The 288358-nt window shown below is 43.9% G+C and overlaps 1 protein-coding gene and 1 pseudogene across 1 annotated transcript; both read right to left on the reverse strand.

Annotated features, from left to right (window-relative positions):
* Positions 1-32570: 32570 nt before the first annotated feature.
* On the reverse strand, positions 32571-194192 carry LOC126203887 (high affinity copper uptake protein 1-like). Its single transcript, XM_049938270.1, has 3 exons — positions 194126-194192; positions 40792-40844; positions 32571-34450 (listed from the first exon to the last, which is right to left on the reverse strand). The coding sequence occupies exon 3, from the start codon at positions 34429-34431 to the stop codon at positions 33799-33801; it is 633 nt and encodes a 210-aa protein (XP_049794227.1). The 5' UTR covers positions 34432-34450; positions 40792-40844; positions 194126-194192; the 3' UTR covers positions 32571-33798.
* Positions 38819-38935, reverse strand: LOC126204827 (5S ribosomal RNA; annotated as a pseudogene).
* Positions 194193-288358: the final 94166 nt, after the last annotated feature.

A 288358-nucleotide genomic window follows, 5' to 3' on the forward strand; every position in this document is an offset into this window, starting at 1 on the left:
TGGCGGACTAGTGTGTCAGCACTACCAACAGAGACGTCCAGTTGAGCAGCGATGTTTGTGATTGTTGTATGTCGATCACCTCGTATGAGAGTGTCCGTACGTTCCACCACTGCAGGAGTCACAGATGTGTGCAAACGAGCGGTACGCGGGAGATCGGGCAGGTCTGCGCCACCTCGTTGCGACGAAGACAGACGCCTCATGTAACGACTCACTGTGCTTTTCTTCACTGCCAGGCCTCCGTAGACATTCGGCAAGTGCCTACAGATACCTGTGACGCTCTAGTTTTCCGCCGAAAGAAACTCAATTACAGCTCTCAACTTGGAACGGACCTCCGATACAGACGCCATTTGGAGGCTGCGTACAGCGCCGCAATCTGTCGGAACTTCATGAAACTACAGGGGCAGAACCGGGAATATTCCATAATGTCCCACAATAAATTCCACATTTTTCCACCGAACGTGGTCGAGGACAATATTTGTTGTGTGACTTGCTGACCGCCCCTCCTACAAACAGTTAAATACGATCACACACAGATGTCACCATTCTAGTATTTTCTTGTATTATAATTAATCGAAGCATATAAACAGTAGCCCACCCGGCTAGCAGCGCGGTCTAACGCGCTGCTTCCCGAGCGGGAAGGCGTGCCGGTCTCCAGCACGAATCCGCCCGGCGGATTGTTGTGCCGGTCAGCCTGTGGATGGTTTCTAAGGCGATCTGCCTCGGCGAATGCGGGCTGGTTCCCCTTATTCTGCCTCAGTTACACTATGTCGACGATTGCTGCACAAACACTGTCTCCACGTATGCATACACCATAATTACTCTATCACGCAAACATTTGGTGTTACACTGGTCTGGTAGGAGACGTTCCCCGAGGGGGGTTGTACTGGGGGCCGAACCGCGCAATAGCCCTGGGTTCGGTGTGGGGCAGCGGTGGGGCGGGTGGACTACTGTAGCCTGTTGTGCGGTTGTGAACTACTGAGGGCTACGGCGGGACGAAGCTCTTCGTCGTTTCTAGGTCAACGGTTTAATACACAATACGCACAATATAAACAGTAACAGAAGGAATGTTAAACAACGTTCTTAAGGGTACAACTCAAAGAGTTTCCTCGAATGCCCTTATTTTCAATTTTAAAATCACACAACTCACTCAGTTATGGAAATCTAGGAAAGTCCATAGGTTAGTTAGGTTTAAGTAGTTCTAAGTTCTAGGAGACTGATGACCTCAGATGTTAAGTCCCATAGACCTCAGCGCCATTTGAACCATTTGGAACATGCGTCCAGTCGCCGTGTCATCCTGAGCCCACCTACGTCACTGGATGCGAATATGGAGGAGCATGTGGTCAGCACACCATTCTACCAGCTGTATGTCACTTTACAAGACCGGACCTGCTACTTCTCAATCAAGTAGCTCCTCACTTTGCCTCACAAGGGCTGAGTGCAACGCACTTGCCAACAGTACTTGGCAGACTGGCTGGTCACCCATGAATGAAAAGGCTGAGTGTGCCATTAAAGAAGTAGTTTATTTTCTTTGGGCTTTAAAGCTGGCACTGTTAAAGTGAAGTACTTTTGCAGGAGATGCGCTATTCTTCAAAGTGATTGAGATAATTAAATTGTAAGTCGAAAATCACTAACTCCTTTTCATAATAAATCTTCAGTTGCTTAGGTCTATTCATTTTTGATTTTGAGATGTCTATACGGCTGCAGAATACCAATCGGAGATTTATAAACTAGTATTGAACATATATGTGCGTGATGTTTACGTATTAGATACTCATATTACTCACTATTTTTCTCGTAGGGTAACACGTGTTTTGTGGCCGAGCGGTTCTAGGTGCTTCAGTCTGGAACCGCGCGACCGCTACGGTCGCAGGTTCGAATCCTGCCTCGGGCATGGATGTGTGTGATGTCCTTAGGTTAGTTAGGTTTAAGTAGTTCTAAGTTGTAGAGGACTGATGACCTCAGATGTTAAGACCCATAGTGCTCAGAGCCATTTGAATCCGTGTTTTCGAACAGGATTTCCAAGCACGTTGGGCAGATCTCATCACGTCTTCCCTGCTCTTCCTTCGCTTCAAATTTCGCGAATAAGAGGGCTCCGGTTGTCACTCGTCTGGACAGTACCATGAACAAAATATGTTACGAAAGGAACAACAGTATTTCACAAACCTCTTACTCGCCCCGCTGTATACTTAGAGCATTAGACTGCTACAGTGGGGCGGAGCAAGTGACCGACAAACAGTGCGCGCCAAAGTTTAAAAGCTGCACTTGCAGAAGGTAATAACCTGCCGCGCCTGTATTCCCACGTCCCACCCGGTCTCCATCTCTCCACCCTCCTTACCCTCTCCCAAGGTGGCTTCCGCCAGCTCCCCCTCCCTGATGGTGTCCTCCTCCCCTCCATCTACCCCTCCGACCAACTTTGATCCTCCCCCCCCCCCACACTTCCTGTGTCCTTTCCTTTAGGCACCCTCCCTCCCTTCCCCTCCCTTCTCTTTCATTTCCCCCCCCCATCCCCCTTCCTCCACCCGTCTTCCCCCGGGCTTCCCCTCCCCCTTCCTCCTTCCCCCTATCTCCTCTGCCCATGGCATCTCTGCTCTCCCCTCTCCCTCTCCCACTCCCCTTCCTCCTCTCTTGACAGGTCCCCGGACTCGTACACGCTCAGTGGACTTCCGCGCGCCGGAGATCATCGCCATCAGTGTCTCGTGTGTGTGCCTTCGTTTTGTGTTTAGTGTTATTTCGCCGTCACGCCTCCACTGTTCACGTGTGCCGTCGCCGTCCTCCGTGTTATGTATGCCGTGTCAACAAGTGTTAGTGTTTTTCTCGTCCAGCGTGAACGGCTTCATGTTTATTGTTTTTTGTATCTACCTTTTTTGCCCGCCGTTTTCATTGTATTGTCTGTGTCACCCGCGACTGCTACGGTCGCAAGTTCGAATCCTGCCTTGGGCATGGATGTGTGTGATGTCCTTAGGTTAGTTGGGTTTAAGTAATTCTAAGTTCTAGGGGACTGATGACCACAGATGTTAAGTCGCATAGTGCTCAGAGCCATTTGAACCATTTTTTCTGTCACCTATATGTCATATAATTGTACCACTTAAGGCTGAAGAGCGGCGTAATATGCTGCTGACAGCCCGCCAGTATGAGGTGCTTAAAATTACTATCTGAATAATGCTCGAAATTTTCGCGTGGGATGGATTTCTGGGGCTGATATCAAGTAAGTGTGCCTTTTGTCTCTTTAAGATGATGATGTCCCATACTCCGAGGGACGTAGGGGACGATGCGGGAGACCCGCATCGCCGTACTTGGCAAGGCCCTAGTGGAGGTGGTTTGCCATTGTCTTCCTCCGACCGTATTGGGGATGAATGATGATGATGCTACATGCGACACACCAACACCCAGTCATCTCGAGGCTGGAAAAAATTCCTGGCTCCACCGGGAATCGAATTCGGGACCCCGTGCGCGGGAAGCGAGAACGCTACCGCAAGACCACGAGCCTTATTAAGATATTACTCTCCGCCACACACAGAACAATGGTTTGCGGAGTAAAAGTGTTGTTGTACAAGTAGAGTTCGACGTCTCCAGCTTCTGGAAATAAATACTCTGATACGTTCCTCGCAAAATGGAAACAGCTCAGAAGCGGCCACTGCCTTCTGATACACTACTACCCGCGTATACGAACTGCGACACCGACGTCGAGGGCGAAATGTCGGAAATGCGCAAAGACAGAGGCGAGTCCGCGAGGAAAGAAAATATTGAGGGTGGCTGGAGGGAAGGGAAGGGAAGAAAGCGGCGGCCCCGGAATCCAATAACGCCCAATACGGCGCCGACCTTCTGTAAACGCGGCCGATGAGGGTGGGAGGAAGGAAAATACCTGTCGGCCGTAGAAACAGCGGAGGCGCTCTCGTACGCTACTCCCACAATCCGTCTCCAGCAGCAGGTACCAATCAAATACCAGCTTACGGAATATCGGACCAGATCTGCGACAGTACTTTTCTTCCTTATTGCTATTTCATTCTCCTCGCCTCACAAGGACAGGGGTGGGCTGTCAGCAGTAAAACATCTCGTTCTTCAGACAAAAAATTAGACACTTATAGTGTCAAATTTCTAAACAAGATAAAAAGTCCCAAATCTAAAACAGTTTTTAAAATCTAGAAGGTGAATGTTTGATGTTATTTACATAAATTTATACTTTTTTTAATTCTTAGGGTTCTGTACATCAGTCGTTATAAAAGGAACGCATATAGTATCACTTTGTTGTACGTCTCTCTGGCGGTCTATTAGGATCCTTTTTCTAGAGCCAGGGCGTAACAACTCTCTGATTTTGAACGTGAGCACTCGTGCATTTTCAGGCTCTTTTTCGCAAGCAGAAGAATTGCGGTTTGGCGGGGAGTGAGGGAAATGCACGCGCTCCGTAAGGTCGCGGCAGCCTACTGCAAAACAGGGGAAGGTCAGTATTGAAAGCGATCTTATCTAAGAGTAGCAATGACGAGTCGGCATTTTGTATAACCGAATTTGTTTTCGCTTTTCAATCTCGAGTGCAACGAATCCTCTCTTTTTATAAGAAAAATGAATACTTTCAGTAAATTCAGTTTCGAAAGGCAATATTGTCTTACCACGCCAGAGAATATGGAAGCGGAAAATGTGAAGGACTTCAGTGTGGACAAAAATTTTTAAAATTTAAGATGCACCTCTCTGAAACGGAGGAAGAAGAAGAAGAAGGAAAAAAAAATCATGTATGGAGTCCTAGGGTAGTCGGTGCAGCGGTGCAAATCTGTTGTCCCTGGGAGGCGTAATGGTCAGCGCTTCTGTCTAGTGACCAAGAGACCCGTGTCTGGATCCCGGCCTTGGTACATATTTTCAATCGTCGCTTCAGTCCCCATATACACGTAATAAAAGAATACTTGGTAGCTGAACCTCAACATTTTCTCCACTTCGTGTAGGATAGTTTCGCGTCCTGTCCTTATCAAACATGATAATCATGCGTCATACACAGTCGAAGTGACTTTCGGAGCCAACTCGTAAAATTTTTGTAGGAGCTTGTTGCTTCTTCTTTAACGTTTTAAGAAAGTTAAGATAACACAGATACGGAGCTGGATGTCACTTTCTTGGCAGTGTTGAAGAAAGTGTAGAAAATGATGGTTTGTTATGGATTTTATTGATTTGTGTGTGTTGAAAAATAAATCAGTATTCACAGAGCAACTGAAACGGAGAATGATAAGGTTTCTTTCACCCAGCTCGCGCTTATATGCAGTAATTGATCTGCAGTGCGATAGGGAGTATAAAGACAGTTTAGATTCCTCCAAACATTTCCCTCAGGACAGATTTCCTCGTTCACACAAGTCTCTACACGGCTCCCCAACGTATTCCCTGTGCCGATGGAGGCGGTGCAGTACTTAACGTTGGCAGGCCTAAGCTTCTGTAATCGTGACGGACGGTCATTGAAGAGGATTGTGAGGAAAAATAAGAGAATGACAGCGCCAAAAGTCGCTGCATAACTAAATGTCGCAGTCACGAACCCTGTCAACACCAAAACAATACGGAGTTCCTGAAGCAGGGCACTAACTGAAGGGCGAGATGGAATTCCACAAGCACTCGTCAGTGATGCAAACGCCCGTAACAAGAAAACATGCTGCCGAATCCATAAAACCTCGATTAAGCAGCAATGGGAGAAAATCATTTGGTCGCTTGTGTCTTGCTTCATTGTGTTTTCAACTTCTGGCCGAGTTTACGTCCCAAGAATGGATCATGGCAGGCAGTTCGATAATGATTGGACAGCTATAGAGTGGTATTCTATGGGCGCCACGGATATTGTGCAAGAGCATATTAGCATCAAGGATTATGTGACCATTTTGGCTGATGAAATCCATCCCATGAAACAATGTTTGTTCCCAAATGGTGATGCTGTATTCCGAGACGACATGGCCCCGTTCACACAGCTAGCATCGTGCAGGACTGCTTTGTCCTGAGAGACAGAGAGAGAGAGAGAGAGACGCAGACATCACACACAACACCAGTGTAACTAGTTGCACTTGATAACGGGAATAAATTACTGAAACTCGTCGCGCTATGAAGTTCAGTGCAATGTTTTATTATTAAATCATTAATGTCACAGTTGCTGGCGTTATGAAAATATCGGTTGTAATGAATGGAATTAAGCATCAAGCTATGCATTTCGAGGTGTTGGACCATTCTTTCGGATGTTCAACTCGCGCACCTCCTTCGGTCTTGGTGAACCATCTGAGACCCATTCTGCTCTTCGTCGTTTTGTTGTAGTTTAGTATTAATAACACCAAGTCTCATCACCCATGATCACTTTTTCCAGCAAAGAAGGCGATCTCGCTAGCGGCAGACATTCACTCTCTAGATGCGCTCTAGCAGTAATAATCGATATTACAGGTGCTTTCGATAGTTTTTGGTGACCGTCCTTCTTTGGCCGCGCTACGGAGTTTGAGTTGCCAGAGGCGCTGTACAACTGCCTGAAAGACTATTGCCCTGGGAGACACGCATCTTCCATTACGTCCGGGAAAGTAAATGACGAAGACCATATGAAAAGGCTGTCCGCTGGAATCAGCGTGTGGTCCAGAATTTTGGGGTGTAGAATTACAGGCCATACTACACACATTAAAAAAAATTTGCACCAACTCGGTTCCCAGAGTTCTGGAACCTGTACAGAAAATTGGAATAGACACCATCATAAACATCATTTCCGCTCTTTTTATTGCTCATGAAAACCATACATTGGATGTTGTACCACCACACAGCGAGACCTTCAGAGGTGGTGGTCCAAATTGCTCTGCAAATCGGTACCTCTAATGCCCAGCAGAACGTCCTCTTGCATTTATGCATATCTGTATTCGTCGTGGAATACTATCCACAAGTTCATCAAGGCACTGTTGCTCCAGATTGTCCCATTACTCAATGGCGATTCGGTGTAGATCCCTCAGGCTGGTTGGTGGGTCACATCGTCCATAAACAGCCCTTTTCAATCTATCCCAGGCATGTTCGATAGGATTCATGTCTGGAGAACATGCTGACCACTCTAGTCGAGCGATGTCATTATCCTGAAGGAAGTTACTCAGCAGATGTGCACGATGAGGGCGCGAATTGTCGTCCATGAAGACGAATGCCTCGCCAATATGCTGCCGATATAGTTGCTCTGTCGTTCGGAGGATGGCATTCATGTGTGATAAAGTCGTTATGGGGCCTTCCATGACCACCAGCGGTGTACGTCGGCCCCACATAATGCCACCCCCAAAACAGCAGGGAACCTCCGCCTTGCTGCACTCGCTGGACAGTGTGTCTATGGCGTTCAGCCTGACCGGATTGCCTCCAAACACGTAGAAGATTATGTAGTTGAAGGCATATGCGATACTCATCGGTGAAGAGAACGTGATGCCGATGTTGTTGGGCCTATCTGTACCGCGCTGCGTGGTGTCGTGGTTGCAAAAATGGACGTCGGGAGTGAAGTTGCGCGTCATGTGGCCTATTGCGCACAGTTTGAGTCGTAACACGACGTTCTGTGGCTGCACGAAAAGCATTATTCATCTTGGTGGCGTTGCTCTCAGGGTTCCTCCGAGCCAAAATCCGTAGGTAGCGGTCGTCCACTGCAGTAGTAACCCTTGGGCAGCCTGAGCGAGGATTGTTGAGGAGATACAGAGAGACAGGAACTGCCCATGTCCGAACAACATCGCTTTGGTTAACTCCGAGTCGCCTGGACACTTCCCTTATTGAGAGCCCTTCCTGGCACAAAGTAACAATGCGGACGCTATCGAACCGCGCTATTGACCGACCGGGTATGGTTGAACTACAGACAACACGAGCCGTGTACCTCCTTTCTGGTGGAATAACTGGAACTGATCGGCTGTCGGACCCCTCCGTCTAATAGGCGCTGCTCATGCATGGTTGTTTACATCTTTTGGGGGGGGGGGGGTTAGTGACATCTCTGAATAGTCAAAGGGACTGTGTCTGTGATACAATATCCACAGTCAACGTCTATCTTCAGGAGTTCTGGGAACTGGGATGATGCAAAACTTTTTTTAATGGGTGATGCAAAACTTTTTTTGATGTATGTACAATGACAGCAGTAACGAAGGCGAACTGTTGTTATTTTCAGTGACGTGTTGTTCGTCGTTAGCGGTGACTTCATAACAGTTATAGAAGACAAATGTAATGCAAAACTCCATAAACTTGAAGGATGGAGTCGACGTGTCAAATTGTCACTAGCTTGTCACAAAACTAGGTAACTCCTGCTGAAAGGGAAGATAGCAAGGAATCCTATGAAAAAATTAACCTACGTACTGATTAGACGAAACGCAGTAATGAGACAGCTAGGGGTATTCCTGGACGAACATTGTAATTTTGCACGTCATACAGAGTAGGCAGGCAGAAAAGACAGAAACGTGATGAACAAAATTATAACAATCGCAAAGGGCAATTTCGACTTCCCTTGAAAACTATAAGAGCACAGCACCAATCTGTATTAGCATAGGTCGAAGGATATGACGTGTGCGTTTGCGCTCATAGATTGTACCTTCATTAGTCAGATTTCAACGAGGAGTGCTGCTGAGATTAATGTGCGGTTATTGCACTACCCCGAATGACGCACTGTAGGAGTATGCCCATTGGACTTGGATAAAAGGAAAAGGGGCGTCCTTTATTCGTTACAGGAACACAATCAAATGTAAGTACGAACGGTACTTGGAATTGGGGGCAGTACCGAAAATTAATACAAAATAGCATTTTACGAGGGTGAGTCAAATCAATATCTTAAATTTGTAATAACAAATCGAAATTTCGCTCCGTTATCCTGTAATTTGGTAAGCGTGCTAAAAACAGCGTGCAAAATGGCCTGTAGGTGGCAGAATAGTGCAGATGCACACATACCGTCACAGTATCAGTATAAAGATGGCCGCCCCACTTGCGACTTGCACCAGGGAAGAACAGCGTTCTGTTATTCGGTCTTTGCGTAGTGAAGGTGTGAAACATATTGAAATTCATCGACGAATGAAGGTTCAGTACGGTGATGCATGTTTGTCACAGCAGCAAGTCTACGAATGGAGCAGGAAGTTCGCAAATGGTGTGACTTCAGTGGAAGATGCACCTCGTCCAGGTCAGGCACTACGAGTTGTGACTCCACAGAAAATTGCAGCAGTTGAAGCCATAGTGAAGGAAAACCGCCGAGTGACACTGAATGACATTGCAGCATGTTTACAGATTAGTCATGGGCCAGCACAACACATTGTGCATGATGTGATCCAGTTTCACAAAATGTCTGCAATATGGGTGCCAAGGCAGCTGACTCTTGAAATGAGAGAACGATGTGTTGATGCTTGTGAAGAACTTCTTCGGCGCTTTGAACGAGAAGGTGATGGCTTCCTTGCAAGAATCGTTACTGGAGGCGAAACCTGGGTTCACTTCTACCAACCGGAAACGAAGAGAGCGAGCAAGGCATGGCGCTATTCCTCATCACCAAAACCAAAGAAGTTTTGAACAGAACCATCAGCAGGGGAGGTTATGCTGACTCTCTTTTGGGACGACAAAAGCGTTATATTGGAGCATTACATGCCTTGAGGGACCACTGTCACCAGTGCATCATACACAGATCTCCTAAAAAATAATCTGCTGCCTGCAATCAAATCAAAGCGACGTGGATTGCTGTCAGCAGGTGTCCTTTTGCAACATGACAACATGACAATGCAAGGCACCACAGTGCCCGTACAACAGTTGCAACAATCACAGACCTGCATTTTGAGTGTCTTCTTCATCCACCATACTCACCAGATCTTGTCCCAAGTGATTTATATATGTATGGACCACTAAAAGACGCAATGGGAGGAAAGAAGTTCCGTTCTAATGAAGAGGTACGCCACGCGGTGCATGAGTGGTTGCGCGGACTACAAAAAAAAATTTTTTCTAAAGGAATTAATGCACTTTGTAAGAGCTAGAGGTCTTGCATTGAGAGTGGGGGAGATTCTTTTTAAAAGTGATACAGATTTGTACCACTTCTGCACAATAAATAATACTTCAAAAATATTTAAGGTTTTCATTGGACTCACCCTCGTACAGTTGTGAGAAAATGAATGAGACATTGCAGACAGAGGCAGGAGAATATACGAATAACTCCCTTATATCAGATAGAGACTAAAATTGAGGTTTCATGACCCGTCGATTTGTCTGGTACATTACCTGACGAATCTGGCTCGTATGCTACGTATCTGAAGAAAATGAAAAGTCACATTAATGAAAGTTGTGCCTGTGGCAGTGTGGACATTCCGGAGCACACATTGTGAGACTGTGCGGTCTACGAAGACGTATTGGATAACAGCTATCAGGCATTAAGGATATTGGCTGGCGAAGCAGCACTGACAAGGGAAACTCCCCATCGCAACCCCATCAGATTTAGCGGTAAGATGGCCCAGTGAACGCAGGTTAAGCATGGAAACAAAAATAAGGTGCACTGAACTGTGAAAAAAAGAAGCAAAATAGAAACAGTGGGCGGTCCAAGTCCAGTATGTGAAACATCGAGGGAAGCGCACCAACAACGGCGTCTTCGTTGTGTTGTCATGGTGTTGGACTGCAAAGCCGGAAATCCGTGGTCAAGTCTCTCTCGTACCCAAAATATATTTTTTTTCACAAAATTATGAACCTTCCGTCCGATCATTTCGCTGTATTCGCATATGTGTCCGTGTCGTGGTGCAACGCTCGTTTGCAATAGCGAGGTGTAAGGAAGGGACCTCCAGACGTACGAATCTCCTATAAGAACTACACAAGCACCAATCTTATGAATCGCGTTTTGTTTTGGAAGTTTTGACTCTTTAATTCTTTTGTTACATCATAGTTTACACCAGTTGTTTTCATTTCTGTGAGAGGCGTACGAGGCCTCTCGCCTGCTCTCACTATTAACCACATTAACTTACGACGGTAATATATTCTTACCACCTGACTCGTATTCTGTAACCAATATATAGCATGAGAGTTGCCAAGGCTACAGAAGGAGAACAGAAACGTCAATGACCGGACGGAAGGTTCATAGTTTTTTGAAGAAAGGAGCACGAGGGAGGCTTGAACACGGATCTTCCGCTTTGCAGTGCAACACCGTGACACAACCAGGACTCCATGATTCGTGAACTTCCCTCCATGCTGAACATCTTGAGCTTGGACCGTTCATTGTTTCTATTTTGCTTCTTTTTTTTCCAGATTCTTCTTCTTTTCATCCTTGGTCTGCGCTCAGATTTTGACGGGCTACCCGCTGGGACCAACTTTACACGCACTTTTCACTTCTTCAAAACATTCTGGAGAATATCTTAAGCACTTGATACAGTGGTGTTTTAACACAACGATTTGTGACGAAACTGCACTGACACACTACGGCCACATACACAACATTTAACACTGTCTGCTCACAACTGACGGGTCGAATGCACATCTTTTGTTTGCAGTTGTTAGCTCAAATTACCACCGCAGTCACTGCGACCACGTCGCTTACACGAAAGAAACCTGTTTCAGAACTGTTTGGACTGATGGTGTTTGTAGCTTGTGTGCTTTGAGGATATTGCAAAGCTTGGAGATGAAAAAATAGTACGAGACTAAATTACAAATCAAACTAACAACTATGCGCACTACGAGTTACACCATTCTTTATACACTCCTGGAAATGGAAAAAAGAACACATTGACACCGGTGTGTCAGACCCACCATACTTGCTCCGGACACTGCGAGAGGGCTGTACAAGCAATGATAACACGCACGGCACAGCGGACACACCAGGAACCGCGGTGTTGGCCGTCGAATGGCGCTAGCTGCGCAGCATTTGTGCACCGCCGCCGTCAGTGTCAGCCAGTTTGCCGTGGCATACGGAGCTCCATCGCAGTCTTTAACACTGGTAGCACGCCGCGACAGCGTGGACGTGAACCGTATGTGCAGTTGACGGACTTTGAGCGAGGGCGTATAGTGGGCATGCGGGAGGCCGGGTGGACGTACCGCCGAATTGCTCAACACGTGGGGCGTGAGGTCTCCACAGTACATCGATGTTGTCGCCAATGGTCGGCGGAAGGTGCACGTGCCCGTCGACCTTGGACCGGACCGCAGCGACGCACGGATGCACGCCAAGACCGTAGGATCCTACGCAGTGCCGTAGGGGACCGCACCGCCACTTCCCAGCAAATTAGGGACACTGTTGCTCCTGGGGTATCGGCGAGGACCATTCGCAACCGTCTCCATGAAGCTGGGCTACGGTCCCGCACACCGTTAGGCCGTCTTCCGCTCACGCCCCAACATCGTGCAGCCCGCCTCCAGTGGTGTCGCGACAGGCGTGAATGGAGGGACGAATGGAGACGTGTCGTCTTCAGCGATGAGAGTCGCTTCTGCCTTGGTGCCAATGATGGTCGTATGCGTGTTTGGCGCCGTGCAGGTGAGCGCCACAATCAGGACTGCATACGACCGAGGCACACAGGGCCAACACCCGGCATCATGGTGTGGGGAGCGATCTCCTACACTGGCCGTACACCACTGGTGATCGTCGAGGGGACACTGAATAGTGCACGGTACATCCAAACCGTCATCGAACCCATCGTTCTACCATTCCTAGACCGGCAAGGGAACTTGCTGTTCCAACAGGACAGTGCACGTCCGCATGTATCCCGTGCCACCCAACGTGCTCTAGAAGGTGTAAGTCAACTATCCTGGCCAGCAAGATCTCCGGATCTGTCCCCCATCGAGCATGTTTGGGACTGGATGAAGCGTCGTCTCACGCGGTCTGCACGTCCAGCACGAACGCTGGTCCAACTGAGGCGCCAGGTGGAAATGGCATGGCAAGCCGTTCCACAGGACTACATCCAGCATCTCTACGATCGTCTCCATGGGAGAATAGCAGCCTGCATTGCTGCGAAAGGTGGATATACACTGTACTAGTGCCGACATTGTGCATGCTCTGTTGCCTGTGTCTATGTGCCTGTGGTTCTGTCAGTGTGATCATGTGATGTATCTGACCCCAGGAATGTGTCAATAAAGTTTCCCCTTCCTGGGACAATGAATTCACGGTGTTCTTATTTCAATTTCCAGGAGTGTAGTTTTCAATTTGAGAAGGCTTGGGCTTACAACATTTTTTTTTTTACTGCAGATATTTTTATCTATGCACTAACAGTTACCAACTTCGTTCTGCACCATATACAGTTAATTATAAGCTTGAGTTCTAACAATGACATGATAAATACGAGGGTTCGAATTTCAATAGTGGCAACTATTTATTTGCAGCTCGTACAAAATGATACGTGTTTCAAAGTTGTATTGACCTTCAAAGTAGTTACCAGCATTGTGTATAACCCGTTGCCAGCGATGTGGAAGTCGTAGGATACTCTTAGCAGCGCCTGTTGTGTAGACAGTTCGAGCGGCGCCGTCTGCTGCCCGACGAATTTATAGCAGATCTGAAGCGAATGCCGTGAAGTGTTTCCTTCCGTTTAGAAATCGAGAGTTGAACTCACGAGGGCTTAAGTCAGGGGAGTGCAGTAGGTTCAAAATGGTTCAAATGGCTCTGAGCACTATGGGACTCAACTGCTGTGGTCATTAGTCCCCTAGAACTTAGAACTACTTAAACCTAACTAACCTAAGGACATCACAAACATCCATGCCCGAGGCAGGATTCGAACCTGCGACCGTAGCAGTCGCACGGTTCCGGACTGCGCGCCTAGAACCGCGAGACCACCGCGGCCGGCAGTGCAGTAGGTGGTATAGCACTTAACAACCCCATCAGTCATGCAATTCAGTAACAGCTTGCACTGTACGTGCTTGAGCATTGTCCTGCAAAATGATAGTCAGGTCCTGCAGAAAGTGTCATCACTTCTGTCTCTATGCTGTTCATTTTTGGAACACAACCTACGACCAGGCTGGACGATGAAGGCTGGAATTTACACGCCAATGCCACAACTGGACATCCACTGAGAGGCGGTTGTTAGCCTTTTCAGATGAAGCACGTTTCGTGCTACATTGGACAGATGGGCGCTGGCGTGGAGGGCGTGAAACGTCTGAAAGCAAACACCCTTCAGCTATCGTCGGAAGGGTCCTGGCTTCGAAGCCTTGTGGTGTGGGGAATGTTTTCGTGGCATTCGCTTCGTGATCTCGTCGTCTCGACGGCACAATGGATCAACACAAACGTTAATCTAATCTTAGGGACCATATTCAGGCTTTTGAATGGTAGTCACATTAATGTTTACATTCTCTGTAAACCAGCTAGTTCATGTTTAGGACATTAAAATTGTTATCAGTAGGGAAAAGATGGAGGGAAGTCCCACGGGTCTTGGGAGATAAGCAGGCGAATCGAAATGGTGGACCGGGCGCTAGAAAGTGCGTCTGAGGAATGAGTAAATGGAGAGTGAGATGCGGGGCTAAGATGTTCATAAATTATTCCAAATGGGCCTTGGATGCAACTAACCGGAATTCTTAACAACGTGGCATATAATCACACGATTTGGATTAATATTCTGACGCTAAAAAGAGATCTAAGCGCATATTACATGAAGGCCCATGGTTGCATACTCATAAGTCAGCATCGCTGCCACAGCAACTCGTTACTTCGAATACTCCAGACAAAGCATCTTCTTTTAAAATTATAACAGTAGCATGTACTAGTACTTTCTGATGTTGGCCTAATGTATGTATGAAAGTGAAATTATTGTGTCAGACCTACTTTATTCGTCTGGGCCCACATTACCGGAGTTAGCTTTCCAGTCCTATTCCTTTACGTAATCCTAGATTTTACTAAAGTGGAGGTGCTTAAGTAGTTATTTGAAGTGCTTTATACACTGCGTTGATTGTTAATAATTTAACAAGAAATACCTTAATTCTTTCAAATGTCCCACATGTTAGTAAAGGTTAATTACATCTTTCACTTCATTAAATGCGTTTGAATATTTCTCAGAAAAGCACTATTAAAAGTAATTTTGTTAGGATACAAATCTGACTGTAAAAATGGTTAAAAACCAGCTAACGTACTCTGCCTGTTTAAGAGTCTGCAATTTTATCTTCAGATCAGTCATGTTTGTAATTTTATTACTAAATATTGTGTACATGTTTCTACTCTGCTAAATATTGAAACTGTTTGCAGAAGACTGTTGAAGAGTGTCTAACAGGGCCTCACACATATTAATTGTTTTGTTCATGCTTATTTGATAGAAAATCTTTTCTTGGTTTCTGTTTTCGATCTAAACAGTCTCTTGCAATGGAAGTGTAACCTAAAGTGCAATATTTGTACGATCCTTGGAATAATCAAGCATATCAACCGTGAAGGTGCAACAAAAATGTTCCATTCTTTCATGGAAATTTACCAAAACAGCCTCCTATTTATCAATGAGAATATTTGTTATAGGGGTAAAGACGCGAAAGAGATAAGGACCGAAACCGTGTTTTTGAACTGACTGCCATCGATTTACGAGTTGACAACCAGTTGACAGGTTTGTCTTTTTGTAACTTATTGTTCAAAGAACGTTCGTCCCGACAGGTCGCTTCGCAGGTGAGAAAATGAGATAAGTATGTTTTCTACTATTTATATGTAACTTTTCTGATGTATTGTTTGAACACTGTGTAATGCAGGATTTGTAAAGAAGAATAAACGAATTATTCGTTGACACAAGTGCATTAAGCTCACTTTCGAGTGGAAATAATCGTTGCAGCTGGTCCGCAAAATCAACAGCGGCGCATTTGTCAGCAAATGGCGAAAATCAGCAGATCCACGCAGGTGTTTTGGGATACATCCACTCAGCTCCAACAATTCTTCAACGATGACACCTGCAAAGAAATCACATTCAACACGCAATGCGTGCGATGACCTCTTCTGAAGAAATAATTCCGCTGTCCAAATCAAGGATTTACGGGAAACTTTCTGGCAAAGCGTTGAAACTTGTGTTTCTAATGTCGGCATCCATTAAAGGAAGAATGGAAGAAGATTGCATGGGAAAACAAAATCTTGTTACTGCGAATGAAAGACGTGTCAAAGAAATGAAACGCGTGATATAGAAAGAAAACGATGTACGCCAGATTTCATTACATCAGTACCGAAAAAAGGAAGAAACTAGACAACCAGACAATTGATTATTCTTTTAAGACAGATTCACACTTCTCATATCATGACAGTGGCTTCGATATAAATATGGACTTACTATTTGTGAAGGAGTATCCGAAGAGGAAGAAGATGAACAACAACATCCTTGACTTCAAGGGAGAATCAGAGGACCGAAGAAAATATCTTACTTACTAGGTACCTGGATACCTTAGCCTCAGTAATTGAACTCTTTCAGGTAACGCAACTAATACTCCTTTCTTGGAGAAGAAAGTATTATTTTTGAACAAGTATTTTTAAGCATTGTATTTAGATTTACGAGACATTTCAGTTCAATATTATCTAGTGTAACTTGGCTGCAATACAGTAATGTTACATAGAGTTATTTCAAGTGTGTTTTCCATAGTGCTCAGAGCCATTTGAACCATTTGAACCAAGTGTGTTTATTGTGCAGTCATCCACGTTTGTCCATTTTTGTCTCAAATGGGGTAAAAACCCGCATGCAGTGCTTTACCCCATTTTGTGGTACAAAATCCTGTAATTTTTATTTTAGCTAATTTGTAAATTTTCTATAATTAATAATCAGACAGCTGGAATCTGGATGGATTATAGTTAACAACACAGCCTGTACTTCAATTTGAAACTACGGGAGAAACTACACCTCACTGACCATAATATCAGAAAAACTGAAAATTGAGGTGCTTTAGCCCCACCTATCCTACTGGTTTTATGCAAAAGTACATTAAGACATTATATCAGATTCAGGATCCCCAGCTGATATTTCTTTTCTTGCTCGTTGGTAGTCTGAGCATGTTAATGATACCAGCTAGTGTACGATAGTGTGATATATTTAGAATGCTATTAATGATTCATGATTAACTTCACTAGTGTTGCTGCTTTTGCCCTTGCTCTGCTAAGCAAACGTAAAGAGAGTGCAGCGGGGAAATTTCATTCAGTGGTTTTAAGTGCTATAAACCAAACCCTTCTTTTATAGCAGTTGTGCGATACATTTATTTTCTTCCCAATTCGATTCGATGCCTGTTCATTGGTTGTTCGACGTAACCACATTTCGAAGGCTTCGATTATTTCCTTACCTGTCTCTTTACACTGCAGGTAATTCTCCAGAAAGTTATTTTCAAAATGGGCTGTCGAACACTTAAATTCACATTTATTTTGCGCTCCAAATGCCAAAACTCGTCTAGCATTTTCATTGTCTCATTTCCTGATCTAATTTGCTCAGTATCACATGATTTAAGGTTGTTAACCTTGTTAACTCTTTTCATTCCGTTGAACTGCTCTTTCTATTTCTTTACTGTTTTTGAAAAATTGCAGTGCCATCGGCAAACATAATCCTATGATTTCTTCTCACTGGCTTACGTTTCCAACTTTCTTTTCACTTGCCTTTACTGCTGACTTATTGTACAGATTGAAATAAAATCGGGGATAGTATACAACCCTGTCTCACTCCCTTCTCAATCACTCCATCTTTCTCATGTTCTTCGACTATGATAACTCCTTTTTGGTTTCTGTACAAGTTGTAGATAACATTTCGCTCCCGTTACTTTATTCCTGCTACCTCCTGAATTTCAAATAATGCATTCAAGATAACAATGTCAAAAACTCTCTAAATCAAATAATGCTACAAATAAGTTCTAAAACGTAGTGCCAGTATTCCCCCGCACATTTCTACATTTCTTCACAACCAGAGCTGATCTTCCTAAGGTCTGCTGGTACCACCTCAACCATTGTTCTGAACGTTATTCGTGTCAATATTCGGTAATGTTGATGCAGATGGTACGTAATGAGTCTACACTAATACCTATAGTTTCTGTGTTTTAATGCTAATAAACAGGTATCGCTTTTTACGGATCATTGTCGTCATCTCTTACAATCTCTGTGGATCCTGACAACTGTCTTCAGTGGGGTACACTGAATTCCCGATAGTGTAGTAGCAACAACAATAAGTGTTATCTCGTTTGAGATCGTCATAACATTTGGTATATATACCCCCGTATCATGAGGTGAACTACTTTGTGCACTCTGCTTGGTTATAGTGGCTGGTATCTACTCCTTATTTTTATTCTGTTGCGCTGCAGATTTGTATAATGTATTGTTCACTTTGCTGTTGGCCTTGACAGCGCGTGAGACTATTGTATTAGCCCCTGCAGCGGCGTAACTAGACTGGTGTACCCAAGGCATTGCCCCGGGGGCCACGAGCCTGAGGGAATCTGGCGACCGAAAAAAAAAAATTAAAATGGAAAAATTAATAAAATCGAATTGCCAAGTGAAATCTTGTCCTATGTTAATATAACGAAAAATATGTATTTGGAAATTTTCTGGCTTGAAGATAATGAGAATCAGTCAATCAACTACAGCTAGCAGACGATACTGTGTTCAGAGCGTCTATGTGCACATAAACGAAAGCAGATGTAACACGCTGAGTTAAAGGTTACAGAAACGTTATGAAAATGTAAATGATTTGTAAATTATTTCAATTTACTGATGCGTTCAGTGAACATCGTCTTTGAACATAATATACAAAGCAAAGATTGTTAGCGACTAGAAACAAGTGAATGGCAGTGAGAAAGCATGCACACAGTCTCTCGATTTCTACAGAAAGAGCTACTCTCGTCGGCAACTGCTCCGAGAGTCTTCCAGAAAGACCGATTATAACTTACTGTGTCTGGTCAGGGAGTACACAATTGCGTAAGAGCACTTGTACAATGGATACTCACTGCTACAAATTACTTATCGTCGAAGTGAGACACAGCATTAAACAATGGCTACAGTGTCAAACCTGATGCGCGCAGTATCAAGTACAGTTCTATGGAAACGTGAAGCCAGGAACATGTGGACCCACCGCGCTACGACTAAGGGCACGAACTGCAATGACATAAAGATGAAATCTGACCCACTTACTTTAATTATAAGGAACCAGAAACAATTTATAAACGATTTCATTCCGTTTATAAGATACCTATAATTTAAAATAAGAATTAGTTTCCAAAAAAATACAGATTAACGTTTGAAACTGGTCTATAGTCGGTAGAAATTAAAATGTATTGTTCATCATATGCTCATGGAGAAAGCGTGTTTCAAGACACAATCGTGACACAGTCGATTTGTCGAACAATATCTGTACGAGCGAATACAGAGATAACCTGGCACGGAAGCTTAATTGGAGGATTATAATTCTTAATATTTCGACTTTCCTGTAATTACAAGATTTATAAAGTTTACACTTCTCCATGCTTTGCCACAGACAAAACTTAGTACAGATTCTGCATGACTGGTTTCCGCAGTGAAACTGCCTTAAATATAACTGCAGCTTGTCGATGAACTCCATATTCAATAAACATACACGCCGTATGAGAATTTATGTTATGCGTTCACAGAAAGGTGTAACTGATATAACGCCTGTATTTTGGGTGGCATAGATTGGTGGAGCTAGAGATGTTTTTTGTTGGCTTACCTTCTGACCGCCTCCGTTGTTCCGTGTTCTTACTGCGGTTCAATGTTTTCCAAAATGTTGCTGACCAGGGATGGACACATTCGTGATGCTCGCCAGTCTCCTTTTGCCGGCCGCGGTGGTCTCGCGGTTCTAGGCGCTCAGTCCGGAGCCGCGCAACTGCTACGGTCGCAGGTTCGAATCCTGCCTCGGGCATGGATGTGTGTGATGTCCTTAGGTTAGTTAGGTTTAAGTAGTTCTAAGTTCTAGGGGACTGATGACCACAGATGTTAAGTCCCATAGTGCTCAGAGCCATTTGAGCCAGTCTCCTTTTCTCAGACTGATGCTAAGCAACGGCCGCTGCAGAGACGCCTGTATTGTTGAGAACTGCATCCCGTCGCGATGTTGTTTACTCCGAGAGGATTTGCGGAAAATAAACATTGCAAAATTAACGACAAATAGTAGGGGCAAAATTCTGTTGGGACGACCCGGGCAATGCCCCCGACGTGAAGAAGCCTCTGGAATTTAAAAAAAATAGGAAGAAATAAGAGAAATGGGAAGGATAAATGGAAAATTTAGTGAAACCTATCAGTCAAGAAAAGTCTTTCTCTTCATTAAAATTGTTTTGGAAATCATTTTGATGTAAAGATATGTGAATCATTTACCTCCTTTAGCCACGTCGAAGATCAATCTCCATTATGTTACGAACATCAAATACTTTAATATATATAACGAAAGAAACGAAAGAGCTTATCTAGGTGTGAACAAGTTTTTCGGTCAAAGATCTGACTGAAATCCCCGTGAGAGTGGCGTATTCAGTGGTGAGCAAAAGATAATCGAGTCACACATTAAATTTATGCCCTAAAGGGGCTGTAGAGGCTAAGAGGCTAATCAAATAGCGGTCCAGTATTCGAAACGGTTGAGAGCATCGTTTTGGGCTACATTGTGCTATGGTGGTACGATTTAAAAATTTGTTCCGTGAGTATTTCCAAGGCAACACTAACGACGCCGAATCCAATGCATTAGGCTGGCAGATGACGAACAATCTATACACAATGAATCATCACCAACTTGACCTCACATTTTAAGGAGAAAAAAGCACATTTGCAAGATATCAGACCCAGAATCGAACACCCGTGAAAATTTTGACCATAATTCTGACAACACGCAGTTATAACTTTCTGGAAGTTCAGCTTTTAAAGTTCCACGCGCACCGCTGCAGCCGCCTAATGTTCCAGTAATAAGCACTGTACAATGGAGCAAGTAAGGGGATTATGAATTACTGTTTTGACATTGGTAACATGCTCTTTTTCCACTGTGTCAAAGTGCGCGGTTTCTAATCTGTAATCGGTGCGAGAGATCTCTTTACTTTGAACATTTTAACATTGCGAGTCACATATGCAGTGTAAATTAATGAAACGTATTAGTATGTCATCAAAGAAGCAGCGTGGCGCTGCACAGTTATCATCATCGCTGTCGTGCATTATTTTCTTCGGATTTTTAAGATGCCACTGTTAACTGAAATATGACGCACTATTCTTCAACGTGACTGCACGATTAAATGGTAAATAATTTAATTTCATAATAGTTTTTCAGTTGTTTCCGTTTATTCATTTTGATTTTGAGGTTTCTGTATATATGGATGCAGAATGTGAGTATGAGAATGTTATTGAAATAATATTGATTGTTTATGTGCCTGAGACTGACATATTAAGTACTCACATTACTTACCTGTTTTTCGCGTAGAACGACGTCTTCTCGAACAAGATTTCATAGCATGTTTGGCGGCTGTGACCACCTCCCGCCTCCTGTTCCCTCTTAAACATCCTGTGAATGGGACGGTTCTGCACAGTATTTCGTGCTAGTGCATAAGGCTCCTGCATTGGCGTGGGGCGGGTGACGAGCAATCGGTGCGCACGAAAATTTAAAAGCTGTACTTTCAGAAGGTCATAACTGTGTACTACCAGAGTTATAGTCCGAATTTTCCGTAAAATCGTTTTCTGGGGATGATATCTTGAAAGTATGCTTTTCTTCTCATTAAAATAGGAGGTCAAGTTAGTGAAGTTTCCTTGCTAGAGATACATTGACGTTCTTATGGCTCTGACGAAAATACAAGGAGTGTTCAATAAGTAATGCAACAGTTTTCTTCTGAAAGCAGGTTGGTTTTATTCAGCATTCCAATACATTCCACTGTTCTGGCCACAAAACCCTATCTTTCAACATAATCTCCGCTCAATGCCTCGCCCTTACGCCACTTTACGGGAAGGGCCTATATGCCCGCATGATATTACTTTACTGATCGACGTCGGAGGCAACGTCTTGCTACTTCAATAACCTTCCCATCAACTACGTACTGCTTTTCGCGGATTGCATCCTTCGTTGGGCGAAACAGATGGAAGTCGGAAGGTGCGAGATCCGGGTTGTTGAGTGAGTGAGGGAGAACAGTCCAATGAAGTTTTGTGAACTCCTCTCAGCGGCGCAGACTAGGGTGAGGTGTTGCTTTTTTTGGCGGCGAACGCGCTGAAGCCGTTTTTTCGATTTCCTGAGGGTAGCCCAACACACCTTCGAGTTGATCTTTGCACTTCGAGGGAGGATATCAAACAGAATAATCCCTTCAGAGTTGCAGAAGACCGTTGTAATGACTTTACCGAATGAGGGTGCGGCTTTGTAATTTTCTGCAGAAGAGCGAATGTATGGTAGTTTTCATCGTCTGTGGCGACGTTCAACAAAAAATTGTCACGATAAGTCTCGTAACGCTCAAGCACTCCCAGACAGACAGTCTTTCCTTGATATTTATGCTCTTGCGTTTGGCCCGGAGGAACCTAGCGGGCACACAGTTTTGAGTGCCCAAACTGATGGACAAGTGTGTCACCACTACCAAAAGAGAAACGTCCAGCTGAGCAGCAAGTTGTTTGATTGTGATCTGTTTATCACCTCAAATGAGAGTTTCCGCACCTTCTAACATTGCAGGAGTCATAGATGTGTGCGGCCGGCCGGCACGCGGGAGATAGGACAGGCTTGCGCCACTTTGTTGCGATAATGACGGATGCCTCTCCCAACGATTCACCGTGCTTTTGTATGCTGCTACGTCCCCGTAGACGGTCTGCAAATGCCTTATGTGCGACAGTGAGTCAAATGAAAACCTTAAATAATTTTTAAATATTATTTATTGTGCAGAAGTGGTAAAAAGCTGTATCACTTTTCAACAGAATCGCTCCCACGCTCAATGCAAGTCCTCCAGCGCTTACAAAGTGCATAAATTCCTTTAGAAAAAAAATTCTTTTGGTAGTCCGCGCAACCACTCATGTACCGCTTGACGTACCTCATCATCAGAACGGAACTTCTTTCCTCCCATTGCGTCTTTGAGTGGTCCAAACATCTGGAAATCACTTGGGGCAAGGTCTGGTGAGTATGGTGGATGAGGAAGACACTCAAAATGCAGGTCTGTGATTGTTGCAACTGTTGTACGGGCAGTGTGGGGCCTTGCATTGTCATGTTGCAAAAGGACACCTGCTCACAGCAATCCATGTCGCTTTCATTTGATTGCAGGCCGCAGATTATTTTTTAGGAGATCTGTTTATGATGCACTGGTGACAGTGGTAATGCTCCGATATAACGCTTTTGTCGTCCCAAAAGAGAGTCAGCATAACCTTCCCTGCTGATTCTTCTGTTCGAAACTTCTTTGGTTTTGGTGATGAGGAATAGCGCCATTCCTTGCTCGCTCTCTTCGTTTCCGGTTGGTGGAAGTGAATCCAGGTTTCGTCCCCAGTAAGAATTCTTGCAAGGAAGCCATCACCTTCTCGTTCAAAGCGCCGAAGAAGTTCTTCACAAGCATCAACACGTCGTTCCCTCATTTCAGGAGTCAGCTGCCGTGGCACCCATCTTGCAGACACTTTGTGAAACTGGAGCACATCATGCACAATATGGTGTGCTGACCCATGACTAATCTGTAAACATGCTGCAATGTCATTCAGTGTCACTCGGCGGTTTTCCTTCACTATGGCTTCAACTGCCGCAATGTTCTGTGAAGTCACAACTCGTTGTGCCTGACCTGGACGAGGTGCATCTTCCACTGAAGTCACACCATTTGCGAACTTCCTGCTCCATTCGTAGACTTGCTGCTGTGACAAACATGCATCACCGTACTGAACCTTCATTCGTCGATGAATTTCAATATGTTTCACACCTTCACTACGCAAAGACCGAATAACAGAACGCTGTTCTTCCCTGGTGCAAGTCGCAAGTGGGGCGGCCATCTTTATACTGATACTGCGACGGTACGTGTGTATCTGCACTATACTGCCACCTACAGGTCATTCTGCACGCTGTTTTTAGCACGCTTGCCAACTTACAGGATAACGGCGCGAAATTTCGAGTTGTTATTACAAATTTACGGTTTTCATTTTACTGACCCTCTTATATCTTCTATGCTCTGGTTTTCTTCCAAATGAATGTCAATGGCAGCTCTCTGCTCGGACCGCATTTCCGTTACAGACGCCATTTTGAAGGCTACGCATACCGACGCCACGTATCGGAACTTCATTAAACTGTAGCGGCTGAACCGGAAATTCCACGATGATCCACCACAATTTCCTTATTTTTTCAGCCGGAATTAGCCGATAAAAAATGCGTTGCTCTACTTATTGAATGCCGCTCGTAATTCATAAGAGTGAGAAACGTAATTTACGAAGCGTATCGGTACGATGTATAAACGTGATCTTACCCTTTACAGCTCAAATCTAAACCATTAGAAAGAATGAATTCATCACCTAAGGCATTGCAGTCTGAGAATATGGACGTTTCAGCTCCATATTACTTCTTAGTAATGGAGCTGCTAGAAACAGACATGGAAGATAACGGTTTAACGTCCCTTCGACAACGAGATCATGTACTCTCGCAACTTAAGTGCCAAACATGATTGCTATTCGCCATATACTTGTATTCTTATGTTACTGAGGATGCAAATACTGTGTGCCTCGCTAATAAAAACTCTTTTCTCCATAATCCCGGTATTATCATTTCAGTGACTCACCACATACTTTCCTGGCCACTCCCTCATAATATTCTATGAATATGGTTGCAGCATCTATTAGCGAGGGTGGAGCAGAGGGACTACTCATGGACGCAAGAGTTACGGTGACCGCTGTGCTTTTTTGTTGAGTCAGCGCTCAGATTTCACTGGTGTAATAATTATCATTGCGTCGTAGCATCCAAGTTACTGGATTCTAACACCAATCACATATTAAGCTTACACTGTCACGCTTGGTTAGAGTTAATAACGAGCTTCGATTCGATAACAATGGTAGTTAAATATAAATTTCATCCTGAAACATGCTAAGTTCCAGATGCCGGAGTGAAGACTGTCGAATATGGTGTTCACTTTGCAGGAACATTACGTTTTCTACTCCTTGGATACCTTTGGATTAGTATAGGTGTTTCTGTTGTCTGTGTTCAAATGGTTGAAATGGCTCTGAGCACAATGGGACTTAACATGTGAGGTCATCAGTCCCCTAGAACGTAGAACTACTTAAACCTAACTAACCTGAGAACATCACACACATCCATGCCCGAGGCAGGATTCGAACCTGCGACCGTAGCGGTCGCGCGGTTCCAGACTGAAGTGCCTAGAACCGCTAGGCCACACCGGACGGCTGTTTGTGTTCAAGTTTAGTCGCTTCTGTAGTAGTAGCGGCGGTATTGATAACTATTGCCGGCCAGAGTGGCCGTGCGGTTCTAGGCGCTACAATCTGGAGCCGAGCGCCCGCCACGGTCGCAGGTTCGAATCCTGCCTCGGGCATGGATGTGTGTGATGTCCTTAGGTTAGTTAGGTTTAATTAGTTCTCAATTCTAGGCGACTGATGACCTCAGAAGTTACGTCGCATAGTGCTCACAGCCATTTGAACCATTTTTTTTTTATAACTATTCATTCACACCAATATTCAAATCCTCGAACGATGGTTGGGGATATATAAAACAGCAGTATTCTAGAACGTCAGCAACATTGCAACATAGCTGAGGCTAATGGGTTTCCGCACCTACACGTGTCAATAGCTAAAATAACAACACTAGTTGACATGCACCAGTAGTAAACAGCAACATCAGCCGGAGATCACTGACGGTACTACCCATCACGACAGTATTACATTTGACCTCTGCTGGCCGTTACTGGAAACATGTGGTGACGTTACAGTAACCAAGCACACTGGTGACTGGGGAAAGTGAATCATTTCAGACAGTTGTGCATATATACTACCAAGTATTTCAGTGTCCTCGTAAAATTCCAGATAAAACTCAAGGTAAGCAAACTGAAAAACCCTGACTCCCAGCTGTAATAATATGTTTACCAGCGGGCCTGCGGAAGGCTCGACGAAAAACTCGCTGCACCAGCTTCACGAACTGCGGCGCCTGCATCACCACCAGTGCCGCTACAGTCAGGCACTATTTTCTCTACACCGTTTAAATTTCCGCCAGAGAACAAAACAGGCATCCTTCCATTCAGCAAATATTTAAGAAGCCGCCCTTCACCAAGCCGGCCAGTTACGAACGCAGCGCAGCTCAGGATGCGCAGTTTCAGCATGCAGCCAAGACGCCTGCGCGCGTGTAGCCATTGTTCCCACAGTAACCGCTGCCTAGTTGGGCTCTGGCGCCAAATCTATTATTCACACTGGGCGTTTCAAATGAACTCTGTTTTTTCCCCTTAAAATTGAGAGGGAGATTATTATATTCTTGAGTGAATCATTTTTATGTTGTGTGGATTTGACGTCAAAACTAACTCCTTTCTTACAGGAGTGCTAGTTCTGCAAGGTTCGCAGGAGAGCTTCTGTAAAGTTTGGAAGGTAGGAGACGAGGTATTGGAAGAAGTAAAGCTGTGAGGAGGGGGTGTGAGTCATGGTTAGGTAGCTCAGTTGGTAGAGCACTTGCCCGCGAAAGGCAAAGGTCCCGATTTCGAGTCTCGGTCCGGCACACACCTTTAATCTGCTAGGAAGTTTCCAAACTAACTGCTGAATTGTAATTAACTGCATGTACAATGACCTTTAATGAAACTGTTTCACTTCGCATTCGCTTCCTTGAAATATCAGCGCGTCTTGTTCTTATGGCCAAAATAATAATTATCCTGATGACTAATCAAGCGGCCATTTTGCTGCCCTTTATGTTCGCGACAATCTATGATATCCAAAATGGTAATATACTGTAATTTTGCACTTAAATCTTTATTAAGACTGTTGTATCTCACTTACCTTTCGTTTTTGTGTTATTCTGACTGAACAAATAGCGAACATTATCAGTGAACTAAGAAGTCTGATGTCAGAAGCAAAACACAGACTGTATCATGGCAGAGGTCTTTTGTATTTCTTGGTGGAACAGAAACTCTCACCTCTAAGTAAAGATGTCGACCGGAAAATACACTGGGAGGGAAGCCAGGGATAGCCTAATTATAGATCAATAGTTCGCAATTGTTTGTTGCATCATAAAATAAGTATCCTCTTCCTGGCACAAGGCTTCAGTGTGTTTAACACACTACAAACAGTAATAAATGAATTTTTTGGGGTTTTGTAACACATATGGCTCTGAGCACTATCGGACTTAACTTCTGTGGTCATCAGTCCCCTAGAACTTAGAACTACTTAAACGTAACTAACCTAAGGACATCACACACATCCATGCCCGAGGCAGGATTCGAACCTGCGACCGTAGCGGTCGCGCGGTTCCAGACTGTAGCGCCTAGAACCGCTCGGCCACTCAGGCCGGCTTTGTAACACATATATGTGAGTGTTATTTTCCTTATAATTATTATCATCATCATTATTATTATTATCAATACAGGTCCGTTGTCGTTTCCATGCGTTTTTTGGTTTCAGACGTCTTTCTGATACTAGCCTTGGTGTGAATTTACGAGGGTAGATCTGTCTGAATCTCGTCCGTGGGTTACCTTATATCTTTTGTCAAATCATTTCATATACCTAATTAAATAAAGTATTTAGTACTATCATAGCAATCACTGCACAGTAGAATATTTAAAGATGTACTATTTGCACTAATACGAGTGCATCATAAAATTCTACTTAAAATTGAATAGCTCGAATAGTCATCAACTTGCTTTAGTTTTCGAAGCTGAAGTGTCTTCGGATTAGGTTAGGAGATTTCGGAATCCCAAAAAGAGCACATTTTCCACATTTCAGGATGGAAAAGGAGGACACTTCCTATTTCATAAATTTATTACATAAGAAACAAAAAATAAAAACATTAGATTCATCTCACACACCTACAACACTTTAGAATTCATGTATTTTTTATTTTACTGTATCTTTTTTAAAAGTTCCTTTTCTTGACACAAATATTTAAAAATGTTCTTGCAATCCAAATTTCTAAAATTAAATGTCACCATTGCAATACCTTTTACAGTGTCAATAGTGAGTGAATTTCTCTCCTTTGTCCACTGTGCCTGTATTAAGGACAATTCTCAATACAAGCAATATGGACTGTTAACACTAAGTAGAGCTGTGTAATTTCAATTAATTCACTACTACATGAATCAGCATATTTGCATCATTTCTTATGGGACGGTTCTGATTTTCCACCATGTGTCGCTATAAAAAGTATAACTTTAGACCAAACACCTTTATTTGTTTGGTCTGTAGCTATTACAGCTCTTCTTCTTTTAAACTTGAAAACTGATGAAAGCATTGTTCATCGTCAAATTTACTATTTTTATTCAACAAAAATTTGATTGGTTCTTCCACGTTACGTCCACGATACATATAAAAAAATCAAGCCACTTAAAACAAAAAAGTTCACATAATGGTACCATCCACATATTCTGGTATTCCAAATATCTTTCATAGGGGATACCAACATGGCACTTAAAATCCTTCATCTTCGAAGCATAACCATCATTTTCTATTTGAAATTATCTTTCTTACAAACTCAAAGATATAAAATGTTCGTCTTTTCTGTGTTGAAGAACACAACGAAGGGAGTCCAGTACATTCTATACTTCTATAACTTTTCTAAGTTACCAATATAGTTACGAATAATGCCAACTAAAGACTGGATATGCTGTAGATATCTCTCAGTGCGGGCCGGAGTGGCCGAGCGGTTCTAGGCGCTACAGTCTGGAACCGCGCGACCACTACGGTCGCAGGTTCGAATCCTGCCTCGGCCATGGATGTGTGTGATGTCCTTAGGTTAGTTAGGTTTAAGTAGTTCTAAGTTCTAGGGGACTAATGACCTCAGATGTTAAGTCCCATAGTGCTCATAGTCATATGAACCATATATCTCAGTGATAGAGTCCAGAAGAAAATACTTGGAGATCTCTTTTGTGACAGAAAGGAGTATTTCAGAAACATCTCTTTAAGTCTCTGAATAGCTGGAAATAGTGACAGCCATCGAGTCCTGTTATGGCTGAGAAATTGTTGGTACTCTAGTTCGATAAAGCCACAAAATTTCTTAAGAAACTCAACACGGACAGTATATACTGAAAAATGGTTATGTATTTTCATTATTAAACCTTGTAAGTCAATTTCAAGGAGATCAGTTCCGTGCTGAATGCAGTTATGAAGGACATGAGCAGTGCATCCCACTCCAACCAATACCTTGTTACGTACCATCTTTAGGTAACTAATACGTTATTTCCATCGCCTCTTTTAATACCACCGAACATTGTGTTGCAATTATCAGCACCAAAAGACATATTTGTCATTAATTTTGAACTTGTTAAGTGTATCAGTCACACATGTTGAAATAGTTTCTGTATTTTCATTTGGTCTACTTTATATATTAAGAACTCTAATATGCACTCCTCCACTCCTGTGATCAGGGTAATGAAGTATAACAGGGATCATTTTCTTATTCTCAAGGCTGCTAGCATCCGTCGAGACTCCAGCAAAAGGAATGCACTCCAGATCTTTAATGATGCACTCTGCTGAATGAGACACTAGGACGGAATTCACTATTGCTTCAGTTTTGGTATGTCCACAAGAGATTTTTGATGATATGGACGAGTGAAGGAAAATGGCACAGTCCATAAATTTATAGCTGCTGGGGGTGCAACACAGTATGGAGTTCCTTAAGCAACACTTACTTTTGTGTCCAGTTCAGCACAGGGTTTTGTATCATTAAAAAAAAAAAACTCACTTTATCTGACGAACTTGCATCTCTAACATAATTCATGTGTTTTTCTGTTAATTCATGTGCACTTCCAGGTCGCTGGCGCCATTATTTGCTCTAGATACTACGGTCCCTCAGTAACAAATACAAACTTTTGCTTCCCACTGAAGTCTTCCAGGACGAAATCTCGGATATTTTTCTCGGAGTTTACCTGAAAATGTGCATTTCCTCTTTTGTATGATGAGAAATTATCTTAAATTAAAGTGAAACAAAGAATGATCAAAACGCATTGTCCACATACGGCATGAAGAAGTCTTTACTTACAAAACTGAACTATATTCCTCTGCCACAAACTATATTTTTAAAATTAGGAAACTTACTCAATAAGATAAATACAGAATACGGAAAGTAAAGATGTAGCTGGATGATCAACAAGTTCGCTAAAAATGTGTGCACACAAAAACAAAGAGCACGTAGACATGACAGCTATACTTTGAGCATTTCGTAACGAATGGAAAAACTATTAGAAGCCGACCTCGGGGAAGATCAGTTTAGATTCCGTAGAAATGTTGGAACACGTGAGGCAATACTGACTCTACAACTTATCTTAGAAAATAGATTAAGGAAAGGCAAACATATGTTTCTAGCATTTGTAGACTTAGAGAAATCTTTTGCCAATGTTGACTGGAATACTCTCTTTCAAATTCTGAAGGTGGCAGGGGTAAAATACAGGGAGCGAAAGGCTATTTACAATTTGTACAGAAACCAGGTGGCAGTTATAAGAGTCGAGGGGCATGAAAGGGAAACAGTGGTTGGGAAGGGAGTGAGACAGGGTTGTAGCCTCTCCCTGATCTTATTCAATCTGTATATTGAGCAAGCAGTAAAGGAAACAAAAGAAAAATGTAATTCTGTCAGAGACAGCAAAGGACTTGGAAGAGCAGTTGAACGGAATGGACTGTGTCTTGAAAGGAGGATATAAGACGATCAACAAAAGTGAAACGAGAATAATGGACTGTATTCGAATTAAGTCGGGTGATGCTGAGGGAATTAGATTAGGAAATGAAACACTTAAAGTAGTAAAAGAGTTTTGCTATTTGTGGAGCAAAATAACTGATGATGGTCGAAGTAGAAAGGATATAAAATGTAGACTGGCAATGGCAAGGAAATCATTTCTGAAGAAGAGAAATTTGTTAACATCGAGTATAGATTTAAGTGTCAGGAAGTCGTTTCTGAAAGTATTTGTATGGAGTGTAGCCATGTATGGAAGTGAAACGTGGACGATAAACAGTTCAGACAAAAAGGGAATAGAAGCTTTCGAAATGTGGTGCTACAGAAGAATGCTGAAGGTTAGATGGGTAGATCACATAACTAATGAGGAGGTATTGAATAGAATTGGAGAGAAGAGAAATTTGTGGCACAACTTGACTAGAAGAAGGGATCGGTTGGTAGGGCATATTCTGAGGCATTAAGGGATCACCAATGTAGTATTGGAGGGCAGCGCGGAAGGTAAAAATCGTAGAGGGGGACCAAGATATGAATACAGTAAACAGATTCAGAAGGATGTAGGTTGCAGTAGGTACTGGGAGATGAAGAAGCTTGCACAGGATAGAGTAGCATGGAGAGCTGCACCAAACCAGTCTCTGGACTGAAGACCACAACAACAACTACCTATGGTCGAAGCACCTATCCCGAAGCTAAAAAGTTAGAAAGGTAATTTTTACGCAATATAAATCGATACTTTCGATTTTCTGAGCGTGACAGATCAATTTTAACCTAATAACAAATGATGTAATTCAATGACTGAAGTAAAAAGTACATAAATTGTTAACGATACGAGATGAAAACAAAATTCAAAAGATCTTCATTCCCAAAACTCAAAAATGCGGACATTAGCAGAAATTACAAAAATGTCTGCGGACGCTACATTAAACGTCAAAAATGAGGGCATGTCCGCGTAACTGCGGTCGTCTGGAAATCCTACTTCGGAGACAGGTTCAAGTTTGAAAGGCAGACTGGATCTTCAGTACCAAAACTACTACACAATCAGTTACTTGATGAAACATATTTTAGCACACCATCTACTTCCTTCCGAATCCACAAGGTTTCTGAAGCCAGCGAGAGAAGGAAATTGGACACAGATTACCATAGCCATAGGGATTATATTAGATCACTCAAAAATTATCGTAGTACTTGTCGCCTCCTCGATATATTTTTCTTAGTAATGGCCATTTTTGGAATTCTCGTCTTTCCTTTTTATTTTATTTTCATTTTCTCTTTCACTTTTTACTGTTATTAATTCCCTCTTATTATGAACTTCTTCTAGTATTTCGTGGAGGGCAGTTTTATTGGAAAGTCAGTAATGGCATAACGTAATTTCTTTGAGGAAACAAGTGCACAGCAACGCAAACTGTTGGGATGAGCGTCCCCAGAAGGGCACCAGACTCTGCTACAGTTTGAGCTCACGGGATCGTATGTATTGATCAATTACTTCAAGAAATAGCAGTACAAATGTATATCTTTTTTGCGTAGCTTGTTTCAAAAATGTCATATAAAAACGACAATTTTAGTTAGCTACGTGATGGGGCATCAACAAAGACAAACAAATGAAAAAGTCCATGGTCTAGTGGCAAGCGTACACAGTCTCTCTGACAGCAAGTCTCTTCCACTCGACGATCTTCAGGCGAAAAACAACATTTGGGTTTGAGTTGATGCGCTCATCAAAGGTGTTGTCCAGACTTCACAATTGCTCTAGAATAGCAGTGATGCAGGCACTACTGTAAGAACGTACTGGACTTTGTATAGCGAGATATCCAGCCAAACCTATCTGGCAAAGAGATGTCGCTATACATAGTCTAGCGCCTCAGATGACGGGAGAGTAAATGAATTGGGTTTACTCAGACCAAGAAGATTTACACATAAAAATGAATTGTAATTTGCATTAATTGTATACATTCATAGAAAAAACTGAGCAAGTAATTATACAGGCTTTAACATGTACAACAAAATATCGCAACGGCGACGCTGACCTGATTTCGGTGGAGGGCGAAAAGTCTTCGCAGCCACCGACGTTCTTCAGCGCTGAGAGCATAATTATATACATGTCATCGATTCCTAAAAAGTTCAGTGTAGCAGAACGAAAACAAGGGTTGCATCTTCGGGCGAGAAGCTGCACAGGGAATCTCTACGTGAGACACCCACAATCAACTGTCTGTATGGTAGCAAGCCACCTGCAGGCACACTGGGTATGTGTCCATTGCCTCTATGACAATAGGTATCTTCCATTCCATATAAAACTGGAGCAGCACAAGAAATATAGGAGTTTAATTTTCAGGACAAGATTCTCGTAGGAGCATTGGGCATCTCTAGCTTAGAGCCAAATGTCCATGTTCACGAAGACAGTAGTTCTCCTTAAAATAAAGTTGAGTGCAGGAATATCAAATCTGGAGCATCGTCTTCAGGTGAGAAAATACATAGGCGTTTTTCAAGTGAGATGCCCAGAAAGTAACATCTGCGTGATGGTAATCTTCTTGTATGTCCACCAAGCTAGCTGCAAACTAGTGGTAAGTGTCCGTGGCCTATATGACGGTAGGTGTCTCCCATTCGAAGTAACGCTGTGTGCAAGGTCAATAAACTGGAGTTTTTCTTCAAGGTTTTTGGTCATGAGAAGCCGAGAACACAGTCGCGAGACAGTAAGTCTTCTCCACGTGCAATGAGTAACTTGTAGGCTAGTGGCAGGTGTCACTGGCCCCTATAACAATAGGTATCTTTTATTCAATGAGTAATTGGATGTCGTACAAGAAAAATTGGAGTTTCGTCTTCAGGTGAGAAATTGTACATCTATGGGGTACGTGGGCTCTTGTAGACGCATTGGGGAGCACATAACCTAGAGCCAAGTATTCATGGTCTCGAAGATAACGGTTCTCTTCCATTCGAAGCAGACCTGGTTGCAGCATCCAGATAAGAGGAGTTTCATCTTCAGAAAAAAGAAACTGTGTAAGAACCATAGAACTGACTGTGGTATTAAGCTAATTGCAAATTGACTGGGAGGCCTGTACCCTAGTGACAAGTGTCCAGCAGTTCTTTTCCATTCGACACACAGCTGATTGCAGGATCAACAAAACGGGAGTTTCGTCTTCAAGGGAGACACTGCACAGGAGTTCAGTAGATGAGAAGCCCGGAACCGCCTGTTTGTGTTGTAGGAAGCCTAGTGGCACGTGTCCATGGTCTCTATGACAGTGGGTCTCTTCCAGGCGAAGAGGAAGAAGCCGAGGCAGTCGCCGACCAGGATCGCGAAGCAGAGCCAGACGTTCATGGTCATGAAGATGAGCATGAGTGCGTAGGAGAGCAGCAGCTGGAGCGCCTGCAGCACGGTCTGGATGAGGTGCAGCCGATCGAGCATGCCGCTGGCCCTGCGCACGGACACGGTGGACCGACTCCTGGGTAGCGCATCTGCATCGGCGGCGCCATCTACGGGTAGGAGCGGCAGTGCCCCGCGCTCCGGGCCCGAGGCTGCCGTCACGCTCCGCCAGAAGAGATATTCGCGGTAGTACTTGAGGCCCTCGAACACAGCTGCCAGCAGCGCCGTGCCCAGCACCGACGCCACCAAGCTGGTCGGCGAGTCGATGACCCACCACGAGAAGAGCACCGTCTCGCTGTAGCCCCCGTGCATCACCATCGAGTGCATCGAGCCCCCGTGGTGCCCCTGCTGGCCTGCCCCATGGTGGCTTGCGCCGTGCTCGCCCTCTGGCGATGCCGGCGAGGGGGTGCTCTCGTCGCCACCTTGGTGGTGGTTGTGGTGGTGGTGATGGTGGTGCTCGAGATCCAGGTGATGCGACATCGGCTGCTCCTTGACACACCTGCGACAACATGCCAAACCAAACGCGTCCCACTGGCCATCTCTCATGCACTCAACAGTCACAACAAAACTGTCGTATCATAAGCTAAGAGAATCCCATCCTTCGTAAGTAAATGGTGGAGCAAGAGGGGGTCATTTTGCATTGCAGTCGGGAGAAAGGTACTAGTGGAGGTGGTTTGTCTTTGCCTTCCTCAGACTCGTTATGGAAGTCACAACAGCTTGTCGGCATGCGAGCCGCGTCCTACGCTGCAGCCTGATCGACCAATGGTTATCTACTTACCACATTAAGGACTAAGAACTCTTTTGTATGTACGAGGGTATTTCGGAAAGTAAAGATACACCGTACGCCAGAGGAACAGAAGAGTTTTGGCGAGCAATTTGGCAACACTGGTGTTAACCTCGAACCATTAGCTTTCTCCTCGCGGTCGTTCGGCAGTTGAACGTTGCTTCTGGTTTGAGTAGGTCGTGTTTAAAATGGCTGAGCCGATTCAGAATCCCGCCAAATACGAAGTGCGCTCCGTCATACGTTTTCTCCATGTAAAAGGTCAGCGACCAGCGGATATTCACAAAGAAATTGTTTCTGTTTATGGGAACATTATGAATTGACAAAATGTAACGAAATGGTGTCGTCATTTCTCTGAAAGTAGGACCGATGTTCATGACGAACAAAGAACAGGTCGGCCATGTGTGAGCTTTGATGCCCTTCTTCGGAGAACGGAGGAAACAATTCGAATGGAGGAAGCAATTCGTGCGAACAGACGTCTCACATTGAAAGAATTGCATTAGATCATACCGGACTCTTAATGACGTTGTGACTGTCAAGTTAGGGTACAGGAAATTGTGTGCGCGCTGGGTTCCAAAACTGTTAACGGAAGAACACAAAGCAAAAAGGATGGGCTTTGCACTCGACTTCCTCACACGCTTGCTGAAGCAGGTGATGAGTTCCTTGATCACATTGTGACAGATGACGAGACGTACCTTGGTTTATCACCATACACCTGAATCCAAGCAACAATCAATGCAATGGCGCCATTCGAATTCACCAAAAGCCAAGAAATGCAAAACGTCGATTTCAGCGAATAAAATCATGGCTTCTGTTTTTTGGGACAGACAAGGCATTCTTCTGTTGGAATTTATGCCTCCTGGAACGACAATTAATGTTGCTGCATATTGCCAGACTTTGAAACGTTTTCGAAGGGCAATTCAAAACAAACGCAGGGGAATGCTGACAAGTGGAGTCCGCTTGCTTCATGACAACACTCGGCCTCACACAGTGCTCGTGACCAAAGCACAACTCAAACAATTCAAATGGGACATATGTGACCATCCACCATACGGCCCGGACCTTGCGCCCATCGACTTCCATGTCTTCCGTTACCTGAAGTCACATCTTGGTGGAAAATCATTCCACGACGATGAAGAGATCAAAGATGAAGTTGAAATGTGGTTCCGACAACAGGAGGCAACCTTCTATGACTGTGGGATACAAAATCTTGTACACCGACTTAACAAAAATAACAAATAATCCAGTTAATAAGATGTAACTGACGTTTTCTAAATAAATGTTATATTTAAGGACTGCGAGCCATTGTAGCTTTACTTTTCGAAATGCTCTCGTACATATGTAGCAAGTATAGGGCCAAAGAGCTACTCTTCCTGTGCCACTATACTGTTCTCAGACTATTTGCTTCCCTTCGACTTAGCCTCCAATGGATGTGTAGCCATAGGATGTAAGACAGCGAAGATAGAAAGAACAATAGTACCATTCTGGTGACATTCTCTAATGTAGTGATGGTTCGAAAACAGACGAAGTTGCTAGGGGCCAGCGAACACAGGATGCATCTCAACCAGAGAGTGCAGTCTCTCCAGGGAAGCTGGCTACAGTATTCCAGGCAAAGAGATCCGTTATTAGAGAATGCACATGGCAGAATCTGCTCAAGTGCTACAAGGATCGTAGCATCTACATTCAATCAGCCAGCCATCACCTCTGAAATCTCTATCTACCCATGCAAGGAGATCAAAGAATGTTACAAAACTCTATGAAGCCCGTGTGAGGCTAGGGGGAAAAAAAGGGTAAATCTGCTCTGGTCCTTGGTCACTCAGGAATTAGTGGTAACGAACGAGCCAAAGGACTGGTCAGGGCAGGGGCGATGACTCCATTTGTTGGACTGCATCCTGCCTTAACCAACAGGAGGCAGAATTTAGAACAAAACCCAAAAATCAAAACATTTCAAAATTATTATCTCTAAACCATGTTTAATAAGAAGTTCTGCAATTCTAGACTTGAACAGGAAGCAGTTAAACTCATGTTAGAGTTAATGACTGGCAACTGGAACTTCAAGAAACATCTGCACACGATGGGAACAGAGACAGACTATTTAGTAAGGGAGACGAAATTGCACCACGTTTAATCTGCCAATGCGAAGCACTGTAAGCCAAAAGACAAAATATTTTGGCCATTAATTCCTGAAGATATTTTGGCTGACAGAGATTTAGTAAACGAAATCCTACTATTCTTTAATGGTACTGATTGGCTTTCCTAGAATGACAGGTGGAGGCACCATACAGTAAACTCAGTTTCAGTGTGGGTGGCAGGGGGCCAGGACCACTGCTGTTTTGCCTCACTGGATAAATCAAATCAAAACAAAACTCCAGTAGATATCTTGTTTGATGTCGACTCAGTCACGCTTGCGGTCTCTGCTTTCAGTTGCTCAGTTACACTTTTTTGTTAAATTCTTCACCCCTTACAGTGTATTTACAAATGACCCCCATTACTGGGCTTGATTTCCACATTACTTGCAAAAATTTTTCTGTAGTGCAGTCATGAGACAGATGAAGCTTTGTCGCTGGGACTTGGTTACTGGTGTTGCGTACTGCACGAGGCACTTCCTTAGTTCGCTGATAGTGGAGACCTCATGGCACCATCATAGTATTGGTGTCGTGTGGATAAATGTGGTTACTGTTTGTGTAGTGTTAGTACGAGAGAGAGTAAAATCCAGTGCCGACTCATAGCCCCCTCATTTTGAATAGCAGCAGGAGGCTTCCATGCTTAACACCCATCAGATGCATGGATCACCATCCACAGTGTCACATGCCCTGACTCCTTGACGTTCTCCACGAAAGTTTGAAAATTACCTCTGGACACTGTCGCAAAGTCCGGTGGTCGTGAGCTGTATGCCGCTACATCTCCTCCCTAAATGGCTACTATAATCATGAAAACCTAAATCAGAATGGCCATACTTTCTTTAAAGTAGTAATGCACTGCTTGACATAGAAGTGAAACATATATTAGAAGACTTACTCAGACATGACTGTATCTTCGTACACATACACTGCATCACGAGATACAGAAATGATTACAGCTGGAGTATTCTCGGTGACAGGTACAGTGACCACCGGAGAGCACTAGTGTTGTTACCAGACCTAGTGGGCATTTAAGGAGCGTGTACAGTGTCAGATGCCGGCCTGAATGGCCGTGCGGTTCTAGGCGCTACAGTTTGGAGCCGAACGACCGCTACGGTCGCAGGTTCGAATCCTGCCTCGGGCATGGATGTGTGTGATGTCCTTAGGTTAGTTAGGTTTAATTAGTTCTAAGTTCTAGGCGACTGATGACCTCAGAAGTTACGTCGCATAGTGCTCAGAGCCATTTGAACCATTTGAACAGTGTCAGATGTTGAATGATCACTGAAAGGACACACATATGCAACATACTTGAGTGAGACAGTGTTATCACCACCTGGCAGAGCCTCATTGTGGATCTCCACTTGGCCAGCTGGTCGAATCGTGCATAATCCAGATTCGTGGGCCATTCGGATGTGACAGTCGCCCGACGCCGGACTGCACGCGAACGTGGGGCAGACATTCTCGTCGTCAAGGTTCCGGTCGCCACGTCTGACCACCACAAAGGAGAATTGTCGTATTGTGCGTCAAGAACATGGCAAGCCCTTCACATCTGCGCCCCCCATCCCAGAACTGCAAGCTTGATGTTGACTCACATGTGCAGCAGATTCCCCAGAACTCTTAAAAAAACTAAACACCTCCCGAAAAACTACTCCACACACAGAAAAAAACGACCAACACACTGATGTGTGTATATATTAAGATAGCACGCATAAAAATATCTGCACTTATACCTCGTACACCATGTATACTAACAAAAACTCCGCCCGAACAGGCCATGGAAGGCACAACGGTACCGACTGGCCGCCGTGTCATCCTGAGCCCACAGGCGTCACTGGATGCGGATATGGAGGAGCATGTGGTCAGCACACCGCTCTCCCGGCCGTAGGTAAGTTTACGAGACCGGAGGCGCTACTTCTCAATCAAGTAGCTCCTCAGTTTGCCTCAACAGGGCTGAGTACACCCCGCGTGCCAACAGCGCTCGGCAGACCGAATGGTCACCCATCCAAGTGCAAGCCCAGTCCGACAGCGCTTAACTTAGGTGATCTGACGGGAACCGTGTTACCACTGCGGCAAGGCCGTTGGCCCCAGAACTCTTCCCGATAGAAAATATGTGGAACTAGCTCTGACATCAACTCTGTCCCAGTTTCGATATCCACATTATCACGTATCAGGTAGTCTATTGTTGTGCCCCAGCTTGGTTCAGGAGAGGGCAGAATGGCTTAATGATACCCTTACCAACCGAATCAGTGCATGCATCCTGGCCAGAGAGGGTGCAACGTCATATTGATAAGTGGGCTCATACTGTCAAGTCCTTTGTAAATTTGACTCGATTTTGAAATCACGGAAATAACATATCCTCTCAACCTGGGAAGCTTCATTTCGCTCCCTTCCCCTTCTGGGTACTTCAGTTTCTTTTCAGAAACAGTATGTTGTTTCCTAGCCTCACGGATTTTTTAATCAATTATAATCCAGTCCGCATGTCAATTCGGAATGGGCGCTCCGGTATCAGTTGTACTGCAAGAAGGCTGCCGCAGCATGAGGTTTCTGACGCAAGGAGGAAGCAATGAGACTCGCATAACTACACTGATTAACTCAGTAACAAGCGACAAAATGATGCTGCTAATCGCTACAAAATTTTTAGGAATACAGTAGTAAATCGGGTTGATTCACGTTAATAAATAAATTATCTACGGTGCTGACCGTGGGGTGATTATAACAATAGTGAAAGGTGGGCTCTGCATTGTACTTTGAATCACGTAGACGACGAGAGCAAACGTTTTAGGATGTAACTAGAGTAAAGAGCACTCCACTGTGCATTCCACCATCACAACGCCTTCTGCTTATTTCGTTCCCCTTATCACTTCTAAAGAGACGTACAGGGAGTGAAAGCAGATAGCTGCAGCCCACATTAAAGCCCACAGTACGGACGAAAGAGTGATTTCCCTAAATCGCTCCAGGCAAACGCCGGGATGGTTCCTTTGAAAGGGCACGGCCGACTTCCTTCCCCGTCCTTCCCTAATATCCGATGAGACCGATGACATCGCAGTTTGGTCTCTTCCCCCAAACAACCCAACCCAACGGACGCAACATCAGTCAATTCATTTTACGACAGCTGAACAGCGGAAGTGTTTTCAACTGAAAGGGCTGCATCGGAACATACAGCGTTACACAACACATTTTCTCAATAGTAGCTTTCATGCCCAGTGAGAAACTATTCTATTAATATTCATTTTTAACTGGAAATGAACGTACATGTTGGGGAGAGGTGCACAGCCTACGAAATACCACTTTTACGCTTCCCCTACGACATCGATGACATAGTCAGTCATCCGAGTGGCGCTTCTACCGTACTTGCTTGCACACGAGACGAAATACGACCAATACTCGCAACTGCTCTGGATGTGGGATACCAAATTTCTGTAAGACCCAACGCCTACATGCAGAGCTAGTTACTTTATTAAAAAAACACGAACCTTCCTCCTCCTGAATAAAATTGCGCTGACAAATTTTGTATCTTGACGGCTACTAACGTTCATCTAAAAAAGGGATTTCGCAGAGTCGCCGAAAACTAAATGTACCTGCCACAATCGTGGCAAAAAATTCAGGGAAACGTAGTTTTCTAAATCAGGATTGGACTTATCCAATTTTCTGTACAAAAACCAATCATAAAGCATTTCTGCCCTTGCAGTTGCTGCACTTCCTTTGTCCGGCACAAGTTATTTCTCTCCCGTCGCCTATCCAAATGCGGCCACCTCATCCCTCTTCCTCACAAAATATTACACAGACGCTGCACGGCGAACAATAATGAAAATACGATATGGCAACATTGAAGCTTTCGGGGAAAAGACAAGAGTAAACCCTGGCCGTTTGATGTTTGATAAGGTTAACGGTTTAAGTTACAATGGCTGCACACATCAGTGGTCAGAATAACTTACTCACTTTTAACACCAGGCTGTTACAACCTCATCGCTCGCTACACTGGAAGCAGGCACCTGAAAAAAAGAAACAAAGTCAGGCTGTACGGTCTGCACAGATTTTTTCGTTTTTCTTTAATGGTATTTTTATGTTGTTCATGCTAATTAAGACTATAGAAGGAAGTTATTTTTCTAAGCGAAAAGCGATTCTGGTAGCTGGAGTTGGAGGTTTTTGTTAATCCTACCTTTGAGTCTCCCCAACACATTTCTTTATTTCTAACCAACGAATGAAACGCCAATTTTCATACATCTAGCATTAAAAATATTTTAATATATGGAAATATTTTCTTCTCCCCGCAGGGGTTGAATTTGCAAAAACTCTGAAATATGTATTTATTTCCAAACGAGCGGTTAAATAGCAATTTCCATAAATGTAACTTTAAAAATGTTTTAGTAGTTCTTTGATAATGGCTTCCTTTAAATAAACTTAAATGGTTTAGTACATCTTTGATAATGACTTACTTTGAAAAAAAAAAAAAAAAAAAAAAACCTTTCACCTACTATGACACCCCGTTAATAATTTACTTTCCAAAACACCGAAACATGTATTTTTTAAATTTCTGACCGAGAAACCAAATATGAACTTTCGTAGTTCTACCTTCAAAATTGCCTTGATAGCAACATATTTCCAAATAGCCTTTCATCCTCTATTTCACTCCATTAGGATTGGAATGTCGGACAATCCCTTCGTAAACCATGCTTACAGTACAAGATCATCACCCACTCCAAATTTCAAGTTTCTGTCCTTAGCAGTTTCGGCTGGGAGACGGTGAGTCAGTGAATCAATAAGGCCCTTATTTCATCCACTTAGGGGTTGAAATTCCCAAAACAGTAAAACGCGTACGATTTCACAATAACTGAGAAGCCAAATACCACTTTTCATAGATTTCGCTTTAAAATGAAATATTTCATTCAGGGTTTCACTTCTGTTTCATCCCCTTAGGGAGTGAAGTTTCAAAACCACTGAAACACGTATTTTTTCCATTTCTTACCGAAAATCTAAATACAAATTTTCTTATGTTTAGCTTACAAAAAGCTTACACAATGATATATTTTCATCTCCTGTTTGCCCCTGTGGGGAAGCAAGCCAGCTCAGTGAGGCGTCGTTTCAGGGGTGTACTTGACCCTGACTTCATTTTTGTGGATGATAATGCGCGACCACCTCGAACTGAGCAGGCGGAGGAGCTTTCGAAACGAGAGGATATTTGGCGAATTAACTGGCCTGCCCATTCCTCCGACTGAAATCCCATCGAGCACATGTGAGATGCGCTGACCGTCAACACGTCCAGACGCACCAAGACCATCCTGCAATTGTCAACCGCCCTGGTGGAGGAATAGAACGCCGTAGCACAGGAACTGTTTACCAATCTTGTGGCCAGCATGGGAGTACGTTGCAGAGCATAGCAGCGATCCAAGATGATCACACGCCCTATTATGAACCGTCTCCCGCCGTTGTAATGTCCAGGGGACCATCATGAATCACGGTCACTTCAGTGTAATTATTGTCTTTGAGTAAATGTGTCATTACTGTTCGTCTCGTGACGAAGGAATTTCACCGAACTACAAGGGTCTACTAACCAGATGTACTGCATCTGCATACAATATATCACAGTAAATTTACAGAGAGAAGAAAACCTTTAGAATGCGAATCTCTAGGCGGAGAAAGATATTTTAGAAGCAGACCAGGAACTTTATGTGACCATTGACACAAAGAAGATGACTAGACTATAGGCAACACATAATACATCGGCACGCTGCTACGTGCCTACACTCTACTGCCTTTCGGGGGCATAACTGATAATAAATGACGCCTAACGTTGCCGGGGAACGTCAGCGGACATTTTGTCTCTAACAAAAGTTGTTCCCCATGACATGATCTACCACTCCTACGTAAAAGAAGTCTAGTAAAAATGCCTCTAAAAAGCGTCACTTAAGAACTATGACCACAGTTCATCTTTACTAGTGACAGAAACATTTCTTGTACTGAACGCTCTTTGCTTTCCAATTTTGTGAGGTGGTACAATAGACAAAAACAAGAAGAAATATCCAGTAAACATGGGCTCTAAAAAGAATACCTTAGTAGCTATTAGCTAGTTCCTTTTCAATACTGAAAAAACATTTGTCGCCTAGTGAACAAGTGCTCATAGTTCTTGAGGTATTCATTTTAGAACCGAAGTTTACTGAACATTTTTTCCATGTTTTGGCCATTGTAACTCCTCTCAAAATATGGAAAGCAAAGTGCTTGCAGTAAAAGAGACGCGTTTCGCAGTATCGAACATGAACAAGTTCACATAGCTCTTAAGGTATGTATTTTACAGTAAATGTTTATTGAATTCTTTTCCTCGTTTTAGTTCATACTACTACCCCTGAAAGTTTGTCTGTGGAGCTCTGGTTCACCCTGTTTATATAGGGTGATTATGCTAAATGGGGCAAACTGAAGGAAACGGGTCCTGAGACGATAAAGGAGCAAGAAAGGTTCTATGGACATATGGCCACAAATGCATTCCAAGGGTGGTACACCCACTGACGGTGGAGATACAAGATCTTTCACAGAGTAGGTCTCACCGATCGAAAGTACACATGAGAACACACAAGGCAAGCGGGAATGTTCTAGTGTTCTAGTTCCACATTCAAGAGGCTAGCGATGTTGTGACTGACGACTCCACGCTCTCACATCTGTACAAGGGGGTGAACTAGATGCCCCGTAGAACAAACATTTGAGCGCGCCTCCATCATGGATAACATTACAGCCCTCTTCAGTGTGAGGGGTCCAGTAAAATATAGACATTCTCTGACAGCCGATATCAATGGGACAAAATGGCGTAACGTCACAAATTCTTGCACGGGGGGGGGGGGTTATTTTGTGTGTTCAAAGCGACCCCCATCAGCAGTGGAACAACGTCGATGCCGCTAACTGTTGATCAGAATGCAGCTGACAGTGTTGCCAGTGCGATAGCCACAAAGGACGCTTCGATGGTTACTGTAGCTGGCTTCTGTTGCTAAATTTCGTTTTTCAATGTCCCCCATAGGCAGAAGTCAAGAGGTGTAAGGTCTGGAGACCGTGGTAGGTACTCAACAGCTCCTCTTCGTCCTCTCCATAGTCCAGGTACAATTTCATTCAAGTAGGCTCTGACATCTCTATAGCAGTGAGGCGGAGCGCCATCCTGTTGTAGATAAAATCTTGCAAACACCTCTCGAACGGCAGGTAAAATCTATGTTTGCAGCGTATAAAGATACATCTCATCAGTTACAGTACCTTCACAGAAGAATGAGCCAATCAAACTGCGCAATGACAGATTACAGCACACATTAATACCAAGCAAATTAACATGTTTGTCCACATAAATGTGAAGATTTTCGGGATCGCAGTATAGGCAAAAATGGTTGTGTGTGTGAAATCTTATGGGACTTAACTACTAAGGTAATCAGTCCCTAAGCTTACACACTACTTAACATAAATTATCCTAAGGACAAACACACACACACCCATGCCCGAAGGAGGACTCGAACCTCCCCCGGGACCAGCCGCACAGTCCACGACTGCAGCACCTCAGACCGCTGGGCTAATCCCGCGCGGCGCAAAAATGGTTCAAATGGCTCTAAGCACTATGGGACTTAACATCTGAGGTCGTCAGTCCCCTAAACTTAGAACTACTTAAACCTAACTAACCTAAGGACATCACACACATCCATGCCCGAGGCAGGTTTCGAACCTGAGAGCGTAACAGCAGCGCGGTTCCGGACTGAAGCGCCTAGAACCGCTTGGCCACAGCAGCCGGCGCAGTATACGCAGTTGTGGCGGTTTACAGCACCGTTCAGTCTGAATTGCGTCTTGTCAAACTAGATAACGTTCGTTCTCACGAAGCATGCCTTCAGACCACCTCAGTACTCCATCCTCTAATCCTAGCCGTCGTCTTTCACAGCTTGTAGCGATCTTGGAATGTACATTTTCCACTTTGCAGCCTTCACAATTCGCCGTACGCTTGATCGCCTTACCCTGCTTTCACGTGCACCCTGCTTCACAGATTTCTGAGGTGACCTAATAAAATGTCGCAACACAGCAGCGCTGTAAGCTGGACATCTTGAAGTTTTTGGTCTGCCAGACCTTTCCTTATCCATATCCTGAACACGGCCGTCGGCTTCAAATTTATCCTGAATATGATAAATAGTGGTACATGTTGTTGGTTGAGTTTCATACACACTCTGCCACTGCCGTTGTTCCGCCACCATGCTTTTATACTTCCAGTACCACTTCAATACAGACATATGCTGTTCATACAACAATCTTATTTCATTCATTGCTGCACTGTGATCTGCTGGAAATCGCGCGCCAAGATCTGTTGAGAAAACAGTGGAATACGCTACCACGCAAAATTGCAACGATGTCAATTTGTTCCAAAGATATTAACAACCAAAGAGCGTCTACATTTTTCGGGACCCCTCTGTATATTTATGTAGGATGTCTGTCAGTCGTCAGGTGCATTTTCTCTGGTGTTTTAGCAGATGCTTGCAGTTTCGTTTCTGCGTTGTGTAGCTGGATGCATTCCAATAAATAGTTTTTATCGCATCTTTCACGCGACGCCCACTGTCGACAGAAAGCGTCGGTTTCCTTCTCGTTACAGATAAAAGGTTTTTTAAAGAAGTATTTTACGTGCCTGTCCGATAGAGTAGTCCAGATTAGTCTAGTCCGATATGTATTAACGGGGACAGTAAAACTCGAAAAATAACCAGCAGTCAGTAGAGAGAGCACTGCCCTGGAGGATACTGACCGCAACTGCCAAGCATGCCGTGCTACTGGGTCACTGCTGAGCGACTGTTTATTCTTGCGCTTTACTGTCCCTGTTAACAAATATCGATAAAACAAATACTGGAACTAGACCACTTTGGGTGCGCTCTATCGAATGGGCATGTAAAGTTCCAATTTTATAAATTTGTTTGTAATGGGAGACAAATCGCCACTTTTTGCTGACAGTAGGCATCGCACGAAATACATGATGAGCAGTAATAACAGGGCTGACTTCAGCTACACAGTGCAAAAATAAAACTGCAGATTTCTGCCATCACAACAAACAAAACAGACACGACGACTCTTGGTAGAGACACCCGGTCGACAGGTTGATTAGCTGCCCCTACCGATGGATTTTATGCAACCTGCATCGCCTTCAAACATCATGCAGAAGATTTTCGTGTCCTGTTGCTCGCTATGCACAAACCATTACTCCAACAGAAAAAAAGGAACAGGACCTTTTTGGAGGAAATGTAATGTAGTTAATTTTTGTACTGAGATACGTTTCTACTAGAGGCCGCAGTTTTCGAATTATTCAAGAAAAACGTGCAAACTCGTTTTTCTTGAATAACTCGAAAACTGCAGTCTCCAACAAAAACCCAGCCCAGTACATAATTTAATTACATTAAATTTCCTACAAAAGGACCCTGTTCATTTTTATGTGGAAGTAATAGTTTGCGCACGGCAGGAGGTAGAATATGAAAATTTCGCGTGTCGTTTTTGAAAGTGCTGCAGGTTGCATGAAACCCATCGGTACGGGCACCTTAATCACCCTGTATATTGCGCAGAAACCAATGCGCTGGCAGCAGTCTCCGATTTCCACATGAACTCCAGCCCTTTCCTCAGGCATTGGCAGGTGGCATATCAGTTTTAGCCAAACTAGGCGATTTAGAAGCGGCCTTTGATTAACAAAAAAAAAAAACAATTATTGCTCCAGTTAGCTTTTATGGCCAGAGTCTGTTCAAAGAACTAGGCTCGAACGACATTTGAAGCTTTAGAAAGTAATGGTATGAACTGTGATACTGTATCATGACCTCAGCACTGCAACTAATTATTGCAGTTTGGGTAATGACAGAGAAGGTCATTCAAAATTAACTTTTTTGGGTGAAGGATGACTGCATTTACCAGGCTATGTAAACTCGCAGAACTATCGACGCTGGAGTTCAGAAAAACCTCTTACGTTAAAGCAACAGCATCTGTATAATGTGAAAGAACAGAAGTGTGGTGAGCAAACACAAATTATTGGTCAGATCACTTTGTGTCAAACCGAAAACGTCTTTTTTTTCTTTTAATCTACATGTACTATGTGTTGCTCGAATTTGCATTACCTTAATGGCTTTTGGTGCTCTTTTCGCGGTCTCTGTACTAATCGAATTGCTGCTACTAACAATTGTCCACCATCATCTTAGTTTTAAGGTCCCCACTTCGCGGATGCAGATCCTGAACATGTGGTGTAGGCCCTACAAGGGGAAATTTCGTCATAACTTACATGCTAAAATAGCATTATACAGCAATTTTCGAAATAAGAGCCTATACCACAGCATTTAAAGCATATTATTTAATTCTGTAAGATTTTTGCTACACATAATATGCTTGTTTGCAACGTCATCTTCAACAGTAGTTGCTATAATCGGTTATTATTGGTTTTTCCGTCTGTAGCCTACACATATTAGGAACAGTATTTCCGTATAAAATTAGCAAAATGGTTCAAATGGCTCTGAGCACTATGGGACTCAACTGCTGTGGTTATCAGTCCCCTAGAACTACTTAAACCTAACTAACCTAAGGACATCACACACATCCATGCCCGAGGCAGGATTCGAACCTGCGACCGTAGTAGCCGCGCGGTTCCGGACTGAGCGCCTAGACCCGCTAGACCACCGCGGCCGGCATAAAATTAGCATACAATTTATTCATCGTGGTTTTGCCTCCTGGTTACATATGCTGCAAACCACTGCTTTCTTCTTCGTTGCTAGCGGACATTCAGGTCGAAAGTAACTTGGTTACAAATTAGCATATTTTTTTGCACCCACTGTTTCTTACGCTGAATTTGTGTTTTTGCCGCTTTACCTCACTTAAGTGAAACTTGGCGAGAGAACTGTACTGTAGTTTCAAGTGTTCCGCATTCAGCACAATTTGTATGTTTGCTCATTTGTTTGTGTGGAGATTGTGAGCGTTTTTGCCAACTTGGAGTGCTACTATTTGAGACAGACAGTGAGAGAGAGAGAGAGAGAGAGAGAGAGAGAGAGAGAGAAAGGTATTAGACTGGAACTGGTACGGGGTGGCAGAAGAGATGTGGTGACCGAGATACGAGAAATGACGTATTTCCAAAACTTGTAAAAACGTTATAAAACATTTTATTGTCTAAATCGCAATAATACATTACTTCCCAATTGATTACTAGTTTCGACTGCTAGAAATCCGTCTTCAGATCTGTATGAAAACATTGCCTTTACGTTCAAATTAATTTCACATTCTTTAAGAACAAACGTTATTTCAAAGTAATAAACGTTAAATAGTGAAAGCATACCGTTCATGTTAGAGATTCTGCATTTACGAAGGCCTACACCGTTGGTTAAAGCTTCATAGCCGAAAGTGTTTCCCGGAACAACACAAATAAATGGAGAATATCTACCAGGTGATATGATTCATTACCAATTAGTAAGACATACACTATTTAAATAGATGAAATAGAGCAAAAATACACATTAAGACATACAAAAGCTAGGCACCAGAAATAAATTATCCGAAAAGGATGGAAATTAGTAGATGTGATGTAGATGTACAGAAGAAAAAATGATTACAGTTTCAGAAAAACTGGATGATAAATGATAAAGAGCTTCACAAATTGAGCAAGTCAATAACGCGTTGGTCTACCTCTAGCCCTTATGCAAGCAGTTATTGAGCTTCGCGCTGACAGAGTTACTGAAGGCCCCCTGAGGAATATCGTGCCGAACTCTGTCCACCTGGTACGTTCGATCGTTAAAATCCTAGCTGGTTGAAGGGCTCTGCCCATAATGCTCCAAACATTCTCAATTGGAGAGAGATCCGGCGATTTTGCTAGTCAAGGTACCGTTTGACAAGCACGATGACATGCAGTAGAAATTCTCGCCATATGCGTGCAGCCATATTGCTGAAATGTAAACCCAGGATGGCTTGTCACCACCATGGGCAACAAAATGGAGCATAGAACATCATCGACGTACCGCTGTGATGTAGGCTGCCGCGAATGTGAATCGAAGGGGTCCTGTTACGAAAAGAATAGGCAACCCAGACCATCATTCCTGACTGTGGGGCCATATGGCGGACGACAATGAGGATGGTGTCCCGCCGCTGTCTGGGTCACTTCCAGACAAACGAAACATTACCTTCCAGTAAAAGTAGAACCGTCAACCAACTTTGCTTCCGTAGGTTCAGTATTGCACTTTGTAACCTCGTTGCTGGAAGCTTGGCTCACTCACGAGCATAGTGCTACTTCTTTATTATTATTGCACTCAAACACATATTTCAATAGTGTTTATCCTACAAACTGCCAATTTTTCGTATCACTTGCGAAGTATTTTCCATTTATTTGCAGAGTTCCGAGAAATACTTTCAGATGATGTCGTTGTAGCCTACAGTGTACGTAAACACGGAGTCTCTAGCAGGGGTGGTATGTTTTCACCACTTAATGCTCATTACTTTGAAATAATGTATGTTGTTATTTTTATAGATCTGAAGATGGCTGACTAGCTTCTGAAACTTCGTAACCAATAGATTATTCCTATTAAGACAATCAAACCTGTTTCACAAAAAAATTACAAGTTTTAGAAATACAATTTAAGATTTACTAAACCGATATTAAAAATTTAAATAATTGAAATCGTTAACGTAGTCGATTACGATTATTAACATAACAGTATTAAGAACTAACAGAACTACATTAACAAGACGAAACGTTGAAATCCTTGTCCATCCAAAAATCGGTATTTCAGTTTTAAGAATCACATATTGTAACACTGAGCAAACATGTTTATTGTGTAGATGCAAGATAAGTAAAAGGATTGTAGCAAATAATCAACTTTTACTTACACTAAACTAAAATACAATACTTTCACGCAATGTTTGGTTAACAAATAAATTTATCTGATAATTGTTTTCCCCATCTCAAGAATATGCGTCTGGCGAAAGGAGATAAAAATATTTTTGGGTCCTAGATTGAATGAAAAATCAATACACACATCGACGTTTTGAGAAATCTAACCCACTTCAAATTCCATTAACCATACTTACTTAAACTTTTCATTATGACTTCGATGTGTATGTCCTATGATAGTTTATTAGAGTACCAGTGGGAATTTGTTACATTTTGTTGCTATGTATCAAGTGTCGCATTGGTAAATGGAAACCTGTTAATGGTTTTCAGAATTCTTATAATCACATATTGCACATGTAAAAAGAACTGATTTGCAAAGCGGCCTACTGACGTGACGTCAGACAACTCGTGTCGATGAACTGCACACAATTATTGACGTTCCCTGTGACACAATTGGTCGCCATATTTAGCACCAATAATGCAAGTTACGAACGTAGAGAAGATGCAGTAGCCACTGACGTGTGTTCTCTTTTCTGTATGTCTCGTAGCTTCTGCGTGGTCCTGTCCTGAAACGTCGGTGGTATTTGTGAATAACTCCGTATGTCCCATCTCTCCCAGCTTGGAAAACGAAACGGCGGCGAACATTTTTTTCTTATAGAATTCTTTATGATTACGTCATTAATGTGTCGCTTCTTACAACAACATTATTTAGAATGATCATACATTAATGTCTTCCCCTCCGAAAAAAATGGCAGTGTCAGTGTTAATACATTTCTTTCTTTCTTTTGCTTGTGCCTTTTTTCCGGAATGACACAGGGTCGGCATGGTTAATCGGATTTGGCAAGGTTAATTGAAGGGGTGGCCGGATGCCCTTCCTGCCGCCACCCCGTACCCACCGGACGGAGTTAGTGTACCCCAACTGTCTGCGTCTAGTGTAATCCATGGAAAAGTGCGAATGTGTTCAGATGTCTGCAAGCCGTTTAACTGAGGCGGGACGTGGGGACCAGCCCGGTATTGACCTAGTGGGATGTGGAAAACCGCCTAAAAACCACATCCAGACTCGCCGGCACACCTGCCTCCGTCGTTAAACCGTCGGGCGGATTCGATCCGGGGCCGGCGCGCCTACCCGAGTCCAGGAAGCAGCGCATTAACACTCTCGGCTAACTTGGCGGGTCTGTCAGTGTTAATACATATCAATTGAAACATCCAGCCTAATACATCCTCATAAAATACGAGCGACATTCCGAAGGTAAGTTTCGTCATTATTTTTGACAGAGAAGATGCTACACGAGGTGTCACACGCAGACGCCATATGAATCTATGCCCGTTGTTGGTTCAACGACGGAAGGAGTGTCAGTGGAAGAGGAATGATGCATGCGCAGAGCGCCGAAGAAGAGAGAGTAGCGGCAGATCGGCGTGTCTGAGGTTGTTAGACGGCAGACAGATGTCAATTCACAATGTGGTCGCCAATGGAAGTGCGTGCTGTTATCCGGTATGAATGGACATGTGGGACTAGTGTGTCCGTCGTATATGATCACATGCAGACCATGTATGGTGAAGAGGCCATGTCTCATCGGGTATGGAGGATGAAGGTCAAAGTGGTCATTCCTCCACATCCATGACTGAAAACAACATTGATAAGAGTACAGGACATGATGTTAGTGGACAGGCGCATAACCGTGTCCACACTGAGTATTGGCTGTGCGCAAGGTCCATCACATGCTGCTCCATGCTATGTTGGGTTACCGAAAAGTGTCTACAAGATCGGTGCTGAGAAACCTGAGCCCGGATCACAAGAATGCACGAATGGAAATCAGCCTCGATCACTTAATGAGGTACACGCTACAGGGAAGGAGAGTACCTGTCCAGAATCATCATAGACGATGAGACGTGGACGCATCGCTTTACCCCATAATATACGGCTGCCTAAATGACGTGAGGAAAAAATTCAAAGTGTCAACCTCCGCTGGGTGGCTACAGTGTTCATGGACGCGAAAAGTGTGATCTGCCTTTATTTCCTCCAGCAAGGGGCCATTAATGAGGCATGCTACTGTGACGTTCTTACCGAACTCAGATCCGCTATTTGACGAAAGCGACCAGGAATTTTGAGTGAGCCGGCCGGAGTGGCCGTGCGGTTCTAGGCGCTACAGTCTGGAACCGAGCGACCGCAACTGTCGCAGGTTCGAATCCTGCCTCGGGCATGGATGTGTGTGATGTCCTTAGGTTAGTTAGGTTTAATTAGTTCTAAGTTCTAGGCGACTGATGACCTCAGAAGTTAAGTCGCATAGTGCTCAGAGCCATTTGAACCATTTGGAGTGAAGATGTTCTGCTCTCGAACGAAAACGCAAAACCACACTAAGGAAGGCTCACACAAGATCAGATACGTTGCTTCGGATGAGGGAGATTGTATCATCTGCAGCCCTGCTCTTACGTCATCGGACTTTCACGTGTTCACTACATTGAAAGCCGCACTCTCGGAACGTTACTTCCAAGACCAATGTTGACGTGGATCAGTCTGTGTGGCAATTCTTTGCATCGCAGAACACCGAGTTTTCCCAGTCTGGTTCTCAACTGATTTCACGCTAAGACAAATGTCTCAATGTCGGTGGCGACTATTCGAAAAATAGTGGAAAGCGTATAGTTCATGATGCCACGGTTATTTGTTTTTGACAATGAAGTTTTCGTGTGAAAAACAATGACAAATCACACAGTAGTATTAAGACAAACTTTTCTTTTTACTTTACAATTTTGTGATGTGGGTCCGTCGGTTGCAGTCTAGATTACATGCGCGTAAATACAGCCCTGCTCCAGATTTATTTTCATTTACTTTTTCTTACTGTAACATTGAGCATATATCCGACCTCAAATATAATGTTTCTAACGAACCGGAGTACATGGAAGGAGAGAAGGGAATTGGCAGAAAGAGCGTGTTGCGGTGGCAACGTCACTGAAGCAAACGAAGCGGCAGTGTTGTATGGCGATGGGCAACGGTTTTACGCTAGGGGCTCCGCTTTGGATTTCAGTGCCGATCCTTTATCAGCTGCTTCATGCACGCATCGAGGCCCGCGTATTCTGCTGACCCGCAGACACGCAACTGGCGACGCGGCAAATGCTACTGACGTGCCGCAAGCCACACATTTTGTCTGTCTCTGCCATCGTGTCGTGCGTGCATTCGCTCTGGTTGCCAATATAAAGGGAATACCGTTCATAAGAGGCTATCAAAAAGTTTCCGTTTGAGTGCCTACTGCAGCGTATATGCAACGTAGCGCGACTCTGCTGCAGGTATAAAAGCACCGACATATAGGCAAGGTTTTAGTGTGGCCTTCGAACGTAAACTTTTTGATCGCCCCTTATATCTTGACCACCCCGAACACTTTTTGTCCAGAAGCAAAATAAAAATGCACCGAGCAAATGCTTTTTACCTACCAGAGGAACTTGGGTCCATTCTCATTCCTTATGCTTGGTAAATGACGTTCGATTTAACATTCAACAAACAGAATTCCTACTTTTTGCAGACGATGCTAGTGTTCTAATAAATTTCATTACAGAGAAAGTCACAGAGGAGATTATAAATGGCATTTTTTGAAGAAATGTTTACTCGTTCTCTGAAAATGGATCCTGTTAATTTTGAAAAAAAAGTTATACGCAGTTGTGTACAAGTAGAGTCATACCACATATTGTTGCAGCGCATGAACAAGAGTCAGTAAACAGGGTAGAATGCTTAAATTTTTGGGTGTATATGCTGATGAAAAGTTCAACCCCGAAGAAGCATATTAGTGAGCTCATCAACCAATTAAGTTCAACTACTTTTGCTTTTCGTATAATTGCTAGTCTTGGAAACAAGCGATTAACCTCCTGATATACTTCGCTTATTTCGGCTGTATAATGTCATATGGGATGATTTTCCAGGATGACGCACCACTTAGAAAGAAAGTACTGACTGCACAAAAGCGAGCAGTATGAGTGATATGAGTCTCCGCCCACGGACGTCATTTAGGCACCTCCTCAAGGAGGTGGGCATTTTAACTGTACCATCACAATACATATACAGGGTGTACATAAAGTCCGGGAACACTTTCAATTATTTACTGCACAAGAACTAAACATTGTAAAGATGTCATATATATTGCATTTTGAAGAGAAACTCTGAAAGTTGTTTTTACAAACATTTGATATGCGAACTATGAGTGACCCGGCAGAAGTCAATACCGTAATCGAATTCTTGCCGTACCCGTCCCAGCATGGCATCGTCAACTGTGGCAGTCGCTTCCCATATCCTCTACCGGAGCTCTGCTGCATCACGTGGTAGAGGCAGTAAATACACCAGATCTTTAATGTATCCCATTGAAAACAGTTACACGGAGTGAGATCTGGTGATCGGGGAGGTCATTTCGAACTCCAACACACAGAAAGCTCGCTCCGCACCGGAACTCGCCATGTTTGCGACTAGCGCAAATTACCAAACTACGCTGTGGAGGTATACATGAAAAAAACTTTCAGGGTCTCTCTTCAAAATGACATATGTATGACATCTGTACAATGTTTGGTTCTTGTGCAATAAATAATTGAAAGTGTTCCGGGACTTTATGTACACCCTGTATTTGCTAATGAAATTTGTCGCACATACCCCATCACAATTTGACAGAACAGTGATGACCATACCCGCAGCACTAGAGCGAAAAATTATCTTTACTACCTGTTATTAAAGTTGTCAGCGACTCATAAAGGAATTCAACATAAAGCAACAAAAATTTTTGATCATTCGTGAAACAACAGCTAAAATCATTTCACGTAAGCGTGATGTTATTAAAAACTGAATGTAAAAATTGGCTTTGATTCTCCTGTACTAGCGCACACAGCGGATTGTAGGGGTAACTAACAAACACGTAAACACATTGAAATTTCACACCGGTCATTCAGTTAACCTTCTTCAGTTGAAAGTTTCTGTGAATACAGTGTACAGCAAAGAAGGCCGGGCAAAAATGCTACTCATGTATGGAGAACGCATGGTTGGGTTGAAGAGTTTCCTGCAGTGTCAGATCTTACTGTAATTTATAGCGAATTATGTTTTATGTGTATGAATTTTTGGTTTTATCATCGTGTAACATAATGATGTCTACAAAAACCTCCGATGTTACCTTCCATTTCATTAAGCGGCAGTTAAACTTTGTATACGTTAAGTAACAAGTAAATTAACTCGGAACTCAAAGCACAGAATATCTAGCACTTCGATTAGAAGAAAGAATCACTCAGAAAACGAAATTATTCAAAGAGTATTGCACACATCGTTAAAGCGTGTGAAGACACATGCCGTTCGTTATAAATCACGAAGGCTACCACAGTGGCGTCAGCCGAGAAGACACACCCCCTGCAGAGTGACGCCAAGCGGTGGGGGTTGTGAGCGAGAAAGAGGTGGGGCCGGACTAGTGCTGGACGTCGAGGGGGAACGAGGTCGGATTATGCGAGGAAATAGTGAGATAATTAGCAATTTTAAAAAAGAATACTGAGCCGTGCAAGATGGTGCTAAATACTGAATATAAAAAGTGCAACATAGTAAAAACATGTGGTGCAATCGGTCATAACAGTATATACCAACTACAATGGAACATACACCGAAGCGCCAAAGAAACTGGTGTACGCGTGCCTATTCAAATACAGAGATATGTAATCAGACAAAATACGGCGCTGCGGTCGGCAACGACTATATAAGCCAACAAGTGTCTGGCGCAGTTGTCAGATCAGCTGCTGCTGCTACACTGGCAGGTTATCAAGATTTAAGTGAGTTTGAACGTGGTGTTATACTCGGCGCACGAGTGATGGAACACAGCATCTCCGAGATACCGATGAAGTGCGCCTTTCCCGCACGACCGCTTGACGAGTGTACCGTAAATATCAGGAATCCGATAAACCATCAAATATCCGACATAGCTGAGGCCCGAAAACAATCTTGCAACAACGGGACTAACGACGACTGAAGAGAACCGTTCAACGTGACAAAAGTGCAGCCCTTCCGCAAATTGCTGGAGATTTCAATGCTGGGCCATCAACAAGTGTCAGCGTGTGAATCATTAAAAAAAATGGTTCAAATGGCTCTGAGCACTATGGGACTTAACATCTATGGTCATCAGTCCCCTAGAACTTAGAACTACTTAAACCTAACCAACCTAAGGACATCACACAACACCCAGTCATCACGAGGCAGAGAAAATCCCTGACCCCGCCGGGAATCGAACCCGGGAACCCGGGCGTGGGAAGCGAGAACGCTACCGCACGACCACGAGCTGCGGACGTGTGAATCATTCAACGAAACATCATCGATATGGGCTTTCTGAGACGAAGTCACTCTCGTGTATCCTTGCTGACTGCACGACACAAAGCTTCACGCCTCGCCTGGGCCCGTCAACACGGACATTGGGCTGTTGATGACTGGAAATATGTCGACTCATTTCTAATTGTATCGAGCCGATGGACGTGTACGTGTATGGAGACAACCACAAGAATTCGTGGACCCTGCATGTCAGCAGGGGACTTTTCTGGGTAATGGAGGCTCTGTAATGGTGTGGGGCGTGTGCAATTGGTATGATATGAGACCGCTGATAGTTCTAGATACGACTCTGACAGCTGACACGTACGGTGGCCATCAGACTGCCCAGACATGAACATTATTGAGCGTATCTGGGATACCTTGTACATGCTGTCCAGAACAGATCTCCACCCCCTCGTACTTTTTAGGGCTTATTGACAGCCCTGCAGGATTCAAGGTGTCAATCCCTCCAGCACTACTTCAGACATTAGTCTAGTCGGTGCCACGTCTTTTTGCGGCACTTCTGCGTGCTCGCAGGGGTCCTACACGATATTAGACAGGTACAACATTTTCTTTGGCTCTTCAGTGCATAAATAACAACGCAAAGGGAATGAGTGTCGGTCTCTCTTATTTCAATAAAGCATTTGGCCCTAATTTTACCTCACGAAAGGATTAACGCAATCCATCGAAGCTCAGCAACGTAGTAAGGTAAAAAAGAACTTATTTTTATTGCAAGAGTGATAGAATAGTTTGCCAGATACCAAGACACATGTTGTGGACTTTGGATTATCAGTGTGGCATGTGTTAGAAATAACATTCCTTGCACTCACATTCCACTCATAAATGCAGTCAAATTTAATAATATGAATACAGACATCAATTGTGTTGCGCATAAATATCGACATTTGTGTTGTTGTTGTTGTTATGGCCTTCAGTCCTGAGACTGGTTTGATGCAGCTCTCCATGCTACTCTATCCTGTGCAAGCTTCTTCATTTCCCAGTACCTACTGCAACCTACATCCTTCTGAATCTGCTTAGTGTATTCATCCCTTGGTCGCCCTCTACGATTTTTACCCTCCACGCTGCCCTCCAATACTAAACTGGCGATCCCTTGATGCCTCAGAGTATGCTCTAACAACCGATCCCTTCTTCTAGTCAAGTTGTGCCACAAACTTCTCTTCTCCCCAATCCTATTCAATACTTCCTCATTAGTTATGTGATCTACCCATCTAATCTTCAGCATTCTTCTGTAACACCACATTTCGAAAGCTTCTATTCTCTTTTTGTCCAAATTATTTATCGTCCATGTTTCACTTCCATACATGGCTACACTCCATACAAATACTTTCAGAAACGACTTCCTGACACTTAAACCTATACTCGATGTTAACAAATTTCTCTTCTTCAGAAATGCTTTCCTTGCCATTGCCAGTCTACGTTTTATATCCTCTCTACTTCGACCATCATCAGTTATTTTGCTCCCCAAATCGCAAAACTCCTTTACTACTTTAAGTGTCTCATTTTCTAATCTAATTCCCTCAGCATCACCCGACTTAATTCGACTACATTCCATTATCCTTGTTTAGCTTTTGTTGATGTTCATCTTATATCCTCCTTTCAAGACACTGTCCATTCCGTTCGACTGCTCTTCCAAGTCCTTTGCTGTCTCTGACAGAATTACAATGTCATCGGCGAACCTCAAAGTTTTTATTTCTTCTCAATGGATTTTAATTCCTACTCCGAATTTTTCTTTTGTATCCTTTACTGCTTGCTCAATATACAGATTGAACAACATCGGGGAGAGGCTACAACCCTGTCTCACTCCCTTACCAACCACTGCTTCCCTTTGATGTCCCTCGACTCTTATAACTGCCATCTGGTTTCTGTACAAATTGTAAATAGCTTTTCGCTCCCTGTATTTTACCCCTGCCACCTTCAGAATTTGATAGAGAGTATTCCAGTCAACATTGTCAAAAGCTTTCTCTAAGTCTACTAATGCTAGGAATGTAGGTTTGCCTTTCCTTAATATAGCTTCTAAGATAAGTCGTAGGGTCAGTATTGCCTAACGTGTTCCAATATTTCTACGGAATCCAAACTGATCTTCCCCGAGGTCGATCGACATTTAACACGTAGATAATGATACGTTTATTATACTTCACTTACCACACCAGAATATACACTGATAACGAAAGCACAAATGTTATAATTGTGAACCCGTGCCAGGATAAGACAGCACACATACTATATTTGCACGTCATACTAGAATAAACAGTAAACATGACTATATAATAGCACTATCTGAAACCTTGTAAAAAATGAAAATACAGTGGCGTGTAAAACTTAACGACGAAATAACTTTCGCATGATGTGTCACTGGTAAGTACCACAGTCGACGAAATTTGGACAATGCATAGAAAATAGCATAGCATAGCACAGAATGAAAGGTTACTGAAAGAAATACGCAATGAGGCGAACAGAAATAATACTTCGTTTGAGTGACAATAATTACACTGAAGTCAACGTGATTTGTGATTGTCCCATGGGCATTACAAAAGGCTGGACATGCTTGTTAACAGGGTGTGTAATCACCACATACGACAATGCATGCAACGTGCTCCCACGCTGGCCACAAAGTTGGCGTTGAATTCTTGTCGTACAGCGTTCCACTCCTCCGCCACTGTGGTTGACAAATGCTGGATGGTCGTTGATGGATATGGACGTGCTGCAACACATCTACCCAACGCTTCCCAAACGTGCTCGATGGGCTTCAAGTCGGGGGAACGGCCAGGCTAATCCATTGGCCGAATATTCTAACGCTCCATGAGCTCCTTCACCTGCTCTGTTCGATGAGGTCACGCATTCTCATCCATACCAATAGCGTCAGAGCCGAATCCGCCCCAATACTTAACAATAACGCTGCCCATTGAGTGTGCCATGTTCAAAGCTTTGGAATTTAGTAAGCCATGCACATCATAACCACCAAAACCATCACGTTCGACAGTGATGGATGTTCCCCAGTACGGACAGAAGTGGGAACACGTAACGCACCCAAAAATATTATCGAACATTGGTGGTCCAGGTGTTATGGTGTGGGGACACACAACGTTGCATGGGCATACTGACCTACAAATCTTTAAACACAGTACAGTCAGTGATCTACGTTATTTTGACACTGTACTCCTTCCCAACATGCGTCTTTCAACAGGTGCAATTGGATATGTCTTCCTTTTTTTATGGATGACAAGGCCATACTTTGCTGCTGGAAGAGCTCTTGGAACGAGAGAATATTTGGTAAATGACTGGTCTACCCCTTCCTCAGACTTAAATCCCATCGAGCACTTGTGGGACGCGTTAGGGAGACGTATTGCATGGTCGAGCGGTTCTAGGCGCTTCAGTCCGGAACCGCGCTTCTGCTACGGTCGCAGGTTCGAATCCTGCCTCGGGCATGGATGTGTGTGCTGTCCTTAGGTTAGTTAGGTTTAAGTAGTTCTAAGTTCTAGGGGACTGATGACCTCAGATGTTAAGCCCCATAGTGCTCAGAGCCACTTGACCCATTTAACGTATTGCAGCACTTCCACCGCGCTGGTGGAAGCCTGGAACCGCTGCCTTACCACAACAGCCGTTGCCAACCTTGTGGTCGACATAGGTGCTCCTATGGCGAGCATGCACTGCCGTCATAGATGATCACACACCTTATCAAGAACCATGTCTTGCCTTTTGTATTGTCCAAGAAACCATCACGAACTGCTGTGACTTCGGACTATTTATTGCCTTTGAGTAAAAGAGTCGTTTCTGTTCGTCTCATTGCATATTCCTGCACTTACATTCTGTACTATACTATCGCAGCTTTTTCGAAGTACGGTCCAAATTTCCTCGAGCTATGTTTCCTGGCAGTGACATATCATGAGAAAGTTACTTTCGCCCGTACGTTTTGCACATCAGTGTACATTAAGCTGTACAGACTACATTATCTATTAAAAATTAGAATGATTCAGTACTGATTCAAGGAATTTACTTCAGTTATTTATGAAACTACTCGACAAGTGATTCGTAATTTCGCTCACGTTTCTGAGTGGAAAATATTTCGGAAGACTGTAGAAATTATAGCTGCGCCGTAGTACTTTGTTCATAAACTCAGCACACGTGAGTGATCAACCCGTTGGCGCAGATTTTGAACAGGGCGGCGTAGCATGAAATACGGCTTGCCCGCCGTCACGGCATGCGCCGCTCCTGGTCCTGGGGCCGGAGTATCGCCAGTCGGAGCTTATCGACTACGCCGCCGCCGCTGGCTGCTTTATTGGCACGCGATTTCCCGACCGTTGCCCTCAGCTATCAGCGAGCGATTCCGGGCGACCCGGCGTTCACGATTTACGCGACTAGCAATTAACCCTGCACCGTTCAACAGCTGCCGTGATAGCACCAGCCACTGGCTGAAGGTGTCAGCTGCCAACCGCCAAGCCACGAGTCCTCAGTCTGACAACAAAGTCAGAATTTACTTTCTTCATTTCTGTTTCAGTCTCTCCGCCCCCGTCCTGTGAAACATGCGTTACCGAGTTCTACCAGTCGCCATGGACAGTGTTCAGTTTCCTGACTGGTTTGCTGCCGTTGTTTTCTATCCTCTACCAACCTCCTCAACTCAGAATAGCACTTACGCCCAACGTCCTCAGTACTGGATATGTTCCAACTGCTTTCCCTACAAGTTTTGCCCTGTATGGCTCTCTGTAGTACCATGTAAGTTATTCCCATATGTCGTAACACGTTGTATCGTCCTGTCCTGTCTTCTACAACGTGTTTTCCATGTATTCCTATTCTCGGTGATTCTGAGCAAGAGCTACTCATTTCTTACGATATCAGTCCACATGATACTGAGCATCTTTCTACAGCGCCACACTGTAATACAACAGGTGAAACTGTGCACCTAAAACGGAGTCACCCACAAATACATAAAACTATTAGCCTCTGCGTAGGTAATTTGTACCGGTATTTCATTTTATATGTTCATTTAATAATAATTTTATGTATTAATAATTGCGGAAGGATTTGGATAACAAAATACGCAACCGGCAAGAAAGAATAGTAATCCTTTTGACAAGCGATTGCTATTGCGGTTCGTGCAGTGTATTAAAATAAAAATAATTTAATGAGAAAATATAATACACACGTGAAAAAAAGTTTTGCATCACCCCCGTTCTCAGAATCCTGAAGATAGACGTTGACTGTGGATATTGTATCACAGACACAGTCCATTTCACTGCTCAGAGATGTCACTAAACTCGCCCAAAGATGTAAACAACCAAAGATGAGCAGCGCCTATTAGACGGAGGGGTTCCGACAGCCGATCAGTTCCAGTCATTCCACCAGGAAAAAGGTTCACGGCTCGTGTTTTCTGTAGTTCTGACTGGGGACTAAGAACAAGGGAATTAAAGTTCACTGCCCACCATTTGCGGATGATTTTGCCATTCTTTCTGAAACCGTAACAAATGCATAAATAAAATTAATCTCTTAAAAGAAATAGCCAACAAAGAAGGTTTAAGAATTTCTGTACAAAAAAAATGCTCCCGAAATCTTAGCAACAGTATTGTACCGATAGAGAGGGTTAACAATTTGAAATATCTGGGAGAAATTATTCAAGGAAATGGCTTAGAAAAAATACGGTGTAGAAGAAAGAGTACGTAAAATGGAGAGAGCATATAGTATAACAGGGAACATTTGCAACAAAAGGTCTCTGTCTAAAAAATTTGAAAATACAGCACTACAACACAGTAATAAAACCAGAATGTCTTTATGCAACCGAATATGTAGTATTAAATTACAAATGACACGAACTTGAAGTCTTAGAAAGATGAATCATTCGAAGAACACTCGGTCCGCTAAGAAATGTAGAGATATGGAAATTAATAAGTAATGAAGAAGTATATCGCAACATAGAAAACATAACTGAATGCTTGGACATTTTTATAGAATAAACGGCAACAGGTCAACCAAACAGTTTCTAAATATCTTCGGGACAAGAAGTCAAAAAAGCTTGGTTACAAACAGTTAGGAAGGGTTTGGAAAGAAACAACCGTGAAAAAGATGCAACAGAAAGAGAGATTCTTAAGAAAAAAAAATTGCTAAAAGTGGAAGGATTCCAAGGCAGGAAGGAGAAGAGGACAGAGTGAAAATGGTCTGAGGAGAGAAATACATAGTGAGAACACGAAAGAATATTGGAGGAAGAAGATGGAAGAACAAAGGAGGAAGCATTGAAATTAGCTCATGATCCTTAGATGACCCCAAACGGAAAAAGAAGAATTATATGCCTAAATTAGAATTTGCCGATGGCAACGAATTGGTGGGACCAGAAGGTAGAAACAGTTTTCCAAAAAGAACACGTAAATTTACTCTGCGACCTGCGACTTCAGTCAGATCGTTTGTTAGAAGACAATACCCAACGCATTAGAGACCTGAAAAATTTGTGTCACTGGGACTGTCATCCCACTTGATGGCAAAATCGACGAGAAACGATTGGAAAAACTTGCAAGATACGAGGAACTGAAAATCTAACTACAGTGACTCTGGTGTTAAATCATTTATAGTGGTCACGAGTTTTCGGCACAGTGGGATATGTGCAGAGAGATCTCAGTGGGCACTTGAAAAACACTGGCTTTCTTGAAATATGCATCTGTCAACTCCATTACATCACGCAGTCCTACACATTTGGGAAGTGTCCGACTAGTGATAAAGTACGAAATGCAGCACAGTAATCACATTTGCTGTGTTTCCTGTTGCGATAATAATGATAGTAAAAAGTAAAGTCCTCCACAGCCCATCGGTTGGAATGAACGTCGCGTACTTACTAGACATGGTTGCACTGAAGGTGTATTCGTCCGACCTTTGAGGTAACTTTCCCAGCCAGTTATAGGTAGTTTAATGTGGAGTCCGGATCACTCCATAACTTCGCATTTTTCGTTTGAACAAATCAACTATAGAGATGGCAGAAAGAAACAGTGACAGCAAAATTTCTAGGGTCTTTGTATTTTGACATTGATCCATAGAGCCGCAAAAAAAAAAAAACAACAACATATAATTGAAACTCAAAACTAGCAACTTCCACGCCTGCTGCAGGCACATGCGACTGTTGCTGATACGTTTTGAGGGATGTGTGAGGATGTACAACACGTTGAGGTTCCTGTTTCTCACAGCAGATGAAATACTAATACACCTTAGCAAACAAACGGCGGCAGCACTCTGTCACTTAACAGTTTTCTGTCACTCATAGAAGCAGACTTTTATTCGCACTGCACCTGCAAAAAGCCGCAACTTTTATTTGTTCAACTGCGGACGTAAGTTCCCCAGGAGCAGCCGATCGGAAACGCATTACTTCAGACAGATTCTGTTTTCAGAGCACCAGCGCCTTCTGGCATCCCGAAGAAGCAAGAAGTTCCTAATTGAAAACTCGAGTTAGCGGGGGCGGTATAAGAAATAACAAACAATACAGCGGAAATGGCTCCTGGAATTCCTCACCCCTAAGCGGCAGTTCCGCTTTCTTTGTACGCCGTTCTTCATTTCACCACCAGGAAAACAGCCCAAATCAAAGTAAGAGGAGTGATTTTCCTTGTAACTGCATCTACCATTTCCTCGCTCTCGCCGTGCAAACTTGACAACAAAGGAACTGCAATTTTGATACTTTTTACCGCTCGATGTCTAACTGGATCGGTATTTTTCAAGAAATACTGGATGCACATATCGGTGGTGGGCAATGACAACTTCGTAATTCCATCCGTCCAAGACAATTTCGTAATTACAGCAATCAGTAACTCCTACATCAAAGACAGATTTGAAAAGGAATGGATTTCTCTAATCTGTAACTAGGCTTCTACTATATAGTTACACATGTAGATCTTTATCTGTTTCACTTTATATTATTTTTAAAGAAACCGTTTTCGCTTCTCCTGTAAAATTTAACAAAACTGAGTTATGAGATTTTCTCTGTGTACCACAGATATACATTCATATCACTTACAGATTCAAACGATGTTAAAATTTAACAATTATGCTGAATGATCTCCTTTCTTCATTTTCACACGGCAGCCGTCAAAAACATTAATTTGAACTTTAGGTGAAATTGTTAGAAGCTATGTTAAATTAAATACATGAAAGGGCAAAAACATTCATTTTCACTTTGCGTGAAATTGTTAGAAGCTAGGCGCCAGTGTGCGTTCACCGCGATGTCGCCAAACACGTATGCGACCATCATGATGCTGTAAGCAGAACCTGGATTCATCCGAAAAAATAACGTTTTGCCATTTGTGCACCCAGGTTCGTCGTTGAGTACACCATCGCAGGTCGCTCCTGTCTGTGATGCAGTGTCATGGGTAACCGCAGCCATCGTCTCCGAGCTGATAGTCCATGCTGCTGCAAACGTCGTCGAACTGTTCGTGAACATGGTTGTTGTCTTGCAGACGCCCCATGTGTTGACTCAGGGATCGAGACGTGGCTGCAAGATCCGTTACAGCCATGCGGATAAGATGCCTGTCATCTCGACTGCTAGTGATACGAGGCCGTTGGGATCCAGCACGGCGTTCCGTATCACCCTCCTGAACCCACCGATTCCATATTCTGCTAACAGTCATCGGATCTCGACCAACGCGAGCAGAAATGTCGTGATACGATAAACCGCAATCGCGATAGGCTACACACAGTTGGAAACGTGATGGTACGCATTTCTCCTCCTTACACGAGGCATCACAATAACGTTTCACGAGGAAACGCCGGTCAACTGCTGTTTGTGTATGAGAAATCGGTTGGAAACTTTCCTCATGTCAGCACGTTGTAGGTGTCGCCACCGGCGCCAACCTTGTGTGAATGCTCTGAAAAGCTAATCATTTGCATATCACAGCATTTTCTTCCTGTCGGTTAAATTTCGCGTCTGTATCACGTGATCTTGTGGTGTAGCAATTTTAATGGCCAGTAGTGTAAATAAAGTGGAATAGACGTGTATAGTGCAGTCGCATTATATCAAGTATTGCTGACAGAATTATCATTAGAAAACGAAACACAACAAGTAACAGACGAATTTTTCTATCTGGGCAGAAAACAGGTGACGCCAGCAGAAATATAGAAGCTATCGGTACGCATACGCCACCACGTACTACAAATACGTTCCAAAAAGCTGCGCATAAAAACGAAATTTTCAGAGGCTCAAACCTAGGGTTCTACAGGTAATAGAAAGGCAGAGTCTAGTGTTTTGGATAACTCTTGTGCTCGGGACAGTTGTATACCCAAGACAAGGATCGTTTTACATTAGCGTCACTACCCTACAGTACAGATTCCACAAAACATATTACACACATCCTCCTCCTCAAGAGAATTAAGCAAATTGATTGGTTCTTTTTGCATCTGATGTGGTCTACGGTAGGCCTTAAGGAGCTTATGAGGCCCCCTCCCGTCGGAGGTTCGAGTCCTCCCTCGGGCATGGGTGTGTGTGTTGTTCTTAGCATAAGTTAGTTTAAGTAGTGTTTAAGTCTAGGGACCAATGACCTCAGCAGTTCGGTCCCTTACGAATTCACACACATTTTCTACTTATGAGGGAACATTAGTTCACGAGCGGCTCCTTAGAAATTCAAAAAGGTTTTTTTTTGCATTTTTTGTACCAAAAACGATCCTCTGATTCCATGACAGTTATGTACAGCAAATGGCTGAATGTTTTACAATATATTCCTAAGATCCCGCTCTCGAGCACCCTTCAAATTTTTTATTGATATCTTTATTATCCGTTCCCCAGATACAGAGCTTCGAAGCTCATGAAAAATTCATTAGAGAAACCAAAAACGCGTTCTTTGCCATTTTCTGGTACCAAAACCGAGCCGCGGATTCCAAGACGGCCATGCATAGGAAATGGGTGTATTTTTGTGATATATTCCTAAGATCCCAGTCTCGAAAAATCCTGAAAATGTTCTTGATATCTCTATTCGTATCCGACATACTGAAGTTCAAAGATGCCTTAAATGTACACATTAAATACACATGCAAATTCTAGTGTGAGGCTAAATCTAAATAATAAACAACAAATAACAGCACCAAATTGCTTTATCTTTAACACTGTATTCTCTGTTCCAATGGTTCAAATGGCTCTGAGCACTATGGGACTTAACATCTGAGGTCATCAGTCCCCTAGAACTTAGAACTACTTAAACCTCTAAGGACATCACACACATACATTCCCGAGGCAGGATTCGAACCTGCGACCGTAGCGGTCGCGCGGTTCCAGACTGAAACGCCTAGAGCAGCTCGGCCACACCGGCCGGCTATTCTCTGTCTCTAGGCATTTGTCTAGAAATGCCATCTTCCCGTTTTCAAAAATCATTACCGTTATCGAGAAACACCCCAAAAACGTGTTTTTGGGTGCCAAAACCCAGCCGTAGATTCCAAGACTGCTATGCACAGAAAGTGGGTGCAATTTTTACTATCTATTTCTAAGATACCAATCTCGGACAGCCTTGAAAACGATTTTGGTATCTTTGTCTTTTTCGGTTATATAGAAGTTCAAAGTTTTTCTACTTGTAGATGTAAAATATGCACGTGAAGTCCGGTGTGAGACGAAATCGTAGTTTATTAAGCGACGTAGAAAGTATAAATATGCTGTGCGGTGTCTCTGTTACCATCACAAGAGTTCTGCGAACCTCATGTCGTACTTAAGACGCAAATGCAAAATTTTGTGCACTTAAAATTCGGTGTAGAGTGTATTGCGTAATTTCATTTTCACAAAAGTACAAAATTTTACTGTCTCCCTGACGTTATTTTCATACGAGTGACAAGCCATGGGGTAGCTGGGAAAAGAAGGGAACCAGCGGAAAAATCTCCTATCAGGGCACAAAAAAGTCGAATGCACTCATATTTATTAGAAGACACCGGCTGAAAAGTGCGGTAGCAGCTACCTCATTGTCCCTTCGTCAGCACCTTCAGAAATTTTCGCAAGCGAACATATTCGCGCTTTTTTACGCTGAGAGAGAAGTCAGTGGCTGTGGAAAAGAGACAGAACAGTAATACATATTGGAAGATAGCAGACACTGGTTGTGGTACAGTAGGAGTGGAGTAGACAGTGGTAGTTTCACAGAAAGAGAGGGACACAATGACGCGGGAATATACCTGACAGTGACAGAAACGTGCTAGGAAAAGACTGAAAGAGAAAGTGCCACTGGGAGAGGAACAAAGAGAAGGACAAAGTGGAGGTGGGTGAGAGCCAGAGACAATGAGCGACAAAGTCTATGACAACAACAACGAGGAATATACAGAGTGGTCCATTGATAGTGACCGGGCCAAATATCTCACGAAATAAGCATCAAACGAAAAAACTACAAAGAACGAAACTCGTCTAGCTTGAAGGGGAAACCCAGATGGCGCAATGGTTGGCCCGCTTGATGGCGCTGCCATAGGTCAAACGGATATGAACTACGTTTTTTTAAATAGGAACCTCCATTTTTTATTACATATTCGTGTAGTACGTAAAGAAATATGAATGTTATAGTTGGACCACTTTTTTCGCTTTGTGACAGATGGCGCTGTAATAGTCACAAACGTATAAGTACGTGGTATCAAGTAACATTCCGCCAGTGCGGACGGTATTTGCTTCGTGATACATTACCCGTGTTAAAATGGACCGTTTACCAATTGCGGTAAAGGTCGATATCGTGTTGATGTATGGCTATTGTGATCAAAATGCCCAACGGGCGTGTGCTATGTATGCTCCTCGGTATCCTGGACGACATCATCCAAGTGTCCGGACCTTTCGCCGGATAGTTACGTTATTGAAGGAAACAGGAAATTTTCAGTCACATGTGAAACGTCAACCACGACCTGCAACAAATGATGATGCCCAAGTAGGTGTTTTAGCTGCTGTCGCGGCTAATCCGCACATCAGTAGCAAACAAATTGCGCGAGGATCGGGAATCTCAAAAACGTCGGTGTTGAGAATGCTACATCAACATCGATTGCACCCGTACCATATTTCTATGCACCAGGAATTGCATGGCGACGACTTTAAACGTACTGTACAGTCCTGCCACTGGGCACAAGAGAAATTACGGGACGATGACAGATTTTTTGCACGCGTTCTATTTAGCGACGAAGCGTCAATCACCAACAGCGGTAACGTAAACCGGCGTATTATGCACTACTGGGCAACGGAAAATCCACGATGGCTGCGACAAGTGGAACATCAGCGACATTGGCGGGTTAATGTATGGTGTGGCATTATGGGAGGAAGGATAATTGGCCCCAATTTTATCGATGGCAATCTAAATGGTGCAATGTATGTTGATTTCCTACGTTTGGTCGTCGAAGCACCATACCATGGACCGCACGTTCGCCGGATCTGACGTCCCCGCATTTCTTTCTGTGGTCTACTCGCTGCTGAGAGGAATGTCGTTACATGTATTGTTACCAACTGTTCGTCTCAAATTGTGAGCCATATGTTTGTGACTATTACAGCGCCATCTATCACAAAGCGGAAAAAGTGGTCCAACTAAAAGTTTCATATTTCTTTACGTACTACACGAACATGTTATAATAATGGGGGTTCCTATTTTAAAAAACGCAGTCGATATCCGTTTGACCTATGGCAGCGCCATCTAGCGGGCCAACCATAGCGCCATCTGGTTTCCCCCTTCAAACTAGACAAGTTTCGTTCTTTGTAGTTTTTTCGTTCGACGCTTATTTCGTGAGATATTTGGCCCGGTCACGGTCAATGGACCACCCTGTAGATACATTGACAGTGACCAGAGTCATCAGTAGTGGGAATGAATGAATGAGGCAAGAGCAGTAAGAGAGAGCATGAGGAAGACAGTGACAGTGGCAGGAGACAGAAGTCGTAGACACAACGAAGGAGTGTGTGGCTATGAGACAGGAGACACTGACAGTCAGAGAGATACAAAGAGATAATGACAGTGTGTGGGGCTGTATGCGACTGAAAAAAAAAACGCAGTGTACAAGAAAGGTAAAAGAATGGACCTGCAAAATTACAGACCAATATCCATAACTTCTATTTGCTGCAGAATCCTTGAACATATTCTCAGTTCGAATTTCATAAACTTTCTTGAAACTGAGAAGCTCATGTTCACGAATCAGCATGGTTTCAGAAAGCATAACTAGTGCGAAACCCATCTTGCCCTTTTCTCATACGATATACTGAGAACCATGGATGAAGGACAACAGGAAGATTCCATATTTCTACATTTCCGGAAAGAATTTGACACGGTACCCCATTTCAGCCTGTAGACGAAGGCACGAGCATATGGAATAAGTTCACAGATATGTGAATTGCTCGAAGACTTCTTAAATAATAGAACCCAGTATGTTGTCCTCGACGGCGAGTGTTCATCAGAGACAAGGAGATCGTCAGGAGTGTCCCAGGGATGTGTGACAGGATCGCTCTTGTTCTCTATGTACATAAAAAATTTGGCGGACGGAGTAAGCAGCAATCTGCGGGAGTTTGCGGATGATGCCGTGGTGTACGGTAAGGTGTCGAAGTTGAGTGACTGTAGGAAGATACAAGACGACTTAAACACAATTTCCAGTACGTCTGATGAATGGCAGCTAGCCTTAAATGTGAGAAAATGTAAGTGGATGAGTAGAAAGAACAAACCTGTAATATTCGGATAAGGTATTACTAGCGTCCTGTTAGCCGGCATGGTGGCTCAGCGTGTTCGGTCAGAGGGCTGCATGCTCTCTGTAGTAAAAAAACTGAGTCAAGGCATCAACGATCAACTTGAACGGATGTCTTGTGACGTCCCCACAGACCAAACGCAACGAACTATATCGAACAAAATGGAAAAAGAAAAAACAATAGCGGTTTAAGGCGCTGCAGTCCTGGAGTGTGCGGCTGGTCCCGGCGGAGGTTCGAGTCCTCCCTCGGGCATGGGTGTGTGTGTTTGTCCTTAGGATAATTTAAGTAGTGTGTAAGCTTAGCAGTTAAGTCCTATAAGATTTCACATACATTTGAACATTTTTTTGAAGGCAAATGGTCGACTTCGGTTTCTTGTGAGAATTGTAGGAAAGAGTAGTTCACCTGTAAAGCAGACGGCATATAGGACACTGGTGCGACCTATTCTTGAGTACTGTGTGAGTGTTTGGAATCCGTACTAGGTCGGATTAAAGCAATTCAAAGGCAGGCTGCTAGATTTGTTACCGGTAGGTTCGAACCACAAGTAAGTGTTACGGAGATGCTTCGGGAACTCAATTCCTGGAGGGAAGGCGACATTCTTTTCGAAAATGCTATTGAGAAAATTTAGATAACTGGCATTTCAAGCTGACTGCCGAACGATTCTAGTGACGTCAGCATACACTGTACGTAATGACCACGACGAAAACATACGAGAAATTAAGGCTCATACGGAGGCGTACAGACAGTCGTTTTTCCCTCGCTCTGTTTGCGAGTGGAACAGGAGGGGAAATACGACGGTAGTCTCAAAAGTAAGGTCTCCTTATTTCTTTATAACTACGTAGACTTGTTTATTTCTAGAATGGTTTACCTCAGTTTACAGCTTGAACATTTAGCTATTTTTCGACATTAGCACCATTTCTGTCGATGCATTTTTGTAGACGCTGTGGCAGTTTTTGTATGCCCATGTCATACCAGCTCGCCGCCATGCTGTTGAGAAAGTTATAAACCTCTTCTTTCACCTCGTCGTCGGAGGTGAATCGCTATGACCACGATTAACGCCGGCAGGTACTGTGAGACACTGAAAAAACGGGCAATTCAGAACCGGAGAAGAGGAATGTTGAGCAAGAGCGTACACATTCTCGATGACAACGCTCGCCCACACATCGCTCGGCAAACCGTTGCTCTCCTGCAACAGTTTCAGTGGAACATAATCACCCACCCACCTTATAGTCCTGACTTGGCGCCCAGTGACTATCACCTGTTCCCTAGGTTAAAAGAACATTTGGCCGGAAAGCGATTCTGCTCCGACGACGAGATAAAAGAAGAGGTTCATAACTTTCTCAACGGCATGGTGGCGAGCTGGTATGACATGGGCATACGAAAACTGCCGGAGCGTCTACAAAAATGCATCGACAGAAATGGTGCTAATGTCGAAAAACAGCCAAATGTCAAGCTGTAAACTACTTAAAACTAACTAACCTAAGAACGTCACACATATCCATGCCCGAGGCAGGATTCGAACCTGCGACCGTAGCGGTCGCGCGGTTCCAGACTGTAGTGCCTACAACCGCTCGGCCACCCCGGCCGGCTAAGCTGATGTAAACCATTGTAGAAATAAACAGGTCTATGTACTTATAAAAAAAATAGGAGACCTTACTTTTGGGATTACCTTCGTAACAAGTAGAGGTACCGGGTACTGTCCGCCACGCACCGTACGGTTACTTGCGGAGAATCTACGTAGATGTAGATGTAAGGAGTGAGAATGGGCAAATGGGAGTGGATGGGTACGAGAAACTTAACAACTACGAATTAATGGACGTGAGCGACTTACGGTGAGGAGAGGTTGTGAGAGTGGGAGGTGAGATACATGTTAAGAAGAGCGCGAATATGTCCGCACGCCAACATTCTTGGGAAAATTTTTAAATGTGTTGAGGAAGGAAGAGTGAAGGAGCTAATAGCCCACACTTTTCAGTCAGAGTATTTTAAAACGTGTGCACATCAGCTTTTTTTGTGCTCAACGTCTTCATTTCAAATCACGTTCTGGAATGACGCAGGCACCGGATTATACTTTATGTGGTATTACGCACCTCCGTCCGACGGGTAACACCTCCACACCGCCGCTATGGCGTTTGATAACCTGGATGTTATGTCGGCTAAGTAACGCTTAAATCAGGACGACGCAACTGGGACCTAAACTTCGTTCTTACAAACTACGGTATCTCGACCGCTTCGCTGCCCCTCTGAGTGGGAAGAAGTAAGATAGGAATAAAACAAGGCACGGAATGAAGTCTATTCTCGCCCAGCGGTTACGAAACTCAGTCCCGGCACGTCATATCTGAGTCACGTCTGAGTGAGGGCAATCTCCCGCGTTGTTTACCCTGCGTGTCGAGAATAAAGCACGCGACCGTTAGTTGGGGCTGCCTTATTCCGCTGCCTGTGGACACCGGCACTAAACCAACGCTTATCTCACTGACCGCTGAATGTTAAGAGAGGGAGTTCGGTACCCATCTTTCAAACCTTCCACAGAAATTCAACTCTACTACAATTTACGCACGTCCACTTACCAAATATTGGTCGTCCCACTTAATAAAAAAGATGTAGAATTGGTAATTGAGTGTAAGATATATAGCTTAAACTCCACAATCGTGATATAGCACAGCAGGGCACATTCATCAACAATGAAGGAAGTAGCTTGCTGTGCGCCAGCGTCACTTCTATTCGACTTCTCTTGCGTGCATCTTGAGTACAGTTTTTATTGATTACAGAATTCCCATACACTTCTAGAAATGATTTCCCGTTATTCCCCTACACCTCTAGTTTAGCCTGTTTTAGCAATACGTTGTTGGTTCAAATGGCTCTGAGCACTATGGGATTTAACTTCTGAGGTCATCAGTCCCCTAGAACTTAAAACTACGTAATCCTAACCTAAGGATATCACACACATCCATGCCCGAGGCAGGATTCGAACCTGCGACCGTAGTGGTCGCGCGGTTCCAGACTGAAGCGCCTAGAACCGCTCGGCCAAGTCGTCCGGCGCTGGTTCGTTGATTCCGGCCGCCGCCCCCCCCCCCCCCCCCAGGAAAATTTCTGCGGACGCCTATCCTTGTATGAAATTTCGCCTACTGTTGCCCGGCACGCTTTTGTTTTAATTTTAGACATGCTCTCTATATTGTGCTCATTACAAATATTCGTAGGAAAGTTGTCTAATGGCACGTTTACGGAATTGCGGTGCGAAAAAAAAATATTGCTAAAAATAGCAACTCCAATGTTACCACGTTATCACAGCGCCTCTATTGTTAATCCGCACATGAGTCCTTATAATTCAAATGACAGATGCAAGAAATCATCATGTTGTGGCATCCTCTGAACGTGGATGACGTTTTTGTAAGGACATGGGCGGCTTACCACGGCTTTAATGTAAGCCCTCCGCTGCTGACGTACGGCATTCGAGTGAAGTGGTGACCACGTGCCGGTCGTTTGTATCCACTCAAAGCGGTACATACACTGAGGTGATAAAAGTCATAGGATATCTCCTAATATCGTGTCGTACTTCCTATTATCCGGCATACTGCAGCAACTCGACGTGGTAGGGACTCAACAACTCTTTGTAAATCCCCCGCAGAAACATTTAACCATGCTGTCTCTATAGCCATCCATAATTGTGAAAGTGTTGCCGGTGCAGACTTTTGTACATGAACTGACCTCTCGATTATGTCCCATAAATGTTCGGTGGGATTCATGTCGGGAGAGCTGGATGGCCAAATCATTCAGCTCTAACTGTTCAGAACGCTTTTCAAACCAACCGCGAACAGTTGTGGCTGTTTTTCGAACTACAAATTGGGCCCACTCATTCAAGATGTCGCGAACGCGAAACAGGATGTCTATTTCAACATTCTCGGTGACCAAGTGTTGCCCTTTCTTCTATATCTTCATGATGAGTTTGCTGCGGATACTCTCATCTTCCAAGATGGCAATACCCGTGTCCAAAAGGCTGCGCATTCGTTCCAGATCTGACCGCAACTCTACTGTCCCTATAACCCGACCTCAATCGCACAGAAACTGTAGGGACTATCTGAAACAATGGCTGAAACGTATCTGTCAACATACCTGCAATTTGGTAGGACTACAGGACCTAATCATCAATGAGTGGCTTCATCTGGATACGACATGCCTCAAGAAATTTGTAGCCTCTTTTCCTCACCATATCTGGGCCACTATCAAGACTAGAGACAGTGTCACGTGGTATTAACATGATATCTCCTAGTGGTGATTTTTAACGGTGTGCTTATAATGAACATTCAAAGGAAATAATGGACATAACATAGTTTTCTGTCGACGTTAAGTCCTTTGAGCTTTTCAGTTCACAAATATAGTTTTTCCACAGGCATCGAGTTCAATTAGTAATTTATTTCTGAGCAACATGTGTGTCCGACATAACAGTCGTAACAAAATCAGCCGGGATTTAACAGCCGAAGTCCCGACATCAGTAGCGCCCTAACTACTGCCCACCACTTCAAAAATGGTTCAAATGGCTCTGAGCACTACGGGACTTAACTTCTGAGGTCATCAGTCCCCTAGAACTTAGAACTACTTAAGCCTAAGGACATCATACACATGCATGTCCGAGGCAGGATTCGAATCTGCGGCCGTAGCGGCCCACCACTTCGTTTGATCTTGTAACGAAGTACGCTCAGCAGACCATTCTACACTGTTGGAGAAGAGGAAACCTATCGCAAAAACGTTGCAAACGAACTTCCACCAATATCAGGCTGTCACAGTCTGCAAAAATACAGGCGTTTTGCAACACCAGTGGCTGAATCTGGCGCGTCAATTTCTTGCCATAAAATTGTGTGTCATTGCTATTGATTAAATCCAGACCTTTGTGAGAAACGTATAAGAAGTGATATGAGTCCACAATTTATCGTATATCCTCGAACAGGATGCCTTGAGGGCTGTTTCGTTGTATCGCATGCTTTCCCCATTACTTTGAAAATCCTTTTACTGTAAAAATCTTATATCACAAAGTGTTTCAGATTGAACCTTATCAGCCGTTACGTCTCCGTTATACTTAGCCAGCGCCATCTTCGGAATATCAGAACGGCCTTTATCTGAGTTTCCACTTAATGTTGATCGCATATTTATGAAATAAGAGTTTTCGGGGAGTTTGGTAACAGGTGCAAGATTTTACGAAGCGTAACGAAAGAACCGTATAGGCTGGCAGCATTTGCAAGAAGATTGCTGTATGAATTATTCAGCGCCCAGGACGGAAAGTTATTGGAATGCAATGTAGAGGTTGATGGGGTTCTGCATAATCCGTGTGGTGTGTTGCTACCCGCGCACATTACCAGAACTCCCGCGCAGCTTCCCAGCAGCTCAGCTGTGTTAATCCGGCACTCATTACACCGCTCCCAGATTGGAGACGGATTCCTGTTAAGTTTACGTGACTTCTTCTTGAGCTACGCTTTGCTGTTACGTCTATAAAAGAGGACTGGCGCAGAACGTAATACAGTGATAATCCTATGTTGAACTACGTCCCCGTGCACCTAGATCAGAACATGGTATTGTATTTTGTACACTGGAGTACTAACACATAACTAGCGGATCGGTATGTCCACCATCGTGCATCACACAGCAGTCTATGCGTCTCCGTGTCCTCCTTGAAATCCTTTTTCTTATCAGCATGACAATGGACCGTCACAAAGCAGCAACTGTGAGGGAATGGTCTGTGGAAAATAATAGTCCTGAAACTGACTGGGCTGCCCAGAGACCCATTCTGAGCCCAATGGAACACTTTTGGAATGAACTAGAAGGTCGACTTCACTCCAGACCCCAGTGTCTAAAATCACTATCTTCTCTAGTTTCGGCTCTTTAGGAAGAATGGGCTGCCACTCCTCCACAGACTTTGAGATATGTCACTGAAAGTGTCTCCGGCCGAGTTAAAGCTGTCATAATGAAGAAGGGTGGGCATACACCATACTAATGTCCAATTTTGATCAGACAGTGTCTAAGCTCAAACTCTGCTGCGTATCCCAAAAGACCCCATAACCCAAGCAAGACAGGATATCGTACACTGAAGAGGTTACATATAAAAATTATGTATCCAGCGGATCCGTATACGCACCATATATGTACGAGTAACATTCAATAAGTAATGCAATACATTTTTCTTCTTGACCAGTTTCGGTTGAAAAAATGCAGAATTCGTTGTGGAACATGGTAGAATATTGTCGCTTCAGCCCCTTCACTATCACGAAATTCTGATAGTTGGTGGCGTTGTATGCGCAGCCCTCAACGGAGGTGCGTTGCAAGCAAAGAGATGTCATTGAACTTCTTTTGAAGGAAAACCACAACATCGAAAATATTCATAGGCACTTGAAGACTGTCTAAGAAGATCTGGCAGTGAACACAAGTAAGGTGTGTTGTTGGGCGAGGAGTCTGTCATCATCGCAAAACGGACGCCCTGACCTGTCCGATCTCCAACGTGCCGGCCGGCCGCACACAACTGTCACTCCTGCAATATTGGAACGTGCGGACACTCTCATTCGAGGTGACAGACAGATCGCAGTCAAACAGCCCCATGACAACGCAAGACCTCACACAATCCTACGCACCCAACAGGAGCTCACAAAACTGGACTGTTCTTCCTCATCCATCCTACAGCCCGAAACTCCCATATATTGACTTCCATCTGTTTAGGCCAATGGAGGATGCACTCCGTGGGAAACAGTGCGTAAATGATGTTGAGGATATTGATACAGCAAAACGTTGGCTCGGACATCGTCCAGTAGAGTGGTGCCATATGGTCATACATGGCCTCCCAGCATTGAATGGAGGTTATGCTGAAACTGGACTGTTCTTCCTCATCCATCCTACAGCCCAAAACTCCCATCTTCCCACTTCCATCTGTTTAGCCCAATGAAGGATGCACTCCGTGGGATCAGTGCGTAAATGATGATGAGGATATTAATACAACAAGACGTTGACTCGGACATCGTCCAGTAGAGTGGTGCCATATGGCGATACACGGCTTCCCAGCATTGAATGGAGGTTATGTTGAAAACGGTTCTACAGTTAAAAGAGTGGCGAATAATATGGTGTATTGGAATCCCTAATAAAACCAACCTGCTTTCAGAAAAAAGTAACATGTTCTACAACTTACTTTACGCCCCTAGTATGTGCCATAAACAGAGAAAAAGATGTCTCGATGTCCTGCTTGGCACACTGTGAATCATCTCAGAAGCTGTGCTTCGAAAGGCTTTCTCAACATCTCTGCTCAGTTCTTCAGTCGTCTTGTATGGGCATTCGTGGAACTTGATCATAATAAGTTGTCTGATGTTGTGAGGACGTCATGGTCGCTATTTCAATGGGGCTGGAGACGTTGCTTCACATCGCCCAATCCAGTGCCCTCGAAATTGTTCACCAAGGATCCTACGCACCTGAATAGCAAAATGTGCTGAACCACCATCCTGTTTAACAAAACATGACCCATCGTTCCCTTGTCTCTTAGCTGTGTTAAACACTTTCTCAACAAGTCCAAATAAGAATTTACATTCAGAAACTCTTAAAAAATATGGTGCAAACAGGACAGTCTTGTCCAGCCCATAAAATAAGGCTTGTTCATTTCCAGATCTTGCAGGTAATCAGTATTCTACTCAAGTCAGGAAACCACATTCCTTCTGAGTGGATTGCAATATATTTGTCAGCAAATAGTACTCTTGAGAGAGTCACAGCGTTTGGAAACAAAGAACGCCACGCTGCAACTCGCCAACCCATGGCGTTGTCAGGTAGTTCGTTGACAAACACCGGTCTAAATGCTTTCGTTTTCAAATCGTTTTTAATGTAGTCATACATTTTGACTATGGTGCTTGAACTTCAGGTGCTCTTTTTCGTCTGGATTCCACTGAAGACTGCTTGGTTGATCGAGCGACTGACACAAGTTCCCTCGCGTTTTCTTATGTCCCTCACTGCCTGAAAGAAACGAAAATCACTCCCAATGAAACACGGTTTCTTTGCGAGATGGGGCACTGACATAGCGATCTCTATACGTAACCATTATTTCTGTTATTGTTTGCCTTATCTGGGGACTTTCGCGCACCTACACAGACGCCACTAATCGTTACTCCACAGTGTAACTGTGCCCGCTCACATCAGTCGTGGTTTCACTTCTTCTTCATTCTTCTTCACGCGATCAGGCCCAGAGGACCGCGCGCACCACAGTTAGAGCTCTCCATCCGTCTCTGTCTTCTGCTATCTGTCTCCAGTTTTCCGTGACTTCCAGCTGCAACAGGTCTTCTCTCACTCCATCGATCCACCTCTTTCTAGGTCTTCCTACTGGTCTGCTGCCTGACGGGATCCAGTCCATTGCGATTTTGGGCCATCTTGTTGCCTCCATTCTAACAACATGTCCAGCCCATTGCAGTCTTTTGCTTCTCATCACTCCCATGATGTTAGGCTCCTTGTACAGCTCTTCTAATTCAGTGTTATGGCGTCTTCTCCATTCTCCAGTAGTCTGATCTCTGACTGGTCCAAATATTTTCCTGAGGACTTTCCTTTCAAATGTTAGCAGTCGCTTAAGGTCTTGTTTTCGAGTGCTCCAGGTTTGAGAACCATAAAGTACTACTGGCATTATTAATGTCTTATACAACCGTAGCTTTAGTTGTTGCGAGACACTTCTACATTTTAATATAGGGTCTAGAGAGTGAATCTGTTTCCCGCCTGCAGTCGTGCTTTTATCTCTGCTTCAGTTGATGTTACTTCTGTAAAAAATGATCCAAGGTATTTGAACTCTTTCACATGTTTATACCTGGTGTTGTTCACTATTAAATCTTGAGAGTTCTGGATCTTTCTTCCTTTCTTCGTGGTTTCACTATCGAAACAATATGACACTAAACCAAAACAATGCAATACCAAGAATAATGCTTTTCCTTCGCTTCAGAGAAGTAATACCACTGACAAAAACTAGTTATTCCCCCCACTGTACAAAATCAAGAAGGTACGGGGAATTCTCGGATTCCCTGCACTCGTAAGAAAAGCACTTTACTTAATCTGACAGAAGAAGAAAAATTGCGTACATCTACATTCGCCAAACAAAAGGACATGTACAAGGAGGCGCGAAACATGTGATGTTAAGTGTGTCTCTTGGTTGATGTAACAGGAATCTTGAATACGAAAAGGTACGTAGAACGCCAGACAACCAGCTTTAGCAAGTTGCGTGCTACGTTGAAATAGGTGTTCGAGCTGACTACAAAACATTTTGAAACAGTTGGATGCAAACATCTTCATAAATTATCGTGTTTGTGTGTGCTGTACAAGAATTAACACTAAATATAAGACGAAAACTTTCTAAAACGTTCAGATATCCTTATAATTACCAAAACATTTTAATTCATAAAACTGAATCATGTACAAAACTATTCTTGTGTTTGCCGGCCGCAGTAGCCAAGCGGTTCTAGGCGCTTCAGTCTGGAACCGCGCGACCGCTACGGTCGCAGGTTCGAATCCTGCCTCGGGCATGGATGTGTGTGTTGTCCTTAGGTTAGTTAGGTTTAAGGAGTTCTAAGTTCTAGGGGACTGATGACCACAGATGTTAAGTCCCATAGTGCTCAGAGCCATTTATTCTTCTGTTTAGTAGGATATCCTAAGATAAGGAAACTGTCGGCAACGTTTGAAGAACTCCTAGTGATTCATGAATAATCACCACTTCAGCGTAGGAGAAAAAAAAATTGCTAATTCGGATTTTAGAGCGGTTGATAAAATTTCATTTTCGTTTTGACATATAAAGGTAAAAACTGTCTTCATCCCCAAATTACTTGCATTAAGTAACATAATAAACTATAAGACTGAGTGAGTGCCCTCCAGGCATTTAGGCGCGGTTCTCACTGAGGGAGTGCGATATGCGATACGACACCTTGCAATAAAGGCCACGCAACGCGACGCTTTACCGGCGCGAAACTCGCGTCACTGGGACGATACAATGTGCGACGACATACGCGATGCGGCTCGCAATACGACAAGCAACAAGACAGCACGAATCACGTTTCCGTTTCAGCTTTATCTGCAATCAGTAGCTTTTCTGGAGAGGACATTATTGTGGCTTATCGTTATTTAAACGGAAGCTCAAAAATCTGAAAACCAAAAGAAGATACTGGGCGCAACTGTATGATGCTATAAATATGAAACATAGTTCAGCTGTGGTTCATTGTGAGATCTTTCTCTTTCGTTAGTGCCTGAGTTCCGCTTTCTGCGCAGGGTGGCCGAGCGGTTCTAGGCGCTACAATCTGGAACCGAGTGTAAGTCCCATAGTGCTCAGAGCCATTTGAACCATTTTTTCTGCTCAGGGTCGGCGTGGTTAAGTAGGATTTGGCGTGTTTCATTTTAAGGGGTGGCCGGATGTCCTTCCTGCCGCCACGCCATACCCTCCGGGACGGAATGAGTGTACCCCAGCTGTCTGCGTCTAGTGTAATTCATGAAATAGTGCGAACGTGTTACAAATGTCTGCGATGCGTGTAACTGATGTGGGACGTGCGGACCAGCCCGGTATTCACCTAGTGGGATGTGGAAAACAGCCTAAAACCACATCCAGGCTGGCCAGCACACCGGCCCTCGTCGTTAATCGGCCGGGCGGATTCGATCCGCGGCCGGGGCGCCTACCCTAGTTCATAAGCAGCGCTTCATTCTCAGAATGAGTCCAGATAGTTTCCACCGTTTGTAGCAACTGGTAGTCAGCTATTCTGACAAAACAGAACGCAAATTTCAACTTGCTATCTCTCCTCCTGGTTTTTTAATGGCTCTATGCACTATGGGACTTAACATCTGAGGTCATCAGTCCCCTAGACTTAGAACTACTTAAACCTAACTAACCTAAGTACATCACACACATCCATGCCCGAGGCAGGATTCGAACCTGCGTCCGTAGCAGCAGCCCAGTTCCGGACTGAAGCGCCTAGAACCGCTCGGCCACAGCGGCCGGCTCTCCCCCTGGTGAATGTGTATGAATGACGTTAAGGATTAAACCATGGAAAGTTTATTTTTTGGAAGACTGCCTAGTATGTTTGTTTATTCAATGTGGTGCAGATATAAGTAATACAATGACGGACAAAAATCGCAACACCAAAAACGAGTTGTGCGACATGAACGAAAGTTGGTAGAGTGCTTCTACAGCTGAAAGATAACATCTATTCCCATTTCATAATAGTCGCAGAAGAGTGGCGAATGTAGCGCGACTATGAGCATGCAAATCAGGTTTGATTTAAATACTCGCTGTAACGGCCGTGAGCGTTAGCTGATGTTAGTCAAGAAAGCATTTAAGGCCTTAAGGCGCCATTATCAGTACCTCACCGAGTTCGAACGAGATCGTGAAATAAGGCTACGAAAGCTGGATGTTTCTTCTGCGGTATTGCAGAAAGAGTTGGCAGGAATGTAACCACTGTACGTGACTGCTACCATCAGTAGTCACGAGAATGTACTACCACATGAAGTTCAGGCTGTGGACGGCAACGTGGCACTACCGAGAGGAAAGACCATGGTGTTCGGCGTGTGGCCCTGGCGCATCGCACTGCATCTGCGGCAGCCATTTGAGCAGCAGTTGGCACCACAGCGACGCAACGAACTGCTGTAAATCGGTTACTTCAAGGACAGGTCCGAGAAACGTGCCCTGTAGCATGCAGCCCACTAACCCCAGACCATCGCCTTTTCCGACTGGGGACAGGCGAGAGGTCATTAGGTTGGGGGGGGGGGAGGGGGTTGAGATCTGTTGTATTTTCTGATGGAAAGCTGGTTCTGCCTCGGTGCCAGTGTGTTTAGGAGACTAGTTGAGGGCCTGCAACCAAGCATGCTAGGCACACTGGATGGTACACCTCGAGTTATGAACTGGGCTGCGATTTCGTATGACAGCAGAAGCACTCGTGCGATTATATCACGCAACGTCAATGCAAAACTGAACGTCAATCTAGTGTTTCGGCCTGTAGTCCTGCCGTCCACGAGCAGTATTCCAGCATATCCAACAGGATAACGATAGCCCACATAGCGCTGTTGTGAACCAACATGCTCTAGACTACAGAGTGTCGTCATGTTGACTTGGTTTGTTCGATTAGCAGCTCTGCCTCCAATCAAGTACTGAAGTGTCATCCATAAGCCGCATTAACCAATCCTGTATTGACTGATCAAGTGTAACAGGTGCGGAACGTCATCCCACAAACACATCCGGCACCAGTATCTCACAATGTTCGCATGTTTGCATGCTTGGATGCAACATTCTGGAGATTACACCGGTTATTTATGGACGAACATTTCACACCTGCAGTTCCTTACCTTGCGCTTTTACTGACCTGTGATCTTGCAATTTTAATCACTTAAATATGTTACCTAGAAAGATGTATTTCCAAAGCGTCATTACTCTGCATTAATTATTTTTTGGTGTTGCGATTTTTGTAAGTCAGTGTAATTCCGTGTTAACAAACACAGGCCTTGAAGGCACAACGGTACCATATCATCCTCAGCCCCTCAATGTCACCAGATGAGGATACGGAGCGGCATGTGGTCAGCACATTGCTCTTCCCAGCCGTTGTCAGTTTTCGTGACCGATATTATTACTTCTCAGCCTAGTACCTCCTCAGCCGGCAGGAGTGGTCGAGCGGTTCTAGGCGCTTCAGTCTGGCACCGCGCGACCGCTACGGTCGCAGGTTCGAATTCTGCCTCCGGCATGGATGTGTGTGATGTCCTTAGGTTACTTAGGTTTAAGTAGTTCTAAGTTCTAGGGGACTGATGACCTCAGATGTTAAGTCCCACAGTGCTCAGAGCCATTTGAACAATTTGAATCTAGTACATCCTCAATTGGGCTGAGTGCACCCGACTTGCCAACAGAACTCGGCAGATCCGGATGGTGACTCGTCCAAGAAGTGGCCATCCCCGATAGCACTTAACTTTGGTGATCTGACTGGAGCCAGTGTTGCCACTGCGGCGAGGCCGTTGGCACGTATTAATAAAGCTAGCATAGTATTTCTAGAAGTCTTCAGTTTCGCAAAGTAGGATATGATTCAGCTTGAGGAGGATTTAGATGAAAGGCTCGATCTGAAGCTAGAGCAGTCATAATCGATGGCGTACCAGTGGGTGGAGAACTCTATGTAGAAGTAGATAGTGTGTTTGCAGAAATGGAAGAAGTCGCGATTTTAAGAAAATCCTGACGTGTCCTTCTCTACTTCATCAGCTACATGTTCGGAAGTTTTCTGAATTTAGCTTTCATGTCTCTTTTACGCCTGTCACAAAATTTCTTGGAATCAGGGAGAGCAGACTGCAAAAACATCGAGTCAGGACCATGAGCCGAAGTGGCCGTGCGGTTAAAGGCGCTGCAGTCTGGAACCGCAAGACCGCTACGGTCGCAGGTTCGAATCCTGCCTCGGGCATGGATGTTTGTGATGTCCTTAGGTTAGTTAGGTTTAACTAGTTCTAAGTTCTAGAGGACTAATGACCTCAGCAGTTGAGTCCCATAGTGCTCAGAGCCATTTGAACCATTTTTTGAACCATGAGCTTATGATTCCCGGTATCTTTTGATTTCAGTAAGTTTTTTTATTTTCAGCTTCGGCTTGTATCGGCAGCATGCGAAAAAGAGAAAGAAGAGGCAGCTCAGCACTCAGTATAGCAGTCCACAACAGGCGCCGGCCGCTGTGACCGAGCGGTTCTAGGCGCTTCAGTCCGGAATCGCGCTGCTGCTACGGCCGCAGGTTCGAATCCTGCCTCGGGCATGGATGTGTGTGATGTCCTTAGGTTAGTTAGGTTTAAGTAGTTCTAAGTCTAGGTGACTTATGACCTCAGATGTTAAGTCCCATAGTCAGAGTCATTTTGAACCACAACAGGCGACAACAGCATCGCGTGAGGTGCATGAGTTCCAACCTCTCCGCGAAGAACTTTCAATAAACCTGACGTATGTTCTCGAGAATGCAAGGAGTTATTGCTCTCCTTCTATCGTTAAAAACGGTTCAGCATCTACATGACTACTTTGCAATTCGCACTTAGTTTCCTGACAGAGGGTTCATAGAAACACTTTCACATTATTTCTCTACTATATCGCTCTCGAAGAGCGGACAGGAAAAACGAAATCTTAATGTCTTTCCGTGCGATCTCAGTTGATCCATTCTCTCTATGTAGGTGGGCGTTAAAAAAATATTTTCGCATTCTAGGGAGGATTTTGGAGACTGAAACCGCAACAAGGAATGCCATTGTTTTAATGGTTGCCACAGCAACTCACGTAACATATCCATGACACTCTCTCCCCTATTTCGCGACATTTTCTGTCGTTCTAAACTGAACCAGTTAAGTCGCTTGAACTACATTTGTATGCGGTCCTCCAATGTGTGTAGCTTCTGGGCCGCTTCGCGTACTGTATCGCTAATCATGTCGCCTCAGTGAGAAGTGCGCCTTGGAATTCATAATCTGACCTTCTCAACAGAGCCACTGAACCACAGTGTTATGACATAACATTTCATGACATGTTTTCCAAATACAAACAGAACAGTACTCTTTCCCTGGCACGTACAGCACACTATGTGGATCTTCGTTCGCTCTTGTTCGTCACAGGAGCGCCTCCTTCGTTTCTCAAAGGCTTCTGTCATAGTACCGGAGTAATTTTTCGGAGCATACTCGCCCATAACTCCACATCTGCAGACCAGTTCAACAGAGTATCCGGCACCAGGACATAACTGATACGCTTTTTTTTTTCAGCAGTGACATGATTAGAAAATGCAATACCTGGGAAAACGTGACTTAAATAATTCTGCAAAACGTATAGTAAAATAACATAAGCTTCCTTTAAATCTGAAGTAATTACTGTTGGCTGTAAGCTGAACCCAGTTAATTGGTAAGCGAGCTCGGGAGCGATGAGCTCTGGTGACCCAGAAAGCAAATTTAAAATTCTCGTAAGATATTTGTTGTTTCCTTCCGCCTTCCCCTTTTTTTGTTTCTTTCCTTTTTTGGTAGGGATTACTGCTAGTAAACTAACGTCTGACAAATATAGGGTATAAATTTTACAACATGGAAATTCTGCGAGTGACATATCAAGTGAAAGTAATTGTATGCAAATGACTCTCGACAGAACGGATACAAATAGATTCTTCCGCCACCAGACGAACCAGAGTGACACTTATAAACAATAATTAGAAGCGTTCTTGATACCAGAACGCACCACTTACGATGATAAACATGCAGTCAAGTTCTCAGTGACGTAACAATCGAGAACAATCGGCAAAAACTATAGCTGAACCACAGCAATTAATACAGTTCCGTGAAGTCTAGAGTGAAATTTTAGAAAAGCACTTCAATGGACAAGAGATCATGACCAGAAAACGTAACTGAACGTACATAAGCATAGCTTGAGTTTGTTACAGATTAAAAAATAATACCAACAGCTCACAGGGAAGGAGCAGATCAATCAAATGTAACCGCAGTGGTTATAGTCTGAGCACGATCACAAGCCATCTAAATTGCGGGGGACACAGTGTTTATGTATTCAAGCGCAAATCGTCACCAGTAATAACGATGAGCGTGTAGTCACTCTGATGCAGTTGTCCTGACGTTGACATGGTCCTTATCCCATCACCGAATCAACTAATAAACCATCAGGGCCATGTACATCAGAAAAAAACTTCTCAAGACTGCACATCCATGTTGTCCCATGGCCAACGGTCACTGGTTGCGTATGTGTCACTGTGTCTGACCGTACTGACTGTGGCGGAAGACTCGCACTTCCCCCGTAGACTCTGGGTCACTGCCCTCCTGGTGTTAGAAACAAATATCGCGAGGCACACTACCCAAAGATCTTAGGTATGACGAGATCGATTTGATACAACGGGAACGATCCGAGCCGACTACGGCTCATAAACTACATCATATTTTTCCTGCAGGTTGGGACACTTCACACGTATTTTTCAGTGACATAAACTAAAAATGCCGTTTTTAGACTTGAGTTACTTTTCTTGCCGGGATGCCATATGATACTCTGGAAATAACAGTGGTATAATGGGAACAATTGACGACGACTGTTCTAAAATTTCAGTTCAGCCAAACGCCACACACGGATCCTACCATGGTATCAGTTAAAAAGTTAACACTGATCTGTGCATACTGTATTTTAACAGTTTGTAAGGAGTGTAAAATGACGTAACAGAGAAACAACGTCGTATAGCGCATGATTAGAAAGTGTCGAACTGGGAGAGAAACCAGAATGAAATGGGAGTCTTTAGTTTCAAAATGATGAGTCTTGTGAGTCTCGCGATTAAAAAAACCTTTCTAATCAGGGTTCTTATAACACAGACATTTAGGATTGGCCACAAAGCTGTAAAGATCGACATGTAATACGTCAGCTGACATTGACGTGAAAATCTTTTACGGTGAATTGTTCGTTTCGCCGGCACCTCGGAGCTTGCGTGGCGTCACGGGAAAGAACACTTATGGTAATGTCCAGGAGACGAACTACACGGCATACTGCAATACGGTTTTAGTCTGAAACCTCTACTGGCGGACCTGGATAAATTCTCTGCTCTGCTACACTTCTGACAATTATAAGCAACAGTCGCCAGCGTCTCTTTCAGCCGCTTACAGGATTAAACTTCCTACAACTCCCAAGTCAATAATTAATAGCCTTGTAGGTATGTAACTGCATTCAGGAATTATTCCGAGATCCGAACTCTGGACTCGAGTCTGTTCACCGCTAACAGTTAGTTCTGTGTACTGCTTCCAAGTGGCTACTAATGACTTCAGCCGCTCATAACCACAAGGGAAAAAAAACCAACAGTAAAGCACTGCCCACAGAGAGGCAACCACACAAAAACATTACTCTCAAATTCGCAGGGTGGCAAATGAAATTTATCGGCATTATTGGCATGAATTAACGCTAGCCAAGTAGTCACTTTTACTCAAAACCGGCTGCAGCTAGCTGAGACCTCTTTTTACCAACCAAGTCCACGCTCGCTAATCCGCACATTCGGCGAGAAAAACAGTAAAGCACCTAAGCAGAATCTGACGCTAACGCACGCGAACAAACTTCAGAGTATTTTGCCCCGTAGCTTTCCGTACTGGAAAAAATAACAGTGATCTCGAAGGTACCGTAAAACCAGACTTCCGAATAGTGACCTCTTCAAATCACAAACTCCGTCCTAGAGGGCCGCTGACTTGCCATCTCAACTCCACGGCCAGCCGCTGTGACCGAGCGGTTCTAGGCGCTTCAGTCCGGAACCGCGCTGCTGCTAAGGTCGCAGGTTCGAATCCTGCCTCGGGCATGGATGTGTGTGATGTCTTTGGGCGCTGCAGTCATGGACTGTGCAGCTGGTCCCGGCGGAGGTTCGAGTCCTCCCTCGGGCATGGTTGTGTGTGTTTGTCCTTAGGATAATTTAGGTTAAGTAGTATGTAAGCTTAGGGGCTGATGACCTTAGCAGTTAAGTCTCATAAGATTTCACACACATTTGAACATTTTTTGATGTCCTTAGGTCAGTTAGGTTTAAGTAGTTCTATGTCTAGGGGACTGATGACCTCAGATGTTAAGTCCCATAGTGCTACATCTACATCTACATTTATACTCCGCAAGCCATCCAACGGTGTGTGGCGGAGGGCACTTTACGTGCCACTGTCATTACCTCCATTTTCTGTTCCAGTCGCGTATGGTTCGCGGGAAGAACGACTGTCCGAAAGCCTCCGTGCGCGCTCGAATCTCTCTAATTTTACATTATAAGTAGGGCGAAGCAATATATTCGATACCTCTTCCAGAAACGCACCCTCTCGAAACCTGGCGAGCAAGCTACACCGCGATGCAGAGCGCCTCTCTTGCAGAGTCTGCCACTTGAGTTTGCTAAACATCTCCGTAACGCTATCACGCTTACCAAATAACCCTGTGACGAAACGCGCCGCTCTTCTTTGGATCTTCTCTATCTCCTCCGTCAACCCGATCTGGTACGGATCCCACACTGTTGAGCAATACTCAAGTATAGGTCGAACGAGTGTTTTGTAAGCCACCTACTTTGTTGATGGACTACATTTTCTAAGGACTCTCCCAATGAATCTCAACCTGGTACCCGCACTACCAACAATTAATTTTATATGATCATTCCACTTCAAATCGTTCCGCATGCATACTCCCAGATATTTTACAGAAGTAACTGCTACCAGTGTTTGTTCCGCTATCATATAATCATACTATAAAGGATCCTTCTTTCTATGTATTCGCAATAAATTACATTTGTCTATGTTAAGGGTCAGTTGCCAGTCCCTGCACCAAGTGCCTATCCGCTGCAGATCATCCTGCATTTCGCTACAATTTTCTAATGCTGCAACTTCTCTGTATTCTACAGCATCATCCGCGAAAAGCCGCATGGAACTTCCGACACTATCTACTAGGTCATTTATATATATTGTGAAAAGCAATGGTCCCATAACACTCCCCTGTGGCAGGTCAGAGGTTACTTTAACGTCTGTAGACGTCTCTCCATTGATAACAACATGCTGTGTTCTGTTTGCTAAAAACTCTTCAATCCAGCCACACAGCTGGTCTGATATTCCGGTGTCTCTTACTTTGTTTATCAGGCGACAGTGCGGAACTGTATCGAATGCCTTCCGGAAGTCAAGGAAAATAGCATCTACCTGGGAGCCTGTATCTAATATTTTCTGGGTCTCATGAACAAATAAAGCGAGTTGGGTCTCACACGATCGCTGTTTCCGGAATCCATGTTGATTCCTACAGAGTAGATTCTGGGTATCCAAAAACGACATGATACTCGAGCAAAAAACATGTTCTAAAATTCTACAACAGATCGACGTCAGAGATATATGTCTATAGTTTTGCGCATCTGCTCGACGACTGGGACTACCTGTGCTCTTTTCCAATCATTTGGAACCTTCCGTTCCTCTAGAGATTTGCGGTGCACGGCTGTTAGAAGGGGGGCAAGTTCTTTCGCGTATTCTGTGTAGAAACGAATTGGTATCCCGTCAGGTCCAGTGGACTTTCCTCTGTTGAGTGATTCCAGTTGCTTTTCTATTCCTTGGACACTTATTTCGATGTCAGCCATTTTTTCGTTTGTGTGAGGATTTAGAGAAGGAACTGCAGTGCGGTCTTCCTCTGTGAAACAGCTTTGGAAAAAGGAGTTTAGTATTTCAGCTTTACGCGTGTCATCCTCTGTTTCAATGCCATCATCATCCCGGAGTGTCTGGATATGCTGTTTCGAGCCACTTACTGATTTAACAACGTAAGACCAGAACTTCCTAGGATTTTCTGTTAAGTCGGTACATAGAATTTTACTTTCGAATTCACTGAACGCTTCACGCATAGCCCTCCTTACGCTAACTTTGACATCGTTTAGGTTCTGTTTGTCTGAGAGGTTTTGGCTGCGTTTAAACTTGGAGTGAAGCTCTCTTTGCTTTCGCAGTAGCTTCCTAACTTTGTTGTTGAACCACTGTGGGTTTTTCCCGTCCCTCACAGTTTTACTCGGCACGTACCTGTCTAAAACGCATTTTACAATTGCCTTAAATGGTTCAAATGGCTCTGAGCACTATGGGACTCAACTGCTGAGGTCATTAGTCCCCTAGAACTTAGAACTAGTTAAACCTAACTAAGCTAAGGACATCACACACATCCATGCCCGAGGCAGGAGTCGAACCTGCGACCGTAGCGGTCTCGCGGTTCCAGACTGCAGCGCCAGAACCGCGCGGCCACTTCGGCCGGCTACAATTGCCTTAAACTTTTTCCATAAACACTCAACATTGTCAGTGTCGGAACAGAAATTTTCCTTTTGATCTGTTAGGTAGTCTGATATCTGCCTTCTATTACTCTTGCTAAACAGATGGCTCAGAGCCATTTGATTTCCACTCCACGAGGGCTACCGACTTTTCGATTTCGTTAGCTCAAAAACCACCCACCAAATTACTTTACGTTCAGCCAGTAGGAATCAGGGGCAGAATGCACTATTATCATTGGCCATTTCCTGCTCCTGCTGACAGCACTTCTCTAAGACAGAGGTTCCCACACTTATCCTCTGACGGAACACTGAGAATGCTGGTGCTTTGATGTTTTTTTGAAATTTAATAAAACTTTGAAACGTTAGAAAAAACTTGTAATTACGTCGATTTTATTTATAACTGACAACACAGAAATTATAATAAAACGTTAAAAGATATTTAGTATCGTCAAAATGTTGGGAAAAAACCAGTCTTCCGCGGAACACGCTGTGAATTCCTACTCTAAGGTTCTGCTTTCTGGCAGGACTTAAAGAACTTTTCCCTCAACGGATATTGGAAGCACCAGCAGTCATGGGGAAATTACTCCCCCTCTACGTCCGCAATATCGGCTCCGGTCACAACCCATTTAGGCACATTAGGGAAAGTACGATCCACTTTTGTCGGGTCAAATGAGAACCTTGTTCCCCTAGCAACCGAAACAGCTGATGCGACTACAATAGCGGACAGAGCTAACGCATAAGGCTGGCCGCCAGGAAATGATATGTTACAAGTAGCTACTAAAATTTGAGAAATGAATTAGATAATCTTATTTACTTTGAGAAGTTAACACAAAATCAAGTTCTATAAATTTCCGAATTAATCAGATTTTCCATCATCCGGGTGGCCTACAGTCACATCTAGGTTGGATAAACGAGATTACACCGCAGCTGGGTCGTATGGGCGCCTCGTCCGATTGCTCCGACCAGTCTCCGACTTGCTCACCTACTTCGAGAGTACCAGAGATAACAGGAGAAAGCTCCACATTAGTCATCGGTTAATTGCATCTGCTGGCCATCTCTAGAAGCAGGTTTCTATGCACCAGCAGGAAACAACGATACTGCTCCAAAGAGATTTTGTAGACAAGAGAGAGTACTTTTTTGACTGCGGTGTGCTGCGTGGCGGCACTGTTTCCTTAGGATAATAAGTGCGTGAATGCTGCGATCAGTTTTTGGTATCAAGTGAAGCGAAGGATACGCGAGACAGGCGGACAGTGTACCACCTGGGGTGAGGTATATCTCTGTATAATCCGAAACTAATAACGTAATAAGCGCGGCCAGCGCCATCCTGGGGAGGGAGAGTAGAGCGGCGCGGAACGTGAATAATTCAGCTGTGCCAACCAAGTTGCGCCGTGGCACAGACAAAGCCGGCCATGCAAATGAGCGCCTGGCCTCCCAGGTAGCGCATCCCGCCAATCTCTCTCGACGGAAGCCGCGTCCCCAAGGACTTCACTCCGACCACAACGGCCGCGCCCCTCATTTGCTCAGACATGTCGCACGAAAGCTCGAACACGCCTCCCAACACAGAATTTCCAACACCTTATTCCATTTACCAGTCCATATACGGGGTGGAAAGTATTTAAACCGACAAACTCTGGGAGGTTGTAGGGGACACAGAAACAAATATTTTTCCCTAATGTCATTTTTTTCCTATGAGGAGTATTTAAACCGGTAGAGGAAGATTTCTCTGGCGGCAAATTAATTAAACCAACAAACACTTTTCCATTTTTCTTATGACCAGGAGACAACACATTAACACAACCCAATTTCAGTTACAGTAGATTTTCAAAAATTCCTCCATTGCCACGTAAACAAATGTTACACCATCGGATCATGTTCTGTCTGACACGGGCAAAAACCCCAGGAATATCCTGGATTGTTCCTGCTGCTGCTACTATCCGGGCAACCAGGTCCTCTTCTGATGCAACAGGAGTTGCGTAAACAAGGTTGCGCATCTCTCCCCACACAAAAAAGTCCAGAGGGGACATACCTGGGGATCGAACAGGCCATGGTACTGGACCACCTCTGCCAATCCACGTTTCTGGGAACCGTCGGTCCAGGAATCGACGCACACGATGACTGAAATGTGCCGGCGCCCCGTCATGTTGGAACCACATGCGTTGTCTTGTAGGGAGCGGGACATCTTTCAGCAAATCTGGCAATGCTCTGGCGAGAAAATTGTAATAGTGCCTGCCATTAAGGCCTAGGTAGCAGACACGGCCCAGTTAAACAGTCCCAAACAACACCGACCCACACATTAACGAAGAACCGCACTTGATGAGCGGTAGTAACTGTGGCATGTGGGTTATCCTCACTCAAAACATGCGAATTGTGCATGTTGAAGACTCCATCACGCCCGAACATTTCTCCATCCGTAAACAACACAGAGGATGGAAATGTAGGATGCATTTCACACAGTTCCAGGTACCACTGCGAAAACTGTGGTCTTGGTGGATAGTCAACTGGTTCCAGGTTGTGGACACATTGTAAGTGAAATGGACGTAACAACTGCTCTCGAAGGACTGTTCTTACATTCGTCTGATTCGTCCCCATGTTACGTGCAATTGCACGAGTGCTGATAGAAGAATCCCGCTCCACATGCTACAAGATAGCTTCCTCAAATTGCAGTGTTCTTACTGTGCGACGGCGTCCCTGTCCAGGTAATCTGCTAAATGACCCGGTCTCACGTAGACGTTGGTACATAGCAGCAAAGAGCATATGATGCGGGATACGGCGATTAGGATATTGTTGTTGATAAACCCGCTGTGCAGCTCGTCCGTTGTGGTGCGCTACGTAGTACGCACCAACCATATCAGTGTACTCACTCCAGGGGTATCATCGCTCCATTAGTAAACATAGATAATGCACTACTACACTCGTAGACACCAGTTGCCTACAACTGAAGATCGTAATACGGCCTCTAACAACTGAAGATCGTAATACGGCCTCTAACAACTGAAGATCTTAATACGGCCTCTAACAACTGAAGAGCGTAATACAGCCTCCACCGGTTTAAATAATCCTCATAGGAAAAAATGTCGCTTTAAATACTTTTCACCCTGTACACAGTCAGCTATTCACTGAAGAGCACGTGTAGCGGAAAATATGTCTCGCAGCACCTCTCATAGTCTGAAGCAGTTTATTAGGTATCAAGAGTAACGAAAAATTCAACGTATCGACGCTGCAATTACGCTAAAGCAATTATAGACGTTGGTTGGTTAGTTGATTTGGGGGAGGGGAATAAACAGCGAGGTCATCGGTCCCATCAGATTAGGAAAGGAAGTCGGCCGTGCCCTTTCCACGGAACCATCGCGGCATTTGACAGAAGCGATGTAGGGATATCACGGAAAACCTAAATCAGGATGGCCGGACGCGGGTTTGAACCGTCGTCCTCCCGAATGCGAGTCCATTGTGTTAACCACTGCGCCTCCTCGTTCGGTGACAGACATCATTAATTGATTACACACCCCGCGACTGAAAAGCGTAGGACTCAGAGCGGGAGGCGGAAACGAAATGAATTTTCACGGGTTATGACAGAGCGTGATGTTATCGCAGTGACTACAAACTATTATCTTTTTACAGCGGAAATCGGTGCCACGCTGACGGCTTGGCATATCTACCAAGTTTCGCTGCCGTACGATAATTACTGCCTACACTGGACCTCCGTGAGTGGCTGCACTTTAATTGCAACCATTTGGTGCTTCCAAATGCAATACACTGTTTTGACCTGGGGTGTGGTGACTTTTCGGACACGCTGAATCTACACTCATGCTCACAAATTAAGGATAATGCTGATACATGGCGAAACAACGCACTGGTGGGCGGTTTGCGGGTTTAAATCACCTCGGGGTATGACCACGCGGTGCATTTGACCTGCAGTCATCGCAAGGTGGTGTTGGAAGCAGTCCACATACGCAGAGGTGTGTTGGTGCATGTCAGAGTACGGTGCAGCGAGTAAGTGTGCAGACGTTTTCAGACGTGCTAATGGTGACTGCGTGCTGAAAATGGCTCAGAAAACACATATTGGTGACGTTATGAGAGGCAGAATACTAGGGCGACTGGAGGTTGGTCAAACACAGCAGGTCGTAGCAGGGGCCCTCCGTGTGCCACAAAATGTGATCTCAAGATTATGGCAACGATTCCAGCAGACAGAAAACGTGTCCAGTCGCTACAGTACGGGACGTCCACAGTGTACAACACCACAAGAAGACCGATATCTCACCATCAGAGCCGGGAGACGGCCACGGAGTACTGCAGGTAGCCTTGCTCGGGACCTTACCGCATGCACTGGAACAGTTGTCTACAGACAGACAGTCTACAGACGACTGAACAGACATGGTTTATTCGGCCGGAGACCTGTAAAGTGCATTCCACTGAGCCCTGGTCACAGGAGAGCCCGTAAAGCCTGGTGTTAAGAACACAGTACATGGTCACTGGAACAGTTGTCCCAGGTTATGTTCACGGACTAGTCCAGGTATAGTCTGAACAGTGATTCTCGCCGGGTTTTCATCTGGCGTGAACCGGGAACCAGATACCATCCCCTTAATGTCCTTGAAAGGGACCTGTATGAAGGCCGTGGTTTGATGGTGTGAGGTTGGATTATGATTGATGCACGTACACCCCTGCATGTCTTTGACAGGGGAACTGTAACAGATCAGGTGTATCGGGACGTCATTTTGCACCAGTATGCCCGCATTTTCTGGGGGGGGGGGGGGGGCAGTGGGTCATATCTTTCTCCTGATGGATGATAACGCACGGCCCCACCGAGCTGCCATCGTGGAGGTGTACCTTGAAACAGAAGATATTAGGCGAACGGAGTGGCCTGCCTGTTCTCCAGACCTAAACCCCATCTAGCACGTCTGCGATGCTCTCGGTCGACGTATCGCTGCCCTGTCTTCAAACCTCTACGACACTTCAGGAGCTCCGACAGGCAGTGGTGCAAGAATGGGAGGCTGTACCCCAGCAGCTGCTCGACCACCCGTTGTGCGGCCTGTGTACGTGTGCATGGTGATCGTATCCCATATTGGTGTCGGGGTACATGCGCAGGAAACAGTGGCGTTTTGTAGCACGTGCGTTTCGGGGCGGTTTTCTCAACTTATCACCAATACCGTGGACATACAGACCTGTGTCGGGTGTGTTCCCTATGTGCCTATGCTATTAACGCCAGACATTGTGTGGCACCACATTCTGCAATTATCCTTAATTTACGAGCACGAGTGTATTTGAAGCCGCCCCTCCTTCCAGCGGTACCGAGCGAGCCGGCAGCGGCGACACTCTGGCAGGAGCCACTGCTCGCCGTCGCCGCTGTCAGCGGGGTCCCAGCCTCAGCCTGAAGAGCGGCCTCGCCACGGCACGGTGCTTCACAACGTCCGTATCGACCTGCGTCCCAATTACCGACGACGTCATCACCAATAATTAATAGACGGCAGGCGGGCGGGCAGGCCGGGCCGTTAATACCGACGGCGCGCAGCTTCCGGCGGCCGGATACCGCCTCCGGGAAGCAGGAAGGAAGCTGTCCCACGCTCAGGGGGTGCTCCCCTGCATTGCCGCTGCACGTGCTTACGTGCGTGAAGAGAGACGCTGCCGGAACTCGCAATACCCGCACTGCTGACCACACAGTGTAACCCTTCATTTCCCATCCCAAGGAGCTACTGTTCGGTAAAGCTATTACCTGACAACGACACCACGTGACAATCGGATCTTTGCGTTTTTAGAGTTCCGTGCCACAATCTGTAAAAACAGAACACTTATAAATCGCTCTATCTGTCTGTCTGTGCCTATGGCGGCGTAAAAAATTGAAGTTTCTAAGTCAATGCAATCAAAACATATGGCCCTTTCTCTCACTTATTTTTAACACTCGCAAGCCCGACCGTTGGGCCGTGCAGTCTAACGAACGGCTTTCCGGGCGGGAAGGAGCGCCGGTCCCCGGCACGAATCCACCCGACGGATATGCGTCGAGGTCCAGTGAGCCGGCCAGTTTGTGGATGGTTTTTAGGCGGTTTTCCATCTGCCAATGCAAATGCAAGCTGGTTCCCCCTATTCCGCCTCAGCTACACTATGTCGGCGATTGCTGCGCAAACAAGTTCTCCACGTACGCGTACACCACCATTACTCTACCACGCAAACATAGGGGTTACATTCGTCCGGTGTGAGACGTTCCCTGGGGGTCCACCGGGGGCCGAACCGCACAATAACCCTGGGTTCGGTGTGGGGCGGCGGAGGGGTGAAGTGGACTGCGGTAGTCGTCGTGGGGTTCTGGATCACTCCGGCAGCGGCGGGGACGGAGCCTCTCCGTCGTTTCTAGGTCCCCGGTTAACGTAACATAACACTCGCAAACTCACTCATGAAAACCTAGGTTACTTTCCGTCGGCCTAGGATCATGAAATTTGAAAAAAAAGGAAGGTTTTACAGTACAAAGAAAGGAAAAAAGCGAGAATTATAAACTTCCAATTATATCACAAAAAATGTTTCTTTCGTCATTTGTTATCCGACGTAAAACATTGAATTAAAACAGTCAGTAGTTCTGTAGTCAGACTGACAGGGTTGCAATGCTAAAAGTCAAACATCAGGCAAGGAATGATTTCGTTGCTCATATGATTACTCTTTCGAATGTTTCTTTCACATACAACTTGAAAGGCTACATGTAGTAATCGCCCCTGCATGTCTGATGGTAAATTCCGACACGCGTCATATGAGCATCAAACTCATTCCTTGCCTGATATTTGAATTTCACCACTGTGACCCAGTTGGTCCGAACGCAAGAACTACTGATTATTATAATAATGGTTACCTGTCTCCTGCTTAGGTGACGGATCTTGGGAAAATTTCGCTGAATACAGGGTCATGACTCACAGTCATGATCATGTTATTCTTATAGTTTCCCGGAGAATGTGGGTACAGCGAGAGATTTCGAGCTTGCGGCAGTATGACGTCGACATCTTACCACGATACTGAGGATGAAAACCATTCGGCACCATCTGAATATTACTGAAATTAAAACATTCTCTTGGCGGTAAAAATGCCAATAACAGACAAAAATGGCCGAAATTCTCGATTCATGGAATAGATGAACTGTCTATATACATACTTAAGTTTGTACGTAACCCTCAGTACGTAAGTTCTACTCGCACTTAGCCAATTTTTTATATTTACGGTACGTGAGGCTAAGAACTCAAATATCAGTCACCCAAAAGAAGCCGATGCACATCTATAGAATTCTCGAGAAAATCGACTTCGAAAATTTCCGATCGTCTTAAACACCGTACAGTTTGTTTTACGTATAGTCCGCGAGGCTTGACGGTACAATACTTGCCTGCCACGTGGGTTGCTCGGGTTCACTTACCAGCTGAAGTAAATTATTCAAAAATTTCCATAGTCTGCTAGTATTTTCAAAAAAATTAAGATACGGAAAGATGAAAAATTAATTTGTAATATTTTTCTTAATTTAAACAATTTTTACTAACGACCTTTTACAAAAGACTGATAATTAAGAATTAATATTTGCAATAAAAATAAATTTTTTTTGGTAAAATGCAATTGGAAATTAAAATACGTGCATTTTTCACAAACACGACAATTAGATATGTGTTAATTAGCATATATTTTATGAATTTTACATTTAAACGAAGCAGGTATCCGAACCGAACGGAAAAAATAAAAACTGATGAAACGAGACTCACAAGGGGAAGGCCTCAGACACGGCCAACCGATTCGGCTCAAATTTGGCAGGTCGCTTGTGTACAACCTAAAACGAAGGACTCCAAGATATTTTGGGTCAACACCCCTGCAATTTTGAGAAAATCACCCCTAAAGGTTATGATGAGCAATCGACTCAAAATTGGCGGGATCGATAGATAATTGTAAACAGAGCATTTTTCATCATCAGGTATGGGGTCCGAAAACGCATACTTTTCCAGAAATCGAGGTAAGAAACTTTTACAACTGCCGCTTCTGTACCCACATGGTAAACGGTTTTCGCCGACAGTACCGATAGTAGCCGGCACGGTAGCTCAGCGTGTTCGGTCAGAGGGTTACGTGCCCTCTGTAACAGAAAACTGAGTTAATCGATCAACAACGACGTCCGCCCCGAGCAGATGCAACGAACAAAAGCGAACAACATTATACGGCCAAGGTAACTGGCTGGGAATCGGACAACCCGGGTTCGAATCTTGAAGAAACTTAGCGGATATTCTTCTTTTCGTTTGTATTTTTCCATATCTCAATTGATAAGGATAGGAGGGTTAATAAGGTAAGTAAATCAATAAGGAATGATAATAATAAGGTAGGCAATCTAATTTCCCAAACGCCGTGAGTTAGTAAAGTATTAAACTTTTAATCCTTGTCACATGAAAACAACTCCGAGTAAGAGTGCTGCGAATTCCTCACGAGAGATCACACATAGCCAACCGCGCGACGCTTGTTTACAGCGAGGCACCGGACAGAATGTACGCGGGGAGAGTTATGTTGTCCCCGTTGCCACTTTGTCATATCATAGTTGTGAACCTGGAAGAGTGAAAGTGACGAGCACGAGCATTATAGAAGTCAATCGGAAAGAGTTGTTTTCCGTCATCAGGCTGCCGCGAACCTCGCTGATGCATATAGTGATTTTTTCATCCTTAATGCGCCGAATTAACATATGACGAGTACTGAATGTAGTTTGTAGTAATAAGCTCGTCTGTTTATGCCGTATTAACTAGTTATTGTTTGTTGTGTCATATCTTTCAGGTGCATAATCTGAATAACGGAGGATGTACACTCTTCGACTAGCGCTGTAATATATATTTGGGAGCCTGTCACAGTATTACCGACGCTGTGTTTTGATTTGTAAAAGTGTTTTAAGACGATGCATTATCAATGCACTACTGGAAGCAGGCAGTTCTGTTTCTCGGCGTTCCAGATTCATATGAGCGGTTATTGTCGGGCGATTTTTGGAGCTGACGAACGAAATCACTTTTGTTCATACTGAAATACTATACCATGAAGGTTTCAAGGAAATTCGAACCCGGGTTTACCGAATCCCAGCAACCGAATCCCAGCGAGTTACCTTAGCCGTTGCGCTATCGGCGCTGTCGCCAAAAAGCGTTTACCATGTGGGTACTGAAGCGGCAGTGGTAAAAGTTTCTTTCCTCGATTTCTGGAAAAGTTTGCATTTGCGGACCCCATACCTGATGATGAAAAATGCTCTATTTACAATTATCTATGGATCCCTCCAATTTTGAGTCGATTGCTCATCATAACCTTTAGGGGTAATTTTCTCAAAATTGCGGGGGTGTTGACCCAAAATATCTTGGAGTCCTTCGTTTTAGGTTGTACCCAAGCGACCTGCCAAATTTGAGCCGAATCGGTTGGCCGTGTCTGAGGCCTTCCCCTTGTCAGACCAATGATTACGTCTCGAGCGCTACCGATTTTTGCCATCATTTTACGCTTCACGGAAATGCTCGCAAAATATGCAACTTTGTTTAAAAATTCTCATCGCGCGGGCATCGAACCCAGACTGCCCACGTGGCAGGTAAGCAACTTATCATAGGACCACGCTGCCTGCCAATATGTGCACTTTACTTCGGGGTATTAAAGACGCTCGGAAAACTTCTCGAGTATGTTTGAGAGTTGCATCGAGCTGCTATGGGGCATTGATATTTGTGGTTTGATCCTCAGTGCCATATATATTTTAAAAAATTACAAAAATCCAATTCCCATGTGGTCACCTTGTGAGTCGAATTTTAATGAGGCATGATGTAGTATCACGTCTGCAGATGGTGCCGAATGGTTTTCATCCTCCGTATCGTGGTAAGATGTCGACGTCATACTGCCGCAAGCTCGAAATCTCTCGTCAAACCCACATTCTCCGGGAAACTTTAAGAATAACATGATAATAACTGAGAGTCATGAGCCTGCATTCAGCGAAATTTTCCCAAGATCCGTCAGCTAGGAGATACTTGCTTCGAGGTTTGGATATGAGGCTTTGGATTTCCCGAATCCACACTTGAGGCATTGTCTTCAGTATCACATCCAAAAAAATGGTACTTACTTTACTTTTACGCAATCAGGCCCAACGAACCGCGCTCTACTATAAGTTTCCTTCTCCACTGTCTTCAATCCATCCCTGCCGTCCACATCTATCAAGTTCTAGGGGCTCTGAACACTATGGGACTTGACATCTAAGGTCATCAGTCCCCTAGAACTTAGAATTATTTAAACTTAACTAACCTAAGGACATCACACACATCCATGACGGAGGCAGGATTCGAACCTTCGACCGTAGCGGTCGCGCGGTTCCAGACAGAAGCGCCTAGAACTTCTCGGCCACAGCGGCCGGCCCCACTTCTATCACTGACTGTTGCAGGTCTTCACTGAGGCCATCTCTCGACCTCTTCCTTGCTCTTCCTGTGAGTCTCTTAACTGTGGGGATGAAACCCAGGAGCCTCCGCGGTCACCAGTCGTCTTTCATCCGAACCACATGTTCAGTCCACTGTAATGGCTTGGAATATCGGTAGAGCTCATTTCATGGTTTTGTCTCCTCTCCATTCAGTGTTTGCGTCCAAATCAAGCCAAAGATCTTCGCAGCATTTTTCTTTCAAACACGAGAAGTTCATGAACGTCCTGCTTACGGGTAAACCATATAGTACCATGGGTTGGATCAGGGTTTCATATAGATGAATCTTGAACGGTCTCGAGAAACCCCTGGATCAAAGCGGTTGTGTTATCATGTACAAGGATCGGTTTGCTGTCTGTATCCTGGAGTCGCTCCGTGCTTCATATGACGAGTTCACCATGAAAATCGCTCCAGATATTTCAATTCACGGAGCCTCTTGTAGGACGATCTTCCACTCACAGTTACTGTAGATGTTCAGTATCCTGATCTTGTCGGCGAGTCATAACAAGGTAATCCGTCTTAGCTCCATTCATAAGTAGCCCAAATTTACTGGCAGTCATCTCCAGTGCCCTGGTTATTTTTTCAGTTCCTCTTACAACCGCTGATTAAGCAGATTGATCTGCGTAGGCTAGATAGCCAGGTTCTTCGCTTCGCTTCGGCTTGTGGGTCAAAGTTCCTTTTGAAGGTCTCTTGTATGATCTTCTGAAGAAAAGAATTGGAAAGGGTAAGAGACAAATCATCTCCTAGCCTGAGACCAACTTACCACGTGTTTCACTTAGGCAGGTCTTTCCCTGGTTGATGGCATCCCGACGTCTCTTGGACAATTGAACAGGTTCTTCCAGTGTATATAACCACAGGCTTTCCTGAAATCTACAAACAAAATGTTTAATTCTTAACTTTGTTCTCTCAGTTTTTCAGTTTTTCAGTGAGCTGTCGGATAACGAAGATCTTTACTGTTCACTTGACCAAAAAAACGGTATGTATCAGTTTTTCTTCTGGGCATGCCTGCAGTCCTGGTAGTTCGTTTCCTGCATTTGAAGGGTAACAAAGCTGCAATAATCCATGCTTAGCTGTTAGAAATGTACTGCAACAATGCACCATCGTATGACAAAATGGTTAGGCAATGCGGGTGCTTTCACTGTGGTAAAACAACGAGGTGGCAGAGCACGTTTCTGAAGAATCGGGGATCTCAAGAGAAGTGGTGCTCGAGGGTGGCGCATCACAGTCAGAGCGAAAGGGGAAAAAGTGAAAACCAGTTACGGATCAGTTACTAACATCTTATTCAATACTCTGAACACGAAAGGGTCGCTAGTCACTGGCCAAATGGCCGCCGAACCGAGGCAGCAGCGGGTTGTATCGTTGTGATCATCAGACAAAGTACCGAGCGGGGTAGCGCATTGGTTAACACACTGCACTCGCATTTGGGAGGATGTCGATTCAAACCCACACCCGGCTATCCTGATTTCGGTTTTCCATGGATTCAACACCGCAAAAAAGACGAAGAAGCATAGACCCAATCGTCTTTGGGCAAGATACCACTTACTTGAACTGCTCAAACTGTCGCAGGAGCATGTTACCAAATTCTTCTGATGATGTTGCAGGAATCTGTGAAATGGAGACGACTGCGCCGTTTTGTTTCCCTAAATTGCTTAAGGCAAATGCCAGGATGGTACCTTCAGAATGACATCCGCTTTCCTTCTCCATCCTTCTGTAATCCGCACTTGTGCTCCATCTCTAATGAGTTTGTTGCCTCCCTCTCCTCCTCCTCCAAGACAAAATAGCAAAAAAAGCTGTGCAAACACATGGATTCAACATCGCAAAAAAGACGAAGAAGCATAGACCCAATCGTCTTTCGGCAAGATACCACTTACTTGAACTGCTCAAACTGTCACAGGAGCATATTACCAAATTCTTCTGATGAGGTTGCAGGAATCTGTGAAATGGAGACGACTGCGCCGTTTTGTTTTGATTTCTCTAGTGGCTTTATACACTACTGTATGTCTTCTCTAGCTATAACATCACGTGAAATGGTGGTATAAACACTATTTTTGGTGAAATAAGTAACTGCATAAAAAATCAGAAAAGGATGAATTTGACTCACACTCTGAGGGTTATGTACAAATATGGCTAATCTGTTATTCATGTAAAGCAATGTGTGTGTGTGCGTGTGTGTGTGTGTCCTCCAACCAAATTTCGCACACAAACAACATGCCTCATGAGCATCAGCCTGTGGGTTGTTTTATAACTTCCTAGCTGCCACATGAGCAGGGGTATGGGCAAATATGTGTTCTTCCCAGCCCCTGACATACAGGCTGGCATGTATGACAGGCATGTTGGGTGCGAACAGTATCTGCCTGCTTTGCAAAGAAGCCTACATGCAACAAATTGTTTCCCAGGCACCAACATGTAGGCTGTCCTGCATGACAGGTACATTGTGCTGGAGCAGTGTAAGCCTTCTATATCAACCGGCTTTGAGGTATGCTGGCCTGTATTTCAGGGGCAAATAGTTATTTTCAAGCCCCTGATATATGGTGCTACACATGTTGATGAGCATGGCTGATGATAGGTTGACATGGATACAGGAGGGTATTGACAGAATGGGGGAATAGAGGGGAGATTCATGAGGCAGGTGGAAGGTGTAGAGTGGTACTGGGCAGGTGGAAGAGGAAGAGGGGCAGGCAGAGATGGAAAGAGAGGGAGGAGAATGTGGTCAGAGAGGGTGGGTGGAGGTAATGGAGAGGGAGAAGACAGATAGAGATAGAAGGATGAAGTGGACTTACAGAGAGAGTCAATGTTGGAACAGAGAGGGGGGGGGGAGGAGGAGGTGTGGTTAATATAATTGTATGTTGAATGCATACAGGGACGAGGCCACAGGGGAAAGGCCTAATTATTTATATAGATATGTTTTGCAGAGTGATTGTATGAGCATGAAAACATGTGACATAAATGGCCAATCGTTTGAATGCATTGACTTACAAGCTTACACTTTTGATACTGCCAAGGGACTGTAGACTTAAGTATATGACATAAATTTCAACTTAATAGGGCTTAGCAGTTGGGCAGACAGACAGGGAGGCAGGCAGAGAACAAAGTGATCCTACATGTGTTCAGTGTTTACTGAATGAGGTACAGGACACTAAAATGATAATATCATACAAAATAGGAACACGTCTGCAATAGGAGAAGCGAGAGGAGAGCATCAGGAGCGGCGAACAACACGTTAAATAAAGATATATAATATAGCGAGCCTCAAATGGACGAAAAACAGAACTATAGAAAAGTTTTGTTTGCAGATGAGACATATAAAACTACCAACATAAATAACTAATAGCGTCATGTGAAGGATATGAACAAACTGTACAACTATTTTATTTCCAAAATAGTATTCCATTCCTAATTTTCAGCACAGCAGAGACGTGCAACATTTAATGCCTAAGCTCTGTCACATCTGTCCTTAGCTGTGTATATAAGAACACATAATATTTGAAAAACCAGAGTAGGTAGAGATATTGGATACTGGAATCTGGCGTGAAGTCGTCGTTATAACTCATCCCAAAAGTGTTCCACTGGGTTCAGATCGGGACTCTGGGCAGGTACCTGCATTTCCGGAACGATATTGTCCACAAACCATTGTCCCATAGATGCTGCTTTATGACATGGTGCATTGTCATGCTAATACAACGTCTCTGAACTGCTTCTCTACTGTACGCAGTACACAGTGCTCCGAAAAGTGTTCATATCCTTCCGCATTTAGCGTTTTCCTAAGTGCAATAAAGAGACACCACATCCTAACCATGAAATACAGCCCCATACCATAACATCTCCTCCGTATTTCAGTGTTGGACATACTCATTAAGACAGGTAACGTTCTTCAGCCATTCACCAAACACAAACCTCTCCAGAGTGCAGTAGGATTCACCACTGAAAATCACGTATTTGCAGTCATCCACTGTCCAATGGCGTCGCTTTTTGCACCATCTCTTTACAGCACCACGAGCACTGACTATAGAAATGTCTGTCTTATGAGAAGCTGCTTGGCCACTCTAACCCAATCTTTTGAACTCGCTGCAAACAGTTACTGTGCTAACTGAACTGCTCTCTAGTTATTCCTTCCGCTGATTTCATGAGATTTTCACAAGGCCCTCCTAAATGCCCGACGGTCTCTGTCCGCCATTACATGAGGTCTGCATTGTCTCGATTCAGCTGTGGTTTTCGTTCGCATTTCCACTTCACTAACGGTCGACATGGGCAGCTTTAAAAAGGTTGAAAATGTCCCTGATGGATATCTTACTCAGGTGACATCCAATGACTAGTCCACATTCAAACTCACTGAGTTTTCCCGATCTATCCTTTCTGCAATTACTGCTTCCCTACTAACATCACAATACACGCAGCCTCTAGTGACTTCTAGCAGTTCCGCATTACACAGTGCTGTCCGGATATTTTTGATCAGATGCCTAATTATCGTTCCTTTGTGTATGTAAATACCTCCAAACCGAAATCCACTGAAATTCCACAAAACAACGCAAAATTTCTCTCCAAAACAGAACGCCCTTTCACATTCTCTTTGTAATGCTTATAGATATATCTCTTGGCATTGAATAGTCATAGCCGTTCGTAATGGCTATATTCATTTTCAATTTCCCAGCAGTAAGTTATTAGCGGTAGTGCTAAAGATATCGCGCATTACCGAGACAAGGCGGCATGGTTTCATCAACGTGACGGGGACACTGACTCTCAAAAGAAACTGTACTACTTCTTCGGCATATCGAGAGAAATTCATATCCAGAGCCGCTTTGGTATACTGCTGGACATTCTGCAACAAGGCTTCAAAGTTAAGCTTCATTCCGGGGCAGCTTGCGTCAGACGTCGAGTAGGGGAGCACGGCGATGAGATGATGAACGGTATTCGATTAAATTCCTGGAAGACGGTTCCTTGCCGGGGCCCGGCGGATCACATTCTTATGCGCCTGTAAGGGCCGGACTGTTCCCTGGTTCCTGGGGGTGTACGCTAGCGCTGCAACAATTAGTACAGCGCGCACCGCAAACGGAGCTAAGGCTGTCCTCACATGCAACGACAGCAGCTGACGTTGACGTCGACTCCACGGGACATCCGATCTAACGAAAGATGCGCCGTCGGCACACGGGACGAGCTGGCTGATGTGATTTACGCCCCCACCTCTCTCCAGCGATCGTTGTCGGTTTTATTTAGCTCGCAAATGACACAGTTTCTTTACGAAAACAGAGGCACGTAAAATAGTTGCGAACTCTATTAGCAATCGTTGAAGGAAGCGGAGAAAATTGTGAAGCAGATTCTGAAACAGTCGATGGCTTCAACAGTGAATTGTTGTTAGACGAACACTACTCTACAACGATCTTAGGTACATATCAGAAGTTCTTCCTTAACTCAATTGAATTTTCATTCGATTTTCGGTTTCAAAAGTGAATATACAGCGTGTTTCAAAAATGACCGGGAACAGGAACAGGAAAGGGAGGTAATGACAGTGGCACGTAAAGTGCCCTCCGCCACACACCGTTGGGTGGCTTGCGGAGTATAAATGTAGATGTAGATGTAGATATTTGAAACGGCAATAAAAACTAAACGAGCAGCGATAGAAATACACCGTTTGTTGCAATATGCTTGGGACAACAGTACATTTTCAGGCGGACAAACTTTCGAAATTACAGTAGTTACAATTTTCAACAACAGATGGCGCTGCAAGTGATGTGAAAGATATAGAAGACAACGCAGTCTGTGGGTGCGCCATTCTGTACGTCGTCTTTCTGCTGTAAGCGTGTGCTGTTCACAACGTGCAAGTGTGCTGTAGACAACATGGTTTATTCCTTAGAACAGAGGATTTTTCTGGTGTTGGAATTCCACCGCCTAGAACACAGTGTTGTTGCAACAAGACGAAGTTTTCAACGGAGGTTTAATGTAACCAAAGGACCGAAAAGCGATACAATAAAGGATCTGTTTGAAAAATTTCAACGGACTGGGAACGTGACGGATGAACGTGCTGGAAAGGTAGGGCGACCGCGTACGGCAACCACAGAGGGCAACGCGCAGCTAGTGCAGCAGGTGATCCAACAGCGGCCTCGGGTTTCCGTTCGCCGTGTTGCAGCTGCGGTCCAAATGACGCCAACGTCCACGTATCGTCTCATGCGCCAGAGTTTACACCTCTATCCATACAAAATTCAAACGCGGCACCCCTCAGCGCCGCTACCATTGCTGCACGAGAGACATTCGCTAACGATATACTGCACAGGATTGATGACGGCGATATGCATGTGGGCAGCATTTGGTTTACTGACGAAGCTTATTTTTACATGGACGGCTTCGTCAATAAACAGAACTGGCGCATATGGGGAACCGAAAAGCCCCATGTTGCAGTCCCATCGTCCCTGCATCCTCAAAAAGTACTGGTCTGGGCCGCCATTTCTTCCAAAGGAATCATTGGCCCATTTTTCAGATCCGAAACGATTACTGCATCACGCTATCTGGACATTCTTCGTGAATTTGTGGCGGTACAAACTGCTTTAGACGACACTGCGAACACCTCGTGGTTTATGCAAGATGGTGCCCGGCCACATCGCACGGCCGACGTCTTTAATTTCCTGAATGAATATTTCGATGATCGTGTGATTGCTTTGGGCTATCCGAAACATACAGGAGGCGGCGTGGATTGGCCTCCCTATTCGCCAGACATGAACCCCTGTGACTTCTTTCTGTGGGGACACGTGAAAGACCAGGTGTACCGCCAGAATCCGGAAACAATTGAACAGCTGAAGCAGTACATCTCATCTGCATGTGAAGCCATTCCGCCAGACACGTTGTCAAAGGTTTCGGGTAATTTCATTCAGAGACTACGCCATATTATTGCTACGCATGGTGGATATGTGGAAAATATCGTACTATAGAGTTTCCCAGACCGCAGCGACATCTGTTGTTGAAAATTGTAACTACTGTAATTTCGAAAGTTTCTCTGCCTGAAAATGTACTATTGTCCCAAGCATATTGCAACAAACGGTGTATTTCTATCGCTGCTCGTTTAGTTTTTATTGCCGTTTCAAATATACCTGTCATTTTTGGAACACCCTGTAGTTAATCTATAATTTCTAATGTCTGTATGCGCTTGCATAATATACATATTCACGATGTTGCATTGACTAGATTTCAAGATCGAGATTCCTTTCCTAATTTCATTCGAATGGAGCAGTAAATCTTTTCAACGCTGCTCACCACCGGTGAAAAAGATATATACCAGAAAGATACAAACCTGAGCCAGTCCACAAACCAAGAGGTAAGTATATAAATATTCTACAGAAAGTTTCATAACATCGAAAACTTCCAGTGCCCCATTTGTGTTTACTTTTAGACATGGATTGGCAATCATGTTATCATTTATGATTTGGAGAAACATACCAGTCATTGGGCCTTGCAAAAGGAATTGCAGCAAATACATTATTAATAACACGTAACAACGACTTCCGCATAATACTTATATTTAATGAATAAGAAATACTCCAATTCTTTTAGAAAACAATAGGTGAAAAAAATGGAAATCAGTAGACGCGAACTGGCTAGCTACCTCGTCACCATCCTAGAGCTCACGAAGCTCTTAACTGCCCCGCAATTGCTATGCACATGGCGGCATTTGCTGCCTAAAGACTGTATATACAAATCTCATTATTTGATATTTAAAATGCAAACTGTGCAAAAAACGCGTGCATTTGATAGGTCATAGTAGTGTGGTAGCACTGGAAAGATGTACTCTCGTAGTACACAAGTTATAATACTAAAACCTCAACTACATGAAGTCTTCACTTACCGACATGTAGTTCTCTGTCATTTTATTGTAACAAATAGTGGCTACAATGACGCTGTTTCGGAAGATCTTCAATTACCTAATTCTTTGTGTCCTGGCGTAAGCTGTCACTGGCGCACCAGGTGGCAAAGAGGTTGCGAGAAGATCGATTGTAGGCTCAAGCAACGTGCCTATCAGAAGAGAGACCAACGACAGACTCACAAGAAACGTGCCGCCAACGCCCTCTCGGCCGCCAGTATTCAGATCGCCGCCGCAGACCGGAGGGCTCAGTCAGTCATCCAGTGAGTGGACGAGTCGAGTCATCAGTCGCAGCCCAGCGGGAACCACAGTCACAGTTAGCTCAGCCTCTACCTCAGAGTCAGTCAGTACGCAGCGACCAGAGTAGTGTAGATTTTGGACTTGTACGTCACCAGCAGTGAGGCTAACGTGGACTATTACGGAAAAGCTTGTACTGCAACAACTAGTCTAAGTTAAGTAGCTTTATAATTCTTATGAATAAAGAACCCAGTTGATACATGCGTGCAGTTTGTGTTATAGAAAGAGGATACCAGCGACCAAACAGCACCCTCTGCTTGTCTCCCATCGTACAAGCCTATTGCTGTATTGTGCACCAAGCACATCGCAGCCTTTTCACATCTGTCCCTGCCATCCGAGAACAAATAGCGGACGCCCCGTCACTTTTTGCGTCATCCTGCACCACTGGTCGGAGACTAGCACCGGCCAGGCTGGGGTAATACCTACTACCCACGCGTATTCTGTCGTTACCACCACAACACAAATGGCTATGTTTGGTGTGATTCCGTGACCGGGAAGCATGGTTTGCTGACGAATCACGCCGCACTCTGTTCAGCAATGAGAGCGATTCAGCACTGTCCCCAGCTGACCATCGTTAACAGGTATCGCAGTGCCTTGGGAAGGAGACCCATCCTCCGAATGTTTTGGAGAGGAACAGCGACGTTATTCTTGGCGTAGAGGTGTGGGAAGCCATCGAGTGTTACTTCAGGTGACAGCTGGTAGTGACTGAGGGAACTCTGGTGGCACAACGATAAGTCACGAACATCCATCATCCCCATGCGTTACTTCTATTGTAGCATGGCGCCATTTTTCATCCTCACACAGTTCGTGTCTCTATGAACTGTCTGTGTGTTACTGAGGCACTGCCATGGCCACCGCTATCCCCAGACCTGTCTGGAATGGAACGTGTGGGACTAGCTCGGACGTCAACTCCGTCCCAATGCCGGTACCCAGGATATAAAGTACCAGTTACAACAGTTGCAAGCCAGTTTGTCTCAGAAGAGGACATACGGCTTTGTGACACCCGTCCCAACCGAATGAGTGTATGCATCGAGGCCACAGCGGGTTCAATATCATACTGATAAGTGGACGCATACTTCAAAAAATGGTTCAAATGGCTCTGAGCACTATGGGACTCAACTGCTGTGGTCATAAGTCCCCTAGAACTTAGAACTACTTAAACCTAACTAACCTAAGGACAGCACACAACACCCAGCCATCACGAGGCAGAGAAAATCCCTGACCCCGCCGGGAATCGAACCCGGGAACCCGGGCGTGGGAAGCGAGAACGCTACCGCACGACCACGAGATGCGGGCGGACGCATACTGCCAAATTCTTTGTAAAATTGATCCGATTTTCTAATCACTGAAACAACACCATCACATACCCTCTGAACTCGTAAAGTTTCATTTCGTTCCGCCTCCCCTTCTGGGCGCTTCACTTCTCCCCACTCTCACTCTCTCTCTCTCTCTCTCTCTCTCTCTCTCTCTCTCTCACACACACACACACACACACACACACCTGTAGTAGGGTAGTGTAAACTTCGTCTCATTCTCGTCTCTGAAGGTTTTTTATATTAATTTATAACATTATACCCTAAGAGAATAAATGTAGCAACACATCGTGCAATGCATTTCCATAAGTTTCCACAGAAAGAGTATCAGTGTTGTGGTTTTGGACACACTTCTTGCGAACAGATGGAAGGGATATTTTGCATGGTTCCTGCCGAAGGTAGAGATGCAGTAATAATTATTTTTATGAATCACTATAGTCACCTTAAGATTTAAAATTTTCTGTCGACTATATTACGTGTGGAAGAGCTAGAGTGATTTAATTCATTATGAAAGACGTAAAAAACTAGTTCCCTTATTTTACTCAACTTTATCATTGGACTGTATCACTTCATTTTGACTCATCTAGCGTCGTGCTACAGTACTGTGGGAGTGGGAGTTTCAATGTGTACCTTGTTTGTGGACAGGTACCTGGTAAAAAATCTATATAAATAAAACTCGACTGCCTCATGTGTGAAAGATCACCGCTTGAGAACGGGTCGACCAATGTGGCCGCTTCTGTGTGTGTGTGTGTGTGTGTGTGTGTGTGTGTGTGTTCGTAATTGTCAGGGCGAGCAAGGATAAATACACCGCGAATGTATATTTCGTGTGAAAATCTCAGTCAAGAATTTGACTGTCTGTTTGACAGTTCTGATGTAACATGTTTTAATTTTTAAAAATGTGACGTTCATTTTGACAATTCTGCTGTCGCATGCTTTCATAACAACAAATTCTGCATTGAATACTGATATTTTTGCGAAATCTATGGTGATCATACCTTTGGTGTGTTGCGAAGATTGATGTCAGTTCAGGCTAATGTCGTGTGTTGCAAACATTAAATTGATTTCAGTTCGTGGTTTATTTCTTTGAAAAAAAAAAAGGGAAAGGCACCAGTGAGGCGTCGAAATATGGGCCGGCTTACGCAGAACGGAAGCCAATTACACGATCGTCGAGTCAGTGAGTCTGACGAAGACCGCAGACAGCGTTTGGTGACAAATCGACTAATTGTACAATACACTCTTTCACTTAAACAGGCGGCGAGAAAGAACATGCAGTCACAACACGAAAATTCTGTTTATGGCTACATGTTCGTAGATTACAACCGTGCGAAATACTGTCATTAAATATGCCATCGTCACAAGTTCACCCGCTGGAAAGGTGGCTGTCATAACCCGTGTATTAATGATTCCAACCGATTTACCCATTTATTTTGACTTCTGTTCCCAATCAAGGTTCTGTTTGCAATAATAATAAATAAAGCCAGAGGAAGGGGAGAGGAGGAGATGGACAGAGAAGGAAAAAGAGGATAAGGACAAAGAGATGAGGGAGGACAAGACGAATAGAGTGAGCGTGGAATAAGAGATTTACAGGCAGGGGGGGAAGGTGAACGGCAGACATAGGGAGGAGGAGGACTACTAGATGGACAAAGGGAGGGGGAGGGGGAGAGGGATGGAGAGAGGAGGGAGGAAGAGATTATGACATATTCAATTCCCATACATTTTCAGCAATTGTGAAGCATAGCCGGGTTCGTTAGTTGTAAATAAACACTGCATAACTTCACTTTTTCGTGGTGTTAATTAAAACTTCATGAGCCCCTATCGCATTAGGGAACCAGTGTGGCAACGTTGCACTTGTCGTTAAGACAAGGCCGCTGAAGTACTGACATCGTGAAAAGTTTGCGCTAACGCGCTACGCCCTAGTCCGGCGGGAGAAATACGTGAGGAGCGCTAGCGATCACTTGGTAGCGACGCCGTTGAAGCGGGGGAGGCGGAGGTGTTTGGGGTGGGGCTGGAGGGGGAACGGCTCGGCAGACCAACTACGGCGAGAGTTTTCCGCGTCCAAAGTTTCGCGAGGGCCCGAGTTCCCAACTTGTCACCCGCCTGTCCCGTACGACTGCGACGCAGCCACGGTATTTCGGCGTCCCCAGCGACTGCAGAAGCACGAGTTCCGCAGTCCTACGACACGGGAAACAACTGCTCATCGAATCATATATCCGTTCTTCATAACCAGTTGAACAGTAGCTTGGCTAATGCCAAAACCCCACGTTGTTCCATTGTTGTAGACAAAAGTCCAACGGTTGGTTTTATCCGCACCTCCACGGTAGTCTACACTGCACAAATTTTTTTCATACTTGCATAACTACTGTAGCCAAGTTATCAGTAGTACTTACAAAGTTTTTAAATTATCACCTAGCCAAAATAAAATTACGTAATATCCCCCCTCCCCCAATCGTGAGAAAGGATTACAGACGGATCTCCTTAAACAGTAAAGGGGAGATTACAAGACGATCCGCCACAAACAAAACAGGTTCAGCGCAGCTGCCATCTACCGGTAGATGAGGTGGAACCAAGAGAATTAGAAACATACTACTGGCGCGCGGGAACAGACAGCAGCTCTTAAGATCTCCTGAATCCGCGCATGCGCATTAGGCGGCAAGAACGTGCGCATTCGCAGATAGGAGTACTCCAAGTACGTCTGCTTGTTATTATTCATGATTTACTGTCATTATTGACATATGTGGGTAGCAATTGACTTCAGGTTTTTGCATTGGTTAATTTACAAATTTCCCAGAGAGTTAATTTTCATAAATGCGATAAATAAACCAATGCAGTACTTTTTCCCCAACTTTCTTTTTCACATATTGTTGTCGCGAAAAGCGTTATTTGTACCGATTGCTTCTCATTCTAGAAATGGAATACAACAAACAAGGGTTAAGCGCCATAAACTGGGCATGCAGCGAGGAAAGGCTCAAAATGGTTCGAAGCACTATGGGACTCAACATCTGAGGTCATTAGTCCCCTAGACTTAGAACTACTTAAAACTAACTAACCTAAGGACACCACACACATCCATGCCGGAGGCAGGATTGGAACCTGTGACCGTAACAGCAGCGCGGTTCCCGATGAAAGGTGTGACTCATGTTCTTGCATCATAATAAAGTATCTCGACAATCGTTCGTCCGCAGCTCGTGGCCGTGCGGTAGCGTTCTCGCACCCCCCGCGCCCGGGTTCCCGGGTTCGATTCCCGACGGGGTCAGGGATTTTCTCTGCCTCGTGATGACTGGGTGTTGTGTGATGTCCTTAGGTTAGTTAGGTTTAAGTAGTTCTAAGTTCTAGGGGACTGATGACCATACATGTTAAGACCCATAGTGCTCAGAGCCATTTGAACCATTTTTTTTGACAATCGTTCTCAGTAAATATATAGGTACCAGTGTGTGACTTTTCTATTTGTATACACAGCTCCTCAACTGGTGGAAATTCACGTTTGATTTGAGTGCATCTTCTGCTTTATTTTTTTTACGGGTGAAAAGAATTATTTCCAATTTCGGCCATCAGGCGCAGATTTGGCACTGTACAGCATCTCGTCGACGTCTCTGGCGCTCATACTGAACAAATTATGTAAGCGACGGCTAATAATTAAATGAACCTTTCTCACTTGTATCACCTTTTCTGCCCATATCCCATTCCTAACCCATTACACGTGGAAACGTTTTTATACGTCCTCCTCGCATTCACAGCACCAGATTTGCACCTAGCGACCAAAGTTGTAACTAATTTTTTCCCGTGTAAATCGGTTCCGCATTAACGCATTAGAATAGCTGCCAAGATTCGCTGCCTTATGATAATTACAGCCAACACTGGACCTCTGTGAGTAGCGCCACTGCAATTGTAACCACGCGGTATAAGCATATGGTTCAATTCTTACTTTCGAGAAAGTGAAATTGCTTCCGTCATTAGGGTGTCCCTTGAGTGAATTCCATCCTCTATTATGGACAGCAGCATCTCAAAACAAGCCTTTCTCACGAAACTCCGTAAGTCCTGTCGATCTTTGGGCCGCAGTGCCTCCATTATCATCATCTGGCTTTTCGTCCTAAGCCTTAAAGATCGTGCCTGGGTAAAAGCTCCAAAAACAACTGAAAAACCACTGAATTCCCCTCATGAAAAACGCTTTATAAACGTAAATTTAAATAAGCATATGCTTGGGCAAACCAGTGCTGTACTTAAAAAAAAAGAACTGACCCCATAATTCAGAATAGTAATAACATCAATTCAGTGACAGCTACACAAGAGAAACACAATTACTTAATAAACAGGAACGCTGTTGACTCATAACTGTTTTGCCCTTTATTTTTTAACTTACCACGGCCTAACGAAGAAAAGCTATGCCACAACTGATAGTAACTCAACTCACGCATTAATTATGCAGGGTGGTCAGAACCAGTCTAAAAAGCTTGAGTGAATGCTACAGAGAACGCTGTGCTAGAAACAACTGTTAAGAAAAAAAATTCGATGCGTTTCGCCGTCTTCGAGTTAATTAGCATTGAAGGTAGCCAATCTGGGCACTGCGGGCGCAAATTTAAGCGGCCCGCCAGAAATAGTGTCGCCAAACATGTTCTTCGTTTGGTTTACGAAAATTGAACAAGAGAGTGATACAAAAATGGGACATAGGACAGCTGTAAGGATCGAACCCGATCTGAAGGCTGAGCAGCGCCGTGCGCTATCATCTATGCTATAACAACTGACACTAATTGTAGCTGGTGGACCGTTTGAATTTGCGCGTCCAACGGCCTGTTGGCGAACTACAATGCTATACTCTGATTAAAATTACTTGATAGTTGACGTCTGTCGCTTGCCGCTGCAGTGTTGTCACATTGGCTGCCGCTACCGCTCGATTGGAGGTGACACACAAACACGGCGGATCGCTTCACAAATGCTGTTAACGTGTAACGAGGAGCAAAATTGGAAATGGACGCCGCGATGTTTGTCGGAAGTGCGTGATGCTCTATCGACACTTGATTTTATGTGACCAGTGACTGAACTGCGGCAGACAACGTGTTCTGCAACTCTGAATTTAATCTCGTAATGTGCGATGTATCTGAGAAAACTGTGGTCAACAATCTGCATCAGGATAAATCATGATCGCTTTGATCACGGCGATTAAAACTAATCTCTGCCAGCAAAAAATTAAGTTTCAACGTTAAAAGCAAATTGTAATTTCATGCTATCATCGGTTATCTGCAACTATCGCGACAATGGCTATACGAGCTGCTGCGTTACCAACCAATGAGTAGTTCTTGTTCTTGTATTGTATCAGACCTGTTTGTGTGGTAGAGTAATGGTGGTGTGCGCGTACGTGGAGAATTTGTTTGCGCAGCAATCGCCGACATAGTGTAGCTGAGGCGGAATAAGGGGAACTAGCCCACATTCGCCGAGGCAGATGGAAAACCGCCTAAAAACCATCCACATACTGGCCGGCTCAACGGACCTCGACGCGGATTCGTGCCGGGGACCAGGCGCTCCTTCCCACTGTGGAAAGCCGTGCGTTAGACCGCTCGGCCAAACACGCGGGCAGTTCTTGTTCTCACTTGCTTGCAGATTATAGACGAAGCAGGCAGATTCGAAACAAAAGTGGAATGATAGGATGAAAAATAAGAGCGACTAAAAAAAATTTGTACGATAATGAAAAGGACAAAGAATTATAAATAAAAAATTACATTTAAACCAATTAACCGACTAAAAATAATAATCAAACTATTTTATTACATTTAGAAATAAAAATAATTACAATCCATTTGATGAAATTCCAACTTATGACCTTCTGCACTTGAAGCATTATGACTCTGGCCCAGTCGCAAAATGGATGAATTGCAGCCTTCAAAAATTTGCTTCACGCAATGTCGTGTGAAGTTTATGTAATGTAAGCCGATCTTTGCGATCATGATAATTGTATATGTGTCGTTGCATCGCGTCTTTTGAAGAACCATCCAGTAGTGTTTGGTTAGTGCTGTGTATGAAGTGTGGGTATTTCATTATAATCGTTGTGTGTTTTATTGTTTTTGGTGTCGTTATCATACGTGAAAATGGCTTCAAATGGCTCTAAACACTATGGGACTTAACATCTGAGGTCATCAGTCCCCTAGACTTAGAACTACTTAAACCTAACTAACCTAAGGACATCACACACATCCGTGCCCGAGGCATATCATGCGTGATGTAAGGCGAAAGTGCCAGACCCATGATTCGGAATCCAACCACATCAAGAAAGAATGAAGGACAACGAACTGGTTGTGAACTGACTAACTGTTATGCCTGTTTGGCAATGGCGAACGGTTCGGGCGTGACACTGAGCGCTCTGAGTGGAACAAACCAGCTCAAATGCGTGAAGTGTCAACTACCAAGTAATTTTAATCGGACTATAATTAACTCTGAAACGTAGCAACGCATCGATTTTTTTCTTAACACTTATTTCTCAGCACAAGCAAGATTGCAACACCCTTACACGCTTCTCAGACTGTTTCTGACCGCTCTATATATATAGTAAATATCCAATCCCATTTTTTTATACTCCATGTAATTTTTCGATCCATATTACACATATATTGCAAATGTATGAACACCCCTGCAGCCTGTACGGCTCAATTAAATCGATAATCTATGCTTGTAAATATTTATTCTGCAATGCAACGCATCTCAAATCAAAGATCAGAATTTGGCTAAGTGTGGTATCTATCATACTAACATTCTCCGTACTTAAGTTCAGTGTTTACTTACTGTGAATGAAAATGAAACCAGTGCAGCTAAACACTGTGTAAGGGTTTTCATAACCTGCAGAATGTACATTATTAGAACAGATTTGCCATGGATACCACGAGACAGTTTATTGTAAGTACCCAAAAAATACATTTTCGTTTCATAAAATTTTCGTTACCAGTAACTAAATTTCGATTATTTTCGGAAGCACCGCGATCAAACATCTAGCTCCACGTAGTCCACATAATGTCTCTGTAAAACCTGCATCTGATGACGAGCTTGGGCTTGAAAACTATTTACCAAAAAGAGAAAATTGAACTTATTAAGGAATGATGCTCGCTCCTATCGAAGTAGCCCCCTTCGCTATATATACACAGTTGCCAACGTTTCCGGAGGTGCTGGAAGCAAGCAGGGAAATTTTCAACTGCCACACTTGTAAGCTCATTTGCCAGAGCGCTTTGGATGTCTGCGATATCTTGATGAATCTTTTGCTTTCAGTTGCCTTTTCACTCCTGGAAACAAGGAAAAAATCGCAAAGCGAGGGGCCGGGCTAATACGGCGGATGTGAAAAGGCAATAAGAGAATGTCTAAGGAGGTTGGTTCACTGTTTGACCTGGAGGGACATACTCATGGTGAACTAATCCTGTACTACCAAAGAATACGATCAACATTGGCTTTGTTCTCAAAGGTTGTCGTTTGACTTTTTCCGAGGCTGGTGATCCAGAACTACGCCATTCACCACGTTGACGCTTCATGCGATGGTCATACTATTAGCATCAACTTTCATCTTCAGCAATAGTACTTGACAGAAATGTGGGATCACGTCTGGGTCTATCCACTTGTTCAGAAGAAACTCTTCCGCTTTTCTCTTTCTGCTCGTCTGTTAGAGAGTGAGGGTCGAGTTTTGCATTAAGTTTCCGTTTCTCTTAATCTTCGCGCATAAATCTTATGACAAACATAACGATTCAAATTAAATTCTTCTGATATCACACGCACAGTTACACGACAGTCTCCTTGCAGTAACTGCCTTAAACGCTCCACGTTTGCATCGGTATGTGTCGTAGACGGGCGATCAGCTCTGAGATCTTCTTGCACAGAATCTGCCTTCAACGAAACCTTTTGTGCCACTCGAAAACACGACTTCCTGAGAGTGCCTCGCCTGGATATGCTTGCTTAATCATTGTCCACGTTTCGTCAGGGGTTTTCCCGAGCTTAACGCAGAACTTAATGTTCACTCTTTGCTCACAATCAGCATCCATTGTGTCACTGTAACTGTGGTATACACCACTTCTAACAAACACCGAACAACGCGCTCCAGTACGCGGCCGCCAAATACATCGCTGGCCGCACTAATCTGGGCGGCACGCTGCTTCCATCGCTGGCCGACTTCACACGCACGCGTTTGTCAGCACACAGCAATTGGCTACGCCAGGAAACATTGCGACTGGTTTTCCATGGAAAACAGCGACCCCAGCCGACGGCTCCATTAACTAGCAACAGGGTGTTACAAAAAGGTACGGCCAAACTTTCAGGAAACATTCCTCACACACAAATAAAGAAGAGATGTTATGTGGACATGTGTCCGGAAACGCTTAATTTCCATGTTAGAGCTCATTTTAGTTTCTTCCACCTACGCTCAATGGAGCACGTTATCATGATTTCATACGGGATACTCTACCTGTGCAGCTAGAACATGTGCCTTTACAAGTACGACACAACATGTGGTTCATGCACGATGGAGCTCCTGCACATTTCAGTCGAGTGTTCGTACGCTTCTCAACAATAGATTCGGTGAGCGATGGATTGGTAGAGGCGGACCAATTCCATGGCCTCCACGCCCTCCTGACTTCAACCCTCTTGACTTTCATTTATGGGGGCATTTGAAAGCTCTTGTCTACGCAACCCCGGTACCAAATGTAGAGACTCTTCGTGTTCGTATTGTGGACGGCTGTGATACAATACGCCATTCTCCAGGGCTGCATCAGCGCATCAGGGATTCCATGCGACGGAGGGTGGATGCATGTATCCTCGCTAACGGACATTTTCAGCATTTCCTGTGTTTGAAGTCACGCTGGTACGTTCTGTTGCTGTGTGTTTCCATTCCATAATTAATGTGATTTGAAGAGAAGTAATAAAATGAGCTCTAACATGGAAAGTAAGCGTTTCCGGACACATGTCCACATAACATATTTTCTTTCTTTGTGTGTGAGGAATGTTTCCTGAAAGTTTGGCCGTACCTTTTTGTAACACCCTGTATAAACCCGGCCGCCGCCGCAAATGACAGTTCTCATCGGGAAGTGCAGTACGCCGTGTTCCAGCTGCTTGTGGATGGCTCGCCGCACCACTCGAGGTTACCTGGCTGCTCGGCGGAAAATCTTGCGACTTCACTGGGAGGGACTGAACTTCACTGGACTTGGGAATAATTACGGACGTGCACCCCACCATGCACATTCGGACATTGGTATAACCAAACTTTAATTCTGCATTACTTCTGAGTGTGAGCCTGGGTAGACGCTTGGCTAACATAATTGTTAAAAAGTGATTTAATAAACCAGACTGAAGAGGTTATTGTGTTATTCCTGGTTATAACAGTAACTAATGCGAAGATAACCCAAACAGGGTGTTGTCCTGCTACCTATTGAGTTCGCGCGGAAATATAGGTAAGGTTTTTTCAAGGTCACACATATACTATGTAAAACAAAAACAACATTTCTTCCTCTTTAGTATTGCAAACTCAGAAATAAGAAAATAAACCTGTCCTGGAACTTTTGAGACAAAAGGAGTAATACCCTAATAAATCGACTATTTCTGTTGTTTATTTGCAATTACATGTCTGCACATCGCTATCCGCACGCCAGGCTAAAGAAGTCATCTGAATCGGCCTGACATCTGCAACATTTCCACTACTGCCGAAAACGAACTACCGCACAATACTTCACCTTATTAATGGGCTGCGTGATTGCGTTTTGGGCTTCTCTAGTGGAGTGCTAGGGGCACTCTGCTGGGGCATGGAGATTTCAATATGTACATGGACTGCAGACATTTTCCTGCAAACAAGCAAAAACAAAAAAAAAAAGTTACGTAATAATTATTACGCAATTAACCTGGAGGCACTTACTCTGTCTCGCTATTTCCGCCCCCTCCCTCGCAGAAACAATAATTATGACCATCCCTCGTGGAAATTAAATAATATTTATAACACGACTAACTATACCCGGCGAACTTCGTTCCGCCTCTGAAAATTTTTATATGTTATAGCTGACCCGGCAAACGTTTTTTTACCATATAAATTATCTCTAGTCTATAAGAATAATGTATAGGTGAACAGAATGTATACGTGAAACACAATAGCCATTTATGGCGGGAGGTCGTGACACAAACAATAATAATGACTGAAAACTGCGTAGGGAGTGAGAAAAGGCTTAGGGGGAAGTCCGGCAGTATCGGCCACTATTAGTTCTAGCGTTCCTACGGTAGATCGCACGGATTTAACAATTGCGGCCGATACACGGCTCTTCCATGAGCATACAAACATGGCGGCAATTTCGTCTCGAAACGTGTTCGCCAGCATTATGAATAAGGCCAAGCGCACGCGCATCGATTTTTATCGTACGTAAAAATATTGTACGATTAAATTATTTTAGAGGAACAAAGGAGAGCATGCGAACTTCTTTGTACCACTAAAAGAATTTGATCTTAGGATATATTTCCGTATGATAAAAATCGATGCGTGTGCGCTAGGCCTACATTTCGGTTTAGCGAATGACGCGTGCTACCTAGTTAAACTTCTTGGTCTAGTTACGTCGATTCAAAGAGGGATATTCGAGTCGTTCCTTTTGGTACGTTTTCTTCAGTTACCTATCTATAGATCAGTGAAAGACTATCACCGGTAGACACCTGGCGGGGATAACTGATCAAGTGATAATTGATCAGTTATCGACTGAGGTTCAAAATTATTAAATTACTAAAATCGCTATTAAAAATAGGGGTTGGTGGTAGACGAGTGGAAATTTAGGGTTGTGTGTATTTTTTAATGCCACATCATTAAAAAAATAAAAAGTTCTGTCCAAAAAATAAGAAAAAATTTTTGGGGTGTACCACCCTTATCATTTAGGGGTATGAGAAATAGATTACGACCGATTCTCAGACCTACTGAACATACATGCACAATTTCGTGAGAATCGATCGAGCCGTTTCGGAGGAGTATGGCGACTAACACTGTGACACGAGAATTTTATATACAAGGATTAAAAAAGTCTACTAGTCTAGCAGCTGCACCATGATCATTCTGTTTCCGGCCATCGGTGGAAGCATATCCGAAACAGCTAAGTTTGCCGCCCTGGTTAAATTATACCGTCCACGCAAAATGACGCTGTCCAAAACCGGCGCCGAGGCAACTGTGATGCACCACAGGCCACAGACAACAGGAGTGAATGATGGTTACTGAGATGAGTACGGGCGAATACGCGTGTAACTGTCGAGCAACTGACCGCCCAGGTGAACCATGGGGCTACCAACAGCCTCCTCAACTACCGTTCAGCGAACGTTGCTTCGTATGAGCCGCTATAGCAGGCCCCGATCCATGCACCCTTGCTGACTGCTGTTCACCGGAAATGAAGGCTGGAATTTGCACATCGGTACCGCAGCTGGACGTGCACTGAATGGCGAAAAGCGGCCTTTTCACATGAATCATGTTTTATGCTCCAACGGACATACGGCCACTGGCGTTACGGCATAAAACGTCTGACAACAAGCACTCTATAACCAGGAGGGAGCATTACAGGCTGGGAATTTTTTCCGTGACATTCGCTGGGTGATCTCGTCATTCTGGAGGATACAGTGGATCAGTACAAGTATGCATCAATCCGTGGGGACCATGCCCACCCCCTATGTGCAGTTTATCTTTCCCCGGCACATTGGCATCTAACAGTACGACAATGCAACGTGTCATACAGCTCGCAATGGTTGGTTGGTTTAAAGGCGGGAGAAGGGACCAAACTATGACGTCATCGCTCCCTTTTTCCCAATAAAACAATGCCACAAGTGTGTGAAAAAAACTGACGAAACATATAACACAAAACGGAAAGAAAGAAAAGCCACAACAACGAAGGGAAGGCAACGAACACTAAAAGAAATAAAAGAGGACAAGAAAACAACTGAGACGCTAGAAACAGAAGAGAGTAAAACATGAAAGCAGATTACAGTGGCTGTCAAACCACGAGAATAATAAGGGAAAGCCAACCATTCTGTAACACATTAAAACCTCCACCCTAAAAGCACTAGGGTGGAGGACACAGAGGGACAAAGGACATGCGCTAAAACCTACATAGAAGTATAAAACCCACTCTTCCCGGACAAAAAGTAAAACTAAAGCTGCTGTGGAGGTATTGTCGCCCAACACCGAAGGCAGGGTGCTGGGAAAGTTAAAAGTCTGCCGCAGAGCGGCTAAAAGTGGGCAGTCCAGCAAGAGGTGGACGACTGTCATTTGGGAACCACAGCGACACTGAGGTGGGTCCTCGCGACGTAGTAGGTAACCGTGCGTTAGCCACGTATGACCAATGCGGAGCCGGCAGAGAACAACTGATTCTCTGCGAGAGGCCTGCATGGAAGACTTCCACACATTCATAAGTCTCCTTGATGACACGCAGTTTGTTGTGCGTGCTGTTATGCCACTCCGTCTCCCAAAGCCGAAAAACCCTGCGGTGTAAGACAGAACGCAGGTCGGCTTCGGAGATGCCTATCTCCATAAGAGGTTTCCGCGTCGCCTGTTTGGCCAGCCTGTCGGCAAGTTCATTGCCGGGGATTCCGACGTGTCCTGGGGTCTACACAAACACCACGGACCGACGGGACTGTTCCAGGACATAGATGGATTCCTGAATGGACGCTACCAGAGGGTGGCGAGGGTAGTACTGGTCGATAGCTTATAGGCTGCTCAATGAGTCAGTACACGGGAGAAATGACTCACCAGGGCATGAGCGGATGTACTCAAGAGCACGAGATATGGCCGCAGCCAACTGGCAAGGAGTGCTGCTCCATATCTCCTCCATGAACATATGCGAAGCCTACGTGACCCTCAGCCATTGAGCCTTCGGGTCATGCAAAAGGTCCAGATGAAGCTGCGGTCGATGCGTACGCCATGGAGGCGTACGTGAACGGACTAAGTAGAGGTGGTAAACGGGTAACTGGCGAGCGGTTGCGCACGTCTGATCTGCAGTGGAGGGACACCAGCCTCCACCAGTACGCTGGTCACCAGAGGCTCGCAGTGCACGTGCATGGTTCGAAGAGGACCTGAATGAGTTTACCGTGCCCCCTGGGCCAAGAAACTCCCCGGATTGAAACCAACTGAGAATCTGTGGGATCACCTCGATCGTGCTGTTCGCTCCATGCATGCTCAACGGAGAAACCCGGCACGGCTGGCCACTGCACCAGAGACAACGTAGCTCCACATCCCTGTCGGTACCTTCCATAACCTCACTGACTCTCTTCCTGCACGTCTCGCGATGCAAAAGGTGCTTATTCAGGCTTTCGACAGGACAGTGGACTTAATTACTCTTGATATTTATTACTAATTACTTGTCGAGCATTATGCTACAGTGTAGCATTTTTAATGGGTTCAACACGAACAAGAAAAAAGCGCATGCATAAATAAAGAACTCATTCTAATTTCTTTCGAAATAGGTGTTAATCATAGGTGTTAATCATTAAGACCAGATTTTCGATAACTTTCATAAGCGTTACAATTTATCTCCCCCTTTATTATGTCAAAGAAAACATTTCGCGATTCCAGTCCATTACGCGTTCAGGCAATAGTTTATATAGAAAGAGTTAGCAAAGTTAGAAAAGCAAGTCGTTGACGATTTAGTCCGCAGCTCGTGGACTAGTTGCTAGCGTTGCTGCCTCTGGATCACGGGGTCCTGGGTTCGATTCCCGACCGGCTTGGGGATTTTTCTCTGCCTGGCGACTGGGTGTTTGTGTTGTCCTCATCATTTCATTATCATCATCATTCGTGACAGTGGCTAGATTGGACTGTGTAAAAGAACTGGACTTTGTTAAAACTGGGACTTTGTAGCCGATGACCGCGCAGTTGAGCGCCCCACAAACCAATCATCATCATCATCATCATCATCATCATCATCGTTGACGATTCCAATTATGTTGGAATGAGGTGAATGTTTGGGAAACGTCAGGAATGGAGAACTGAATGAAACCATTCTTACTGTTGGTAAATGAAACAACACCACTGAGGTCGCCAAGACTGCTGTATACAGCAAACAATTATTCAAAGGAAGGATGAGTAGGGTATCGTGTCCCGTCGACGAGGAAGTCATTACAAATTGAGCACAAGGTCCTATTGATGCAAGGTGGGGATGCGAAATAGCAGTGTCTTCGCGAAGGAACCATCCCACAGTTTGCCTAAAGCGATTTGGGGAAAGCTTGAAAAACCTAAATCCGCTCAGTAAACTATCTGAAGAAAGAAAATATTGCACAGCGACAGAACGGGAAAAACTAACAGCCTCAGATTATAGCTATTATAGAGTTCTGAAAAGACGTGGTTAAATGACCGGTGTTAATTGCGGTATGTTGATGCAGTATTGTTTCTGCGAGGGAGGTGGAGGAAACAGCGAGATAGAGTAAGTGCCTCCAGGTTAATTGCTTTCACACGCACCAACTGAAAACGATTTCTCAGAACGCTCTTGAGAAACGAGCTACCCATAACGTTACTGGGCTGTAAACCGTATACGAGTACTAACAGTACTTCACTGCACAGCCGTTGCGAGGTATAAGACGAGTACGTTGCGAGCAACTTCAAAAATGTCTAGAAACAGTTCAAAAAATGGCTCTGAGCACTATGGGACTCAACATCTTAGGTCATAAGTCCCCTAGAACTTAGAACTACTTAAACCTAACTAACCTAAGGACATCACACACACCCATGCCCGAGGCAGGATTCGAACCTGCGACCGTAGCATCTAGAAACAGTTGTTGAGAGAATTTGTGTATAGCAACAAACAATCATGAACCACAAAGAAATCCTATTTTGTTGGCACAATCTTTCGACTGTTTAGAGACTATTAATTTATGTGTTGTCTACGTAGACAAACACCATGGTGAAAATTCGATTAAAGATAGATAGCAGAGACACATAAGAAAAAGTTATAGAGCAATGAGACTCCTCTCTGTTACATACGAGATATTCTACATCTACATCTACATCCATACTCCGCAAGCCACCTGACGGTGTGTGGCGGAGGGTACCTTGAGTACCTCTATCGGTTCTCCCTTCTATTCCAGTCTCGTATTGTTCGTGGAAAGAAGGATTGTCGGTATGCTTCTTTGTGGGCTCTAATCTCTCTGATTTTATCCTCATGGTCTCTTCGCGAGATATACGTAGGAGGGAGCAATATACTGCTTGACTCTTCGGTGAATGTATGTTCTCGAAACTTTAACAAAAGCCCGTACCGAGCTATTGAGCGTCTCTCCTGCAGAGTCTTCCACTGGAGTTTATCTATCGTCTCCGTAACGCTTTCGCGATTACTAAATGATCCTGTAACGAAGCGCGCTGCTCTCCGTTGGATCTTCTCTATCTCTTCTATCAACCCTATCTGGTACGGATCCCACACTGCTCAGCAGTATTCAAGCAGTGGGCGAACAAGCGTACTGAAACCTACTTCCTTTGTTTTCGGATTGCATTTCCTTAGGATTCTTCCAATGAATCTCAGTATGGCATCTGCTTTACCGACGGTCAACTTTATATGATCATTCCATTTTAAATCACTTCTAATGCGTACTCCCAGATAATTTATGGAATTAACTGCTTCCATTTGCTGACCTGCTATTTTGTAGCTAAATGATAATGGATCTATCTTTCTATGTATTCGCAGCACATTACACTTATCTACATTGAGATTCAATTGCCATTCCCTGCACCATGCGTGAATTCGCTGCAGATCCTCCTGCATTTCAGTACAATTTTCCTTTGTTACAACCCCTCGATACACTACAGCACAGCACTGAAACTGTGGATTCAAATGGAGCAAAGGGACAAGCTGACAACAGAATTGGGTGTAGCACGGTGGAGAGTTAAACAGTCATTTATGATATAAGACGCATGAGCGGATTTACATATTCTGAGAAATCATTTGGCCCAGTATTAACACACTTGTATCAATAGATGTTGAGAAAAATAGCGCTAATCCAACATACGTCACCGATCAAGGCGGCAAATTAAGACACCAGACCTGCACAGGTAGTCCAGGGCTTGAAATCCTCATCTGGCCATCTATATTTGAATTTTATTTTGGTTCCCCTAGATCGCTTAGGGCAAATACACAAATTGTGCCATTCATAGGAACACAGCAGTTTATCCTCACTATCCCTGCCCCACAAGACACTGTGTCACTTCTCTTCTTAATCGTTAATCTTCTGTTTCTTCCATGAGGTAGTGTAACTGCCTCCAGGTTAATTGCTTTCGTACGGAGCAGAACATACAGGGTTGACAGGAACAAATTTAAAAGCTTATAAGGGTGTTGCGAGGTAGGGTGTTGCGAGGTAGGGTGTGCTGTGAAATAATTGTTAAGAAAGGAAAACTATACGTTGCCTCGTTTCCGAGTTAATTAGCATTGATGTTAGCCAGTCAGGCTCTTGTGCGCGCAAAGTGAAGCGGTCCGCCAGTTGCAATTGGTGTCAGTTGTTCTACTAGCATGGGTGATAACGCACAAGACTACTCAGCCTTTCGCTCGAGTCCAACCTTTATTACCATCACATGTCCAATTTCTGTATGCCTCTCTCGTTTGGTTTAAGGTAGCCAAACGATGTACACGTTTGGCGACACCGTCTCTGGTTGGTCCTTTTAATTTGTGAGCGACGGCCTGATTACCTAACTTCAATGCTAATTAACTCGGAGACGGCACAATATATCCAACTTTTTTTAACACTTATTCCTCAGCACAACCTAACCTGCAACACCTTTACCAGCTTCTCAGACTGTTTCTCACCACCCAGTATAAGTCAGTGCTATGTAGATTCCCCAATTTTAGTCGTAAATTCAGAACTGAAAAAGAAATCAGGAAAAAATGTTTCATATCACCGAAATTATTTTCAGCAGCTCTGCAAGAAGTCTACAGATTCCTGAATTCCTGAACTACCTTAGTTTTACTGATGACATTCAAGTGTATGCCCCTAGGGTTGATGATGTTCACAAACAAATGAAAGAGTGTAACACAAGAAGTTGGAAAGGAGACCAAAAAATCATAACAACACTAGTCTAATTTGTAGTAGGTGTGTCTATCAAAATAAGTGACAACATAAATGCTGGTAGACAATTCATCACTTCAGATACCACGCATGGAAAAAAATCGTTTTAGATTAAAAAGTAGTGGATTTACGCTTTTCAGTATCAGTCTATGCTTGTTGATCACTTGCTTCATTCATTGTCATCACAGTAGCGAAATATCTCAGCATGAGATGTCAACTTTGACGTCGAACTTTTTCCGGTGTTTAGACCGCGTCAAATTGGAGTTAAAATTTGAGGGTTCGAAGATTAACACCACCTTCTTCGTGAGAAGATAACTGACTGCCAGGAGGGAAATCTGCTTCTTTTATAACAGCGTTCAAACTACGACTGGTCAGGTGAAGCCGCTTGTAATTCAAACTTCTACTGGGGGTCAGGTCACCTGGAGAGCGCGATGCTCTGAAAATTGTGCTAATTCCCGAAAGCTCGAGTTTTAACTTTGATTTGACGCTGCCTGGAAACCGAGAGGATTTTATGAGAAGCTGTCAACTTTGTTCAAAAGGTGTCTACAATATCTGTGACATTTGATTTATCATTGTTTGGCTACTACAGTACCTAATTTAGCATTGTCACTGACGAGGACACACACTATAGGGTCTCTTTCAGTTAACACCTTTTTACGATCACTGTTCATGCGAAATGTTACATAGATAAAAGAGTGATTCAACATTCCTTGGACGGTTCGCGTTGCTACAATAATCAATCGAGCAACTACATTTTCCGTGTGGTCATGGCCAGATCCAAACACGATCTCTCCGTTCTGGCATTCTGTCACGTCTCCACGTCGATACATCTTACTGCTATGATTCTATTCAACCGACTGGCACATACACACCAATTGATGGTCTTTACATAAGTTTTAGATGAAGTGTAATTTGCAGCTTGCGAATAATTCTACATTATCTACAGAGCTCCTCTCTCCTATTTCGAGGGGGTTACTGAGTTTTTTTTTAAAAATCGGTTTTACACCGTGCACTCACGTTAACGCGACCACCCGTCAAAAGCTCGAATAACCACGTTTAGCAACGCGGACAGCTTTCAGACGTGCGGGAAGAGAGCCAATGCCCCGAGGGGCATGTGGAGGTACGCCAAATGCGGTGCTATGGCCAGCTGTACTGGGTTTCTCGGTTGAGGATACATGGCGCGAACAGCCCGATCGATGAAGTCTCACATATTCGCGATTGAGATTTAATCCGGGGAGTTTGGTAGCCAGAGGAGTACAGTAAACTGATGCTGGTGCTCTTCAAACCAGGCACGTGGACTGCACGCTGTGTGATTGTGTAGATTAGTGTAGTCCCAGTTTTCAACAAGGGTCGTCGAGCAGATGCGCAAAACTATAGACCTATATCTCTGACATCGATCTGTTGTAGAATTTTAGAACATGTTTTTTGCTCGCGTATCATGTCATTTCTAAAAACCAAGAATCTACTCTGTAGGAATCAACATGGATTCCGGAAACAGCGATCGTGTAAGACCCAACTCGCTTTATTTGTTCATGAGACCCAGAAAATATTAGATACAGGCTCCCAGGTCGATGCCATTTTCCTTAACTTCCGGAAGGCGTTCGATACAGTTCCGCACTGTCGCCTGATAAACGAAGTAAGAACCTACGGAATAATAGACCAGCTGTGTGGCTGGATTGAAGAGTTATTAGCAAACAGAACACAGTATGTTGTTCTCAATGGAGAGACGTCTACAGACGTTAAAGTAACCTCTGACGTGCCACAGGGGAGTGTTATGGGACCATTGCTTTTCACAATATATATAAATGACCTAGTAGATAGTGTCGGAAGTTCCATGCAGCTTTTCGCGGATGATGCTGCAGCATTCGAAAATTGCTGCGAAATGCAGGAAGATCTGCAGCGGATAGGCACTTGGTGCAGGGAGTGGCAACTGACCTTTAACATAGACAAATGTAATGTATTGCGAATACATAGAAAGAAGGAACCTTTATTGTATGATTATATGATAGCGGAACAAACACTGGTAGCAGTTACTTCTGTAAAATATCTGGGAGTATGCGTGCGGAACGATTTGAAGTGGAATGATCATATAAAGTTAATTGTTGGTAGGGCGGGTGCCAGGTTGAGATTCATTGGGAGAGTCCTTAGAAAATGTAGTCCATCAACAAAGGAGGTGGCTTACAAAACACTCGTTCGACCTATACTTGAGTATTGCTCAACAGTGTGGGATCCGTACCAGATCGGGTTGACGGAGGAGATAGAGAAGATCCAAAGAAGAGCGGCGCGTTTCGTCACAGTGTTATTTGGTAAGCGTGATAGCGTTACGGAGATGTTTAGCAAACTAAAATGGCAGACTCTGCAAGAGAGGCGCTCTGCATCGCGGTGTAGCTTGCTCGCCAGGTTTCGAGAGGGTGCGTTTCTGGATGAGGTATCGAATATATTGCTTCGCCCTACTTATACCTCCCGAGGAGATCACGAATGTAAAATTAGAGAGATTCGAGCGCGCACGGAGGCTTTCCGGCAGTCGTTCTTCCCGCGAACCATACGCAACTGGAACAGGAAAGGGAGGTAATGACAGTGGCACGTAAAGTGCCCTCCGCCACACACCGTTGGGTGGCTTGCGGAGTATAAATGTAGATGTAGATGTAGTCACGTTGCATTGTCCTGCTGGTACAAACCAAGTGCCGAGGAGAAACAAACTGCATATAGGGGTGGACGTGGTCCCCAAAGACAGACGCACACTTGCGCGATTCGTTGTACCATCGAAATTGACGAGATAACAAGAGGGAAAGCCACGAAAACATTCCCCAGACCATAACACTCTCTCCTCATTTGCTTTCACACCGCACATGCCAACCCCATCTGTCCGATGGAGCATAAAACATGATCCATCTTAAAGAGCCACCTGTCAGCACTCAGTAGATGTCCAGTTGCGGTAATGGCGCGCAAATTTCAACCTTTGTCGGCAATGAACGGCAGTCAGCATGAGTGCATGAACATGCTACGGAGGATCACACGCAGCAACGTTTGCTTAACAGTCGTTGAGGGGACGCTTTTGGTAGTCCCTTAGTTCACCTGGGCGATCAGTTGCTCAACAGTTGCAACTATATTTGCTCGTACCCATCTTCGCAGCTGTTGTTCATCCCTGTTATCTATGACCCGTGGTGTACCGCAGTTGTCTCGGCGCCAGCTTTACACAGAGTCATTTGCTATGCGTATACTTTAACAACGACGGTTTTGAAATAGAGTGAAAAAATTTACATACATAAGACTAAAAGGCAGAAAACAATTATTTAAATACAAATTAATTACTAATATTCTTTCTTTCTTTCGCTTACGCCATAGTCACGCAGCGATCGCAGGGTCGGCGTGGTTACAACTGATTTGGCAGTGTTAGTGTTAGGGATGGCCGGATGCCCTTCCTGCCGCCATCCCGTACCCCCCAGGACGGAATCAGTGTACCCCAACTGTCTGCATTTAGTGTAAATTGTGGAATAGTGCGGACGTGTTTCAAATGTCTGCAACGCGTGTAACTGAGGCGGAACGTGGGGACCAGCCCGGTATTCACCTAGCAGGATGTGGAAAACCGCTTAAAGAACACATCCAGGCTAGCCGGCTCACCGGGGCAGATTCGATCCGGGGCCGGCGCGCTTACCCGAGTCCAGGAAGCAGCGCGTTAGCGCACTCAGCTACCCTGGCAGGCCAAACATTAACTACTAATATAACATGTTTTTAAATCAGCCTATAAAGTGTAAAATAATTTATCGCAGTCCTGTACAGTTTTCTAACCCCGTACAGACAGTCTGAAAATTTGTGACTGAATTTTTAATAGCTGTTAGTATACTATAAGGGGCGTTCAAAAAGAAACGAGCCGGAGGATGGAATGCGCAAACCGGTGACAGGTGGGTAATATCATGGCGTGTGTAACGAGGTGTAGTTCCCGCCAGAGCGTGGAAGTTCACAGCCCGTCGCTAGAGGGCACACGTGCTCGTCACGTGACAATACATAGAGCAGCAGCATGCATAAATCGTCCACCGCTGCCAATCGCTGACGTTCTTTGACCAAAATGCCCCCCCTTCTTATTCATTTCCTGCAGCACGGGACAACAGTGAATGTCCAGCGTGACTCGCAAAATGTCCAGCGTTACTCGCAAACCTTGACCACCCTTCGCCAAGCGATCAAATCAAAACGACCAGGCAATCTCAGCCGTGGAGTCATTCTGCTCCACGACAGTGCAAAGCCTCATACGGCCAACACAGTCGCGGCAGAAATTCAAATGGGAGGTTCTCGGCCACCCTCCACACAGTCCGGACCTCCCTGTGATTACGCCATTTTTGGTCCCCTTAAAAAGGTACTGAGGAGCAAACGATCCACCTCGGACGACGACGTCCAACTGTACGTGCGGAACTGGTTAACATCGCAGCCCCGGGAATTTTATGAGACAGCCGTTCACCGCCTCGTGTCACAGCGGGACAAGTGTCTCAACAGCCGGGGTCAATACTTCTAACCTTCTGTAATTATTCATCCGGCTAATTTTTTTTTGAACGCCTCTTATACTAAGATTTAAATGAAAAACGTGGGATGCACGCAATACATAATTTTTTATATACTAAGAATGAGCATCCTCGAAAACAAGATTGCAAACAAATTTTATTGCTATTATTAGTTTCAGCTACACACAAGCCATCTTTCAGATCATAAAGAGTGTTGGTTAGTGTAATTGCCATAGCTGTTTAAAACATAGTAATAAAATTTTTGAGCAACAACATTCATACAGAATGAACAGATGGGATAATTTGACGTATCACTCATATACAGTGAATTGGAATGAAAGTCATACAGTGGCCAGTACTATAGTGAGTTTCCTGTTTACTGCAGCACTGGCCACACATGTTTATATGACGTGTATTAAACGTGTTATAATACTTTATCGCTACACTGGTCGTCAATTGCAACACTATCTTCATAACGATGATCTCCGCTATGAGACGACACAAATACTAAGTGTATCTTAGTTTCATGATCTTCGTTCTAACTAATTCTGTATGAACTATACGTCAAGTTACCGAACCTATAAATTCTGTATGAATGTTGTTACTCAAAAAAATTATGACGATATATTTAGCCGTTATGGCAGTTACAATTATCAAGACACTTTTTGTGATCTGGAGATGGTTCGAGTGTAGCTGACACTATTAATCATAAAAACTATTTATTTGTGGTCTTCGAATATTTTCATCCTTAACACGTACAAAAATTACGACAGATCGCTTGTCTCCAACATTGGCTATGCCAACAAAAATGACAATATACAAATGACACACGAATAGTTCACATCATTTTTGCTGCACTACTTTCCAAATAATGACGAACCCGTGCAAAAGGCTGAGCAATTCCGTCGGTTATCATCTACACTATGACAACAACTGGCACTAATTGTATCTAACTGGCCGCTTGAATTTGAGCGGGCAACGGCCTGATCGGCTAGCTTCAATGCTAATTACTTCGGGAAAGGCGCAACGTTTCGAATTTTTTTTCTTAACAATCACCAACCCTGCAATACACTTACAAGCTTCTCAAACTGTTTATGACTACCCATTATATGCTATCGCATTCCTGTTCTATACTCTTTCAGTTGCACCACCCGCCTCTAGGAAACTACGCTAACATAAATGGCTCATATCCGACCACCCTGTATTTGCTCTCACATTCCTGTTCTCCTTTCTTTACCTGCTGCAACCGCGTTTTAAATCTTACAAATATTTTGCATAGCTATTAAAAAATCAGAACCACATTACTTTCAGGTCTATCTGTATGAGGGTCAGGAATCTTTATGGGGCTAGCAGAAAATTTTTATACTTCTTAGTCTGCTTTGAAAACGAGGTACGTTATAAATTGATTTTTATTCAAACAATTATTTTTTTTGCGCTGGTTTAACGTGTACTGTGGTCGTGAATCGGAGAAAATACATTACCCCGTTTATATAATGTGCTGCTAGACAAACTGCATGAGAAATTCATCGCGGCGCCAGTTGGAGTTGCACTACATCTACATACATACTCTGCAATCCACCATACGGTGCGTGGCGGAGGGTACCTCGTACCACAACTAGCATCTTCTCGCCCTGTTCCACTCCCAATCAGAACGAGGGAAAACTGACTGCCTATATGCCTCTGTACGAGCCCTAATCTCTCGTATCATTGTGGTCTTTCCGCGAAATGTAAATTGGCGGCAGTAAAATAGTACTGCAGTCAGCCTCAATGCTGGTTCTCTAAATTTCCTCAGTAGCGATTCACGAAAAGAGCGCCTCCTTTCCTCTAGACACTCCCACCCGAGTTCCTGAAGCATTTCCGTAACACTCGCGTGATGATCAAACCCACCAGTAACAAATCTAGCAGCCCGCCTCTGAATTGCTTCTATGTCCTCCCTCAATCCGACCTAATAGGGATCCCAAACGCTCGAGCAGTACTCAAGAATAGGTCGTATTAGTGCTTTATAAGCGGTCTCCTTTACACATGAACCACATCTTCCCAAAATTCTACCAATGAACCGAAGACGACTCTCCGCCTTCCCCACAACTGCCATTACATGCTTGTCCCACTTCATATCGCTCTGCAATGTTACGCCCAAATATTTAATCGACGTGACTGTGTCAAGCGCTACACTACTAATGCAGTATTCAAACATTACAGGATTCTTTTTCCTATTCATCTGCATTAATTTACACATATGTATATTTAGAGTAGGCTGCCATTCTTTACACAAATCACAAATCCTGTCCAAGTCATCTTGTATCCTTCTACAGTCACTCAACGACGACACCTTCCCGTACACCACAGAATCATCAGCAAACAGCCGCACATTGCTATCCACCCTATCCAAAAGATCATTTATGTAGATAGAAAACAACAGCGGACATACCACACTTCCGTGGGGCACTCCAGATGATACCCTCACCTCCGATGAACACTCACCATCGAGTACAACGTACTGGGTTCTATTACTTAAGAAGTCTTCGAGCCACTCACATACTTGGGGACCAATTCCATATGCTCCTACCTTAGTTAGGAGTCTGCCGTGTGGCACCGAGTCAAACGCTTTCCGGAAGTCAAGGAATATGGCATCCGTCTGATACCCTTCATCCATGGTTCGCAAGATATTATGTGAAAAAAGGGCGAGTTGCGTTTCGCAGGAGCGATGCTTTCCAAAGCCGTGCTGATGCATGGACAGCAACGTCTCTGTCTCAAGGAAATTCATTATATTCGAACTGAGAATATGCTCGAGAATCCTTCAACAAACCGATGTTAAGGATATTGGTCTGTAATTTTGAGGATCCGTCCTTCTACCCTTCTTATATACAGGCGTCACCTGCGCTTTTTTCCTGTCGCGCGGGACTTTACGCTGGGCAAGAGATTCGCGATAAATGCAAGCTAAGTAAGGAGCCAATGCAGTAGAGTACACTCTCTGTAAAACCGAATTGGAATCCCATCAGAACCTGGTGATTTATTTATTTTCAACCCATTCAGCTGCTTCACAACCCCAGGGATGTCTATGACTATGTTCTCCATACGGGAATCTGTACGAGACTCAAACGGCGATATGTTTGTACGATCCTCCTGCGTGAAAGATTTCGCAAATGCTAAATTTAAAATTTCAGCTTTCGTTTTGCTGTCTTCCGTTGCTAGGCCAGACTGATCAGTGAGTGACTGGATGGAAGCCTTCGACCCGCTTACCGATTTTACGTAACACCAGAATTTCCTTGGGTTTTCAGCAAGATCTTTTGCTAAGGTATGACGGTGGTAGTGGTTGAATGCTTCGCGCATCACTCTTTTTACAGCAGCACGAATCTCTACTAACTTTTGACTGTGCTCATTCTCACTGTGGAGCAAATTCCTGTATCACTCTGTTTTGAACTAACGAGTTCGGTAAAACCCACGCCACTAAACGAATACACACTTCCCGTAAACAACAGCGCCATCGGCAAACAGCCTCAGATTGGTTTTAGTGGGTGATTTCAGAAAACAAGCGATCGTAGGTCCCCGCCAACTGCACCCGCATCAGGTCGACGTAGGGGCTGCAGTGATGGGAGCGGTGCGGCGCTGTTTACTTTCTGCAGCTGGGGGCGTGTCTGGCACCGCAGCGTCGCACCACTGGCGGGGGCGGAGGGCGGCGCGGCGGAAATCGACGCGATTGCGCGCCTGAGAGCGCCCATTTCCTGGCCGCGCTGCCGGTAATCACGTTCCACCCCACAACGGCGCGGTTTCCACTGTAGCTCCACAAAGGGCACTAATTCCTCAACACGTGCGCGAGGCCTGCCTTCCTCTCACACTGCGTTGCGGAACACTGCAAGCCGATACTCGTCGCATGTTGGTCATTGTCGTAATATTATGGAATCACTATGCGGCTCTACGCTCTTTCTGTAAATCAAAGATCGAATCGACTGCAGGCGCTAAACTACACCTAATTCACTGCTTCAGGAGGAAGACCCGTAGTTAATTACAGCTAAAATCTCCGAGTAATAACAGTTAGTTATGATGCTGCGTATCAGACCCTTTCGCCTACTACATAAAACTGGTTATCCGTCTGTTTTCATACTGATTTGCCGGCCGGTGTGGCCGAGCGGTTCTAGGCGCTTCAGTCTGGCGCGACCGCTACGGTAACAGGTTCGAGTCCTGCCTCGGGCTTGGATGTGTGTGATGTCCTTAGGTTAGTTAGGTTTAAGTAGTTCTAAGTTCTGGGGGACTGATGACCTCAAATGTTAAGTCCCATAGTGCTCAGAGCCATTTGAACCAAGCCATACTGATTTTTTTTTACTTTGTTTACTTTATTAGCTTTCTTCGTGTGAGAAAAGATTCCGCCTTTGGTTTCTCTTTTAGAAATTATCACAGCCCTACTAACATATACTGGAAATCAGAACCACCTCTTACTTGTGGTGACACAGTAGGTTTTGAAGAGCGTAGCTTCAAGGAACTTGCAGGCAAATCATGATATGTGAGCACTGCTCAACTTAGCGTTCGACAATCGATGTACAGATGCACAAAGTAATTTCTTCATCCAAAAGAAGATCTTATAATTAATTAATATCAATAATAACTAATTAAAAGATCAGCACAAATTCATCTATTACTAATGAGATACTTTGCCCTGCAAAAATCGGAGTCCTAATTGGTAATTGTGATAAAATTGCAATCCTTCGATGTGCACGGCGTTAATGGGTGTGTATGCAGATATTTCTGTTGGTGACAGAGGACAGTATACTAATCAACATTACATCAGTATTTATGATATTTTCAGACTAATAATTATAGCTATTACAAGGTTGGGGAGTATCTAGAAGTACATGCGGAAAGACATACCATTAAATCTTATTTTCCCCTGGGCAGCAGGTCAGGTGTTGCAGTGTGGATGCCTGGACGCAAAAATGTTAGTTATACTGACAGGCATAGTATACTTAGTGGTGCAGTTACGACTGTGCAGATAACATCAGGTAGTAAAGCTTTTGATGTTTCTCTGGGAAAACTATTCCACACAGAGAAAAAACGACCAACACACTAATGTGCGTACATATTAAGATAGCATGTATAAAAATATCTGCACTTATACCTCGGTACACCATGTACACTAAAAAACAACTCCGTCCGAACAGGCCTTGGAAGGCACAACGGTTCCAACCGGGCGCCGTGTCATCCTCACCCCACAGGCCTCAATGGATGCGGATACTGGGGGGGGGGGGGCGGAGGGGGAGCATGTGGTCAGCACACCGCTCTCCCGGCCGTTTCCCGTTTCCGAGACCGGAGCCGCTACTTCTCAATCAAGTAGCTCCTCAGTTTGCCTCACAAGGACTGAGTGCACCACGCTTGCCAACAGCGCTCGGCAGTCGGGACAGTCACCCATCCCAGCCCGACAGCGCTTAAATTCGGTGATCTGACAGGAACCGGTGTTACCACTGTGACGAGGCCGTTGGCCCATGTATACTGGGTGGCCAGAAACAGTTTGAAATCTTGTATGGGTGTTGCAGCGTGGTTTGCGATGAGAAATAAATGTTAAGAAAAAAATTTCAAAAGTTGCGCTGTTTCCCAGTTTATTGCATTGATGTTAGCCACTCAGGCCGTTGCGTATGCAAATTCAAGCGGCCCACCAGAGACGGTGTCGCCAAATGTGTTCTTCGTTTAGTTTCTTAAAACTGAACAAGGGAGCGATACAAAAACTGGACATGGGACGGTAGCAAGGATCGAACGCGAGCGAAAGGCTGAGCAGACCCGTCGGTAATCATCTACGCTATGACAACAACTGCCACTGATTTTTTCTGGCTGGCCGTTTGAATTTGCGCGCGCAATAGCCTGATTGGCTAACTTCAATGCAATAACCTGGGAAACAGCGCAACTTATCGATCTTTTTCTTAACAATCATTTCTTAGCACAACAAACCCTGCAACACACTTACAAGCTTCTCAAACTGTTTATATGCTGCCGCATTCCTGCTCTATACTCTTTCCGCTGCACCACACGCCTCCAGGAAACTAGTAAATGGCTCATATCTGCCCGCCCTGTTTATGCTCTCACATTCCTTGTCTTTACTCTTTCCAATGTGCCACCCGCGGCCTGAAAACTACGCTAACATACATGTCTTATATCTGGTCATCCAGTATATGCTCTCACATTCCTGTTGCGTACTCTTTCCGCTGCGTCAACCGCCGCCTGAAAGCTACGCTAGTATAAGGCCTAATGCCTCGCAGCATCAGCGGCAATTTTTTTTTTTTTTTCTGTAAGGCCGCGTGCTACGTAAGCGACCAAACCGACCGAGACAGAGCGCGACAGCTTCAGGCGACAAAACACAACCGCAAGTACAGTTACGGAAGAGTCCTACCTGGGCGACATCTGTGTCGCTGCCTGTCTCCTGCTGCAACAGCCACGTGTCTTCTCGGCTAAGCAGTGAAGTGCCCCTATGAAATACTTATCATCCGATTTCAAGAAAACTATTCGGTGAAAACAATTGATCATTCCGCATGTTATGGCTTGATATCTTTAAACGATAAAGGTCTGAATTTATTTTCGTTATTCATCATAGTTACTGTGCTGCACGAAATTTTTAAGAATCTGCAGAGGTAAAATCACATTGCGTAGACTTACTGTATAGTTCATTTAAGGCCACACATTATTGCGTATGAAATGTAACCAATATAACTAAATTGTATTTAAAGATGAGACCGGAATGATACCTCTTTTCGTTCTTGAGATATTGGCTGTTGTATCTGCGGACGGATCGCTCGCGGCTTGTCCAAACCTTTCCTGCGCTTCAGGAATCAAGTGGTCGTAAAAATCGTCGTATATCATAAACGGTTCAAGATATCAAAACGACGATTTTTGAAATGACAACACGAAGAAAGGACTGTTTTATCGTATGGTTAACACTCGATACGTTTTTGTAAACGCTTGAGCAGAGCGAAAACAAGATTCCCTATAAATTACACAATGAGATTTTGTCCGAATTTTCATAGTCAAACAAAGGGAAAGAAACAGGTAAACGGGGTATCAAAGTGACCAGCATGAGGGTTAGTTTTGCATGAAAATATTTAACTGCTTGGAAGTAATCAGGGTAATTAAAGAAAACTTAATTAATAAGCTGAGGAAATATTTCACGAAAAGCTGCTGACAATCTATGTAAATTAAGTGTCAAAAATTTCATCTGTTCAAGGCCTAGCTATTTTGCACATAAGATATATTGGTGCGGTATTTAAATGTCAAAAAGGCTTATTTCAAATCAAGTACGTTAGGAAGGCAAACGAGAAGTCAGAGAGATCATGCATTCTGAATAAAACTTGAAATTAAAAAATAAAAGAAATCAGTCAAATATTTTATGAAATGATTTGTGTAAAAGAAATAAGTAGATCAGAGAAACGTTCTACGTGTCTTTGAATGATGCTCGAAATCATGAACAGAAAATGAGGTGCACCAAACGTTTCCCTAATATTTTATTATTTCATACTTTTAGACAAATCATTACACAAAACGTTTGACTTTCAATTAAAAAATTTTGTAAGCTTTACTTTTACAGAATATTTAGATTAATTGAAACGCTTGGCCTTACCACTGACTGCTGATGAATTACGTTCGCAACAGCAAATATCTGTAAAATTTCATGGTTCACTGTAATTTGTTGGGAATTTAATGTGTGTGATATACTGGGATAGGCGTGTATAAACTTAAAGATCAAGTTCTTTGGCAAGACCTTAAAAATATACTTAGTGATGTAGTGTAAACAATATACATAAAACTTAGTACAAAAAATTGTAACTGAGTCAGTTAAAATTCAACAACAACTCAGATTCGATCCCAGGACCTTTCCAAGTACGTAATTACCAACTTTAACGCTACCGCTACACCAAAACTAACTGTTATTTCCGTTAATCAATGTGCATGTTTATATGTGTATTTAGGCTAGTTTGCCATGTAGTCAATCTTCCGCTTTTATTGGCTGTTGAAAGCTCTTCATCACGTAAAAAACACTCGTGTGTAATTTATTGATGAGATAGTCGAATGCTCCTCTGCTCATTCACGTGTTTCGAAGAATTTGTCTGGTGATCTTCGTAGTTGATGATATTTATGAAATTCACCATGGAGATTCCTCCCTTTGTAAATTTCATGCACAGCATTCCTTTTTCACTTTATTTTCTTAAGTAAACCTAATTTTGCAGACTTACTCTCCAGCTACAGTATTGTACAGTTTAGGGGCGCCGTTTTATAGAAACGGCTGGTTGGCTTTAAGCAGCCATCTTGTAGCGTGACATGGTCGCTCGCACGCAGGACACTGGAGCTCTTCGCCCGATGCTTCTGCTTGTCGCTGATGCGCCGCGTATCAAGGCGTCGCTCACTGTCGGTCGCTTCTGTCGCTCACGTAGGACACGGCCTTACGCGTGGCCATCTCGACCTCCACTTCCGTTACATTCCTTTATGGCCAAGCCCTGCATATACCATGAATTTTGACTACATCGGTGATGACACATAGGTGCGATCCCCTTTATATTGACGTATCACATATATTTTATGTTCCCACAGGCAGCGACACGTCTACGGCGAGAAGAGGGGAGGGATGCTTTGACAGCATTCACAGAACCTACATAGCGTTGTCATCGATACACACACACACACACACACACACACGCACGCACAAGTACATGTGGCCGGACACACGACGTTATACAGGGTGGTCCATTGATAGTGACCGGGGCAAATATCTCACGAAATAAGTGTCAAACGAAAAAACAACAAATAACGAAACTCGTGTAGCTTGAAGGGGGAAACCCGATGACGCTATGGATGGCCCGTTAGATGGCGCTGCCATAGGTCAAAAGGATATCGACTGCGATTTTTTTAAATAGGAACCCCCATTTTTTATTACATATTCGTGTAGTACGTAAAGAAATATGAATGTTTTAGTTGGACCACTTTTTTCGTTTAGTGATAGATGGCGCTGTAATAGTCACAAACGTATAAGTACGTCGTGTCACGTAACATTCCGCCATTGCGGACGGTATTTGCTTCGTGATACATTACCTGTCTTAAAATGGACCGTTTTCGAATTGCGGAAAAGGTCGATATCGTGTTGATGTATGGCTATTATGATCAAAATGCCCAACGGGCGTGTGCTATGGAGGCTGCTCGGTATCCTGGACGACATCATCCAAGTGTCCGGACCGTTCGCCGGATAGTTACGTTATTTAAGGAAACAGGAAGTGTTCAGCCACATGTGAACGTCAACCACGACCTGCAACAAATGATGATGCCCAAGTAGGTGTTTTAGCTGCTGTAGCGGCTAATCCGCACATCAGTACCAGACAAATTACGCGAGAATCGGGAATCTCAAAAACGTCGATGTAGAGAATGCTACACCAACATCGATTTCACCCGTACCATATTTCTGTGCACCAGGAATTGCATGGCGACGACTTTAAACGCCGTGTACAGTTCTGCCGCTGGGCACAAGAGAAATTACGAGACGATAACAGATCATTTGTAAGCGTTCTATTTAGCGACGAAGCGTCATTCACAAACAGCGGTAACGTAAACCGGTATAATATGCACTATTGGGCAACGTAAAATCCACGATAGCTGCGACAAGTGGAACATCAGCGACCTTGGCGGGTTAATGTATGGTGCGGCATTATGGAAGGAAGGATAATTGGCCCCCATTTTATCGATGGCAATCTAAATGGTGCAATGTATGCTGATTTCCTACGTAATGTCTACCGATGTTACTACAAGATGTTTCACTGCATGACAGAATGGCGATGTACTTCCAACATGACGGATGTCCGGCACATAGCTCCGTGCGGTTGAAGTGGTATTGAATAGCATATTTGATGACAGGTGGATTGGTCGTCGAAGCACCATACCATGGCCCGCTCGTTCACCGGATCTGACGTCCCCGGATTTCTTTCCGTGGGGAACGTTGAAGGATATTTGCTATCGTGATCCACCGACAACGCCTGACAACATGCGTCAGCGCATTGTCAATGCATGTGCGATTATTGCGGAAGGCGAACTACTCGCTGTTGAGAGGAATGTCGTTGCCAAATGCATTGAGGTTGACGGACATCATTTTGAGCATTTAATGCATTAATGTGGTATTTACAGGTAATCACGCTGTAACAGCATGTGTTCTCAGAAGTGATAAGTTCACAAAGGTACGTGTATCACATTGCAACAACCGAAATAAAATGTTCGAACGTACTTACGTTCTGTATTTTAATTTAAAAAACCTACCTGTTACCAACTGTTCGTCTAAAATTGTGAGCCATATGTTTGTGACTATTACAGCGCCATCTATCACAAGGCGAAAAAAGTGGTCCAATCAAAACATTCATATTTCTTTACGTACTACACGAATATGTAATAAAAAATGGGGTTTCCTATTTAAAAAAACGCAGTTCATATACGTTTGACCTATGGCAGCGCCATCTAGCGGGCCAACCACAGCGCCATCTGGTTTTCCCCTTCAAGCTAGACAAGTTTCGTTCTTTGTAGAGTTTTCGTTTGACGCTTATTTCGCGAGATATTTGGCCCAGTCACGTTCAATGGACTACCCTGCATACTTGTTACCTCAAGCTTACTATTGTTTTCGCAAAGTAATCCTAGCGATCTTAATAAAGTTCTCAAAATAATAGGCTGTGATTGGGAGTGTGTTTTCCTCGCCGCAGTCCTGCCCTGGCATGTGGGCAAACTGGGTGTCTGACGTTATGGGGGCAGTGATGAGGATGCTACGGCGCTTACCTTTAAACTATAGGCTAGAAACACCACTGCCTACACTATTTACATATGAAATACATTCTGTTTAATATCTATTTCGGCGTTTTTGTAGCTGACTAATTTTTCAACGTATTTAGTCCTATTCCCACGTCAACCTGTTCAATCAATGTATTACAAGAGGGCAATAAAAGCCTAGAATCGGTATACCAATCGGGCACAATCATCGTGAGCACTCAGGGAACCGTCCCACAGAAGCGTCAGGTTGACGATACACGTTTGTTGAAACACCGTGTCCTGCTGCGTAAAGAACTTCGTAACTGCCTGCTGCACATCCTCGTCCGACAGGGCCTTTTTTTAATGGACCGAATGTCTGATAATAGCACGGGGAGAGATTTGGAATACAGGGAGGGCTGCTCGAGTGACTCCCACTTGAGTTGTAATAACTGCGGCGTTACGACATTTGCGATATAGGGACGTACGTTATCATGAAGCAGCAGCACACCTTATCGTAGTTTCTCATTTTAAAACAGTGGTTTTCGACAGACATGCTCCTTCGTTCACAATGAACGATAAACTCTAATTGTTTCCTCCTTCTCCTACATTCATATTCTTCATTCTTCCGTAGCCAAGACAAGAATAACAGCATGTTGGTCCTGTTTGAACGCATTTGGTAATACCGAGGCCATAGTTCATCATTCCGCAGTCACCGCACGCACGTCAGAACGACACTAATGCTACATCAGTCCCTTACCTACATGTCGGTGATTATACGAGGTGCATTCAAGTTCTAAGGCCTCCGATTTTTTTTTCTAATTAACTACTCACCCGAAATCGATGAAACTGGCGTTACTTCTCGACGTAATCGCCCTGCAGACGTACACTTTTTCACAACGCTGACGCCATGATTCCATGGCAGCGGCGAAGGCTTATTTAGGAGTCTGTTTTGACCACTGGAAAATCGCTGAGGCAATAGCAGCACGGCTGGTGAATGTGCGGCCACGGAGAGTGTCTTTCATTGTTGGAAAAAGCCAAAAGTCACTAGGAGCCAGGTCAGGTGAGTAGGGAGCATGAGGAATCACTTCCAAGTTGTTATCACGAAGAAACTGTTGCGTAACGTTAGCTCGATGTGCAGGTGCATTGTCTTGGTGAAACAGCACACGCGCAGCCCTTCCCGGACGTTTTTGTTGCAGTGGAGGAAGGAATTTGTTCTTCAAAACATTTTCGTAGGATGCACCTGTTACCGTAGTGCCCTTTGGAACGCAATGGGTAAGGATTACGCCCTCGCTGTCGCAGAACATGGACACCATCATTTTTTCAGCACTGGCAGTTACCCGTAATTTTTTTGGTGGCGGTGAATCTGTGTGCTTCCATTGAGCTGACTGGCGCTTTGTTTCTGGATTGAAAAATGGCATCCACGTCTCATCCATTGTCATGACCGACGAAAAGAAAGTCCCATTCATGCTGTCGTTGCGCGTCAACATTGCTTGGCACCATGCCACACGGGCAGCCATGTGGTCGTCCGTCAGCATTCGTGGCACCCACCTGGATGACACTTTTCGCATTTTCAGGTCGTCATGCAGGATTGTGTGCACAGAACCCACAGAAATGCCAACTCTGAAGGCGATCTGTTCAACAGTCATTCGGCGATCCCCCAAAACAATTCTCTCCACTTTCTCGATTGTGTCGTCAGACCGGATTGTGCGAGCCCGAGGTTGTTTCGGTTTGTTGTCACACGATGTTCTGCCTTCATTAAACTGTCGCACCCACGAACGCACTTTCGACACATCCATAACTCCATCACCACATGTCTCCTTCAACTGTCGATGAATTTCAATTGGTTTCACACCACGCAAATTCAGAAAATGAATCATTGCACGCTGTTCAAGTAAGGAAAACGTCGCCATTTTAAGTATTTAAAACAGTTCTCATTCTCGCCGCTGGCGGTAAAATTCCATCTGCCGTACGGTGCTGCCATCTCTGGGACATACTGACAATGAACGCGGCCTCATTTTAAAACGATGCGCATGTTTCTATCTCTTTCCAGTCCGGAGAAAAAAAATCGGAGGCCTTAGAACTTGAATGCACCTCGTATATCGGCATCGGAATAGTACTGCGTTGGATATACGCTGCAGCAACGCTCTCAAAATTTTTATCGCCCTTTATATAAACATGATATGCATGGTCAGTCAGTCAGAACTTTCTATCAGAGGATTCCTGAACTCTATTTTGATCCACTACTAGTCATTTACTTTCTTGTTCCCCTCGCAAGTAGAAAAAAAGACTATCTATATGGCTCCGTATGAGCCCTAATTTGTCGTATCTTTTCGTGGTCTTTACGCGCAAAGCGTGTTGGAGGCAACAGAAGCGCTCTGCAGTCAGATTCAAATGCCGGTTCTCTACATTTTCTCAACAGTGTTCCTCGAAAAGAACGTCGCCTTCCCTCCAGGGATTCCCATTTGAGTTCCCGAAGCATCTCCGCAACACTTGCGTATTGTTCGAACCTACTGGTAACAAATCTAGAAGCCTGTCTCTGAATTCCTTCAATGTCTTTCTTTAAGCCGTATTGGTACGGATTCCAAACGCTCGAGCAGTACTGAATAATAGGTTGCACCAGCGTCCTATATACGGTCTCCTTTACAGATGCACCACACTTCCCTAGAATTCTCCCAGTAAATCAAAGTCGACCATCCGCCTTTCCTACCACAAACCTCGCATGCTCATTCCATTTCATATCGCTTTGCAACGTTACGCCCAGATATTTAAACGACCTGACTGTGTCAGGCAGTACACTACTGATACTGTATCGGAACATTAAGAGTTTGTTTCTCCTACTTATCTGCTTAAACTTATATTTTTCGGGTTAACTTACATATTTTTTAACATTTTAGAACTAGCTGACACTCTTCACACCAACTACAAACTTCGTCTGCGTCATCCTGTATGTTCCTACAGTCACTAAACTGCGACACCTTACTGTACACCACAGCATCATTAGCAAACGGTCACAGATTGCTGCCCAACCTGTGCACTAAATCATTTATGTGTATAGAGGATAACAGCGGTACGACCACTCTTCCCTGAGGCACTCCTGACGATACCCTTGTCTCTAATGAATACCCGCCGTCGAGGACAACATACTGGGTTCTATTTTAAGAAGTCTTCGAGCCACTTACTTATCTGTGGACCTAATCCATATGCTCGCTTTATAGATGGGGTAAGGCACCATCTCCAAAATGCGACTGTGGAGCAGTCAGGCAAACCGTTCGCCACGTTCTTACAGAATGTCCAAATAGGGCATATCATGGAACTTTCGACGATTTTCTAATGGCGAAGAATGTCACAACTCATTATATTAAAAATTTAAATTGCTGTTTGTAAATTACAAGCGTTATTGTTTACATTTTTTTAAAATACTGTGCTTAAAAACCACACGATAAATAAATGAACTATGAAAAATTTACATTTGAAATAAATTTGTACTAACTGGGACAATGTTACAATCTGACGTCGGTGGCGCTTAACCACACACGCGATTCCCTTGCAGACGGCTCCCATGTTTACTCGACGATTTTGGTTTCTATTATCGAATACGTTCAACTAAGTCATTTAGCACTACTTATTACGATACACCGTGTGTATACGAGTGAACAGTATGGGCAGGTTATCCCAATGCAGAATCAGTACACACACTTTTCACTATGACGTAGCGTACTTTTTGTGGAATTGGTCAGAGCCATCGAAGAGGCTGTATGTGGACTCGATCAGATGCCGGATGGTTGTAACTAAAATGCAGCTACTCACAGCTGTAATTATCGTATGGAAGCTAAACTTGGTAGATATGCTAATGCGTTAATGCGGAACAGATTTATGCTATTAAAATTAGTTTCAACTGTGGCAACCAGGTTCAAATCTGGAACTGTGAATGCAAGGAAGACGTGGTGAACTGTTACCGCATGTAGCAGATTAGGAACGGAACGTGGGCGGAAAAGGTCGAATTGTCCCTTGCACAATTTGTTCAATACGGACCCGGGAGACATCGACGATATGCTGGATCCGTAAAACCACATGATCAACAGTTGATTGCAGCAGTTTCGATGGAATCTGAGCATCGTGTTCCTGTATAATGGCCTTCAGATCAGGTAGAGAAGGGACGTGGCTCTGGTAAACACATTCTTTTATATATCCCCAGAGGCAAAAGTCAATGTATTCAGATCATGTGATCTTGCAGACCAACATCCTTCGTGGAAGGATGCGTTAAGCAAATCTTTCACTGGGCGAGAGACATGAGGTGTTACCCAGTCTTGCATGAAATCCATGGTTTCCACACAGTTTTGCTCTTCCAAAGCGGGAATCGTGCTGCACAAGGACGTCTCCATAACGTGGAGACGTCAGGGTACACGTGACAGGCCCTCTGGGTGTATTGTCTTCAAAGAAGACCGGATTGAGAGTAAAGGTGCTTATCCACGACGAGTGTTATGGCTTTTCGTCCACAACACGCGAGTTAACAGCACCATAAGTCTGGCCTTTCTCTGTATTCACTGCTCCATGTAGTGTAAAATGTGCCTCGTCACTCCACAGAATTTGCCCGGCCACATGCCATCAACTTCGACCCGTGCCAGAAAACAAAGAGCACATGCAGAACGTTGCTGCGGATCATGAGGTTTCTGGATCTTGTACGGGTACCAGTGTAAAATAAACCGCGCAAAACTTTCCGTACTGTTGACTATCGGATGGACAATTCTCGGAACACTGCAATAGCACTAGCACTATTCGGGGCACGGGCTGCAGTGTCAGTAACAGCAATAGCAATAGCAACAGCAAGCCGCGCGGTTTGAGGGGCCATGTCACGGATTGCGCGGCCCCTTCCGCCGGAGGTTCGAGTCCTCTCTCGGGCATGGGTGTGTGTGTGTTGCTAAAAATGGCTCTGAACACTATGCGGCTTAACTTCTGAGGTCATCAGTCGCCTAGAACTTAGAACTAATTAAACCTAACTAACCTAAGGACATCACACACATCCATGCCCGAGGCAGGATTCGAACCTGCGACCGTAGCGGTCGCTCGGCTCCAGACTGTATTGCCTAGAACCGCACGGCCACTCCGGCCGGCTATGTGTTGCTCTTAGCATCAGTTCAAGTTAGTTTAAGTAGTGTGTAAGTCTAGGGACCGATGACCTTAGCAGTTTGGTCCCTTAGGAATTCACACACATTAAAACAGCAACAGCAACTTTGTCAGTAACTTCCACGTGCCACACCAAGCACACCGGTGTTTTCTAATGGCATTGTCATCTTCTTTAATTCCCTTAACGACATCGGTCCTCTCCTCAGACCTTTTAGTCGGCGATATTGTCTCAATAGAGCACAGTAATTTCCACCGTTCATATAAAACACATAAGGTCTCTCTTCGCGATAGCCATATTGTTCACTAACGTTATGGTTTGTCAAATGACAGCATGGATGTCATATCGTCATACAAACGGTGTGCAGCGCCGCATTTGACTTGGTGGTCACAATTGGAATTAATTAGTTTTCAAGCAACAGGCTTTGTGCTGTATTTCACAGTTTTTACGCTAGCACATCATGGTAATATATCCCGCCGTTCTCATGCACATATTAAACTTAACAGTCCTGACAAAACTCTACCATCTGGTGAGCAAGATGTATGAAACAGGCGAAATACCCTCAGACTTCAAGAAGAATATAATAATTCCAATCCCAAAGAAAGCAGGTGTTGACAGATGTGAAAATTACCGAACTATCAGTTTAATAAGTCACAGCTGCAAAATACTAACACGAATTCTTTACAGACGAATGGAAAAACTAGTAGAAGCCAACCTCGGGGAAGATCAGTTTGGATTCCGTAGAAACACTGGAACACGTGAGGCAATACTGACCTTACGACTTATCTTAGAAGAAATATTAAGGAAAGGCAAACCTACGTTTCTAGCATTTGTAGACTTAGAGAAAGCTTTTGACAATGTTGACTGGAATACTCTCTTTCAAATTCTAAAGGTGGCAGGGGTAAAATACAGGGAGTGAAAGGCTATTTACAATTTGTACAGAAACCAGATGGCAGTTATAAGAGTCGAGGGACATGAAAGGGAAGCAGTGGTTGGGAAGGGAGTAAGACAGGGTTGTAGCCTCTCCCCGATGTTGTTCAATCTGTATATTGAGCAAGCAGTGAAGGAAACAAAAGAAAAATTCGGAGTAGGTATTAAAATTCATGGAGAACAAATAAAAACTTTGAGGTTCGCCGATGACATTGTAATTCTGTCAGAGGCAGCAAAGGACTTGGAAGAGCAGTTGAATGGAATGGACAGTGTCTTGAAAGGAGGATATAAGATGAACATCAACAAAAGCAAAACAAGGATAATGGAATGTAGTCTAATTAAGTCGGGTGATGCTGAGGGAATTAGATTAGGGAATGAGACACTTAAAGTAGTAAAGGAGTTTTGCTATTTGGGGAGCAAAATAACTGATGATGATCGAAGTAGAGAGGATATAAAATGTAGACTGGCAATGGCAAGGAAAGCGTTTCTGAAGAAAAGAAATTTGTTAACATCGAGTATAGATTTAAGTGTCAGGAAGTCATTTCTGAAAGTATTTGTATGGAATGTAGCCATGTATGGAAGTGAAACATGGACGATAAATAGTTTGGACAAGAAGAGAATAGAAGCTTTCGAAATGTGGTGCTACAGAAGAATGCTGAAGATTAGATGGGTAGATCACGTAACTAATGAGGAAGTATTGAATAGGATTGGGGAGAAGAGAAGTTTGTGGCACAACTTGACCAGAAGAAGGGATCGGTTGGTAGGACATGTTCTGAGGCATCAAGGGATCACCAATTTAGTATTGGAGGGCAGCGTGGAGGGTAAAAATCGTAGAGGGAGACCAAGAGATGAATACACTAAGCAGATTCAGAAGGATGTAGGTTGCAGTAGGTACTGGGAGATGAAGAAGCTTGCACAGGATAGAGTAGCATGGAGAGCTGCATCAAACCAGTCTCAGGACTGAAGACCACAACAACAACAATTAAAGTATTCACGAAACTGCCTACGTTGAGGACATAACAAGCTGCGTAACAATATGGTACTCACCAAAACTGCATCCACAACACTACCGCAATCCCAACAGTAGAACACTGACATACGTAATAAGTTCACTTTTTCATATTTGTTTGCTAAGAGCCACTGATAAAACTGCAGATGACACGCTGTGTGCCGAATAAACGGCAACAAACAAAACAAACAACTAAGAAAATGTGCCGGAAATAGCGATAATAAACGCAAAGACCATGCTGTAACTTAACGTAAATAACGTGTTACGAAACGATTCACAGAACATGTTTTGGAAGAAACAGTACGCATGTAAAATTGTCTTGCACTGTTTGCAATTGTGCTTTTTTTTTGCATGTTTTAGAATTAAAAATTCCACTGATGAAGCTGATATTGTCGCTAAAACTAGTTTCGGAATAAAATATAAAAAGCAGAAGTGTTTTGCATCAAGACAGACCCAGAATCCGATATTATTGTTATCCATGGACGTGACGGAATTTCACAGAACGATCTCAGAGATCAGAGTGATTTGACTAAGATGCTTAATCGTTTTAGCGACGGGTCACTGACAGCCACAGAAACCATCGTGCATATACTTCTACCTGCTGTAACCACACAGCCTGTTTCTTGTCCCCAGGGACTCACTGTTACGGCTTGAAGCATACTGAGGTTTCAGTGTGCTCAGCTCACTTATATCAACATGTAAGACGATGTGTTGCGAGAGCAGCGAAACGCTCGTACCGACTACGCGTTTATTTGCCTGCGATACAGCCGGCAGAACACTAGAATTCCTTGTTATACGCCAGCCAGCCTCTGTTTACGTTCCATTTTATGGCGTTTCCTCGACCGTACAGTATAGAGACCAGAACATTACACACGCTTTTATTCAGTATTTACGTGTCTTTGCAGAGAAACCTATTCTCCTGTGCTGACAGGAATTGTTAACGCTGTTAATAATTACGCACCCCAGGCCTAAGAAATTATTACAGTGGCTCTAATAGCTGGTAAATTTCACTTTCCCGTTATTGCGTCAGTTAGTACTGAAATATTAATGTCTGGCTGGATAAATGCAAGAGAACTGATTACAATCTGACCGGCGCGGAAAATGGATGCAACGGAAAGAAACTTAATGAGTAAGACTTCGGGCACATACACATCACCTTAGCGAGCAACGTCTTATTTAAACCCTGCAAACCAACAGAATCTGCGCTACTTTGATTTTTGTCAATAGTGCGTTTAAAATTATTTGCGACTTTTGACGTTTGACTGACCAGAGGGGGACGTAATGCCGTTGCCCAGGTAACACCAATGCCGTGCCGGAGAAGCCGCCACCGGTTCGGCTGGTAAAGCGCCCCTGTTGCCACACCATGAAACCACGTGGTGTCACGCATTACACTCATCAACGTTTGCCAGCTCTCGTTGTTAAGTCGTATTTTATGGTGTTGAAGTGTTCTGTAGTCGTCAGGTATTGTGAAAATGTGTTTTGTGTTGGCGTTGCATTAACAACAGTGCAATACATCTGAATACGAGATTTGCAATAAAAGTGCAATCCAAGAACACGTTCTCTGGCTGCAAAACATTCCTCGGAATTCGACAATAGTACTGGACAGAACGACTTATCATTCTGTTTTCATGCATAAAGCTCCAACAATGCAGTGGAGGAAAGGGGATATTTTGCTCTGGGTACAAAGAAATGTTTCATGAGATAAAGTTGAACCTAGCATGCACAGAGCGGTGTTAATGAAACTTGAAGTGCTGCACAAACCAAAACTCCACGATCCTAGGTCGACGATCTGGCTAATGTTAAAGGGCATAGTTCAATCGTGCTTCCTCCGTATCATGATCGCCAGCCGATGTGGCCGAGCGGTTCTAGGCGCTACAGTCTGGAACCGCGTAACCCCTACGGTCGCAGGTTCGAATCCTGCCTCGGGCATGGATGTGTGTGATGTCCTTAGGTTAGTTAGGTTTAAGTAGTTCCAAGTTCTAGGGGACTGATGACCTCAGATGTTAAGTCCCATAGTGCTCAGAGCCATTTGAACCATTCGCATCATGATCATTCAAATGCGACTGAGAACATATGGGCATAGGCGAAAAGTAATGGGGCAAAAAACAGCAAGAAGTTAACACTCAGTGATATTGAAATACTGAGAAAAGAAGCCATTGCGAATGCTATACGCCAGGACTCGTCTTGAGTTGTCAGCCATACGAAGAAGGTAGTTGAGTTGTCGCCATATTAGCAAAGTTTAGAAATATTCATCTCACTAACATTCTAATGAAGGCAAAATTGCGACAGAATCCTGAAATAGTGTTATTAAACTGCAACCCAGTAGGAGTCAGGACAATACTTCATAAAACAACCCATTCTCAATAGGAAAATAAATGTGTAACTTCTTCACTTATATTGTTACAAAACCCACAGCAGTTCTCATTTCACCAGCTAAGTAATTACTTTACTTCATTGAAAAAAATCTGTAGTCGCTTGAATATCGCGCGGTAGATATGGAAGTTTCGCATATTAATTATATAGCAAAACACTCTCATCTTTGCGAGCTATCATTTGCCAAAATCTTGTTTGTAAACCTCAAACCATTTATGAGATACGAAGAGTTCATGAATACTTCACTTTAGTTTTTTCACTGACGCACGAGTTCGTGTCGGAAGGATTTACACACATTCCATTATCTCGAGATTGGAAACAAATAGCGATATCCTTCAAAGTTCAAGGAGTAATTCAGTATATTATCTACATTATAACAATGACCATTAACGAAATAATAGGAGGTTCGTCATGAAACTGACGAATTAAACTATAAAATGCGCGAGAATGAGAGTTTATTACCGAATAGTTTCTTTCTAATCGTTTGAGAAAGCTAGCAGATCGACCGGTTTGCTGATCATGCAGTCAGGCGAGCCTGCCAGGTTCCGCGCCTAAGGCTCCTCTAAGTACGAGTACGCTATTTTGTTTCCCGAAACTCGGAACTGTAAACATTCTGCGGTGCTATAGGATTTGCGTCACGGCACTTGAGCACGAAATTATGGGTGGTTGTGCTGCCACAAACTGTTCTAACCATTCTAGAAGTGGATTTTAAATGGTTCGTGTCCCAGGAGCTTCGGAGAGAAGAAAAAAAATGGACTGTTTAACTGTCGTCACGAAAACTGGGAACCCGGACGGAGCGCACAGTTATGTATTGTAAGTAAATAATGTTTATTATGACCTGAAGCAATATTTAATAGTAAAAATCGTAGGTTTTTGTTTAGCTGTTTTGAAAGTACCACCTCGTAGCAGAGATCCTGCCTGTAGGGAGTAAGCAGCCCCAAAATATAACACAGCAAAACATTACTGAACATACAATATTTAGAGTGCAATATGTGTGTCTTATAGTTTACTGACATTCATTAATCAAATACAAGCCACGATCGCTTAAAACTTTATTTAGATGACCGTTTTGGCAGAATTAGGCCTAAACTGCCATCATCGGATCTGTATCACGATAGTAATCATAACACTCCAGAGCTATCTGCTATTTTAAAGTTGAAAAAGCTCGCCAGTTCCATTGTCGGCATTTCACAATAGGAACACATAGTGTAAAACTTAAAGCCCCTGGGTTGATAGGGGCCCACATCACACCAAACGGGCACCCCAAAAACATACGTTTTTCATATTAGGTGCATTGTGCTGCCACCTACTGAAAGGTACTCCATATCAGCGACCTCAGCAGTCATTAGGCCGGTATTACACTATCAAATTTCTTTGTCAAATATCTTTGTCCAAAATCTTAGTCAAAGATATTTGATGGTGTAATAAGAACTTTGTCAAATGTCGTCCAATATTTGATCAAATCTAGGGCCTCGCTGTAGATTTGATCAAAGAAATCGCTTGTCTTCTGTTCACTGCAATGTGACATATTACCACATGGAGCGCTAGCATCGCTGCAGCGTTCTGTCGTCTGTAGTGTTTTTATAAACATTGCCGGTAAATACAATTGGTGTGTGCCGACAACTACAAAATTAATAGAGATGTATGAAGCTGATGAGGCGCTTTACAACGTGAGGCACCCTGAATACAAAAATAAAATAAGAAGATTGGAGACGAGACCTGACCTAACCTAACCTTACCTAACATAACCCTCTCCTGTAGCAAGGAATCGGAGTATTACAGTGAGCTTGTCTTCTGAAGATGTAGCAGTTCTTAAGTGAATATTGTGCTTTGTGATATGAGGATACACTTCACTGAGCACATACAGGAATGTATGCTCATCCATTCTTAAGTAATTGATGTACCACTTGACGTCTTCCACTGTAAGCTCACGTAAGAAGTTTTGTTGATTGCTTTTATCGTGTCGTCATAAAACCCACGGCTTCACCCAGATTAGATTAGTTTTTCGTTCCATAGATCCGTGCTGAGGAGATCCTCGTGGATGTGGAACATGTCAATTTTTTTTAAGCTGAAATAACAATACTAATAGTATGAATAAATACAATACATAATTTGTTTCTATTAAAAATTTAGTCAATGGAGTAGGAGTTGGCCACTAGTAAGTCTTTCAGGCTCCTTTTAAACTGATCTTTATTTGTAACTAAATTTTTTATGTTTGCTGGCAAATTATTGAAGATGAGTGTTCCTGAGTAGTGGACCTCTTTTTGAACTAAAGTGCTTTTAAGTCCTTGTGTAGATCATTTTTGTTCCTGGTATTGTATGTATGAACTGAGTTGTTTGTTGGAAAAAGAGATATATTATTTACGACAAATTTCATTAAGGAGTAAATATACTGAGAGGCAGTAGTTAGTATACCCAGTTCTTTGAAGAGGTTTCTACAGGACGTCCGTGAATTTACTCCACAAATAATACGTATTACACGCTTTTGGACTCTGAAAACTTTTGACTTGAAGATTTACCCCAAAATATTATACCATATGACATTATGGAATGAAAGTATGCAAGCTTTTTCATTTTTATGTTGCCTATGTCTGCTAACACTCGAATTGCAAACAGATTTGTTAAGGCGTTTCTGCAGTTCTGGGATGTGCTCCTCCCAACTGAATTTATTAGCAAGTTGTAATCCCAGGACTTTTAAGACTGTTAACCTCGTATGTATGATTCCATTTTTTCCCCCACTTCTTTTCCGCATGTGCACACAATGCAATTGGGGTACGTACAACTGCTGCGGTTAATAACAATTTGTTGTCAGCCATCTTGAACTTTGACGGAAAATTTGATGACAGTGTAATACCCCTTCTAGCGCTACGTCAAAGATCTTTGTCAAATATATTGGACAGAATATTTGATCACATCTTTGATCAAATCTTTGACAAAGAAATTTGATAGAGTAATACCGGCCTTAGACATCGTGAGAGAGCAGAATGGGGCGCTCCGCGAAACTCGCGGACTTCGAACTTGGTCAGGTGATTTGGCTTTACTTGTGTCAAGCGTCTGTACGCGAGATTTCCATACTCCTAAACATCCCTAGGTCCACTGTTTCCGATGTGATAGTGAAGTGAAAACGTGAAGGGACACGTACAGCACAAAAGCGTACAGGCCGACCTCGTCTGTTGACTGACAGAAACCGCCGACAGTTGAAGAGGATCGTAATGTGTAATAGGCAGACACCTATCCAGACCATCACACAGGAATTCCGAACTGCATCATGATCCACTGCAAACACTATGGCATTTAGGCGGGAGGTGAGAAAATTTGGATTTCATGGTCGAACGCCTCCTCATAAGCCACACATCACGCCGGTAAATGCCAAACGACTCCTCGCTTGGTGTAAGCAGCGTAAACATTCGACTATTGAACAGTGGAAGAATGTTGTGTGGAGTGTGGCGATCCGATCGCAGAGTTTGGGTATGTTAAAAATCACAAGATTCTCAGAAAAGTACAGTGAAAAGTAGTGTCAGTATATTGTATCACAATATCAGGGGATTAAAAAACAAAGTAGATGAGCTTCTTGTTTGTATAGAAGATTTAGAAACTGAGGGTGGAATAGATGTACTATGCCTGTCTGGACATCGTATAGTGACAGATATGCAAAAAGTAGATGCAGGTGGACATAAGCTTTCAGCACTTGTAAGTGGAGACACTATGGAGGGAGGAGGAGTTGCTACAGTTTGTCACAGTGTGATAAAATGTGGAAATTGAAAAATTTTGTGTAGAGCAACACATAGCAGCATGGGCCTGTGAGCTTAAACTAAATAATGGCACTTTTATAACTGCAGCTGTGTGGAGGTCCCCACTGGGAAATTTTCAGCTACTTCTCAAAAATTTAGTTTCTTTGTTGTGCTATCTGTTAGACAGAGGGAAGCAAATTGTTTGTGGGGATTTCAATATAGATTTTCTGACAGAGTCTGATAGACAGAATGACCTTGAAGTATTACTTGGTTCTTTCGATTTGGCATCAGTTATTGATTTTCCTACTCAGGTAGTACGGGAAAGCTTCATACTGATAAAATAATGTTTTTATAGCCCAAGATAAATTTCATCAAATAAAAACTTTTCCTGTTAAGAATGGTCTTTCTGACCATGATGCACAGCTAGTTACAGTATATTACACAGCTCCATCCAGTAATGCCAAACAGTCTTCTAAAGTAGCGTATTCAATTAATGATTTAACAGTTACAAATTTTAGGGAAAGCTTGCATGCGACAGTTAGACTGGGAAGATGTGTATAGGGAACCTAATGCTACTTTAAAATTTAACCTGTTTCACGATACGTTTGTCAGTACATCAGTTTCCCTAACAAAACAGAGAAAAATTATCATAAGAAACCATTTAAAAGGCCTTGGCTTACTAAATGAATAATAATATCTTGTAAACAGAAAAGGGAAACATAAAACATCGTAAAAACTACTACACTGTATTAAGAAAAGTTATTAAAAATCCAGAAGTATGTGCATTTTGTCTGAGATTAGCACTTCTGATAATAAAATTCAAACAATCTGGAATATTGTTAAAAGGGAAACAGAACAACCGAGAGCACAGGAAGACTGTATTTTTTTGTCAAACTCAATCAAAAGTTTGTAAACAAAAAGTCAGAGGCAGAAAATATTTTTAATAATCATTTTTAACTGTTGTAGAGAAAATAGGATCCAGCGGTTCATTACAAAATGAAAGGCTGTATTTGGAGGACGTAGTACCTATGCAATATGATAAAACTGAAATTCAGCCAATCCCTACTATTGAAATTAGGAAAATAATAAATTCACTCAAAAGTAAAAGCTCACATGGAACTGATGGCATTTGCAACTGAGTAGTGAAAGCTTTTTCCTAAGAGATAAGTAGGATTCTCAGCCACATATGTAGTAGCTAGCTGGAACAGGACATTTTTCCAGATAGACTGGAATATACTGTTGTTAAATCATTGCATAAAAAGGGGGATATCTCTGATGCTAACAACTACTGCCCAATCTAGTGATAACCTTATCCAAAATTCTTGAAAAAGTAATGTATTCAACAGTAGCTTCATATATTTGTAAAAATGAAGTACTAACAAAATGTCAATTTGGTTTTCAAAAAGGCTTCTCAACAGAAGATGCTATATATGCTTTTACCGATCAAATATTAAATGCTCTGAATAACGAAACACCACCCTTCGGGATTTTTTGTGGTCTCTCAAACGCTTTTAACAGTGTGAATCATGAAATTCTTTTAGATAAGCGTAAGTACTGTGGTATGAATGGGGCAGTGCACAAATGGTTTACTTCATATTTAACTGGAAGAATGCAGAGGGTTGAAATTAACAGTACAGGTAGTCAGCCCTTTGTCAATTTTAGCCATTTTCCATATTTACACATAACTTGTGCTTTACCTTGGAGAAGGAATTGTGTAGTGTGAAAGTCTTAAGTGTGTTCTTGTGTATCCTGGAAATTTAACGAAGCAACCCTTCAGTCGATTACAAGTGCCGTGTTTGGTGAGTTTCGTATTTATACTTGGTTATTGCGCAAATAAGCGCCAACTCGTGCTTATAGGAGCCTGGTACATGATTTAATAAACGACATCATCGAACATTGAATCTGAATTCCCCGAAGAACATAAAACAAACATAGTACGCGAGTCTATCACAGAAATATGCATCTTTCTTGCACCTTTATTCTTGATTCGGGCAGCAAAGGAAAACAGCAATAAGCAAATAAAACGCGAGATTTTTGGGTCTAACCCACATATCGATGTAAACATGAGCGGAATGAAAGCTCAAAATAGCACGATCTAAGGCTCTACGCAGGACACTTCTAAAATATTTCAGAAAAATTGAACAGAACAACACAGTTCACGTAAGCTACGTGCTGTGTTTAGCATTCGTTGGGAAACAAAATGGCGGATGCGCCAGCGTGTGTTTTTAGGAGCTCTAGGCCTGACAGTATCGTCACTTGCTGACGCGCCCAGCACACATTGGCAACTACGCTTCCCTCCACTCGCTCTGTATTGAACAGTCAAAAGCGGCAACTTATTTTAAACGCGCTATAAGAATCGTTATGGCTACGTGCTGGTTTTTCTCTCCGTCAGTCTGGTGGAAGCATTACAGAAACAAACAGCTGAATGCAATATAAATGCCGCTCAGGTTAGGAATATTACGGTATGACGCACAGTATTATGAAGTATACTCGTTTTCACTGTTATACAGAGTGATGAATTAGCGATGGTGGTGGTCTTCTTGGTAGAGCACCAGACTTCGGACCTTGAGATCTTGGGTTCAATCCCAGAGAGGGGTGGGGATTTTTCATACTTCCACTCCCTCCTGAAAGGCCCCAGGTCTACTAAGCCTGCTGTCAAAATGAGTACTGGGATTGTATCCCAGGTGGTGAGGGGCAAGAACCAACCCCCCCCCCCCACCCTCACACTGCCGCAGCGAATAAAAAGGCTGCTCTGTACATGCAGTTCTGCTGAAAGTCCGGTCACGAGCTTGCATCCCAGACTTTACCTTCATAGAGAGGTTTTTAATTATTGGTCGACTTCATGTGACGACATATGGGCCAGTTATGAAAATAAATACACCATCTTCGCGCTGCCTCGACGAGCGACCATTTTTAAAATTATTTTGCCATTTTATTGAACAGTTCAGAGGGCAAACTACAAAAAAAAATTATTTTCGATGAAATACCGAAACATGCTCAGCTCCCTAACGTAAAGTTCCAGCTTAGACAGAGTTTTAAAATGTTGTAAGACGTATGAAATCCTAACGATTTCGAGAAGTGGAGACATTTTACACTAGGTACAACGTTTGTAAAAAAATAAACGCTACTATACGGAGTGATTCAGATTTTACAATGGGCAGAGGAACAGCAAAACGCCAAACGACAATTGTAGGTTGTGGTTTAACTTCATCTTAAATGGATAATAGAAGAATGTAATGGATTAAATAGCAGAATCTTCTTGGGAGGGGAGGGAGAATAAAAGATAATGGTAAAAGACAATGGAAGAAATACAAATGCATTGCTAAAAAAATACAATGCCAAAAGCCGCCATAGATAAATATATCCGTAAGCAGAAATAAATTCCAAATTCGAAAGCGCTGTACATTGAGTGCCTACTCAAATCTTAATTCGTGGATGAGAAAGTAAGTCATTTGCAAGATGTGAGACCTTAGTTTCTCCCGGCGTTTAAAATGTCTAAGTAACTTACGGGAATGCAGCCGGGCAACTTCGTTTTACCTTGAAAATCGTATGGTGTGCTTCTGTCGAAATATCGGCGGTTGTCGACGACGTCACCCGGCTTCATTCCCGTTAAGTTATTTGAACATTTGCACAATTTTGACCTTTTATGTTTATACCGTGTTTTCTTTTTAACCTCAGAAAATCGTTCTTATCCTGTCTAGATTCATTCGATTTGTCAAGTTTCATGGATGAAACTATAAAATATACTGTAATTTTGCTCTTACACAGGGACTGTAAAAAAATGGTTCAAATGGCTCTGAGCACTATGGGACTCAACTGCTGTGGTCATCAGTCCCCTAGAACTTAGAACTACTTAAACCTAACTAACCTAAGGACATCACACACATCCATGCCCGAGGCAGGATTCGAACCTGCGACCGTAGCAGTCGCACCAGGGACTGTAACTTCACATACAACTTAAAGCACACGGTTCAGGAGCTTTCCAGGTCTATGGTAAACTAGTAGCTCAAAACCAGTGAATTGTAAGCACAAAGACAAAAGGCAACAGAAATTGCTAAAACCATCTCTTAGAATATCCGTATCGCTATCTTTTTGACAAAAGTAGACAAAGAAAACAGAGTTACGTGTAGAAACGACAATACCCTTCACACTATCAAACAATATATGCATACTAGCACAGCCATACTTGGGAACAGCTCAAACAAAACAATGTGACAATTGTCTTTAAATCAACTTACGTATTAAGAGGCTCCCTGTAGCTCGATATCTTTGACCAAACTCAGTAGTAAGACGCATTTAGATATTCTATTTACAAATCTTCGTTACGTATGAATCGGCACAGCTTACACTGCAGCAACATCGCTGAATTCTGTTTCACATAATCTCTGGACCGAGTCCAGAGAACAAACATGCGATCAGCGATGTTTCTTCAAACTTCGTGGAGCACATGCTGCTTCTTTTCACTGTAAAGCAGACCCGACTACTATTATTTCGTGGACAATAAAGCAAATTATGCCGGCATTTCTTTTCGTTGACAACGTATTTTAACAATAAAATCATCATTATTGTCTCTGTGAAGCGGCAAGTGTGCAAGTGTACGCTATTTCTGCAGCAATTTCAGTAACACATTAACAACTAGCTGAAAAGAACCCTTTTATTTTGATCCTTTTTTACTTGTTTTTTGATTAGGAAATAAAATGCGCAATTAATCACCTCGTTTATAGAGCATTTAACTTACCGAATTCAGAGTAAGTTATTATGTTATAAACTAAATTTGGTGTTTCGTTTTAATGGTGCAAAGACCAATAAATTTTTGGTTGTCCAACACACCACGTATATGTGCTTATCCGTGCAAGAAACACGATTCTCGTACATTCACTCTGGAATTCGTGGTATGAATGCTGCCTTACTTTTTTTCTTTTTTCCCGGTAATATTTCTGTTTCTGTTACCTGGTTTAGAAGCATTTCTTCGAGGGTATACCGAGAGGATTGGTCGAGTTTACGAACTTTGTTGCGACGTTTCCGCTTTTGCTTGTTTCATACAGGTATCGATGGACTTGAATGTTGTCTTTTCTTCTCCTGGTATCAAATTCTGTTTACGCTGATTTCTTTGGTGAACTAAGACACTTTTTATGCTGCTAAAATTGTTCGATCACACAACCATTCTTCGTTTACGTAGTTTCTCTCTAAAAGCCGGTATACTTTTCCGATGAATTGGTCGTCTGTCTTTATTAAGTTGCACAACTCACCAGTTAAGACCGTTTTGTCGGAGTACGAACCAATGTGATGTGTGCCGTTTCCATAATGAAGGCTAGAACAATCTAAAATATTCGAGAATATTCTTAGAATTTCGAGAACATCATAGAACAATCTCGAATTTTTTTTCCTTTGACACACTGATGCTAAATGTACATACGTCGTTTTGGTGACCACTACGTAATGGCGTGCACTTCAAGCAGTCATATCCCCACAACCTAAACGCTGACACCACACCACCGCAGAACCACGGTAGTGCACAACTTGGGGACCACACAAACCAGTGGATGGTGGTGGGCGGTTTTAAAGGTATCCCAAAATAATTTTCACATTCTTTGAAAGTTAATATCTCTTGAATTAAAGGATATAGAAATGAAAAGTTTCTGGTGTCATACACAGTTACGGTAAACATCAAGGTGTTACACGCTGCCGGCCGCTGTGGTCGAGCGGTTCTAGGCGCCTCAGTCCGGAACCGCGCTGCTGCTACGTTCTCAGGTTCGAATCCTGCCTCGGGCATAGATGTGTGTGATGTCCTTAGGTTAGTTAGGTTTAAGTATTCCAAGTCTAGGGGACTGATGACAGATGTTAAGTCCCATAGTGCTTAGAGCCATTTGAACCATTTTTTGTTACACGCTCTAAACGGTCACCTTCCAACACAATGCGTCGTCCACGACTTACAACAGAGCACATACAAATTGTATTGTTTCTAATGTAAAGCATTGCGGACTAGAGATGGGCAAACTGAGACACTTAACTGTTTCGAAACAAATGAAACAGTACAATGCAATGTTTCGATACGCTGTTTCGAAACAGTGAAACAGTTTGTGTTTTGTAATCTAATAAATCTACACATTTGATCATCTTGAATGTCTACTGTATAAGTATGTCCATATAAACACAAATGAGGTGCGAGAGCGCTAATCATATCGCAGAAAGTATGAAACTATCACTTAGGCGTCTTGGCAGTTTCGTATTTCCTGCAGCAAATGCACTGCTTTAGTGTCGTGTGACTTTCATACTTTTCAATTGGCTGAGGACAGCCATAGCTGAAGACAGAAGAACCACCACGAACGGAACTGGAGGTGGGAGCAAACTGCAGAAATTACGGATATACTACTGGGATTCCCATACTCCGTTAGTATGGGTAATATACCCATCCTGCTAATTTCCATGCACACAAAGGGAATCATTGTGGATAATAGGCACATTGACAATAGACTCACAAATAACGCTAAACAATTCGAATAAATAACAAAATATAACAGAAAAAAATTTTGTCTTTCAAGGTGTTTCGAACCGTTACTATAAATTCACCATGCTCCCCAGCACTTCCCGTTCACCATTACACTATAAGTGATATGTCAGACAGATTGATTGCAATTATACCTACATCAAATTTATGTATATGTCTAATAACTGTCACTCTACGCCTTTTTTTTATTCAAAATGTTGTAGGCTTACTTGCGTTTCTTAATACGATTACTGTACATGAACAGAGAAGCGTATGTTATAAAAAAAGTGTAATTTATTTGAATGATTTTCACATATTTATTATTTTGAATGTGAACAGTACGCGTTGTTTTATTGTTTGGTTGGTGTTTATAAAGCAGATGTTACGCCATTTCGGAATAGGACAGTCAGCTAGAAACGAAGCTTTATTTTCGGATATCTTAAGCTTCATGCGATTGCCTGTCAAAAAGATTTCGACACTCATTGAAAGTGTTTCATGAAGTGGTATGTTGTGTTTCAGCACCTGTGCCGAGCTCGAATCTCGTCCGACACAGAGCGGAATGAAACACCACTGTTTCGATACAATTAGTCCATTCCAAGCACAGGTGGATTGAAACAGCCTTATTTTGAAACAACGATACAGTTTGTGTGTCTCGCTCGAGATCGAATCCGAGACAGGGGCGGAATGAAACACCACTGTTTCGAAACAGTGAACCACAGCCGTTCCGAAACACTGAAACAGTTGCACGTATCGATACACTGTATCGAAACATAGAAACAGTGGCCAAGTCTATTGCGGACTAGCTCATTTGCTCTCTTAGGTCATCCAGTGTTTGTGGCGTAGGGCCTGTACAGTGTCCTTGTCCAGAAACAGAGGTCTAACGGTGTTGAACTCGGTGATCGAGGTGGTTACTCGACCGCACTCTCCCTTCGTCCTGTCCATCTCGAAGTGAATGCGCGGTTGAGAAATATCTATGAGGGTAACTACGCAGTCGTATGCACCGCAAGCAGCTGCTTTTCAGTAATTAATGTTATTTGCTATAGGGTGAAACTTGTCGGGGAAACTTGAACGCATTAATCCATTCGGCATACATTGCAGGGTAATGAAGTGTGCAAATTATATTTGCCCGTGCACCACACCGACGCAGCAAAGAGCCCTGGTGAGCGCTTCGGATTCCGATATAATTACAGCAAATATTTATGTCATTTTAAGCACCGCCCCCGTTCCCCTGCATAGCTGTCGATAACTACCAGGCATGCGAGCTGTGATTTAGTGCAGACCCTGCTGGGAATGTGGAAACAGATTTGTCCCCCTCATCGCGCGCCAACTGACAGCTCGATTCGTTTACATTTCTCTGCAAGCCTCCCACACAATGAGTTCATAATATAGACAGAAACAAAATGAATATAGCGATTACAAACGGCTATAACTATTTAATTCATAGCTATAGATAGTTAAGAATTACATACAATGTAAAATGAAGTTTAACTCCAATGAGTGCACAGAGCAGTGAATCGGAAACCGGCGCATGCGCGTTGATGCGTAAATGAAAAGTTTCGCGTCATAATTGAAAACTGCACATCCCTTACAGAAGGCATTCTATACAGAAGAGTTTAACAGTTTTCGTTCTGTCAAGACAGTGTAGACGAGATTACATCAACGATACAGCCAAAATGGTTCAAATGACTCTGCCTAAGGGCATCACACACATCCATGCCCGAGGCAGGTTCCAAACCTGGATTCGAACCTGCGACCGTAGCGGTCACGCAGTTCCAGACTGTAGCGCCTAGAACCGCACGGCCACCCCGGCCGGCTACCCCGTCTCAGTTACGTGATTCGCAAACATTTTGAAAACGTTCGCACACTTTCACATAGGGTAACACCAGACCCAGAAAAATGCCGTACATGAAATATGTCCCGATGTTTGGTTTGGGAGGGGCAGGGGTGGGGGTAAGAGGTGGCAACAACAAGGGCATTTGACTATCCTCTACAAATCCAGTGATTAACATGTCGGCCTAGTGAATATACGGGATAATGGTCAGGAAGAAGAACAAGAAGAAAGAAAATCCGCGCGGAGTGGCCGCGCGGTTTGAGGCGCCATGTCACGGATTGCACGGCCCCTCCCGCCAGAGTTTCGAGTCCTCCCTCGGGCATGTTGTTCTTAGCATAAGTTAGTTTAAGTAGTGTGTAAGTCTAGGGGCCGATGACCTCAGCAGTTTGGTCCCTTAGGAATTCACACACAGAAGAAAGAAAAATTCTAATGCGCTTGCGGCGATAAGTCAGCATGGAGGAATTCTTGTGGTGATCTTCAATCCGAAGACTGGTATTGTGTGGCTTTCCACGCTATTGTGTCCTGCGTAACTCTCTCATCTCTGCATAACCACTGAAACATACATCAATTTGAAGCTGCTTAGGGTATTAGAGAATTTGTCTCTTTCAGCCATTTTACAATGGCTCTGAGCACTATGGGACTTAACTTCCGAGGTCATCAGTTCCTTAGAACTTAGAGTGACTTAAACCTAACTAACCTAAGGACATCACACACATCCATACCCGAGGCAGGACCGTAGCGCCTAGAACCGCTCGGCCACCCCGCCGGCAACCATTTTACATTTCCCTGCATTCGCAAACAGATTATTTCTTGGTGCCTCAGTATATGGCCTATCAACAAATTCCTCAACTCTCCTTTGGTCACGTTTCTTTTTTCCCAAATCGATTCAATACCTTTTGATTAGTTATTGGGTCTACCACCTAATCTTAAAAAATTTTCTGTAACATTGTGTAAGGCTACAATTCAGTCAAATGCTTCCACAAACGAGAGCATGACACGTAAATTAACATTAGATGCCGAATAATTTCACATTTTCAAAACTGCTTTGCAGTTTAAATACTCTTTAATTCTGCAAATACCTCTTATCCGTCAAATACTTTACTGCCGTATCTATATGAATAAAAAGTAAATTAATAAAATATTCTCGAGTTTCAAGCAGCGTCAAGTGCTTAACTGCCCTCGATCTTTCGGCAGAGATGTTCTCTGCCATTGCCAAGTGGTTGGCTGTCGTGTGAATAATGCTGCCGTGCATACACAGCCGCGCCACCGCCAGTGACGTCACTGGTGCCGAGTCCTGCACCATATACGGCAATGTTTTGGTTGCGCGTCAGCCTCGCCCGCTTAAACTCCCCAATTAAAGAATCCCAGGCCGTACTCAACTGCAATCCACCGTCTTTACAGATGGTGTTGTCCGATATTTTGATCTCTAGTGCGTCATTTATTACGCTGTCCCAGGAGCCGTTAGTCCGTTTTATAACACAAGTCAGAAAAAAAATATTTTTTGAAAGTTTTTTGAAATTTGATAACTGACTTTAATGTGCTTTTCAGCGCTGATTTCAAAAATGCAATCCATTTTTTCTATCAAGACAGGTTTTCTCACAAAGAAGGGAGTATTTTTGAGTATAATAACAAAATTTGATATAATCCATTATGGAGTCGAGGTAGCAGTTGTCGTTATACTGGTTATCACATTTAGCATTCAACCGCGATTTTTTATATATATTTTAACAACGCGTTTCGAGAGACAATGCTCTCATCATCAGGTTGTAAAATCTATGTCGCGAAATTAAACGTACTAAAAAGACAAAATACCATCACCAATAGTTGGTGGGTCCATAGAGTAAAAAAGAATTAAAAGTATATTGGACTGTGGGTCCTCGTCTTACATTAAAGTTGTTGACGCAGGTCGATGGCCGTCCCATAGCTACCAAATATGCTGTCGACTGCGCCGGCTCGGGTGCTGTTGTGGACTAACGTGCCTAGGTGTTGTGGCGTGGTTACCGCCGTGTGCTTGACGGTAACGCTATGCTATTGGGCGCCTCATTTCCTTACTGCATTGGTCTGCCATCGTTAGCCTCTCGCAACTCCGTCATTGACATGCTACAAGTTTTAAGTCGCATGCCTGCCCTAAAATAATTCTAAAAACCCGCTAAAAAATCTCATTTCTTTAAAGTTATCTTGTACATTTAGGATATTACTTTGTTTCTTTTCATGAATAGCTATCTCGAATTCCTCTAGTAAGTCAAGTTTCCTCCCTTTCTTTTCTACATGCAATATTTCTACGTTGTCTTCTATGCTATTAAGGGGATGGCCTGTTTCATATATATGGTTCGCAACAGCTGATTTGTCATAATTTCCTAACCTGAACGCATCTTTATGTTCTTTATACCGGATCGCGAATGATCTTCCTGTCTGCCCTATATATTTTGCATCACACGTTCTGCACTGAATCTTATAAACTCCCGATCTTTCAAACTTATTTCTCTTCTCGCCAATATCGTGCTTAAGGCTATACCTCACTAGGTTATTAGTCTGAAAGGCTATTTTGACATCGTATGGCTTAAAAATATTTGCTATCTTTTGTGAGACTTTTCCGTAGTATGGCATCGTGATAATTTTCGCTTTCTCTCCATCAGGTTTATTCTTTTTGCGCTTATTACATTTTCGTAACAGTTTTTTAACTATATCTATTCTGTAACCGTTATTCTTCGCTATTCTCTTAACGGTGTTAATTTCAGTCTCCCTATCTTTTTCACTCATAGGTATATTGACTGCCCTATGCACGAGACTACGGAAAGCAGCTTCTTTATACGCCTGCGGATGGCATGAATCATTCGGGATCACGGCATCAGTTGTAGTTTGTTTTCTATAAACGGAAAACGCATGTTTGTTGCCCTGCTTTTTTATATTTAGGTCCAGGAACTGTAGACAATTGTCAGTTTCGTACTCCACGGTAAATTTTATTTTATTATGTGCGTCGTTGAACTTTTTTACTATTTCCTCAATGTCCTCACTGGAACCATCAACCAGTAACAGAGTGTCGTCAACATAACGTTTGTAATAAACAATTTTATCCGTAATGTTTTCGTCAGAATTTAGAACTTTATCTTCAAGGTCATTCATAAAAATGTCCGCCATAGTTCCTGAAATGCTGGACCCCATGGCTAACCCATCGTCCTGAATATAAAATTTGTTATTAAACGTAAAATAATTAAAACTTGTAATGAGCTGTAGGAGTTCAATAAATTCAATTGTCTCTTGCGTTGAAATTTTACCGTATTTCAGGAAATTTCTCTTAATGATTTCTATAGTTTCGTTAACCGGAACACTGGAGTATAAGTTCTTAACATCCAACGAAACCAAACGGGAAGTGTCGGTGACTGGCGTATCTTTAATTTCACCTATCATGGTCATACTACCACGCACTGAATAATTATTATTATACACGTAAGTCTTTTTCAGAATTTGGTCCAGCATTTTCGTTATTTTATATGCTGGACTATTTCGACCGTTAACAATCGGACGAACCGGATGCAGATCTTTATGTATCTTCACCTGTTAAGATGATGTGTTATCATGAATCCAACGGCCCCCAAATTAAGATCACAGGTGAAGATACATAAAGATCTGCATCCGGTTCGTCCGATTGTTAACGGTCGAAATAGTCCAGCATATAAAATAACGAAAATGCTGGACCAAATTCTGAAAAAGACTTACGTGTATAATAATAATTATTCAGTGCGTGGTAGTATGACCATGATAGGTGAAATTAAAGATACGCCAGTCACCGACACTTCCCGTTTGGTTTCGTTGGATGTTAAGAACTTATACTCCAGTGTTCCGGTTAACGAAACTATAGAAATCATTAAGAGAAATTTCCTGAAATACGGTAAAATTTCAACGCAAGAGACAATTGAATTTATTGAACTCCTACAGCTCATTACAAGTTTTAATTATTTTACGTTTAATAACAAATTTTATATTCAGGACGATGGGTTAGCCATGGGGTCCAGCATTTCAGGAACTATGGCGGACATTTTTATGAATGACCTTGAAGATAAAGTTCTAAATTCTGACGAAAACATTACGGATAAAATTGTTTATTACAAACGTTATGTTGACGACACTCTGTTACTGGTTGATGGTTCCAGTGAGGACATTGAGGAAATAGTAAAAAAGTTCAACGACGCACATAATAAAATAAAATTTACCGTGGAGTACGAAACTGACAATTGTCTACAGTTCCTGGACCTAAATATAAAAAAGCAGGGCAACAAACATGCGTTTTCCGTTTATAGAAAACAAACTACAACTGATGCCGTGATCCCGAATGATTCATGCCATCCGCAGGCGTATAAAGAAGCTGCTTTCCGTAGTCTCGTGCATAGGGCAGTCAATATACCTATGAGTGAAAAAGATAGGGAGACTGAAATTAACACCGTTAAGAGAATAGCGAAGAATAACGGTTACAGAATAGATATAGTTAAAAAACTGTTACGAAAATGTAATAAGCGCAAAAAGAATAAACCTGATGGAGAGAAAGCGAAAATTATCACGATGCCATACTACGGAAAAGTCTCACAAAAGATAGCAAATATTTTTAAGCCATACGATGTCAAAATAGCCTTTCAGACTAATAACCTAGTGAGGTATAGCCTTAAGCACGATATTGGCGAGAAGAGAAATAAGTTTGAAAGATCGGGAGTTTATAAGATTCAGTGCAGAACGTGTGATGCAAAATATATAGGGCAGACAGGAAGATCATTCGCGATCCGGTATAAAGAACATAAAGATGCGTTCAGGTTAGGAAATTATGACAAATCAGCTGTTGCGAACCATATATATGAAACAGGCCATCCCCTTAATAGCATAGAAGACAACGTAGAAATATTGCATGTAGAAAAGAAAGGGAGGAAACTTGACTTACTAGAGGAATTCGAGATAGCTATTCATGAAAAGAAACAAAGTAATATCCTAAATGTACAAGATAACTTTAAAGAAATGAGATTTTTTAGCGGGTTTTTAGAATTATTTTAGGGCAGGCATGCGACTTAAAACTTGTAGCATGTCAATGACGGAGTTGCGAGAGGCTAACGATGGCAGACCAATGCAGTAAGGAAATGAGGCGCCCAATAGCATAGCGTTACCGTCAAGCACACGGCGGTAACCACGCCACAACACCTAGGCACGTTAGTCCACAACAGCACCCGAGCCGGCGCAGTCGACAGCATATTTGGTAGCTATGGGACGGCCATCGACCTGCGTCAACAACTTTAATGCAAGACGAGGACCCACAGTCCAATATACTTTTAATTCTTTTTTACTCTATGGACCCACCAACTATTGGTGATGGTATTTTGTCTTTTTAGTACGTTTAATTTCGCGACATAGATTTTACAACCTGATGATGAGAGCATTGTCTCTCGAAACGCGTTGTTAAAATATATATAAAAAATCGCGGTTGAATGCTAAATGTGATAACCAGCATAACAAAATTTAAGCCATTTATCACATTTTTTCCGAAGTTATAAAATTTTATATTATTTATAAATCATGTTCTAAACTACATTTCCAGCACACTTTTATTTCTATTTAAGCTCGTAAGTCCTTATAATAACGCTTTCGCTCTGTGTCGAAGCTACTTTTATTGCTTTTCCGGCTCTGGACTCGTTGAGGATCATCTCCTTTTATCTCCAGCAGTAGTCCGCTCTCATGTTGACGTTCCATCTTCCTTGATATCTTCTTTGCATTTCTCCGATGTCTTGGTGAAATCTTTCGCCCTGCTCTTCACTTACATCAACAAGATTTGCAGGGAAGTAGTCAAGACGTAAGGAGCATATTCTATTTCGAAACCGGTCAAAAGTCCAGGAACATCACTGCAAAACACCAGATCACCTCCTTGAGAGAAGAAAGATACAAACTCCTTTTCCCTCGATCGATACCAAGAAATGGATGTATATATGTTTATCTTTCAATCTAGATCCTAAAACCTCTGCCGAGTCTTTAGAAAAGCCTAGGTGTCTAGCTAAATCGTTCAGTTCAGATTGTGAGAATGGAATGGGATCGATTGTGCCAGGATCGTAGCAACCTCTGTCTTCTTCACTATCACCTTGCTGAGCCAATGGCTCGTGATCATCTAAATCATCCAAAGCATCTGGAGGAGAAGGTATTGGTACTTCAAGTCCATGAGGAACAGGGCGAATGGCTGATCGAATGTTAGGGTAAGAAATATCCTTTTGTTTTTCAAATTGAAACTTCGTACGTTGCTAGAACAAAAATAGCTATCATCACTGCTATTTTTGGGCTCCCTCCAAACCACTGGTATTCAAAAAAGTAAGGACTGCTTTTTACGTTAACACCATTGCCTCAGTTCTTCAACACACACTGAACAAACTTTGTGTGGGGCCCAAGGCTTATCTTGATCGCCTAACTTTATACAAAAATAGGCGAAATATACTTTTCCAACGAAGTCATCGACGTTTCTTTGTTGCTTTAAACGGTATAGTTACCAGAAATATAGCAGAAGCAATCTGGCAAGTTTTTACATCCTCTGGTAGCTATTGTCCATAAAACAACTTCACAACATAAGAAAACAGTCAATACTTTAAAGCACTAGTAACAACAACAAGTGGACAGCACACTGTGAACTGAAGGACAATAGCAGAAGCTCATTGCTTGGTGATGGCGGGGGAAGGAGCAGCGCGACAGACAGGCACTGACATGAAAGTACTGCTGGTTTCTCCTAATTACTCTTTATTTCACGTATATCTAGTATAAAAACGGCTAAATAAGAGTTTATGGAGATCCTAAAAACCAAAATTCAAACTCTCTGGAGTGCTGAAATATCGAAAAAACCTAAAACTAGATAAGTCGTTTGTGAAATAACTGTACGTGATGAAATTTTTCCACTATTTTTCCAGAAATCAGCGTTGAAAACACTATAAAAGTCACTTAATAAATTTGAAACAATTTTTATGGCGCACACCTATGTAATAAGAAGGATCGGTGAATGCAGTTGGGTGTCCGTTTTTCAGTGCATGCTCCGCTACGGTGGATTGCAGCTGAATACGGCCTGGAATTCTTTAATTGGGGAGTTGAAGCGGGTGCGGCGGTCGGGCAATCAAAACAAAAGGTGCACATTTTGCACCTGTTACTCATGATGGCTACCAAACTCTTCAGGAGTCCTTGGTAGACATTGTCTCACTCCTCTCTCAAGCAGGTTTTCAGTTCTTGCGCAGTTCGGGTAGAGGCTGCTCACTGAGAAACACGTCTGTCAAGAGCTTGCCAGGTATTCCCTATAGGGTTTACGCACATGGAGTACGCAGGCCCTTCCATTAATAGGAAATCGGGACTTACCACACCACTAAACAGACGGGTTTGAAAAAATGGTTCAAATGGCTCTGAGCACTATGGGACTCAACATCTTAGGTCATAAGTCCCCTAGAACTTAGAACTACTTAAACCTAACTAACCTAACGACATCACACACACCCATGCCCGAGGCAGGATTCGAACCTGCGACCGTAGCAGTCCCGCGGTTCCGGACTGCAGCGCCAGAACCGCTAGACCACCGCGGCCGGCAGACGGGTTTGATCCAGCGGTGTTCGACCATTGTGCATAATACCTGCCCACACCATAGTGACTAGGCCATACTCATGACGTTCATAAAAACTGTGTGGTGTGTAACATGTTCCCTCTACCTCCACACTTACTAGTGGGCTGGATTCGTCGGCGAATATCACTCCGGACCATTGTTTGACCCCAGCCAACATGCTCCCTATATCAAGAAAGTCTTTCTCGACGGTGGCGTCGTTGAAGTGGGATGCATTTAACAGGCTTCCGAGCATGCGAACTAGCCTGATATAATCGCCACGAAATTTTTTTGACTGAGACGCGTGTACCGATAGCGGTTGCAGTGTCTGCAGCGAGTGAGACGTCCGTATCTATCTGCCAGTAGGGCTACGTGTCGATCCTCTTGCGACGTGGTGGTCCGTCTGTAACCACCAGCATGCTTTCGCATAGCATTTCCACCTTCAGCGGCCTTTGTTAGTTGCGAGGTGAAGCTTTCGGACACACCCATTACTGTGGCGACACTTTGACCAGCTTCGGGCCATCTAACTGATCGTCCACGATCGTAAGCATCCAAATGATGTCTCGCAGCCATGTTGCCGTGCCTTACGGAATGTCGCACTAATCGGTTCCATAACAACCTTCGTCAAACATCGCACTGCATGAACTGTCGAATGCACACAGAGTGTTCGTGCACAGGCTTGGCTATGGCTAACAAGTACTGCCCTCTGCGTTTTCTTTTACTATCACTGGTCGGGTGTTCAATGGCAATTGTCGAATGCTTTGTGGCAATTTGTAGGTGTTGCTCGTCAGGTATCAATTGTTTCTTAACAGCTGTCAAGCAGTGCAAAACCTCTTTTCAAGGTACTATCCATTCCCCATTGATTCCGGGGCGGGACAATATGCCGTAAGTGTATTAATTTTGGTTGAAACTGCTCCAGGCTTTGCAGAGGTCCCACTCCAGCAGTACATCTCTGTGAGGGTGAACCGTGCGAACCTTATGCCCTCACAGCGCTATTTTCCGTATAGCAGCCGATGTGTGCCAAGTTTGCTTGAAATAACCAGTCATACCAGGACTATGCTAGAACATGCACTCCTGTTCAATGAAATTGCGACACCATGAAGGGAGCATGAAAAAAAGGTCAAATTGGCGTAAAGGTCCAATGTGTCTGATTATCCAAATGACGAGTAAAGATTACGGAGCAGGAAAATGTAAAGAAGATTAGGTCGCTAGTAGTCAGTGGGCCAGTGGCGCCACTTGTGACGCCGTGAATGGCGCCACTAGCTGCCAAGAGATTCGGTGTATTGTCTTATGGGTAGTGGCGCAAGCCAGTTACCTGACGCCAACTGGCGGCGCCACTGATCTGCTAGTTTCCAGGCCCGGAAACTGTTCTACAGTTGGCCAAGGCCGCCACAGAGCATTGCAGTATATAGAGACTATTAGCCGTGGGCGACTAGTGGCGCCACTTCTCTCCCGATGGACCTGCGTGCACATGATTCGTTACTCGAGCACGTGCTGTCAATCCTATAGTCCTTCCATAATTTATCAATTAATACAGTCAACATCGTGTTTGTTGCAGTACATTACAAGACTTACTTTTTTAAGAAGTAAATAATATGGAAGCACCAAATGCGGTAGATCGAGAAGAGAAAAATGGAAATGGAAATGGCGCCTTTGGCCGGGAGGCCCCTTACTGGGCAGGTCCGGCCGCCTTGGTGCAGGTCTTATTACATTCGACGCCGCATTGAGCGACCTGCACCAAAAGAATTACCAGGCGTGAGAGTTCGTCTGCCTCACGTGATTGTTGCTGACGAAGCTTCTTTTCCATTGAAAACCTATTCGATGACACCTTATCCTGGTAGACAATTAGGTGACCGCTCGATAGAAGCGATTACAGACATAACAAGAGCCCAAAGAGTTTCACGAAACGCTTTTGGAATATAGCGCCAAACATTTAGGACTATAGCCTTCTTGTTGGACTTCCATATCAAATTTAACGTGTTCTTCCGGACTTTACACTTCTTGAACGTTCCTGGAGTTTCTGAATGGTAAACCAGCAGCGGTTTACTTTTCAAATTCGCTTGCATTGGCACAGAATAGCAGTGGGAGACAGCCTTTTATAGCCATGCGACCGGGCAATGCATTCTCCTCTACTGTTATGAAGGTACCCTTCAGCGTCTTTTTCCACAATAGATCCGTTTCTTCAAAAGTAAAAACGTGTTCCGGTAGATAACCCTCAGGATCTACGAGCATCTTGCTGATTAAGTTCTCTGCTGCCTTTGTGTCGGAGCTGGCTGCTCCCCGTATCTCACAGCGCTGTGGATGCCGGTTTTTTGTTAAACTTCTCGAACCCTCCACAGCTTCCCTTAAACACTTCTTCGGCCGCTGGTGATCCTGGCGTCTTCTTAACGAGGTGGGTGACAACCATACTCGCCTTCTCACGATATTCCCGTTATAGTGTCGCCTTGCAATTGCTTTTCATTTATCCATATAAGGAGCAACCTTCCGAAATGGTCCAGAATATTAAATTGTTGTTTAGATATTGTTATTCCCTTTGAAGCATCTGTCTCCTTACACTTGTCCTTGTTTCTGAGGCTAGTGTAAATAGTTGATGTAGACCAATCGTATGTGGGTGCTACATCAGCAACGCTCAGACCGCGCTCGCGTTGTTCAATGATTTTACGTTTCATATCTAAGGTCATTTTATTTCTCTTATACGGCTTTTATCTTCGGGGGCATTAAAATTTGCACACAAAAAACGCTGTGTAAACACAAGTTTAGAAAAAAGTGTGAACACAAGCTGTACTAGGATAGGGTGACCAAACGTCCCGGAAAACCGGGATTGTCCCGGTTTTCATCCCTGTGTTCCGGTGTCCCGAAAATTTGTTTCGGTACGCTCAAAAGTCCCGGAATTCAGTTTTTAAATACATTTCGTGAAACTTTCTCAAATTTTTGGGATTTCGCTATATTAAAGGAAATGCAACACAAGAAATTAATATATTTTAGCTTATTTGTCTAAAACCTCCATTGTCCCATACTAGTAATCACAGTATCAGTATTGATAAACTCAGGCAATAATTTACTTTGAGCGGTGCTTTGGGCAACAAGTAGTAAGTTGTATTATTGTAACAGAGCTATGAAACCGTCCGATTGTCGCGCCACTTACTCACACACTCATTGTCAGAATAGTGTAGTAGTTGATGTTTTGTCAGACAAACTGCAATAGTTTTTTCTCATATTAGTGGTATTATCGCTGCAGTACTGTGAAACGCAATGCCGAACCGTGCCCGCACGTTCAGTGACTGTTATTCCAAGGAATGGAATTTCATTAAGAAAGGTCATTTTGATTACGAAGCAGAGTGTTCCGTATGTAACTGTTTTATTAGTATAAGTCAAAAATGGTTCAAATGGCTCGGAGCACTATGGGACTTAACATCTATGGTCATCAGTCCCCTAGAACTTGAACTACTGAAACCTAACTAACCTAAGGACGTCACACAACACCCAGTCATCACGAGGCAGAGAAAATACCTGACCCCGCTGGGAATCGAACCCGGCAACCCGGGCGTGGGTAGCGAGAACGCCACCGCACGACCACGAGATGCGGACGAGTATAAGTCATGGTGGACGTTCCGACACAGTTGATCACATCAGGTCAAAGAAACACATTAACAGATACAGTGCACCGAGCTGCAGTAAAACTCTACAAAATTATTTTGTGAAACATCAGTCAAGCGACGAAAGTTCGAGCAGCCGAGCTTACACTAGCCTACCACACGCTAAAACATCACCAAACTTATAGATCTAGTGATTGTACTAATAAACTTAACAGCATTATGTTTGATGATTCTGCCATTGCAAAAAAGTTTAGTTCAGCAAGAACTAAACTGTCAGCCTTAGTGAAAGGAGTTATTGCTCCCAGAGTGTAAAGGAAAGCCTTGAATACATCAAAAAGTCTTCTTTCTACGGGATATCCACTGATGCCAGCAATCATAAGGCCACTAAAATATTTCCGTTTGTTGTTCAGTTTTTCGATACTAATCAGGGAATTCATACCAAACTTTTGAAGGTGAATTCCCTACCTAATGAAACATCTGACGAAATTTCAAGATTTTGTATGAATACTATCGAAATGTTTGATCTTGAGAAAAATAAATGTGTGGCATTTTGTGGAGACAACACCAACACAAACTTTGGTGGTTAAAAAGACATCCCGGGTTCGATTCCCGGCGGGGTCAGGGATTTTTCTCTGCCTCGTGATGGCTGGGTGTTGTGTGCTGTCCTTAGGTTAGTTAGGTTTAAGCAGTTCTAAGTTCTAGGGGACTTATGACCACAGCAGTTGAGTCCCATAGTGCTCAGAGCCATTTGAACCATTTTTTGTTAAAAAGACAAGGCAAATGTAACGTATTTACCAAATTAAAGGCAACATTGCATGAAAACATTGAAGACATAGGGTGCCCTGCACATGTTTTACACAATAGCGTGCAGACATCTGATGTTGAAACTATCGTCATGAAGGTATACTCACACTTTTACATATATACTGTTAGAACAGAGAGGCTTAAGGAGTTCTGTGATTATGTGGGAACTGAATATATGAATGTAATGTGTCACTCGAAAACTCGCTGGTTATCACTGTTTCCAGCAGTTGAGAGAGTAATCCGCCTGTTTGAACGGTTAAAAGATTTTTTCCTAAACGAAGACAAAGCCCCCAAAATATTGGTTCAGTTTTTGAGTAACCCTTTAAGTGAAGCCTACTTATGGTTCATTCAGTCAGCTTAGCACTTTACAGCATGGGATAAAGGAAATTGAGGGAAGCACGAAAAGTGTAATAGAGCTAAATGATGTTTTGAATAATACTCTGGAAACTGTTACTAAGAGGAGAGAACAGCAGTTCATTTCTTTTAATGTTAAATCTGTCCTTAAAAGAGCAGAAGCATCAGAAGCAGCGGAAAGGAGTTTTAGAGAAGAAGTTAACAAGTTTTATGCCACTTGTGTAGAATATCTCAGCAAGTGTAGCGCCTCATATTTACCCTCATCGCCGGTGTTTGATTGGATGTTACTGAAGAGAGTGCCAAAATAGAAAAGTGTTGAAGAGACATTTTCTTATTTGAAGAGTAAAGAGATTGAAATCGATGATTCCATTCTCTTTGATCAGTTCGGCATAATGACAAATTTTGTTGAAGAAAGTCTTCACAAGTGGAATGATGAAAAAAAAAAAAAAAACACCATTGGAATGTCTTGAGAAGTGGGTGAGTTTTTTTTAAAAACTGTGACTGTCTTCAGCATTACTCTGTGTTTGTAATAATTGCAAGGTATTTATTTGCAATCCCAGCCCATAATGCCAATGTGGAAAGAATATTTTCGTTCATGAATGTCCAGTGGACTGATAAAAGAAACAGAATGGAGGTGGACTCTCTTGAAGCAATCCTGCAGATCCTGTACAACTACAAAATGGATTGTGCCAAGTTTTATCACTGTGTCTCAAAGAACAAAGACAGGATCAAGAAGGCTGGAGGCAGTGAAGAATACCCTTTTCTCCAAGGACAGTCAATTCCATCTACAAGTGCTCAGTAATATTAAAGCTCATGTTAATATGAATTGATTAAAGCTTGAATGGCTGTAAAACTTTTAAAATCTTAATACATTTCTTTATTACTGTATACGTTTATTAAATGTCATTAATTATACAGATAATCTAGATTATATCAATCTTTTGTATCATCCTATTAGTTATAATAATCGGGTTAACAAAATGTATCAACACAACATTAATATTTAAAATTAAGAAACCTGGGTACATGTGGAATGAGGTGTCCATTGGCACCCGGGTGAATGTGTCCCGGTTTTCACTGAAAACAATTTGGTCACCCTATTCTAGGATCGTAGCAGAAACAGCGCTACATCCAGACTTCAGTAAGTACTAAAGACATTGTTGATATCCCGCTGCCGACAATGAAAGGTGTTCATATTGCTGAACGTTTCCCCCGCCGCACTCGAATGGCTGGTAACAGCACACTAAATCGTTGTCACTTGTTAAGCGAAACATCGCTCGTTAAGCGATTTTTTTACATTTCTTTGGTCGTTATGCGTTGCGCGTTATGAGAGATGCTCGTTAAGCGAGGTTCCACTGTATTTTGTAGCGAGTTGTCATGGCTGGTGGTGACGGTAAGCGCCAATTTCTGCACAAGCAAGCGAAAGGCATAATTTGCAGTATATGCGCTTTGTTCAAGCGCAGAGCCCGTGTTTACGGTTGCGCAACCGTAGCTTGGATCCGGCAACAATGCAATCCCCTTTCCTGTCCCGAGCTAAGCGATCCGCCATCGTTCCTGAATCGGACTATAGTTGCCTTGAGTGGTCGCTCCCGGCTGGTTAATACGGTTACGCACGTGTGCGATGCTCCAGTGGCTTAAGACGTCTCTCGCGCGTGATTAATACAGATACCTACTCCGCGCTGGTGAAGTGTTGCATGCTTGCACATTTAATACAATGTAGGCCTGAAATAAACGTTAACCAACTTTGGTGCCATAAGGAACTGTTGTGCACAGCGAACGTAGACTATTACAAAGAACGACAGGAACATAGCAATCAGTTGCAATCCCACTAGTTGTTTACTATTCTTGCATATCCAAATTTCAGCTGTAAATCGCCATTTCTGTGCTAAGATGGAAGGAAATTATAGAATGATGAAGATTATGTAAATAAAAATTGAATTATTGGCTGCTGTTACCGGTAATTTCCCAAAGTAAGTAATGAGTTATAAAAATAAATTTCATACAAAATGTACAAAAAATTTGTTTTTTGGCTGTTTATCATAAATATAGTCTATCCCTGAAGTGTTCTTTAAAGTCCATAATAATTGTTTATACCATTGAGCCGTGGTAAAAATTGCTGTTTTGAAGAGCGCGCCGCCCTCCGTTTCTGGCGGTGGCGCCGCTGTGGCAATCGCAGCTTTGGTGTCTCCCTCTGGTGGAAAAGGGGAAAGGTTGCCTGTTCACGTATATTTAAGGGGCGCTATGAGCTCGCCAGTGGTCAGAGTCGTCTTATTCGTGGACTGGGACACCAAGTTCACCACAGGCCGACCACGCGTTGGCCTGATCTGCTGCGGGAGTAGTTTCTTCCGCAGCCCCGATGACGCTGTTGACGCAGCGTCCGCATCCACGCGGCCGCTCACATAGGCCAATCCTACCCGTGAGGCCAGAAATACTTCTTGAGGTATACACAGGAACAGCAGCTTCGCTGCTTAGCTTGTCTCACTCCTGGTAGATGTAACCAGAGATTTGCAGTGCTGCAGTCTGGAACCGCAAGACCGCTACGGTCGCAGGTTCGAATCCTGCCTCGGGCATGGATGTTTGTGATGTCCTTAGGTTAGTTAGGTTTAACTAGTTCTAAGTTCTAGGGGACTAATGACCTCAGCAGTTGAGTCCCATAGTGCTCAGAGCCATTTGAACCATTTTAGATTTGCAGTGCAGTCGCCAATGGTCAGTTTGGGGTCAGTCTGGGTCAGTCTCTCGTCCCCAGCTTGCTAGTCTGTCTCTCGTCCGCATTTTTGAGGCAGTTAGTGTCTGTCTGTCGTCCGGAGTGCTTGTATGTCTTTCGTTCGGATCAACCTTTAAAGCCGGCAAAATGAGAGTCTTCCCACTCCGCCAGTAAGAGAACTCAGCGAGTGGTCGCCCGGTCGGGGCTTAGTTCCTGCATCTGAGTCTGCGCGTTAGGTCGCCAGTCTGCTCGAGTTTGCTCAGACAATTATCTTGGCGGTTGGATCGGTCGGTTGGTCGCTCGCGCACTGAGACACAAGATGGCTTGTCCGTCTTGAGCGTCGGCGCATGTGAGGTCTCCACGTGAGTCCAGTGGGCCGCGGCGTATAGCGAGGGGGTAGTGGCTTCGCCGTCGACACGAGAGCAACAGGAGTCAACCCACGACATCGGTCTGGCCGGTGCGAGCTGCGACGCCGTGAGACTGGAGATCGGCGCGCCTTTCTGCGTCCGTTGAAGCGGCTGGCAGCGGACGGTTCGGGAGAGCGATTTGGGTGTGCTGTGCCAGGTCTCCTCCAGAAATAGCAGTTTAGTAGAAGTTCAGTGATTGGTGATGTGTTGTTTCATTTACTTGTTAAATTCGACTTGTTTTCTTGGTGACGTCACCAACCGTTTTGTTTTGGGATCGTCCCACCATTCTTCTCCGTTTGCCCACCAGCGGGAAGGTGGTTATTTATGAATAGGGTGGTCCGTTTTTCCCTTGTGGAGTAGGGGCGGGTTAGAGCAACCTGCGGTTCGGGTTGTTCGGTAATCTCCCTATCAATCTGCCGCACGTTAGTAGCTGCCTCCGTCATGTTTGTCGGATTTGGTGTATTAACGACTTTTTTACTTGAGAGGCGGTATCTGTGTACTGTAGAGCATGTTAACTTGTTTGGCCAACCTTGTATCATTTTATATAAGATTGCATTTCATGGGCTCTTATTTAAATGGTCATTTTAGTATATAAAGTTGCCACCCTTTCACCGTAAGACTTTTCTTAGAAGTTATAATCAGGTTGCATCTTCGGTGGCAAAGTTAATATTTTAATTTTAGTGTTTTGTACCATTTCCATCCCTCCTACGGGGTGCATAATTTGTGTGCTTATGTGAATTCTTAAAACTTTTAGTTTAAAGTAATCTGGTGTGTGGCAGATTTACACCAGTGTAGTCTTTCAGAGGTTGTTGTGAGCGGTCGTAGCTACGGTCGTGTCAAAAGGGAGCGGCAAGGTTCTCAGCCCGAAAGCTCATACATTCCAAAATTTGTTTCTTTCTGCATCTGAATAAATTGTAACTTGATATTTAGAGGGTGCTTTCTGATTATAATGTTAAGTCTGTTTCTTTTAAAAAATTGGTTTAGGTACCATTAAAGTGAATAAATTACCATTTGTTAAAAAGGAATTTGCTTATGATTTCATCAGTTACTCCCTGGCAACTACTTCCACGCTCACATAGTGTGATTAAATGTGTTAATGTTCTTGATGAATCGCTAATAAATAGAATAAATTCTTAAGAAAATTCTTTGAAAATAAATCGCGGTTCAATCATTGTGTACAGTTCTGGTCTCTATTTAAACTTAACTATACTTCTACATCTTTCTTACAAGCAGTTCACTGAAATTGTACTCTTATCTACTATGTTACATAAGTGGAGATAATTTACACCACGAAATTGCTACCAAAAATGACTTGGTGCCGTTTAACTAAAAAAGAGCACTGTTCAAATAACAATCCATGTTTTCGAGCAGACAGACAAGCAAAAAGTATTTCTTGGCCTCACAATATGTCTGAAATAATAGCATATGCATCCATGTATGTGTAACCTCCCCCTCACTTATCGACCTTAATGACAGTGAAAAATTAAACCACGTGTACCTAATGGAAATTTGGGAAAAGCAATCGTCACCGAAGTTAATCTGTCGGTAAAGAGGGAGGAAAGAGTTACATCTAAATGAAAGGAAAAATGCAAATGAAACTGGTGGAAATTAATTTTTAAAAGGGGTAAAGTTAATCAAGAAAGTAAATGTGCGGCCGTTACGTTAACAATTAATTAGCGGTAATTAGATATTTGAGATTTGGGGGAAATTACGGTCGCCAGTCCTATGGACAATTACTATAGTAACTGAAAAAGAAAGCTTATTACACATATAATTAGCACTAGAAGCGTGGCAACTGAAGGTTGACACGTGTAGTGTGAAAACTGAAAGTTTGTCAGAAGTAATAAATTTCGCTACGCTCTGATTTAACTTAGCAAAAGAATTAATAAACCCGGAAAATTGAAAGTTAATTTAGTGACTGAATTTAATAGTGAGCTTTGTTTCTGAAGCACTACGAAATTCAATAAAATAAGGTTAGTCTTGGGCTACCTCAACAATAATTTCAAAAGCTGCTTGAATCTACGCAATTTAGAAATAAGAGATTTAACTTTGAACTTGAATTTAATGATTCCGAACAATTAACAATAGTAAAATTTAGTACGTACCAAGCTGAGCTGTAGTCACAGGTAAGTTAAAATATGGTAACAAAACTTGCACTCATAATTTGTGCTTGTGTAATCTAAATATTGTAACCTGCTATGAACACTTTAACTGAACTTTGAAATTAAAGCAGTGAAATGGAATAATATTACTTTAATGCTGGCGTTTGAATTTCAACGACACTCGGGTTCATTCCGGAAAAGGAAGGGACCCTGCTTGGTAATGCAATTGGGACAATGAGCAACAAATGTTCATGCTAAGCTGCTGTAATTATAGTTACGAAAATGGAACAGTTTGAAAAGCTGAGGTCTGCCATACAGTTCTAAAACTTTACGTGCTTCCAGTCTTCCTTGTTGGTTGATTGAAGGTTTGAAGCCGTCGATCGAGGAGGTGGCGACAGTCACTCATTGTCGGCCGTCGCTGTTGCAGAAGCCGTCGCTGTTGCAGAAGCCTTCTTCTCGACACGGTCACCAGGCGAAACGGGCTCTTGATGTGCGCCAGCTAATATTTCCCGTCCGCGACACACTGCACTACTCCAGCCAGACTCTCTCTCTCTGCTCTGCCCGCGCTCCACGCGGCAGAGTTCACACTACCAAAGGTCCTAAACACTTTGGTTCTCCACACGACCTATCGATGTATTCGTTCGATAGCATAGTTTTCCCTAGGCCAGACCCAGCGTATAAATACAAATAATATTCACAAAACAAACCAATTATACATCGACATAAATGCATATATATACAAATACACTCCTGGAAATTGAAATAAGAACACCGTGAATTCATTGTCCCAGGAAGGGGAAACTTTATTGACACATTCCTGGGGTCAGATACAGCACATGATCACACTGACAGAACCACAGGCACATAGACACAGGCAACAGAGCATGCACAATGTCGGCACTAGTACAGTGAATATCCACCTTTCGCAGCAATGCAGGCTGCTATTCTCCCATGGAGACGATCGTAGAGATGCTGGATGTAGTCCTGTGGAACGGCTTGCCATGCCATTTCCACCTGGCGCCTCAGTTGGACCAGCGTTCGTGCTGGACGTGCAGACCGCGTGAGACGACGCTTCATCCAGTCCCAAACATGCTCAATGGGGGACAGATCCGGAGATCTTGCTGGCCAGGGTAGTTGACTTACACCTTCTAGAGTACGTTGGGTGGCACGGGATACATGCGGACGTGCATTGTCCTGTTGGAACAGCAAGTTCCCTTGCCGGTCTAGGAATGGTAGAACGATGGGTTCGATGACGGTTTGGATGTACCGTGCACTATTCAGTGTCCCCTCGACGATCACCAGTGGTGTACGGCCAGTGTAGGAGATCGCTCCCCACACCATGATGCCGGGTGTTGGCCCTGTGTGCCTCGGTCGTATGCAGTCCTGATTGTGGCGCTCACCTGCACGGCGCCAAACACGCATACGACCATCATTGGCACCAAGGCAGAAGCGACTCTCATCGCTGAAGACGACACGTCTCCATTCGTCCCTCCATTCACGCCTGTCGCGACACCACTGGAGGCGTGAGCAGAAGACGGCCTAACGGTGTGCAGGACCGTAGCCCAGCTTCATGGAGACGGTTGCGAATGGTCCTCGCCGATACCCCAGGAGCAACAGTGTCCCTAATTTGCTGGGAAGTGGCGGTGCGGTCCCCTACGGCACTGCGTAGGATCCTACGGTCTTGGCGTGCATCCGTGCGTCGCTGCGGTCCGGTCCCAGGTCGACGGGCACGTGCACCTTCCGCCGACCACTGGCGACAACATCGATGTACTGTGGAGACCTCACGCCCCACGTGCTGAGCAATTCGGCGGTACGTCCACCCGGCCTCCCGCATGCCCACTATACGCCCTCGCTCAAAGTCCGTCAACTGCACATACGGTTCACGTCCACGCTGTCGCAGCATGCTACCAGTGTTAAAGACTGCGATGGAGCTCCGTATGCCACGGCAAACTGGCTGACACTGACGGCGGCGGTGCACAAATGCTGCGCAGCTAGCGCCATTCGACGGCCAACACCGCGGTTCCTGGTGTGTCCGCTGTGCCGTGCGTGTGATCATTGCTTGTACAGCCCTCTCGCAGTGTCCGGAGCAAGTATGGTGGGTCTGACACACCGGTGTCAATGTGTTCTTTTTTCCATTTCCAGGAGTGTAGTAAAACAATTACAATATACGAAGACACAGAAATGTTATATCTTCAGGTAACAAAATAAGGAAAAATCTATAGTACAATAGATGGAAATAGGAGGATATGCATTTCCGGCGTTACATATGTTTTCGTACTACACATTTAAAACAAACCAAAAACCTCCTATCTTTGACTGAATTTTTTGAACAGTATTTTAAAATCACACTGCTGGGTAGCGTAAGTCTGTACAATAATTGCTATATTTCTCACTTCAGAATTTGGTCAGTAAATGATTCTCTGGGATATTGCTTTCATTTTAAACATTAAAACAGAATTTAGTTTGTCGAATTAAATCACCGAAGTATTCCATATTGCAGTTGTGGAAAACTCCCTCCACTTCGAGCAGCACATTGAATTTCTGCACTAATTGGTAGTCTGTAAAATCCCCTCCTGTCTCACGAAATGATTACGGAATCTCGATATCACACTGTTGCAGTACATATAGTCCGATTAAAATTAACTGATAGTGGACACTTCACGTGATGTAGTTGGTTTCCTCCATCAGAGCACGCTCAGGTCACGCCCGAACCATTCGCCGTTGTTAAACTACAAAAACAGTAAGCATATTCACTTCAAATTTCTTGTCCGGCTTTCTTTCTTAATGTGTCTGGATCCAGAATCTTGGGTCTGGCCCTTTTATTTCCTATTTCATCACACATCATAAATACAAAAAAAAAAAAACAAAAAAAAAAAAACAAACACGCCCACACACGACGTTACTAACAAAATACACGCGTTACAAACACCAAACAACACTCCATCTTCAAGCCACAAGGGGCCCATCGGGACCATCCGACCGCCGTGTCATCCTCAACCGAGGATGCGGATAGGAGGGGTCAGCACACCGCTCTCCCTGTCGTTATGGTGGTTTTCTTTGACCGGAGCCGCTACTATTCTCTACATCTACATCTACATCCATACTCCGCAAGCCACCTGACGGTGTGTGGCGGAGGGTACCCTGAGTACCTCTATCGGTTCTCCCTTCTATTCCAGTCTCGTATCGTTCGTGGAAAGAAGGATTCTCGGTATGCCTCTGTGTGGGCTCTAATCTCTCTGATTTTATCCTCATGGTCTCTTCGCGAGATATACGTAGGAGGGAGCAATATACTGCTTGAATCATCGGTGAAGGTATGTTCTCGAAACTTTAACAAAAGCCCGTACCGAGCTACTGAGTGTCTCTCCCGCAGAGTCTTCCACTGGAGTTTATCTATCATCTCCGTAACGCTTTCGCGATTACTAAATGATCCTGTCACGAAGCGCGCTGCTCTCCGTTGGATCTTCTCTATCTCTTCTATCAACCCTATCTGGTACGGACCCCACACTGCTGAGCAGTATTCAAGCAGTGAGCGAACAAGCGTACTGTAACCTACTTCCTTTGTTTTCGGATTGCATTTCCTTAGGATTCTTCCAATGAATCTCAGTCTGGCATCTGCTTTACCGACGATCAACTTTATATGATCATTCCATTTTAAATCACTTCTAATGCGTACTCCCAGATAATTTATGGAATTAACTGCTTCCAGTTGCTGACCTGCTATTTTGTAGCTAAATGATAAGGAATCTATCTTCCTATGTATTCGCAGCACATTACACTTGTCTACATTGAGATTCAATTGCCATTCCCTGCACCATGTGTCAATTCGCTGCAGATCCTCCTGCATTTCAGTACAATTTTCCATTGTTACAACCTCTCGATACACCACAGCATCATCTGCAAAAAGCCTCAGTGAACTTCCGATGTCATCCACAAGGTCATTTATGTATATTGTGAATAGCAACGGTCCTATGACACTACCCTGCGGCACACCTGAAATCACTCTTACTTCGGAAGACTTCTCTCCATTGAGAATGACATGCTGCGTTCTGTTATCTAGGAACTCTTCAATCCAATCACACAACTGGTCTGATAGTCCATATGCTCTTACTTTGTTCATTAAACGACTGTGGGGAACTGTATCGAACGCCTTGCGGAAGTCAAGAAACACAGCATCTACCTGTGAACCCGTGTCAATGGCCCTTTGAGTCTCGTGGACGAATAGCGCGAGCTGGGTTTCGCACGACCGTCTTTTTCGAAACCCATGTTGATTCCTACAGAGTAGATTTCTAGTCTCCAGAAAAGTCATTATACTCGAACATATTCGGTCGAGAAGCTCCTCAATTGGCATCGCGAGGCTGAGTGCACCCACAAAAATGGTAACAGCGCAAAGCGGTCCAGTTGGTCATCCATCCAAGTACCAGCCACGCCCGACAACGCTTAACTGCGGTGATCTGACGGGAACCGGTGTATCCACTGCGTCAAGGTACACAGCACTAACTAATCACTACTGGATCCTTCCACATAAGACCTTGTTCAGCGTCTATTATAATCACGGAAATCGGCTTACATTAGACAAGCTTCGTCCGACATTGCGTGAAGCAGCATTTTTGAAGGCTGCAGTTAATCGCTGCAACTGGGTCACTAGACTCATGAATACAACAACGTAGTAGCATAGCGTAGTTGTTAGCATGTAAAGCAGATGTTTGGAAGGTCGTAAGTTCGAATCTTATTAAACGCTGTCAACATTTCATTTTTCTAAATGTTATCAAAAGATTTTAATTATTATTTTTAATCAATTAACTTGTTTAAATGTATTTTTTTAATTTCTAATGCTTTGCCGTGCCATTTTCATCATTGTATTGGCTTTTTATATTTCTTCCTATCATTCCTTTTTCGTTTAGAATCTGCTTTTGTCGCTTTTAATCTGCACCTAAGTGCCAATAAGGACTTCTCGTCGGTTGCAGCAGCCCAGGATAGTTTCTGGTAACCAGTGCCAGCGAGAAATTACAACTTACTTTTAGCACTCACACCGATATTTTTCGGTAATGGGTCTGCTCGTAGAAGTTAGCTTTAATAGCTGTGAACAAAGTGAACGTGATTTTAGTTCTGCTACAGACTGTTATGCCGTTTTCTTGGACACTTTGCACATCACGAGGTTGTGGATACGCAAGGAAAAGAATTTTAAATTCAGGGTTACAAGATGCATCGTCTACCGCAGCTCATTCATTGGTCACTTAAAACCACCTGTCGAATGAGCGTCTCGTGTTGCTGTCATACTTCATACCGGCCGCTTCCAACAATGTTCCGCACTACATGTTAAGTAACAGCACTTGCGAAGCGACCTGCCTTGTTTGTGTGTCGCTTATAACCGAGTGGCAGCAGGCAGCCGATGTGGCAGCACTGTGGCGCACATGACAGACACCAACTGTGGTTGAGATGGCGTAAGAACATCCCTGTCAGCTTGCAGCACTATTGCCAGCTTTCAACTGTGAAGCGCTAACGGCTGCACGCGAAATCAGTAGCCATCTACAGAGCTGTGACAACAGGAGTTGCCATAGACAAATTTACAAAATTACGTTACTTTATTGGTAGGCCCGCGAAGCTACCGCACCCAGTCCACTGCAACTGTCAGGGATCAACTTTTGCTGACTCAACTAGCAAGTAATTTTAAGTGGACCATAGTTTGTATAGTTGGTAATTTCCGTTAGATTTCCAGCATGATTGAGGCCAATGGCTATGCACTATGTTTGAGATCTCCGTGCTGTTATCTGTGAGCAATGTAAGTGAAGTTTCCATGTCACCCATGCTTTCTGACCTACTGTACATACAGATTGGTAGAGTTATGGATAAAATTAAGGTTCACCGCAGCTCACAGTGTATCCCTAATTATTCCTCATTGATTGTTGTTAGTTACAGTTTCTACAGATAATTTGAACGATTCTTTTATCGAAATGAGGTGGAACGAGATAGTTTACAGGACACGTACACATAATTAGGGTTAACATTCCCTCTCTCTCTCTTCTCAGCGATCACAGGCCCTGTAGGCCACGCGCTGAATCAACGATCTGCTTCCACCGCCTTCTATCTCTCGCAGCCTCTCTCCACCCTGTGCAAATTCTCAATGCTGTGATGTCCTTCTCTATGTCATCTTTCCACCTTGTACGAGGTCGGCCCAATGGTCTTGATGCCTGGAGAGTTCTTTCAAATGCTTTCTTGATGATTCTGTTGTTTTCCATTCTATCCACATGTCCAGCCCATTGCAGTCTCCTACTTTTTAATTTCTGGATGATAGTGGGTTGCTCAACTAACTGATAAATTTCATTCTTCTTTCGAATTCTCCATACACCATTCTCCAGCACAGGTCCTCAGATTTTTCTCGTTACTTTTCTTTCGAAAACATACAGTTTTTCTCTTACATTCTGTGTAAGCGTCCAGCTTTCTGAACCGTACAGTACTATGGGACAGATAATAGTGTTGTATACTTTCATCTTTGTGGTGATTGACAAAGCTTTGCTTTTGCGTGGGTTGCTCAGTGAGTACAGACATCTTGACCCTGAGGCTATTCTTTCATTTATATCCATTGTTATGATATTTTTACTGTTGAAGCGTGCCACATATTCGGTTTTCTCTTGGTTAATCAAAAGCCCCATTTTGCTGGCACTGTGCCTGAGAGATCTGTACATGTCTTTCAGTTCTCCATCAGTTTCACTCACCAACACTATATCATCTGCATAAGCCAGGAGTTTTACTTCACTGTGTTCGAATCGGAGACTATTGTATAGATGTAAATTACTTTCTCTAATGCAAGGTTGAAGAGGGCACATGAAAGAGGGTCTCCCTGTTGTAAGCCTGTTTTAATTGGAAAGGTGGGGGATATGGATCCTCTGAACTTCACTGCTGCCTGGGAGCCAGCCATGTACAGTTGTACCATCCTAATCATTTTACTGTACAGGGAGCTAAAGACTATCTAAAACTTGTACAGAAACCAGATGGTCGAGGGGTATGAAACACAAGCGGTGGTTGAGAAGGGAGTGAGAAAGGGTTGTGGTCTATCGCCAATGTAATTCAGTCTGTGCACTGAGCAAGCAGTCAAGGAAACCAAAGAAAAATTTGGAGCAGGAATTAAAGTCGACGGAGAAGAAATTAAAAGTCTGAGGTTTGCCGATGACATCGTAATTCTATCAGAGACAGCAAAAGAGTTGGAAGAGCAGCTGAACGGGATGGCCATGGTCTTGAAAGGAGGATGCACGATGAACATCAACTAATGCAAAACAAGGATAATGTAATGTAGTCGAATTTAATCAAGTGAAGCTGAAGGAATTAGATTAGAAAATTAGATACTTAAAGTACTAGATGAGTATTGCACTTTGGGCAGCTAAATAACTGATGAGGCCGAAGTAGACAGGATGTAAAATGTTGCCTGGCAATGACAAGAAAAGAATTTCTGGAGAACAGAAGTTTGTTAACATGAAATATAAATTTAAGTGTCACGACATCTTTTGTGAAAGTATGTCTTTGGTGTGTGGCCTTGTATGGAAGTGAATCGTGGACGATGAACAGTTAAGGCAAGAAGAGAATAAAAACTTTTGAAATGTGGTGCTACAGAAGAATGTTGAAGATTAGATGGGTACGTCATGCAAGTAATGAGGAGGTACTGAACAGAATTCGGGAGAAAAGAAATTTATGGTACAACCTGACAAGAAGAAGGGGTCGGTTAATAGAACATATTTAAGACATCAACGGATCATTCATTTAGTGCTGAAGGGAAGCGTGGAGGTAAAAATTGTAGAGGGAGACCAAGAGATGAAAACAGTAAGAAGATTCAGGAGGATGTAGGTTGTAGCAGTTATTTGGAGATGAAGAGGCTTGGACAAGATAGAGTAGCATGCAAAGCTGCATCAAATCAGTCTTCGGACTGAAGACCACATCAACAACCAGATTTTATGGAGAAATTAGTCAATGGGATAGAAGGAGTTGTCCAGGAGAAATGTTTTTAAATTAGATTTAAATTTGCTTCGCTACTTGCCAGACTTTTTATGTTACTGGGTACATGATCAGAAATTTTTGTTGCTGCGTACTGAACTTCTTTCTCAGGTACTAGCAGTTTTGAGAGTGGATAATAAAGGACATTTTTCCCACCAATGTTGTAGGTATGAATATCACCGTTCTTCTCAGATTGTGATGTATTATTTATGACGAATTTCAGTAGCAAATATATGTATTGTGACGGCAGAGCTGAAATGCCTAGATCTTGTCGTTCTGTTCTTCGTTAGCATCATTTGTAGAGGGGTATTTTTCGCTCGGTATAAAAGTGGCTGTTTACTTGTGGGGTCTGTGTGAGATGGGGAATTAATGACAGGCGGGTAGCGATCCTCAGAGCTGGCTGCACGATCTGCTCGTGACTGCAGCTGCGCCGCTAATGACCAGCTTGCTAAGCCCTCTACAGCAGGGCGGGGAGGGGGAGGGAGTACAGACTGCAGTGCAGTGTGGTAAGCTGATTACACGGACCTGGTGGGGGGAGGGGCAGTCGGAAGAGATGCTCCGCTCGTTAGTTGCGACGCGATTGCTCGCACGTTCCTCTACCTCCCCCCCCCCTCCCTCTGACATCCTTTATTTTTCTCTTTCACTGGTATCCAACGCCCTCTGCAACAGCCCGTCAGGAATACCCTTGTCATAAATGGAGCCAGCATTCGCTAAACAGGGAAACGTCAGAGGCCGATAAACTTTTACACCATCGTCAGGTTTTCCCACGAATACAGCCCCGGCACCTGCAGCGCCGCAGCATAATTTATTCTGCCAGCAGGCTTGATGAGTGAAAGGGGCAGCATACATGGCGTTTAGTTCCTGTACTGAATCACGTTTGTCTCGAGAACTCATTTTCATTTACGCGCCAGCGCCAAAACTGCGTGTGTTGTACCTGAATGGTGAAAGTGAGGCTATGAAGGCGTATCCTTTTTATGAAAGAGTTGACAATAGTAACAAAATGTAGGAACAAGGAACGATAACATAGTTCATTAATGAGCAAAAGAAAATTCATAGTGGACGTTGTTTTCAAAGATGCCGTGGTAAATTCTTTATACTCTGGGAATTGTTGCATAGTATAATACTAAGTAAGTGCGGGAATAAAATTTGGTTAGACACCGACTGAGTGGTGTGCGTCTGCCGGCTACGCAACGGTGTCGTAACCAAATGTCAACATCGGAGACCTGAAGTACAAAAACTGGGAGGTCGTTCCATTGGACTACGCAAGAGGGAGTCCAAAAGAAACTGATTCAGTGCATTGATGACAGTGTGGAGCAACCGAACACACTATTGTTGTAACCTCACAACAACAACAAAAAAATATATATAATAACCTCCCAACAGTAAAAAAATATAATTATATAACATTCGCGTTTAGTGTAACCTCCCAACAGTTAGAAAATAAGTATAATTCAGCGTAACCTCCCAACCTTTTATTATTCAGTAACCTCACAATAATACAATGTGACTAACCTCTCAATAAAATTGCGCCTTACTTATAACCTTTCAACAATTGACTGTGAATTTAAACTGGTAAATTTTGGACGTCAGCAGTGCTGCGTCATGGCCCTGAAAGATCATACTGAATAAATTGAAAATTCTTACCTCAATAAGGTCGCCGGATAACGCACATATATCGGCTCCTATAAGAAATTTTTCTGGCACAGCCCAGTGCAATGCTGACCGATAGATTTGTCATGTAAAAAAAGAAGCAACTGATTTTTCTTTACATTAATTGGGATGACCACGGATTGGAGAAATTAGTAAATTCTTTAAATTGAGATGAATGATTGTCAAAAGTTAATTTTTATAAGAAAGATTATTATTAAGAGAGTTTTTAAAAACATGTACATGGGACTTAATATAACAATAGCACATATGCGCGAGGCTGCTTTTACCTTATACTACATCGCTCAGGCACCGCCATCGATCCCCACGACCGGCCCAGCCAACTCGATACACCATACTGCTAGCTACTACTTACACCTACTGCCACACAGTTACTGCTGCAGTCAACACTGCTCTCTCGTCTGAGATTCTCTTATGGCTCACATATCGCAGGCAGCGCGTGAGTAATCCATCGAAATTACATCTGCTCGAGTGCGCTAGTAGTAAATTCCTTAGTCATGGACCTCTTACACTGTAACGAGGCTACATGTAGTGACTTCCCCTACGCAAGTCATAAGAACGCTTTTCGGGATGCAAACTTCGCATAAAGAAATGCTCTGAAACTGTGAAGTTAAACACTAGAGCAGACGACAGTGCAGATAGGCTCAGAAAACGAGAACGGATTCGGTCTCCAGAATGAGGGAGATCACGTCATCGCCTGCTATAAAACCTCCGCCATTCTCGAGCTCATTGTCAGATTGAGACCATTCCATCTGCGTCAGGTATACTGATGGAAGACAAGCTCTATTAATATGTGAACTGAAAAAGTGTGTACAGGCTGCCGCCAACGTGGGGTCCGTCCGACCGTGGGGGGCATACTGAATTGCAAGCTGCAGTACTGCCGGTCACAACGGTGACAGGCTGTGGATGGGGGTCGGGCCGATCTTCTTTTGGTGAAGAACCGTATACACGTCTCCCAGCAGTCGAACTTGGGCGCTGGGCGCCTGTGTCGCCGCTACTGGGGTAGTACAGGTACCTACATCTACATCTACATTTATACTCCGCAAGCCACCCAACGGTGTGTGGCGGAGGGCACTTTACGTGCCACTGTCATTACCTCCCTTTCCTGTTCCAGTCGCGTATGGTTCGCGGGAAGAACGACTGCCGGAAAGCCTCCGTGCCCGCTCGAACCTCTCTAATTTTACATTCGTGATCTCCTCGGGAGGTATAAATAGGGGGAAGCAATATATTCGATACTTCATCCAGAAACGCACCCTCTCGAAACCTGGACAGCAAGCTACACCGCGATGCAGAGCGCCTCTCTTGCAGAGTCTTCCACTTGAGTTTGCTGAACATCTCCGTAACGCTATCACGCTTACCAAATAACCCTGTGACGAAACGCGCCGCTCTTCTTTGGATCTTCTCTATATCTTCCGTCAACCCGATCTGGTACGGATCCCACACTGATGAGCAATACTCAAGTATAGGTCGAAGGAGAGTTTTGTAAGCCACCTCCTTTGTTGATGGACTACATTTTCTAAGGAGTCTCAGCCTGGTACCTGCCTTACCAACAATTAATTTTATATGATCATTCCACTTCAAATCGTTCCGCACGCATACTCCCAGATATGTTACAGAAGTAACTGCTACCAGTGTTTGTTCCGCTATCTTATAATCATACAATAAAGGATCCTTCTTTCTATGTATTCGCAATACATTACATTTGTCTATGTTAAGCGTCAGTTGCCACTCCCTGCACCAAGTGCCTATTCGTTGCAGATCTTCCTGCATTTTGCTGCAATTTTCTAATGCTGCAACTTCTCTGTGTACTACAGCATCATCTGCGAAAAGCCGCATGGAACTTCCGACACTATCTACTAGGTCATTTATATATATTGTGAAAAGCAATGGTCCCATAACACTCCCCTGTGGCACGCCAGAGGTTACTTTAACGTCTGTAGAAGTCTCTCCATCGAGAACAACATGCTGGGTTCTGTTTGCTAAAAACTCTTCAATCCAGCCACACAGCTGGTCTGATATTCCGTAGGCTCTTACTTTGTTTATTAGGCGACAGTGCGGAACTGTATCGAACGCCTTCCGGAAGGCAAGGAAAATAGCATCTACCTGGGAGCCTGTATCTAATATTTTCTGGGTCTCATGAACAAATAAAGCGAGTTGGGTCTCACACGATCGCTGTTTCCGGAATCCATGTTGGTGCCTACAGAGTAGATTCTGGGTTTCCAGAAACGACGTTACACGCGAGCAAAAAACATGTTCTAAATTTCTACAACAGATCGACGTCAGAGATATATGTCTATCGTTTTGCGCATCTGCTCGACGACCCTTCTTGAAGTGGGACTACCTGTGCTCTTTTCCAATCATTTGGAACCTTCCGTTCCTCTAGAGACTTGCGGTACACGGCTGTTAGAAGGAGGGCACGTTCTTTCGCGTACTCTGCGTAGAATCGAATTGGTATCCCGTCAGGTCCAGTGGACTTTCCTCTGTTGAGTGATTCCAGTTGCTTTTCTATTCATTGGACACTTATTTCGATGTCAGCCATTTTTTTAGTTCGTGCGAGGATTTAGAGAAGGAACTGTAGTGCGGTCTTCCTCTGTGAAACAGCTTTGGAAAAAGGTGTTTAGTATTTCAGCTTTACGCGTGTCATCCTCTGTTTCAATGCCATCATCATCCCGGAGTCTCTGGATATGCTGTTTCGAGCCACTTACTGATTTAACGTAAGACCAGAACTTCCTAGGATTATCTGTCAAGTCGGTACATAGAATTTTACTTTCGAATTCACTTAGCGTAAGGAGGGCTATGCGTGAAGCGTTAACTTTGACAGCGTTTAGCTTGTGTTTGTCTGAGAGGTTTTGGCTGCGTTTAAACTTGCAGTGAAGCTCTCTTTGCTTTCGCTGTAGTTTCCTAACTTTGTTGTTGAACCACGGCGGGTTTTTCCCGTCCCTCACAGTTTTACTCGGCACTTACCTGTCTAAAACGTATTTTACGATTGCCTTGAACTTTTTCCATAAATACTCAACATTGTCAGTGTCGGAACAGAAATTTTCGTTTTGATCTGTTAGGTAGTCTGAAATCTGCCTTCTATTACTCTTGCTAAACAGATAAACCTTCCTCCCTTTTTTTATATTCCTATGGCTCCTTACCTCCTTACCCACTTGTCTTCCTTGTTGCTGTTGAGTCTTTCACTTTCACGCCATCTCGACAACCGACAACAGGGGGTACTTTTTACGAAGTTCATGAAACATAGGTTGTCTAAAAATACAACTTTATCCCACGACCGGATTCGATCTTCGTCTATCATCCCGGTCTCCTGTACATGCAAAGGAAACAGGGAAGCATCTAAGTATACATAATCAAAACACACTTAGAGACAAATCAACATAATGCAGCAAGACCTTACTTTATTTACAACACTTTCAATTTTGCGAGCGCATCGGAGATTCATACAGCACAGTTCTAAACCGCACCATAAAATAAGAAAAAAGATTTAAAATATGAATTCAACGAAGATGGACCACATAAATATCTTCTTGTACCTCGTATCTTCAATAATTTCTGTCACATTAAACTATACACCTCATAACGGAATGATAACCCAAAGAGAACGATCTGTTTATACATACAGCCATTAAAACGTTAATGCAACGATACAGCCCAACGTGTAGAAGTCAAGAGAAGCTAGATGTGACACCTACTTCAAAAATAATCTTTTCATGGTAACCTATTGTCAAAACTACACAATAAATACGAAACGCCGCTATCATTATTTGTTCCTAGTAAAAAAAAACTTCTCCCTTTTACAATCACAATTTATTTTCCTTGATGTTGTAAAATGTGTTTTGCACTTTTAGAAAATTGTTAGCCGGATGCACTATGAAGAACACCACCTACCTCATGTCATTGAGGCGTCTAAGATATTTTTACAACAATGGGACCCCACTTTGGTTCTATTTCATTATAACGTTCATTCATTCGTTAAAAATTTATACTCACAGTTTACATGTAGTAGATCTTTTCCCTACAGCTCCGATCTTGCTTCAACTGTGTAGGCTGCCTACCAACACCAGAACGTACCTGCAAGGAAAAGAAAACCAGTTCAACAGGGGGCTGGTAGAATGAAGATACGTATTTAGTACAGCTCGAGTAGGATAACTTTGTGATTGACAGACTGCATGATGTTGTTAGTATGTGTGAACTTATATTTTCACCCTCGTCCTAAATGTATTTGTATTTACATACTGTTGAGTGGTACTTAAGTAAATAAATCAGTGAAATCAAAGTGAACTAGAAATTAGGATATAAATGAAAAACTTGGTTTAGTTTAGAGAGTTACATACTGGCATTCAGCGGGCAAAACAGCAGAACAGAAGAGACAATGACCATGAAGTCAGCAAGTTCCACATAAGCGGGCGCTGTCGATTCAGCCGTCAGGGCATCGCCCGACCGGCTCACGTGTTTCTCAGTTGTCGTATGTGAGCAAAGGCCCTCGCCTACATCCCAAGAGCCAATGACCGACGTTAAGAAGATTCTTCGAGAAGCTTTTCAACGTGACAGAAGAGGCAATGACCGGCTCACGTGTTTCTCAGTCGTCACATGTGATCAAAGGCCCTCACCTACATTCCAAGAGCCAACGACCGACGTTAAGAAGATTCTTCGAGAAGCTTTTCAACGTGACAGACGAGGCAATGACCGTGAAGTCTTTCACCTCCAGTAAACTGAAGTGAATAAATACGCGAGACGCAGTGGGCCAGACAGATGAAGTCAGATGAAGACGGAGACGGAGACGAAGACGGAGACGGAGACGGAGAGGAGAGACGAAGAAGACGAAGAAGTTTTCAGTCAGTTTCGGTGCTGAAGACCGTCATGCAAGAAGACACTGCATCATGCACAGACGCACCAAGTCCGCCGCTGTAATGGAATAGCAAGCAGCAGCCGCGGCGCCAGAAGACAGAAGTTAAAAGGTATTTGAAGTCGGATTTTTACATACCCGGGTGACTCGTGAGGACGGGAAGGAGACGGCCTCGCATCAGTAGTCACCTGTGAGCTGGGATGAAGACCTGACAGCCGAAGACTGGCAAGCGGGAGTCCGTGGTTCGAGTCCGCCACACTGGCCTTCCCCCGCCGCGCCGCTCCGCTGGCCGACGCAGAACACACGCGGCCGCTTAGAGAAGAGAAACACTGGGACGCGACACCCAAGGTATCATCCGATGCAAGATTTCGCTCGCAATAATTAAACGAGCCACCTCGCGCTGCGCGTCTCCAGTCAACTGGGCGAGACGGCGACACGAGATACACACCGCTACGCGTAATCAGACGCCGCCGCCGCCGCCGCCGCCGCCGCTGCCGCAGCAGAAGACTTCACAAACGACACAGCTGCCGCTCTCCGAACCAGAACATCCCGTAAGATACAGTTGTACAAATCTTCAATAAAAGTTATCTTATGTAAAAATGATGTTTCATTCGACCTCATACCCGAGCCAAGGAAGAACCCACCCTGCCCACATGTTGTTAAGAGAGAAAAGTTAAATTATTTAATATTTTCACCCTGACAGAATGCTTTAGAATGCTCATCCTGACAATTGACAGCATAAAAAGAGAAAACCCAGTTACATTTAGTGACAGAAGTGTCACATTTAGTAACACAACTGTTACATTTGGTATCAGAAGCCGTTTTAGTTGTTACATTTGGTGTCAGAGAAAAAACCCTTGGCTCAATATGAGGTGTGAATGACAGTCACTAAAGGTCCACAGTTAGTATCATTTAATGTGTGAAAGAATAGGGGTTTGCATAGCAGTCGTAATATTTTCTTTATTTAGATTTGTATTCTCTCTCATAATTTTAAGAGTTTGTCTTTTGAATTCAGTGTGGTAATATTGTGTAACTAATAGTTTGTAAAATGATGACACGAAATCGTACAAAGTCAGAGTCAGCACCACAAGCGGTTTCTACTGAGGAAGCTATTCAGAGCTTAGTTAATCAGATAGAACAGCTTAAAAGTGATAATAATGCATTATTTAAACAGTTGAGTGAGGTTAGGCAAACCAGTTCAATCCCTCCCACCCTAGATTCCTCAGCAGCAGCCTTAGTAACTCCTTTTTCAGGTAAACCTGGCGAGGACATAACAGCCTTTTTTGATGATTTAGTAGCAGCTGCAAAGTTAGGATCATGGTCAGATGAACAGCTCTTACAAATGACAAAGTTAAGATTGCTAGGAGAGGCTAAAGCACACGTCTTATACCATGAAGAATTACGGAATGCTCCAACATTTGAGGAATTGAAGAAAGGATTGCTTAAACGTTTTCAAAAACAGAACAGCTGTAGATTTTATAGGGAAAAATTAAACACTATCACTCAGAGGCAAAACGAGTCGTTAGAAAGTTTTGTAGATAGGATTAGAAAAGTTAATATTAACACCTATCAGTTGACAACTAGTGATGAAGCAAATAAAGTTATTTTACAAGAGGCAGAAGATAGAGCTCTGGATACATTTTTACGTGGGTTACCTCTTGAAACGTCCCGTCGTGTCAGGGCAGAGTTTCCTAAAAATTTAGCGGAAGCTTTATCTGTGGCGACGGCTTTCGAAGAAATTGACATTGCCACCAGATACAAGGAGAAGCGAAATGTATTTTCAGCAGGAGTGCGATGTTTTAGGTGCGATCGACAGGGACATATAGCAAAAAATTGCAGACAACATAAATGCAATAATTGTCAAAGAATAGGTCACACATTCAAGGAATGCAGGTCTAAGAAAGTTTTTGGAAATAGAAACCAGTTAAACTCAAACGGGAATGTCGGAGCCGCCGCCAGGCGTTCCCAATAAAATTTCATGCCATTAAGGCGAATGTGAAGGCGGAATGCTGGTTATCTGCTACCATACAGGATAAAGAGGCAAGGATACTAGTGGATACAGGCGCAAACGTATCAATAGTGAGTAATAAATGTATTGGAGAAAAGAAATATGACCCTCCAAGGTATAGATTGAGTGGAGTAGGAGGAGGTACAGTGAAGTCATTAGGATGTACATCACTGATTTTCTCTATTCAGGGTGTACAATTTCAAGAAGATGTGGAAGTGGTAACAAAGGTAACTGACGGGTACGACGCGATCCTAGGACTGGATTTCCTGAATAAACATCACGCTAAAATCGACCTCAGACAGCAAACTGTAGAACTTAGCGGAATAGTGTTTCAGCTAGGTGACACCGCTGCAAAGGGCCCTCTGCCGCAAGATTTCCCCAACCGGAAGGCGAAATCAACTATACTGCGTGCAACGTCCTTGAAGGTTGATTCGCGGGATCAGATACCATCTGGCTCAGGAAAACTTTTCTGGATGACAGTTGACCCCGAGGAACCTACAGATACAGTGTGTCTAATAGAGCCTTTAGAGGAAAATGAGGAATTAGATGTATCACATTGTTTTGTACGTAGAAGTGTTGTACGGGTTCAAGACGTTGAGGGAGAAAGAAAAGTACCGGTACATATTGACAATTTCGGAGTGGAGGACAAAGAGTTGCATAAGGGAATATTAGTAGCTACAGTCAGTACTTTTGAAGAAGAAGATTTCATTTGGTCAGATATTAACGATGGTCAGAAACCAGACGCCTATAAAACCGCATTACGCCAGAAGATTGAGCATTTGAAAGGAAATGATAAGAGACACGATAGAAGCAGTTTTAGTTGAGTTTCAAGATTTATTTAATGCAGAAGGTCCACTGCCAGCAACAGATATCACACAGCATAGGATCCCAACAGGAAATAGCCCCCCAGTTTATAGGAAGCCTTATAGAGTTGCGCATCACTTACAGCCAGTGCTGGATGAATTTTTAGAACAGCATCTAAAAGATGGAATTATAGAACATTCTGATTCTCCTTATAATTCAAATATTGTAATTATTCCAAAGAAGTCTCCCGACGGTACGAAACGATATAGATTTTGTTGTGACTACAGACACCTTAACAAACAAACTATCTCAGATGTTTATCCTCTTCCAAACATTACAGATATCATTGACAGTTTGGGTAACAGTAAATACTTTTCAACCATCGATCTACGTAGCGGATATCATCAATTGGAAGTTGCACCTGAAGATAGGCATAAAACAGCATTTTCTACCCCTGGAGGCCATTGGCAATTTAAAAGAATGCCTTTCGGTTTGAAAAATGCACCAGCAACTTTTCAAAGACTGCTCGATGGAGTATTGCGAGGACTCAAAACTCAGCAATGTTGTCTATATCTAGACGATATTATTGTATTCTCCAAAGACATTAATGAACATGCTGTGCGTCTGCGTAATGTTTTTCAGAGACTTAGAAAAGCTAAATTAACATTAAATATGGAAAAATGTACTTTTGCATTGACAGAGGTTACATACCTAGGGCATGTCATTAGTGAAAAAGGAATTAAAACAGATCCTCGATTAATTTCGGCAGTTAAGGACTTCCCAACACCACAACGCGTTAAGGAAGTACAAAGTTTCATTGGTCTCGCATCGTACTACCGGAAATATGTTCAAAATTTTGCTGAGATTGCCCGACCCTTAACCCAATTATTGAAAAAGGGTGCAAAATTTCATTGGTCTGAAGATTGTGAATCAGCATTTCAAACCCTTAAAGATAACCTTCAATAAAATTCTTCAGGGTATCAGACCGCATCGTCATAATTTAAATTGCGCCAACGTTTCGGCCAGCGTTGCAGCTAGCCTTCATCAGGGCCTTACGTTAAACTGCCATGCGGTCTGATACCCTGAAGAATTTTATTGAAGATGACAACGGCCGCGGAAGCCTTTGCTTACACCTTAAAGATAAGTTAACACATAGTCCAGTATTAGCCTACCCAGATTATAATAAAGAATTTATTTTATCCTGTGACGCAAGTGGTCATTCAGTAGGAGTTGTTTTGAGTCAGAATATTAATGGCGCGGAACACCCCATAGCCTACGCTTCGAGACAACTAACAACGGCAGAAAGAAATTATTCCACAACGGAGAAAGAATTGTTAAGTGTTATTTATGGTATCAAATACTTTAAATGCTACTTGTATGGTAGGAAATTCAAGGTCATTACAGACCACGCAGCTTTAAAATGGTTGCTTGGTTTAAACGATCCATCTAGTCGTCTTACCCGTTGGGCCCTATGTCTTTCCGAAATGGATTTCGAAGTTATCCATAAACCAGGCAAAAAACACACGAATGCAGATTGTCTAAGTCGGAAAATAGCACTTTTCGAAGCAACAGGCCGAGATACTGAGGACTGGAGAAAGGCACAAGATGAGGATACAGAATGCAAAAAATACGCAACTCAAAAACAATTTTGCTTTGAAGATGGTGTATTATGCCGTAAAACAAAACTTGGACCGCGAATTGTTGTTCCCCTACACCTTAGACAAGAAATAATGGCAGAGGCCCACGATCATATCCTTGCAGGACACGGTGGACAGCGGACAACCGAAAGACGTGTAGCAGAGCGATTTTGGTGGCAAACCAGAAAGCAGGATGTTGCGCAGTACGTTCGTAATTGCATTGCGTGCGCACAACGAGCTGAACTTTCTCGTTCAAAAATACCCTTACAGAGGCTCCCCGAGGCTTCAAATCCATTTCAAATCTGTGGACTGGATCTCTACGGGCCATTTCATAAAACACCTGCTGGTAATAAGTATGTCCTTACAATTATAGATCACTTTTCACGCTATCTAGCTATGGTGAGTCTCCCAGATCAGCAAGCAAATACAGTTGCCCAAGCTTTAGTTAACAACTGGATACTTAAATTTGGCGTACCTGAAGCTATTATCACAGATCAGGGATCTAATTTTATGCCTGAATTAATGAAACAGCTATGCCACTTACTAAAAATACGTAAATTACGCACAACTCCGTTACACCCTCAGTGCAACGGGCGCACAGAAAGAGTTCATCGGACAATTGGCAAGATGCTTAGTTATTATATTAACGAACAACATTCTAATTGGGATACGTATTTACCAATAATCGTGTCGGTATACAACGCCAAAACGCATGAAGCAACTGGCATGTCACCTTATGAAGTGGTCTATGGCAGAAAAATGCCGTCCCCTTTTGATGTAATCAGACAGAAAAACGGAAAAGACGGAGAAACAGTAAGAGATTTCAGTCGAATGATGAAGGATGTATGGAAAAAGGTTCAAAAATCTAATACAAAGGCTTTGGAACGACAGGAAAGATTAGGTAATGCCCAAGCTAAATATCCAAATTACAAAATCGGTCAGTGGGTTATGCTTTCAACTCCTTACATAGCGAAAGGAAAAACGAAGAAATTTGTAGCAAACTACAGAGGTCCTTATCAAATTATTGAGATCACGTCACCAGTCAACGTTAAATTGCAACTGCCCACCCGAACTACCATTGTGCATGCAAGTCGTTTAAAACCTTTTAAGGGCGCTCCAGATGTAATTCCTTCAACAATAGTGTCTGCTTTTCCGAAGGGTGGAGGAAGTACCCGTAAAGGAAAAAGAGTGGCCACGCCAGCACAGCATACAGACATGGCACCATACAATCTTCGATCAAGGGTGCGAATGTCCTAGTTGAATCTTAGTAGACTGTGGACAGTATACAAATGTAAATAATTAATAAATTATAATGGTTTATTTATTGAGAAAGAAAACTTGAACGTAGAAACATGTAGATCTTGTAGTTAACAATGTATTCCTTCTTTTCTTTGTTTTTGTTTTTACTAGGTTGGTAGGTCCATAACCATGTTGTTTGCTTTTTTCAGAAGACGCCATGCAAACATTTCCTACACAAAACCTATCCTACTTCAATGACTCCCTTGACAGTTCCCTTCTGAAGTCATTAGATATGTTCATAAACTCACAGCAAGGCAAAATTGATGCCAATGTTATGATGCAACATGTCCTAAAATTAAAAAGTGAACACAAAACTAAAATTATAATGCTAGGAACAGGTATATCTGGAACCTTTGTGTTCGTGTCTCTGCCTTGTACAGTTTTCTTTTGTTTAAGACGAAAAAATAAGCTAATTATAATATTCCACTTCATCAAATACCTGTTAACTGGATACCACACTCTTAAATGGTGTACTTCAGTAGTTACGTTTGAGCATTAGTATATTAATTTTGTTTATTGTACTTCACTCTTTACTAAACAGTCTTATGTTAAAGTAAACAATACGGTAGAATAAATATTCTTGCATTCATATAGGGTTGATTAAACAGATGTTGCTATGTAACTTTCTGACTGAATAATCTTTTGTTTTTTTGTTTTGTCATCAAGGTTTGTTACACTTATTACAACCATTTATGTGTGAACTATGTGATTCATGACCGTACAGTGCTTTAGTAAAGTGATAAAGTATTTTCAACATAATGTGAAGCGTGTGTAATCTTCTAAGTCAAGAGTTTTCATTGCTTATGTTAGTGCTTTTGCCGTGTGAAGAGTGGAGGAATGTTGAGTGGTAAGTTCGAGGGCGAACTTAAGTAAATAAATCAGTGAAATCAAAGTGAACTAGAAATTAGGATATAAATGAAAAACTTGGTTTAGTTTAGAGAGTTACATACTGGCATTCAGCGGGCAAAACAGCAGAACAGAAGAGACAATGACCATGAAGTCAGCAAGTTCCACATAAGCGGGCGCTGTCGATTCAGCCGTCAGGGCATCGCCCGACCGGCTCACGTGTTTCTCAGTTGTCGTATGTGAGCAAAGGCCCTCGCCTACATCCCAAGAGCCAATGACCGACGTTAAGAAGATTCTTCGAGAAGCTTTTCAACGTGACAGAAGAGGCAATGACCGGCTCACGTGTTTCTCAGTCGTCACATGTGATCAAAGGCCCTCACCTACATTCCAAGAGCCAACGACCGACGTTAAGAAGATTCTTCGAGAAGCTTTTCAACGTGACAGACGAGGCAATGACCGTGAAGTCGTTCACCTCCAGTAAACTGAAGTGAATAAATACGCGAGACACAGTGGGCCAGACAGATGAAGTCAGATGAAGACGGAGACGGAGACGGAGAGGAGAGACGAAGAAGACGAAGAAGTTTTCAGTCAGTTTCGGTGCTGAAGACCGTCATGCAAGAAGACACTGCATCATGCACAGACGCACCAAGTCCGCCGCTGTAATGGAATAGCAAGCAGCAGCCGCGGCGCCAGAAGACAGAAGTTAAAAGGTATTTGAAGTCGGATTTTTACATACCCGGGTGACTCGTGAGGACGGGAAGGAGACGGCCTCGCATCAGTAGTCACCTGTGAGCTGGGATGAAGACCTGACAGCCGAAGACTGGCAAGCGGGAGTCCGTGGTTCGAGTCCGCCACACTGGCCTTCCCCCGCCGCGCCGCTCCGCTGGCCGACGCAGAACACACGCGGCCGCTTAGAGAAGAGAAACACTGGGACGCGACACCCAAGGTATCATCCGATGCACGATTTCGCTCGCAATAATTAAACGAGCCACCTCGCGCTGCGCGTCTCCAGTCAACTGGGCGAGACGGCGACACGAGATACACACCGCTACGCGTAATCAGACGCCGCCGCCGCCGCCGCAGCAGCAGAAGACTTCACAAACGACACAGCTGCCGCTCTCCGAACCAGAACATCCCGTAAGATACAGTTGTACAAATCTTCAATAAAAGTTATCTTATGTAAAAATGATGTTTCATTCGACCTCATACCCGAGCCAAGGAAGAACCCACCCTGCCCACATGTTGTTAAGAGAGAAAAGTTAAATTATTTAATATTTTCACCCTGACAGAATGCTTTAGAATGCTCATCCTGACAATTGACAGCATAAAAAGAGAAAACCCAGTTACATTTAGTGACAGAAGTGTCACATTTAGTAACACAACTGTTACATTTGGTATCAGAAGCCGTTATAGTTGTTACAATACATAAGATTTTTCTGTGTCAAATGAAGTATTAAGAAGTGCACCTCCAATTAAATTCGTTATAATTCCAATAATTTGTACGCTATATAAAAGCCGACAGCACCACTTACACGCTCATGGTATCGTTCTCTATTTTGAAATGACGCATTTGTGCATATGGAGGTACTAACGAACTCGGCAAGATTTGCAACTGCTAAATATGTCGCAATCTCCTCCTCTCCCCCCCCCCCCGCGTCTCTCTCCATTTCCACCTCACCCCTCTGTCCAACTCTTTCTTTCTTCCCCCCACCCCTCTCTCTCTGTCCATTTTCTCTCTTTCCCACTCTCTGTCCATCTCCTCCTCTTCCCCCCCCCCCTCTCTCTCTCTCTGATCTTGAGCCTTGATTACTGTTACTGCAAACGAAATCTCGATTGGGAACTGAAGTCACTTAAAATGAATGGGTAAATCGGATGAGATCATTTATATAAGCTCTGCAGGGGAGATCTCTCCAGCTGCTGGATCTGAAGACGGTAGGTTCAATGACAGTATTTCTCACAGAGAATGGGGAGGATTTCAAAGTTCCAGATGATTCAGATTCCATAATAGTCGTACAGTTCCCCAGTTGATTCGAACTTCCTCATCATGCTCCGCCCAGCAGGTGGAGAAAGAGGACCCTACCGTGATCCTTTCAGCTGGCAATATTCTCGCAGCTGCAGCATTGCTATTGTTTTGATAATAGAGCTACTCCTTTGACACATTAACAGCTGCACCGCGGCTGGACAGGTGAATCACGATGACAGATCACGACAGCTGGTGGCCATAGTTGGAACTTGACGGTGGCGCTGTGACGTGTGGAAATCATGTCCCTCCCCCCCCCCCCCCCCCGATACAGTGGGCATTAATCGTACCAAGTTTGGTACTCGTACGGTAATTAGTTTCCGTATTGTAACGTGTTAAATAGGGAAAGTTTAACTATAACCATTCGCGTGGAAATCATGTCCCCCCCCCCCATACAGTGGGCATTAATCGTACCAAGGTGCCGAACTTTTCGATATTATTGGCAACAATGTTAAATTACGACTTGTCTTGATACAGAATTTTGTATTTTATATATATACTTATATGCCGTGTCTATTTAAAATATGTAGTCTATGTCTGACCGAACGTTTGTTAGAGTATTCTGAAAAAAATATGAAATAAATCAGATAAGAACTTCCGAGACTTTTGCTAAGTACTCATTTTAATATGTTTGGTTTTAAGAGAAACAAAGCACTTACAATGATAGCCATTTTAACGTGACTTTGTGAATGTGACTAGCGTGATCTGGTTTATTGTGTTTTAAATAGCCTCCCGGCCTTTTGTGGCGTTCTTTGGCGGGCAATTAGTGATTTCGCATGGGCAGTGGTGCGTGAGTCTGGATAGCTTTCGTCACAAGATGAACTTAGTTTCTGGGAGGCCAACCAGCCACATCGTTTCAAAATGGAATAAAAACAATCGATTTAACCTGTTGTCGGAAAACACTGGACTACCAATATCGGTAACTGTTAGTCCTTTAATGTTACAATTGGATCTTGAATTTTTTCTCGAGGCTGAGGCACGCTTATAAGCTTAAAAGGAGCATTCATTTCCCGCGTTAAGACACTGATGCCTAAATGGGAGAGTCGCCGGTAATAGCTTTACTCCCCATCAAATTTCTAGGGTCTTTTGCAGAACAAACAGCAACAAAAACGTCGCGTTTTTTTAAAGATCTTTAATAAGGCGCATTAGTTACTGCATATTTTAGTATACGAACATGTAGGACCGAAAACAACTAAATATAGCCCTTAAGCTTAGCCAATACGTATATGAAGTGGTAGGCTACGTTTTGTTGTGCAGAAGTGTCGGAAAACGTGGCGTCGCCAGATGAAATTGTTCTCTCCACTCCAAGCTAAAACTGTTCGAAGATAGGTTCTTCGTTATAGAAAAAGGGATTTTAGAAATTGAAAGTAGAGCACTTTCGGAAAATGTGAAGTCAGTTACTTCAGGCAGAGCTGAAGCAAACACTGAAACATACTGACAAGCAGCTTCAAGCTAGGCTGCCATATCTTCTGCCCACAGCCCTAGCTTTTTGTTTCAACGCTAGGAAGACAGTGATGAACATTGTTGATTACGCAGCAAAGATTCTGGATTTGCAGGTCTCAGCCATGTAGATAATCTGAAGGAATACAAATCGCTCGAGAAATTAATGAAAAAGCAACTTCCCACGCCAGGAGAAAAAAATGAGACTTTCTTGAGTATCTATTGTTGTGTTGGAGGCAGTTTGGCTTCCACGTTCAAATACAGCCTCGGAGCGATAGTGTTCATATCTTGGTGAAGTGCTCCCGGTGCGGTGGTATAAAGTCCCGGACGTAAACTTGGAAGATACGACAATGCTATCTTTTGAAAACCTATCAACGTTGTTTGTTCTTTACTTGATTACATTCAATAGGTTGTTGTAAAGGGTTCTTTTTCAAATAACTAAAATAAATGAGATGTGTGAAGTCAGTAACAATAACGTAATTTATAGTTACGTTCCAAACCCACCAAAAATAAACGCAAAATACGTCTATTTAAAAAAAAAGGATAAAAATTTGCTTTGATGCCTTCCTAAGAGACAGTCTTCGCTCATTCCCAATTAATTATGTAAGTGTAAACCAGATATGGTTTGAATCCAAAGAAACAGTACCAACGGTAATTGAGACATATACAGGGTGTTCCATTTACCCTGACCACCCTAAATAACTGTTTGTCCTGATGCAAATTACAAAATGTTTCAAGCAAATGTTCTTTAGCCGTCAGGGGGACATCAATCATCATGATTGCCTCGGTTGTAGCTTTGTTTTTTTACAAAGATAGGAACAACGGTATGACTTTTTTAAATGGCACCCTGTATTTTTTTATTCGTTAATTCATTTTCTCTCCTAAATTCCTATTCAAAAATGCATGACAGTGCACCATTCACTGAAACACAACATTGACGTTGACGCTCCCAACGCTTAGTGCAGGAACACATCCACGTGCAAACGTTGACAGAGGACAAATGTAAACACAACTAGAATGCACACCCGTGATTCCGCCAACCATCGTCAGTTGAAGAGTTGTGAGTAGATGTACACCAACGAAGAGAAGGTAGAAATGCTACTCATCTATGGGGAATGTAAGTTAGCATAACAGTAATTGAAATGCTGTTTTCTTATGTACGGGTACATTTAGTGCAGTACTTTAGTCCTTTTAAATACCACTGTGTAGAGTAGACATACAGTAAAGGCTGTCCTTCCTACAAACTGCATCGACATAACGTTTCTTTTATTGTTGTTGTTGAAAGTAGGCGAAATGCTACGCAGGCAGCGGAACTGTACAGAGAGCGATATCCTGACAAAAACCCATCTTCCCGACGGATGTTTCCTCGTCTTGTTGTGACGCTTCAGGAAACGGGAAGTTTCAACCCACGACAACGCAATCGTCTTACAAGGGGAGGCCGCCAATTGTGAAAAAAAATGGTTCAAATGGCTCTGAGCACTATGGGACTCAACTGCTGAGGTCATTAGTCCCCTAGAACTTAGAACTACGTAAACCTAACTAACCAAAGGACATCACAAACATCCATGCCCGAGGCAGGATTCGAACCTGCGACCGTAGCGGTCTTGCGGTTCCAGACTGCAGCGCCTTTAACCGCACGGCCACTTCGGCCGGCCCAATTGTGAAATTCAGATTCAATTCATACTGCGCATAATAAAAGCTCATGGCCAGAGGTGTAATGTGGCAAAGCACCAAGATGCACTTCTCAGCCGTTGTCGAGAAAATCGACAGTTAAAATAAACCGTTGCGGTGAAATACTCTCTACGATTAATAATTTCCTACAGGGTTGTGGCGCAGCGGTAAGCGCTTGGGTTCGAAATCCGAAGGTCGCCGGATCGAATCTCGCACAATGCAACGTTTTTTTTTTCAGTATTTGTTTTTTTGTAATTCAAATATATATATATATATATATATATATATACAAAAAACAAATACTAAAAAAAAAACGTTGCATGGTGCGAGATTCGATCCGGCGACTTTCGGATTACGAACCCAAGCGCTCAGTTGCAACAATTATGCACATAATAAGTTGTTGAAAGTCGTTTGTCGTGGAAAAACTGGCGACTTCGAACATCATTATGTTTTCCGCAAACAAAGTTGTATTTCACAAATGTTATTAATTGTCTTCATAATGTTAACCACGTATAGTTAACGGAAGACGTAGAAACGAATACGTATAGCGTATAGCTTAAGTCAAACGTTCGAATTAGAATAGAAACCCCACGAACACAAATTTGCTGTGGCAGGTATGAAATATAAACTCCGTTACTCGCTCGTTACACTTGAAGGACAGATGTTGAATGGGCGGAAACGAGCCGCCGCATAACAGCGTAGTTGCCTGCTAACTTCGAAAGAAGGTAGATGCGGTCCCTAGCGCAACTTATAACATCGTCGAATATATATATATATATATATAATTTGAATTGCAAAAAAACTAATAATAAAAAAATGTTACTTGGCGCGAGATTCGAACCGGCGACCTTCGGATTACGAACCCGAGCGCTTACCGCTGCGCCACAACCCTGTAGGAAATTATTAATCGTAGAGAGTATTTCACCGCAACGGTTTCTTTTAACTGTCGATTTTCTCGACAACGGCTGAGAAGTGCATCTTGGTGCTTTGCCACATTACACCTCTGGCCATGAACTTTTATTATGCGCAGTATGAATCGAATCTGAATTTCACAATTGGCGGCCTCCCCTTGTTAGCACTCGCACAGAAGAAGCTGCCGAAGTTACTGTTCTCGCTTCCGTTGCTATGAATCCACATCTGGGCACACGACAGCTTGGACACGAGATGGGCATTCCTTACACCAGTGTACGTCGTATTCTTACACGTCGCCGGTTCCATCCTTACCATGTACACCTACATCAAGAACTGCATGGGAATGATTCTGTCAGTGGGCACAGTAGCAAATCCTCGCCAACCCGAACTACTTCTCCAATGTTGTATTTACGGATTAATGTTCCTTCTCAAAGGACAGTTAAATACAATGAACATGCATTATTGGTCCAGCGACAACCCAAGATGGGTTAGACAGGTGCAACATCAGCGTCAATGGAGAGTTGACGTCTGGTGTGGGATGCTTGGTTCTACAAATATTGGCCCTTATTTCATCAATGGTAGTCTAAACGGCACAGCTTATGCCAGCTACCTCAGATAGATTCTTCCTCCTCTTCTGGATAAAATGCCGCTAAGAACCAGAATGCTTATGTGGTATCAACACGATGGATGTCCAGCACATAATGCCTTGCGTGGATTGGTCAAGGAGGAACAGTTACTTCGCCAGCTAATTCTCCTGATTTAAATCCTCTCGACTTTTTTCTTTGTGGACGCATTAAAAACGTTGTCTATCGCGATATTCCAACAACTCCAGAGGACATGCAGGAACGTATCGTGCTTGCTTCTAATTCTCTTCAGCAGGCAACACTGGAAGCAGTAAATAATCCTTTCATTCAACGAGTGCACCAGTGTATCGGTGTCCAGGGTCACCAGTCTGAGCATCTTTGAATTTTCTACTCCTGGGCAGTGGTACAGGAGAGTCAAAGTCAATTTTGTGTTATGTTTCTAATTGGCCCTCATTTGTTTTATGACAACTCCAGCAAGTGGACGAGTTTGTGATGCCCGGCTCAAAGTCAATGTTGTGTTTTGTAATCAATAACGTTGTGTTTCAGTGAATGGAAGACTGTGATACATTTTTGAATAGGTCTTTAGGAGAGGAAATGAATTGGTTCAAATGGCTCTGAGCACTATGGAACTTAACATCTGTGGTCATCAGTCCCCTAGAACTTAGAACTACTTAAACCTAACTAACCTAAGGACATCACACACATCCATGCCCGAGGCAGGATTCGAACCTGCGACCGTAGCAGTCGCGCGGTTCCGGACTGCGCGCCTAGAGGAAATGAATTAACGAATAAAAAATACAGGGCGCCATTTTAAAAAAAAGTCATACAACTGTTCATATCTTTGTAAAAAAACAAAGCTACGACGAAGGCAATCATGCTAATTGATGTACTCCTGACGGCTAAAGAACATTTGCTTGAAACTTGTTGTAATTTGCATCTGGACAAACAGTTATTTAGGATGGTCAAGGTAAATGGGACACCCTGTACACCAAATAGATTAATAAGACATTGTTCTAAGCGCCGATGGTTCACAAAACAGGTCAGGCCACTGTTCCGGAATCAACGAAAAAAGGGTCCCAAACTTAAAAGAAAAGATTTACAGAAGCCCGAAATCCAGCACGTACTTCAGTACGAGATGTTTTTAATAGCTTCCACAATGAAACATTGTCTCGAAAAGGAATAGAAAATTCACAGAGATTCTTATGGCACCTGAAATATACCAGCGGCTACACACAATGAATGTATTTACTGTGCGGTAGAAATGATGATGTTACCAATGACAGTGCCACGAAAGCAGAGTTACTAAACATGGTTTTCTGAAATTCCTTCACCAAGAAAACGAAGTACATAGTCCACAATTTGAATGAATAACAACTGCCAACATGAGTAACTTAGAAGTAGATAATCTCGGTGTAGTGAAACAGCTTACAACACTTAACAAATAGAAGGCCTCCGGTCCAGATTGTATACCACTCAGGGTCCTTTCAGAGTCTGCCGATACAATAGCTTCAAACTCAGAAATGATACACAAAAAATCCGTACCTAAAGACTGGAACGCTGCAAAAGTCACACCAATACCCAAGAATAGAAATAAGAGTAATCCGTTAATTACAGACCCATGTCACTAAGGTCGACCTGCAATTGGATTCTGGAACATATACTATGCTCGAACATTATGAATTATATCGAAGAAAACGATTTCTTGGCAAATAGCCAACACGGATTCAGAATAGCTCGTTCTTCACCAAGTAATGAATGCTGTCGACAAAGATGTCAAGCTAATTCCATATTTTTAGACTTCCAAACGACTTCTGATACCCTTTCCTCACAAGCAACTTCTAATCAAATTGCGTGCCTATGGAGTATCGTCTCAGCTGTGCGACTGGATTCGTGATTTACTGTCAGAAAGTTCAAAGGTAATTGACGGAAAGTCATCAAGTAAAATAGGAGTAATATCCGGCGTTCCCCAAAGAAGTGTTATAGGCGCTCTGCTGTTCTTGGTCTATGTACAAAATTTAGGAGACAATCTGAGCAGCCCTCTTAAATCATTTGCAAATGATGCTGTCATTTACCGTCTTTTAGAGTCATGAGATGACCAAAATGAATTGCAAAATGATATAGACAAGATATCTGTATGGTGCGAAAGGTGGCAATTGAATCAGAGTAATGAAAAGCTTGAAGTCATCTACAGGAGTACTAAAAGGATCCGCTAAAATCACACAAATATAAAGGCTGTAAATACAACTAAATACTAGACTTAGGGATGACAACTACGAGTAACTCAAACTGGAACGTCAACATAGACAATGTTATGAGAATGCAAACCGAAGACTACGATTTATTGGCAGGACACTTAGAAAATGCAATAGGTCTACTAAAGAGACTGCTTACACTATGCTTGTCCGCCCTCTTCTGGAGTACTATTGCGCTGTGTGGAATCCGCAAGAGATAGGACTTGAGATGTTGCATTTTCACACCGCTACATCTCGTCACATAAAACATTGATCTGAGTAATGAACAAGAGCCATTTATGTAGTGTTAGCAGTTAGCCAACACTACGCACACTACTTGGTTGAGGAGGCCGAATGCACGCGTTAACTCACGCAGGCTGGCGTGAGGTCTGAAACAGGATACGTAATGAATGCTATAAAGAAAAGTACGTAGCTGCTGGAATACTTAACTTTAATCCATCATTGTTGTACATCGCTCTTGACGATACAAGTGAGACTCTGTAGATACATGCAATGTAATGCTAATGGCGCCTTGCTAGGTCGTAGCCATTGACTTAGCTGAAGGCTATTCTAACTATCTGCTCTGCAAATGAGCGAGGCTTCGTCTGTGTGCATCGCTAGCTAAGTCGTCCGTACAACTGGGGCGAGTGCTAGTCCGTCTCTCGAGACCTGCCGTGTGGTGGCGCTCGGTCTGCGATCACTGACAGTGGCGACACGCGGGTCCGACATGTACTAATGGACCGCGGCCGATTTAAAGCTACCACTTAGCAAGTGTGGTGTCTGGCGGTGACACCACAATTTATCTGTCAATGTATAATATTTAACTACGCGTTGTAATGATGCATTTTGATGATTTACAAGGAGAAATAAATCCAGCGCCACTGACGCGCCTAAGAAACTATAGACTAATTCAGCGCGCATGTAAAAACATCGATATTATAGGCAGACTCTGAAGACATTTGAATGTTACAAAAAGCAAGCGCGCAACCCATCGTCCACTGCCGGACGATATCACTCTCTTTTTATTTCCTGTATAATACGGACGCACCACTACATAGGCGTCATTATTAGACTTGTAATTTGATAAGCCCTACAGATAAATACTGTCATTTTGTTGCATGTGGGACTAGCATGTGCGGAAAACGCCGAGTGGTTAATGAATGGACATTCCTACGTGATTTCTAAACTTTTCAAACCACTCAAGCTCTGTCATTGTTATCGACGTAAGTATTAACATGTTATGTGTGCGTCAAGCCCAAGTTCGTAATTATAGTGTCAATTACTCTAAATTTGCGTTTGCTTAATCATTTACTTTCTATGTGCCAAGTTTTATTACAGAGCCAGCCGTGTCCGACGTGTCACAGAGCAGTCGAGGTCGACGTTAACATACTTCTTATATTCCCCCCCCCTCCCCCTTGTAATATTCTTCAAACTCAGCTTCAAACTGGTCCTTAGGTACATTTTCAGTGCGAGTGACGTCCGGGAATTTCTTAGCAAACCTTACTTCTCCAACCGCACATCGCTCGCACAAAGCCTCACTGGTCAACAATGGTACACGGCACTTTCTAAACGGGAAAGGGAGCCACGCAAGTATATATTGCTTCCTTTCCTCAATCTGATGCTTAATAATAATAATAATAATAATATTTCCTTACCTCAGAGACTGACGGAGGACACGGAAAAACTGCCTACTAGCTTCTGTCTCGGGTTCTTCGGCCGACGTTCATCTAATGATTTTTCTGACGTTTCGCCAGCACGAGTGGCTGGCATTGTCAAAGCTTCACCCTCCATTGCCGGTGGTGAACTGGAGCCGAGCTCGCGGGCGCAGACTATATTAGATGAACGTCGGCCGAAGAACCCGAGACAGAAGCTAATAGGCAGTTTGTCAACAAGTGGCCACGAAAGCCTCAACAATTTTGTGTGACACGGAAAAAGTTTAAAGAAGGGCAGCTCGTTTTGTATTATCGCGAAGCAGGGCAGTGTGTGAAACGGATATGATACACGAACTGGGGTGACAGTCATTAAAGCAAAGAAGTTTCTCGCTGTGGCAGGAGGTTCTCAGGAAATTTCAGTCAATAACTTATCTCCAGAGTGTGAAAATACACTGCTGGCCACCGTAAATGCAACACCAAGAAAGACAAGAGGTAGCACAACAAAATTTATTTTGTAGATAACATGTTGACCAAGTATAAAATGCTTACGTTTACAGACGTCTGTGACATGTGGTTCCTGCCAGAATCAGTAGCCAGAGTAGCCGCCATTGTTGGAGATCAGCGCTGCCACACGTCTCGGCATTGAGTCAAAGAGACGTTGGATGTGTTCCTGGGGTACAGCAGCCCAAACAGCTTCCACACGTTGCCAAAGATCATCTGGTGTGGCAGCTGGGGATGTAATCTGGGTCACTCGTTGAGCAACCATGGACCACATGTTTTCTATCGGCGAAAGATCCGGAGAGCGAGCCGTCCAGGGAAGCACTTCAATCTGGTTATTGACGAAGAACCTTTGGACAATGACTGCCACGTGTGGTCGCGCATTATCCTGTTGAAATATGGCTGTGGCCGAGCCCTGAAGGTAAGGAAGGACAACTGGCTCCAGCACCTCGGATATGTAGCGCCGGCTATTTAAAGTACCGGCAATGCGTACTAGAGGCGTGCGAGAGTAATATCCAATACCGCCCCATACCATAATACCCGGTGCAAGACCAGTGTGGCGGTGCATAATGCAGCTGTCAAGCATCCTCTCTCCACGGTGTCTCCACACTCGAATCCGACCATCGTGGTGCTGCAGACAGAAGCGTGCCTCGTCAGTAAAGACAACGTCATTCCATTCTGCCGTCCACATCCGTCTGTCATCACACCATTGGCGACGGAGACGTCTGTGGTTCTGCGTCAATGGTAGACGAAGCAATGGACGTCTTGCGGACAGACCACTCTGCTGTAAACGGCGTCGAATGGTACGCGCAGACACTGGATGATGCGTTACAGACGCAATGTGCTGTGCTATGGTTCGGGATGTCACTGAGCGATCCGTCACTGTCGTGCGCACAATTGCCTATCAGCACGTGCAGTGGTGCACCGAGGTGAATGCGATCGACCACGTCGGTCCGTCGTACCCTCCTGCATCCAACGGTCACATATCCGCATTACTGTTGTTTGGTTTCGTCCAACACGACTAGCGATTTCTCTGTATGATAATCCACAATCTCGGTAAGCCACTATCCTTCCTCTGTCGAACTCGGATACTTGATCAAACGATGTTCGCTGTTGTCTACGAGGCATAACTGATCGTCTTGTGAAACAACCACAAGATAAACACACGTGCCGAACGTACACTCGTCGAAATCGCCAAGCCTTAAATGGCGCTATGAGGTGGCGCCACAGGCGCGCGTGATGTGCGTCTGCGCTGAAATTCTAATCAGATGCATATCTCATCGCTGCAAACCCATGGTGTAAATTTCACTTGATTCGGATGCTTCCTTCAGGGTGTTGCATTTACGGTGGCCAGCATTGTATTTTGTTGGCCCCGACAAGCAGAGAGAGAAATGCTCATCATAATCAAATAGGAGAAATCAGAGCTCGCACGGAAAGATAAGTGTGTTCGTTTTTCCCGCACACCTGAGAGATTCGAACAGTAGAGAAATAGCTTGAATGTGATCAGATGAACCCTGTGACAAGCACTAAATTTTGAGTTATAGAGTAATCACGTAGATGTGGATACTCTACTTAACACTGAAAAGCAATGAAATACGACAAAAATAAAGGACAGGTTGACACACTGGAGACGGAGAACTGCGTAGTACTGAGGGCGCGGTGGTAGGAGGTGGACGTGGTGGGGATAGTTCTGATCCACACAAGACGTCATTTCATTTACTCAGTCACTGTGGAGCAGTGGGACTTGCAACGTCGAGTGTTTGTCTATGACAGTTTCGTGAAGAATGGCAGCGATTGTTTCGTGCGCGGTTTAATGTCGGTCGACATGGAGCTGTGCCGAGCCGTAACACAATCCTCGGATGGGTGGAAAACTTCAGATCAACTGGAAACATACCGGATAAGAAGCATAGCTGTGCCGAGCCGTAACACAATCCTCGGATGGGTGGAAAACTTTCCAGATCAACTGGAAAGATACCGGATAAGAAGCATCCTGGCCCGAGACGCAGAGTAACGACACCAGAAAATGTTGAAAGGGTAAGGCAAGCGGCAGTCAGAAGCCTAAGACGGTCAGCTAGACGTCATGCTAGTGAGTTACGTATCAATCGTGAATCGGTTAGACGAATTTTGCATAAAGAATTAAAATTCCATCCCTACAAAATGCTCATTGTCCAACAACTTAAGGAAATTGATTTTGCAGTACGAGAAAACTTCGCTTATAGAATGCAAGTGATTTTGGGATCGAATGAAAATGAAATTTTATTTATGAGCGATGAAGCTTATTTTCATTTAAACGGGGCCGTGAATAAGCAAAACCTACGTTACTGGGCTCCAGAGCATCCACACCTTATCCACCAGCGTCCTATGCCCTCAGAAAAAGTAACAGTCTGGTGTGCTCTTGGCTCTGTTGGCATTATTGGACCTTATGTTTTTGAAGAGAATGGGGCCACAGTTACTGTTAATTTGGTTCGTTACATTCGTATGCTTGAAACATTCTTGAAACCGGAACTAAGGAGACGACGAATCCCTTTAAAACGCGATTGGTTCCAGCAGGATGGGGCAAAATCGCACACCGCAAACACTTCAATGACAGTTCTTAGACGCATGTTTCCTGGCCGGATTATCTTTGTCCGTATGTGACTTTTTCTGTGGGAGTACCATAAGAACTGTGTCTATAACCACAAGTTGAAGAATGCAATCATTCAAGAAATTGCTGCCATCCCTGCAGAGATTTTAGTCCGTGTGATGGAGGATTTTGAGAAGAGAGGAGTCCTGCATTCGAAATGATGGACATCACCTTGACGACATTATTTCTCACAAATAACTTTGTTAACTAAAATGTAAAGTAATGAGCTATGATTTTCTGTAAACAAACATGCATTAATTTTAAAGTTGGCTGAGTATTATTTCATTAAAAACCGTCCGTCTCCCGTGTGTCACCCTGTACATTCTTGAAAAATAAACCGTCAGAAAATAGCACGAAAATTGGCAAAAAATAACACCGTTTTGGGCAGCAAATAACACTAGCCAAAAAAGAAGCTCCCCCCCCCCACCCAAAAAAAAAAAAAAAATCCAGAGAAGAAGAGTCAATCTGTGTGCGCACGCGCAGTAGGGTGAACAAATGAGAATCAGCATGGACACACACACGCAGTGGGGTGCACCTCTGCAGCCTCTCGCGCGCCGGAACCACAGTGGTGTATGTGTGTGGCTGGTGGCTTCTCGCTGACAGCCGCGACGCATAATCCGCGTCAGCGTCGCGTTATTAGCGCTCATCCGTGGGATTAGCCTCCGGCCGACATCGGCTTAACACGCTGCCGCAGTGTGCTCGCGGCAAACGCGAAAGGCTTTCCACTAATGCAGTGCGCTGCGCAGAAACGATCGGAAGAAGCTATCTGCGTATGTAGCAGTACTGCTGTGTGCGTACGTCTGCGTCTGCTGTACAGACAGGGCCAAACAGAGCAACAAGAAAGCGTGTCTGCCCACTTACTAAAGGTAAAGCAGTCATCAACAGTATCATTGAGTCGCAGTTGGAATCGGTCAACGCATACAAATACCTCAGTGAGATAGTTCGGAGGGCTGTGAAGCGGAACGATTATATAGGCTCAGTCGTAGGTAGAGTAGGTGGCTGACTTCGATTCATTGGCAGAAAACGAGGCAAATGCACATTGGCGTCCACAGCATTTGTTCCAAGACGGGGAAAATTGCCAGTTATGATATGACAGATTCCGTGAGTTTGACAACGTGAAATGCATCAAAAACAAAATTTGATAAGAAATAGCCATACATAAAGCTGATGGTACGTCAAGAAACTAATACCGGCTATTTGTAACTAAAGGATAGCTACTGACAGAATTCCTGTGTGAGCCGTAATTATCGTATGGCAGCGAAACTTGGTAGATATTCTAATAGAGTGAAACAGAAGTGATTTCTGGCGTTCTCCAAGGAAGTGTTATCGGCCCTTTCCCGTTCCTTATCTATATAAACGATTTTGGAGACATTCTGAGCAGCCGTCTTAGGTTGTTTGCAGACGACGCTGTCGTTTATCGACTAATAAAGTCATCAAAAGATCAAAACAAACTGCAGAACGATTGGCAATTGACCCTCAATAACGAAAAGTGTGAGGTCATCCACATGAGTGCTAAAAGGAATTCGTTAAACTTCGGTTACACGATAAAGCAGTCTAATCTAAAAGCCGTAAATTCAACTAAATACCTAGGTATTACAATTACGAACAACTTAAATTGGAAGGAACACATAGAAAATCTTATGGAGAAGGCTAACCAAAGACTGCATTTTATTGGCAGGACACTTAGAAAATGTAACAGACCTACTAAAGAGACGGCCTACGCTACGCTTGTCCGTCCTGTTTTAGAATACTGCTGCGCGGTGTGGGATCCTTACCAGGAAGGACTGACGGAGCACATCGAAAAGTTCAAAGAAGGGCAGCACGTTTGGTGTCATCGCGAAATATGGGAGAGGGTGTCACACAAATGATACAGGATTTGGGCTGGAAATCGTTAAAAGAAAAGCGTTTTTCGCTGCGACGGAATCTTCTCGTGGAATTCCAATCACCAACTTTCTCCTCCGAATGCGAAAATATTTTGTTGACACCGACATACGAGGGCAGTTCAATAAGTAATGCAACACATTTTTTTCTCGGCCAATTTTGGTTGAAAAAACCGGAAATTTCTTGTGGAATATTTTCAAACATTCCCGCTTCGTCTCGTATAGTTTCATTGACTTCCGACAGGTGGCAGCGCTGTACGGAGCTGTTAAAATGGCGTCTGTAACGGATGTGCGTTGCAAACAACGGGCAGTGATCGAGTTTCTTTTGGCGGAAAACCAGGGCATCTCAGATATTCATAGGCGCTTGCAGAATCTCTACGGTGATCTGGCAGTGGACAAAAGCACGGTGAGTCGTTGGGCAAAGCGTGTGTCATCATCGCCGCAAGGTCAAGCAAGACTGTCTGATCTCCCGCGTGCGGGCCGGCCGTGCACAGCTGTGACTCCTGCAATGGCGGAGAGTGCGAACACACTCGTTCGAGATGATCTACGGATCACCATCAAACAACTCAGTGCTCAACTTGACATCTCTGTTGGTAGTGCTGTCACAATTGTTCACCAGTTGGGATATTCAAAGGTTTGTTCCCGCTGGGTCCCTCGTTGTCTAACCGAACACCATAAAGAGCAAAGGAGAACCATCTGTGCGGAATTGCTTGCTCGTCATGTGGCTGAGGGTGACAATTTCTTGTCAAAGATTGTTACAGGCGATGAAACATGGGTTCATCACTTCGAACCTGAAACAAAACGGCAATCAATGGAGTGGCGCCACACCCACTCCCCTACCAAGAAAAAGTTTAAAGCCATACCCTCAGCCGGTAAAGTCATGGTTACAGTCTTCTGGGACGCTGAATGGGTTATTCTGTTCGATGTCCTTCCCCATGGTCAAACGATCAACTCTGAAGTGTATTGTGCTACTCTTCAGAAATTGAAGAAACGACTTCAGCGTGTTCGTAGGCACAAAAATCTGAACGAACTTCTCCTTCTTCATGACAACGCAAGACCTCACACAAGTCTTCGCACCTGAGAGGAGCTCACAAAACTTCAGTGGACTGTTCTTCCTCATGCACCCTACAGCCCCGATCTCGCACCGTCGGATTTCCATATGTTTGACCCAATGAAGGACGCAATCCGTGGGAGGCACTACGCAGATGATGAAGAAGTTATTGATGCAGTACAACATTGGCTCCGACATCGACCAGTGGAATGGTACCGTGCAGGCATACAGGCCCTCATTTCAAGGTGGCGTAAGGCCGTAGCATTGAATGGAGATTACGTTGAAAAATAGTGTTGTGTAGCTAAAAGATTGGGGAATAACCTGGTGTATTTCAATGCTGAATAAAACAACCCCTGTTTCAAAAAAAAATGTGTTGCATTACTTATTGAACTGCCCTCGTACATAGGGAGGAACGATCACCACCATAAAATATGGGAAATCAGAGCTGGTACGGAAAGATACAGGTGTTCATTCTTTCCGCGCGCTATACGACATTGGAATAATAGAGAATTGTGAAGGTGGTTCGATGAACCCTCTGCCAGCACACGAATATGATTTGTAGAGTGTCCATGTAGATGTAGATGTAGATGTGTTATGATATTGAACCGATTTACACTGGAAAAAATTAGTTGCAATTTTGGCCACAAGAAACAAATCTAGCGCCGTGAATGCAAGAAAAACTATATAAATACTTCCATACGTAATGAGTTCAGGACGGGACGTGGGCAGAAAAGGTCAAACAAGTGAGAAAGAGATAATGAGGCATTATTATTAACCGCCGCTTACAAAATTTGCTCAATGAGTACCCGAGACGTCGACGAGATGCTGCACGCGCTAGATTTGTATCCGATAGCCAAAATTGGAACTAATTTTTTCGGCGTAAATCGGTTCCGCATTAAGGCATTATATCTACCAAGTTTCACTGCCATACGATAATTACAGCCCACACTGGACCTCCATGAGTAGCTGCACTGTAATTACAACCAACAGTACTTATCTACTTAACCTTTTAAGATAGATTAGTCTGCTACCTAAGCGGTAAGTATTTTCAATAGTATATGTAAACTACGTCTTTTATCTTATTAATTTAAGTATACATGCAAATCTTTTTGATTGGACGATCTGAAATTACAGCGTCGTATGATTAAATCCATATGTATCCAACGACAAACGGAGCAACGTTGAAAAATATTCACCAAATTTTTTTCTCATTCCTATAATCTTCGGCTGACACTGCTAGTATAACGTTTGCGATGGCTACAAGAATACGATGGCGCAAATCTGGTAGATCTCGAACTGGTGCCCGGTACGCTTGATTCTTGATAAACCTCCACACAAAAATATCAAGTGGCGTAATGTGCGGGCTTTTAGGGGGCAGGCAATCGATGGACTACCTCTCCCTAGCCCACGATGTGGGAACTGATTTTCCAACAAATCCCTCCCAATGTTCGCAAAATGGCATGGTGCGCCATCTTGTTGGAAGACGGTCACGAGGAAGTTGTGGCACATCAAACAGCTCCAACAAGTCTACGTACATTGTTGCATTACTTAGGCTGCGTGAAGAAGAATGAACACTGTCCTTCAATAATCGATACCACACGTTAAATTTCGGAGAGTCACGTTCGCATCACTTTTACTACGTTTGGGAAGTGTGTGTGTGTGTGTGGGGGGGGGGGGGGGATGGTTAGGTCCCCACAAGCGGCAGTTGCGCCTGTTTACCGTTCTGGAAATGTGGAACGTAGCCTCGTTGAAGAAACAGACGAAATGGAAGAAAGCCCTGTTTTAATCCATTTTTCCCGAAGTTGTCTCCGCAAATGCCTTCCGTCGCGTCCTGTCCTCCAGCTTGATAACGTGACGAAAGGGAACTCCAATTGCCTACTTGCTTATCGGCTTGACGTACTAGGGTTCCACCAGAAGGACATACGGATTAATTCAAGAGTAGCCTGTGGAAATGCGTGCATGACATGGTAGCCCGAGTTCGAACGCAAACTCTCCTGTTTCCGAAGCCGCTTGCCCCATTTACTGACTGTTACCAAAACGATGCTGTGCCAGTGTAACAGACTTTAGCCCTGTGAGATAGCACACAGAAGACCTTCCGCTAGTGACGCGCGTTGATGTGAACAAAGTAGTAACGCGCATCCGGACGCTGTACCAACTGCCGCAAGCAACCATAGAGTTACCATACTCGTAGAAGCAAACAGCCGATCAATATCTCAATTATGTTTCAAGTTATTAATTTGTATATTATTATATGTTTCAACTGGGAAACGAACTTCTCCTACAAGTAGGCATAGAAGTTGCTACTGCTTGTACAAGGGAAAAGTTGTATTACTTCTCGCCATCGGTTTTACGTAGCCAGAGACAGCACGTAGCCGGAAATCGCACGCTCTTGAGAAGAACTGCGCAATGCTGTAAAGGTTGACGTCGTGCGGCACACACGCGCAGAAGTACAAGGTGACAATTATTGAACTATATGAAATAGAATCATCATAACTTCTGAACGGGACGTTCAAACTACACGCTTGGCGGCGGGGCATAGTAGGAAATCGTATTTGCATGTATGGTTTGCTTTAGCGACGAAGCCCACTTTCATTTGGATTGGTTCGGCAATAAGCAAAATTGGTGCATTTGGAAGATGAAAATCCGCATTTCGCAATCGAGAAGTCTTTTCACCCTCAACGGGTGACTGTGTGTTGCATAATAATGCCCTGTCACGGAATAATCGGTGCAATACTCCTTGATGGCAAGTGACTGCCGAATGGTACGTGAAGATTTCTGAAGACGATTTCGTCTCCATTGTCCAAATTGACCCTGGTTTCGACAAGATGTGGTTCATGAAATACGGAGCTCGACTCCATCGAAGCAGGGCAGTGTTTGATGTCCTGGAGGAGCACTTTGGGGACTGCAATCTTGATCTGGAGTACTCAGACGCCACGGGCATGGGCCGCCATATTCTCCGGATCTGAACACATGCGACTCCTTTTTGTGGGGATATGTTAGAGACAAGGTGTACAGCAATAACCCTAAAACCATTGCTGAGCTGAAAACAGTCATTAGGGAGGTCATCGACAGCATCGGTATTCAGACACTTCAGCGGATCATACAAAATTTCGCTATTCGTCTGCACCACATCATTGACAATGATGGCAGGCTCAAATGGCTCTGAGCACTATGGGACTTAACATCTGAGGTCATCAGTCCCCTAGAACTCAGAACTACTTAAACCTAAGTAACCTAAGGACATCACACCCATCCATGCCCGAGGCAGGATTCGAACCTGCGACCGTAGTAGTCGCGCGGTTCCGGACTGAAGCGCTTAGAACCGCTCGGCCACCGCGGCCGGCAATGATGGCAGGGATATCATACATGTGATAACCTAAATCCGAATATCTTTACATGTTGAATAAAGTGTGCACGCCGTAGTGTGCAACTAATTTACGTTTTCTTCATACATTCAATAATTGCCACTTCGTAAATGCAGCACAGTGCCGCCCTTGAATCTCCAGAGAGCCTCGCACCAGACTGGCACTTGGAACGATTAGCGGGCCCCGTCGTTAGGTGAACATCTGAGGTCATCAGTCCCCCTAGAACTTAGAACTAATTAAACCTAACTAACCTAAGGACATCACACACATCCATGCCCGAGGCAGGATTCGAACCTGCGACCGTAGCGCTCGCGCGGTTCCAGATTGAAGCGCCTAGAACCGCTCGGACACACCGGTTAATTTTGTTCTTTTTCATTTCCCTCAATAATCTTCTCTCTTCGCTGATAGCCCTCAAGACTTCCTGAACAGCTCGTTCTTTTCATTTTTCGTCATATCCTCATTTCAGCAGCTTCGCTTCCAATGTACCCAGAGCCCAGCTTTCACTTTCATAAACCAGTGTACTCCATACAAATGATTTTTCAAAGGATTTTCTGACACTTATTAGTCATGTCTTTACTGGTTAAAATGCTTTTATTAGACGTAAATGTTCGTTTTGCCCACGAAATCGTTCGCTTCACTTCCATTAAGCATCCGCTGTCTGTCATTATACAACAGCGTAACAGAACTATTTAAAATGATCAATTCTGACGTCATAAATTTTATACTGGCTTTAATTTCTTGCATATTTTTTCCACACAACCAATCGTAGTTTCCTAGTTATTTAGTTTTAATATCCATAGTTTCAGCTTGTCCACTTAATTACGTTTCGAGATTAGCAACGAATGATAACGCTGACAAATTGCTTTCGCTGGCTCCCCTCGTTTCTCATACATATTGTTAAAAGAAGCAAAAACAACAAAAAAACACAAAAAGCAAATCAAGTAATATAGAATAAAATAAAATGTTAACGAAAGTAGACATTATTTCTGGAATATCTGAGAATATAGTCTACGTATTATTGTTGTACACTCTAAGGGGGAAAAAAAGGCGCACCGCAAAGATATTATTCCAATGAGGGTGAAAATCGGTAGATGTAATGTACATGAACAGACAAACAAATTATTACAATTTCAGAAAAACTGAATGGTTTATCCACGAGAAAGAGCTTCACCAATTGAACAGGTGAATAACGCGTTTCTTCACCTCTGGCCCTTATGTAACCACTTATTCCGCTTGGCACTGATAGATAGTTGTTGGCTGTCTTCTGGGGGATATCATATTAGATTCTGTCCAATTGGCGCTAGATCGTCAAAATCCCGAGACGGTTCGACAGCTCTGCCCACAGGGCTACAAAGGTTTTCATTTGCGGAGAGATCTGACGACCTTGGTAGACATGGTATGGTTTGGCAAGTATGAAGACAAGCGATAAGACCTCTCGCCGTGTGCAGGAGGGCATTATCTTCCTGAGGTATAAGCTCAGGATGGCTTTCCATGAAAGGCAACGAACGTCGCTTTTCGTTTTAGACTGTATTATAAATATGGAGCCTAGAAAAATAAAAAAGAGGCTGTAATGTAACTGTTGACTTAGTCATTTAAACTAACAAAAGTCTAAGCCTTATCACTGCAGATACGCATCTTAGGAACTCAACAGATAGTATATACACTGAAGAGCCAAAGAAACTAGTACACCTGCCTAATATCGTGTAGGGCCCCCGCGAGCACACAGAAGTGCCGCAACACGACGTGGCATGGACTCTACTAATGTCTAAAGTAGCGCTGGATGGAACTAACACCATTAATCCTGCGGGGCTGTCCATAAATGCGTAAAGTACGACGAGTGGAGATCTCTTCAGAACAGCACGTTGCAAGACATCCCAGATATGCTTAATAATGTTCATGTCTGGGGACTTTGGTAGCCAGAGGAAGTGCTTAAACTCAGAAGAATGTTCCTGGAGCCACTCTGTAGCAATTCTGGAGGTGTGGGTTGTCGCATTGCCCTGCTGAAATTGCTCAGGTCCGTCGGAATGCACGATGGACATGAATGGATGCAGGTTATCAGACACGATGCTTACATACGTGTCACCTGTCACAGTCATATCTAGACGTATCAGTGGTCCCACATCACTTCAACTGCACATGCCCCCACCAGCTGGAACCGTCCCCTTCTGACATGAAGGGTCCATGGATTCATGAGGTTGTCTCCATACCCGTATACGTCCACACGTTCGATACAATTTCAAACGAGACTTGTCCAGCCAAGCAACATGTTTCCAGTCTTCAACAGTCCAGTGTTGATGTTGACGGGCCCAGGCAAGACGCAACGCTTTGTGTCGTGCAGTCATCAAGGATACACGAGTGGGCCTTCGGCTCCAAAAGCCATATCGATGATGCTTCGTTAAATGGTTCGCACGCTGACACTTGTTAATGGCCCAGCATGGAAATCTGCAGCAATCTGCGGAAGGGTTGCACGTCTGTCATATTGAACGATTCTCTTCAATCGTCGTTGGTCCCGTTCTTGCAGGATCTTTTTCCAGCCGCAGCGATATCGGAGATTTGGTGTTTTACCGGATTCCTGATATTCACGGTACACTCGTGAAATGGTCGTACGGGAAAATCCCCACTTCATCGCTATCTCGGAGACGCTGTGTCCCATCGCTCGTGCGCCGACTGTAACACCACGATCAAACTCGCTCAAATCTTGATAACCTGTCATTGTAGCAGCAGTAACCGATCTAACAACTTGTTGTCTTATACAGGCGTTACCGACCGCAGCGCCGTATTCTGTATGTTTACATATCTCTGTATTTTAATACGCATGCCTGTGCCAGTCTCTTTGGCGCTTCAGTGTCGATGACTACCTTGGTAAGACCTAAACTACAAACTTTATACCAACGGCTATTTAGTTTTGATTTTACAGTATTAACAGTAATATGAACTAATAGTTGTTATGTAATCTCTGTTTCATGTTTCACGATAAACCTGTTGAGAATCTGATGAGGAAGTCAGGGTAGAGGAGCGGTACTAAACTACCATGAAATCACGCATGTTCAACATTTCTAATCTGTTAAAAATAATCCTTCACCAAGTAGGAGCTAGTTAGTAGTTTAGTTGTTGTGTAGCTTCTGTATGTAAGAATTAATGCCTACAGCCACCGATATTAATTTTCGTAGTTTGCGAGCGCTTCTAATGGCGAACGTCGCGAGTGCGCGGAAATATTGTTAGACGGCAGTAGACAGTACCTTGGGATGGTTGAGTGCCTTTCTCTTCTCAAGGGCACATAATTATCTCGTTGAGCTAGTTTAAGCCCTTTCTTCGCCTATTAACTTTTCGTAATTTTTTTTGAATAATTTTATTTTGTGAATATGATCACTACAGAACAATTTGCTGTTTTACTGGCACAGTTACAAGACGTAAGCAAAGAAGTTGCGATAATAGACGGAGATACAAAAGAGCGAAAATGTTGTCTTCAGAGGAAAGATTGCGATCGCAGGTGAAACTGCTGCTGCACAAACAGATTTAACACAGAAAGCACAAGCGTTACCCGGTAATAAAGCAAAAACGCTTGACATACAAATTCATGAAGTCCAGCTTCTGGATCACGAGGTCCCGGTTTCGATTCCCGGCCGCGTTGGGGATTTTCTCTGCCCGGGGACTGGGTGTTTGTGTTCTCCTCATCATTTCATCATCGTTCGTGAACGTGGCGGGGCTGGACTGTGTAAAGATTGGGACTTCGTATGGGCGCTGATAACCACGCAGTTGAGCGCCCCACAAACCAATCATCAACATCATCATCATCATCATCATTATCATCATCAAAAAGTACAAGCTGTAAATTGCAGGTAAGCGCGTTAAGCAGCGACGGATAGTATAATATTAAGGTTCCTAATATGGTTCAAAAACGAGGGGGGGAGATATTAAGCCAAAATATCTTAAAAGATCATTCAAAAGTTGTAGATAAGCGTCATGCCAAATATGAGCAGATTTGGATGGACTTGCCCTTTTCATTGTAGGTCTTCATTTAGCCAGGTGGCCGAATCGTGCGACATTCAAGCTTCTTCGGTTTTCAGATCTGACAGTGGCCCAATGTTGGACTGCATGGGAAAGTCAGGTCATGCACGACCGACTTCAAGGTTCTAGTCGGCAAACCCTGAACACCACGACGGACGATTGCCATACTGTGCACCAAGGACATCGCGAATCCTTCGACTCAGCTCCTACTCTCCAGAACAAGTAATGGTCTCCCTGCAAAACTCTGTGTTATGCCGCACCATTGGCCGAAGGAACGCAGCAGCCGGACTACGGAATTAACTATCCCATTGTTAGCCTGCAGTTAATCCACATCACATCCGGCTGCGTTTGGTGTGCTCCTGTTACCGGGAAGCACTGACTGCTAATGAATGATGTCGCTTTGTTATCAGCGATAAATCGTTTCAATTTTTATATTAGGCAGTGAATTTACAGGAAAAAAATTCGAATTAGTGCGCACCGTGAGTTCCGTACAAAATTAATCAATATACAGTATATTATAAAAGTAAGTGTACAGTGTGCGTCCCGCTAAAACTAAGAAACGAGTCCCGGTACGATCAAGAGAGTTATATGGCGCGGTATCCCTCTATCCCCCATTCACGAAGAAGGTTCCCGCTTTTATCTCAAGGGCGTCCTTTTGAAGATGTAAGTGCTAGGAAGTTTCGTCCTCTAGAAATTTCTAGAATATTCCAGAAAATTCGGGAGTATTCGAGAACATTCCAAACGATTAGAGAGTATTCAACAGCGTTCCACAATGTTCCGGAATGTTCTAAATGATCCGGGATGCTCTGGAGTGTTCGCGAAGGTTCCAGAATGTTCGAGAACATCCCGGGTCATTGTGGAACATTCCAGAACACTCTCGAATGTTGTGGAATGTTCTGGAACATTATCGACCATTCGAAGCCTTTCCGGTATGTTCTGGAATTCGCCACTAGTGGGATTAGCCTTTCGTAGGGCTGTATAAAGAAAGAGCCATCGTGGGTTCGAACGGAAGTTTCTTATTGGTGACGAAGGGAGGAACAGAAAAAGTAGTGCAATGAATAAATAAAAACAAACAGTGAATTGTGAGTATATGAGTCCGGACTGGCTATTTGAAAGGGCGATTTTGGCAACTAAAAATAACAATTTCAACGATATCAGCATTAATATAAAATTCCCGGTGAATAGAGAATATACAAATCGATCAACACGATGGTAAACGTTGAAAAAAGTGTGAACTTCCCTACGGAATTTATAACGTACTGTAAGTACCAGGAATGCCATTACACTGCCTTCGACTTAAATTTGACTCTCCGTTTGTACTACTCTGAAATATCAACTCACCGAAATTATGTAATCGAACAACGATGATCATCAAACAGCTATCGAATAACGTCATCGAGGACGAACTTATGACTGGAGAAGTACCGAGGACACATGCTATTTATCCCCAGTCTATCATTGATCTTTACTCAACTGCCATTCCAATTTAAAAGACTGCAACTTCCAATGAAATTAGCCTACAGTTTTACATTTAACAAAATATAAGGAGAAACTTTTAAGTATTGCAGCATCAACCTCAAAGACTCTTGCTTCTCTCACGGTCAACTTAAGTGGCTGGCTCTCGAGTAGGATGGTTGGTTGGTTGGTTTGGGGAAGGAGACCAGACAGCGAGGTCATCGGTCTCATCGGATTAGGGAAGGAAGTCGGCCGTGCCCTTTGAAAGGAACCATCCCGGCATTTGCCTGGAGCGATTTAGGGAAATCACGGAAAACCTAAATCAGGATGGCCGGACGCGGGATTGAACCGTCGTCCTCCCGAATGCGAGTCCAGTGTCTAACCACTGCGCCACCTCGCTCGGTCTCGAGTAGGAAATTCGAAAAATTTGTACATATATACCTCGGATAACAAAATGAAAAATGTTGTTTATAAACAAGAACTGTAAACAGTTAGAACATGTTTTGAATAATTTTTTTTAGCTCTTATACTTTAACAATATGTTTTCAATAAAAAATTTTTACTTCTTATATTTTAACAAGTATTGTAAATTGTCAGAATATGTTTTCAATAAAAATTTTTTACCTCTTATACTTTAAAGTTTACCACTCTTACACTTTAAAGTTTGTACTTATATTCCAACTACCACACTATCTCATATCAACTTCCTGAGCGAAACCGGGCAGCGTAGCTAGTTGCGTATATAAGCAGTTCATCTATCCTGGGAATCGGAAATCTCGACGATTTTTACCTGTTATCGATATCAAGCTATCAATATCGGGAATACCAAGACTTTCGAGAATGACAAAAAATATGTTTTTCCGGTTGTATCACAACAAAACAAAAATTTTCGGATTTTTTCCCTTATTTGTACTCTTAAAGCCCGCTTCTTGCCAAATTTGAAGATTCTCGGCCAACGGTAAGTGAGTTTTCAGGTGTCAGAATATGTGCCATAAATGGCCGTATCTTTTGATTACATTGACACAGAAGCTTCAGTTATTTACACTTCCTAGGCACCGTAGACCTCAGTATGTGACGCAGATTTCAACTTCATACGTCTACCCGTTAGTGACAAAAAGGATTTTTAACGGCTGGACAAACACACACAAGCAAGTGATCCCATAAGAGTTCCATTTTTACTGAATGCGGTATGGAACTCTAAGACCATTTATGTGTCATAGATTACTTTTCCTGCACAGGAAATAATGGCTATATCAAAGGTAGCGAATTTTTTATAGACGACACGTGTGCAAATATATACAAAAGTAGTATCAATGTCAACATCATTTGATCAAGTATCTAAGACGGAATCATGAACCCATTTATTTTCTGCGTGAGACATAACAGTGATACCAAGAAGCCATTACGCATGATGTATCTGGAGAGCAGTCTAAACCGGCCTATTGCAGCCGGTTCGCCATGTAGGACAAGCGAGTTATATCGATATTAAGAGAAGCATAATTAGTTGTAATTAACCGTCAAAAAAAGCGAATGTGCTCAGAGCATTTATACCAGTCTGGAGACAGCAGGTACTAATGCAACTTATATGGCTTTAATATGCGAAGCAAGAGATTTATAGACTGGCGATTTATTCTTCATTCCAGGCTCTGGACAGTAATTACAAGCTGTATATTTGTAATACCAGCGTTACAGCGTCGAGGCAACAGATTGATTGAGCGCTCTTGACAGAGGAGTTTTTGTACGCTCATGAAAATATACCGATGCGTATGTTCTCAGAATATCGAATATTCAGAATACTGAAAAGACCAGTAATGACACACATGTCCCGGCTTCGAAGTAAATCATTGCGACTAACGACGTGATAATTATTATCTGTATTTTTGTTGGTGCGCTTTTCTTACCTAACTGATTAGGAAGCTCATTTTAGCCCAACCCCTGCCTCCAAAATGATATAGCATGAACAGCTATGCTGTGTTTCCAACATTAAACAGAAGTTATCGCGTGACTCATATATAACGTAGATTATTTTTTTAACTCTAAGACTCAAACTTTACTATTACACTTATTTGCCCTGTTTTTTGCACATTTATTCATCAGTAACATCAATGAACAGTAACTGTTGCTGCTATGAATGTAAAGCGAACTACGTCAAAGGAAGAAAAGCACTTTTCGTTGATATGTACCACAAACGTGTAATTACACAGAATGACTTTTTCCACTAGGGATTGTTGAGGAGAGGATACGGAACAAAAAAGGCCTAATGAACTTAAGTCCGGAAATGCATGTTTGCCATGCTAGACACCATTTACTCAATCACATATTGTTACAGCGCGTGCGGTGTAAAGGCGCTGTACCATGCAGACACAGTTACAGTATTTGTTGAAAATGGTTTCCACGTGCCTCAACGCATGCGTGTATGCGCCGTAGCATGTTCTGTCTCATACGTTCACATCGGTAAGGCTGTAAGGCTGCATTTAAACAGTTTCAAAGGCAGCATGAGTACGCTACTCCAGCGTCTCCACATCTCGAATGGGCGCTGCATACACGATACTTTTGAGATGGCCCCATAACCAGAAATTGCATCCATCGACCAGGGAAGACACGACTGAGATGCGTCCACACGTTAACGGCGAAGTGGGCTGGAGCACCATAATGTAGCAACCACATAACTCTTCGAATCATCAATGGCACTTCTTCCAGCAGAGGAGGCAAAGTTACCCCCAAAAAACGCCGATAGTTTCGGCCTGTTAGGAAAGAAGACTGGTCCCAAAATATTATCCCGACCTACGCATTTCGGCTGCACCAATGCTGATGATTCGCTGTCACCATACCATGGGGGTTCTGCGTACTATCCCACAGATGACTGTTATGAAGGTTGATGCTACCACTCCGCGTTAAGGTGGCCTCACCTATGAATAGGACGGATGACACAAATCTCGAAATCATGATTGCCTGGTGAAGAAACCAGACAAAACTGATCCCGTTGTGGAAAGTCTGTCCCTAGTGAGTCCTGCACACGCTGTAAGTGATAAGTGCGCTAACAATTGTCCTGGAGAATGTTCCACACGGTCGTCTGGCTTACGCTGTACTGGCGAGCCAACTGCCTGGTACTGACACGGCGGTCGCCTCCCACAGCGGCGATGCGCGGCCCCTCCCGCGGGAGGTTCGAGTCCTCTCTCGGGCATGGGTGTGTGTATGTGTCATTCTTAGCATAGGTTAGTTTAAGCAGTGTGTAAGACTAGGGACCGACGAGCTCAGCAGTCTGGTCCCTTAGGAATTCACTCACACACACAGTGTTAATCACATTTTCCTCCAAGTCTAGGGTCCGAACATTTGGGGTACGTCCTTCATGATTTCGTGCTTCCTGAACCGGCCCAGTCTCAGACAAACGGCGAAACACTGTTGCGAACATTGAATGCTGTGGTTGTTGTTGGCGCGGATAGGTTCTGATACAATCTTGCTCCCCGCCGCCTGTTGCGATTTGCCTTTCCGTAAGTAAACACCCTGTCGGTAAGCCCTCGATTCGAATGCGGAACCATTGTGTACAACGCTGTATCACATCCACGACAAGGTAAGTCAGCAAGAGAAGTGAATCAGACACAAAATCACCAATTACTATGGCAGGAGAGGGCGCTAGGGGATTACGTATGAGGACTAGCGGGAAACCATGCAGACTGTAAATGTGGATGCATAGTATAGCGCGTACGAGTATTACACCGCAGTCTCTGCAACAAAGTATGATTGAATAAATGAACTCTAGCATGAAAACCATGCATTTCCAGACACAAGTTCATTAGACTTTTTTGTTTCATTTCCTCTCAACGATCAATCCCTAGAGTTTGTACACGGTGGAAAAAATCACCCTGTAGTTGTCACGGCACAAAGAGGAGCTTTATGTATTACAAACATTGAGACACAATGTAATAAAGGGACAGTATAGGAGAAGTAACTTACTCAACTGCACTTATGGCACAACTTGACCAAAAGAAAGGATGGCTTCATACATCCTGAGGCATCATGTAATTTCATTTTGCTGGTGGAATGAAGTGTGTGTATGGGGGAAGGGGGCGATGGGGCGGGTCCGAGACATGCCTACAGTAAGCAAGTTGAAATGGATGTAGGGTGCGGTAGTTCTGCAGGGATGAAGATGCTTACACGGGATGGACATGCATGGAGAGCTGTATCAAAAGAGCCTTCGGACTGAATAACACAACAACAACATGCTGTTTTTTCAGTTTCTATATTTTGTTGACACATAACCAGCAACCTATTTTTAATATTTCATGGACAGTTTATTATCAAATCTGTTACAGTTGCATTACATAGGACAAAAGAAGGGTAAACGGCCATGATTTTTTCAGATGTCAATAACAAACCCCAATACACAAACATCACTGAGAAATGTACATATATTGCTTTCTATATTCATAAAAGACAATATAAGACTTCCTTCACGAAGTTAGCCCACAATTCTAACTACCGAAATTTTTTTTAAATTTTTTTATACAACACTTGGGCATCTGACCCATGTATCAGGAGGGTAGAAGGCCAGACACTCAAGGGATAGGAGCCAGCTGGCAAAACACTTTAAAAACAAAGAGAAAATGGTTTTAAAGGAGCATGCAATAATCGTAACATGTTTTATTGAACTATATGTTACGTAAGTTTTGCAGAGAACATTATAGGAAACTACATAAGCCGTTCCTCGTTGGCTAAATCCAAACAGATTCCTGGACCCATTACAGTCTTAGAATCACAGCTGATTCCTATATTTCGCCCTAGGGCTTTTCTTGGAGTATTAAACTCTATAGAACCTTTTCTGACTCAATATCGATCATTTCTTACATTAGTAACATTTTGAAATCTTTTCTCCATCTGCCTTTAGTAGAACCAATATTAGAGCCAACAGTCCTGAAATATACCTTTCCGTAACTACTCACAATCTAAGTTACGAAAAACCGAAAAAGTATTGACATGCTATATAATATTACGGTGTATTAAAAACTGAAATCTTGAAAAATACTTACTTTTTTGCTGAAATAAGGAGTCAAGAAATGCATCGACGTGCACCCGCGACAAGCACTCACTACCAACTGACCCAGTTCTACCGTATGTCTGGCTACTAGTTTCAAACCAGCTGCTCCATTCTCAAGCCAGACCTACTAAGGCTGCACTGAAAGTACTTGATGTTAATGACGAACATCAAAATGTCAATACATGTTTTACGAAGTAACCTTAGACGACTGTCACAATCAACTTGTGTCTACGTAGCAAGTCGGAGAGTTTGATTATGACTCGCTAAGCAGGCACTTGTTGATTGTGGCAGTCATGTACGATTACTTTGTAAAGCGTGTATGGACAATTTGATGTTCGCCATTAACATCGTGCACTTTCAGAGCAACTTCAGTACGGATGGCTTGAGAACAACGCAGATGGTTCGAAAGTAGTTCCCAAACGTATGTAGTGCAACTGTAATAGATCCGTTTTTACATGCTTCATGAAACAGCAACGTGGCCATGTATTTATGGAACAAGAACGAGATAAATTAGATATTGCTTGAGCGTGTTTCCAGTCAATACGTTGAATTTACATGCATTTCTACACTACTGGCCCTTAAAATTGCTAAACCACGAAGATGACGTGCTACAGACGCGAAATTTAACCGACAGGAAGAAGATGCTGTGATATGCAAATGATTAGCTTTTCAGAGCATTCACACAAGGTTGGCGCCGGTGGCGACACCTACAACGTGCTGACATGAGGAAAGTTTACAACCGATTTCTCATACACAAACAGCAGTTGACCGGCGTTGCCTGGTGAAATGTTGTTGTGATGCCTCCTGTAAGAAGGACTTTGATAAAGATCAGATTGTAGCCTATCGCGATTGCGGTTTATCGTATCTCGACATTGCTGCTCGCGTTGGTCGTGATCCAATGACTGTTAGCAGAATATTGAATCGGTGGCTTCAGGAGGGTAATACGGAACGCCGTGCTGCATCCCAACGGCCTCGTATCACTAACGTTCGAGATGACAGGCATCTTACTAGCATGGTTGTAACGGATCGTGCAGCCACATCTCGATTCCTGGGTCAACAGAAGGGGACGTTTGCAAGACAACAACCATGTGCACGAACAGTTCGACGACGTTTGCAGCAGCATGGACTATCAGCTCGGAGACCATGGCTGCCGTTACGCTTGACGCTGCATCCCAGACAGGAGCGCCTGCGATGGTGTACTCAACGACGAACCTGGGTGCACGAATGGCAAAACGTTACTTTTTCGGATGAATCCAGGTTCTGTTTAGAGCATCATGATGATTGCATCCGTGTTTGGCGACATCGCGGTGAACGCACATTGGAAGCGTGTATTCTTAATCGACATATTGACGTATCACCTCGTGTGATTGTATGGGGTGTCATTGGATACACGTCTCGGTCACCTCTTGTTCACACTGATGGCACTTTGAACAATGGACGTTACATTTCAGATGTGTTGCGACCCGTGGCTATACCCTTCATTCGATCCCTGCGAAAACCTACATTTCAGCAGGATAATGCACAACCGCATGTTGCAGGTCCTGTACGGGGCTTTCTGGATACAGAAAATGTTCGACTGCTGCCGTGGCCAGCACATTCTCCAGATCTCTCAGCAATTGAAAACGTCTGGTCAATGGTGGCCGAGCAACTGGCTCGAGACAATACGGCAGTCACTACACTTGATGAACTGTCGTATCGTGTTGAAGCTGCATGGGAAGCTGTACCTGTACACGCCATCCAAGCTCTGTTTGACTCAATGCCTAGGCGTATCAAGGCCGTTATTGCGGCCAGAGGTGGTTGTTCTGGGTACTGATTTCTCAGAATCTATGCACCCAAATTGCGTGAAAATGTAATCACGTGTGAGTTCTAGTATAATATATTTGTCCAATGAATAACCGTTTATCATCTGCATTTCTTCTTGGTGCAGCAATTTTAATGGCCAGTAGTGTAGCAGTTTTCACCAACTTATAAGCTTTATACAAACAAGATGAGTCATTACCCCCTGATTTTATAATTACAAGCCGTAGTGTTCATTGTACACTAGTCGAAATAGGAAACCGTAGTATTAGTACCTGTTGTTGTTGTGGTCTTCAGTCCTGAGACTGGTTTGATGCAGCTCTCCATGCTACTCTATCCTGTGCAAGCTTCTTCATCTCCCAGTACGTACTGCAACCTACATCCTTCTGAATCTGCTTAGTGTATTCATCTCTTGGTCTCCCTCTACGATTTTTACCCTCCACGCTGCCCTCCAATGCTAAATTTGTGATCCCCCGATGCCTCAAAACATGTCCTACCAACCGATCCCTTCTTCTAGTCAAGTTGTGCCACAAACTTCTCTTCTCCCCAATCCTATTCAATACCTCCTCATTAGTTACGTGATCTACCCACCTTATCTTCAGCATTCTTCTGTAGCACCACATTTCGAAAGTTTCTATTCTCGTCTTGTCCAAACTAGTTATCGTCCATGTTTCACTTCCATACATGGCTACACTCCATACAAATACTTTCAGAAACGGCTTCCTGACACTTAAATCTATACTCGATGTTAACAAATTTCTCTTCTTCAGAAACGCTTTCGTTGCCATTCCCAGTCTACATTTTATATCCTCTCTACTTCGACCATCATCGGTTATTTTACTCCCTAAATAGCAAAACTCCTTTACTACTTTAAGTGTCTCATTTCCTAATCTAATTCCCTCAGCATCACCCGACTTAATTTGACTACATTCCATTATCCTCGTTTTGCTTTTGTTGATGTTCATCTTATATCCTTCTTTCAAGACACTGTCCATTCCGTTCAACTGCTCTTCCAAGTCCTTTGCTGTCTCTTCAAAATGGCTCTGAGCACTATGGGACTCAACTGCTGTGGTCATAAGTCCCCTAGAACTTAGAACTACTTAAACCTAACTAACCTAAGGACAGCACACAACACCCAGCCATCACGAGGCAGAGAAAATCCCTGACCCCGCCGGGAATCGAACCCGGGAACCCGGGCGTGTGAAGCGAGAACGCTACCGCACGACCACGAGATGCGGGCTTTGCTGTCTCTGACAGAGTTACAATGTCATCGGCGAACCTCAAAGTTTTTACTTCTTCTCCATGAATTTTAATACCTACTCCGAAGTTTTCTTTTGTTTCCTTTACTGCTTGCTCAATATACAGATTGAATAACATCGGGGAGAGGCTACAATCCTGTCTCACTCCTTTCCCAACCACTGCTTCCCTTTCATGCACCTCGACTCTTATAACTGCCATCTGGTTTCTGTACAAATTGTAAATAGCCTTTCGCTCCTTGTATTTTACCCCTGCCACCTTCAGAATTTGAAAGAGAGTATTCCAGTTAACGTTGTCAAAAGCTTTCTCTAAGTCTACAAATGCTAGAAACGTAGGTTTGCCTTTTCTTAATCTTTCTTCTAAGATAAGTCGTAAGGTTAGTATTGCCTCACGTGTTCCAACATTTCTACGGAATCCAAACTGATCTTCCCCGAGGTCGGCTTCTATCAGTTTTCCATTCGTCTGTAAAGAACTCGCGTTAGTATTTTGCAGCTGTGACTTATTAAACTGATAGTTCGGTAATTTTCACATCTGTCAACACCAGCTTTCTTTGGGATTGGAATTATTATATTCTTCTTGAAGTCTGAGGGTATTTCGCCTGTCTCATACATCGTGCTCACCAGATGGTAGAGTTTTGTCATGACTGGCTCTCCCGAGGCCATCAGTAGTTCTAATGGAATGTTGTCTACTCCCGGGGCCTTGTTTCGACTCAGGTCTTTCAGTGCTCTGTCAAACTCTTCACGCAGTATCTTATCTCCCATTTCATCTTCATCTACATCCTCTTCCATTTCCATAATATTGTCCTCAAGCACATCGCCCTTGTATAAACCCTCTATATACTCCTTCCACCTTTCTGCCTTCCCTTCTTTGCTTAGAACTGGGTTGCCATCTGAGCTCTTGATATTCATACAAGTGGTTCTCTTCTCTCCAAAGGTCTCTTTAATTTTCCTGTAGGCAGTATCTATCTTACCCCTAGTGAGACAAGCCTCTACATCCTTACATTTGTCCTCTAACCATCCCTGATTAGCCATTTTGCACTTCCTGTCGATATCATTTTTGAGACGTTTGTATTCCTTTATGCCTGCTTCATTTACTGCATTTTTATGTTTTCTCCTTTCATCAATTAAATTCAATATTTCTTCTGTTACCCAAGGATTTCTATTAGCCCTCGTCTTTTTACCTACTTGATCGTCTGCTGCCTTCACTACTTCATCCCTCAGAGCTACCCATTCTTCTTCTACTGTATTTCTTTCCCCCATTCCTGTCAATTGTTCCCTTATGCTCTCCCTGAAACTCTGTACAACCTCTGGTTCTTTCAGTTTATCCAGGTCCCATCTCCTTAAATTCCCACCTTTTTGCAGTTTCTTCAGTTTCAATCGGCAGTTCATAACCAATAGATTGTGGTCAGAATCCACATCTGCCCCAGGAAATGTCTTACAATTTAAAACCTGGTTCCTAAATCTCTGTCTTACCATTATATAATCTATCTGATACCTTTTAGTATCTCCAGGATTCTTCCAGGTATACAACCTTCTTTTATGATTCTTGAACCAAGTGTTAGCTATGATTAAGTTATGCTCTGTGCAAAATTCTACAAGGCGGCTTCCTCCTTCATTTCTTCCCCCCAATCCATATTCACCTACTATGTTTCCTTCTCTCCCTTTTCCTACTGACGAATTCCAGTCACCCATGACTATTAAATTTTCGTCTCCCTTCACTAACTGAATAATTTCTTTTATCTCGTCATACATTTCATCAATTTCTTCATCATCTGCAGAGCTAGTTGGCATATAAACTTGTACTACTGTAGTAGGCATGGGCTTTGTGTCTATCTTGGCCACAATAATGCGTTCACTATGCTGTTTGTAGTAGCTAACCCGCATTCCTATTTTTTTATTCATTATTAAACCTACTCCTGCATTACCCCTATTTGGTTTTGTATTTATAACCCTGTAATCACCTGACCAAAAGTCTTGTTCCTCCGGCCACCGAACTTCACTAATTCCCACTATATCTAACTTTAACCTATCCATTTCCCTTTTTAAATTTTCTAACCTACCTGCCCGATTAAGGGATCTGACATTCCACGCTCCGATCCGTAGAACGCCAGTTTTCTTTCTCCTGATAACGACGTCCTCTTCAGTAGTCCCCGCCCGGAGATCCGAATGGGGGACTATTTTACCTCCGGAATATTTTACCCAAGAGGACGCCATCATCATTTAATCATACAGTAAAGCTGCATGTCAGTAAAGCTGCATGTCCTCGGGAAAAATTACGGCTGTAGTTTCCCCTTGCTTTCAGCCGTTCGCAGTACCAGCGCAGCAAGGCCGTTTTGGTTAATGTTAAAAGGCCAGATCAGTCAATCATCCAGACTGTTGCCCCTGCAACTACTGAAAAGGCTGCTGCCCCTCTTCAGGAACCACATGTTTGTCTGGCCTCTCAACAGATACCCCTCCGTTGTGGTTGCACCTACGGTACGGCCATCTGTATCGCTGAGGCACGCAAGCCTCCCCACCAACGGCAAGGTCCATGGTTCATGGTTCATTAGTACCTATGCCATCCGAAAGATTATGTACGATTAATAATTTAGTTCCAGAAAATGAATGAAGGTTAACTTATGGCACTAGGTACGAAAAGGAGACGTCTGGTTTAAGTGCAACTCTGACGTAAAGACGCTGTTGGACGGCATCACACCCGCCAGAAGTTGCAAGAGGGAAAAAAGCTAAAGCACATCCATCAAAATAGCGAAGAGTGAAATACAGGAAGGCTTGTACAGGTCCGAGGTTTGATCCAGCGACTGGCAGTTGACTCTCAGTCAAATGTGGAACGACCTCGTAAAACTAGTTACGACAAAGCGGATGCCAGACAGCTTCATCGAAAGACCTTAAAGTATCAATGAATGAGGGAACTTACAAAACCAAAATTGATCGAATCCAGAGTACAGCTCGTCGATGTGGGATTCTTATCAGAACGTTACGGTTTCATTTAGTACGGTCGAAAGTGTAACGGAGAAAGCATCAATCTCCAGTAGCAGGTGCTACGAGAGACACGGAGTTGTTTACAGTTAAAACAACGAGAAAGTGCTCTCCGGAAAGTCCATACTACTCGTACAGGGCTACTATAATTGAGCTGTTGCTACTTGATCCAATGTACGCGGAAAGCTATTTACCATACGGGTTGGTAACTTTATAGCAATGATGATCAGACTATGCGTTGCAGAATTTGCGTTGTTAGTAGTTACCCGAAGGACAGGCTTCATCAACGGGACACTAACACACTTTGGAGGCTGAAGACGAGCATAGCGAGGTAGGAAGCCAATATCCCACCTGAGATGATTCGGGGAGCAGTAGAGTGATCTCTGGTGCGGTTACAGGCGGGCGTGGATGTAGATGGTCGTCTCACTGAGCAAAGTTTGTAACCTGGACCGTAAACATGGTTCGGAATTCACAAATATTAGCCTCTCATGCGGGAATTAAAATTTGTTTCTTCCAATGGTTTATTAATGTTTTTTCTCTTTTGTATGTTCTTACAAATGTTTCCACAAAGTTTCATTATCCTGCAATCACTCGTTTTTCATGGGGTCCCTCTCAAGCACCGAAAGTTTGATTTTAACCGCCCTTTAATTTCTGCCACGTGCGTCACACGAAGTACCTTGACAGGATAGTGAGAGAAATTCGAGCTCATTGTGGAAGAAGAAAGTGAAAATTTGAAGTCTCTCAAGTGACGTACTGATTCTGGCAGAAGAGGGAACAGACTTGGAAGAGCAGCTGATCGGAATGGACAGCGTTTTAAAAAGAGGTTATAGACTGAAAAACAACAAAAGCAAAGCAAGGGTAATGGAATGTATTCAAATTAAATCCTGTGATGTTTAGATTAGGAAACATGGCACTTAGAGTGGTTCAAATGGCTCTGAGCACTATGGGACTTAACATCTGAGGTCATCAGTCCCCTAGAACTTAGAACTACTTAAACCTATCTAACCTATGGACATCACACACATCCATGTCCGAGGCAGGATTCGAACCTGCGACCGTAGCGCTCGCGCGGTTCCAAACTGACGCGCCTAGAACCGCTCGGCCACACTGGCCGGCGCACTTAGAGTATTAGAACAAGGTGTACTATATGGGTAGCAAAATGATGGCGGCAGAAGCAGAAATGATACAAAATGCAGTCTACCAAGAGCAAGCAAAACGTTTCTGAAAATGAGAAATTTGTTAACCCAAAATAACTCTAAATGATAGCAAATATTTTCCAAAGGTTTTTTCCTGGAGAGCAGCCTTGTACGTAAGAAAAACGTCAACGACAGACAGTTCAGACAACAAGAGAATGAAGAGAATAGGAGAATGCCGAAAATTAAATGGGTAGATAGGATAACTAATGAGAAAGTACTGAAGAGAAATGGGGGGAGAAAAGAAATTTGTGGCATAACCTGACAAAAAGAAGGGATCAGTTGATACCCCACACCCCGAGAAATCGAAAAATCTAGTTAGGTAATGAATGTAAGCGTGGTTGTGTTGGGGGGGAGGGGGGGGGATGTAAAAATTACGGGGTGAACCACGGCTTAACAACTGTAAGCAGGAATGCGCCAGCGAAGTGTGATAGGACCACTCTTATTCTCTTGTTTGCTGACGATACTGTGGTGTAGGGGAAGGTGTCGTCCTGTAGGGGGGACACAAGATGACTTACACAGAATTTCTAGTTTGTGTGGTGAATGCCAGCTTGCTCTAAATATAGAGTAAGTTAATACGGGTGAGTACGAAAAACAGCTCGTAACATTCTATTAAGCCATTAGTAATGTCCTGCTTGACATAGTCACGTCGTTTAAATATCTGAGCGCAGCGCTGCAAAGTGAAGGGGACCGCATATAGTACACTGCAGCAAGCCATTCTTGAGTGTTGTTCAATTGTTTGGAATCCCCACTAAGTGGGATGAAAGGGGGACTTCGAAGCAGTTCAGAGCTGAGCACCTAGTTTGTTACAGGTTTGTCCGAACAATACGCAAGTATTACAGAAACGCTTCGTGAACTCAAGTGGGAATCCTAGGAAGGAAGACGACGCTCTTTTCGTGAGACACCGCTGTGAAAATTTTAAGTACTGGCAGTTGAGGCTGACTGCAGATCGATTCTACTACAACCAACATTTCGCCTAAGGAACACGAAGATAAGACGAGATAAATTAGGACTCGCACGGAGGCTTACAGATGGTCGCTCTATTTGCAAGTGGAACTGGAAAGGAAGTGACTAGTAATGGTACGTGGTATGTGGAACACTCCGCCATGCTTTGCACAATGGCTTGCGGAGTATGTATCTACATACCAATAAGTGTTTCACAATTCACTTTACAGTGTTATAGATGTTGTAGAGGGGATTTAGTAGATCACGTTATACATAGGAAACCATGTTCGGAAACGTCATCCGACGACACAACAGAGCGTAAATGTTATAGGCCCCGGCGTCTGTAAATATATGTATATACAGGGGGATTCTGCAATGAAGTTACAAACTTTCAAGGATGATTGAGAAAGCTAAATGTATTAATATGAGATAGGGTCTCGGTACCAGAAACGAACGAGTAGGAAGTTATAAGCGAGAACGGTTCTGATATCCTCTGACGGTGGAATATACGTATGTACTGGTACTGTTGTTGCTAAGATTGTAGGTTAGGCAACTTTAGAGGTAATAGTATGGACCAAAAAAAGAAAAATTCCTAGGAAACATAGGATCTAAAACGCGTACCTTCAGAGCTATGACCACTTGTCCAATAGAGGAGATGTTTTTCACACTAGTGGACATGTACAAGTGCTCCCAGCTCCTCAGGTATGAATTTTAGAGCCCACGTTACATAGACTTTTTTCTTGTTTTGGTCGATACTCATCTGAGTGTTGCCTATCCTACCATCTTAGCAACAACAGTACCGGTACATCTATTACGCTGTCGGAGGTATTAGGACGGTTTACGCTCATTACTTTCGACTAGTTCGTTTCCGAACCACGGACCTTTACCTCAAATTGATACGATTATCTGCCTCCATCAACAATGAAAGTTTGTATCAGCATCACGGAACCGCCCTGTATATATTAGGGTTGGAACATAATGGCAACTATTTATTCACAATCGATACAAAAGAGTTACATGTTTGCACCTGTTACTATCCTACAAAGTAGTCACCAGCGTTGTGTAGAATCCGTTGCCAGCGATGTGGAAGGCGTAGTATTCCATTAGCAGAGCCTGTACTGTTGATGGTGTGAATGGAGCGGTCTACTGCCTGTCGAATCTCTGGAACAGTTCTGAAGCGAATGCCACGAAGTGGTTCCTTCATCTTCGGAATCAAATCAAAGTCACAAGGACTTAAGTCCGGGGAGTATGGTGGATGGTACAGTACTTCCCAGAGCCGTAGACCGAACAGAGCAGCCACAGCTTGCGCTGTATGCGCCCCCGCATTGTCGTGCAAAATGATTGGTGGGTTGCGCAGAAAGTGTCGCCGCTTCTTTCGCAAAGCTGGTCTCTGGTGATGCTCCAAAAACGAACAGTAATACTGTGCAATGATGGTCTGCCGTGGAGGAACGTAATGCGTTAGGATAACACCATCACAGCCGTACACGACAATCACCATAACTATCACCATACTGGGGCTCTGACGCACTTTCGACTTTCGCGGAGATCCATAATGACGCCATTCGTCGGACTGACATTTCAGTTTTGGCTCCTATGATGAGGCCCATGTCTCATCCAGTGTTACGATACGCCATAAGAAAGCCTCTCCCTTGCGCTCACAGCGCTCCAAATGCGTCTGAGAAGCGTCGAAACGCATCCATTTCTGCATTTCCGTCAAGCCATGCGGAACCCATCGTGATGCAATTTTGCGCATGCCGAGGCGTTCCTTTAGGATGCGAAGCACAGTCGTGTGAGCTAATCCGGCTTTGTGGGCGAGCTCACGAATCGTATGGCGTCGATCACTATCCACTAAGGCGACAACAGCATGCACTTCTCCTTCAGAGAAACTGCCCGATGCATGTCTGCCACAGTTCGCCGACGTTCGTTGAAGGCTTTCACCCAACGTGCCACTGTTCTGTACGGCAATGCCGATTCCCCGCACGCCTCCTGAAGACCTTAATCATTCTGTCGTGCTGTACGACCTCTGGCACATTCAATCTTGATCCAACTCCGTTGTTCCTGTTTCGAAAACATAGTGACCGCCCGCCCACAAGTGACTGTTTCCTTCGATTGTGCGCACGCCGGTGACGTGGGACGGGCGAGTCCATTTCCTCGGAGGTAAGGTAGGTATGTGAACAACGCGTGCTATTACCGACAATAGTAGATTCCATTGCACAGTGTCTTCACAGCAGTGTTGCCACTATTTAAGTTCTAACCTACGTACATATACTACTGGCCTTTAAATTGCTACACCAAGAAGAAATGCAGATGATAAACGTGTATTCATCGGACAAATATATTATACTAGAACTGACATGTGATTACATTTTCACGCGATTTGGGTGCATAGATCCTGAGAAACCAGTACGCAGAACAACCACCTCTGGCCGTAATAACGGCCTTGATACGCCTAGGCATTGAGTCAAACAGAGCCTGGATGGCGTGCACAGGTACAGCTGCCCATGCAGCTTCAACACGAAACCACAGTCCATCAAGAGTAGTGACTGCCATGTTGTCACGAGCCAGTTGCTCGGCCACCATCGAGCAGACGTTTTCAGTTGGTGAGAGATCTGGAGAAAGTTCTGGCCAGGGCAGCAGTCGAACATTTTCTGTATCCTAAAAGGCCCGTACAGGACCTGCAACATGCGGTCGTGCATTATCCTGCTGAAATGTAGGGTTTCGCAGTGATCGAATGAAGGGTAGAGCCACGGGTCGTAACACATCTGAAATGTAACGTCCACTGTTCAAAGTGCCGTCAGTGCGAACAAGGGGTGACCGAGACATGTAACCAATGGCACCCCATACCATCACGCCGGGTGATACGCCAGTATGACGATGACGAATACACGCTTCCAATGTGCGTTCACCGCGATGTCGCCAAACACGGATCCGACCATTATGATGCTGTAAACAGAACCTGGATTCATCCGAAAAAATGACGTTTAGCCATTCGTGCACCGAGGTTCGTCGTCGAGTACACCATCGCAGGCGCTCCTGTCTGTGATGCAGCGTCAAGGGTGACTGCAGCCATGGTCCCCGAGCTGATAGTCCGTGCTGCTGCAAACGTCGTCGAACTGTTCGTGCAGATGGTTGTTGTCTTGCAAACGTCCCCATCTGTTGCCTGAGGGATCGAGACGTGGCTGCACGATCCGTTACAGCCATTCGGATAAGATGCCTGTCATCTCGACTGCTAGTGATACGAGGCCGTTGCGATCCAACACGGCGTTCCGTATTACCCTCCCGAACCCACCGTTTCCATATTCTGCTAACAGTCATTGGATCTCGACCAACGCGAGCAGCAATGTCGCGATACGATAAACCGCAATCGCGATAGGCTACAATCCGACCTTTATACCTTTATCAAAGTCGGAAACGTGATGGTACGCATTTCTCCTCCTCACACAAGGGATCACAACAACGTTTCAGCAGGCAACGCCAGTTGCTGTTTGTGTATCAGAAATCGGTTGTAAACTTTTCTCATGTCAGCACGTTGTAGGTGTCGCCAACGGTGCCAACCTTGTGTGAATGCTCTGATAAGCTAATCATTTGTGTATCACAGCATCTTCTTCCTGTCGGTTAAATTTCGCGTCTGTAGCACGTCATCTTCGTGGTGTAGCAATTTTAATGGCCAGAAGTGTACATGTACAGGCGCCGGCGCCTGTAACTTTGACGCACTGTAGCGTTGGATTACGTTTCTAGACTTGTGTTGCTATGTAAAACTTGGTCTACTAAGTCCCCTACACAATCTCTTGAAGTGCATAACATAACATGTGAAACATCTTGTAGATATAAGTTCAAATAGATGAATGTTGCAGCAGTTATGCAAAAATGAAGAGGCTTGTACACAATAGACTGGCGCGGAGAGCTGTGTCAAACCAGTCTCGCATAACTCCATGTACAGAATACACGCGCAGATATGGTTAGTTCACTGCACCACAGCGGACACTCTGCCGTGTAGTAACCGTAATGCCGAAAGGTACGGTAAGTGCAGCAGACGGTGGTAACGAAAACACCGCCGAGCTGGTGCATCGCAGGCTGACACAGAGACAGAGGCAGAGGGTGTGGACGTGATCTGGCGCCGGCCTGTCCGGAAGGACGCAGATCGATGGCGCCTCCTGGCCGCAGGGATTGCGCCGGAAGTCTCCCGGCCACCCAACTTCCGGCAGCGGCGATTGGGGGGGAGGGGGCCTGGGTGGGCTGCCCCACCTGCCACACTCAAATCGATTACGGGACTCATTGGCATGGCGGGCTCTACCAACCGTGTACTCAGTCAATTTCTACAGATAACTCTCGCATGCTCCACATTTCTATCTACATCAACAGCCCGCAAGCCAGCTGACTGTGTGTGACGGAGTACGTCCGGAACCACTAACTAATCCCTCCTTTCTTCTTCCACTCGCGAATGGCGCGTGGGAAGATTGATTGTCCGTAAGCCTCTGTATTAGCTCATACACTACTGGCCATTAAAATTGCTACACCACGAAGACAACGTGGTACAGACGCGAAATTTAGCCGACGGGAAGAAGATGCTGTGATATGCAAATGATTAGCTTTTCAGAGCATTCACACCAGGCTGGCGCCGGTGGCGACACCCATAACGTGCTGACATGAGGAAAGTTTACAACCGATTTCTCATACACAAACAGCAGTTGACCGGCGTTTCCTGGTGAAACGTTGTTGTGATGCCTCGTGTAAGGAGGACTTTGATAAAGATCGGATTGCAGCCAATCGCGATTGCGGTTTATCGTATCTAGACATTGCTGCTCGTGTTGGTCGTGATCCAATGACTGTTAGCAGAATATGGAATCGGTGGGTTCAGGAGGGTAATACGGAACGCTGTGATGGATTCCAACGGCATCGTATCACTAGCAGTCGAGATGACAGGCATCTTATCCGCATGGCTGTAAGGGATCGTGCAGCCACGTCTCGATCCCTGAGTCAACAAAACGGCTCTGAGCACTATGGGACTTAACATCTGAGGTCATCAGTCCCCTAGAACTTAGAACTACTTAAACCTAACTAATCTAAGGAAATCACACACATCCATGCCCGAGGCAGGATTCGAATCTGCGACCGTAGCGGTCGCGCGGTTCCAGACTGAAGCGCCTAGAACCGCTCAGTCACACCGGCCGGCCCCTGAGTCAACAGATGGGGACCTTTGCAACACAACAACCATATGCACGAATAGTTCGACGACGTTTGCAACTGCATGGACTATCAGCTCGGAGACCACGGCTGCGGTTACCCTTGACAATGCATCACCGACAGGAGCGCCTGCGATGGCTGCGATGGTGTACTCTACGACGAGCCTGGGTGCACGAATGGCAAAACGTCATTTTTTCGGATGAATCCAGGTTCCGTTAACAGCATCATGATGGTCGGATCCGTGTTTGGTGACATCGCGGTGAGCGCACATTGGAAGCGTGTATTCGTCATCGCCGTACTGGCGTATCACCCGGCGTGATGGTGTGGGATCCCTTCGTTACACGTCTCGGTCACCTCTTGTTCGTATTGACCGCACTTTGAACAGTGAACATTACATTTCAGATGTGTTACGACCCGTGGCTCTACCCTTCTTTCGATCGCTGCGAAACCCTACATTTCAGTAGTATAATGCACGACCGCATGTTGCAGGTCCCGTACGGGCCTTCCTGGATACAGAAAACGTTCGACTGCTGCCCTGGCCAGCACATTCTCCAGATCTCTCACCAATTGAAAACGTCTGGTCAATGGTGGCCGAGCAACTGGCTCGTCACAATACGTCAGTCACTACTCTTGATGAACTGTGGTATCTGTAGAGGCTGCATGGGAAGCTGTACCTGTACACGCCATCCGAGCTCTGTTTGACTCAATGCTCAGGCGTATCAAGGCCGTTATTAGCGCCAGAGGTGGTTGTTCTGGGTACTGATTTCTCAGGATCTATGCACCCAAATTGCGTGAAAATGTAATCACATGTCAGTTCTAGTATAATATATTTGTCCAATGAATACCCGTTTATCATCTGCATTTCTTCTTGGTGTAGCAATTTTAATGGCCAGTAGTGTATGTCTCGAATTTTCTCAACTTGGTCATTTCGCGGTATGTACGTTGGCGGAGATAATATGTAGTCCCACAGTTCCCGGGAAGTACTCAATAGAAATTGAGATCCTTACGAGCCGAGTGGTATTAGTTACAAATTTTGTATTTCGGAGCTGCGTATAGATTTCAGTAGTTAAAGCAGCCACGAATCTGTGTTACCAACAGATATAAGTAACAAACCAATATGGTGCTCACAGCTACTGGCTGAAAAGAAAACTGCTGAGACACTCATTTTCTTTGGATGTCGAAGGGTGTAAGTGCACTTGCATCTCTTGGCTGACAAGTGGTTGAAAAAGCTCTTTGTTTTCCTAGCTGAGTCTTTAACAAAAGATATTTAAGGCACAGGCAACTAGAGGAGCAAAATATAGGGCAAAATATTGTTCAAAATATGACAGTTCGCAAATAGCAATACGTTTTGACCTAAAGAAGACTCTCCCTGCACTTGTACTTTCTTGCAGCAGAGCGTATTATCTAAGACACCAACTGACGAACAATATTTGTGTTCACGATTTACTGTGGTGTCACCGCCAGACACCACACTTGCTAGGTGGTAGCCTTTAAATCGGCCGCGGTCCGTTAGTATACGTCGGACCCGCGGGTCGCCACTATCAGTGATTGCAGACCGAGCGCCGCCACACGGCAGGTCTAGACACTTCCTAGCACTCGCCCCCAGTTGTACAACCGACTTTGCTAGCGATGGTTCACTGACAAAAATACGTTCTCATTTGCCGAGACGATAGTTAGCATAGCCTTCAGGTACGTCATTTGCTACGACCTAGCAAGGCGCCATTATCAGTTGTTATTGATATTATGAAGAATGTACAGACAAGAGCTACGTTCAACATTAATGGATTAAAGTTAAGTATTCCACCAAGTACCACCTATCTTTCTGAAGTCATAATACCTTGTCCTGTTCCAGACCTCACGCCAGCCTGCGTGAGCTTAAACGCGTGCCTTTCGGCTTCCTCCAAACCCCGTGGGTTGGCGCCTGCCAATCCACAACATTTACCTCTAGAGTTGCAGCAATATACGAGGTGCAACAATAAAGAAATGAGACTGAAGTGATAAAAAAATGTTGCCTACCTTTGTAGTCAAGTTTAGTGTTGTCTCCTTCAAAGTAGTTCCCTTCCGATTTCACACACTTTTTCCAGCGCTTCTGCCACTGATGGTAACATTTCTGGAACTCATCTTCTGTAATATCCTCCAAGACCCTCGTCACAGCTTTTAGGACATCTTGCGTTGTTTGAAAATGGCGTCCCTTGGCCGCCGTTTTGACTCTTGGAAATAGAAAAAAATCGCACGGAGCGATATCTGGTGAATAAGGTGGCTGTGGTAGTACTGAAATTTTTTTTTTTTTGACGTTAGAACTTGCTGTACTGACAGAGCAGTGTGAGATGGTGCATTATAGTGATGCAGAATCCAGCTATCAGCAATGTTGGCATGGACACCAAGAACTCTTTTACGAAGTCTTTCTAAAATTTCTTTGTAGTAATATTGGTTAACTGTTTGTTCAGGAGGCAACTTTTGACTTTGAAATGCGAACTTTTTCTGGTCTGGTTGATCCCTTTGAGCACCGTTGCGAACTTTGGCGTTTTGTCTCTGGATCGTACTGAAAAAAACCAACTTTCATCACCGGTGATAACACGGCTCAACAATTCCGGATTGATTTCCGTTTGCTCTAACAGACATTATGCGGTTCCATTTCCGTGACGAGAGACTCAAACACGTGTTAACTTATTACAGCACAACTCACGACTGAGCAGTTGCATCGATGTGCTGCTCGGACTAGAAGCAGCTTGTAGACCAAGGTCAAAGATACTGTGCCTACGCAAGCCTGCAGGGTTGCCACATCTTGCAAAGAAAATCAGTCTCATTATTGTCGCACCTCGTACATTTGGGTTGAGAGTCAAGCTCCTCGTGGACGCCAAGTAATTGCTTCCTGTCTTTTACTCTATATAAGTAGGTTGCCGACATTAGTTAAACACATGGCAGCTTTCAGTAACAGTACTGCAGATCAAAATAAAAGTAAATACGTTGTAAAGTTGTGGCGTTACATAACCCGAATACAAACATTGAAATTGTAGATCACTAATTCATGAATTCTCGTCATTGCTATGTGGAATGCGACCAAGATTTTGGAATTATAAGAAGGTTTCAAGGAAAAAAGCCTTGGGATTTTTGTACTTGATAAGTGGCCATTGTTCACTCCCAAAGACAGCAGGAAATTTGAGATACTGTAGACGACTTCGATGATTTCATCACACTAATAAAGAGAGGCTACGACCACGGATTTACTTCAAACTTTGTACACCTTTAGTTGGCCATTAAAACAATATACTAGTAGTAAGGTGCAGTACTCGGGCAATTCCGAGAAAATCGCAAGAGAAGTTTTACACGCCTATTACGTAACTGATGTATCTGTGCGAAGCTGCAGGCTCTAAGAAGTGATTGTGGTCAAGTCTGCCGGAAGGGTAGCTCAGCGTGTTTGCTCGCCCTCTGTAATAAAAAAATCTGAGTAAAGGAATCAACCATCAACTTGAACGGATGTCTTGTGACGTCCGCCCAGACCAAACGCAACGAACAATACCGAACAAAATGAAAAAGAAAGTGCTTAGCGTTTCCGCAAAGTAAGAGTGTCATAGATGACGCGACGGTTCGAACCCTGCTAACAAATTTTTAATCAATATTTTCTTCATCACTGGTCACATTATTTAATTTATATGACATTGAGGAGGTAATATAATGAAAGAAAAAATGTCCATTTTCATGAAGCTGTGGTGAATTTAATATGTTATTTGTCTGTTTACTATTTTAATTAAATTTTCATGGACGACGACAGGGTTGGAAAGCGCAACTCAAACCTAGATAAATAAATATGCAACGTTATTCAGTATTATAGTAAGTCAATATGTGCCAGACCACACGAGTAATGCACAATTACTCGTCGGACGTGCTCTCGATATCACACGTTGCAGGATGGTGTTTATCCTACAGATACAGAAAACATCAATTGAAACGGCACCTACTACACCGAAAGAAGGCAGTTTTCTCGCATTTTCTGGGAATGTTCAGAGTTTCTAAGGGAAACCACACGTCGCTGGCATTTTGAAAAATTTCTCTTTCTTCCTATAACGTAGATTAAAAATTAAGTTCGAGCTGGAGCCGAACCGTCGCCTCATACACGCTCTAACGCTAACACCTTTTCTTAAATGTCATCTTTGTTCATTATTGTTCGCTGCATTTGTTCGGGGCGGGCGTCCCATGACACTCCCTCAAGTTCATCGTAGATCCATTCACTCAGTCTTTTCATCACGAAGGGAAGCTAACACTGACCGAACACGCTGAAGTAGTTTGCCGCCTCCACTTGATTACCGTGATCTCTAAAGTCGGGCCCCTACTCACAGGTACCTAAGCCCCATAATGACGCGTAAAACTTCTCTCCCGTTTTTCTCGGAATTGCCAGAGGTGTGCAACTTACTACTTGCACGTCATGTTGCTGTAATGGCCTACTAAAGGTGTACAAAGTTTGAAGTAAATCTGTGACCCTCAACGCCGTGGCCTCCCCTTCTAAGTTCACTCAATCATTATCACAAGTCCTCATTGAAAGGCTTGAGAAAAATGTAGTGGTTGCATTTTCAAATACCTCGCTTCCCAAAGACTCTCCCAATGAAGAGCGGGAAGGTTTTCAAAACGTTAATAACAAGAAAGCACATTGGTGCGACAAGAATATCAGTGCCTTCCCTGATCTAAAAATAAATAAAGGAAAACTTGAGTTAAAATATTTGAAGTACAAAGATCTCTTTGTGCGACCGGTACATCTTGAATTTTACCAGAAACTTTCACACTATGAAACTACAAGAACACTGAAGTCAATTAATCAAAACGTCGAAATGGCTGCTTGTTATTCAGAAAACGAACATGACAGGATGTTAGAATGGTCGAATGATCACGTGCTACTGTCGTGAGCTTCTACAGGAAGAGGTGGACGTCAACGGCTCTTCACAGAACGTAGGGTTCGGAGGCTCGCCTGCTCTGTGAAGTAGGATAGATCAGTGGCATCTCTGCAAAGAGCACATTGCTGATGCATGCACAAGTGTTTCAGAACACAACGTTCATCGTACATTGTTGAGCATCGAGCTCTGCAGCAGACCACCCCTTCGTCTTCACATGTTGACCCAACGACGTCATCAGTTACGACTGCACTGTTCAACAAGGCAACATGTTTCCAGTCATCAACAGTCCAATGTCGGTGTTGACGACTCAGGCGAGGCGTAAATCTTTGTGATGTGCAGTCATCAAGGGTACACGAGTATGCCTTCGGCTCCGAAAGCCCATATCGACGATGTTTCGTTGAACGGCTCGCACGCTGACACTTGTTGATGGCCCAGCATTGAAATCTACAGCGGAAGGGCTGCACTTCTGTCACGTTGAACGATTCTCTTCAGTCGTCGTTGGTCCCCTTCTTGCAGGATCTTTTTGCAACCGCAGCGGTCGGAGATTTGATGTTTTACCCGATTCCTGATACTCACGGTACACTCGTGAAGTGGTCGTACGGGAAAATCCCCACTTCATCGCTACCTAGGAGATGCTGTGCCCCATCGCTCGTGCGTCGACTAAAACAGCACGTCCAAACTTACTTAAATCTTGATAATCTGCCGTTGTAGCAGCAGTAACCGATCTCGCAACTGCGCCAGACACTTATTGTCTTATACAGGCGTTGCCGGCCTGTGTGTGGTGTAGAACTGCTTCCTCCCTCACCGAAAGATCCAAACTGCTACCATGTAAGCGGAGTCTAGTGCACAGGTACGCTCTCTGTTGTGGGAGACATCCGTGTCTGCCGGTTTCATCGTGCGCTTGCGCTAGCAGGCAGTGAGATGTAACGCATTTAAATTTCACAGGCGCGTTATTTTTTTTTTTTTTTAGGTCGCTGACACTATGAGTGTGGGCGTATTCCGCGGCGGCGGCAGAACCGGTACCGGCCCGCAACTTCCGTAGAAGGCGGCAGCGCGGCGTCGCGTGGGAGGCAGTCACCTCCACAGCAGGGGCTGGGCCTTCCCCACGGGCTGCGTGTTGACGCCGTGCCTCGTCCGCACCTCCTCCTCCTACTCCTATCTCCAGTCTCCGCTCCTAGATCTGCGCTTTTTTTTCAGTCTGTGGGAACCTATAGTACAGTGTACACTCTGCGTAGAACCTTACACCTATCCATCAGGTCCTGTCTACTGTCTTCTGTCGAGCGATTTCAGCTGATTTTCCGTCCCACTGTACCTTATTTCGGTATCTTATTTTGACGTTCGTACGACGATTTAAAGGAAGACCGATACACGGTAGTACGATAATCTTCAGTGAAATAATTTTGGAAAATGGAATTTAGTACAGGGTATCCATAAAATAATGTCGTTTGAGCCGTATGCTTTGGTTTAAACCTTGACTGTTACTATGCGTTTGGTTTCCCGCGGTTATTGTGGTTATGCCGTGGTTCCTCCTCTTGCTACGCGTGGCAGCAGCGGTGTGTATCGATATTCGCACCTATTACTATCTTTGGTCTGGTGCTTATAGTTTCCGGCTGCCCTGCCCGCTGACGTGGAATTCAGGCGGTGTCCTTTACCCTCTGTGTTGTCGCTGTCCAACATGTGTGTGTAGTTTTGACAGCTTATGCATACTTGGTTGTGGGCGGCTACGCCTTTTACGGTTTGGCTTTGGAGTTCCTTGTGCACTGGTCGGGTGGAAAGCAAGTCGCCAGTGGGTCCGTTGACTGTCGCTAAGTTGCCGCGCGGGATTAGCCGAGCGGTCCGAGGCGCTGCAGTCATGGACTGTGCGGCTCGTCCCGGCGGAGGTTCGAGTCCTCCCTCGGGCATGGGCGTGTGTGTTTGTCCTTAGGATAATTTAGGTTAAGTAGTGTGTAAGCTTAGGGACTGATGACCTTAACAGTTAAGTTCCATAAGATTTCACACACATTTGAACATTTTTTAGAACTGTCTCTTGGTTGGGTTGCCGGCGGATCGGATATAGTTGGGTCGACTACCTGTCTCCCCTAAGCGAACGTTAGTATTTCAAGTGCAGACCGACACCCGGAAACTTCTGAGCGCCGCTGGCTGTACTGCCTTTTCTTATTGGTGGTTGATTGTGTATTTTAATGGCTCATAGCCGATGGTTTGAATTTGTATGCTTTCAGTTGGGTTTTAAATAGTGGGCCTTCAGCCGTTTTAAAATTGAAAGTTCCTTACTTGTCAAGTTTTGCATTGTTTGGGCCTTCAGCCTCAATTAAAATATTTTTGGATAAGGCTTTGGCCTTCTGCCTTTTGAAAATTTATTGTAGTGTTCTTCAATCATGGGCCTTCAGCCGTTTTAAAATTAAAATTCCTTACTTGTTGAATCTTACATTGTTTGGGCCTTCAGCCTCATTTTAATAAAAATATTTAAGGATAAAGCCTTGGACTTTCTGCCTTGTAAAAATTTGTTGTAGATGTGTTCTGAATCATTGGCCTTCAGTCGTTTTAAAAGTAAAATTCTTTATTGTTAAGTCTTAGATTGTTTCGGGCTTCAGCCCCCTTTTTTAAAATTATTTAGGGATAAAGCTTTGGGCCTTTTGACTTTGAAAATTTATTGTAGTTGTGTTTTTAAATCATGGGCCTTCAGCCGTTTTAAAAATTAAGGAGGTTGTGCCCTTAAGTCTTAAGATTGTGTGACATATTCAGTCGATAGTTAAGCATCGAAAATTTACGCTGTAATGTTTGGGCAACTAAATAAAGTTATATGTGTTCGAGTGTAACTGACAGCCGCTCATTTTTGACCCCTTTTCACAATTCCAACTACCTGTTCTGTCCTGCGGATTTAACCAGGCGTTTCATCGCTGTTTCGGGGGTATATTATGACAGTTTCATTTAGACTATTTACAACAAACCGTACATTAATTGAAGATAAAATAACCTAATTTTCTTTATAAATATTCAATATAGGGATGGAAAAAACTTACCGTGGCTTAATAGTTGTTTCAAAAAACTGCCACGAAAACTAACAGCTTCATCACAGATTCAAGCGAAGTCAAAACCTAGCTGACAAACAGAAGTTCAACGAAGAGAACATGGGCGCAAGGTGAGTAATGAGAGAAGCGTTCAGCGACTTTCAAACAAATATTTTATCAACCGATCTGATTAAAAACATTAAGATGTTTTCGTGTTACGTAAAACCAGTAAGCTGTTTGAAATCTATTAATTTACTCAGTAACCATACTGGCACCGAAACGGAAGATAACAGTGAGAAGGCTGAAATATTGAATTCAGTCTTCCAAAATTGTTTTACCGCGGAAGATTGTAACACGCTCCCTCCTTTCAATCACCGTACGAATGTCGAAATAGCTCACATTGACATAACCGTTTCCGGAATAGAGAAGCAACTACAATCGCTTAGTATGGAAAGGCATCTGTAAGATTCTTCGACGATTATGAGATATAACCTGCTCCCCTTCTAGCAGATCTTTATGGCAAATTGGTGGAACAATGTAGGGTATCTTGCGACTGGAAAAAAGCTCAAAAGCTCAGGTCATTCCCTTTTGCAAGAAGTCTCGTTGGACAGTTGCACATTTTTATAGGCCTATATCTTTGACGTCGCGCTGTCGGGCTGCACTAGCACTTGGATGGGTAACCATCCGGTCTGCCGAGCGCTGTTGGCAAGCGGAATGCACTCAGCCCTTGTGAGGCAAACTGAGGAGCTACTTGATTGAGAAGTAGCGGCTCCGGTCTTGTAAACTGACATACGGCCGGGAGAGCGGTGTGCTGACTACATGCCCCTCCATATCCGCATCCAGCGGCGGCTGTGGACTGAGGATGACACGGCGGCCGGTCGGTACCTTTGGGCCTTCATGGCCTGTGCGGGAGGAGTTATATCTTTGACGTCAGTCTGTTGTGGAATTATGCAATATGTTTTACGCTCACGAATTATGAAGTTTTTGGACAACGAAAATCTCCTCTATAAAGATTAAAACGGTTGCCGCAAACAGAGAGCTTGCGAACTGAAGTCGCTCTGTGACTCCATGAGATACATAGCGCTGTAGAGTTCAGCGCTCAGGTTGATGTGTTCCTCGATTTCAGGAATGCGTTTCACACTCTCCCGCACTGCCGTTTAGCGAAAAAATACGAGCTTATCGAGCATCGCACCAGATTTGCGACTATATTCAAGATCTCCTTATAGACAGAATTCATCATGAAAGAGTTTGGAAGGGGCCTTATTATAGGTCTCCATTTCGCCAGCTGGTCGAATGTACAGTATCCCATTCGTGGGGAATTCAGATGGGACAGCGGCCGGATGTTGGGCTGGATGGTAACGTGAGGCAGACAGACTCGCCGTCAGGGTACCGGTTGATTACGTGCGTATACCAGAATGAAGGATTGGTGTATTGCGCACCAATCACAACGTAAGTCCTTCGTATCTGCGCCTTCTGTCCGAGAACAAGTAATGCACTCCCAGCTACATTCTGCGTCATCCTGCAGCATTGGTCGGAACTAGCAGCAGATGGGCTAGGGAATTGCCGGTCTATGCGTGGGCTGCCCTTAAACACTACAGGAACGACTGCGTTTAGGGTGGAACCGTGACACAGAAGCATGGACTGCTGATGAATGTCGTCACACAGTGTTCACTAATAGACCGACCGCTGTGGCCGAGCGGTTCTAGGCGCTTCAGTCCGGAACCACGCTGCTGCTACGGTCGCAGGTTCGAATCCTGCCTCGGGCATGGATGTGTGTGGTGTCCTTAGGTTTAAGTTGTGCTACGTCTAGGGGACTGGTGAGCTCAGTGCTTAGAGCCATTTTGTTCACTAATAAATAGCGGTTCTGTACTGTCGGCGAGTACAGCGGCGACCTGCGAAGAGATTTTTCCAATTTTTTGGAGAGGTGCAGCCGCGTTACTCCTGTCGCCATGGTATGGACAGCTGTACGGTACGACTTCAGGTCACGGTTGGTAGTGGTTCTCTGACGGCACAAGAGTACGACTCATGCGAGAGCATCGTGGTGCCATTTTTCAACAGCCCAGTGCCCACCACGTGTCTGTATGAGCTGCGCGCGTGATACTGGGGTGCTCCCGTGGCATGCAAGAACCCCAAATCTGTTCCCGACAGGACAGCGCCGTTATCCAGGTTATCAAAGACCAGTTGCGGGCCAGCTTGCTCCAGGATAGGGAACAACGGCCTGATGGAAACCCTTCCCGATCGTATCAGTGGCAGCATCCAGGCCAGAGTGGGCGCTACCTCTTATTGATAAGTGGGCTCATACTGTCCAGTTCTTTGTAAATGTGACTCGATTTTGTAATCACAATAGTAACAGCGCGTACCCTCTCAGCCCATGAAGTTTCGTTTCGTTTCGTTTCCTCCTCTCTTTCTGGGTGCTTCACTTCTTTTGTCAGGCAGTATATTTTCGTTCTCGATCGGGGATAATTACGTACGGTGTGACTTCATGGAAAAATGGCGATAAGAAGTTAGGCCTTGTGCTTTCTTTAATGTTTATATATTTTCTTGTACCTTGCGCTTTCCAGGAGGGAAAGACAATATCGTTCTCGTTTCAAAATAACACTCTACATCTACACTATGTGATCAAAAGTATCCGAACATCTGGCTGAAAATGACTTACAAGTTCGTGGCGCCCTCGATCGACAATGCTGGAATTCAATATGGTGTTGGCCCACCCTTAGCCTTGATGACAGCATCCACCCTTGCAGGCATACGTTCAATCAGGTTTCTTGGGGAATGGCAGCTCATTCTTCATGGAGTTCTGCACTAAGGAGAGGTATCGATGTCAGTCGGTGAGGCCTGGCACGAAGTTGGAGTTCCAAAACATCCCAAAGGTGTTCTATAGGTGCAGGCCAGTCCATTACAGGCATGTTATTGTCGTGTAACCACTCCGCAACATGCCGGGCATTATGAACAGGTGCTCGATCGTGTTGAAAGATGCAATCGCCAGCCCCGAATTGCTCTTCAACAGTGGGAAGCAAGAAGGTGCTTAAAACATCAATGTAGGCCTGTGCTCCGATAGTGCCACGCAAAACAACGAGGGATACAAGCCCCCTCCATGAAAAACACGACCGCCTCGAATTTTATTGTTGGCATTACACACGCTGGCAGATGACGTTCACAGGGCGTCTGCCGTATCCACTCGCTGCCATGGGATCGCCACATTGTTTACCGTGATTATTCACTCCACACAACGTTTTTCCACTGTTGAATCGCCTAAAGTTTATGCTCCTTACACGAAGCGAGGCGTCGTTTGTCTTTTACCGGCGTGATGTGTGGCTTATGAGCGGCCGCTCGAGCATGAAATCCAAGTTTTCTCACCTCACGCCTAACTGTCATAGTACTTACCGTGGATCCTGATGCAGTGTGGAATTCCTGTGTGCTGGTCTGGATAGATGTCTGTCTATTACACATTACGACCCTCTTCAACTGTCGGCGGTCTCTGTCAGTCAACAGACGAGGTCGGCCTGTACGCTTTTGTGCTGTACGTGTGCCTTCACGTTTCCACTTCACTATCACACCTGAAGCAGTGGACCTAGGGATGTTTAGGAGTGTGGAAATCTCAGGTACAGACATATGGCACAAGTGACACCCAATCACCTGACCACGTTCGAAGTCCGTGAGTTCCGCTGAGTGCCCCATTCTGCTCTCTCACGATGTCTAATGACTACTGAGGTCGCTGATATGGAGTACCTGGCAGTAGGTGGCTGCACAATACACCTAATATGAAAAACGTATGTTTTGAGGGGTGTCCGGATACTCTTGATCACATAGTGTATATACATATTCCGCAACCCAACGTACGGTGCACTGCGGAAGGTGCCTTTTACCACTATTAGCTGTTTCCTTTCCTATTCTACTAGCAGATGGTGCAAGAGATAAACTGTACACCTCCGTAGGAGCCCTAATTTCTCTTATCTTACGCGAAATGTACGCTGGCGACAGTAGAAGCGTTGTGCATTCAGCCTCAAATGCCGATTCTCTCTCAAATAGTGCCTCGTGAAAAGAATGTTGTCTTTCCTCCAGGTATTCACATTTGAGTTCCCGAAACATTTTCGTAATACTCGTGTGTTGTTCGAACCTACCGGTAACAAATATAGCAGCCTACTTCTCATCTGCTTCGATGTCTTCCTTCAATCCGACCTGGTTGCGTATCCCAAACACTCGAGCAGTACTCAAGATGAGTCGCAGTAATATCCTACATGCAGCCTGCTTTACACATGAACCACACTTCCCCAGAATTCTTCGAATACACTAAGTCGACCATTCGCCTTTCCTATCACAAGCCTCACATGCTCGTTCCAAGTTCGTATCGCTTTGCAGCGCGACGCTCAGATATTTAAACGACGTGGCTTTGTCAAGCAGAATAATATTAATGCTGTATCCGAACACTAGGTTTTGTTTCTCCTACTCATCCGTATTTAGGGCAAGCTGCCATTCAAAACACCAACTACAAGTTGTGTTTAAGTCGTATCCTCCTACAGTCCTAGAACGACAACTTCCCGTACAACAAGGCATCTTAAGCGAACAACAGGAGATTGCTGCCCGCCCTCACCATCAGGTCATTTATGTACACAGAGAATGGAAGTGGTCTTATCATATTTTCTTGGGACATTCCTGACGATACCCTTTTCTCTGATGAACACTCGCCGTCGAGGGTTCTATTACTAAAGAATTCTTCGAGCCACTCACCTATCTGGGAACGTAATCCGTATGCTCGTACCTTCGTCAACGGCCATCAATGGGGGTCAACAGCCATCAATGGGGCACCGTGTCAAACGCTTTCCGCAAACCTAGGAATACGCAGTCTGCCTGCTGCCCTTCATACATGGTTCGCAGTATGTCGCGCGAGCAAAGTGAGCCGTGTGTGGCTCGTGTTCGTGCCATCTCTCTCTCTTTTTTTACATTCTGTTTCTGCTGTACAGCCACCTCAATTCAGTTACTGGTGTTACTGACAAGGGAACCTCCCCATCGCACTCCCCTCAGATTTAATTACAAGTTGGCACAGTGGATAGGCCTTGAAAACTGAACACAGATCAATCGAGAAAACAGGAAGAAGTTGTGTGGAACTATGAAAAAATAAGCGAAATATACAAACTCAGTAGTCCATGTGAAACATATGCAACAATAAGGTGTTAGTAAGCTCCGGAGAGCGGTGGTCCCGTGGTTGGCGTGAGCAGCTGTGGAACGAGAGGTCCTTGGTTCAAGTCTGCCCTCAAGTGAAAACTTTTAATTTTTTATTTACAGTTTATGTCACAAAATCTTTATGTTTTCATCACTTTTTTGGGAGTGATTATCACATCCACAAGAAAACCTAAATCGGGCAAGGTAGAAGAATCTTTTTACCCATTCGCCAAGTGTACAGGTTAGGTGGATCGACAACATATTCCTGTCATGTGACGCACATGCCGTCACCTATGTCGTATAGAATATATCAGACGTGTTTTCCTGTGGAGGAATCGGTTGACCTATGACCTTGCGATCAAATGTTTTCGGTTCCCATTGAAGAGGCACGTCCTTTCGTCTACTAATCGCACGGTTTTGCGGTGCGGTCGCAAAACACAGACACTAAACTTATTACAGTGAACAGAGACGTCAATGAACGAACGGACAGATCATAACTACGGGAAAATAAAATTTTCACTCCAAGGAAGACTTGAACCAAGGACCTCTCGTTCACCAGCTGCTCACGCTAACCACGGGACCACCGCTCTCCAGGCTTGACTGTCTCCTTGATGTTGCATATGTTGCGCATGGACTACTCAGTTTGTTTATTTTGCTTATTTTTTCATAGTTCCACACAACTTCTTCCTGTTTTCTCGATTGATCTGTGTTCAGTTTTTCAAGGCCTATTCACTGTGCCAACTTATAACTAAATCTGAGGGGGGAGCGATGGGGAGGTTCCCTTGTGAGTTGCTGCCTTGCGACGGGCAGCAGAAGCGCTTATCGATATATGCCCCGCCATATTATCTCTGCTGGACTGATATTACTTCCTGGTTGTCGTGTGTTGAGAAGTTATTTCGTATCTGACAGTGAGTTGCAACGCGCCAGGAATGGAGTTCGGACCTGGCAGTTGGACAGTTGGGACGCGGCAGGAGTCGGTAGGGTTTGAGCGGCAGTGAGGTTCGCATAGCCATGACTCGCCCGACCGTTGCCGGCACACATGATTTAAATAAGGACGGTCTTGGTTGATCGTCGGTTAGTCGTCTTACCGGACGACGTGATTGCTCGCCGATCGTTTATGGGTTGGCGATGTGTGTGTCTCAACTCGTGGTTCGTCCTCTTCACTGCATAGCCACTGCTTTTACCATTGGTCGCGTTCTTCGTGCAAGTGTATGTGATATTGTGTGTAGCTTGTGATGTCGACCGCCCAGTTACACTCCTGGAAATGGAAAAAAGAACACATTGACACCGGTGTGTCAGACCCACCATACTTGCTCCGGACACTGCGAGAGGGCTGTACAAGCAATGATCACACGCACGGCACAGCGGACACACCAGGAACCGCGGTGTTGGCCGTCGAATGGCGCTAGCTGCGCAGCATTTGTGCACCGCCGCCGTCAGTGTCAGCCAGTTTGCCGTGGCATACGGAGCTCCATCGCAGTCTTTAACACTGGTAGCATGCCGCGACAGCGTGGACGTGAACCGTATGTGCAGTTGACGGACTTTGAGCGAGGGCGTATAGTGGGCATGCGGGAGTCCGGGTGGACGTACCGCCGAATTGCTCAACACGTGGGGCGTGAGGTCTCCACAGTACATCGATGTTGTCGCCAGTGGTCGGCGGAAGGTGCACGTGCCCGTCGACCTGGGACCGGACCGCAGCGACGCACGGATGCACGCCAAGACCGTAGGATCCTACGCAGTGCCGTAGGGGACCGCACCGCCACTTCCCAGCAAATTAGGGACACTGTTGCTCCTGGGGTATCGGCGAGGACCATTCGAAACCGTCTCCATGAAGCTGGGCTACGGTCCCGCACACCGTTAGGCCGTCTTCCGCTCACGCCCCAACATCGTGCAGCCCGCCTCCAGTGGTGTCGCGACAGGCGTGAATGGAGGGACGAATGGAGACGTGTCGTCTTCAGCGATGAGAGTCGCTTCTGCCTTGGTGCCAATGATGGTCGTATGCGTGTTTGGCGCCGTCCAGGTGAGCGCCACAATCAGGACTGCATACGACCGAGGCACACAGGGCCAACACCCGGCATCATGGTGTGGGGAGCGATCTCCTACACTGGCCGTACACCACTGGTGATCGTCGAGGGGACACTGAATAGTGCACGGTACATCCAAACCGTCATCGAACCCATCGTTCTACCATTCCTAGACCGGCAAGGGAACTTACTGTTCCAACAGGACAATGCACGTCCGCATGTATCCCGTGCCACCCAACGTGCTCTAGAAGGTGTAAGTCAACTACCCTGGCCAGCAAGATCTCCGGATCTGTCCCCCATTGAGCATGTTTGGGACTGGATGAAGCGTCGTCTCACGCGGTCTGCACGTCCAGCACGAACGCTGGTCCAACTGAGGCGCCAGGTGGAAATGGCATGGCAAGCCGTTCCACAGGATTACATCCAGCATCTCTACGATCGTCTCCATGGGAGAATAGCAGCCTGTATTGCTGCGAAAGGTGGATATACACTGTACTAGTGCCGACATTGTGCATGCTCTGTTGCCTGTGTCTATGTGCCTGTGGTTCTGTCAGTGTGATCATGTGATGTATCTGACCCCAGGAATGTGTCAATAAAGTTTCCCCTTCCTGGGACAATCAATTCACGGTGTTCTTATTTCAATTTCCAGGAGTGTATTTTAGTGTTGTTTCCGTGCAGATGTGTAGCAGTTGGTCGGTTGGCGCAGTCGCGACGTGGCACCAGTGGGGCACGCAGCGTCAGGAAGGTGCGGATAGCCATCACTTGCCCGACGATTGCCGACACACATGTTTGAGTGGGGACGACTCTGGTTAACCGTCGGCCGGCCGTCTTGTTACACGACGTGTATTTGGCCGGCGATTGCTTATGGTTTGGCTGTGTGCGCCGACTCCTGGTTCGTCCTCGTTATTGCACAGTCACTGCCGTGAGCATCGTCTAGTCCTCGTGCAGATGTTCGTGGGGCTGTGTGTAGTTTATGTGATTTTCACTGACAAGTTTATTTAAGTCTAGGCGCTGCAGTCTGGAACCGCGAGACCGCTAGGATCGCAGGTTCGAATCCTGCCTCGGGCATGGATGTGTGTGATGTCCATAGGTTAGTTAGGTTTAACTAGTTATAAGTCCTAGGGGACTAATGACCTCAGAAGTTGAGTCCCATAGTGCTCAGAGCCATTTGAACCATTTTATTTAAGTGATGTCGGCGTACTGACTCTGAGTTAGTCGGTCGTTTGATTAAACGACGTGGGTTTTCGGGTCCTCCACCCCTTATGGGTCGTCTGTGATCCGTTCTTTTTGGTTCTACAGTTTCTACTGTCTGCATCGTTGGAATTTTGGTGTGAGTGCGGAGCGGAAAGCACCTTGAACATTGGTCGGTCGGTTGGGTTTCGTCGGATCGTGAAGGGTTGGCCCGACTGCCTGTCTCTCCTAAGCGAGCGTTAGTGTTTGAATTACAAATGTTCAAATGTGTGTGAAATCTTATGGGACTTAACTGCTAAAATCATCAGTCCCTAAGCTTACACACTACTTAACCTAAATTATGCTAAGGACAAACACACACACCCACGCCCGAGAGAGGACTTGAACCTCCGCCGGGACCAGCCGCACAGTCCATGACTTCAGCGCCCTAGACCGCTCGGGTTTGAATTACAAATCAAATGGCTCTGAGCACTATGGGACTTAACATCTGAGGTCATCAGTGCCCTAGAACTACTTAAGCCTAACTAACCTAAGGACATCACACACATCCATGCCCGAGGCAGGATTCGAACTTGCGACCGTAGTAGTCGCGCGGTTCCGGACTGAAGCGCCTAGAACCGCTCGGCCACCGCGGCCGGCTTTGAATTACAGGCCGACCCTCGAACATCTGGGCGCCCTTGTATGGACTGCCTTATTTTTTTTAATTTGTTCTTGTTGTTGGTACTTGTATGGCTTTTAGCCGGTTTTGTGTTCTAAATTAGTTGTTTTACTCTAAAGGCCTTCAGCCTAGTTTAAAGTTCTGTTTCACATAAGCCCTTTGGCATTTAAAAAATTTTTGAATTTTCAAGTGTTCGGCCTTCAGCCGATTTGAATTTAACTTGTTTACTTCAGCCTAACTAAAGAACTGTTTTAAGTTAAGGCTTGCCTTTTAAATTTATGATTATGCTCGCTTTTGAAGTTATTGGCCTTCAGCCGTTTTTAAGTTAAAATGGCTTTCAGCCGGTAATTAAGTCCCAAAGATTAAAGCTGTGTGTTTGAAGAATTTTTTTGTGCTCTTGTAATGTTTGATCAAATAATAAAGTTGTATGTTCGCGTGTAACCGACAGCCCCTTATTTTGGCCCTATTCCACAATTTATTCAATCTGTCCTGTCCTGCGCGTTAAGCGTGGACGTCTCAGAAAGGTTAAGCTGAGTTTAGAATGAGCGATTCTTTCTAAATCCGTGCTCATTTGTGGACAAAAGATTTTCTGTCTCCAAGGAATTTATTATATTCACCTCTCAAAATGTTTACGAAATTTTGAGTAAACCGTTATTAAGAACATCCGCAATAATATTCGCATTAGCATTAAACATTTTGCTACACGACTGTGTTGACGCATCGTCTGACGTAAGAGCATGAAAAGGACGATAGAGAGGCGGTATGGGCCGGCAATATGTTGATGTCGTTGCTTTCGGAGCGCTGGGTGCTTCACGCTCTTTCAGAGGACCGCCGGCTACGTGGAGGGCCCGCATGGAGCAGCCAAAGTCGGCGATGCCTTTGAAGAGCGCAGCAGAAGGGCCCGGGGCGTTCCTGCCCGTCATCCCCCGCCGGGTCAACGACCCCGACGTCAGCCGGGGACAGCCGCACTGGTGCGACCTCCATCATCTGCTGCGCGCCATGCCACGCCACGCTTGTCGACAATGCGAGAAATAAAAGAAAAGAAAACTTTTGGCTCCACGTGCATGTCTTGGAATGTCTATGGGCTTAGACGGAAGGGTGCAGGGAATGAAACAACGACCTTTATGCAAATAAACAAAACGTAAATGTAAAATTAAATTAATCATAACAAGTGTCGGCCGGCTGCTGTGGCCGAGCAGTTCTAGGCGCTTCAGTCTGGAACCGCGCTGCTGCTACAGTTCTAAGTTCGAATCCTGCCTCGGGCATGGATGTGTGTGATGTGTTTAGGATAGTTATGTTTAAGTAGTTCTAAGTCTAGGGGGCTGATGACCTCAGATGTTAAGTCCCATAGTGCTTAGAGCCATTTGAACCACTTGAACAAATGTGGCACCACAACGTGATATTTCACATTGTGGAGCAATCCCAAAGCGGAAAGGCAGAAAGGCGCGTCAGATTTTTCCTTCGTGTACAGGAATGTGGACAGTGAGACGTAAGACGCTCTCTACGTCGCAAACAGATCTCACGACACACGGAATTACGTTGTTGCAGTTAAAGTCCGTAATTGGTGGTTTTAATACAGCGTCTCCATAGACTGAGGTGACAAAAGTCATTAGATAGCGATCTGCACGTATACAGATGGTGGCAGTATCGCGTACACAAGGTATAATGTGCTGCAAATACATAGAAAGAAAGATCTCTTATTATTTAGCTACAATATAGCAGGTCAGCAACTGGAAGCAGTTAATTCGATAAAGTATCTGGGAGTAGGCATTAGGAGTGATTTGAAATAGAATGATCATATGAAGTTGATCGTCGGTAAAGCAGATCCCAGACTGAGATTCATTGGAAGAATCCTAAGGAAATGCAATCCGAAAACAAAGGAAGTAGTTTACACTACACTTGATCGCCCACTGCTTGAATATTGCTCACCAGTGTGGGATCCGTACCAGATAGGATTGATAGAAGAGAGAGAGAAGCTCTAACGGAGAGCAGCGCGCTTCGTTACAGGATCATTTAGTAATCGCGAAAGCGTTACGGAGATGATAGATAAACTCCAGTGGAAGACTCTGCAGCAGAGACGCTCAGTAGCTCGGTACAGGCTTTTGTTGAAGCTTCGAGAACATACTTTCACCGAGGAGTCAAGCAGTATATTGCTCCCTCCTACGTATATCTCGCGAAGAGACCATGAGGATAAAATCAGAGAGATTAGAGGCCACACAGAGGCATATCGACAATCTTTCTTTCCACAAACAACACGAGACTGGAACAGAAGGGAGAATCGATAGGTGGTACTCAAAGTACCCTCCGCCACACACCGTCAGGTGTCTTGCGGAGTATGGATGTAGATGTTGATGTAGATATAAAAGGGCAATGCAATTGGCGGAGCTGTCATTTGCACTCAGCTGATTCTTATGACAAGGTTTACTACCGAAATTAATAGACTTAAATACGGAATGGTAGTAGGAGATAAACGCATGGGACATTCCATTTCAGAAATCGTTAGGGAAAATTCAGTATTCCGAGATGCATAGTGTTAAGAGTGGACCGAGAATGCCAAATTTCAGGCATTAGCTCTCACGGCAGAGTCAGATGGCCTTCACTCTACGACTGAGAAGAACGGCGTTTGCGTAGAGTAGTCAGTGGTAACACACAAGCAACACTGCGTGAAATAACCGCAGATATGAATGTGGTACGTACGACGAACGTAACCGTTAGGAAGTGCGGCGAAATTTGATGTTACTGGGCTATGGCGGCAGCCGACCGACACGAGTGCCTTCGTCAACTGCACGACATCGCCTTCAGGACCTCTCCCGTGCTCGTGGTCGTATCTGTTGATCCTAGACGACTGCAAAACTATGGCCTGGATGAGTCCCAATTTCAGTTGGTAAGAGCTGATGGTAGGGTTCCACTGTGGCGCAGCCCTCACGAAATCATACACCCAAGTTGTCGCCGGGCGCAGTGGCCGAGCGGTTCTAGCCGCTACAGTGTGGAACCGCGCGACCGCTGCGGTTGCAGGTTCGAATCCTGCCTCGGGCATGGATGTGCGTGATGTCCTTATATTAGTTAGGTTTAACTGGTTCTAAGTTCTAGGGGACTGATGACCTCAGATGTTAAGTCCCATAGTGCTCAAAGCCATTTTTTGAACCCAAGTCAACAAGGCACTGTGCAAGCTAGTGGTGGCTCCATAATGGTGTGGGATGTTTCTACGTGGAATGGACTGGTTCCTCTGGTCCAACTGCGCCGATCATTGACTGGAAATGGTCACTTCGGTTCCTTCATGGACTCATGATCCCAAACAACGATATAATTTTTATGGATGACCTTGCGCTATGAAAGTGGTCCACAATTGTTCGCGATTTGTTTGAAGAACATTTTGGTCTACTCGAGCGAATGATCGTCCAGCTTGAATGGCATCGAACATTTATGGGACACAATCGAAATATCAGTTCGTGCACAAAACCCTGCACCAGTAACATTTTCGCACCAACGAGTTGTCGAGTCCATGCCATGTCGAATTGCTGCACTACGCCAAGCAAAAGGAGGTCCGACACGATATTAGGAGGTATTCCATGACTTTAGTCACTTTACGTAAAGTTCCGCTGCCGTTGCAAAAAATCGTAACTTGGAAGTTATTAGAGATAGAGTATTGTGGTATGTTAAAACGTTTGGCAAGTCTTTTTTTTTTTCGTTTGTCCTCTGTTGCAGATTTCATTTGGAGTAAAAATGGCGACACACCGAGAGAAGGCACAACGTGTCATCTGATACGCAACGCAGAATTCAAATCTGTGACAACGGCAGTGCAGAAATATCGACGCTAGTTTGGGAGGACAACACCGGCAAAAACAAGTGTAATGAAGCGGTCCAAAATCTGTAAAGTGACAAGCAGTGTCAAAGATATTCCTAAAAGCGTACGTCCACTTTTGTCCCAAGAATGTGTTAGCGCAAGCTGTATTTCAACGCAGCCTCCAGAAGTCAATTCTCAGTGCATCATGCGAATTACAGAAAGCAAGGTTAACAGTCAACAAAGTTTTACGTAAGCGGTTACGCCTTTTCTGCGTAGAAAGGGCCCATAGTCGAAGCATTACAGTCAAACGATCGGTTCTCGCGGCATGCATTCGCCTGTCCCCATCCATAGTTGCTGACCGTGACGACCTGTTCCTGTACTGGGATGAAGCAACGTTCCATATTTCTGGACATGTGAATCGCTACAATACACATGAAGACATCTGAAATAGCTTGAAGCTTAATGTTTGGTGTGGCCTAATACACGATAGGGTGACAGGCCTCTTTTCTTCGCAGAGAAAACCATAACGGCAAATGTTTGCCTGAATATGCTCTAACAGTTCCTGCCACCACAGATCTAAGAGCTGCACCCATCCGTCACCTTCCAGCAGGATGGTGCACCCCCAAATTGGAGGCTGAAAGTGCAGGATGTGATGAATGACACATTTCCTGAGAGGTGAATCGGTCGTGATGGCTCCACCGCATGGCTTCCGCGCGCTCTTCCGATGCCACGCCATTAGGCTTCTTTTTGTGGGATTTCACGAAAGATCGAGTGTGCACAAAATCAGTCACTGACACTGCTACCCTTCGTTCAAAAATGGTTAAAATGGCTCTGAGCACTATGGGACTATGTCTGAGGTCATCAGTCCCCTAGACTTAGAATTACTTAAACCTAACTAACCTAGGGGACATCACACACATCCATGCCCGAGGCAGGGTTCGAACCTGCGACCATAGCAGCAGCGCGGTTTCGCACTGAAACGCCTAGAACCGCTCGGTCACAGCGGTTGGCACTACCCTTCGTGCACAAGTCAATGAAGTAATCAGAACTGTCGATGCGGCAATGCTGACTCGTACATGGGCAGAACTCGGAAATCGCCCTGGTCTTCTGCAAGCTATTCTGGCATCATAAAAAAAACTTTGTGAGCTGTTAAACGTTTTATAACAAACGACGATGCTCTATTTCCAATAATTCCCAATTTTTTTTAATGATAGCGCTGCTTAATTGGCACCCCCGTACTACAGTTTACGTGCTATGAATATAATTTGTTTCAAAGCACTGGTATGTTGAATATCTCTCGAAAACGCGTAGTTCGCAGAGCGATTTAAAATAAAATGATGGCAAATCACATATTGTGATTAAAGGCTTTTCGAAAGTTATTTTATGCTTTTTGTATTATATCTTGCGTGCTATGGAAGTATGCCATTTGAAGGCACTGGCGCACTGAAAATTTATCAAAAGCACGCCCCTTTTGGTACGTTCTATTACAATTAAGTGTCAGATGATGACCTATCGACGACGAAAGGCTATAGGATATCGTAAGATCAAAGGCGTATACTTAAATAAGATCTGTCATCTGTAGTGCAGTGGACATAGTCGTGGATTGAAAACAAAAAGTTGGGTGGTTCGTCCATTTCTGCAAATGTTGCTTGGTCAACCCCCTATTTTCTACAAGATTTTGGGACTTTCTTATTAATTTAATAGAAGTATAGTTTGGAATATTCATTGTTGCGTACAAATAAGAGGACTCTCCGACGGGGGGGGGGGGGGTGATTTTGTTAAATTTTGTGAATGTGCCAGGGCATATTGAAAGATAAAGTGCAATACTGTTGTCCCTGTCATTGGCTGCTTCCTCGCATTGAGACTTATCAGTAACACCGCTAGCGTAGTTACTTTACATGCTCCATTTCCCGTAAAACGTGTGTTTTCCGGGCCATATAAGTCGATAACTACCATGGAGATCGCAAATCACGTTGAGGAGCAAGTTCCGTGTGATCTAACCACTCGCTTGTGAGCGGTCATCAGAGATTTTGGAAACAATGTTTGGCATGGTACACGTCCCGTGTGAGGACGGATTAAGCAAAGTAATAATCTCCCGAACAACAAAACAGAAATACAGTTAAACGTCAATAAGGGAAAAAGTCGCACAAAAACACCACACTCAGTTTTCCATGGAAGCAAATACAATGTACTGTTTTCTATAAATTAAGTAAACCTAGCCAAGTCCGTCTCGTTCATTAAAACACCATTATCCAGCTAGCTACTTGCCTCCACAAGCACATGTAAGTTGCCTCTTCTTATCGAACATTTACAAGCCTATTCCACTTATTGACTGTACGATACATTGTTTAAAATTAAAAATGTAAGTAATGTCAAATAGCTTCCCAAGCTGGATATCGTAATAGATCACTACGACTTAAAAAGGCTCTCCACATGCACTAGTAAAAATCATCGCTACAATATGCCCATCTGAAATACTGAAGCCAACAAATTTTTCTCCATATTCGAGACAATGCAATGTTTACCATCATGTCTCGCTTGAAGTCATACTGTGGCGACACAAGCGCTGTATCATTTGAGAGATACAGAGGTGAGCGAGTGTGTTGGGGCTTACACAGTTCACTGTTACTAGCGCCACGTCATCATAACGGGCCTGTGCGTAGCATACAAGAATCGCAGCATAATCTAAGAATGAAATTAAAAATTAAAGGAGCTTTCCCAAACTTCGTCGATACATACTTCAGTATGTCAATGTTGAAACTGTTAAATATGAGAGTGATCGGATAAGTAAGTTTCCCTAAATACATCGATTTAAGAAAAAAAATAAGTGACGCTGAATAATAAATCTGGAAAGTCAAAAATTGTGCAGAATGTGCAAATCTATGTCAAAATCAACTGTTACAAGTCTCAACTTGATTGGAGTAATAATTTGGAATATAATAATCAGTGTTTTTACGAAAAATTAAGGGCGCTAAATATTAGACGTTGAAAGATGAAAATTGGTATGACGCGTCAGTTTGATATAAAAACCTTAAAATGTGACCCCATGAAGCTACCTTTAAAAGTGTTCGAGTAATTCACTGAAAACTAAATTTGGAACAAAAACGTCCTTATTTGTAATAGATTATCGTTTATATTAATGATAGAAAGTACTGATTACAGCACCTGATGAAACCCATTAAAAATAAAGCTATAACAAGTTTCCAGACTTTGATGTAAATAATAATCAAAACAAGGTCTCTCAAAGATGTAGATCAGAGGTCAAGTTCCACTGCCTGTTCCGTACTAAAAATTTTAGGCGGCAAAGTTTAAATGTAATCGAGCTGAAACTTTTTCTGTAATTAAAGCCAACTTGACTTCATTCATACTAAAATTATGAAGACCGTAAATTGATTCATGACCGAGTTATTAAATAATACATGTCCGAGAAAGCGGCCGTTTAGATGCTGCTACCGGGGCATAGAGCGGACGACGGCAGATGTCACCTTCGGCCGTCCGCTGCGCCCATATACAGGGTGTTCAAATACTCTCTCCGCAGTGCCGTGTGATTGTTAGCCGCGCGTGCCGTATGATTTTTCGCCAGGCTGGGTTACTTCCCTGCAAGTGGACTCTCCCAACATTCCACTGTTTCGTTTATCTCAGCCAGCGTCAGTAGTATCGTTGGTGTGTGTCGTTATGTGTTGACATGAACGTTTAAGTTTAGTTCCTTTGTTCGTTTGTTTCGTTTTTGTCACTGTTAAAATACTGACCATTGAAGAACGTGTTTTTTTAGTAGCACAAGTGTTAAAGCTGGCGGTGAATACACAGTTTCAGTTCGTCAAACATTTAATTCAGTTTTCCCGGAGACATCACTCCCACATCGCGATACTGTGCGAGATTTGATAAACGAATTTCGAAGTACGGGTTCAGTGACAGATGCACGGAGAAGTGGTCATCCTAGCGTTTTGTCTGAGGATAAACTACTCGATATTTCCGATAAAATGTCCATGAGTCCGAACAAGTCAGTAAGAAAACTCGCCCAGGAAATCGATGTTAGTGTCGGAACGGACCACACAGCAGTAAGGAAAAAAATTAGAACTTTTCCCATACAAAGAGACAGTCGTGCGAGAACTGAAAAATACTGATCATGGCAAGAAACTGCATTACTGTCAATGGTTCAAAAATTTCGTTGAACAAAATTGAAAGAATATTCTTAATGAAACGTTTTTCACTGATGAAGTGTGGTTTCATTTATCCGGGTACATGAACTCGCAAAATTCTCGTATGAGGAGTACTTCAAATCTATTGTGTATTCATGAGGAACCACTTCATTCTGTGGAAATAGGAGTTTGGTTTGCAATTTCTAGGCGTTGGATTGTGGGTCCCATATTTTTCTACGAAACAATAAACGCAAAACGATACTGCAGTGAGTTTCATTTCGGTATATTCACTGCGGCATACGGCACGCGCGGCTAACAATCATACGTCACTGCGGAGAGGCTTTTTGAATACGGCCAAAGAGGCTGTGAGACCTCATCTCGCACCCAGCTATCAATCGGTTAGCGTTAGTCAAACGCGCTGCACTGCCCCGGATGACGTCACAGCCAGGCTGCAACTAAACGCAAGTTTTCGGTACAAACAGAAAGTGAACTCGCGAGGCCTGAACATCGTCCTGGACAGATTAAGTTTCACGTAAGTAACTGTTTGTGTGCCGCCCGTAATGTTAACGAACCTGCGTCGCAAGTGGTGAAATTATTTTGCACTTCTGTGACGAGCAATTAACTTTGTCGATTAGGAGTCAGGGCGAAAAATCATTTAATTGCAACTTACCGTAGCGGTCACCTCTGAACTGTTCATAGTGCTGTTTATGATAGGGACATTATTATAGTTATGTTATGTTACGTTAACCGGGGACCTAGAAACGACGGAGAGGCTCCGTCCTCGCCGCAGCGGCCCGCAACGCCACGACGACTACCGCAGTCCACTTCACCCCCCCCCCCCCCCCCCCACACCGAACCGAGGGTTATTGTGCGGTTCAGCCCCCGATGGACCCCCCAGGGATCGTCTCACCCCAGGCGAGTGTAACGCCGATGTTTTGCGTGGTAGAGTAATGGAGAACTTGTTTGCGCATCAATCGCCGACATAGTGTAGCTGAGCCGGAATAAGGCGAACCAGCCCGCATTTGCGACCAGATTTCTGCACACTCGCAGCCAAAACACATCATATAATCTGTCGCAAGTCCAACTCCCGACAGTTTAACTCACAATTATTTACGCTGAGGTTGTAAGTGTGTTCCAGCAGCACAGCGCGGTGCAACCAAGATTTCCTGTCAAAATATTGTACTCACTTTAAGAACTCGACCCGACGAGAAACCCGAGAAGACGGCAAACCGGTTCTCATATTCTTACGGACGATGAAGGTTCCGCAGACAGTTGTATGAAAGTAGGTGGGCAGCAGGTAACACGTGTAATCCTGCAGGTTGCGTAAAAAGTCTGGACAAACGGGCTGCAGGGGCGCCGTTTGCGGGACAGGGCGCCAGTTTGCGGGGGAAAGCGATGGCTGCTGCGGCTGTGCTGGCAGCAAATTAGCGGACTAGTGGCCAGGCACGCGACCTGCGGTATTACTTCATCAGCTTAACGTGGTCTGATGCCTAACCCACGTACTACTTGTTTTCCTTCTGTCACTTCTCACTACTACACTACCACTACGATGCAGAGCATGCTTCCTGCCTTGTTACATCGTTTTCTTGTCCAGTTGGTAATTACAGGCGTTCCTGATTGCTTTCACATGTACATTCGCTACTACGAGGGTCACTCCAAAAGAAATGCACACTATTTTTTGTAAAAATACAGTTTTCATTCTGCATGTGTGAAAGTTTTACAGTATGCAGGGGCGCCTCTTGTTTACAAACTTAGTTCAACCTGTTCCCGTGAGTGGCGCCGTCACAGCATGTCTTCAAGATGGCTGCTACACTTTACGTTCGTCAGAAACAACGTGTTGTCATAGAATACCTGTGCTGTGAAAACGATACAGTGGCAAACATCCACTTGAGGTTGAAAAAGTTGTATGGAAATGCTGCTGTCGATCGCAGTACAGTAAGTCGGTGGGCAAGCAGGTTATATGATAAAAGCGGGCACGGCAATATTGAGGATTGTCCTCGCAGCGGCAGGCCTCGTACCGCACACACTCCAGACAATGTGCGGAGAGTTAACGAATTGGTGACTGCTGACAGACGCATCACAGTGAACGAATTGCCACGCTACGTTCGGATAGGTACGAGAATGGTGGAGATGAATTGTGGAAGAATTGTGACAGTTGATTAAACATGGCTCCATCATTTTTCACCAGAGACGTAAAGGCAATCAATGGAGTGGCATCATGCAAATTCACCCAAGAAAAAAAAAATTCAAAACCACACCTTCTGCTGGAAAAGTTATGGCTACCGTGTTTTTCGATTCCGAAGGACTCTTGCTTGTGGACATCATGCCAAGTGGGACCACCATAAATTTTGATGCGTATGTGACAACACTAAAGAAACATCAAGCTCGACCGCGTCGTGTTCGACCACATCAGCAAAAGCGGGATGTTTTGCTGTTCCACGACAATGCACGGCAACATATCAGTCAAAAAACCATGGAAGCGATCACAAAACTCGGATGGACAACACTGAAACACCCGCCTTACAGTGCGACTGCTACGGTCGCAGGTTCGAATCCTTCCTCGGGCATGGATGTGTGTGATGTCCTTAGATTAGTTAGGTTTACGTAGTTCTAAGTTCTAGGGGACTAATGACCACAGCAGTTGAGTCCCATAGTGCTCAGAGCCATTTGAACAATTTGAACACCCGCCTTACAGTCCTGATCTGCCTCCATGTGACTATCATCTCTTTGGGAAAATAAAAGACTCTCTTCGCGGAACAAGGTTTGAAGATGATGATTCCCTTGTGCACGCTACCAAACAGTGGCTCCAACAAGTTGATCCAGAATTTTACCGTGTGTGTATACAGGCGCTGGTTCCAAGATGGCGTAAGGCAGTTGAGGGGGTTGGAAATTATGTGAAGAAATGAAAATATTGTCCCTAAAGAATGTATCTACACACTGTAAAACTTACAAACATGTAGAATAAAAGATGGATTTTAAAAAAGTAGTCTGCATTTCTTTTGGAGTGATCCTCGTACTTTACGCAGGATCTAAACAAAAAGGAAAACAAAAGTTTCATCACAAACAAAGGAAGAAAATACTCTTGTCTGCATTTTTGTTAATGTTTAGTCCGTCTAAAGCAGTTTCCTTGAAAGGTTTTGGCAAATTTATTTTATTTGACTTTGGAATTGACTACCATTTCTGTCACTGTAGTTGTGAGTTACCTAAATGAAGTCGCGTGTGCCACTTGCGTAAACTTTGTCCTGTGTGTCATCATATTTTAACTGTGTATTGTGTTTTCTGAGGAGGAAAGTGGGGAATGACCCAGTAACTGCTTAAACGAGTGTAGGAAACTGCATAGAATTCCCGCGCCCGGGTTCCCGGGTTCGATTCCCGGCGGGGTCAGGGACTTTCTCTGCCTCGTGATGACTGGGTGTTGTGTGATGTCCTTAGGTTAGTTAGGTTTAAGTAGTTCTAAGTTCTAGGGGACTGATGACCATAGATGTTAAGTTCCATAGTGCTCAGAGCCATTTTGAACTGCATAGAAACAACACTCTGACTGACCATGGTGTTAATCCATTAAGTGATAAAAATGGTTCAAATGGCTCTGACAAGGGAACCTCCCCATCGCACCCCCCTCAGATTTAGTTATAAGTTGGCACAGTGGATAGGCCTTGAAACCTGAACACAGATCAATCGAGAAAACAGGAAGAAGTTGTGTGGAACTATGAAAAAATTAGCAAAATATACAAACTGAGTAGTCCATACCCCATGGTTAGCGTGAGCATCTGCGGAACGAGAGGTCCTTGGTTCAAGTCTTCCCTCGAGTGAAAAGTTTACTTCCTTTATTTTCGCAAAGTTATGGTCTGTCCGTTCGTTCATTGACTGTAATAAGTTTAGTGTCTGTGTTTTGCGACCGCACCGCAAAACCGTGCGGTTAGTAGACGAAAGGACGTGCCTCTCCAATGGGAACCGAAAACATTTGATCGCAAGGTCATAGGTCAACCGATTCCTCCACAGGAAAACACGTCTGATATATTCTATAAGACACTGGTGACGGCATGTGCGTCACATGACAGGAATATGTTTTCGACCCACCTAATTTGTACATTTGGCGAATGGGTAAAAAGATTCTTCTACCATGCCCGATTTAGATTTTCTTGTGGATGTGATAATCACTCCCAAAAAAGTGATCGCATCGGACGGACGGACAGATAATAATTGTCTGAAAATAAAGAATTAAACTTTTCACTTGAGGGAAGACTTTTTTTTATTTTAAAATCACTTTGTTCGTTTTCATTCGTTGTATCTGCTCGGGCGGACGTCGTAAGACATCCCTTTAAGTTCGTTGTTGATCGACTAAGGACCTCTCATTCTGCAACTGCTCACGCTAACCACGGGACCACAGCGCTCCTGAGCTCACAGTGTCCTTGATGTTGCCTATCTCGCGCATGGACTACTCAGTTTGTATATTTTGCTTATATTTTTCATAGTTCCACACAACTTTTTCCTGTTTTCTCGATTGATCTGTGTTCAGTTTTTCAAGGCCTATCCACTGTGCCAACTTATAACTAAATCTGAGGGGGGCGCGATGCGGAGGTTCCCTTACTCTTTTTTTTGTCATCAGTCTACTGACTGGTTTGATGCGGCCCGCCACGAATTCCTTTCCTGTGCTAACCTCTTCATCTCAGAGTAGCACTTGCAACCTACGTCCTCAATTATTTGCTTGGCGTATTCCAATCTCTGTCTTCCTCTACAGTTTTTGCCCTCTACAGCTCCCTCTAGTAACATGGAAGTCATTCCCTCATGTCTCAGCAGATGTCCTATCATCCTGTCCCTTCTCCTTATCAGTGTTTTCCACATATTCCTTTCCTCTCCGATTCTGCGCAGAACCTCCTCATTCCTTACCTTATCAGTCCACCTAATTTTCAACATTCGTCTATAGCACCACATCTCAAATGCTTCGATTCTCTTCTGTTCCGGTTTTCCCACAGTCCATGTTTCACTACCATACAATGCTGTACTCCAGACGTACATCCTCAGAAATTTCTTCCTCAAATTAAGGCCGGTATTTGATATTAGTAGACTTCTCTTGGCCAGAAATGCTTTTTTTGCCATAGCGAGTCTGCTTTTGATGTCCTCCTTGCTCCGTCCGTCATTGGTTATTTTACTGCCTAGGTAGCAGAATTCCTTAACTTCATTGACTTCGTGACCATCAATCCTGATGTTAAGTTTCTCGCTGTTCTCATTTCTACTACTTCTCATTACCTTCGTCTTTCTCCGATTTACTCTCAAACCATACTGTGTACTCATTAGACTGTTCATTCCGTTCAGCAGATCATTTAATTCTTCTTCACTTTCACTCAGGATAGCAATGTCATCAGCGAATCGTATCAATGATATCCTTTCACCTTGTATTTTAATTCCACTCCTGAACCTTTCTTTTATTTCCATCATTGCTTCCTCGATTTACAGATTGACGAGTAGGTGCGAAAGGCTACAGCCTTGTCTTACACCCTTCTTAATACGAGCACTTTGTTCTTGATCGTCCACTCTTATTATTCCCTCTTGGTTGTTGTACATATTGTATATGACTCGTCTCTCCATATAGCTTACCCCTACTTTTTTCAGAATCTCGAACAGCTTGCACCATTTTATATTGTCGAACGCTTTTTCCAGGTCGACAAATCCTATGAAAGTGTCCTGTTTTTTCTTTAGTCTTGCTTCCATTATTAGCCGTAACGTCAGAATTGCCTCTCTCGTCCCTTTACTTTTCCTAAAGCCAAACTGATCGTCACCTAGCGCATTCACAATTTTCTTTTCCATTCTTCTGTATATTATTCTTGTAAGCAGCTTCGATGCATGAGCTGTTAAGCTGATTGTGCGATAATTCTCGCACTTGTCAGCTCTTGCCGTCTTCGGAATTGTGTGGATGATGCTTTTCCGAAAGTCAGATGGTATGTCGCCAGACTCATATATTCTACACACCAACGTGAATAGTCGTTTTGTTGCCACCTCCCCCAATGATTTTAGAAATTCTGATGGAATGTTATCTATCCCTTCTGCCTTATTTGACCGTAAGTCCTCCAAAGCTCTTTTAAATTCCGATTCTAATACTGGATCCCCTATCTCTTCTAAATCGACTCCTGTTTCTTCTTCTATCACATCAGACAAATCTTCACCCTCATAGAGGCTTTCAATGTATTCTTTCCACCTATCTCCTCTATCCCCTGCATTTAACAGTGGAATTCCCGTTGCACTCTTAATGTTACCACCGTTGCTTTTAATGTCACCAAAGGTTGTTTTGACTTTCCTGTATGCTGAGTCTGTCCTTCCGACAATCATATCTTTTTCGATGTCTTCACATTTTTCCTGCAGCCATTTCGTCTTAGCTTCCCTGCACTTCCTATTTATTTCATTCCTCAACGACTTGTATTTCTGTATTCCTGATTTTCCCGGAACATGTTTGTACTTCCTCCTTTCATCAATCAACTGAAGTATTTCTTCTGTTACCCATGGTTACTTCGCAGCTACCTTCTTTGTACCTATGTTTTCCTTCCCAACTTCTGTGATGGCCCTTTTTAGAGATGTCCATTCCTCTTCAACTGTACTGCCTACTGCGCTATTCATTATTGCTGTATCTATAGCGTTAGAGAACTTCAAACGTATCTCGTCATTCCTTAGTATTTCCGTATCCCACTTCTTTGCGTATTGATTCTTCCTGACTAATGTCTTGAACTTCAGCCTACTCTTCATCATTACTATATTGTGATCTGAGTCTATATCTGCTCCTGGGTACGCCTTACAATCCAGTATCTGATTTCGGAATCTCTGTCTGACCATGATGTAATCTAATTGAAATATTCCCGTATCTCCCGGCCTTTTCCAAGTATACCTCCTCCTCTTGTGATTCTTGAACAGGGTATTCGCTATTACTAGCTGAAACTTGTTACAGAACTCAATTAGTCTTTCTCCTCTTTCATTCCTCGTCCCAAGCCCATATTCTCCTGTAACCTTTTCTTCTACTCCTTCCCCTACAACTGCATACCAGTCGCCCATGACTATCAGATTTTCGTCCCCCTTTACATACTGGATTACCCTTTCAATAACCTCATACACTTTCTCTATCTGTTCATCTTCAGCTTGCGACGTCGGCATGTATACCTGAACTATCGTTGTCCGTGTTGGTCTGCTGTCGATTCTCATTAGAACAACCCGGTCACTTAACTGTTCACAGTAACACACCCTCTGCCCTACCTTCCTATTCATAACGAATCCTACACCTGTTATACCATTTTCTGCTGCTGTTGATATTACCCGATACTCATCTGACCAGAAATCCTTGTCTTCTTTCCACTTCACTTCACTGACCCCTACTATATCTAGATTGAGCCTTTGCATTTCCCTTTTCAGATTTTCTAGTTTCCCTACCACGTTCAAGCTTCTGACATTCCACGCTCCGACTCGTAGAACGTTATCCTTTCGTTGATTATTCAATCTTTTTCTCATGGTAACCTCCCCCTTGGCAGTCCCCTCCCGGAGATCCGAATGGGGGACTATTCCGGAATCTTTTGCCAATGGAGAGATCATCATGACACTTCTTCAATTACAGGCCACATGTCCTGTGGATACACGTTACGTGTCTTTAATGCAGTGGTTTCAATTGCCTTCTGCATCCTCATGTCGTTAATCATTGCTGATTCTTTCGCCTTTAGGGGCAATTTCCCACCCCTAGGACAAGAGAGTGCCCTGAACTTCTATCCGCTCCTCCGCCCTCTTTGATAAGGCCGTTGGCAGAATGAGGCTGACTTCTTATGCCGGAATTCTTCGGCCGCCAATGCTGATTATTTATCAAAATTTAGGCAGTGGCGGGGATCGAACCTGGGACCGAAGACGTTTTTGATTATGAATCAAAGACGCTACCCCTAGACCACGGGTACCCTTCCCGTGGAATATTGAATTCGCTAATTATTTCCGAACTGGAATGTCCCCTACGTCTGGCTCCAGCTCCTTTCCGCGTTCAAAGTCCCGACGTGCGGCGAGAATCCCCTAGACTTAGAACTACTTAAACCTAACTAACCTAAGGACATCACACACCTCCATGCCCGAGGCAGGATTCGAACCTGCGACCGTAGCAGCAGCGCGGTTCGGAACTGAAGCCCCTGGAACCGCTCGGCCACAGTGTCCTGCAATCCTTTACGTAACACTGGTACACACGCATTGAGACGAGAAAACTGCGAGGATAGCGACATTCAGACATATATAGAAGGCGGTAATACCGCGTACATAATGTTTAAAAGGGCAGTGGGTTGGCGGAGCTGTCATTTGTATGCAGGTGATTCATGTCAAAAGGCATCTGCTGTGATTCTCGCCGCACGTCTGGACTTTGAACGCGGAAAGGAGCTGGACTCAGACGCAGGGGACATTCCATTTCGGAAATAATTAGCGAATTCAATATTCCGAGATCCACAGTATCAAGAGTCTGCCGAGAATAGCACATTTCAGGCTCTCTCTCTCGCCACGGACAACGCAGTGGCGCTTGCGTAGATTGTCAGTGCTAACAGACAAGCAATACTGCGTGAAATGTGGGACGTACGTCTACCATATCCGTTAGTAGGCGAAATATGGCACTAATGGTGTAATTAGATGAACACTACCTTCACTTAATGAAGGTTTATTCAGAACTTGCACAAACAAGAGCGCGGAGCGAACTGCCTCCGGTCAGAACAAAATGGTTCAAATGGCTCTGAGCACTATGGGACTTAACATCTGTGGTCATCAGTCCCCTAGAACTTAGAACTACTTAAACCTAACTAAACTAAGGACATCACACACATCCATGCCCGAGGCAGGATTCGAACCTGCGACCGTAGCAGTCGCGCGATTCCGGACTGAGCGGCTAAAACCGCGTGACCACCGCGGCCGGCCCGGTCAGAACACTTACGGTATATATACAGGTACAGAACATTCCAGTACAATGATTCTTAACATTTGTGGATACTTCTAGAATGTACTCGAACCGAATATAGAAATTAAAATTTTACAGTTGAGGTGATTTTTGAAACCACGACCCTCCATGCAAGAGGCTAGTATCATAACCAATACACCACGGTTTCTGCGACAACAGGCTATGCCAGCAGGCGACCGACGCGAGTACCTTTGTTACAGTACTGGCCATTAAAATTGCTACATGAAGAAGAAATGCAGATGATAAACGGGTATTCATTGGACAAATATATTATACTAGAACTGACATGTGATTTTCACGCAATTTGGGTGCATAGATCCTGAGACATCAGTACCCAGAACAACCACGTCTGGCCGTAATAACGGCCTTGAACGCCTGGGCATTGAGTCAAACGGAGTTTGGATGGCGTTTACAGGTACAGCTGCCCATGCAGCTTCAACACGATACCACAGTTCATCAAGAGTAGTGACTGGCGTATTGTGACGAGCCAGTTGCTCGGCCACCATTGACCAGACGTTTTCAATTGGTGAGAGATCTGGAGAATGTACTGGCCAGCGCAGCAGTCGAACATTTTCTGTATCCAGAAAGGCCCGTACAGGACCTGCAACATGCGGTCGTGCACTATCCTGCTGAAATGTAGGGTTTCGCAGGGATCGAATGAAGGGTAGAGCCACTGGTCGTAACACATCTGAAATTTAACGTCCACTGTTCAAAGTGCCGTCAATGCGAACAAGAGGTGACTGAGACGTGTAACCAATGGCACCCCATACCATCACGCCGGCTGATACGCCAGTATGGCGATGACGAAAACACGCTTCGAATGTGCGTTCACCGCAATGTCGCCAAACACGGATGCGACCATCATGATGCTGTAAACAGAACCTGGATTCATCCGAAAAAATGACGTTTTGCCATTCGTGCGCCCAGGTTCGTCGTTGAGTACACCATCGCAGGCGCTGTGATACAGTGTGAAGGGTAACCGCAGCCATGGTCTCCGAGCTGATAGTCCATGCTGCTGCAAACGTCGAACTGTTCGTGCAGATTGTTGTTGTCTTGCAAATGTCCCCTTCTGTTGACTCAGGGATCGAGACGTGGCTACATGATCCGTTACAGCCATGCGGATCAGATGCCTGTCATCTCGACTGCTAGTGATACGAAGCCGTTGGGATCCAGCACGGCGTTCCGTATTATCCTCCTGAACCCACCGATTCCATATTCTGCTAACAGTCATTGAATCTCGACCAAGGCGAGCAGCAATGTCGCGATACGATAAACTGCAATCTCGATAGGCTAAAATCCGACCTTTATCAAAGTCGGAAACGTGATGGTACACATTTCTCCTCCTTAAACGAGGCATCGCAACAACGTTTCACCAGGCAACGCCGGTCAACTGCTGTTTGTGTATGAGTAATCGGTTGGAAACTTCCCTTATGTCAGCACGTTGTAGGTGTCGCCATCGGCGCCAACCTTGCGTGAATGCTCTGAAAAGCTAATCATTTGCATATCACAGCATCTTCTTCCTGTAGCACGTCATCTTCGTGGTGTAGCAATTTTAATGGCCAGTAGTGTAACTGCACGGCATCGTCTGCGGCGCCTCTCCGGGGTTCATGGCCATATCGATTGGACCCTAGACGACTGGAGAACCATGACTGGTGACATGAGTTCCATTTTCAGTTGGTAAGAGTGTCCGCAGATCCCACGAAACCATGCATGGCCCCAAGTTGTCAGCAAGGCACTGTGCAAGATGGTGGTACCTGCGTAATGGTGTAGGTTGTGTTTACATGGAATAGACAAGGTCCTCTGGTTACTTGGAGACCGTTTGCAGCCATTCATGGACTTCATGTTCCCAAACAACGATGGCATTTTTAAGGACGACAATGAGCCATGTCACCAAACCACAATTGTTCGAGACTGGTTTGAAGAGCTTCTGGCTGGTACGAGCGAATGATTTGACCACCCAGATCGCCCAACATGAATCCCATCGAACATCTATGAGGCATAATCGAGACGTTAGCTCGTGCACAAAAGCCTGCGTCGGCAACGCTTTCGCAAATATGGACGGCTATAGAGGCAGCATGCTCAGTAATTCTGCAGGGGGCTTCCAACGACTTGCTGAGTCCTTGCCACGTCGAGTTGCTGCACTACGTCGGGCCAACCAAGGTCCGACACTGTATTGGGTGGTATTCCATGACTCCTGCCACCTCAGTGCATATACCACTGGTCTTAAATGCTGTTTATTGCATTATGTAATACAAATGACCGATTTCAATGGAATTAACATCCTCACAATTCTTTCTCTGATAAGTATGTATACCATTTTTGTGTTTGTAAGTCGGCAGCCTTTACCGATGACCTTTGAGACACTCGTTTTTAGAGGTGGTTTTGTGTTCAGCTAATATTTGTCACGCGTGGATTTACTGTTCTAAAATCTTCTGACCTAAGTGACGGTAAGTTCAGTTCACAGTAACATTTCCTACACTATAAAAATCAATACAGGAATAGTTTGTAATAATATGCATAGCTAGTTTTTTATGTGCCATACTCTGAAACAACCAGTTCCTAGTTACATCCGATTTTACTGGTTATATGATATGAAATGCTTCGTCTAGTGAAGAATCAACATTGCAGATAAGAATGTTTTGCATTTTTGGTACTAAATTTTAATTTATCGTGTATATTGGCATTTTCATGTGAACTGCGTCGTATCGCTTTAGGATACTGGTTTCTGAGCACTGAGCTTCACATAATATGAGGGTTGTTCAAAAAGTTCAAATGGCTCTGAGCACTATGGGACTCAACTGCTGTGGTATAAGTCCCCTAGAACTTAGAACTACGTAAACCTAACTAACCTAAGGACAGCACACAACACCCAGCCATCACGAGGCAGAGAAAATCCCTGACCCCGCCGGGAATCGAACCCGGGAACCCGGGCGTGGGAAGCGAGAACGCTACCGCACGACCACGAGATGCGGGCGCTGCTCCACCTCAACCGACCAACTACCCGCACACGGCACAGTCGGAAATTGTAATCGGGAGGTCAAAGATAGTACAAGGGTGCGAATATGCAAAGCATAACACGAGCGAGCCACGGCTCACCAACAATGGTATTATGGCACATGCCTGACTTTTTTTCCACTAGTACAGAAACAACCAGCCGCTGGCTAGCCGTTGACACTCGAACACGAGTAACGGTAATCGTCGGAGTTCGTGTTGTGACCAAATGACAGAAACTGTAGAACAACGTTATTGTATCAAATTCTGTTTTAAGACTTGCGATTCTCAAGAGTCTACAAGCGCTTGAAGACGAAGCAGTGGTTACCACACAAATAAATGAGTGGTACAACCTCTTCAAAGATGGCCGTTCATCAATGAACAGTCAATGACTTTCAGGTAGGCCCTCAACATCTGCAAATGGGTTTGTTATTGGTCACGTAAGGACCCTCGTAATGCAGGACAGACGAATCACGATCAGAGAACCTGCAGACAAGATTGAAATTAGTTCTGTATCCATTCATTCGATTTTAATGGCACATATTGATCTCAGGAGGTTCTCAGTAACTTCATTCGAAGATCGTACAGGGCATGCTGGGTACTGTGGACAGTAATCCCAACTTTCTTAACACAGTGATCACTGAAGATGGATCCCGTGTTTACGAGCACGACCTAGAAACAAAGTTCCAGTCATCACAATGGAAGCCTCCATCATCCCTGAGATCCAAAAAAGCGAAACTGGTCTGTAAAAACGTGAATGTCATGGTGACAGTCTTTTTCGACTCCAATGACGTGATTCAGAACGAGTACACCCCAGAAGGTACTAATCTCAGTAAGGGGTATTACCAAGAGTTTCTTCGTCCCCTTCGTGAAGCAGTGAGACGCAAACGGCCGGTCCTGGAGGCAGCGGGCATTTGGCACCTTCACCGCGATAGCGCAGCCGATCGTCATTCTCAATCAGTTCAAAGCTTTTTGGACAAACACTACACGACGGTGATTTGCCAGCCTCCCTACTCCCCTGACCTAGCACCAAATTACTTTTGGCTTTTCCCTAAACTGAAGAGACTCTGAAAGGGACTAGATGTCAGAACAGGGAAGACATTATGTAGAATTCGACGAAACAGCTGTGCAGCATACGAAAACAGGCTTTCCAGCTATTCTTCCAGCAGTGGCAGCAGCGTTGGGAGAGGTTATAGAAACCGAAAGGAACTACTTTGAAGGTGACTAGTGTCAAACAATTGTTTCAGAATAAAAACTGATTTTATGAATAAAAAAGCAGGTAGGGAAGACTGGGTACGGTTGTGCCAGGGTACGGTTGTGACAGTCGCCATATGGAGAGTGGGAGGGGGACAAAAGCGGCGTGCCTGTCTGGACTTGTGTCACAGTATTGCGTCAGCCGTCGCGCGACAATAACGCTAACAACGGTCTACATTACTTTTCAACAGTCAAAAGTTTCTTGATTCCATTTCTTTTAATGATTGTTGCTATATGTGTACTGATAAAGTAATGAGAGTTTCTTCTCGTTAAACGTTAAACATTAGTAGTTTAATACCAGTGATTACTTCGCACGTAGAAAATTTTGTATTGCCATTGCGATGTTTTTCTTGTGGAGGAGTGCGTTGGGAAGGTTGTGACATATTTTCTGGGTACGGTTGTGACATGTTTTAAGCGTACGGTTGTGACATATTTTCTGGGTACCGTTGTGACACGAAGATAATTATTTTTTTCTAGATGCCTAGAAAGAGGTTGAGGAAGACTGACAGAGGGCAGTGTGGCATTACAAAATATGAAGACGCTTATAAAGAAGTGAAAAACGGGACTTCTATACGCAGAGCCGCGGAAATGCACGAAGTTAATCGCATGTCTTTGCCACGATACATTCGTAAACGCGATGGAGTCACTGCAGGCCAGAATGAAGACAGCGTCAGCATGGGATATGTCGCACATAATAAAGTGTTCTCTGAGGAGCAGGAACAGCAGCTGGCACTTTATATAACACGATGCCAGAAATATATTTTGGCCTTTCTCCGAAAGAGGTGCGGAAGCTAGCTTTCGAACTTAGTACTAAATACAATCTGAAGCGACCTGTTACTTGGCTCGAGAATGAGATGTCTGGCGAGGAATGGTTTCGTTCATTCATGAATAGAAATCCTTCACTCTCTGTTTGCGTAGCTCAAGCAACTAGCCTTTCAAGAGCAACGAGCTTTAATAAAACAAATGTAAAAGCTTTTTATGACAATTTGCAAACTGTTATAGATAGACAGAAATATGAACCACAGGATATATACAATGTTGACGAAACAGGCGTCACTAGTCCAAAAAACCTGAGAAGGTAGTTCAAATGGTTCAAATGGCTCTGAGCACTATGGGACTCAACATCTTAGGTCATAAGTCCCCTAGAACTTAGAACTACGTAAACCTAACTAACCTAAGGACATCACACACACCCATGCCCGAGGCAGGATTCGAACCTGCGACCGTAGCAGTCCCGCGGTTCCGGACTGCAGCGCCAGAACCGCACGGCCACCTCGGCCGGCTGAGAAGGTAGTAGCAAGACGTGGGATACGCCAAGTGGGAGCTCTTACTTCAGCTGAGCGAGGCACATTAGTCACAGTTGCTTTTGCAGTAAATGCCTTGGGGAATACTATGCCTCCTCTATTTATATTTCCACGGGTTCGTTATCGTGATCATTTTGTTAGGGATGGGCCTGTAGGATCAATTGGGACTGCAAGATGCAAAAATGAATCGTTCTTAGTATTTTTCCAACATTTTAAGAAATTCTCTAATGCTTCTCAAACGCATAAAGTGTTGCTATTGCTGGATAACCATTCCTCACACATCCACAACAACACACTGGATTTTTGTAAAGAAAATGGAATCACATTGCTTTCATTTCCTCCACACTGTTCGCACAAACTTCAACCCTTGGATAGATCTGTGTTCGGACCCTTCAAGAAAGCTCTAAATACTGCTTGTGATGGCTGGATGCGGAGTCACCCTGGAAAAACAATGACAATCTACGATATACCAGGTATTATCAAAACTGCTATGCCTCTGGCTTTGACACAATCGAACATTCAGGCTGGTTTTTGCAAAACTGGTATTCACCCCTATAATCGTAATGTATTTCAAGAAACTGACTTTGCATCTTCCTTTGTTACGGACAGAGCAAACCCTGACACAGAAAAGAACACTTGTGCAACACCATCTCTTGAAATGCACACACCGAACCCTGAGACTGGGAAAAACAATGCTGGAGTTAACAATGAAATACCACAGTTTTTAACACAAGAATTTGGCTTTTCACCATCGTCTGAAATAGAAAGACCTGACTCTGGAGAGAACAATCCTGAACGCAATGATGAATTCGAGCCACTTTCAGCTTCTTTATTATGCGAATCTTCAATCCCAAGTTCAAGTAGTATTGAGCTAACTGCGTCATTCTCAGCCACTCCATTTGTTTTCTCGCCTGAAATTGTTTGGCCTTTTCCTAAGGCTCCGCAAAGAAAAACAAGAGGTTCCAGAAATAAAAAGTCAAGAAAAAGAGGCAGTTAGGCAAGAATATGACGATAAAGAAAAACGATTGAAGGCTCAGCAGGTAAAGAAACATCTTACTGAATCAAGAGGAATAAATAAAGGAAAAGGAAAAAACAAAGCAAAGAAAAGGAAGATACCACCATCGTCATCGGATGAAGAAGATTATTTCTGTCTGGTTTGCTTACGCCCATATTCAAAAAGTAGGTCTGGCGAAAAATGGATAAAATGTCAAGGAAAATGTGAGCTCTGGTCCCACTTGGAGTGCGCAGGTGGCAGTCGGTTTTACATTTGTCATAATTGTGATGAGTCAGACTAGATCTCAGTGTCGTACTTTTGCACTTTTAGAACTAAGAATCAACCTTATATTTCTACTGTTCTTTGTTTTTTTTGTGATCATATTTACACAAATGCTTAGATTTTCCTTGAATAAGACATATTAAGATTTTTGTTTCACTGGTTTTTATAATGCCTATTTATTTATATGTTTTGTATTTCAACACACTTATTATATTGTATAGTTTGTTATTTTAGTTAAATTCTTTTGCTGATTGTAATATGATGACTGTTATAATAACAGCTATAGATGCTAGAGTTCCTTATTAATTACAAGCTATTAAAGTGTTCCAAGATTATATTTCTTTTATTTATTTATTTATTGCTTTTACGACCCTATTGGATCACTTTAGTTCAAATCTTGTAGTCGTCCTTAGCCGTTTCATTTGTTTGGCTGTTTCTTCTTTCTTTTTAGCCCATATTTTTTTGAGCCGTTCCGATCTTCGTTTTCTTTCCTCCTCTGAATACACCACATTTCGTCTCTGCCTTGGTTTGTGCGTGAGTGTTATTGTGTTTGTTTTTACCCATTCGCTGTATTTCTGTGATTTTGTTACAAGATCCTCCTTCGAGATTCCTAGTTCTTCCATGTCCTTCTGCACTTCTCTCACCCAGTTTGACTTGATTTTTTTATTCCAATAAAAGTCGATCAGTCGTTTAGCTAGTCTAGTGTCTTCCATTCTCAGTATGTGTCCCAGGAATGATATCCTTTTCCTTCTGAAGAATTCTGTTAGTGGAGTGATTGTTTTGTAGACGGTTTCGTTTGGGATTATTCTCCATTGGCCTTCCACTAGGTTCTTCTTGTTTATACACTTTCTTACTATCCTTCTTTCTATTTTTTCTATTGCTTCTATCTCTCCTATTTTATACGGTCCGGAGATTGTCTCGCATGCGTATTGTATTTCCGGGAGAATCACCGTCTGGTAATGTCTGATTTTGGTTTTTGTTGATAGGCATCTCTTATTGTATATGTTCTGAGTTGTGAATAGAGACTTCTTCAGTTTGTCAGTTCTTTCTTTCCAGTTTATTTTCTCGTTATTGTTGTGTGTTATTGTTTCCCCTAGATACTTGAATTTTTTCACCAGTTCTACTTTAGTGTTGAAAATTGATATGTGATCAACGCAGAGAGGATCCCTGACCATGATTTTGGTCTTTTGGAACGAGATTTTTAGTCCAATTTTCCCAGCTATCTCTTCTAGTGTCTCAATTTGCGTTCTTGCCTCTTTTATGTTGTTTGCTAATAGCGCTAAGTCGTCCGCAAAACCTAAACAGTTTACTTTGATTTTTGTTCCTACTTTTATTAGTTCTGGATTAATCTTCCTCCATTCTCTCATCAGATATTCCAGTGCACAGTTAAACAGAATTGGGGACAGCCCGTCCCCCTGTCTTAATCCTGTTTTAATTTCGAACGCGTCTGAGGTTGCTCCTCTGAATTTGACTTTAGAGGTTGTGTTCTCCAGTGTAAGCCCAATCATTTTGATCAGTTTGGGGTGTAAGCCTAAATTTCTCAGTATCTTCTTCAAAGATTCTCTATGTATGCTGTCGTAGGCTTTTTGGAAATCGATGAAAGAGATCACTAGTTGTTTGTTTCTTGATTTGTAGTAGTCGATGATTAGCTTTAGGTTTAATATTTGTTCTGGGCAGCTTCTTCCCGGTCTAAATCCCGCCTGATACTCTCCCAGTTCTTTTTCTAGTTGGTCTCTGACCCTGTTATAAATTATTTTGGAGAGAATCTTGTACGTACAGTCCAGTAGGGAGATCCCTCTATAATTGCCTGGGTCTGTCTTACTCCCTTTTTTGTGGATGGGACATATTATCGCTGTTGTCCATCTTGTCGGTAATTTCTCCTCTTTCCAGATCTTTTGAATGTTCTTGTGGAGGCTGGCCACTGCGTTTTCTCCGGCGTACTTCCATAGCTCTGCCGTTAGTTGGTCTTCTCCGCTAGCTTTGTTGTTTTTTAATTGTTTAATTGCTATTTCCACTTCTGATATTGATGGTGCTTGTATGTTCTCTTCCGGTGTCCTGACTTCTGTGTTAGTATTTATGTCGAGTATATTGATCGGGTCTTCGCAGTTCAGAAGATTTCGGAAGCTTTCCGCCATAATATTGGCATTTTCTTCATCGTTGTGTGCCGTTACTCCTTCTTTGTTTTTGAGCATGAGGGTTGGTGGTGTAAAGGTTTTGGTTTTTTCCCTAAATGTTCTATAGTATTGCCGTGAGTTGTTTTTGGCAAAGCTATCTTCTATTTGGTCCAGCAGTCCGTGATGATACTTTCTTTTGCTATTTCTTAACGTTCTTTGAGTTATTTTCCTTTGTTGGGTCAGCGTTGCAAAATTTTCGTCAGTTTTGTTATTT

The sequence above is a fragment of the Schistocerca nitens genome, chromosome 9 (assembly GCF_023898315.1).
Source record: "Schistocerca nitens isolate TAMUIC-IGC-003100 chromosome 9, iqSchNite1.1, whole genome shotgun sequence".
NCBI classification, from domain to species: domain Eukaryota; kingdom Metazoa; phylum Arthropoda; class Insecta; order Orthoptera; family Acrididae; genus Schistocerca; species Schistocerca nitens.

Coding starts and splice junctions, on each gene's coding strand:
- LOC126203887 (XM_049938270.1), bottom strand. CDS start 34,431: ATGTCGCATCACCTGGATCTCGAGCACCACCATCACCACCACCACAAC.